This window comes from Camelina sativa, chromosome 17 (assembly GCF_030686135.1).
Source record: "Camelina sativa cultivar CO46 ecotype springtype chromosome 17, ASM3068613v1".
NCBI classification, from domain to species: domain Eukaryota; kingdom Viridiplantae; phylum Streptophyta; class Magnoliopsida; order Brassicales; family Brassicaceae; genus Camelina; species Camelina sativa.
The window spans coordinates 36,333,005-36,598,107 of NC_141896.1; the positions used below are offsets into that span (position 1 = coordinate 36,333,005).

General features: G+C 36.5%; 30 protein-coding genes, 4 long non-coding RNA genes, 2 other non-coding genes and 9 pseudogenes across 59 annotated transcripts; 26 read left to right on the forward strand and 19 right to left on the reverse strand.

Annotated features, from left to right (window-relative positions):
* Positions 1 to 276: 276 nt before the first annotated feature.
* On the forward strand, positions 277 to 10,801 carry LOC104758398 (phosphatidylinositol 4-kinase alpha 1-like). Its single transcript, XM_087497367.1, has 26 exons — positions 277 to 1,134; positions 1,250 to 1,585; positions 1,762 to 1,923; positions 2,025 to 2,192; positions 2,335 to 2,493; positions 2,585 to 2,712; positions 2,954 to 3,263; positions 3,398 to 3,566; positions 3,718 to 3,935; positions 4,089 to 4,247; positions 4,348 to 4,530; positions 5,001 to 5,438; positions 5,562 to 5,924; positions 6,197 to 6,411; positions 6,633 to 6,813; positions 6,896 to 7,032; positions 7,127 to 7,280; positions 7,619 to 7,885; positions 8,419 to 8,496; positions 8,601 to 8,645; positions 8,969 to 9,141; positions 9,231 to 9,426; positions 9,643 to 9,783; positions 9,852 to 10,060; positions 10,145 to 10,306; positions 10,392 to 10,801. Exons 1-26 carry the CDS (start codon positions 406 to 408, stop codon positions 10,648 to 10,650), a joined length of 5,739 nt encoding a protein of 1,912 aa, XP_087353493.1. The 5' UTR covers positions 277 to 405; the 3' UTR covers positions 10,651 to 10,801.
* On the reverse strand, positions 10,781 to 12,214 carry LOC104759938 (putative FBD-associated F-box protein At1g50980 pseudogene; annotated as a pseudogene).
* Positions 12,215 to 13,488: 1,274 nt separating this feature from the next.
* LOC104759939 (putative FBD-associated F-box protein At1g50980 pseudogene) lies at positions 13,489 to 14,745 on the reverse strand (annotated as a pseudogene).
* Positions 14,746 to 17,078: 2,333 nt separating this feature from the next.
* On the forward strand, positions 17,079 to 17,891 carry LOC104758399 (putative histone H2A.1). The gene is made up of 2 exons (XM_010481259.3): positions 17,079 to 17,383; positions 17,473 to 17,891. Exons 1-2 carry the CDS (start codon positions 17,195 to 17,197, stop codon positions 17,683 to 17,685), a joined length of 402 nt encoding a protein of 133 aa, XP_010479561.1. The 5' UTR covers positions 17,079 to 17,194; the 3' UTR covers positions 17,686 to 17,891.
* Positions 17,892 to 18,046: 155 nt separating this feature from the next.
* On the forward strand, positions 18,047 to 19,952 carry LOC104758400 (transcription factor bHLH115). Its single transcript, XM_010481260.3, has 5 exons — positions 18,047 to 18,415; positions 18,947 to 19,009; positions 19,087 to 19,167; positions 19,250 to 19,412; positions 19,496 to 19,952. Exons 1-5 carry the CDS (start codon positions 18,303 to 18,305, stop codon positions 19,757 to 19,759), a joined length of 684 nt encoding a protein of 227 aa, XP_010479562.1. The 5' UTR covers positions 18,047 to 18,302; the 3' UTR covers positions 19,760 to 19,952.
* Positions 19,953 to 20,056: 104 nt separating this feature from the next.
* Positions 20,057 to 21,351, reverse strand: LOC104758401 (uncharacterized). Its single transcript, XM_087496119.1, has one exon. The coding sequence runs from the start codon at positions 21,107 to 21,109 to the stop codon at positions 20,252 to 20,254; it is 858 nt and encodes a 285-aa protein (XP_087352245.1). The 5' UTR covers positions 21,110 to 21,351; the 3' UTR covers positions 20,057 to 20,251.
* A 10,919-nt stretch (positions 21,352 to 32,270) lies between these two features.
* LOC104758402 (uncharacterized) lies at positions 32,271 to 33,475 on the forward strand. The gene is made up of 3 exons (XM_010481262.3): positions 32,271 to 32,483; positions 32,632 to 32,716; positions 32,842 to 33,475. The coding sequence occupies exons 1-3, from the start codon at positions 32,472 to 32,474 to the stop codon at positions 33,249 to 33,251; spliced, it is 507 nt and encodes a 168-aa protein (XP_010479564.2). The 5' UTR covers positions 32,271 to 32,471; the 3' UTR covers positions 33,252 to 33,475.
* A 16,211-nt stretch (positions 33,476 to 49,686) lies between these two features.
* LOC147924791 (small nucleolar RNA R71) lies at positions 49,687 to 49,793 on the forward strand. Its single transcript, XR_015587948.1, has one exon. It is a non-coding gene; the product is annotated as a small nucleolar RNA R71 (small nucleolar RNA).
* Positions 49,794 to 54,427: 4,634 nt separating this feature from the next.
* On the forward strand, positions 54,428 to 55,176 carry LOC104758403 (defensin-like protein 183). Its single transcript, XM_010481263.2, has 2 exons — positions 54,428 to 54,517; positions 54,735 to 55,176. The coding sequence occupies exons 1-2, from the start codon at positions 54,457 to 54,459 to the stop codon at positions 55,064 to 55,066; spliced, it is 393 nt and encodes a 130-aa protein (XP_010479565.1). The 5' UTR covers positions 54,428 to 54,456; the 3' UTR covers positions 55,067 to 55,176.
* Positions 55,177 to 65,597: 10,421 nt separating this feature from the next.
* On the forward strand, positions 65,598 to 66,333 carry LOC104758405 (defensin-like protein 183). The gene is made up of 2 exons (XM_010481264.3): positions 65,598 to 65,689; positions 65,900 to 66,333. Exons 1-2 carry the CDS (start codon positions 65,629 to 65,631, stop codon positions 66,229 to 66,231), a joined length of 393 nt encoding a protein of 130 aa, XP_010479566.1. The 5' UTR covers positions 65,598 to 65,628; the 3' UTR covers positions 66,232 to 66,333.
* Positions 66,334 to 67,078: 745 nt separating this feature from the next.
* On the forward strand, positions 67,079 to 67,784 carry LOC104758406 (protein CHLORORESPIRATORY REDUCTION 41, chloroplastic). The gene has a single exon (XM_010481265.3). The coding sequence runs from the start codon at positions 67,079 to 67,081 to the stop codon at positions 67,712 to 67,714; it is 636 nt and encodes a 211-aa protein (XP_010479567.1). The 3' UTR covers positions 67,715 to 67,784.
* A 161-nt stretch (positions 67,785 to 67,945) lies between these two features.
* Positions 67,946 to 70,337, forward strand: LOC104758407 (putative plastid-lipid-associated protein 12, chloroplastic). 4 transcript variants are annotated; one of them, XM_010481268.2, is made up of 11 exons: positions 67,946 to 68,329; positions 68,421 to 68,474; positions 68,598 to 68,672; positions 68,748 to 68,870; positions 68,946 to 69,137; positions 69,223 to 69,306; positions 69,395 to 69,487; positions 69,581 to 69,634; positions 69,704 to 69,783; positions 69,867 to 69,977; positions 70,078 to 70,337. In XM_010481268.2, the coding sequence occupies exons 1-11, from the start codon at positions 68,030 to 68,032 to the stop codon at positions 70,148 to 70,150; spliced, it is 1,239 nt and encodes a 412-aa protein (XP_010479570.1). In that variant the 5' UTR covers positions 67,946 to 68,029; the 3' UTR covers positions 70,151 to 70,337. The 4 variants fall into 4 exon arrangements, 2 of the variants coding, with proteins under 2 accessions (XP_010479570.1, XP_010479571.1); XM_010481269.2 differs by having other exon boundaries at positions 67,948 to 68,329; positions 69,870 to 69,977; XR_015587241.1 differs by having other exon boundaries at positions 67,989 to 68,329; positions 69,218 to 69,306.
* A 453-nt stretch (positions 70,338 to 70,790) lies between these two features.
* LOC104758408 (AP2/ERF and B3 domain-containing transcription factor At1g51120-like) lies at positions 70,791 to 71,903 on the forward strand. Of its 5 annotated transcripts, none has more exons than XM_087497310.1 (2): positions 70,791 to 71,813; positions 71,865 to 71,903. In XM_087497310.1, exons 1-2 carry the CDS (start codon positions 70,803 to 70,805, stop codon positions 71,901 to 71,903), a joined length of 1,050 nt encoding a protein of 349 aa, XP_087353436.1. In that variant the 5' UTR covers positions 70,791 to 70,802. The 5 variants fall into 5 exon arrangements, with proteins under 5 accessions (XP_087353436.1, XP_087353435.1, XP_087353433.1 ...); XM_087497309.1 differs by having other exon boundaries at positions 70,791 to 71,790; positions 71,833 to 71,903; XM_087497307.1 differs by having other exon boundaries at positions 70,791 to 71,292; positions 71,323 to 71,903.
* Positions 71,904 to 72,000: 97 nt separating this feature from the next.
* LOC104758409 (non-structural maintenance of chromosomes element 4 homolog A-like) lies at positions 72,001 to 74,527 on the reverse strand. Its single transcript, XM_010481271.2, has 7 exons — positions 74,082 to 74,527; positions 73,887 to 73,967; positions 73,526 to 73,778; positions 73,333 to 73,423; positions 72,790 to 73,006; positions 72,611 to 72,702; positions 72,001 to 72,512 (listed from the first exon to the last, which is right to left on the reverse strand). The coding sequence occupies exons 1-7, from the start codon at positions 74,317 to 74,319 to the stop codon at positions 72,270 to 72,272; spliced, it is 1,215 nt and encodes a 404-aa protein (XP_010479573.1). The 5' UTR covers positions 74,320 to 74,527; the 3' UTR covers positions 72,001 to 72,269.
* A 3,628-nt stretch (positions 74,528 to 78,155) lies between these two features.
* Positions 78,156 to 80,705, reverse strand: LOC104758410 (transcription factor bHLH122). The gene is made up of 6 exons (XM_010481272.2): positions 79,768 to 80,705; positions 79,228 to 79,523; positions 78,963 to 79,118; positions 78,793 to 78,858; positions 78,636 to 78,704; positions 78,156 to 78,555 (listed from the first exon to the last, which is right to left on the reverse strand). Exons 1-6 carry the CDS (start codon positions 80,264 to 80,266, stop codon positions 78,511 to 78,513), a joined length of 1,131 nt encoding a protein of 376 aa, XP_010479574.1. The 5' UTR covers positions 80,267 to 80,705; the 3' UTR covers positions 78,156 to 78,510.
* Positions 80,706 to 84,373: 3,668 nt separating this feature from the next.
* On the forward strand, positions 84,374 to 86,539 carry LOC104758411 (uncharacterized). Its single transcript, XM_010481273.3, has 4 exons — positions 84,374 to 84,947; positions 85,128 to 85,242; positions 86,046 to 86,164; positions 86,261 to 86,539. Exons 1-4 carry the CDS (start codon positions 84,724 to 84,726, stop codon positions 86,310 to 86,312), a joined length of 510 nt encoding a protein of 169 aa, XP_010479575.1. The 5' UTR covers positions 84,374 to 84,723; the 3' UTR covers positions 86,313 to 86,539.
* A 3,524-nt stretch (positions 86,540 to 90,063) lies between these two features.
* Positions 90,064 to 91,696, reverse strand: LOC104758412 (serine/threonine-protein kinase UCN). The gene has a single exon (XM_019239154.2). It carries the CDS (start codon positions 91,433 to 91,435, stop codon positions 90,233 to 90,235), a length of 1,203 nt encoding a protein of 400 aa, XP_019094699.1. The 5' UTR covers positions 91,436 to 91,696; the 3' UTR covers positions 90,064 to 90,232.
* An 11,413-nt stretch (positions 91,697 to 103,109) lies between these two features.
* On the forward strand, positions 103,110 to 106,985 carry LOC104758413 (AP2-like ethylene-responsive transcription factor PLT2). 2 transcript variants are annotated; one of them, XM_010481277.3, is made up of 9 exons: positions 103,595 to 103,729; positions 103,879 to 104,074; positions 104,326 to 104,773; positions 104,872 to 104,954; positions 105,089 to 105,097; positions 105,219 to 105,307; positions 105,441 to 105,514; positions 105,613 to 105,740; positions 105,927 to 106,815. In XM_010481277.3, the coding sequence occupies exons 2-9, from the start codon at positions 103,936 to 103,938 to the stop codon at positions 106,670 to 106,672; spliced, it is 1,716 nt and encodes a 571-aa protein (XP_010479579.2). In that variant the 5' UTR covers positions 103,595 to 103,729; positions 103,879 to 103,935; the 3' UTR covers positions 106,673 to 106,815. The 2 variants fall into 2 exon arrangements, with proteins under 2 accessions (XP_087352246.1, XP_010479579.2); XM_087496120.1 differs by lacking the exon at positions 105,089 to 105,097 and having other exon boundaries at positions 103,110 to 103,729; positions 104,872 to 104,958; positions 105,927 to 106,985.
* Positions 106,986 to 109,280: 2,295 nt separating this feature from the next.
* On the forward strand, positions 109,281 to 111,448 carry LOC104758414 (zinc finger A20 and AN1 domain-containing stress-associated protein 2). 4 transcript variants are annotated; one of them, XM_010481278.2, is made up of 3 exons: positions 109,281 to 109,464; positions 109,625 to 109,657; positions 110,561 to 111,448. In XM_010481278.2, exon 3 carries the CDS (start codon positions 110,563 to 110,565, stop codon positions 111,082 to 111,084), a length of 522 nt encoding a protein of 173 aa, XP_010479580.1. In that variant the 5' UTR covers positions 109,281 to 109,464; positions 109,625 to 109,657; positions 110,561 to 110,562; the 3' UTR covers positions 111,085 to 111,448. The 4 variants fall into 4 exon arrangements, with proteins under 4 accessions (XP_010479580.1, XP_010479582.1, XP_087352247.1 ...); XM_010481280.2 differs by having other exon boundaries at positions 109,308 to 109,464; positions 110,556 to 111,448; XM_087496121.1 differs by having other exon boundaries at positions 109,323 to 109,464; positions 109,625 to 109,674; positions 110,556 to 111,448.
* Positions 111,449 to 111,968: 520 nt separating this feature from the next.
* LOC104758415 (UDP-glycosyltransferase 89A2 pseudogene) lies at positions 111,969 to 113,663 on the forward strand (annotated as a pseudogene). Its single transcript, XR_015585967.1, has one exon. The product of XR_015585967.1 is annotated as a UDP-glycosyltransferase 89A2 pseudogene (transcript).
* Positions 113,664 to 114,525: 862 nt separating this feature from the next.
* On the forward strand, positions 114,526 to 115,839 carry LOC147924792 (uncharacterized). Its single transcript, XR_015586157.1, has 2 exons — positions 114,526 to 114,739; positions 114,944 to 115,839. It is a non-coding gene; the product is annotated as an uncharacterized LOC147924792 (long non-coding RNA).
* Positions 115,840 to 115,892: 53 nt separating this feature from the next.
* On the forward strand, positions 115,893 to 117,421 carry LOC104758418 (UDP-glycosyltransferase 89A2 pseudogene; annotated as a pseudogene).
* A 2,556-nt stretch (positions 117,422 to 119,977) lies between these two features.
* Positions 119,978 to 121,369, reverse strand: LOC147924793 (glutathione S-transferase T3-like). 2 transcript variants are annotated; one of them, XM_087494049.1, is made up of 2 exons: positions 120,815 to 121,369; positions 119,978 to 120,742 (listed from the first exon to the last, which is right to left on the reverse strand). In XM_087494049.1, the coding sequence occupies exons 1-2, from the start codon at positions 120,978 to 120,980 to the stop codon at positions 120,132 to 120,134; spliced, it is 777 nt and encodes a 258-aa protein (XP_087350175.1). In that variant the 5' UTR covers positions 120,981 to 121,369; the 3' UTR covers positions 119,978 to 120,131. The 2 variants fall into 2 exon arrangements, with proteins under 2 accessions (XP_087350175.1, XP_087350174.1); XM_087494048.1 differs by having other exon boundaries at positions 120,047 to 121,257.
* A 1,036-nt stretch (positions 121,370 to 122,405) lies between these two features.
* On the reverse strand, positions 122,406 to 124,820 carry LOC104759940 (zinc finger protein WIP5). Its single transcript, XM_010482803.3, has 2 exons — positions 124,051 to 124,820; positions 122,406 to 123,020 (listed from the first exon to the last, which is right to left on the reverse strand). Exons 1-2 carry the CDS (start codon positions 124,627 to 124,629, stop codon positions 122,562 to 122,564), a joined length of 1,038 nt encoding a protein of 345 aa, XP_010481105.1. The 5' UTR covers positions 124,630 to 124,820; the 3' UTR covers positions 122,406 to 122,561.
* A 3,183-nt stretch (positions 124,821 to 128,003) lies between these two features.
* LOC104758419 (uncharacterized) lies at positions 128,004 to 130,603 on the reverse strand. The gene is given in 5 exon segments (XM_019239030.2): positions 128,004 to 128,486; positions 128,723 to 128,953; positions 129,034 to 129,321; positions 129,430 to 129,559; positions 129,957 to 130,603. Coding segments are annotated over 5 exon segments (1,779 nt in total).
* Positions 130,604 to 132,687: 2,084 nt separating this feature from the next.
* LOC104758420 (uncharacterized) lies at positions 132,688 to 136,588 on the reverse strand. The gene is made up of 7 exons (XM_087496953.1): positions 136,453 to 136,588; positions 134,450 to 136,327; positions 134,169 to 134,367; positions 133,844 to 133,931; positions 133,572 to 133,679; positions 133,106 to 133,490; positions 132,688 to 133,031 (listed from the first exon to the last, which is right to left on the reverse strand). Exons 1-7 carry the CDS (start codon positions 136,586 to 136,588, stop codon positions 132,688 to 132,690), a joined length of 3,138 nt encoding a protein of 1,045 aa, XP_087353079.1.
* Positions 136,589 to 138,238: 1,650 nt separating this feature from the next.
* LOC147924794 (F-box protein At5g10340-like) lies at positions 138,239 to 139,347 on the reverse strand (annotated as a pseudogene).
* A 3,506-nt stretch (positions 139,348 to 142,853) lies between these two features.
* LOC104759942 (S-protein homolog 25 pseudogene) lies at positions 142,854 to 143,274 on the reverse strand (annotated as a pseudogene).
* A 1,615-nt stretch (positions 143,275 to 144,889) lies between these two features.
* On the forward strand, positions 144,890 to 147,776 carry LOC109127991 (uncharacterized). 2 transcript variants are annotated; one of them, XM_087497247.1, is made up of 6 exons: positions 144,890 to 145,552; positions 146,091 to 146,223; positions 146,336 to 146,623; positions 146,703 to 146,930; positions 147,018 to 147,402; positions 147,538 to 147,776. In XM_087497247.1, exons 1-4 carry the CDS (start codon positions 145,014 to 145,016, stop codon positions 146,907 to 146,909), a joined length of 1,167 nt encoding a protein of 388 aa, XP_087353373.1. In that variant the 5' UTR covers positions 144,890 to 145,013; the 3' UTR covers positions 146,910 to 146,930; positions 147,018 to 147,402; positions 147,538 to 147,776. The 2 variants fall into 2 exon arrangements, with proteins under 2 accessions (XP_087353373.1, XP_087353374.1); XM_087497248.1 differs by having other exon boundaries at positions 147,551 to 147,776.
* A 1,035-nt stretch (positions 147,777 to 148,811) lies between these two features.
* LOC104758422 (1-acyl-sn-glycerol-3-phosphate acyltransferase 3) lies at positions 148,812 to 151,509 on the reverse strand. 4 transcript variants are annotated; one of them, XM_087496124.1, is made up of 12 exons: positions 151,372 to 151,509; positions 150,987 to 151,155; positions 150,710 to 150,832; positions 150,593 to 150,632; positions 150,440 to 150,513; positions 150,294 to 150,353; positions 150,126 to 150,203; positions 149,878 to 150,036; positions 149,662 to 149,787; positions 149,461 to 149,553; positions 149,295 to 149,381; positions 148,812 to 149,209 (listed from the first exon to the last, which is right to left on the reverse strand). In XM_087496124.1, the coding sequence occupies exons 2-12, from the start codon at positions 151,065 to 151,067 to the stop codon at positions 149,000 to 149,002; spliced, it is 1,131 nt and encodes a 376-aa protein (XP_087352250.1). In that variant the 5' UTR covers positions 151,068 to 151,155; positions 151,372 to 151,509; the 3' UTR covers positions 148,812 to 148,999. The 4 variants fall into 4 exon arrangements, 3 of the variants coding, with proteins under 3 accessions (XP_087352250.1, XP_087352251.1, XP_010479592.1); XM_087496125.1 differs by having other exon boundaries at positions 150,294 to 150,346; positions 150,987 to 151,215; positions 151,372 to 151,494; XR_015587243.1 differs by lacking the exon at positions 151,372 to 151,509 and having other exon boundaries at positions 149,642 to 149,787; positions 150,987 to 151,215.
* On the reverse strand, positions 151,298 to 155,349 carry LOC104758421 (uncharacterized). Of its 2 annotated transcripts, none has more exons than XM_087496122.1 (10): positions 153,777 to 155,349; positions 153,545 to 153,615; positions 153,402 to 153,455; positions 153,238 to 153,316; positions 153,001 to 153,128; positions 152,723 to 152,806; positions 152,498 to 152,581; positions 152,261 to 152,412; positions 151,924 to 152,071; positions 151,298 to 151,848 (listed from the first exon to the last, which is right to left on the reverse strand). In XM_087496122.1, the coding sequence occupies exons 5-10, from the start codon at positions 153,118 to 153,120 to the stop codon at positions 151,516 to 151,518; spliced, it is 921 nt and encodes a 306-aa protein (XP_087352248.1). In that variant the 5' UTR covers positions 153,121 to 153,128; positions 153,238 to 153,316; positions 153,402 to 153,455; positions 153,545 to 153,615; positions 153,777 to 155,349; the 3' UTR covers positions 151,298 to 151,515. The 2 variants fall into 2 exon arrangements, with proteins under 2 accessions (XP_087352248.1, XP_010479591.1); XM_010481289.3 differs by having other exon boundaries at positions 153,545 to 153,619; positions 153,777 to 155,297.
* Positions 155,350 to 158,145: 2,796 nt separating this feature from the next.
* On the forward strand, positions 158,146 to 158,790 carry LOC147924795 (uncharacterized protein At4g02000-like). Its single transcript, XM_087496955.1, has one exon. It carries the CDS (start codon positions 158,146 to 158,148, stop codon positions 158,788 to 158,790), a length of 645 nt encoding a protein of 214 aa, XP_087353081.1.
* A 1,984-nt stretch (positions 158,791 to 160,774) lies between these two features.
* On the forward strand, positions 160,775 to 163,445 carry LOC104759943 (uncharacterized). Its single transcript, XM_087496956.1, has 5 exons — positions 160,775 to 161,453; positions 161,686 to 162,063; positions 162,262 to 162,369; positions 162,535 to 162,656; positions 162,993 to 163,445. The coding sequence occupies exons 1-5, from the start codon at positions 160,775 to 160,777 to the stop codon at positions 163,443 to 163,445; spliced, it is 1,740 nt and encodes a 579-aa protein (XP_087353082.1).
* A 781-nt stretch (positions 163,446 to 164,226) lies between these two features.
* Positions 164,227 to 164,882, forward strand: LOC104758423 (calvin cycle protein CP12-3, chloroplastic-like; annotated as a pseudogene).
* A 1,181-nt stretch (positions 164,883 to 166,063) lies between these two features.
* LOC147924796 (uncharacterized) lies at positions 166,064 to 166,578 on the forward strand. The gene is made up of 2 exons (XR_015587387.1): positions 166,064 to 166,197; positions 166,271 to 166,578. It is a non-coding gene; the product is annotated as an uncharacterized LOC147924796 (long non-coding RNA).
* Positions 166,579 to 167,055: 477 nt separating this feature from the next.
* Positions 167,056 to 168,177, forward strand: LOC109130018 (uncharacterized). The gene is made up of 6 exons (XR_002036180.2): positions 167,056 to 167,145; positions 167,273 to 167,338; positions 167,412 to 167,491; positions 167,581 to 167,609; positions 167,845 to 167,948; positions 168,067 to 168,177. It is a non-coding gene; the product is annotated as an uncharacterized LOC109130018 (long non-coding RNA).
* A 96-nt stretch (positions 168,178 to 168,273) lies between these two features.
* Positions 168,274 to 172,731, forward strand: LOC109130017 (uncharacterized). The gene is made up of 16 exons (XM_087496324.1): positions 168,274 to 168,414; positions 168,547 to 168,584; positions 168,691 to 168,787; positions 168,939 to 169,007; positions 169,089 to 169,153; positions 169,340 to 169,430; positions 169,526 to 169,720; positions 169,921 to 169,982; positions 170,061 to 170,152; positions 170,288 to 170,336; positions 170,554 to 170,630; positions 170,718 to 170,790; positions 170,899 to 171,093; positions 171,176 to 171,263; positions 171,374 to 171,401; positions 172,654 to 172,731. Exons 9-13 carry the CDS (start codon positions 170,089 to 170,091, stop codon positions 170,930 to 170,932), a joined length of 297 nt encoding a protein of 98 aa, XP_087352450.1. The 5' UTR covers positions 168,274 to 168,414; positions 168,547 to 168,584; positions 168,691 to 168,787; positions 168,939 to 169,007; positions 169,089 to 169,153; positions 169,340 to 169,430; positions 169,526 to 169,720; positions 169,921 to 169,982; positions 170,061 to 170,088; the 3' UTR covers positions 170,933 to 171,093; positions 171,176 to 171,263; positions 171,374 to 171,401; positions 172,654 to 172,731.
* Positions 172,732 to 198,842: 26,111 nt separating this feature from the next.
* Positions 198,843 to 198,948, reverse strand: LOC147924797 (small nucleolar RNA R71). The gene has a single exon (XR_015587956.1). It is a non-coding gene; the product is annotated as a small nucleolar RNA R71 (small nucleolar RNA).
* Positions 198,949 to 199,291: 343 nt separating this feature from the next.
* Positions 199,292 to 201,310, reverse strand: LOC104758429 (uncharacterized). 5 transcript variants are annotated; one of them, XR_015586244.1, is made up of 4 exons: positions 201,251 to 201,310; positions 199,931 to 199,974; positions 199,622 to 199,840; positions 199,292 to 199,533 (listed from the first exon to the last, which is right to left on the reverse strand). It is a non-coding gene; the product is annotated as an uncharacterized LOC104758429 (long non-coding RNA). The 5 variants fall into 5 exon arrangements; XR_015586241.1 differs by having other exon boundaries at positions 199,622 to 199,974; XR_015586242.1 differs by lacking the exon at positions 201,251 to 201,310 and having other exon boundaries at positions 199,931 to 200,481.
* Positions 201,311 to 209,912: 8,602 nt separating this feature from the next.
* On the reverse strand, positions 209,913 to 210,365 carry LOC104759944 (uncharacterized). Its single transcript, XM_010482806.2, has one exon. The coding sequence runs from the start codon at positions 210,363 to 210,365 to the stop codon at positions 209,913 to 209,915; it is 453 nt and encodes a 150-aa protein (XP_010481108.1).
* A 16,435-nt stretch (positions 210,366 to 226,800) lies between these two features.
* On the forward strand, positions 226,801 to 228,539 carry LOC104759945 (F-box protein At1g80960-like). The gene is given in 7 exon segments (XM_087496957.1): positions 226,801 to 226,825; positions 226,924 to 227,000; positions 227,003 to 227,167; positions 227,259 to 227,885; positions 227,979 to 228,027; positions 228,082 to 228,170; positions 228,243 to 228,539. Coding segments are annotated over 7 exon segments (1,329 nt in total).
* Positions 228,540 to 236,499: 7,960 nt separating this feature from the next.
* On the reverse strand, positions 236,500 to 238,950 carry LOC104759946 (uncharacterized; annotated as a pseudogene).
* Positions 238,951 to 242,181: 3,231 nt separating this feature from the next.
* LOC147924798 (uncharacterized) lies at positions 242,182 to 243,913 on the forward strand. The gene is made up of 4 exons (XM_087496958.1): positions 242,182 to 242,799; positions 243,141 to 243,218; positions 243,312 to 243,738; positions 243,828 to 243,913. Exons 1-4 carry the CDS (start codon positions 242,182 to 242,184, stop codon positions 243,911 to 243,913), a joined length of 1,209 nt encoding a protein of 402 aa, XP_087353084.1.
* Positions 243,914 to 254,519: 10,606 nt separating this feature from the next.
* LOC104758431 (thionin) lies at positions 254,520 to 255,339 on the forward strand. The gene is made up of 3 exons (XM_010481295.3): positions 254,520 to 254,761; positions 254,863 to 254,940; positions 255,044 to 255,339. Exons 1-3 carry the CDS (start codon positions 254,548 to 254,550, stop codon positions 255,139 to 255,141), a joined length of 390 nt encoding a protein of 129 aa, XP_010479597.3. The 5' UTR covers positions 254,520 to 254,547; the 3' UTR covers positions 255,142 to 255,339.
* A 1,202-nt stretch (positions 255,340 to 256,541) lies between these two features.
* On the reverse strand, positions 256,542 to 257,856 carry LOC109130013 (putative F-box only protein 11; annotated as a pseudogene). The gene has a single exon (XR_015585636.1). The product of XR_015585636.1 is annotated as a putative F-box only protein 11 (transcript).
* Positions 257,857 to 265,103: the final 7,247 nt, after the last annotated feature.

The following is a 265,103-nucleotide window of genomic DNA, read 5'->3' on the forward strand; positions in this document are numbered from 1 at the left end:
TATGAATTTTCTTACCTTCTTATATGTAGATTTATTTTGGGTATAGTTTTAGAAGTCTATTAAATATTTAAATATTAGTCAAATAGTACTATTTAATTTGATTTTTGAGAAATTGTAAGAAACCAGTAATATCAATAAGATAAAATTTGATTCATAATATAATAATAATGACCATCATCCAACAATAGCATACAATTTTTTAAAAATAAATAAAAAAATTTATAACAAAAGGAAAAAAAATAATAATAAATACATTTACTTACACTTGTTGTCTATGAGCACAAAAACCTCTCTGCCTTCAAAAACCTCATTCATACTCATACACACAGACAGAGGAAACAGAACCAAAGAAAAAAAAAAAAACTCAAAATCTCTGATTCATGAATCATCGAAGATTCTGATTCTATGGAGGCATTGAACGAGCTTTGCGACATCATAGAGCAGAATCCGAAGCAATTTTTGGATAAGCTTCCTTGGATATGCCAACAATGTCCACAACCCAAGCAGCTTCGTGCCGAATCGCCCAGGGTTTCTCAGAGTCATCTCAACGCGGTCTTATCCGTCACTCGAATCCTCTCCAGGAACCTCGACACATCCCAAAACGACGCCAAATTCGTCGTTTTAGATTTCCTCCAAGTTCTGCGTTCGTCGTTTCGCCGTTCGTTCTGGCCGTATTCGTACACGTTAGAGTCGATTTCGGCGTTCTATTTCAGTTTCTTAGGTTACGTTTCGTGTCTTTCACCTGAATTTGGTACTATCGTTGTGGAGCTTGTCATGATGAGTTGCTGTGGTGAGACTGAGAGTGACGACAGAGATCAATCGATCTCTATGGCTTTCTTGGTTGCTGTGTCTCAGCATTTTCCCACTATTCAGCAGTCTGATGGAGATAAATTGGTTACATTGCTGCTCCATCAGTTTGCTGCTGATGAGCTGAGTATCGGATACAGTAAAGATGTGTTTTTACATAAAGTGGCTTCTTTTGAGGATGAATCCATTGAGTGTTTGGAGAAGCAAGAGATTGCTTTCAAATTGGTAACCAATGTTTTGTGTCAAGTGAAACTTGATTCTAGACTATACCTTCAGGTTAGAGCCATTGCTAATAGGCAACTCCAATCAATGTCTGCGTTTCTCAAGGTAATGCTTTTAGATCAGCCCGTTAGGGTCACCATTGAGTGGTGGATAATCTGTTTTTGGTCGAAACATTTTGGCATGTTCTCATGAAGGTTGTTCTCATGTTTTTGTTTAACAGTCAAGAAGGCAGGACTGGAACACACAAGACCCACTTCTGAAAACTAGTGTCAATGCCAAACTGTTTGTGTATCAGGCCGCAGCTCAAATGGAAATCGGTAGCCTTATGTCCCTTGAAACAGATGGAAAGAAAAGATTGATCATGGAATCTCTTACATTGCTAATAGATACTGCAGAGGCCTGCTTCACATCCCTGTGGCGGAATATGAAAGCCTGCAAAGATTTGTTCATCTCTATGCTTTCTGGGACTGCAAAAATTGCAGCGGCAGAGGCAGGACAGCCACTTCGTCTTTTCCTTACCCGACTTAAACCACTGATACTAGCTGTCTGCGCTCAGGTAATTTTTTTTTTCCATAAATTATATGAGAACACAAGTTTACTCTGCGTTGGGGTATTTTCATGTGTCTGTAGGGTCCCTAAAAGTATAGTCACACACATAAAAGTATAGTCATTTTGTACATTTTCAGTTACTGAATGAGGTTTCGTTTTATTTCTTGCCTTTTGTTGGAACAGCCTGATACTAGGGTGAGCAGTCAGGGGAATATGTTTGAGAGCGTATTTAGAATAAGTTGTGAGATAATTGAATCTGGTTGGGCTAAGGATCAAGCTTCAGTGAACGCCTTCATCGTGGGGTTAGCTTCCAGTATTCGTGAAAGATATGATTATGAAGAGAAGGTTGGTTACTCTAAACCTTTCCTTTAGTTGGCTTATTCTCATCTCTCTTGTGTTGCATTTTAGTTCTAAATTTTTAATAAGCCTAATCACTTGGCCTTCAGGATGATAGAGAGAAGCAAGTTCCTGATGTCCTGGTGAATGTAATACAGCTGCTTGCTGATATCAGCGTTGCTGTTCAAAATCCTGAAGTAGCAGACATAATTTTCCAATTTTTTATTGAAAGCCTAGAAGAGTGTGATGTTTCAACTCCTCGCTCTTTGCGACTCCAAGTATGGCTCTATTTTCCAAATGATATTGCTGGCTATCTACTTTCTCAAACTTTGGCAATTGAAAAAATTTCTACCATATGTACATACCTTTTTCGCTAGGTTTTGCATATTTACTTATGCATATTTTGCAACCTGTATGTAGCTTCTCGAAGCTGTATCTCGGATAGCATCATTAGGATTTGATAAGTCCTACCGTCAGACTGTAGTTCTGATGAGTAGAAGTTACTTGAGCCAAATATCGAGGCTTGAATCCGTGGAAAGCAACACATCAGCCCCAAAATCCAGATCTGAACATATTGAGGTTTAATGTAATCTGATATATCAACCATTTTCTCTGTTTCTTTTGTATCTATCCTATTACACTAGTGCTCACATATACAATTGCATTACAGACTCTTCCTGCAGGTTTTCTCACAATTGCTTGTGGTCTTATGAAGACAAAACTGCGTGCAGACTATCGCCATCGGCTGCTTTCCTTATGTTCAGATGTAGGCCTTGCTTCTGAGTCCAAAAGTGGAGGGTAATTAACTATTTTCTATGGTTAAACAGAGAAACATAGAAAAAAAAATAGACATCTATTGCTTCAACAATAAGAGACATAGATTTTAGAGATTGATTGAGAGTACCAGTGGTGTGGTCATGGTATCAACCTTGAAATTTTATCGAAACGTTGTCCGTATAGCTTAGTACAATAAGTTATCCACAATATGTTTTTCCATGTTAAATGATTGGACTGTTAATAATGTGCTTCATTTTATTAGGAGCGGTGCAGAATTTTTAGGTCCCCTTCTTCCTGCTGTTGCAGAAATATGTTCGGATTTCGATCCCACCTCAAATGTGGAACCATCACTTATAAAATTGTTTCGCAATTTATGGTTCTATATAGCTCTTTTTGGCTTAGCACCTCCTATTCTGGACACTCCCCTTCCGGAAGTAAAAACAACCTCCAATTCAGTGAATAGTGCAGGACGAATTAGCACATTCTCTCTACGAGCTGTACTAGGGCCTTACATGTGGAATACTCAGTGGGCTCTTGCTGTTAAGAGGATTTCTCTGGGCACTCCTCCCCTTGTAAGTAATTCTAGCGACAGTGTCGTTTTATTGGCTTTACATCAGCCTTCTATATTCTGATTACTGAGTTTACATCTTCCAGAAGATTCTTTGTTTTTGTTTTAATTTTTTTACTGATGACTGTTCTTTTGTAGGTCGTCAGTTCTGCAAAATGGCTCGAAGACGAATTAGAGCTCAATTTGCTTCATAATTCTGATAGCTTGCGAGGAACTGGGAATAAGAAAGTAGCTTCAACTCAGAGAACTGCTCTTTCAATTGCCGTGGGTGGTCGAATTGACGTGTCAACAATTCTCACCATCTCAGGTTAAACAGATGTGATGTGTCTGACTTTGATATCTGAAAGTTTCCTTCTATCAATCTGAGGAATGTTGTTAGCAATGTTATATATACCAATGTTGCTGATATCCTACGTTTTACTATGGTGACTGAAATGGTTCTCTCTCTCTTTTTCCAGGTGTGAAGGCCACCTATCTTCTTGCAGTAGCTCTCTTGGAGGTCATACGTTTTATTAGCAACGGGGGTATCCTTAATGGTGGCTCAAGTGTGTCTGCTTCTCGGAGTGCCTTCAGTTGCGTCTTTGAATACCTTAAATCTCGGAACCTCAATTCTGCTGTTTCCGAGTGTTTGACAGCAATTGTGCATAGAGCCTTTGAAGTAGCAGTGTCATGGCTGGTAAGTAATTAGCTATTTAATTATATGTATTCTAGCCTCAATCTTGGTCGTTGGGTCGACTGTCACCAGTTACATGTATATTTTTCTTTTTCCCTGATTTTGTAAGTATTCTAGCAGTAAGTGAATGTTATGGGCAATTTCATCTGGTTTCAGGAAGATCATAAATCTCGCACTGGGTATGATGCTAGTATAATAGAATCCACGGCAGAAGCTCATGCATGTTTCCTCATAAAGAGCATGTCACAGAGAGATGAACACATACGAGATATCTCAGTGAACCTGTTGAGTCAGATCAGGGAAAAGTTTCCCCAGGTAGGAATTACACATGCTGGATTTTGCCTTCATCAACTGTCCTTTTCGCAATTATGCATTAATTTCTGCAACATGAACCAGCTAACAATGAGAAATGCAGGTCCTCTGGAGTTCTTCTTGTCTTGATAGTTTGCTATTCTCTGTTCATGACAAAACACCTTCAACGGTCGTCAATGATCCTGCTTGGACTGCTGCCGTTCGATCATTATACCAGAAAGTTGTTCGAGAATGGATCATAATATCACTTTCATATGCTCCATGCACTAGTCAGGGTTTACTTCAGGTTTCGTTCTTTACGCCAATTCTTATTTTCTTCCTTATGCACATCCAAATATCATTATTTATGACAGTTATTTTCCTCCAGTTCAATCGGAGGAATTTATAATTTCATTATTTTAATACGAGAAACCTATTACAATGAAATATTTTCTTGTTCTGTCTCTAAATCTCTTTTGAAACTTTAGGCGCTCTGTTTTCGTGAAATGTTTAAAGATGTGAGGTCTCTTGTTCCTGTTTCTTTCGCTCTCTACCACTGTTATTGTTAAATGTTTCTTAATTGATTAAATGGTGACTTTCAAATGATTTTTCGTTCGTAACAAAGCCCTTTTATTGTGATTACACATTGTACTTAGAGTTATTGCTTTTAGTGTTTGATAATACTTTGAGAGTGAACTTCGACTCTTTTAATTGTTTAATTCTGGAATTACCGGAGTGTTTGTTGCATGCGTGTAATTTTTTGATTTTGCATCTCAGGATAAGCTGTGCAAGGCAAACACATTGCCGCTAACGCAAACTACAACTAATGTGATTTCTCTTCTAGCTGAGATAAAGATTGGAACTGGGAAAAATGAAATTTGGTCTGGGATAAGAACAGCAAATATTCCAGCTGTGATGGCTGCAGCAGCTGCAGCGTCAGGGGCAAATTTAAAAACTTCTGGCGCCTTCAACCTTGAGGTACTCAGTACTAGCGTAGTTAGTGCAACAGTAAAGTGCAACCATACCGGACAAATCGCTGGCATGCTAAGGTTGGAAAACAGTGTTGGTGGATTTTCAATCAATGAAATGTTGATTTCCAATTCTGTGCGTCTCCTTCAACAATTTGTTAGTACTGCTGAGAAAGGAGGAGAGGTCGACAAGTCACAATTTCGAGAAACTTGTTCTCAAGCTACTGCACTACTTCTGTTAAATCTGGTAAGAATTTCTAACCAAATTTTGGGTGATCCGCTTTTCTTCCGTAGGTAGAAGGGACAGAACGAACCATATCTTCCAGCCAATTAGTATCTTATTACATTTTTTATTCTACTAATGTTGCAGCAAGCTGATGAGCCAAAAACAACCATCAAAGGCTTCTCTCAATTACTGCGTCTCCTTTGTTGGTGTCCAGCTTATATGTTAACTCCAGATGCTATGGAAACTGGAGTATTCATATGGACCTGGTTGGTTTCCGCTGCTCCACAACTAGGATCGCTTGTCCTTGCCGAGCTTGTTGATGCATGGATATGGACAATTGATTCAAAACGAGGACTCTTTGCATCTGATGTGCGTTATTATGGTCCAGCTGCAAAATTAAGGCCCCAACTTTGCCCTGGAGAACCAGAAAATCCACCTGAAAGTGATTCTGTTGATCAAATACTCGCTCACAGATTATGGCTTGGATTTTTGATAGATCGTTTTGAGGTTAGGCTTTATACTATTTACAATAATGCATAGTAAGTTCATGAAGGTGGTGTAGCGTATTTCTACTTTGTTATAAGTTAGACGATCCAAAGTGTTACGAGTAGCTTGGGATCTTAGTTGAATCGGTATTACTGTTTAAACATCTTAGGTGAAAATTTCAGTCCAAAAGCAGTTTTACTTTCACTTCCTGAATCTGACTACTGACGATTAAGGAAGCATCAATGCTAAAATTGATGATGGGTGATTTTTCTTACTCTGTCATGTTTCTTTAGGTTGTTCGACATAGTAATGGAGAGCAACTCTTGCTACTTGGTCGGTTGTTACAACGGAGTACGAATCTTGACTGGTGTTTTACCCGCCACCCGGCAGCAGCTGGTACCTTTTTTTCCTTGATGCTCCTTGGACTGAGGTTCTCCTCATGCCAAAGACAAGGAAATATGCAGAAAATTCGACATGAACTCCAGCTATCGGAAGATCGAATTTACAGGTGACTTTTTGTTATACCCTTGTAAAATCTGATCGAATCTCAACACGTTGGAACTGTTGATACTGGTGTTTACTATGATAGTAGATTTATCTGAGCATTATGCTACTCTTTTTAAAAATTTATAAAGATTAGACATCCAACCTGGCGTATTCCAGATATTTTAAAATACTTAACTACGATGCATGAGTTTAACGAATATTTTTCTTTTCCACTTATGCCAGGACTTCTTTAGGCTGGTTTGCTCGTCTGCCAGAGTGGTATGATGTAAACATTGCAAATTTTTGTGAGAGCGAGGCTCTTTCGGTTTCACGTTTTCTTCATTTTTTGCAAAACAAACAATCAGATTCCACTGAATCTGGTTCCAAAGCAATAGCTCGTGGCAATGGGAACTTAATTGATGTGGTATGATAACTAACATTTCTTGTAGTATGTGATACTTCATTTCACTGCAAACTACGATTTTTATTTGGATACATGTTAACAGATCGATCATTATCATCCTGTCTGGGGTGAAATGGACAACTCTGCAGTGGGAAAGGAAAAGAGGAAACAACTGCTTCTGATTCTTTGCCAGCATGAATCTGATAGGCTTGACGTTTGGGCACAACCAATTAGTCCAAAGTAACATATCCTCTTTATGGTGTTCCACTTCTCATTAGGTTTTCTTGGACCTATACTGTTGATTTCATTTCTCCAAATTACAACTTATGTACAGGGACAGTCCATTTTCACGGCTGAAAATTAGCTCTGAGAAATGGACGGAATATGCTAAAACTGCTTTTTCAGTGGATCCCCGGATTGCTATATCATTAGCCTCAAGATTTCCGGCAAATATTGCTTTGAAATCTCAAGTCATTCAGCTAGTTCAGGTACGGATTTACAGAGGTCACTGTATCAAGGACTTGAAGGTTTTGTATATATTTTGTTTTGTGGTTAGAGATAACTGTAGTCTATACTGAAAGTATGTTATTAAGTAAAGAGGAGGGTGTTTACCACAAAACCAATGAGACATACTGGCAGCCAAATAATAAATATCTTTCAATGCCACTTTTATTTGACATTTTGACTAATTTACCGAAGTTACTAATATTAGTTGAGGACAGGGTCGTACATTCTTCATATCTCTGGGTGTGAAAGATTATAAACTACTACTATATGACTGTTTGTATTGTTAGATTAAATTTCTCACTGCTACTACTTTATGTAGGCTCATTTAGTAGATCTTCGTACAATTCCTGAGGCGTTGCCATATTTTGTCACTCCTAAAACTGCTGAAGAGAACCCAGTCCTGTTGCACCAGCTGCCACACTGGGCTGCTTGTTCAATTACACAGGTGCTTGAGTTCCTCACTCCTGCTTATAAGGGACATCCACGTGTCATGGCGTATGTCCTGAGAGTTTTAGAGTTCTACCCCCCTGAGAGAGTCACTTTCTTCATGCCACAACTAGTGCAGTCTCTGCGCTATGATGAAGAGGTAAGACATACATTGAAATTCTATAACTTGCCCCCCATATGGCCATATCCTCACTTTATCTGTTAAGCAGTTTGAAGACCAAAATGCTGCTACTATATACTTCACCCCGTTTTCCTTAGATTTATCATATACATATCTTAGTACTTGAAATTGTTACTCTTTACGTGCGATTTACCTTGGTATCTCTGATTTTATTAGTGTCGAAAATGATAATATTTCTTATTTTCAAGTTCGGTGACAAGAATTTGTAGTTACTGTGGTCTTATGTAACATGATTTTTCTTTCCCGTATTTTACATATCTGTGTTGCATTTATCTGCCACACATGTTTCAGAAGAACATGCCTAGTCTTCATCTTGTTAGGCTCTCAGTTGTATGTTTTTCTGGTCACAACTTTGTTTTCAAAAGTTTTGAGAATTTGCATATATCCAGGGGCTTGATGCTGTGTGATGTGTTACTTGACTAGTTCTTTACTTTTACTCGTTTTAAGAGTTTCAAAAGGTTGGCTCATAGTTTGGACGTTTTTACTAACAGAGACTGGTTGAAGGGTATCTTCTTAGAGCTGCCCAAAAAAGTGACATATTTGCTCATATCCTCATTTGGCATTTACAGGTGAGTTTTCGTGGTGTTTGTAAAGATATCAATTTTCTTGGAAGCAAAAGACAGACCTTTAAAATTCCTAAACTCCGAGTTTTTTTTTTATATAATAATGCCAGAGTGAGTCTGTTCAGGAAATAGTGAAGGATGGTGCTTTCGATAAGGTTTGTATCATTACTGCCAACTTTAATATGGAGTCTATGCAAATGATAGATTTGGCTTCAAGATGTTTAGCAACATGCATCATATCCGAAGATATTTGAAAATTTGTTTCATGATAGATTTGGCTTCATGGTCTATAATTCTGTTTCTGGATGGGCTTGTTATTTGAAAAATCATTTGGAGATAGCAGTGATAAGATTGACTCATAAAACATGAAAAAACCAGTAGTATGCTCATCTATAGACAATGTCAGAAAATGTATTGTACAACTTTGTATTTGGCTGTAACACTTTGTGTTCATGGGGTGGTCTCTATTATATTTTAGAATGCATCATTCCAAGCAATCTTGTCTGAGGTACGACAGCATATAGTGGATGGTTTCACTCCCAAGGCCTTGGACTTGTTCAGAAGAGAGTTTGACTTCTTTGAAAAGGTCACATCTATTTCTGGGGCATTGTTTCCTCTTCCAAAGGAAAAACGAAGAGCTGGAATCAGGAGGTAGCATTCTAATATATGATTTTCTAGCCAGAGATTGTGGTACAGACGTGTCCACATGCATGATAATCTTATAATGTTTTCTGTGGTAGGGAATTGAGAAAAATCAAAATGCAGGGAGAAGAGCTTTATTTGCCAACTGCTCCTAACAAACTCGTCAGGGGTATTCAGGTAGACAGTGGAATACCCCTACAATCAGCTGCTAAAGTCCCTATCATGATAACCTTCAACGTTGTTGATCGTGATGGTGACCATAATGATGTGAAACCACAAGCTTGTATTTTCAAGGTAAGCCTTGGGCAAATATTTCATATATTATTAGCTGACATAATTAAGATCTGTTATTCTATGAGGTTCTTTTCGTATTAAAAGCCAATACATGAAAAATCAATGTGTCTGTCTTGCTTTTGCTAGTGAAATTTAATTGAACCAGTAGCCAAGGGTGTGCATATGCTGCAAACAGTTGACGTTTACTGTACTCTGATTCTCTTTTGTATTCATTAGGTTGGAGATGATTGTCGTCAAGATGTTCTTGCCCTTCAAGTGATATCTCTTCTTAGAGACATATTTCAAGCTGCTGGTCTTAATCTTTATCTTTTTCCATATGGAGTACTCCCTACTGGTGCAGAGAGGGGTATAATTGAGGTAAAACTCAATCTAAATTGTTTAATCTTAAACCATTTTCATATCTATATTCTTTCCTTTTATTACAGGTTGTGCCTAATACACGAAGCAGAAGTCAAATGGGTGAAACAACGGACGGGGGTTTGTATGAGGTTTTTCAACAAAACTATGGACCTGTTGGATCGACCACCTTTGAAACAGCACGAGAGAACTTCCTCATAAGCAGTGCCGGTTATGCTGTGGCTAGTCTTTTACTCCAGCCCAAAGATAGACACAACGGAAATCTTCTTTTTGACGAGTATGCTTTCCTATTTTTCACTTTCGAATAGAAAAATCAAAAGCTTTCTATGGACACAACTATATATGTATTATACTATTGCAGCGTGGGAAAACTTGTCCACATCGACTTTGGTTTTATTTTGGAAACTTCACCTGGTGGAAACATGCGGTTCGAGAGTGCTCATTTTAAATTGAGCCACGAAATGACTCAGTTGCTAGATCCCTCAGGTGTAATGAAAAGCAAAACATGGCACCAGTTTGTGAGGTAATTTACAAAAAAAAATTCTCCCGTTTCTACTTATAAACATTTTGGTTCTAGAAGATAATTTTGTTTATTTCTGCATATAAAGCTTGTGCGTCAAGGGATACTTAGCTGCTCGGCGGCACATGGACGGAATCATCAGCACGGTGCAAATGATGCTACACAGTGGATTGCCTTGCTTTAGCATAGGAGACCCGATTGGTAATCTTAGGAAAAGATTTCACCCAGAAATGAGCGAACGTGAAGCTGCACAGTTCATGATTCATGTATGCTCCGATGCATATAACAAGTGGAGTACTGCTGGATACGACTTGATTCAGTATTTGCAACAAGGAGTCGAGAAGTAAACGAATTTTTTTGTTACAGTAAACCAAAGTAGACTCAAAAGGAGAAGGTCTTTATTTTAATTCAATGAAGGATGCATATTCTCTTCTTTGTAAATAGCTACAACCTACAAAGTTGTCAATAACCCAAAGGTCCCAAACGGTTTTAAGCAAACACAAGCTGGCATGTCTTTGATCCTCTGGCCACACATTCTAACTCCTTCAAAATCCCATGTTTCTCTGCAGCATCTGAGTAGAATGTAACTTCCTTTAAGCAACTCGCGTTTTCTAGGATGTACTTTGCAACTTCTCTTTCTTGCTCTGTGCCGTTGTATTGCCTCCACTCGAAGATCTCAAGATGTGATGACAAACATTCGGGCACATAATCTGGTTGTTTCCATGGATCCCTCACCTCCTTGTACTGGATACAGTGTTTTCGGTACTACAGAACAAAGAAAAAATACATTGTGTTTGTGTAAAACAATACATAAAGGCAAAAACGAATTCTAATGAGGAACCACATACCAATTTGAGCTTGAGAACTTGAAGTTTCAGAGCATCCTCGAGTAGACAGGTAAGTAAGTTCCACCACTCCGCAGAACATGAACATAGCTCTAGATGGTCAAGAAATGCGAAAGAAGTTCCAGTAGGAAGATATGGAGCCTGCAATTAAAGCAAAACATTAGAGAGTAATAATTCCAATTAATAGAAAAAGTTCAGATCCTTGACAAACAACCAAAAGAGTTTTTACCTGTGAAGCGACAGAGCATAGAGAAAGATATTGTGCTGAGGCAAGTGATCCTAGAAACTTGTCAGGGTTGTCACAAACAACGTTGACACTCGCCTTGACCAGCTCAGGCATGTTTTGAAACTGTAAATAGTTGCTGAAGCTGTCTCTAATGCTAAAGTACCTCAAAGAAGGCCCATTTATCACAAATCCATGAACACCTTTAGGTCTAGATTTACCAGACGTATTATCGATAGATAAAATCCTCAGCGTAGGAACATCGATCGTAAATATCATAACATTGGTAAGGGAGCTTCGTTTCACAACCAAATCTTCAAGAATTGGGCATATGCTTAGAAGTCTTTTCACAGATTCGTCCCCTGAGAACGTGACCGATAAAAGGTGGAGACGTTTGAGGCAAGGCATATGAACATCAGGTGGAACATCCACCAAACTTAGTTTCTCAAGTATAACAGTTTCAAGTTGTGAAAAGTTGTAAAAGCTTTTGGGCAACTCAAAGGAACTACAAATCATCTCAATTCTCAGCTCTCTCAAAGAACGAACAACTGCCATGTTAACCAAAGCTTTGATGTCTCTATTACCACAATTTGGCTTCATCTTAAGATGCAGGGTTTCTACGCTTGATCTTCTGTTTATAAATTGTGCAAACTTCCAGTACCTTCTACCTATGGATTCACCATCATACCTAAATGTCTTCGAAGAGATCACATCCTTCCAAAGAGATCGCCACCGTTTTGACAAGACGCTCGTGGCTATGACATCTTTACTAGGAAGCGAAGACAGTATCTTCAACAACAAATCATCTGGAAACTCACCGATTGTCCAAATCTCATTCTCCATGCTTTTTGTTTTGTTTTCTGTTATGGTTAATCTTTGTTTTATATAAAAAGAATTGTATATACTTATAAAGAAAATAAATGAGACGGTAATTGCTATTAACCAGTATAATTGTGTGAAATTGACAAGGGGACGGTTAAATCTTACACTTATCTAATAATACTGTACTATAATTTAAATAAATATTTAATTTGATTATATTCTTATCAATTTATCATATTCCACTAGAAAATCTTTGAAATTTCTATTTTGAATCTAAGTTAATAGAAGATATTAAAAGTAAATTATACAAAGACAATCTGTGGGTTATTTTATGATTTTATATATTTAAAATTAAGATTTCTGAAAAAAGCAGAGCATTCATTTTTCTTCTTTATTTAATTTTATTATTCTTGCAAAAATAAGTAACTATATTTTCTTATTGCTTTTCTTATATATCAAAATAGATTAACTGTATTATTATTATTTTTTCGCTAAATGACTTAAGGATCACAATCTTCAACAACAATTCATCTGGAAGCTCACTGATTGTCCAAATTATCTCATTCTCCATGCTTTTTGTTTTCTGTTATGGTAAATCTTCGTTTCATAGAAAGAGATTAAATTATGATTGACAAAAAAAAAAGAATAAATTATGATTAAAAGGGTTGACTATCTTTAAAATATAATATTTAGTTTGATTATGTTCCTTATCATATGCCATTAGAAAAGTCTTAGAAATTCTTTTTTTCTATCTAAGTTTATTAATAAAAGGAAATCAAAGTTGGTTTTATAAAACATGGTTTATACTATCTTTTATTGTTTCTTCTATAAATAGTGTCAAAAAGGTGACAATGAATATTGTGACCTATGATTTTGTGGCCAACCAACTTTAAGTGTTTCTTCTATATTATATTATCATGTATGGTCTTTGATTTACAATAAATGTACAGTATATATATTCATTGGAAGCAGAGATAATACATGAACGAGTTGCGTAGTACGTCCCTGTTCAGAATATAAGCATATGTAACTTTACAAGTTACGTAGCACTAGCTAGCAGTCTAGCACATTTGAAATATAAAAAGTATCTCTACTCTCATTATAAATATTTTTATTCTTCCGATCAGAATTGACATAAGTTAGATAAAACAATTGAATTCAATTACAATCCAAGCGTAGACAGTAAATTAAAATATGAACACAAGATAGAGAGTTTTGACCCCGAAAAAAAAAAAGATTGTCTAGAGAAATATATAACTAAGTTGAAAGATATGAAGTTGTAATAACCTAAGCGTTTACTCAAACACAAGCTGGCATGTCTTTGAACCTCTGGCTACACATTCTAACTCCTTCAACCCATGTTTCTTTGCAAATTCTGAGTAAAATGTCGCCTTCTTTAAACAACTTGCGTTCGCTAGGATGTATATTGCAGCTTCTCTCTCTTGCTTTGTGCCGTTGTATTGCCTCCAGTCAAAGATCTCAAGGTGTGATGATAAACATTCAGGAACAGAATCTGGTAGGTTCCACGAATCCATCGTGTCGTCATTGTACTGAACACAATGTTTCTGATACAATTTGAGGTTGAGAACTCGAAGTCTCGGAGAATCACTGAGTATACGGATAAGTAGATTCCACCACTCTCCAGAGCATGTACAAAGCTCTAGATGGGCAAGAAACAAGAAAGAAGTAGCAGTAGGGAGATATGGAGTATGCGAAGTCACACAACACAAAGAAAGATACTGTGTTGAGGTAAGAGATCTGAGAAACTTGTCAGGTTGGTCACAAATAACGTTGACCCTCGCTTTCACCAGCTTGGGCATATTTTCAAACCGTAAATAGTTGCTGGCACTGTCCTTAATCCTAAAGGACTTCAAAGAAGGAGTATTTATCACGAACCCATGAACATTGGTAAGGTGAGATTTTACAGACGAACTATCTATAGATAAACTCCTCAGCGTAGGCACATTGATGGTAAATATCATCACACTAGTATAGGAGCTTCGTCTCACTACCAAATCTTCAAGGTTTGGGCATATGCTTAGAAGTGCTTTGACAGATTGGTCACTTGAGAAGTTAACCGATAAAAGGTGGAGACGTTTGAGGCAGGTCAAACGAACATTAAGTGGAACATCCACGAGACCTAGTTTCTCTAGTATAAGGGTTTCAAGTTTTGAAGATACATATAAGCTTTTAGGCAACTCGAAGGTATTGTAAACCATCTCGATTCTCAGCTCTCTCAAAGAGCGCTTAACTGCGATGTCAATTACAGCCTTGACGTCTGGTTTCAGGTAATTTCGGTTAAGCCTGAGGTGCAGGCTCTCTATACTTGATCTTGTGTGCAGAAAAATCGTAAACCCGAGAATAGCTCCAATGAAGGTTTCAGCATCATACCTCCATGACTTCGTCTCCTTCCATAGAGATCCCCACCGTTTTGATAAGACACCTGTGGCTATGGCATGTTTACTAGGAAGCAAAGACAATATCTTCAACAGCAATTCATCTGGAAGCTCACTGATTGTATTTGTATCCCTCCTACGAATCTTATTCTGCATGCTTTGACAGTGACTTTTGTTGCCAATTTCCATCGGTGAAAATTTGACTAAACATTGTTATTTATACTAAAAAATTTAGATCAATCCCATTAAGAATATGTATTTGCTGCCAATTAATTTTTTTAGTTTGTTTTGGATTCTCGATGTGAATCCCATTGAGAATATGTTTTTCTCAATCGTCTTTTAACATTATCTTATATAATATGAAAACAAATTTCAAACTTTTCTTTATGTTGCAAATATTTGGCATTCTCTTTTTTTTTTAATAACAAATGTCATCCGTTATTTCCATTTTGTTTATTTTAGTTTTTATTTTAAAATATGTAAATTTTAATTCTAAATAATCATATTTTTCTCAATACTTTTTCTCAAAAAATATCATACTATTTATAATAAAATTTCAGATTCTATATGACTTACTATCACATAATTGATACATCTACTTCACAAGTTATTTCTTACATTTTATTTAATCTGTCTTTCATCATTTAAAGTGAAAAAACTTAGTATATTTTATAATAATAGTTTATCATAATGAAAACCATATTTTGGATGAGAAATAAAATCGTTTAAATACATGATTATGATTCTTATTATGATTTTATGTCTTTTTTATAAACATAAAAATTGGAATAAGAGAAAAATTAGTATTTTTAAATGATAATTAGGGGTGTCAAAATGGGTTAACCAACTTGCATTGCTCAAATTAAACCCAAGAGCTACTCTCTCAAATTAAGAGATCACTGTAATACTTAGGGGTCGAATTCCACAAGGACTCAAGACTACACAATAATTATAGAGTTTTATAATTATGCTAAACAAATAGATTTAAATAAAGAAAAGCAATGCAAAATATTAAATAAAAACTGTTGTAAATTCAATGGATCAAAAAGCTAGGCCTAGGGAATTTCTCAGGAAATTATGAAATATTAAATCAATCAATTAATTAGGATTCAAGCAATTAAGAATATATCTAGAACTCTAAACACTTTTGTAAATTAAATCAGTTCTCACTGCAAATAATATCTAAATTTAAAACAAGAAAATCCAAATCTCTTTGCAAAATTCTAGGTAATAAATCAGCTTTAAAAACAAGTTTAGATTGTTCACAAAATTATTAAATCAAATCTCTTTGCAAAAAATAATTTTGCTCATCAAAAGGTTTTATCAGGAAAACAATTATATTCTCATATCAATTTATTTTCCTAGGATATTAATTCTAGATGGCCAATCAAGGATTAATATGAAGAACAACCTAAGATGAAGATCTAGATAGATAAAGAATCCTAAATAAACGGATCTAATAATTCATAAAATCCCTGTGAAAAACCCTAAACCTAACAAGCAAACTACTCAGACATAATCATTGAAGAACAAAACATCTTTCTGAATAATAAGCAATTGAGATTATAAAGAGTAAGAAGGAGTTTAGAAATTCTTCTCTACAAAGCAGATCTCTCTCCAATAGCTCTTAAAAATCTCTCAGGGTTGCAGGAAAAAATAAAACTTGATAGAATAAAACTTAAGGGTTTGCAAAAACCTAAAAACTATATATATATATGTCCTAAAACACGTCAGGGACTTATGTTGCAATTTTGGAAGACTTTGAGGCAGAATTGTAAAACTTCCAATTTTGTGATTCTTCATCGGCTGAAGAGAGTGTCGATCGATGCTCCCAATCTTGGTGTCGATCGATGCTCTTGTGTTGATCCGAGATTTATGCTCCAAAACGATCCAAATTGCTCCATTTTGCTCCTTTCATGCTAAAAACCTGTAAAGACTCAAAAACAATTTAGAAACAAATGAAAAGACACTAAAAGACTCTTTATATCATGGTTAAAAACCACAAAAACCATAATATATCAACTCCCTAGACTTAGCCTTTGCTTGCCCTCAATCAAAATATAAGCTTAGACATGTGATAGAGCTTTGAAAATAGGGAACTCACTCAACTGCATGATGATTCTTATTTACACTCTTCATTTACCTGACTCAAGAACTCATAAAACAAAACAGTAATTGAATGTTTTTTTTTGGTAAAGATGTTAAGAGAATATAAATCTATTTTGTAAGAGACAGTTTGTTGAGCATGTTAATTAGATTAAAATTAAAAACAAAAATAAGAGACAGTAAAGCTATTTTTGTAAAAACGAAAGGTTTGTTTGTCCATTGGGCTTTTCGGCTCAGAAATAAAACTCTGGGTAACTTCGGTAATTCACACTTACGCAGATCATGTACCTCGAATTTTCCACCGTTGATTACGATAAAAATCTAACGGTGAGTAATAGCGATCCGCGTACATTTTTCTGATTGGTTAAGACGAATCTAAAAACAGTATATAAACTCCGGTGAAGAGTCTCCTAAAACCAACAACGCAATTCAACTCGTACAACTTTTTTTCCCTCTTCATCTTTTGTTTTTTTGTTAGTATAACTCGAATACAATAGCAATGGCGGGTCGTGGTAAAACCCTCGGATCTGGATCTGTGAAGAAGGCGACGACAAGAAGCAGCAAAGCCGGTCTTCAATTCCCTGTTGGTCGTATCGCTCGTTTCTTGAAGAAAGGCAAATACGCCGAACGTGTTGGTGCCGGTGCTCCCGTCTACTTAGCCGCCGTCCTCGAATACCTCGCCGCCGAGGTAATGTATCATCTCTATATATAGCCTTGCCTAAAATTTCCTGATTTTGTCTTCTGTAAACCCTAATTTTGATTTTATTGTGAAATTAGGTATTGGAATTGGCTGGGAACGCAGCGAGAGATAACAAGAAGACTAGGATTGTGCCAAGGCATATTCAATTGGCGGTGAGGAACGATGAGGAATTGAGCAAGTTGCTCGGAGATGTGACGATTGCTAATGGAGGTGTGATGCCCAACATTCACAATCTTCTTCTTCCCAAGAAGACTGGTGCTTCCTCCAAGCCTTCTGCTGAAGACGACTAAAAATCAATCAACCCAGATCTGGCTCTCTCTGTTCTTAAATTTTTAGTTTTTGTTTGGGGTTTTTTTTTATTACGTAATTTTAGATTAGAGATCTATGGTGAAGAAATCTATCTTTTGTGTCTTTTTTTTTTTTTATCAATTTGAATGTTCATATATGCTTTCAAGTTCTTTCTTATGGAATAAAAAAAAAAAAAAAATCAAATTTCTTTTAGAGTTTCGAGTAAGAAGTTTGTAAATTTTAATCTTTTTAAAAAATTTTGATTGGTTGACATAAAAAGAGAGGATTGTTGAGTTTTAAAAAATTGTTAGTGAGTGACATCACGAGAGGTGTATAATTGAGCAACTATGACAATATTATAGTAAAAGAGATCTGAAGGATTGATAATGATTGGTGGACCAATGGTGTACGACTTCCATGAAAATGAGAGAGAGAGAGATGAAACAAAATTATATAATAGAAACCGATTGAAGGGAGAGTATCCCATCCCTACCAGCACCACCACCATATCTCTTTCTTTCTTTCTTTCGTTTTTCCACACATTGTCTCCTTCTTTACCTTTATCAGATTTGACCATCAGAATCATATAGCAGCCAGCCGCCAGGGATATTTAGGAGAAATGGTGTCTCCGGAGAACATGAACTGGCTTAGTGATTACCCTTTGATTGATAGTGCTTTCTCTGATCAGAATCCTACTTTCCCTTGGCAGATCGATGGTTCTTCTAGTGTCAGGTATCTTGTTTTGGTTCAAGGGTTTTGTGTTTCTTTCAACCATCTATTGGTTTTTTTTTTTTTTCAGAGCTTTGGACTTTTTTTTTGGTGGTTTTAGGGGTTGGTAGTAGTGTCTGGAGAAGTTGTTGCTATATGGATGTGTGATCCTGTTTTATTCCACTCAGATTGTGTTTTTAATGGTCTTGTTGTGGTAGATTTTGGACCTCCTTCATTAATTTAAGCTTTTTGTCTCTGGTTTGCTTCCATTCCTCTGTTTCCTAAAAGAAGTAGACGAATCTAGATCTCTGCTTCTACTCTAGATTTTGTACAACTTGTGATAGGAAGGTTCTGTTAGTTGTATGTAAAGAAGTTCTTTAAGGGAGTTTGATCTTGTTGCTCACTTGGACAGTATTTTTAATGGTCTCGTTGTGTTGTGAAATGTGATAGATATTGGAGTATGTATCTGTTTTGATCTCTCTGCTTCTACTCTAGATTTTTAAATTGGCTGTAATTGACCCTTCTTCGTCTTATGTTGATGTCATCTGATTACAGTGTTGAAGTTGATGGCTTCCTTTGTGATTCAGATGTGGATAAAGAACCTGGCTCAAGGAAGAGGTATCAAGTTGCTATTGGTCAAACCTGCTTTAACGCGCTATTAGTTTTTGTTAAATTTGTTATTCTAATTGCTTCAGGATCAAAACTGAATCTTGCACTGCTGGTTCTAGCTCGAAAGCTTGTAGGGAGAAACAAAGACGTGATAGGCTAAATGACAAGTATTTTCTTGTTGTCTCTTCCTTCCCTTCTATCTTTTATCTTTTGAGTTCTTAATCTTTTGGTATGGTGTTTTATCATTAGATTTACGGAATTGAGTTCCATATTGGAACCTGGGAGAACTCCAAAGACAGACAAGGTTGCTATTATCAATGATGCGATTCGTATGGTGAATCACGCAAGAGACGAAGCACAGAAACTGAAGGACTTGAATTCAAGCCTCCAGGACAAAATCAAGGAGTTGAAGGTAAAAGAAACTAAAAACTCAACACTGTAGCCTTTGCAAGATCCTTAGACTGTCCATTGAACCTATTATGTGCCAATATGTAGAATGAGAAAAGCGAGCTGCGTGATGAGAAACATAAGCTGAAGATCGAGAAGGAGAGAATCGAGCAGCAACTGAAAGAGATTAAGACACAGCATCAGCCTCAATCTTGTTTCTTACCAAATCCGCCAACACTCTCTCAAGCTCAAGCTCCTGGAAGCAAGCTTGTCCCTTTCACAACTTACCCCGGTTTTGCAATGTGGCAATTTATGCCTCCTGCTGCTGTTGATACTTCACAGGACCATGTTCTTCGTCCTCCGGTTGCTTAAAAGCTTCCTCTCTCTATTATTGACTGTTCAGGTTTCTTCTTACGCGCTTTTTATTGATGTACTGATGATTCTCACATTCTGTGATTGGAGACTTATAATTCTATGCAACTCAAAACTGTGATTATCATGTAAAATGGAAAATAAGCATGCACTAAAAGTCTTTGGTTTTTGAATAAATTCTCATTGTACAAAAGGTTGAAAATCATGGTTTTCAAGATTGTGGATTCTGATTTTGGATGCTGAGGAATAAGTAGGAAGAATCTGGGAATTGATTGGTTGATCTTGAGTGTATATAGCTGATCTGAAACTTGAGATGAATTTGTATAGTCTCCACTCTCTTACAAGATTTAAGTTGAGCATATAAAGCAAAGTTTGTAACTTTTCAATCTCATAAACTCAGAAAGGATTTGCCTTTTTGCTTCTTTTGTGAAAATGTAAACTCACAATCCCACAAAAGAAACACAACAAGAGAAAGATCAAAAGTTTCAATATTCATTGAGACCTTCTCTTGTTCATCACTTTCTTCAGGAGACTCTCACGACCAGGAAAAGGACTTTGAATCTTTGGCTCAAGTTTCTTCTCTACATCTCCTAGTCTCCCCAAAATACCCTTCTTGTCACTCCTATCCACAGTTTTGCCATCATCTCTTCCAAGACTCTGTCTCATCCTCTCTCTCCTCTGTCTTCTCCTCCATCCATTCTCATCTTCCTCTTCTTCCTTCTTCTCAACCTCTCTTCTTCTTACCATCTCTCTTCTCTCTTCTTCCTCTTCGTTCATGTTCCTTAGCCTAGGAATCCGACCACCTTTGCTTGTCCCCAAAAGCTCGAAATTGATCTTGCTCCAACCAATCTTATCTTCATTATCCCAACCAAATTTCTCACTAATCTCCAACAACATCGAAACAGAGTTTGCTTCTTCTCTGTTCTTCTTTACAGAAGTTAAAGCCCTCATGCTCTCATCACTTCCATGGAGGATTTTCTCGGCAAATTCCCACTCTGCTCTATCTTTGTAAACATCGTCTTCGAGGACTTCGTCTGCGAGCTTTGCCCAATACTCAGTATCTCCTGCACGAAGATTCTTTGAGACCCATTTGAGATAAGTAGAAGGCAAAGTACCAAGCATTTTGCCTTTGTGTTTGCCGAAGTCTATGATTGTGTCTCTGGCGGCTAGGGTTTCGATGATTTGAAGTTTTTTGGTTAAGGGTTTAGGTTGATTGGTGGTAAAGATACGATTAGGTGAAGAAAGATTTCTTCTTGGTCTGAAAGATGATGATGATGATGAGACTGTGAAGATGGTTGTTGTTGTTGTTGCACAGTGAGGATTGTGGAACAAGACCACCGAGAAACTCATTTGTTCTGTCCCCAAATAAATTATGCTATTGTTTTCGTGAATCTTATACACACACACTTAAGTTATATATTAGTCTATTATTTTGGTACCCAAAAAAAAAAAAGAATTTTGTTGTTGTTGGCAACTCGAAGTTAATTTAACAAAAAATAAGAACATGGACCGATATAAAGATGAGAGTTCAAGAAAATTTTCTCTAGCTAGAACATGTGTTTGCTTACCTTTGGACATACGTAAAAAGAAGAAGTTACATATAGGAGAAAGTACATAAACTAGGAATATCATCAACCTTAAGGATTATGGTCTATGATGGTTTTAAAAAAGAAAAAATTAAGCCAACATCGTTTGTAAATTTCTTCCTTATCTTTTGATCATGATTTAGGGTGTATATGAAATTTTTCAAACAATCACTACACCATCTCAAAGACAGTTTGTAAGAAAATCAAAAATAATATATCATCTAAATTCAGGTTCAAGAAGACAAGATGTAATAACTGTATGCAAGTTTACTAGTGAAATAGTTATTTTTAAATTCAGGTTCAAGAAGACAAGAATTCTAATTAAATTCTGTATAGAATATCCTTCTACAAATTTCTTATTTTCCACATCCCACAACAAAGTCTATGCAAGTTTATTAGTGTTAGTTTTTGTTGACAGAGTAGTAAGTACTAGAATTGTATCTAGCGGTAACGTTCCAAATCCTAATAACCTTTTATTATGAAAATAAATGTATAATTAATTAATTAGCGACTAAAGAAATTAGTTACGTAATTTTTACACCAAAAAAAAACAAGAAATAGTTGGTGACAGAACAACAAAAAATAACAAAATATTAGAATAACTTGAAATTTTATATAGATTCAAATCAATTTAAATATCAAATATATAAATCTATCATCAAATTATGTATTTATTGTCTATTAACTAATCCTATTAGAGCATCCTTGACACAAGTTCAATGCAATACCAAAAAGCTTTGAAAAATGTTATTGAAAAAAACCCATGTTTTGAGATGTTTTGATACTAAAGACGCACATGGTCACAATCAAAGATATTAAGATACATTCAACAATTTTAAATTATTTAAATAAATAAATAACTACACTTATTGGAAAATATCTATCCTCTGACAAAATATTGCAAGTATTGTTGAAGTATGCTATCAAAGATTGTGACATCCAAATAACCAGCTCTTCAACTACTGAAATGAAGTATATGAGGCGTGCCAGCTTGGAAAGTGTTCAAGGCCTCTTTTATTGAAACAACCCTTCCCTTTTTTTTTTTTTTTTTTTTTTTTACATATAATTCGCTAGTGATTCCATACCCACTAACATTCTAACAACAATCAACAACCGCGGATAACCAAAGAAAACATTCCATTAATCCAATAAAATTCCAACATAAATAAACCAGTAACCAATAATGAATAGCAGAGTTCCAACATCCTACAATGCTCTATCAACCTAATTCTAGCAACCTAACAATAGCTAGACCACAGTCAATCAAGCCTCTAGAACATCCTCCTCCTCATCGCCTTTGATTCCACGATCACACTTTTCCTTTACCTGTACACCACAAACAACAATTGAGATGCGTAAGTATTATCATAAATACTTAGTGAGGCCGTCCTCCCATCTACTAGGTTATACACACAAGCATATGAGACCCTCAAGTTAAGCAAGCAAACAAAACACAAGCAATACATCAAACCAGGAAAACAAGTCTCGGTTGAGACTGGTGTCGACCGACGCTTAAACCGGTGTCGATCGATGCTGTGAGCCATGGTGTCGACCGATGCTCTAATGGTGTCGATCGATGCTGACACAAACGGTGTCGACCGATGCTCTAATGGTGTCGATCGATGCCATACCTGCAGACGCGAACTGCACGAACACGAACGATGAACTGTCCTTCCAAATCATCTCGAATCCATCCCAAACTCACCCAATTACCTCGGAAATCACTGGGAATCACAAAAGCAACGAACCCAAGCAACAAAACAACACAAACAACAAAGAAAACACCCAAACAAGAGAGATCTCATGCTTAGATCAACCATGGTCAAGCACTCACCTCAAGAACAGGAAGATTGGATTGAGAAACGTTGGAATCAACACCTCCAGGAGCTTCCCCTTCGTTTCCAGCAACAGCTAAAACTTCTACAGCCTCAGATCTCTCCCAAATCACCCAGAACAAGCCCAGAAAAATCCCAGAACGTTTTCTCTCCTTTCTCTCTTTTTCTCACTTAACGGCGACCAAAAAGAAACTTCCCAAAACCCTTAATTCGTCCTAGACACTTATATCACGATTTAGGGATTTTCCTTGAACCAAACCGAACCAAACAGCAATTAAAACAAACCGGACCAAACCAGAAAACATGGTGTCGATCGATACACTAAGGGTGTCGATCGACACCCACACCAAAACCTTAAAAAAATTGGTTCGCGGATGTTACAATTCTCCCCCACCAACAAGGATTCGTCCTCGAATCCCGCCACACCGTCCATCTGTCAAGGATCTCCGTGCCACCGTCAACACGGCCCGCACGTCCCCGACCGGACTAAATACCGTCAGCCAAGGTTTCTCGTGCACTGTCGCAACAGCCCGCACACCTTCGACTGAACCATGAGGTCTCCCTCTAGCCAATATACCCGCATCAAAAACACTATTTGCTCACAACTCAGTGCTTCCCCCGTCCGTGGTCACAACCAACGAATCATGCCGGCTCGCTATCAGGCCATCCGCCTTAAGCTACGACATCTAGGAAGTCACTCACACACACTCCCCCCGCTCTTGGGTCGCAACCGTCGAGACATACCGGCTCACTGCCAAGCCGCGGCCCACAGCTACGGTATCCAGGGAGTCTCAAATATCCCGCTCTTGGGTCGTCACCCTCGAGCGCGCTCTCATCCGAAGCCTCATACCACTCCCACTCTCTGGCCACAAAGTCCATCGAGCTATCGGTATCACATGAGTTGGGCCCACACGGCCTTGAGCAAAACAAATCTGATGCCATCGAGTATCTCCCGGCTAGATCTACCTCAACACTTCCCACAAAAATTCCCTTTTTAGAAACTTTCTAATTCTGGAAACCTTCCTTTTGTGGAAACTTTCTATTTATGGAAACTTCCAAAATAGAAACCCGAGCTATTTCTCTTCTTCCCATGACAAACACAGTCAACATAAAGAAAAATACTCATCCTATTAATCTCAAAATGTCATAATCGTTACAACCTCAACGAAAATACAATAGAAAAATTAGATACAACAATCCAATTCATCAATCCGCATCCCGAGCACCACCTCATCTTGGTACTTAGTCGCACAACCAACCACCCCTAAGCGACCAAGTATCAAGAGAGATGGGCTGGAATACTCCGTACCCGCTCCAGCCATGGACTACAACTCGGACCCGGCTAGACAAGCTCAAGTCGCGGCCTGCTTCTCAAACCACTTCTTAAACCTTGCCTTCATCCTCGCCTCGGGCTCCCAAGTCTGCTCCTCTACTCCATCACAGTCCCACGGGACTCTCATCAAAGGAATCTTCTTCTTCCGAAGTTCCTTGACTCTCCTCCCGAGTACCCTCAACGACCTCGCCTCCAACGTCATGTTGGGCTGAAGATCCTCAGGAATCTTAGGCAACAACCGGTCACCCTCGTGAAGACACTTCCTCAGCATCGACACATGAAATACCTTGTGGAACGCACGCATAACCTCAGGCAACTCCAGCCGGTATGCCACTGGTCCCACCCGCTCAACCACTCTGAACGGCCCCATGTACCTCGGACTCAACTTAGTCTCTGTCAATGACATGTTCGGACCCCGCAACATGGCCATCTTGAGATACACTCTATCACCAACCTGAAACTCAAGATCCTTTCTCCTCTTATCAGCATAGCTCTTCTGCCGATCCTGAGCCTCCCTCATGTTCAGCCTCAGAACCCGAATCTTCTCCGAGGTCTCATGAACAAAATCCGCACCATATATGCTCCTCTCCCCACCTGAGTCCAACATAACGGTGTACGACACGGTCTCCCATACAAAGCCTCATAAGGAGCCATCCCAATACTAGCCTGGTAGCTGTTGTTGTAAGCAAACTCCACCAAGCTCAAATGATCTGCCCAATGACCACCCCAGTCTAACACGCACATCCTCAGCAAATCCTCCAAAATATGGATCGTCCTCTCTGACTGACCGTCCGTCTGAGGATGATAGGCTGTACTCATATGCACCTTCGTGCCCATCTCTGCCTGAAACGCCCTCCAGAACACCAAAGTGAACTTGGAATCTCTATCAGACACAATACTAGCAGGCACCCCATGCAATCTGACTATCTCCCTCACATACTTCCTGGCCAAAACCGCTGCTCCATCAGTTTTTTTGATGGCCAGAAAATGCGCAGACTTAGTCAAACGGTCCACAATGACCCATATCGCATCAAACGTCCTCGACACAGGCAAACCCACCACGAAGTCCATCGTGATCAAATCCCACTTCCACTCTGGAATGGGCAAACTCTGTAATAAACCACCAGGAACCTGATGCTCCGCCTTCACCAGCTGGCAAGTATCACACTTCGCCACCCAGTCAGCTACGTCCTTCTTCATCCCGACCCAGTGATAATACCGCTTGAGGTCACGGTACATCTTGGTCGCCCCTGGATGAATAGAGAACTTGCTCGAATGAGCCTCTCTTAGTATCTCCTGCCTCAACTCGTCACCTTTGGGCACACAAACCCGACCATGCACAAGGATAGTACCATTAGCAGAAACCTGATACTCTGAACCCGAAGCCTTAGAGGCATTCACCAGCCCCTCATCGCTCTCCTGAGCTAACCGCACTCTACTCAACAAATCCGCCCGATCAGCTAAGGCTCCTGTGAGATAGCACACAAACTCAATGCACTAATCTCACCTACCAACGCCTCCATATCCTGCTCCTGAGCCGAAGCCGCCCGCTTCCGACTCAAGGCATCTGCAACTAGGTTAGCTTTACCAGGATGGTAAGCTATGTCCAGATCATAATCCGCTACTAGCTCCATCCAATGCCTCTGCCTCAAATTCAGCTCAGGCTGAGTAAAAATGTACTTCAGACTCTTGTGATCTGTAAATACCTGTACCTTCCCACCATACAGATAAGATCTCCAAATCTTCAGAGCAAAAATCTCTGCTGCCATCTCCAAATCATGAGTATAATTAGCTTCGTGCTTCCGCAACTGCCGCGAAGCATAGGCTATAACCTTCCCCTGCTGCATAAGCACATAACCCAACCCCATTCCAGAAGCATCTGTATACACAACATAAGGCTCGTCCTGCTCAGGCAGTGCTAACACCGGCGTGGTAGTCAACATTTGCTTGAGGCTTGCAAAACTCGCCTCACACTCCGGTGACCATACAAATGGAACATCCTTCCATGTAAGCTTAGTCATCGGCTGTGCCATACTCGCAAAACCCTGAACAAACCTCCTGTAGTAACCTGCTAACCCCAGGAAACTCCGAATCTCAGTGGCACTCTGCGGCCTCGGCCACTCCTTGATGGACTGAATCTTCTCTAGATCCACTGAAACTCCCTCAGCTGAAACAATATGACCCAAGAACCCCATCTCACGCTGCCAGAAACTGCACTTACTCAGCTTAGCAAACAACTTCTGCTCCCGCAGCTTCTCCAGAACTGCTCTCAGATGTACTGCATGCTCCTCAGAACTCTTAGAAAATACCAGAATGTCGTCGATGAAAATGATGACTGACTCGTCCAGAAACTCCTGAAACACGCTGTTCATCAATCTCATAAACGCAGCTGGTGCGTTAGTCAACCCGAAAGGCATCACTACAAACTCATAATGCCCATATCTCGTCCTGAAAGCCGTCTTCCTCACATCTGCCTCATGTATCGGAATTTGATGATAACCTATTGCTAAGTCGATCTTGGAGAACCAAGTAGCACCCCTCAACTGATCCAACAACTCATCAATCCTCGGGAGAGGGTACTTGTTCTTCACAGTAACTCGGTTCAAACCCCGATAGTCAATACACAACCGAAAACTCCCATCCTTCTTCTTAACAAACAGCACCAGAGCTCCCCACGGTGAACAACTAGGACGGATAAAACCCTTACTCAACAAATCCTCCAGCTGCTTCTTCAGCTCTGCCATCTCTGCTGGAGCCATCCTGTAAGGAGCCTTGGATAACGGCATCGTCCCCGGTTCCAGCTTAATAGTAAAAGGATCCGACCGAGATGGTGGTAATCCCTGCAACGACTGGAACACATCCTCAAAGTCCTCCACAACCGGAATACCGCTAACCGTAGACTTCCCACTGACTCTGGCATAGATATAGTAACCAGATAAGCCTCACGGCCCTTCTCGATCATCTTCCCATCCTGAATGGCTGAGATCACGAGACTTCCCAAAGTCGGTCTAATACCCTGAAAAACCAACTTCCCTCCTGGACGCTCAAACTCCACTCTACCCCGATAGCAATCCAAATGCACCCTATGCCGATGCAACCAATCCATCCCGAGAATAATCATACAACTCCACTGGACTGATAAGCAAATCCGCTGGCCACAACTCCCCTGCGATCTGGATATCAATCCCTCCAGCTCGACCAATGACTCTAAGGAACTTGCCTCCCGCAACTATGACAACTCCTGTACGCTCTCAAGGATCCCCTCTGATCCCCGCACTCTCGGCACACTCCGGAGTAATGAAGCTATGAGAAACTCCAGAATCAAACATGACATGGGACTTAAACCCGCCCACCAACAAGGTCCCTATACAAACCTCATGTGTTGAGAACCTAACACTTGACCACAAGCAAACACAAATATAATCTGAACTATTGAATTGACCAAGTTCGAATCTCAGAAGTTATACCTGTGATCGCTCCTGCACTAGTGCCACCGGGCTCCCTAGTCGAGTACACCTGTGACATCGGCTCGATCCAACCCACCGGCTGCACACCGTGCTGCACACCATGCTGCACTCCTGGCTGACCACCAGCCTGCACCGCTGCTACTGCCATCTGCTGCAACTTGGGACAACGAGGCTTGATATGCCCCGTCTCTCTACAGTAGTAACACACCCGAGTATCTGTCCGCGGCTCCATCACCGCCCGCTGCTCAGTCACTGCCCGCTGCTCACCTCTCTAAGGACAGTTGGTCACCTTGTGGTCTCTGCTACCACACCCAAAGCATCTCGCACCCCCGTGCCTTGATCTCTGCATAGCATCAAACTTCCGCTTCTGCCCATGCGCAGGCTTGCCGCCCTTGCTAGGAACAGAATGCGGCTGAGACCGCTGTGGCTGCATCGAAGAACTGACCACAACCACCTGTGACCTCAAGTCATTCTCTATCCCAGCTGCAACCTGAACCAGCTCCGCTTTCGTAGCATAGCTCCTCACTCTGCACCGAGTCCTCAGATCATCCCGTAGAGCCAACAAGAACCTCCGCACCTGAGCCGACTCTGGCTCCCATGCCCGGCCTGCATACCCCACAAGCCGACTGAACTCTGCATCCAGCTCCCGCACTGTACAGTCCCCCTGAGTCAACCCCAAGAACCCTGTCTCCTTACGATCAAGAGCCTCCTGAGGAAAATACTTGGAGTTAAACTCCCTCACAAAATCTCCCCAAGACATACCCCGCTGCACCCTCCGTGCTGTCACCGACCTCCACCACACACGGGCATCTCCTGACAAGTAATATACTACCAGATCCACCCTGAACTGGTCGGGACACCTAAGCGAAAGGAAAAGATCCTCCATCCGCTCTCTCCACTCATCCGCTACACTCGGATCGGTACATCCTGAGAAATACCCCGCTCCCACTCGCTGCAGCTGCACCATCATCTGTACATACTGAGCATCCACTACCTCGGCCCCCGGCTGCACACCTGCCTGCAAACCCGCCATAGGCTGCACCGCTGGAACCTGCCCACCACCCACCGGCGGCACTACTGGATCCTGCCCACCAACCACTGGCGGCACTACTGGATCCTGCCCACCAACCACTGGCGGCACTACTGCTGGAAGTCGCTGCAAAACCTGAGCTAGCAAGTACATCAAGACATCCTCCCTGCCCGGAGCACCCTCAGCTGCAACCCCCACACCCGGGGCAACACTGTGACCAACACCGGGCCCATCCGCCCTGCCGTCACCCAAACCAGCCTGGTCTCCAGACACACTAGGATGAACCTGTGACTCCGCCACCTCCTCACTGGCCATGCTCTGGGTCACACTCACACTGGCCTCAGGAACCTGGCCTCGTCCCCAACCACGACCACGACCACGCCCACGACCACGACCACGACCGCGACCAACAGCATCCTCACCTCTAACGATCTGTATCAACAAGAACAGAATGCTAAGCAACAAATAGTTCTAATAACACAAGAACACAACTTACCATGGAATCACAAAACAGGCTCGAAGAGGATGTTCTAGGACTTCATGCCACACACAATTGACCAACTCACACAATCAACCATAGCATGGAATCCTAAACATTAACAGCGAAAGCACAATGAACCCTAGACCTAGAACCGTAAGGGCTCTGATACCAAAATGAAACAACCCTTCCCTTTTTTTTTGTTTACATATAATTCGCTAGTGGTCCCATACCCACTAACATTCTAGCAACAATCAACAACCGCGGATAACCAAAGAAAACATTCCATTAATCCAATAAAATTCCAACATAAATAAACCAGTAACCAATAATGAATAGCAGAGTTCCAACATCCTACAATGCTCTATCAACCTAATTCTAGCAACCTAACAATAGCTAGACCACAGTCAATCAAGCCTCTAGAACATCCTCCTCCTCATCGCCTTTGATTCCACGATCACACTTTTCCTTTACCTGCACACCACAAACAACAATTGAGATGCGTAAGTATTATCATAAGGCCGTCCTCCCATCTACTAGGTTATACACACAAGCATATGATACCCTCAAGTTAAGCAAGCAAACAAAACACAAGCAATACATCAAACCAGGAAAACAAGTCTCGGTTGAGACTGGTGTCGACCGACGCTTAAACCGGTGTCGATCGATGCTGTGAGCCATGGTGTCGACCGATGCTCTAATGGTGTCGATCGATGCTGACACAAACGGTGTCGACCGATGCTCTAATGGTGTCGATCGATGCTGACACAAACGGTGTCGACCGATGCTCTAATGGTGTCGATCGATGCCATACCTGCAGACGCGAACTGCACGAACACGAACGACGAACTGTCCTTCCAAATCATCTCGAATCCGTCCCAAACTCACCCAATTACCTCGGAAATCACTGGGAATCACAAAAGCAACGAACCCAAGCAACAAAACAACACAAACAACAAAGAAAACACCCAAACAAGAGAGATCTCATGCTTAGATCAACCATGGTCAAGCACTCACCTCAAGAACAGGAAGATTGGATTGAGAAACGTTGGAATCAACACCTCCAGGAGCTTCCCCTTCGTTTCCAGCAACAGCTAACACTTCTACAGCCTCAGATCTCTCCCAAATCACCCAGAACAAGCCCAGAAAAATCCCAGAACGTTTTCTCTCCTTTCTCTCTTTTTCTCACTTAACGGCGACCAAAAAGAAACTTCCCAAAACCCTTAATTCGCCCTAGACACTTATATCACGATTTAGGGATTTTCCTTGAACCAAACCGAACCAAACAGCAATTAAAATAAACCGGACCAAACCAGAAAACATGGTGTCGATCGATACACCAAGAGTGTCGATCGATACACCAAGAGTGTCGATCGACACCCACACCAAAACCTTAAAAAAATTGGTTCGCGGATGTTACATTTATTGTCTTCTAATTTTGTAGTGTTTTATTGTGTGGTCTTTATTGATAATTATTCATGGTTGAGTTGGTTTTACCCTTTTAAACATTTTTTTTTTTCTCAATCTTCGAATCGTTACAACAACTTGCAGAATTTTGTTAAAATAAAGAATTAGAACATTTGAGTGTGATGGAGGTGGTGAGTTCACTAACAATGTTTTTCTAAACCATCATGAAACATGTTGATCTCTTGTCCACACACTTCTAATCAAAATAAAATTGCAAACGAGGAAATCATTCATCATCTTACTTAACTAAGCTTATCTATATATAATTGATGACAAAAAAAAAAGCTTATCCATAATGTTTGTACTATTTCTGGTTGTAATTTCCTCAATAATATGTTGTCCACTACAACAACTTCAGCATCATCTATCAATCGATTCAATCCTTATGAGAACTTATTTGGGAAACCTTAAAGACGTTTGGTTGTTGTACGTGTACGTGTTAGTCTCTTATCAGGCCCTATATAGAGAATAATTTTAATATAAGATCACTAAAATATATTTTCTTAGATTTGTTGGCAATATTGTATTGGACGTGCGTCGACATACTGATACAGTGATACTCTAACAAAATATCAAAAAGTCCACGTGGTTAGAATTTTCTTGCAACTAAATTAGTATGCATAGTGTATATATGTATGTTTGTCATCACTAAATTATCACATTTTAAAAATGTAACTTAGAGTATTGCCACATAAAGCAAGTCTCATATTTCTTTTTTTATGATATTAATCCTGAAAGCAATTAATGTTTGCTTGGTGTTCTTTAGTTATGTTTTTCCCTCCACTTGCTTTGGATCGGATTTACTTACTTTTCGAGTACTAATTATTGCTTCCCCAGTGAAATATAAGGTTAAGACAATATAAGTCGAGTATAAAAATCAAGGATTAGGGCTTTAAAATATCTGAGGACGAATCTCACACTGAATTATAAGATTCGCTTTAATTTTGTCATTCATTTTTGTCAGATCAGAAAATTGGACTATTATCAACTTGTCGTTCTTCTTCTTTTTCTTTGTTTGATACACGACTCCCTGCAGATTTTTTTAAAGTTGATTGGTATAGTGAGTCTTAAATGGAATTGGAAACATCAAATTCAGAAGGTCCTTTTACAACCATTTCATCCATGTCGGCTCACTATTTCGCACCACAGAAGAATAATCAATCAAATTATTAGAGAAATTTGGACCACTTCAAGCACTTGAACTCTGGTCGTGTACGTGCACTGAATAATGTGAGCCCATTTTGGTAATTCTCAGTCGTGTACGTACGCGATGTCGGTGTCACTTTTAGAAACTTCGAAATTATGTTGATAAACCGTGTATCATACACGTCACCTTTAGATACAAAATCAGATAATTTTGATATAACTTTATTTATTTATTTATTTTTTTTTTTTTGAGTCTCTCTTTATATCACTTTCTATATATAGTGAATCATGCAACAAAATACACATTAAAAAAAAAAAAACTTGTGTTCTTGTACTTGTAAGGTTAGGTGACTCAAGACTCCCCAAAGCTATGGCGGACAAGGTACTTTTCTGGATCTGAATATTCGAATTACTTCTTATAATCAGATCTTATTCTCTTTAGTAACTGTTAATTACCCTATAATACTTTTTATAGCTGATACGGTTACTAATTAAAGTAATAATGATCAAATTATATGATTTACGAACAGATGGTGGTGATGATGAAGTTAAAAGTGGATCTAAACTGTCCCAAATGCTACAAAAAGGCTAAGAAAGCTATCCGCAAATTCCCTCGTGAGTTTCTTCTCTCATTGATTTTATTTTCTGCTCAATTTAAATCACTGAGGGTTGACAAAAGTCTTGAATCTTGATAAATGGATACGGTTTTTGTGGTATGTGTTGTTTTGCCATAAATATAGAAATAACAGACGAAATGTTTGATGAGAAGTCGAACACGATCCTCATCAAAGTGGTTTGTTACGATCCTGAGAGGCTAATGAACAAACTCTGCTCCAAAGGAGACGGTTCTATCAAGTCCATCGTGATCCTTGAGCCACCCAAACCGCCTCAACCCCAGCCTAAGCCCCCTCAGAAGCCCAAAGAGGCTCCAGCACCAGCTCCTGTTCAGGCTCCGGCTCCTGCTCCTGTTCAGGCTCTGGCACCGACTCCAGCACCTCAGCCGATGCCACCGTGGCAGCCGTATCATTGTGGGCCGTATTACGAGGCCCAACAGTACCAATGTTACGGAAGGCCCGTTTACGAGAACTGGGGAGGTGGACGACAATGTTGCCACGAATACACGAACGCTCAAGGATGCTCCATCATGTGAAACACCTGAACCAACGCAATCTTCTACTCATATTTAGTATTATTATATACCAGCAAATAAATTAATACAAGAAGTTATTTTAGTTGTCTTCGTCTTACCAGTAATTATATTTTGAGGCATCGTCCTTTTTACGTATGTATTTATATATATATAGGCTATAGGGTTTTGTTACATGTGTATATCTCGTTTTTGGTTATAGTATGATACAACTTCTATTTGCTCAATTCTTTTCTTGCTAGCTAGGAATACAAATAGTATAAATTTTTGCATTAAGATATAGTTTTGGTTACAGAGAAATAGCATTGTAATTAGCACAAAAGATGGAAACCTAGCTAGTCCATGTGTTTGTCACTATGTTGCCTAATAATTGTCGATTTTTTCTCTATCTATAACATGAACGTAAGCGTTCGTTGTAATTCCGAAGCAATTGTATAGTCGTAACTTGTTTACCAATTAAGAAACTTGATCTACTCAAGAGAGGGGCAACCGGAATCATGATGCATCTTTGGGAATGCTAAATTGTAAAGTCGATGTGGCCGAGAACATCGAGGCAATGTGTAAGGAAAAGCTCCCTCCATGCGTCGTAGTTATGATCATCAAGGTCTAGGATGAGCGGAATATGAGATTTGATGTTTGTGACACCAAATGCGCGCTCATAGGTTCCTTGAGGAGCAGCCATAACCGAATGAAAACAGAAGGAATAGAGAGAAGCAAGAAGGAGAAATAGAGAAGAAGAAAAAGAGAGAGACGGAAGCTTAAGGTTATCAAGAGCGAACAGGCTCTGATACCATGAAAATTATGAAATCCCCTTGAGGAGGATGATTGTATTCACATACGATATATAGTCATAGAGGTTACATAATGTCCTATATACTCGGGATACATGAAACAATATTAACAGGATAATAGCTAAGTAGATTAACAGAATATCCCTATATTCTATCAGATGCCTCATTGGAAACATAAACTCTAAAAACCTTAAAAACTTAAATACTTAATAACAATAATAATAATAATACAAAAAGTGGATTTATTTGTTTTTGTTATTAACGTTTTTAATTAATTGGGCATAATTTTAACCATATAAATTATAATAGATAAAAATTGTATTGTAAATATGATAATTCCATATATATGAAGAACTATATATTCTTTAAAAGATTACATCGATCTAGGCCATAACAACAAGTGTCGAGCCATTACGGATTGTAACGACAAATATTGAGCCAATAAGGGCCGTAACAACAAATATCGAGCCAATATTGTTCGTAACGGGGACTTTGGGACCGATTCTGATTTGTTACGACATTATCAAGAAGATATTTAACTCAATCTCGTGAAAAAAATATTCAGAACGTCTTTATCTCACAAAGAGGTGGTTATTAGGGTCTAAATCCCATGAAGATTAGGGTTTAAGAGATTTCTCTATAAAAAGAGAGCCACTTCTACACAATACAGCCGAAATCGAGAGCAAAGCAAGAGACCTAAAGCACAAGACACACAATTCAATTCCAGAACACGGCTAGGATTCATTGATTCGTTGTGTGTTGAATTTTTGTATTTGAGCTCGATACCTTGATCAATAAAAACGACTATTCAACATCTATTTTTTGTTTTTTTAGTCTCTAAACGAATCAATTACTTTTCCCCAAACACTAATGTTTCATCATTTTAATATGATAGTCGCTGCTAACCAATTGAGGAAGCAAGCGCTAAAAAATTTATGTGACAAATCACGGAAATATCGAGCCAGATAGAGTCCGTTCTTTACCCCCGGTCTATATGTCCCCGAAAAAAAGTTCAATACCAGTTTCCCCCCGAATTAAAAGTTCAAAAGCTATATCTCCCCGATTCTGGATTATAGTGGTATAATGTCTAAACCCGAGACCAAACCATATATGTCCCAAAAATAAACCAATTGTTGAACCAAATTCCTACACCAACCCGACCCGTTTATCATAAAACCTAGAATCTCCAAATAAAACCTAAAATCAATTTTTACTTCTTGCATAATCGATTCTTCTTCTTGAATTTGCTTCTTCTTTCATGAGCTCGAGTATCACAATGAGTAATGTATCAACAAATTCCACCGAATCAAGTTTCCGTGCAAGAGGAAGGGTTATCGGTTATCCGTGCAAGAGGAAGGGTTATCCGTGCAAGAGGAAGGGTTCGTCGACGAACTCGTTGACCAACTGGTTGATGTGAAATTCATCTCTGTCATTGCCCTTCTTCATCGAAATCTCCTCCCAACTCTGCATCTGGAACGACAATCGCCATTAACGCTGTCTACCCTAAAGAATCTAAGCTTCGACTTTGGGTTTTCAATCTCTAGGGTTAGCAAATTTGGGGGTTTTTTCTTTTAGGGGTTTGGGTGATAATGGATAATAAAATCGAGGAATATCGGGTCAAAATTGGGTTTGTTTTGGTATAATCAAGGTTTAGTTTTTTCTTTTTCGGTTAGGTAAATAGTAAACCAATCCCAAACCACGATTATGGGTTAATTGATGTAGAAGAATAAACTCGGGGAAATATAGCTTTTGAACTTTTAATTCGGGGGGAAATTGGCATTGAACTTTTTTTTTTGGGACATATAGACCGGGGATAAAGAATAGGCTCTATTTGGCTCGATACGATAGTTCTGGTGGGGAAATTGGCAGTCTTCCCGACAAATCACTAGATGAAAAAACTTGATAACATAAACACTCGTTAACAAGAATCTTATGGTGAGACACTTGGTGCAAAAATCTTCAAGATTTTCTCTACTAAAACTAAGAACGCATGTCATGAACATGGGCTGTAAATTATATTGCAAGATAATAAAATCATGTCACTCGATGTGAATCTTGTCACGATACAAGATAAACATGTCTTACAACGCATGAAATGGTCCTGAAGTTGGTTATTGTATACAGTAGTGAGGCCATTGATACACGAATACATGAACGATAGGCTCGCTACAAAAATTGGATAATACCTAAAGGCGAAGATATATTGGTGTTGTTATTGGTTATACAACACAAGAAAGATGATCAATAAGCAATGAGTAAACCTAATACAACCAAGAGTACATACATAGATTCAGTGAACGTTGCAGTGAACAAGTCTGATACAAACTCATGTTCAGACACAGAAGCATTGAACAAGCTGGAGCATGTGTAACCAGCTACAGACACAGGCGCAATGATTCCTCAGATAGAGTATCAGAGAATCTACCACAACCAAGACAACTCAATGTTAAGACACATGAAATGAAGTGACATGCTGAACCTTGGAGTCTTAGTGTGAAGATCCAAGAAGTGAGAACTCAGCCAAGATATCCATAATCAGCTGAGGAACCTGAAAGCGCATCAGAGCAGAAAGAAATGAGCAACTATAACAGAGCAAAGTTATATAGCAGTTGAGTGAACCTGAAGTACAATAGAGCTGGAAACAGAGCAGACAATGTTTAGAGGTTGTGTAGCACAACAGAGAAGAAAACAAAGCAGACAATGTGTAGTGGCTGTGTATTGCAACAGAGCGGAAAAGCTTCAAGTTGCAGCAACTAGTGGAGCGGCTGTGTCAGAGGAAAGGCATGCGTGTGTTAGGTGCAACAGTACAAAGACATGGGTCAAGTTGACAAAAAGAGAACAAGCTTTTACCCAGAAGACAAGAGGAAGAAGCTTGTGGAACCTAGGGTTTGTAGAAATCTCTAAGAGGTATAAAAGGAAGAGGTGGTGATAAGAAGAAGGACATGCACCTTAGACCTAAATTGAGAGAAGAACACATGTTGTGTGTGGTGTTGTCCCACCAACAAGATAGAGAATCTGTTGGTGGTTTTTGTAGAGGTTCATACTCGTCGGAAAAGACAAAGAGTGGTGGTTCCTTTAGTTCATGTAGATAAGAGTGGTAGGCACAAGTGTGTGCTAGATACCGTTGGCAAATGTGACTTTTGCGTTCTTATTCTAGTGAATGATTCTGGATTTGGTCCCGGGGATGTCGGTTATCCGAACCCTGTTAAGAAATCTCTTGTGTCATCTCTTCACTATCCTCTTATCTCTCTGTAAAGCATCACAAATACATATATGTCATACAAGTCTGTAGATCTAGCACGCATCTCATTATTTTAATTGGTATCAGAGCAGGAAACCGACTTGAGATTACACTGTCTCTAACAGGTTAGATCCTGAGATGTGTCTAGATGAGGAAGAAGAGCTATGAACTTATTTGGAGAAAATCAAGTGATGAGTTCTTTCCAGGTTGGTGAAAATGAAGAACAAAGAGAATGAGAGAAAGATGACAATGGTGGATCTGTTTTAAACTCACCGGAATATGTTTGTATAGTTCATCGGGATTTTCAGTGTCGTCTTCAAGATGTCTTGGTTCTGATGTCGTGAGAAATTGAAGTCGAAGAAAGGAGAAAGGTCTTCTCATATGGGCATTTTGTGTTATTGGTCGGCCTTCATCTAAATTTGTAAATCAGGCTAATAAAAGCCCACAAGGAGTTGTTTTAAGGTGTTGAGCATTTGAAGGTTTTTACCACGTGTGGATTTGGTTTTGCCATGAAATTAATAAAGGATCTATTGATGCTCAAAGATTCTCCGTGGTCTCTGCATTGACACAAGAAGCTGAATCTACAGAGAGTTGGAGGCTAAGAAGATGTAACCGGATGCTCATAGTTGATAACCCAGATCTGGAGTGAGTCCTTGTTCTGTGTCTCTAACAGTTAAAAGAGAGACAAAGTGGTGTGGTTTACATCTGATTTTGAGTATGAGAAGAAGATATTCATCTCTCCACCGCTGAGGATTCATTGGTTGTTTGATTGGTTCTTTGCAATCACAAGTGCTACTTGTGTTGGGACTTTAGAGAAAGAGTGAAGAAGAGCTTGTGTGAGGAATGGAGTTTGATCCTCACTAATACTGAAGGTTGTCGCTGATGCCTCTTGAGAAAGATGAAGAATTGATTTTGTGTGGTCTTGTGTTATGTTGGGTTCCTGGTAACTGTGCATAGGCCTAGTGTGCTATTATATCTAAGCCCATTACAGAAAATGGTGAAGATAGGTCAAAGCAGTGGAGTTCGACGTCAACCACTTGTTTGGGTTCAGTTTGAGCCTTTATGTATTCTTGAAGAAGCACGTGGAGTGTTGCGATCTGATGGAGATAGAAACAATATGGTGAACAAGTGATCAGAGTGGGGCTGAAGTGCATGAGTTGCGTTGTAGAGGTTTGTCTCAGCCTATCAAAGATGCTCCTAGCTAAAGAAGAAGACTTGAGGTCATATTGATTGGTTGAGATCACAAGAAAGGGAAGTATCATCAAAAGATAATCATTTGGATTATGGGTCTTATGAAAGTTGCTGGCTTTTGAGAAGAGATCAAATGAATGATTTTTCAGATACTGAAATTTGCAGTCGTGTTATAATTTCATACATCAAGGAAATTGTTGTGTCTCTGGTATGTGTTCTTCTTCTACATTTTCCTTTGACTCCAGATCTTGGTTTCTAGTGCTGGCAGATGTTTTGAAAAATTGGAAATGAGATCTTCTCAAGGACATAAAGATCTCTTTCTGGTTCTCTATGATATTATTGGAATCTGCTTTTGAAGTTGGTTGTTTGCAGAGTTATCTTCTAGATATGTTTTGGGGATTTGGTCATAACTTTCAAACAGTAACCCCAAACCATGATCTGCTTTCACATGTGGCTTTGTATCTCTGATGTTGATCTTGCCACCAAGTTGCAAAAGTTTCTGGGTTGAGTTGCTGCTTCGTTTGTGTCGTGGATCAAGAAATTGTGATTGTGTGTTTGAAGTCTTTGATAGATATATCAAGGTCTTTGAAGTCTGCAAACAGATGAGTCTATGTTGATTGTGTGTTTCCTATGGAACAGTTCTTGGTTGAAACACATAATCAACATGGGGGAGAAAAACAAACTCATAATGTTAAAAGAAGAAGATATAAAGAAGATATGAAGAAGTTATGAGTTTGATGGAGTTACAGGCTCATGAAGCTGGGTTCTTGTCTGACTTTACCTCTGTGTTTGACTTCACTGTATACCTCAGATTTGTGCATTGAAAGATGTTTTGGAATCTTGAAAGCAAGATCTTCCCAATGATTTAAAAGTTCCTTTGTAAACCCAAATTATGATCCGCTCTCTCTTGTGGCTTCATATTGCTATGCTTGATCATCCCACAACATTTTGGAATTTTTTGGGCTGTTTTATTATTTCGTTTATGCTCTGCATCAAGGCAGGAGAAGAAGCTCAATTCAAGACCTCATGTTTGGAAAAAGAGACAGAAGTTCTTAATGTTCCTAGGTCAGGAAATCACAATCAACTAGGTATCAAGACTCAATTGTGAGTAAAAGAAAGTTGATTGTGTAGAAGTGTGGAATGAAGACTTATCTGAAGTTGTGGTGATGAAAGTGAAATTTTCTTTGTGATGAAAAATGATTGTAAAGAAATTAATCTCTGCTGGGAGTTAGTGTCGCGAAAGAAGTGTCTTTTGTGGAGATGTGAACCCGAAAAATATTTTGCTTGTCGAAAATATTGGTGGTTCTTGGAGGTTTTAGTGAGGAAATGTCCTTGAAGCTCCTAACAGCTGTTAATGGTTTTGCTCTCAGTTATGCCCTGTATTGGTTCACACTGTTAAGTTGGTTATTGTAGAATATTCAAGAAGACCTCTGGGTGTTGGAAGAGAAGAATAAGTGCGCCGGATTATTAAATTTCAAGAGAAGGATTCACTTTCACTAGTAGTATAAGATGGTCAGGATCAATCTGAGGTAGAATACTCAGAGTTGTGTAACTCCGGTTCAGTTCTGCAAGGTTAGCTTAAGTGACATCTGCAAGGAGATGTTGGTCGGGATCAATTTGAGGTAGAATACTCAGCTTTGAGTAATACCGGTTAAGTTGTAACCCAGGAAGCTGAAGTGTCTTGTCAGTAAAAGTTGGGACATCGCTTTTGAAATTCAAGAAGTTGTTGCTGCTCCAGGTTTTAAAAATCTAAGTATTTTATTTGAGGTCCTTCTTATGTGTGTTTGAAGAAAGACGTTCCAAATACTGAAACAACAACTCCTACAGAAGCTGCAATCATCTGTCTTATTCACTGATTCACAGTTGGGCTCAAAAGATGTTGTTCAAAGGTTACCTCAAAGTATGTTCATCTGGATTTATCTCAACGTTGCTCTTAAGCTGAAGTATAGTTTTCTGGTTAAAGTCGGTGTGCACACCTGGTTGATATTATGGTCATGATGTCTTGTTCGGTGTTGGAAGCAACTGTTGTGTGCGTGTGGTTTTGTACCCAGTCTCTGGTTTTGTATATTGCTTGAGGTTCAGGAGGAGCTTCAAGAAAAGCATGGGTGGGATATGTATTGCAACTGGTTGATATGGAAGCTCAACTTCATGATGTACAATATATGGATCTCTGATCTGACTTAGTAAAGAAGAGCGTCTTGAAGCCTATATTTGCAAGGATGAAAAACAGTATTCGATTAAGACTACTTGAACAAGCTAGTCTGCAGAAGCAAAGACGGAAGTTGAGGCTATTCAGTCAGTGCTACATTTCACAAGATCATCATGGTTCGAGAGAATTGTCTATGTTTCCGCTGCGACTACAAAGATATTATTTTGATGATCATGTTATTGCTTTTGATCAGTTCTGGTTTCCATTGTTCAAGGCTGCACTTTTGAAATGAAGCACAATGCTTGCTAGTGCTACTGAGGCTCTGATCAAGTTAAGATTCATGAGGTTCAAAGAGAAGTTTAAGATGTTCGAAAATTGTGTTCTCAAGGAAGTGTTCTTGGCTCAGTACTGGTTTGTGTTTTTGTCTTCAGAAATTAGCTGTCCTGTGCGTACGGCAGGCTTTGATCCTGTTCCTATTGGCGACAGCAGTACATTTTTGAAGATGGGTTAACTAGTTCTGAGCTACTCTTATTTGTGTCATTGTAACTAAGTAATCATTGTCAATGGTTTGATGGCTGATGTCGTGTTATGGTTTTATGATTTTGGTGTGTGAAGTTTCTGCAGTGTTCAGGCAAGTCTGAGCAGACTCTTAACATCAAAGCAAGAGGAGGATCAATATTTGCTTAATGAGTTCCTTATTGGACTATGCTCTTGATATGTTACTTTACCTTAGTTATGCACTCAAGCAGCGGGAGCTTTTATGGTTGCCTTGCAGGATGAGTTAGTGCCATTGATTGCTTGAGTATCAAACTGCGCTAAAAAGGGAGAGTTCTTGTACTGACTCCCATTTGCTAGTTGTTGGGGCTGCTATGCTTGTGTCATTGCTGCTGTCACAACTTGAAGGTGTTTGATAAATGCAGAAGATGGCGTTACATTCAAAATCCAAGGTTTGATGATGATGAGTTGGTTTCATTGTATGAAGTGGAATATCAAACTGAGCTTTAAAGGGAGACTCTTTGATTTACTCCCATATGCTAGTTGTTGTTGTTGCTATGCTATGTCGTGGTTGCTGGCAACACTTGGAGGCGTTTGATATTCAATTGAAGATGTGATCAGGTCAAAATCAGGAACTTGATGGGTTATGATTAAGGGAGAGCTAGAGTGCTTCAACTCAGTCAACAAGGGAGAGATTGATTGGTGTGTTGACCAAAATTGAAGTTGTTGGAAACAGATGTGCCATTAGAAACAAGAACATGATATGTAGAGGTTCCAGATCATCAACGTTTGTCAGTCCTACAACTCAGTCAACAAGGGAGAGATTGAAGATACATTGTGTTGACATAATTGTAAGACTGACAACAAGGCGTAAAGGAGCAACCTTTGAAACAGAAGAGAGAAGATCAAAATGACAGAATCCTCTCAAGGTAATGAAGATGCCAAAGTCTCATTTACAACATGAAAGCTTGAAGATCATCAAGTGCAAGAATGGAGAAAGCTTGAGTTCTATAACTCAGTAACAAAGGGAGAGATTAAAGATATATTGGTGTTGTTACTGGTTATACAACACAAGAAAGATGATCAAGAAGCAATGAGTAAACCACTCATAGGTGGGCCAGTGGTAGGATGGATTTCGGGTTGAGGGTGAGATTACCAATACTCCCGGGTTCGAATCCCCACGGCTGCAAACACCTTAAGTGGCCACCGCAGAAAAATTTAACATTGGGCTCTGCGGCCTCCAGGAACCACTCTTGCCGCCTTCGGGACGCACGCCAAGCCTTCGGGCTAGTGGGCTAGTCAGGGTCCCACTGGGCTTTGGATACCTGGATTATCAAAAAAAAAAAAAAAAAAAAAGAAGCAATGAGTAAACCTGATACAACCAAGAGTACATACATAGATTCAGTGAACGTTGCAGTGAACAAGTCTTATACAAACTCATGTTCAGACACAGAAGCACTAAACAAGCTGGAGCATGTGTGACTAGCTACACACATAGGCGCAATGATTCCTCAGATAGAGTATCAGAGAATCTACCACAGCCAAGACAACTCAATGTGAAGACACATGGAATGAAGTGACATGCTAAACCTTGGAGTCTTAGTGTGAAGATCGAATAAGTGAGAACTCAGCCAAGATATCCATAATCAGCTGAGGAACCTGAAATCGCATCAGAGCAGAAATAAATGAGCAACTATAATAGAGAAAAGTTATCTAGCAGTTGAGTGAACCTGAAGTACAACAGAGCTGGAAATAGAGCAGACAATGTTTAGAGGTTGTGTAGCAAAACAGAGAAGAAAACAGAGCAGACAATATGTAGTGTCTGTGTAGTGCAACAGAGCAGAAAAGCTTCAAGTTGCAGCAACTATTGGAGCGGCTGTGTTAGAGGAAAGGCATGTGTGTGTTAGGTGCAACAGTACAAAGACATGGGTCAAGTTGACAAAAAGAGAACAAGCTTTTACCCAGAAGACAAGAGGAAGAAGCTTGTGGAACCTAGGGTTTGTAGAAATCTCTAAAAGGTATAAAAGGAAGAGGTGGTGATAAGAAGAAGGACACACACTTTAGACCTAAATTGAGAGAAGCACACATGTTGTGTGTGGTGTTGTCCCACCAACAAGATAGAGAATCTGTTGGTGGTTTTTGTAGAGGTTCACACTCGTCGGAAAAGACAAAGAGTGGTGGTTCATTTAGTTCATGTAGATAAGAGTGGTAGGCAAAAGTGTGTGCTAGATACCATTGGCAAATGTGACTTTTGCGTTCTTATTCTAGTGAATGATTCTGGACTTGGTCCCGGGGATTTAGGTTATCCGAACCCCGTTAACAAATCTCTTGTGTCATCTCTTCACTATCCTTTTATCTCTCTGTAAAGCATCGCACATACATATATGTCATACAAGTCTGTAGATCTAGCACGCATCTCATTATTTCACAAAACACTCGCTGCACTGCCTACTAGCGAGACGTCGCCATGAAAATTTAACGGATTTGGTATCCACCAGGTGGTTGGATAAAAAAATATATGAACTTGACAGCAAAACACTTGCTAACAATAAATTCACTGTGAAACGCTTGAAAGTTGAACTCGTTAGAATGACACGATAAATTGGTCACGATCCTAAATCATGTAACGAGCATGGCATCAATAATTTGGCTGTGACAAATTTGTCAATGTACAACCAATTTGAAACCCATCCCCTCAATTGGTTATGGCTGCATTGTCGTTTTACAGCAAATGCAGAGTCAGTTTGTAGCCAATTTAAGAAAGTGGTTAGGGCCACTTTGTCGTTTTAGAGCCAATGCAGAGTTAATGTGTAGCCAATTCAAGAAATTGTTTAGAGCCACATTGTCGTTTTAGAGCCAATGCATAGTCAATGTGTAGCCAAATCAAGAAATTGGTTAGGGCCACATTGTCGTTTTAGAGCCAATGCAGGGTCAATGTATGGCCAATTCAATAAACTGGATATGGCCAAATATCGATTTAGACTAACACGGAGTCAAACGTGTATCCATTTCAAAGAAATTGGAGCCAATATGAAGTCAATTTGTAGCCAATTCTATAATTTGGTTGCGACATCTTTATTGTTTTAGAGCCGATGTAAAGTCAATTTACCAAATTGTCTAAGGCTAAACCATCAATGAATAACCAATGTAGAACCAATGTGTATCCCATTCAGTGAATTGGTTATGGCTACATTTTCATGGCAAAGCCAATAAGGAGCCTTTTTATAGCCGTCTCAAAGAATTGGCTTCAAGAAAAATGTTATTTCAAGTCATTACTGTGTCATTGCAAGACATTACAAATCTCGACACGCCCCTATGGCAAATTGAAGTCTATTTAACATGTTGACAGATACTGCAGTTGTAGGAATTGAGTGTTCATGTACTACAAATCACCGCAAAAAGAAATGTACAACAATGTTCTATTGTCACTAAAAGCAAAAAGCAAAATCACATCATGTGAAGGAATCAACATAGATTGAAAGTAATAGGGCCAAATAATCAAGTGCGAAAGAACGTTTAAGTCTAAAGGTATGTCGTGACTTATACCAATATTTATCTTTTATATTTATGGTTTATTAAAATGATATTATTAAAATGATATCATTAGTCTATACTACTCTCTAATTTTTTTTTTTTTGACAACTACTCTCTAAATTCTTTCTAAGTGTGACAACCCGTCCTGCGGACCCCACTAACCCCCCGCTAGATGCCCCAACGGACCGTCCGTGGACCCTGCTAGCCCCCAGCTAGCCGTCCCAACGGACCCCAAGCTGGCCCTGCAGGGCATCGATCCTAACCCATCACTCTGGATATCCGAATCCACCAGTAGGTTATTGGTGCGCCAGGCGTTCCTCAAACCCTGGTCCTCACCCTTTAACAACCTTCCCACAGGACAAGTTGCCACTAATTGATCTGTGGGGTGCTCAAATTTAACCCTGAGCTACTCTCTCAAATTAAGAGAATAATTGTAGTACTTTGGGATCGAATCCACAAGAACTCTAGATTCACACAATAGACTTAATAATCCTTTAATTATGCTAAACAGAAATATTGTAATTAAATTGCAAGAATAAACAGAAAATAAAAGAGATGTAAATTCAGATGGAATAAACGCTAGGCCTAGGGAAATTCTCAGGAAATCATGGAAAATCAGATCAATTAATTAAGTAAGCAGGATTCAACAATTAAGCACCGTTCTTGAACTCTAAACACAATTATAAAATAAATCAGTTCTCACTGCAAATATTATCTAAGTTTTAAAACCAGAAAATCCAAATCTCTTTGCAAAATTCAAGTTAAAAACCAGCAATAAAATCAGGTTTAGGTAAGTTCACAAAATTACTAAATCAAATCTCTTTGCAAGAAATAATTTTGCTCACCAAAGGTTTTATGAGGAAAATCAATTATATTCTCATATCAATCAATAATCCTAAGATCTAAATCCAGATGACTAATCAAAGATCTAGCATTAAGAACAACCTATGGTGAAGAACAAGAAAGATAATGAATCCTAAGTAATAACAGATCTAATAATCCATGAAATCCCTAATGAGAAACCCTAAACCTAACAAGCAGATCTACTCAGACATAATCAATGAAACACAAAACATCTTCTGAATAAATTGCATTAAGAGATTAAAGGAAGAAATAAAAGAGTTCTAAATCTTCTCTGAACGAGTCTTAATTCTTCTCTCCAAAAGCTCTCTAAAAATCTCTCAGGGTTTTGCTCTCAAAAGTTGCAGGGAAAAATAAAGCTTAGGTCTAAATAATGACCACAAAAATCCTATTTATATTCCTAAACACGGCCAGGGACCAATGATGCAAATATGGAAGACTTTGGGGCAACTTTGTAAATCTTCAAAACTTGTGGGAAAACTTCCAATTTTGACTTTGGCCTAGCATCGATCGATGCATATCAGTGTGTCGATCGATGCACTCTCTAAATTTCGTCTCCCAACTTCGTAGCTCAGCTTCAATGCTTGATTAAGCTCCAAATCCTCCAATTTAGCTCCATTATGCTCCCATCCATGATAATTCCTATAAAGACTCAAAAAGACTCTAAAAACACCAAAAGACTCTATAGATAAGACTTATATCATGGCTAAAAACACCTAAAAACCATGATATATCAACTCCCCCAGACTTAGCCTTTGCTTGCCCTCAAGCAAAACATAAACTTCATCTGTGAAAGAGGTTTGAAAACGCAGGAACTCATTTTCTTTATAAAGCAATACCATAATCATCCAAACCTTAATCCACATGCTTAGCAGATAAATCCAAATCGAACCACCATGTACTTCTCCATTGACTTTCATAGCATCACAAATTCAAACCAAATTTCACTACTTCCTCCATTAAGCTTTCATTGGTGGGTCTCATCAATTTGATCAATATCAAGAACCTTCTAGACTCATTCCCGTACAATACCATAACAAGCAAGACATATCTTTTACCACATTTGGTACTCTATCTCTCCCCCAGACTTATTCTTTTTATTTTTCCTTAGAGCTTTGCTTTGTTTTCTTTTTTTTTCTCAAAGTTGTAGGCGAATAATGGGGTCATCGGTAATTTATCTACCCCTCGCTTCCAAGCTTTGTATGATCATTTGATTTAAGAGTAGAATAATGAGGTCACAGGTAATTTACCTACCTCTCTAAATTGATCAAAATCATCTCATCTTTTATTCTCTTTTTTTTTTCTAAACAAAGCTCTCAGGATTTTTTTAACTTAAATAAGGGAGAGGAGTACCATTTTCTTTCTGAAGTCTTACTTGTCAGGTATGAACAAGGAGTCAAGCTCTATGAACATCAATCTCCTTGATGAGGTAAAAAGAAAAGTACAGAAATTACCTCAAGCTTTTATGGATTCTGTTGGAAATTCGGATGTCTCTGGTTCACTGGTCAGCCATTGGATTTTTCATTAGTCGGATTTGTGGATTCAATCTGCAGCATTAATCAACCAAGGCAATACACTAAAAAGAAAAATCATAGTTCCCAACAAAATTTTGACTTAATAAAACAAAATTTTTTTTTTTTTTCAAAAACAAAAACGTAGTTAGTAACTGCCTCCCCCAGACTTAAACAACACTGTCCCCAGTGTTATCAAGTAAGAGATTGGCGAATAAAAATAAAAATAAAAATAATTCAAAAGAACAAGGAAAAAGAAAAACTTACCAGTGGGTTGTCTCCCACTAAGCGCTTGTTTTCAGTCATTAGCTTGACTGTGTCGGATCTCAGGCATCCGGTGGATCGGAACATGGCAGTGAATGCTTCCGAGAGTATGTCCTCTTCATCCAAGGTGGTGTGTAGGCAGTATATGCATGAGATCTGCCAAGGATGTGAGGAACAGGGCAAGGGCGGGACTGAGGTATGGGTGGCTTTCTTTTAAGTCCTGCAAAATCATCAACAGAAGAAACAAGCGCTCTACGATAATCTCGTGGCTTGGTTAACTGCACAACAGTTTTTGTACCTTTGAAATTCTTATTGATGATAGGAGAAGGTTTGGGAGAAGGAGATGCATACCTTGGCCTTACCTGTGGTTTCTGGACTGTGGAATGGTGAGATTTCACCTTTACAACTGGTTGCAGCTGAGGAACCAACTCGAGAATCATCGGTTTTGGACAAGTCCAAACTGTCTCTGGAAGGAGTGTCGATCGATGCAACAGCTGCATCGATCGATGCAGTGCCTGCAACTCGTGTTTCTTCAACGATTCTGCAACTTTCCTCAGCAATCCGTGTTTCCATTACAAAAACGTCATCTTCCAGAGACTTGTCATGCATTGAAACCTCATCATGGTCTCTAGTACTGATTAGATGATCTCCACTCCAATCTTCAAGCTTAGCAGCTTGCTTGCTCACTTTCTCAATAGTCTCCAACTCCTTTACATACCCAGCAGTAATGTCTTCATGAAGCTCTATGATCAGATCATCATCAGAAGCAATCTCCACAGAAAACATCTGACCATCAATAGTGGGAACCCTTCTCAGCTTGTCCATCTCAAAGTTCATGACCAAATCTTCTACATTCAAGGCTATATGTCCCTTCTTCACATCTATGATAGCACTAGCTGTAGCCAAGAATGAGCGTCCTAAGATGAGAGGATCACTAGGCTCTTTGTCATATTCCAGCACCACAAAGTCAGTGGGAATCATGCATTCTCCAATATTAATCGGAATATCTTCCAAGACACCTTCAGGAATCCTCCTAGATCGATCAGCCAAGATAAGAGAGATCTTAGTTGGCTTGAAATCCGTCATCCCAAGTCTCACAACAACAGAATGTGGCATCAAATTTATACTAGAGCCAAGATCACATAGAGAGTGAGAAAACCTTCCTGTGAAGATAGAGCAATCTAACACAAAACTTCCAGGATCTGGTAACTTCTCTGCAATCCTACTCTGAATCACTGCACTTACTTCCTTAGAGACAACCACCTCCTGCTTCTTATCCTTCTTCCTCTGTGGAGGCTGCTTCAACAGAATTGAGCTGACATCCTTTGTAAGCAGCGCTCCTTCCTCAGGACTCAAACCATTGGTGACCATTCTCTTCACATATCTCTTAATACCAGGAGAAAACTTGACAGCATCAATCAGAGGCATCTCAATCATTACCTTGTCCATCATAGCTTTGCATCTAGCTTCTTCAATCTCCTGTTTAGACCTCCTAGGCTTAGGGAAAGGAACCTTAGGCTTGTAGGCTTGTTGTGAATCCGATGGTTGAACTGGAACATAAACCGTAGCTGTTTGCAGGGGGTGTCGATCGATGCTGACATTGCGTCGATCGACGCTTGGTGATGATTGCATCGATCGATGCTCCTGTGTAGTGTCGATCGATGCAGGACCAACTGACGTATCTTCATCTTCTTCCTTCACCAAAATCGCATTACAAGCATGGTGGGGGTTCTCAGTTCTTCTAGAAAGAAGTTCCTCTTGTCTTTTAACAGACCCAGCAGTCTGAATCACTTGATTCTCCAGCTTCTTGACATGAGTATTTAATGCATCAAACTTCCCAGTCAGCTCAGTGTATACAGAATCAATCTTTCCATTGAAGTCTACTGTTAACTTCTGTTGACCTTCCAAAATCTGTCCAATCATTGATTCCATCTTGCTCTCTGAACAGTGTGGAGGGAGGGGTTGGTAAGATGAAGAACCATAGTTCCTTGTGAAGTTGCTGTTTGGATTTCCTGTGAAGGAATTCTTCTGACCAAATCTCTGATTTTGATAGCCAGCTCGATACACATAGTTGACATCTTCTTCTCTAGTCTCTGGCTTTGGCTCAAAAATCTCAACATCTTCAGCAAAATGGACAGACTTCTTTCCCACAAGAAGATTATGCACTGTATCCAACTTAGCATTCACTGCAGCAAACTGATTTGAACCATGGCCTTCATGTGCTCTTTTCCGCTCTAAGTCTGCATTCTTGGTACTGTTGCTTGATGCTAGTCTTTCAATCAACATTTCAGCGTCATCTGGGTACCTTGTCTTGAAGTTCCCATCACTAGCAGCATCCAAAGCCATCTGATACCTCCAATCAATACCACTAAAGAAAATACTGATCAACTGCACTTCTGAGAACCCATGATGCGGACAATCTCTCTGGTATGCCTTGAACCTCACCCAAGCAGCCTTGTAAGATTCAGTAGGTCCTTGTCTAAAGGTGGAGAGCTTAATCCTCAGCTCATCAGACATCGCATCATCGTAGAAGTAGTTCAAGAATGCCACCTTGATGTCATGCCAGGTTGTCAGAGATCCTGGTTGGAGCTGCTTTAACCAATGAGAAGCTTCCCCAGCAAGAGAGTAGGGGAAAAGCTTGCAGTAGAGATAGTCCTCAGTGACTCCATTAGCCTTGATGCTTGTGACTATGTCCTCAAAGTGCTCTATATGATTTAGAGGCTTCTCATTTGGCAAGTTCTGGAATGGCCTTTGTCCAACAAGAGCAAAGTAGGCAGGCTTCAGCTCAAAGTCATTCCTTGGGAATGGAGGAGGGACAATTGCGGAACGGTTCTCATAGAATAAGTCTGGCCTGTTGAAGTCCGCAAGAGTCTTGACAAGCTCTCCATTGTCATCCCGTTGCCTCTGAAAATTCTCCGCATCAGCTCTGGCATTGCATCGATCGATGCCAGCATTGCGTCGATCGATGCCGTCCTGGTTGCGTTGATCGATGCCATCGTTGCGTCGCTCGACGCCATGTGCATTCCCATCGGCCACAACGAGTTCTTCTTGAATAACGTGGCCTTCAGCATCAAGTTTTTGGCCACGTTCGTTGCGCACATTACCCTCTTGATCCTTCAAAACCCCAGCCTCATCAGGTCTCAATATGATTATGTTGGCCATCTTCGCTGATTTGGCTGCTTTTGTGTTATCATGCTCTAGTTGTCCTAACTCTTGGTTTGTAAGCTTAACAACCGGACCAGTAGGATTTTTCCTGATGCTAGGCTTAGGCATGTACCTGAAACACACAAGAGAAAAGAAACAAAAGCATGTGAGTAAAACAGAAAAAGAAAAATTTAGACAAAATCAAAGATTTTAATCTAATGGTGAATCAAAAGAGTCCCCGGCAACGGCGCCAAAATTTGATATGCTCAAATTTAACCCTGAGCTACTCTCTCAAATTAAGAGATCAATTGTAGTACTTAGGGATCGAATCCACAAGAACTCTAGATTCACACAATAGACTTAATAATCCTTTAATTATGCTAAACAGAAATATTGTAATTAAATTGCAAGAATAAACAGAAAATAAAAGAGATGTAAATTCAGATGAAATAAACGCTAGGCCTAGGGAAATTCTCAGGAAATCATGGAAAATCAGATCAATTAATTAAGTAAGCAGGATTCAATAATTAAGCACCGTTCTTGAACTCTAAACACAATTATAAACTAAATCAGTTCTCATTGCAAATATTATCTAAGTTTTAAAACCAGAAAATCCAAATCTCTTTGCAAAATTCAAGTTAAAAACCACCAATAAAATCAGGTTTAGATAAGTTCACAAAATTACTAAATCAAATCTCTTTGCAAGAAATAATTTTGCTCACCAAAAGTTTTATCAGGAAAATCAATTATATTCTCATATCAATCAATAATCCTAAGATCTAAATCCAGATGACTAATCAAAGATCTAGCATTAAGAACAACCTATGGTGAAGAACAAGAAAGATAATGAATCCTAAGTAATAACAGATCTAATAATCCATGAAATCCCTAATGAGAAACCCTAAACCTAACAAGCAGATCTACTCAGACATAATCAATGAAACACAAAACATCTTCTGAATAAATTGCATTAAGAGATTAAAGGAAGAAATAAAGGAGTTCTGAATCTTCTCTGAAGGAGTCTTGATTCTTCTCTCCAAAAGCTCTCTAAAAATCTCTCAGGGTTTTGCTCTCAAAAGTTGCAGGGAAAAATAAAGCTTAGGTCTAAACAATGACCACAAAAATCCTATTTATATTCTTAAACACGGTCAGGGACCAATGATGCAAATATGGAAGACTTTGGGGCAACTTTGTAAATCTTCAAAACTTGTGGGAAAACTTCCAATTTTGACTTTGGCCTAGCATCGATCGATGCATATCAATGTGTCGATCGATGCATTCTCTAAATTTCGTCTCCCAACTTCGTAGCTCAGCTTCAATGCTTGATTAAGCTCCAAATCCTCCAATTTAGCTCTATTATGCTCCCATCCATGATAATTCCTATAAAGACTCAAAAAGACTCTAAAGACACCAAAAGACTCTATATATAAGACTTATATCACGGCTAAAAACACCTAAAAACCATGATATATCAGGTCCGCGGGACGGGTTGTCACACTAAGAAAATAGAGAGTAGAGAGAAACTGTTGGACATAATTTTAACCATAACGACATGAACCAATACGGGCCATAACGACAATTGTCGAGCCAATACGGGCCGTAACAACAAGTGTCGAACCAATACGGACTGTAACGACAAATATTGAACCAATAAGAGCTGTAACGAAAAATATCAAGCCAATATGGGCCGTAATGAGACCGACTGTGATTTGTTACGACATTATCAAGAAAATATTTGACTTAATCTCGTGAAGAGAATATTCAGACCGACCCTATCTCATGAAGAGGCGGTTATTCGGGTCTAAATCCCATGAGGATTAGGGTTTAAGAGATTTAGCTATAAAAAAAGATCCACCTCTACACAATAATGATAAAGTTGAGAGCAAAGCAAGAGACTTAAAGCACAAGACATACGACTCAATTCCAGAACACGGCTAGTGTTCATTGATTCATTGTGCTTTGAATTCTTGTATTTGATCTCGATATCTTGATTAATAAAAACAACTATTCAACATCTATTTCTTGTTTCTGTAGTCTCTAAATGAATCGATTACTTTTGTCCAAACACTACTGTTTCATCATTTTTGAGAGAAAGTATCGAGTCTCCAATTTTTTACATACGGACCTAAAATGGATGTGTTGGTGTGCGTCCATGAAAAAAACTAGGCCTGGGCATTCGGTTAACCATTCGGTTTCGGTTCGGTTGTATTCGGTTTCGGTTATTTTGGATATAGTAATATAGTAACCATTTGGATATTTATGAAATTTCGGTTTAGTTCGGTTCGGTTTCTTTCGGTTCGGTTTCGGTTTGGTTATTTAAATAAATAACCATAACTAACATAAATTATATTAACATTAACCAAATAAACCAAATATAACCAAAACTAACCGAATATAACCAAAATTAACCAAATATACAATAACAAAAATACAAAAAAGGGAAAAATATTGATTCAATTTTACAAAATAGTATTTAACTTTGTAAATTCAAAATAATAACATTTACATATATTGATTATTTAAAATATTTAATTGTTTTGAATCTAGAAATAATTTATATTTTAAGTTTATTTTATAGTTTTGCATAATATTAAGTATATAATATTTGATATCTTCTAGGTTTTCGGATATTTCGGTTAACCATTTAATTGTCGGTTCGGTTCGGTTCGGTTTCGGTTAGTTTGGATATAGATTTTTACTAACCATTCGGGTATTTGAAGAATTTCGGTTCGGTTCGGTTTAGTTTTTTTCGGTTCGGTTTCGGTCGGTTATTTGGTTATCGGTTATTTTGCCCAGCCCTAAAAAAAACAATGGTATTGCTTTCGCCATCTCAAATCTCTTGTAAGTAAATTAAAAGAGGGGTTTTGACCAAAATAAAATACAGTAAAACCTCTATAAATTAATAATGTTGGGGCCAAGATATTTTATTAATTTATAGTGATATTAATTTATCTATAAATTAATAATTATTATTTTATAGTGTAAATTAATAATTATGAATTTATAGATATATTTTTAATTGTTTATGAATTGAGACAATTTTAGCAAAATAAGATTAGATTTTCGGATGTTGTAAGTTTTATGGTTTAGGAATTGAACTTGTAATATTTAGAAAACATTATTGACAATTAATTACAAATACTATAGACAAATTGACTTATACACATGACATACACAAACTCAAATTTATGAATAATAATATCAATTGTCCTATCTTAATAGTCTGTCAAATTATCAAATTGTAAATGATGCATATCTAAAAATTGAAAACTTTAAAAATTTAACTATTTTTATGACATGTTATAGAATATTTTAGAGATATAGTTATAGTTTAAAAATACAACATTAGAATTGTTCTACAGAAATGAGCTTTAAAAGAAACATACATTAGTATATCAGTATATATATATATATATATATATATATATATGAATTTACATAATTATTAATTTATGATACTATTGGGACCATATTTTACATGGGGATTTTAAAAAAATTATTATCTTATTATCTTATCGAATTTTGTTAATTTTTACACTGGCCCGACTTAGGACCAGCACAATTTATTTATTGTGTTTATTAATTTATAGAGTATTAATTTATAGAGGTTTTACTGTATCATGATGATATAAGATGTCCGAAATTTTTAATGATATACTCCATAGAATGTAATTATTTTTTTTTTTTGGCAACATATCTTTGAATATATGTTTTTGGCAACATATCTTTGAATAAATTATTTTTTTTGGCAAAATATCTTTGGATATATGAACAATTTTATTGAGGCATTAATATATAGAATAACTAACAATAGCTAGAAAAAAATAAAAGAAAATATAGAAGTTTGATTTCAAATGTTTTAAAGCATAATAAGTAACATATATTGCATGGAAATTCAATTCAAATTTTTTCAAACCTTCTATCTATATATTTTAAAATCAGCATTATAACATTATATATAGACCAACTAAATGCTCAATTGTTATACTAATAATTCTCTCAGTCAATTGTCAAAGAATAAATAAATATGGAGAAGACATTTTCAGTACTATTGGTTTTCATCATTTTCTTCATAATTTTTGCTTCCGGTATTATTTTCTATATTTTTTTTAATTAGTTAGGATGTGAATACATTTACAGATTTACTTTCAACGCATTTACTAGAAACTAACTAATATTTTAACTACATGATGCACCTAAATGGATGCATAAATGTTTTGATCACTTAAACAAAAACCTGATTTAATTTTAGTTTAGTTATTTTATCACTTTAATACACTATGATTTTGACAACTACTTTTACAGTTGAAAATAAAATGCAAGCAAATGCATGCATGGAAGGTCTCGGTAATTGCCAGCAATGTGATGCAAGATGCAAGGCCAAGTACGGACCAGAAGGCAAAGGCAGTTGTGATGTCAGGAATCAATTGTGCACGTGTTACTACCCATGCGGAAAAGGTCCTTCGTCACTCGGCCCACTCCAGTCCAATACATGCAACGCTGTACTTCCCGTGTGCGACGATAAATGTGATAGTGAGTGTTGCAACCAAATATGTGCGCAAAATTATTTACTAGGAAGTGGACTTTGTGACAGCAATGGCGGTATTTATATGTGCAAATGCCAATATAGTTGCTAAAATTATTTCAATTCTTTTAAAATAGGCAAAACCGATTAATTGTCTTTTTCTGTTTCAACTTGGATGTGACAAAATTATTATTATTATTATTATTATTATTATTATTATTATTATTATTATTATTATTATTATTATTATTATTATTATTATTATTATTATTATTATTATTATTATTATTATTATTATTATTATTATTATTATTATTATTGAAAAGCTGCACTTATGGTTATGGATGTTCAATTTTTATATATTGATTTTTAAAAATTAAGAAAATATATATATCATTTGCTAGGTCCGATGAGAGTGAATGAATTTTTGAAAAACCTCAAAAATAACCTACAACTTTTTTTGGCAGTGTAGGTGAACATGTCAATATAATCGTTTATAATATTACTTATATTAAATTTACCAATAAAATATTTTTGATTGAAAGGAAAAATAGTAATTTTGTGACTTTAAACAGTAATATTCAATTTAGTTTTGAACACCAAAACTGATATAATATCGTGAAAAATAAGTTTATGAAATATGGTGGGTATTAAAAGATGACAAATGTGTGTAAATTGGTTCACAAAGTTAAAACATCTTCCGACTTTCAATATGCGTTGGAAATTGCGGTGAGTTTTACTTGGGTTATAACATGTTTGGGCAAAGTTAAGAATTGATGAAAAGGTCATAATATATGATATTTTGATGAATAAAATAAAAGAAAATTTTATAATTACTTTTTTTTACTGGGTAAACTTTCATTAGGATAGTAAATTAGGTGTTACAAATAGGAATCTGACTTAGCAAAAGTCATCACCTGTACAAAAGCGAAAAGACTAAAAACACTATTCTAGTCTTTGGAGATGCATGTTATATAACCATGATCTTTACAAAAAGAACAAAATCATTTCCTGACTAGAGAGAGAGCAAAAGACTCATAGGACTAAACTCACTCATTAAAGAAAAGGTGTGCTAACCAAGAAGAGTAACCAGCCGCTACATAGGAATGCAGTCGATTGTCCTCATTTACACTTCTAGCAATGATAAAGCTCATCTATTTGCTGCCCCTGATTCACCAACTAAACGCCATTCTCCTAGCAAGTTTAAAACCAATAGAACTTGGGACGAATGGAACCTAAAGAACGGCCACGCCTTTGTTCTATTGACTGCACCTACCAAAACAGAATCCTCCAACGCAAAACAAAATTTACCAAATTTGTGGCTTAGCATGCTTTCCACTGCCCCCACCACACTGATCATAAGTTACCTCATGTTTTGATTTCATCTTAGAAAAAGGTCTCTTGATGTGGAGAACAACCACTCCTAACACGTTATTCAAAATCCAGGAAGCACCTGCAATTTCATTCCTCTTTGACCAAGAGACTCCGGTATTATACTTTATCCAATCAGGCTTCGGAGGATCCCAGATATTAGAGTCCCTCAAAGGAGGATTTGTAATACCATTCACCGGTTGATCCGAAGAGTCACTTTCAGGGTCTTCCACCTGTTGTGCATCGAACCAAACCTCGACATCCTCTTTGATCTTCATTGTCGTCTCTAAAGGAGAAAAGCTTTTACCTTGGAAAACAAGGAGTTACAGTTCTTCCAGATTCTCCATAGTATCCAAGGAAAGCTTCTCCTAATCTCTTCATGCCACAAAATGTTATCCATGTTAATTAGCAGATGATGAATATGAGGGAAGACTGACTCACCACCATACATGAAATTTGGAGAAGGATAGTTAGAGAGAGCCCAAATATGACGAGCCAGAGAGCAAGAGAAAAACACATGACAAATTGATTAACCAATCAATCCACAAATCGCACAAACTCCATCAACTCGTAAACCCCTACGAATTAGAAGGTCACCTACTGGGAGAGCTCCACTCAGCATTTTCCAGAGGAATACTTTAATTTTTGGTTCAGTCTGCAGTTTCCAAACCTGTTCTTTTAGGCCATTGATGGAAGGAAAAGCGGAGGCTTCCCTGATGAGAGGATCTTTAGAAATCTGATTAGCCAGCCAATAACCTAATTTGACCGTGAAGTCACCACTTCTAATGTGTTTCCAAGCCTATAAATCATCCATAGAAACCGATGGTTTTTTTTCCTTTATCCTCAGCACATCATTAGGAAAGAACAACTCTTCAAACTTGTCATTATTCCAATCTCTTCTGTCAAAGTCGATCAAGTCGCTGACCTTGAGATTGATATCAATGAGATAATTTTTAATCCAAGGTGCTATCATACCTCAATCATCCAACCAAAAATCACACCAAACTCTTAAGCTAGTGCCATTTCCTACTCTGTCGATTAGACCCTTATTAAGCAACTCTCTTTCATGGAAAATTTTTCTCCAACCAAAGGATGGCCTAGTGCCCAAAGGATCATTCTGAAATGTCCCTCCAGGAAAGTATCGGCTTTCATAAACCAAAGAGAACAAACTATCTGGCTCTTCAATGATTCACCAGGCCTGCTTCGCCAAAAGTGCTTGGTTAAAAAGAGTGATATCTCTAAACCCATACCACCTTGGTGTTTGGGGAGGCACAACCTATCACAGCGTTTCCAGTGAATCGTTCTGACATGTTCACTTGAGCTTCATCAGAAATCTGCCAAGGCGCTTGACAGGTTTGCACACAATTTTTTGGGAAGCTTAAAGCAATACATGGCATAAACGTGCATTGCTATTGCCACTGTCTTAAGCATAATCTTTTTTCCTCCTTGAGATAAGGTTCTTGCATACCATCCAGAAAGATTTTTCTTGACTCAGTCCTTTAGGTAATGTAATATGGCTATCTTTGATCCACTAAAACATTCTGGGAGACCTAGATAGGATCCTTCTCCAACTTGATTCATGATTCCAAGTCTATTTTGAATATCAGCTTTGATCACTTCTGGAACCTTTTTACCAAAGGTTATTGAGGATTTGTTGACATTAATAACCTGACCAGTGACATCCCATTAGCCTTCAAGAGTATATACTCTTAAGCGTCTCTACTTCCTCTAAGTTTGCTTTATACAAGAAAAGACTGTCATCCGCGAACAGCAAGTGATGTATGGTAGGTCCATTTTCCGAGAAATGAACACCTGAGATTTTCTTTTGGAGCTGAGCCTTGTTGAGCAGGTGAGTAAGACCTTCTGTGCACAGAGCAAAAAAATAAGGGAGAGAGAGAATCCCCTTGTCTGAGACCTCTCTATGGAATGATCATTATCCAGGAAATCCAAACCTGGTGAAATCCCAATGCGATTAGCAGAGCTCTTAGATAACACCACTCGACTCTATCAAATATCTTGGACATATCCGACTTGACAGCCATATAACCAGAAGAAAAAGCATTTTAGTATTCAGAGAGTGCACTAATTCATGTCTAATCAGAATATTGTCAGTAATGAGCCTGTCATAGACAAAAGCTGATCGAGTGTCAGATACAATACTAGGAAGCCACAGCTGAATTCTTCCAACTATGACCTTGGAGATCACCTTGTATAAGACTAAACAAGGGCATATAGGACTCAAATCAGGCATGGTTTTAGGATGGGGGATCTTAGGGATAAGAAAAAGATGGGTATAATTCCATTCTTGAGGCATGTAACCATTTTGGAAGAAGTTTTGTACCTCAACTATCACTTGAGCCCCCACTATACTCCAATATTGCTGAAAGAAGAGAGCTGACATGCCATCTGCACATGGAGCACTGGTGGGATCCATGGAAAGTACTGCTTCTTTGATTTCTCCTGGAGAGATCACCTTAGTTATACTCGTGTTCATCTGATTGGAAACTCTAGGCTGAAGGTCTCCAAACCAGTTAACAAAGCTAGAAAGATTTGAAGACTTGAATATCTCTTGGAAATAGGCTGAGGCTACGTCCCCTTTCGCTCCTTCTAAGAACTGACTAATTCCATTCACATCCTCCAGCTTCTCGATCATGTTTCAAGCTCTTGATTCCTTGACATAAGCTTGGAAAAACTTAGTGTTTCTATCCTCACACCTTATCCATTGTTTCCGACTTTTTCTGGCTCCAAAAGATCTCTTCTTCTTTATAAGTGTGGGCCAGTTCTTTCTTGAGAGTTACAATCTGGTAGAAACTTGGATTAGGGCGAGATTGTTGATCCTCCAAAGCTACCTCGATCTTTCTTATATTATCTTTGGAGTTTATATTATTCACTCTCTTCCAAGCGCTTAGAGCACTACGACAAAGCCGAAGTCTGTTAGCCAAGAGCCTCAAGTCAATATCTCAAGATCCCCAAGCATGGGAAATAATCTCTTCGACTCTAGGTTTATTGAGAAATATTTTGTTATATCTGAAAAGCCCTTTGTATGAATCTTGAGAAGTTAGAAGATGAATAAGAACAGGCCTATGATATGATCCTCTCATTTCCAAAAACCACTGGTTTGACGCCGGGAAAAAAAAAGAAGCCAGTCTTTGTTTTCAAAAGCTCTATCCAACCGGTTTTGGATCCAAAGGTCATATCTTCTTCTTGCCCAAGTTAAATTGTTTCCATTGCTTGAGAGTTCCTCCATTTCACAAGCTGACAACATCTCATTGAAAGGTTTGAAAAGAGAGTTTCTAGGTCCCCCTATCTTCTCTCCATTATGGCAGATATCAGTAAAGTGCCCTACCATATCCTAGCTTTATTTTCTCAAACTTCCAATCCTTGAGATTCTTTCCCACACCACTTTCCTTTTCTTGAAATCCGGATCTTCATATATACAAGAGAACAAAAAAGAAACCGCTCCAAACTGAACTTCCATGTCTATCAGATTATTGTCTGCATACTTAAACTCGATTTGGACACTGTTCTTCCAAAAAAAAGCTAGACCTCCACACCTCCCAACAAGTTGGATAGTATAAGCACGGTCATAACCTAGAATACTTTACAAATCTACTAATATATTCCTATTGTGCATCGTCTCTATTATGAACAACATCTCAGGGAAGTGGTTTTTACGCAGCTCCTTGAGACGAGGAAGAGCCAAGTCTTCAGACCGTCCCAAACCTTTGCAATTCCAACTCGGAATTCTCATTGAGACCACCTCTAAGGAAGTAAGCTTTGGATGTTTTACAGTGCTTGTATCCTCCTCATCTGCTTTCCTCTAATCTTTCCTGAGTGTTACGAAATATAGATCATATATAGCTTTGAGACCCTCCATCAATGCTAGGCAGTTTGTTTTTTGGTTTCCTTGTATTCTTTTGAGGTCTACGTCTTGCTTTAGGTTTTTTTGGATAGTGCCGGAAGGACAAGCTCCAAAAGAACCAGTCCTAAAAACCGTTGCACTATCCTGAAAAGGTTGGGATAAAGCAAGAAAGAGACCTGGAATTTTTGGTGATTTTTGACAAATGATTGAAGAACTCGGCTTCCCCAAAACAATTCATCTCTAAATTCAAAGGGGAATCTTGATCTTTAGAAGATGGCAACTTGGAAGAACAGCACACTCCCGATAAGGAAAGAGCCGCATTGTCATAGCCGTAAACAAGACCTTTGTTCTTGTTGATGTCATGATGAATAACAAGTAGAAGTTCCAGACGGAGAACGGATTTCTGAGCTATGGGATCTTTTTCAACCTCACCGATCATCTTTTGGATCCTGTCGACTTTAATTTGAAAGTCGTCCATTGTATTTGCCTTCAAGTATTGCCTCATACCTTCTAAAACTTCTTTTGCGATTCTATGTTTGCATGTACTAGGACCAATCCCTACCTGGTCTTCCCGCAAGATGCCAAAGAGGGGATCAGATTCTTTGAGGAACAACTTCTTAACCAGACTAGGAACCTGGATCCCCGCTTTTCTCGCTTCAGCTTCATCTTTTTTCTTGTTAGACAATATTGGACAAGAATCCACATCATGCTTCAGACGCTGACAGAGAAAGCAACGCTTTTGGATTCTTTCGTATTGGAATTTTACGATAGTCAAACCTCCATTAGGTTGAGCAATGACTTTGGAATTACGAAGAGGCCTTGAGATATCAAACTGAATTTTAACTCAAAAAAAAACCATGAATTTGGGGTTTGTCTGGATCAAAAGCTACCTCCTTGACCTCACCCAGTATTTAACCTAAAGTCGTAGTGGTTTTTGCCGTGTAATAGTTAACAAGAAGATTCTAAATCTGGACCCAAATTGGAATTGTTTAAAATTAATTGCAGGAGGAATGTAATCTAGAAGGTAATCTAGAAGGTCTGCCATCACGAAAGGAGCGTCTTCTTCTTCATCTTTAAGAGACATGGCCAAAAGAGCCTTATCAATCGCCAAAGACATTATTGAACTTCTAATTTTGGATCTCAGAATCGCCGAAAGAACACATATATGGCAAAGTGAACGAAGAAAAAAACTAAGAATATCTTGTAGAACTCTTATGGAATGAAAATAACCAAAGGGAATGAGACAGACGAATCAGAAAAAAAAAAAGAAAAAAAAAAAAAAACAGACGATGATTTTCCTTCACAAACACTTTTGATGGAAAATATTTGAGGAGAAAATGATGAAACATAGTGGAAAACAGTAAGACTCGACAAATGAAATGAAACGACCCGACCCGTTTTTTTAAATAATAAATATATAATATAATAAGTAACTACAACTAGTGGTCTCATACCCACTAGCCACCTAACAACAAACACAACCAACAGCGGAATAACAATACCAATATCCAATAAATATAAATAACCAATAATCAAATATAATCATAATCCAATAACCAATCATCAGGAACATGATCTCAGCAACCTAGCAATGTTTCTAATGACCCAACTCTAGCAACCTAGCAATGCCAGACAACATCCAATCGAGCCCCTAGAACATCCTCCTCTTCATTGCCTGGATTCCACGATCACACTTTGCCTTTACCTGTACCACAAACACATATTGCAATGCATGATTATTTAATAAACACTCAGTAAAGCAATCCTTCCATCTACTGGGCTATACACACAAGCAATAGAGTCATCTCTAACCATTAAACAACAATCAACAATCAACAAATAACAAACCAGGACTCTACATCGACCGACACCAACATGCATCGACCGACACCGAATGGGTATGCATCGACCGACACAGGGTTGCATCGACCGATGCTCGATGCACTTGCATCGACCGACACTCGCACTGCATCGACCGACGCATGCTCGACATAACACGAAAACCCTAGGGTTTTACGCGCTGTCCTCGCACTTGCATCGACCGACGCAAGATATGCATCGACCGATGCAATGCCAAGCATCGTGTTTTCCCCGAAGCTTCTCGCCGGATCTTCGTTCCTACAACCACAAAACTTGATCCCAAGCCACAAGAAAGCTTCCAAACGTCCAAAACAACGATCTAACAAGTCTAACAACACACAACAAGCACATTAGAGAGTTCTCTAGCTTAGATAAGCCATGGTCCTGCACTTACCTTTGTCAAGACGAAACTGAACCTCAAACAAGCAAAAACACACTGCCAGGAAGCTCCTACAACGATCCCAGCTACAGATCTCTACAGGAACTGCCTCAAATCAACCAAAATCTCCAAGAACTCTCAAGAACTTTTTCTCTCTTCTGTTTTCTCTAAAAACGGCCAGTCTCGACTAATGAGACAAAAGAAACGATTAAGGGTTTTTCCTTCTCCCATTGCCCAAAACGCAGCATTTGACTTAAGTCAAAACGCACAAAACTGAACCTGCATTGACCGATGCAATCCCCAAACCAGGATTTCGGTTCACAGATGTTACAAGAAAAGTGTTTTTCCAACCTACAAGTTTTCCTCTTGACTTAAACAAAGACATTAAGTAAAATCTTGAACCAAAACGAGTCTGTTTAAAATGGACACAAAATATATTTTTGATTTAATTACTTAGACCATCTCCACTAGAGCAACTCATATAAGTTGCTCGTAATTAAACTAATCATATGATTAATATTAAACTAATCAAGGCAATCCATTAACAACTTTAAACAAAATCACTCTTCCCCTAGAGAACTCCTATCAAAATAATTAATCATTAAGATAATAATTTTTAAAAGAATTGTTTATTATTTATCAAATTTTAATAAATTATTTAATAATCCAAAATGACAAAACAATTCATTCAATTACTTATATTACATTAAAAAGAAAACAAAAATATTTTACATAATTGGGAAATATTAAACATATTTTACAAAAGACGAACATAAAAAAAAATTACATCGAAAACAAACATATTACACTATATTTAGTTGTTAAAACTTTTAGAGAAAATTATTAATTTGTATAGTAAATTTATTTATTTAAAAAACGTTTAAAAAAAAAAAAAAAATCACACTGAATTGTTTTTAAGTAATAGGAACAATTCACATAAAACAAATGTCAAGGCAAGTATAGAGCTGGGTAATGTCATCCAACTGCCTTCACCACATGAGACTTCCCACACACAGACACATGTCGATTGTGAAGTAACCTTCGTTGTAGAATGGTATAACCATAGCCATTAGTAGGGGGATAAATCGAGCCTACTTTAGTTCTACAACATCCTTACACCGTTCACAATCACTGCTGCTGCGAAGAATATGTAGCAGAGCATGAGGCAGTGTTTGGGCAAAGCAGAGCTTCAACTCCAAGTATAGGCATGTCTATGTAGACTAGGGCATAAAAAGTGGGATAGGCGGTCCCGCCAAAGTCTGGGAAGGCCTTGTAGAATAGCCAGAAGACGCAAGGAGATATCACACAGCCCATTGTGGTTCCAATAGCTTGGCTCAAGAACATTGATCTTGGTGAGGCTAATGTCATGTAACCGGTTTTGAAATCTTGCATAAGATCCGAAACTGTTGATCCAAAATATCATAAATCCCACAAATCCTCCTAAATTCTACTTTCAGTACACCCCCCCCCCCCTTTTGTTCACTTAAGATACAAACTGTATATCGATCTAAGAAACAACCACTTTAAACAAACTGTATCTTATATATAAGGAGTAGTGGATCTCATGTTTTTCCCATATCAAGTGCGAGAAGCGAGATTGACTTAAACCTTGCACATTTACCTTTATGGCAGAAAAAGCTTGGCTTCATCCGCCTGTGTCCATCTAAATGAGTTTTAGAACTCTTCTAGTTATGAAGAACTGATGGATTGAGATTGTCCATCAACCAAACAAAGATACTGAATTGACTTGCAGTTCAAAAGTTGTAGAACAATTCAATTTCAATATATTAAGGTGAACTGCGAACTAATAACATTGGCAGTAGCAAGAATATGAACGAAACATATGACACAAAGAATGATAGATACAAGGATCTATAGAATTAGAGCTCACCTTGGCTATTGTATTTCTCATACAGATGTGATAGCTCTGAGTAATTTGATGATGTGAGACCACCGGTTTGTTCATGGAAACACAATCTTTAACATCGGAAACCTCTACATGAACAATGAACAAAAGAAATCGCAATCAAGATAATGAAGAAAGAAAAAAAGTTATCATCTTGAAGCGACATTGACGATCAACATAACATCCCCTTGAATTTGTTCAAAGCAACATCATTCCCATCAATGTCCTGCCTCCAAAATACATCTCAGTTTTTTCAGATTTAGTAGAATCAATCATAATAACCTAAAATGCACCTGGACTATTTACAAAACAGTAATGCAAGAGCTAGACGTGATGCAACATTGTTGTGGAAGTTGCATACTAAGAATTTTGCATCATGGTTAAAGGAACAGGCAAGTGTCTTTTATTAGTGAAACTTATATACAAGTTGCATACCAAAAATTTAAGCTGACTTCTGTCAACTGTAGGTGCATATTGATTCAGAAACACATGGAGAAACTCTTAAATGGTTGGCGTATGGTCCGCGTAGGTTGTGACAACCCGTCCCGCGGACCCCACTAGCCCCCCGCTAGCTGCCCCAACGGACCGTCCGTGGACCCTGCTAGCCCTCCGCTAGCTGGCCTAACAGACCCCAAGCTGGCCCTGCAGGGCATCGATCCTAACCCATCACTGTGGATATCCCAATCCACCAGTAGGTTATTGGTGCACCAGGTGTTCCTCGAACCCTGGTCTTTACCCTTTAACAACCTTCCCACAGGACAAGCTGTCACCAATTGATCTGCAGATCCAGTGCAAGAGACACTGCAAGAGACACTGCAACCTTTTAAGCTGACTTCTGTCAAGCTGTCACCAATTTATATACAAGTTGCATACCAAAAATTTAAGCTGACTTCTGTCAAGATGTCCCAAATTTTTAGTGATATACTCCATAGATTTTGTAATTATTATGTTTTTTGGCAACATATCTTTGAATATATCTTTTTGGCAACATATCTTTGAATAAATTATTATTTTTGGCAAAATGTCTTTGAATATATGAACATTTTTATTGAGGCATTAATATATAGAATAACTAACAATAGCTAGAAAAATATAAAAGAAAATATGGAAGTTTGATTTCAAATGTTTTAAAGCATAATAAGTAACATATATAGCATGGAAATACAACTCAATTTTTTTTCAAACCTTCTATCTATAGATGATAAAATCAGCATTATAACATTATATATAGACCAACTAAATGCTCAATTGTTATACTAATAATTCTCTCAGTCAATTGTCAAAGAATAAATAAATATGGAGAAGGCATTTTCAGTACTATTGGTTTTCATCATTTTCTTCATCATGTTTGCTTCCGGTATTATTTTCTATATTTTTTTAAGTTAGTTAGGATGTGAATACGTTTACTTTCAACGCATTTAGTAGAAACTAACTAATATTTTAACTACTTGATGCACCTAAATGGATGCATAAATGTTTTGATCACCTTAAACGAAAACCTGATTTAATTTTAGTTTAGTTATTTTATCACTTTAATACACTATGATTTTGACAACTATTTTTACAGTTGAAAATAAAGTGCAAGCAAATACATGCATGGAAGGTCTCGGTAATTGCCAGCAATGTGATGCAAGATGCAAGGCTAAGCACGGACCAGAAGGCAAAGGCAGTTGTGATGTCAAGAATCAATTGTGCATGTGTTACTACCCATGCGGAAAAAGTCCTTCGCCACTCGGCCCACTCGAGTCCAATATATGCTACATTGGAGCTGGCGTATGCAACGATAAATCTGGTCCCTCGTGTTGCGACCAAAAATGTGCGCAAAAATATTTACTAGGAAGTGGATTTTGTGACAGCATTGGCCATATTTATTTGTGCAAATGCCAATATAGTTGCTAACTGTTTCAATTCTTTTAAAATAGGCAAAACCGATTAATTGTCGTTTTCCTGTTTCAACTTGGATGTGATAAAATTAGTAATGAATTATTATTATTATTATTATTATTATTATTGAAAAGTTGCACTTATGGTTATGGATGTTCAATTTTTATATATTGATGTTTAAAAATTAAGAAAATATAAATATCATTTGCTAGGTCCGGTGGTTAACGAGAGTGAATAATTTTTTGAAAAATCTCAAAAAATAACCTACAATTTTTTTTGGCAGTGTAGGTGAACAGGTCAATGTAACCGTTTATAATATTATTTATATTGAATTTAGTAATAAAATATTTTTGATTGAAAGGAAAAAAACTGTTATTTTGTGACTTTAAACAGTAATATTCAATTTAGTTTTGAACGCCAAAACTGATATAATATCGTAAGTTTATGAAATATGATGGGTATTAAGAGATGACAAATGTGTGTAAATTGGTTCAGAGTTAAAACATCTTCCGAACTGCAAATGAAAATTGTGGTGAATTTTACTTGGATTATAACATGTTTGGACAAAGTTAAGAATTGATGAAAAGGTTATAATATATGAGAAATTTTCATATTTAATAAGTTATACACTACTAAATAAAATAATAATTTGATTTCTTAATGAAATCTTACTTATATTTTTTTAACTAAAATACTTGTGGAAAATGACATCAGAAAACGTAACACGAAGAATTACGAAACAAAAAAACAACGCGACGTGCGTTTTTGAAACATTCAAACGACGTGATGGTAAACTACAGAGAAGGCCTTATCCTTCCTCCAAGCCTCTATACACTATTCGTCTAAGCTTTAACTAAAATCAATGGCTTCCACTTCCACACTTCTTCTTCAATCTCTCTCTTCTACTAATCTTCACATCACAGTCCCAACAAGAACCTACAGCGTCGTTCGTAGAACATTCAAATTTACAACGAAATGTTCATCAAAACCAGAGCCAAAAGATCAGTTCCTCGATCTCACGCCCGCACCTGAATCAATCAACACAACAAGCGCAGAGAAGTTCCCAATAGAGAAACGAAGAAGATCAGAGATCGTACGAGACAGAACACAAAGAGGAATCGAGAAACCAGAGCCACCAAACTTCGAGATTGGTTGGAAAAGAACAAAAGAGATCAACTTGGAGAAACCTAAAGGTTATGTAATAATGGATTTTTTAGAGAAGTTCGAAGCTTTAATGGCGAGAGATTTCGGTTCGAAGGAGCTTTTAGCTATAGCTGGTGAGATAGTCGCAGAGAGAGCTAGAGAAGAAGCTGAGGTTTTGAGAGATGATGGTAAAGTTGAAGAGAGAATGGTCACTGAGCTCTTTAGGGTTTTGAAGTTGATGGAGATGGATTTAGCTATGGTTAAAGCTTCTGTTAAAGAAGAAACTTTGAATGAGAGGATTGAACAAGCTAGAGCTAGGTGTAGACAAGCTATTCTTGTTGCTAATTCTTTCTAATTCCTTCTTCTTTTTATATTATTATTACACAAAACAGAGCTCCATCATCTATAAAAGATCTTTTTTTTTTTTGGTTCTGGATTATACATTGGATTGAAGATGATAGAAATCAAAACAAAGATTCATGCTTTTGGTTATTTTTTGAGTAAAGTTTTTAATTAATTGAGAAAATTTGACTTCCACTAATTCCAATTTTTTAAGATATATTATCACCAAGTCTCATGCTTTATTGTAAACCACACAATCATAAAAATGCAAACTTTATAGTTTAAACCATTCAACGAAAGCTTCACAAGACAGCACAAGACAGAAACAATGGTGGCACTCAGATTCTACACTGTAGTAGAGATGTCGCTACCATGTTTATGTCCATGCCCATCATCATCGCCGATTTCACTTTCGTCGTCTTCTCCGAGATACCATCTCCGTAACACAGCAAAAAGGAGATTAGATTCATCCAGAAACTGTAGAACTCTGCGCATAAGTTGTTCATCTTCCTCCACTGTCACTGACCAAACAGAACAATCTTCTTTCAACGATGCTGAGATGAAACTCATTGACGCTTTGATCGGAATTCAAGGCCGTGGCAAATCCGCTTCTCCTAGACAGCTCAATGTATGATAAAAACTTTTTACTTTCTTTGATTTTCCCTGCATGTTTTCTTGATTAAATGTCTGATTTTGAGAAACATTTATGTTGTTGTTAGGATGTGGAATCTGCTGTGAAAGTTCTTGAAGGTTTAGAGGGTATTCAGAATCCTGTATGATTGTTTTCTTGTGAAACCCTTTTCATCATCTTCAAATTATCAAAAACTCTGTTATGTTTTGTTCTTTGACTGACTCATTTGGTTGTGTCTTTTGGGAAATGTTTTTGAAATGTTTAGACAGATTCTGACTTAATCGAAGGCCGTTGGCGATTGATGTTCACCACAAGACCTGGAACTGCATCTCCAATCCAAGTCAGTTCTTCATCATCATATTCCCACTTTTTACATGATTTTGATTTGTATGTAAGAAGGAATTTGTCTCTGCAGAGAACATTTACAGGAGTAGATGTGTTCACTGTGTTTCAAGATGTATACTTGAAGACAACAAACGATCCTCGTGTTTCAAACATTGTTAGATTCTCTGACATCATTGGAGAGCTAAAAGTTGAGGTGAGCTTCTTCATTCAACTCTTTTGCATCTAAAGACTGAGAAATCAATGCGTGTTTAATTTGTTTCATCAACAGGCAGCTGCATCGATCAAAGATGGGAAACGGGTTTTGTTCCGTTTCGATAAAGCCGCTTTCTCTTTGAAGTTTCTTCCTTTCAAAGTTCCATATCCAGTTCCTTTTAGACTTCTTGGTGATGAGGCTAAAGGTTGGTTAGATACTACTTATTTGTCGCCTTCAGGAAACCTTAGGATTTCAAGGGGAAACAAGGTAGATGAGTTTCTTGATTCTGAAATATTAAAACTGAGAGCTTTATAGTGTTTTTGATCCATAAGGAGATATATCTGTAGCGCAGGGAACAACGTTTGTTCTTCAGAAAGAAACTGTACCTAGGCAGAAGCTGTTAGCCACCATATCTAAAGACAAAGGAGTAGCAGAGGTAATGTGTAATGCCTTTGAGAAACCTGAAAACACAATTGATATTTTGGCTTTGAATGGAATTAATGGATCTGTTAGTATAAGTGCAGGCTATAGATGAGTTTCTTGCTTCTAATTCTAATCCGGTGGAAGATGATTACGAGCTTTTAGAAGGAAGCTGGCAAATGATTTGGAGTTCACAGGTCACTTCTCTGATAACTTCAGCTTTTTTTTCTGTCTTGAACAAGCAACTTATTCGTTTTGATAAGTGTTTTGTCGGTTTTTTGTGTTTGTAGATGTTTACAGATAGTTGGATTGAAAATGCAGCAAATGGTCTTATGGGAAGACAGGTAAACATTTTTGTTAGAATGTCTTTAAGTAGTATTCAGTTGCTTCAGCTTGTTGAGGATTTGATTCAGATCATCGACAAGGATGGGAGGATAAAGTTTGAAGTTAATATCATTCCAGCATTTAGATTCTCCATGAAAGGCAAATTCATGTAAGTCTCTCTTTGTCTTTTAGAGTGTCATTTTAATTGCTATAATGTAATCTTGTTTCTTGTTTGGTTTCATGAACTATCAGCAGAAAATCAGAAAGCAGTACATATGACTTGAAGATGGACGATGCAGCAATTATAGGCGGTGCATTTGGATATCCAGTCGATATAACAAACAAGATCGAGCTTAAAATTCTGTAAGATCTCTCTACAACTTATGATGATGCATTAACTCATTAAGCAAAAATGTTGGTTCTTGCTAATACAAAGATGCTTGCTTACTTTGATGTTTTGTAGGTACGCAGATGAGAAAATGAGAATAAGTCGAGGATTTGATAACATTATCTTCGTTCACATCCGAGAAATTTAGCTGCGTTGTTGTTGTTCTATGCTCTTTATTTGAAAATGTGAAAAAATTTAGCATGTAAAAAACTGTCAAATGTTTTAACAACAATGGATTTAAGGTGATTGTTGGTTTTTTTTTTTTGGATGTATAACAAGAACCAGAAAAAACAAGAAAACTACATGAGAATGATGATGATATATGTGTTTCGCTACTAATGTCTAAATTAAAACAAAATTAAGTAATTAACCTTAAACAAAAAAAAATGGAAGTTTTTACTTTTTGCTCCAACTTGCCTTGATCATAAAACAAAATGTTCAGTAAATATTTTATTTCTACCGAGAAAATACGAAAATCTCATTAAAAAAGGAAACTTACCACTAACAGCTTCTGGTGACATTTAATTAGTCTGTAAATTCCCATTTTCACATCACATAGAAAACTAGAAATAACAACAAGAAATGGAAACTGTAACATTCTAAAGATTCATTGTTAACAAAAACAACAGAGAAACATAATACTGATTTTTCCAGGATTTGCTCCCTCAAATCTCTCCCTTCAAATACTCTTCCTTATTTTCTTCTATTTCTATTTTGCTTTTTCTTCTTGCGAAGATCTCTCTCTATTTCTCTGTTTCGTGTTTTTTCTTTTTTTTTTTGGGGTCTTTCTTGTTTTGTTAATGGATATGGATGAGATGAGCAATGAAGACAAGACAACGACAGAGACTTCGGGCTCAAGTGATTCAGTCTTGCCGCTCATGAAACGCATGAAACCTACTGTTGTTGTTGAAACGCCTCCTGCCTTGTCTAACACGGTGACAACAACGAAATACAAAGGAGTGGTTCAGCAGCAGAACGGTAATTGGGGTGCTCAGATTTACGCGGACCATCGGAGGATTTGGCTTGGAACTTTCAAATCCGCTGCTGAAGCCGCCGCTTCTTACGACAGCGCATCCATTAAGCTTCGAAGCTTTGATGCTAACTCGCACCGGAACTTCCCTTGGTCTGATTTCACGGTCCATGAACCGGATTTTCAAAAGCCCTTCACGACAGAAGCTGTGTTGAACATGATCAAAGAAGGTTCTTATCAGCACAAGTTCAGAGACTTTCTCAAACTCCGATCTCAGATGGTGGCGTGTATCAACATCGGTGGATCAAAACAAGTTCAAGGTGGAGGAGGACGAGGAGAAGCAGCTCAAGAATCGGGAAACTGTTTTTCTTGGACGACGGAGCTTTTTCATAAGGAGTTGACACCGAGCGATGTAGGGAAACTGAATAGGCTTGTGATACCTAAGAAGCACGCAGTGAAGCATCTGCCTTACATAAGCGATGATCACAACGAGAAAGAAGAGGGCGAGACAGGAGGAGCTGTGGATGATTTGGAAGACATAGAGTTTTACGACAGAGAAATGAGACAATGGAAGTTTAGGTATTGTTACTGGAAAAGTAGCCAGAGCTTTGTCTTCACCAGAGGATGGAATGCATTCGTCAAGGCGAAGAATCTCAAGGAGAAGGATATTATCGTCTTTTACGATTGCAATGTCCCGAGCGATGCCAAGACATTAGAAGGCCAAAGCAAGAACTTCAAGATGATCGATGTTCATTACTTTTCAGGCAACGGTTTCATGGTTCCTGAGGAAGTCAATAAGACGGCTCAGGAGAGTTCTGGTGAAGAAATGAAGACAGGAAACGTCTTTAGCTCAAAGTTAGAAGATGAAGAACCCAAATCTGAGGAGAAAAAGGGAGGAGGGTTTATGCTGTTTGGTGTTAGGATCCAATAGCAACTTTTGTTTCTTAGGGATTTTAGCACTATGACTTAATTAGAGTTTGGTTTTTGCTTTGTATTTTACATAGTCTATTTATTTACAGACTTGGTGCTTTTGATTTTAATATATAACATTAATTAGATTAAACGTCTCTCTTGAGTAGATAACACAAGAAAGAAAGCCAAAAGAGGCTTCATGGCTTCTTTTAAGAGTTTAGACAAAGCCACTGGCACTGCTAAAAGCCTAAAACCTACCATGAACAAAACAATGCCAACGAAGACATTGACTTAATGTCACAAAATGAAGCAGAAATAAGAGTTACAACTCTCTCTCTCTCTTTCTCTCTATCTCTCTCTCTCTCTCTCTACTCTATATACTCCTTTAAGATTGGGTGAGTCTCCGCTTACATCTCCTTCGAGTTCCATCACCCTTGATGTCAGGAGTATCTTCTACAACAGTTTCTTCTTGTACAACCAAACCTCGGTTTCTCGATAGTTTTCTTATTGGTGTTGTCTGAGAATCTTGTGTGAAATCTGCTGGAGCAGAGGGACAAGATGATGAAGCGACTGCAATTTCCCTGTGTGGCATTAGCTCCTCACCCAGTGGAACCACTTCAGACATCAACTGTTCGACATATATCATCACCAAAAAGAAAAAAAATCAGACACTTTCAGGACATAATTTAGCAATCGAGAGCATGAAATGAGATTCTATTTTATTACCTTCCAATCTTTGAAATCTAATCTGAACACAAAATGGTTATAAGTGACTTCACCCGACATCACCAGGTCTGCAGCAGGTCCGTTTCTTGGTACTGTTGAAAAATTAGAATGATCACATATTAAGTGAAACAAATCAAATATCAAAACCAGACAGAAAGAGAATGGACTAGTGATCTTACAGGCGAAATGTGAACCATTTTTATCGACAATAATCTCAACTCGTCCATCTTTAGCCAAGAAAGATAGAGCGAACAAATTCTCTACAGTCTGTGCAAATGACCGCCTGTTGAGCACCAAATTCTCAAGTCGCACGCGCTTCTTTCGCCCCAAGATGGTAAACATTATTGCCATATTCTTGTCTGTATCAGTCTTCTCTTCTGATTGTGTATCATCTACCTGGTAATTGCAATAAGTACTATAAATCAGCTTATTTATTTGTTATCCAAATCCTAACTACATAACACAGTCAACATGTTCCAGAAAAACCATCGCATCATATTTCACAGCAGAAACATTGCAACATAGCTTCATACTCGTAAACGCACTAATCAGGCTGAGATAAAAAAAAGCGCTCAAAGAATCAAGGTAAGGAGATGTGAAAGTTAAAGATGTGCAGTCACGACTCACAAAGGAATATAGGACTAGAGATACTACATAAGTGGAATCAGTTCAATATTGCTCATAAACTCAAACAAAATGAAGTCTGCAAAATATATTATTACCTCATCTGGACGAACGCCTTCACCAAGCTTTGTACGTTTTCTGTTGGCAGCCCTCTTCTTTTGCTTCAGTTCAGTGTCCATAGGTCCCAACCTGGTCGCAAAACAGATTCAAAAAAAAAAAAACCTTTGTTTAGTCAAACTATCCTCAGCTGTGGCAAAGCCTATGCAATAATATAAAGTTATGAGAACTCACATTGTTGAACAACCACATGAAACTAAAACAGTAGAACAGACAGCAACCCCAAGATCCTTCCACTTCATAGACACTTGAGCAGTCTCATCAGCATCAATTTCCAAAGAACCCTGACCAAACCCACTGATCAAAGCATTAACAAACTCAGCAGGTGAAACCCCATGAGTAGACTGAGACTTCACAGATGTCATTAAAGTGTTTGCTATATCAAGAAGTGCCTCTGCATCAGCAATTTGCTCCCTTGGCTTCCGAACTGCAAGTTGTAACCAAAACCCAAAAAAGGAAGTCTTTTTTAGCAAAGACAAAATTGGAACTTTTCACATACTAATACTAATCAAGTTGAAATGAGACTAAAGCTTACCGTGCTGGTGCAAGTTCTCAACTTCATTAATAATTCTAGTGAATTTGTCTGAATCAATCCTCATCAAATCATCTTTAGAATCTGCAAACAAAAACAAAGAAACATCAGAGAAATCACCCAATTAAAAAAAAACCCTAAATTGAAAACGAAATTGGGGGAAACGAATCAATGGACATAAGAGTTGAAAATGTTTACCGCTGATTTTGGTCTGTAGAGCGAGATACTGAGATCTGAGAATTCTCCGATCAGAAATCCCTTGTTCTTCTTCTTCCTGAGTCGGAGGAGGTTCGTCGATACGTACGGAGCCATCTCCGGTTTTTCTCTGTTTCTCCTTCTTCACAGACCTCAATCGCTCGGGCTCTTCGTCGTCGGCTTCTCTTCCGCCACCGCTGTTTCCGGTGGGTTCTCTTTCTCGCTTCACCGTCCTCTTCATGGTGATTTCAGAATTATCGAACAAGGAGAAGCGAAATGAAGAAGAAGAAGTGGAAAAAAGAGAAATTGAAAACCCTAACGGCAGATTGAATTTGGGGATTTTTGTTTTTTTTTGATATTTTTGAGGGAAAAAAAGGAAGAAAGAGAAAATTTCGATGATTTTTTTCCCGCCGAGTCCATGAGGTAATATAAAACAATTTAACAAAAGCTTTTCCAATTCCAATGAAGTCACTCGTGTTCACGAAGCTTTGGGTAGGGCCGAAGCAATTACGGTAGTTTATTTATTTTTATTTTGGTTCATAAGATGTAAAACTTTTTTTTATTACTAGTATTGTTTAAAACTTGGGCAATTATCATAAATATCACTAAAATAGGTTTTTATTCCAAAAATACCACAATTTAGTTTTTTTTCCAAAACTACTACTAAAATGTATTTTTTTCAAAAATACCACATAATTGAACTAAATTTCTAATACTAAAAACTAATTCCTAAATTATAAATACTAAACCCTACCCCTAAAACCTAAACCCTAAAACTAAATTTGTCAACCCAAATATTAAAAAAAAAAAAATCTACATGCTTAAAATTCAATTTTTTGTGTTAGTGGTAATTTTGGAAAAAAAAACTAAAATGTGGTATTTTTGGAAAAAAAACTTTTTTAGTGGTATTTAAAAGAATTTCTCTTAAAACTTTACAAAATAATTTTGGGCAAATGAAAAAAAAATTGAAAAATGTATATCTAAGAAAAAACAATTATAAGTTTACAACTAAGATTTTATTATTTTATAATTTACCTAGGAAAAAACGCATTTATTTTTGTTTTTTTTTGTTAAATTGGTTAAACATAATTTTAAGGATTTTTAAAGAATGAAAATGTAAAATAATTTTGTTTTATAATTTTACTAATAAAATTTCGTATCCACGAACTAAAAAATAAAAATAAAATAAGATGACAGATACAGTATTTTTTAGATAATTTTAGAGTTACAGATTTAATTGTTACAAAAAGGAACAAAAAGAAATCAGTTGAAAATAAAATAAAAAAGAGAACAAGAAGTCAAGAACCATACCAAACGAATACACTTGTAACAAGAACTAAAAGAATAATACTCTCTCTGCTTAATGGTTAGTTTGACGTTTTAGGAAAAAAAAATTTGTTCCTAAAAGATTAGTTTTCTCATATTTTTAATATATATATATATATATATATATATTTAATTTTTTACTTGAGTGGAAAATAGAAAAGTGGGAAAGAGGAAAGACGTTAAAAGCATCATTAGTGGGGTTAATCAGGAAGAGAATTGATTTAAAAATAATATATAATAATAAGAGGAAAGAAAAAATAAAAGAATCGGTACTTCAATTACTTGCTGAAGAATCGGTACTCTTAACAAATAGTCACTAATAAAAATATAAAAATATATATATGATTAAAATAATATTTTAAAAAAAAAGTAACGACATCATTGTTACTGCAGTAATGATGGTTTAAGCGGCAATGAATCAGGAGCGGATACGTGGAAGCGGAACCGTTTAGAAGTGTAGAATCAAATTTTAAAAAAAAATTAGGAACTGGGTACGTTTCAAAAACACATTTACAAATATACATATATATATATATATATGTATTTATTATATTCTTTTATGTCTTAATATGTATAAAAAGTACTAACCATCAAATTATGAGATACAGAGGGAATAACGCAAAAGTAAAGAAGAAGAAGCGAATAGATTTAATCAATTAAAAAAATCATATTTTTTTATGTTTTAATATGTGTGAAAAGTACTAAATATCAAATTATGAGGGACGAAAAAGTATCTAACTGTACATGTTGATGTCTCTATCTTCCAATAACTGTAATCTTATATGATGTCATATAGTCATATCTAACGGTGGAGAGATTCAAACATCAACTCAAACCGGCTACTATTGTTGTTGTTGTTCCCTTGTATAATTGTTGTTAGTTTGTTACTGCTTGAGATGTTACGTTAGTCTTCACTGTTTCCTTTATTTCTAATCAAATGCATCTATGTCTCATGAGTATGAGCTTGAAGCTGAGGGGTCATGATGAATGCTTTAATTTCTAACACTGATCAATAAGCTTTAAGGTGATGGGTCATATATAGACATGAGCTTAATGATCATGTTATGCTCCTCTTCATAAAAATTTAAATCCGGATAGACCAATTTGGTTGTTGGCTTTATATAACTTCATTAACATGTAATTTGGATGATGCTCCATATGCAAAAATATTGTATCCCTTGTACTTGTGTCTTCTTGTAACACACATAGTAAAATCACAAAATTTCGTAGAGTATCTCAGAAAACTAAATCTCTGGAGCAAGAATCGAACCTAAAGAGTAAACAGGAACTACCGAAGGAACATCGTTTAAAGTAGTTAAGAGGAATGTTTCCTTCATAGAAAGAGCATCAGCATAAAATAGCATATTCGTATCATTTCAGATTTGTTCTCTATAAGCATTTATTGGGCCTTCTGTTTTATGTAGTTGTTGGGCTATCATTTGAACCTGAGCTTGATCAATGATCGTTACTTTTTTGTAGTCGTCAAACCTGAGCTTGAATGCTTGATCATTATGGAAATGCATAAATGTAGCCGAGGGGAACTGGGAAAGGCTGCTCCGTATGGTTCTTGTATCTTTAAACATCTCGTAATTAATCACAACCACTAAATTATTTACAAATTGTTTCGATAATTTTTTTTTTTTTTGGTCGCCTACAAGTGTCAGCTTATGTAAATATTTTTCGTAAAATATTTTTTTTTCCTGCCAAGAATAGAAATATTCATTTCACAATGAAAATGTAGGTTACACAATTATTAAAAGTAACCAAATCATGGTCTCATGCAAAAAAAAAAAAAAAAAAAAAGATAAAAAACATGGAAACATACAATATTCTTGAACCGAATCATCAATTCTCGCTAAAGAAGACGATTTGGGACAATATAAGAGGAGTCCCTAAAGTGATCTTTATTGTTTTTTTGTAAAAATCTATTTACAATTTTGTATTTAGACCTATAATCTGCATAATAAATAAATTTTATAAATAAACCAAAAGAAAAAAACTGTAAACCTACAAACAATATACGTTCTGTCTCAAAATAGCATTGAAACGCAACGTATGAAATATGCGGATTTAAATAAAATAAAAAAGAATCGTAAATGGTTACGTGTTTATGTGATGATGTGAAAAAGAGAAAATTAGATAATGAACATGTCCGAGCATATTAGAAGGAGACATTAATAATATGCGCATTATCGTAATAGGAATCATATCGTAATAACTTTTGACCTAACGAACCTTATTGATATATTTAGCTGATGATTAACACTTGTAACCTTAAGAAGGAATTATTTACAAAATCTTGTCACGTGTCACCCACACAATTAGTGCACCTTCACATGACTGCCTAAAAAGAGCAAAGAAAAATAACAACAAAGACATGGTCCCCAACCACAACACTACTAATTAGTGTTGGGCAAGATTTTGCCCATCTTTTTTGTTTGTTTTTGTTTCGGACAAGACTTATGGAGTGTGTGCTTCGTAGGGTCGGTTCAAAACAAACATTAAAAGAAAATATTATAGATTTTGCTCATAATTATCAATGTAACTGTTTTTTTTTCTTTCTTTCTGGCATCATTTTATAAAATATGATATGTTACCAACCCTATATAACTGTATTTATATGTAACTATATTATATATAATAAAACTAGTTTCAACTATATATATATTTTTTGTTAAAAGGCTTAATATATAACTGAAATTGTCTATAATTTTTGGGAAGTAAAAAGATATGGATCATGGTAGTTGATGATGATCCTAACAAAAGAAAATAACTAATTACCCTGAATTATTCATGAGTTACAACAATAAAAGAAGCTTCTCATTGTACATCACTTCTCTTCTGCTTTTCTTTTTTTTTGGGGGTTGTAAGAACAACATAGAATAGCTTTGGAGTTCGGACCATTACACAAACTTACTTTCTTCCCTACCAAAAAAAAGGGTTCCAACTTTACAAAACCCTTTTCACCATCATCCACCAAATTTAGCTCTGTTCATGATCTCTTCTCTACTTTGCTATATTCGACTTTTCTCCAAAGGCCGAACCGATACTTCTATGCACATATCCCTCCCTGGCTAGCACTCGCGCACACTGAGAAATTCTAGTTTCATGCACTAGAGCATGTACATCTTGCCCGATTGTCTTCAAGCGCCTGACCAAAAAGTTTAAATTTTCGGTTTCTTACAGAGTGAACAAAAGGATTCAAGAAATATTAGTGTGCGAGAATGTTACCTTCACTTGATCTTGCAGGTCCTTGATGTACTGAACCGCAAGATCCAGCATGTCTGCTGTGTTGGTTTGCTGCATATCAATTGAAGATGATAAATACATTTGAGCAAAAAAAAACGTCAGCACACGAATATGAGAGAGGAAGATCGAGTAATCTAACCGTGTCCATGTTGGGAACAAGGTCTTGCAGCTTCCTCATTCTTTCACTGATCTTGGTTCTTCTCACCTATTCCACAACATTTTGTAAACACATATAATCTTTGGAGAAAGAACTAAATATATAATCATGGAATCAATGTCATCGACAGAAATAACAGGGGAAGAATTTACCCTCTCAGCAATGCTCCGAGGATGAGTGGCGCAACCACGCTTGGCTCTGATCTTACACGGGATAGAATCTGAGAGTAACTGTTCAATATCTGATAAAGACTTGGGCAAACTCATGTGATGCGCCAAAGGAGGACGTCTACTAGCTGAATCTTCATCCTGTTAAATTAAATTCCATCGGTACAACTCAATCAAACAAGAACAGAAACAGATCGAATTCACAGCAAATCAAAGAATATCTCTCACTGTGAGTTCATTCATATCATACCTTGATTTTGTATTGATCTAGACCTCCAGATTGGGTCCTCGCAATAGCCGAAAGCTTAGAGGAAGCAGACCCTTCATTCCCAAAGGAACGATTAAACCCACCGGAAAGTGTCCGAGGCGGCAATCTAGACGAAAAAGCAGGCTTAACATCAACCTCAGAGATGGGACTCATCGCTCTAGAAACCGGAGGAAGCAGCTTGCTTCTAGGAGTAAGAGACGAAGCTTCAGTAGTATTGCTTGTGTTCATCACATTACCCCCACCAAAACCTCCCATACTCTTCATTACAGCCGCATACGCTACAAATACGCAACAAAACAGAACAAAACAGATTCACAAATTTTAGTGTTTAAACTACAACTAGTTGCTAATTATAGTATCCAATCTACAGTGACTTATTGAAATCCCAAAAAATACAAAGCAAGTTGCTTAATACAGTCCTATCAAATCGTAAGCATATTCTCAAAAAAAAAGTTTAAAAAGTTTCCAGATAAGGAAATAATTTCCCCTTTTAAAATTAGAAAGAAAAAAAAAGATTCAAACCTGTTTCAACATCAATGGATGAAAACAATCCGGCCGGCGAACTATTATGACGAGCTAGATTATTCACCGGAGGGGGAGTCCGATCATCTCTAGGTCTCTTCTTATTCTGACTTAAATTCCTCGAATCAGAAGTCACCGGAATCTCAACATCTCCGACCTCCATCGCCGGAATCTCAGTGTCTTCCCCCTCCTCTGTTTTAACCTCAGGAGGAGGAGGTTTCTTCTCAGTTCCGTCGCTGTTGAAAGCATGGTGAAGGAAGCTATCGACGTTGTTGCTAGTGTCGGTGGTTTGTAAAAAGCCAGATAAGATTCGCTCAGTCTCGGGACTCGTGGGTCGATCTAAGAACTCTTCGATCGATTCTCCGAAGTTAGAGAAATAAGAACTCGGTGCTGATTGGTAACGAATCAATCCTGAGTTTCTTGGTCTTTGGTGTTGGTGTTGATGATCGTGTTGCTGGTGGTGGATTAGGAAGTGGTGTTGCTGGAATTCTGATTCCATCTTAGTAGCTTTTGAGTTTCTCTCTTCTTGACGAGTTATTTTTTTATTAAAAGACTTCGCCGGGGGAAGTATCGCTCGCCGGGGGTGATGAGATTTTTTTACCCGGCGGATTAAATTGATTAAAATTAAAAAGAGAGAACGTGAGAGAGAGGAGGAGAAGAAGAAACAACAACAGAGGGCAGGTAGAGATTGGGATTTATTTATGAGTTGACAAAAGTACCCTTTGTGGTTTCGTTTTATTACGAGTGGAAACCTTGATGCTGACACGTGTGGCCCACGTGGGGACCACGTTTTAATTTATTTATTATTATAACGTTATGTGAAAAAAAAAATCTTTTTTTTCTTGGAAATGAAAAAAAAAAAAAAAAAAGAATTTGGGATGTAAAAATAAATTTTTTTTTGGGTTTGATGTTATGAATTTTTGTAAAAGTTATGGTATAGGCTTCCAAGTAGTGTAAGATTTTATAATAATGGCTATTAAATCGTTTTTTTCTCGTTTCGCGAAAAAACAAATTCAGCAGCTTTTTTAATGTGTTTTTTTTTTTTTGGACTTTATCTTCTTCTTTTTTTAATTTGATTTTTAAAATCCGCAATTATTGACATGATACAGAAATTTCTTAAAAAACAAAGAAGAGAACAGTGATATTTTAATAAAACGAAGACTATAGAGAGTATTGTGGGATTTAAAGCTGTTGACTTATAAAGCTATAAAAATGGCTGAGAAAAAGGACATTTGTCGATATGACGCTTATTGAAATGACGGAAAACTTTAAAAAAGGAAAACAAACTAAAATATATGTTTTGTAATAAACTGGAAAATATAAATAAAATAAACATACTATAAAAAGATAGATTAAATGGAAAATAGTTGGAGAATCAGACAGGTGTTGTTGATATACCAATCTCGGGCTCCAAAATTTAGGGAACCTTTCAAGCGACTGAATCCAACTATTCACGCTTCAACACGTATGTACCCATCGTTTAAAATATAGACACGTAATGTACTTACATTTTTTTGTACTATAATATACTAAGTCTATGATAAGTTACTAATTAAGAACACAAGTAATTATTAAATCGATAAATTCAAGATAATAATGCATACAAGTATACAACTAGTAATACATATCCGAACCATATTTCAATAACTACGTTATATTGCTTGTTTTGGAAAACAACTTAAAAGGTCCAATAGGCCTGAACTTTTTATACTATCTCAAGAAATAATTAATGTTATAAAGTGGAATAGATATGTTCTATCTATTCAAAGAAGTGCCAACGATAGTGGTTTTCAAACCGGTTTGATTGGTTAATCAGACTGGTTGAATGTGATCTAGTAAATTAATAGTTTAACCGTGATTCGAAGAAAATTTATGTATTAAAATTTTAAAAATCCCCTTTTTGATTTGTTTTTGTAACATGTACACTCCATTATTGAATTATCAAATATGTTCATCACTGAGAATGCTTACACTGTTTTTGGAACATTGAACTGAGACACGAAATCACAATTAAGTGGAATTTGAGTCTTTGTCTAACAGTATGCTTCTTTGTGATATTTAAAAATACATTTTTATTACCTAAAGCAAATATATACTATGATTACAACACTTTTTGTTCAAAAATATGTTTTTAGAAACATTTTTTATTCAATATTTATATTCATATTCAAACAAGTTTAGTTAATTTTCTCTACTATCCTTATAACCAAACACAATTAAAATATTTCAAATAATCATATATATGATATTTTTATAATTAATATAAATATTTAGAAAATTTATTCCAGATTACAAAATTTAATTCTTCTATCATCTCTTTTTGATTTTAAATTTTAAATGTAGTGAATCATCATATAATACATAAAACTAATAAAAATAAAATTTTCTGTATATATTGTAATTTGAATTTTTTTAAACAAACATATGTTACTCAATTAATATAAAAAGTGTGTGTTTAACATATATATATATACTAAATTTACCGTATATAGTAAATTTTAAAATTTTAAGAATTTTATAATTTATAACTAATGTATCTTAACTTAATAAAAAAGTTTAAAATTATGAATATTAAAAATATTAAATATTTAAAATAACACAAACGAGTTATATTACATGATGGATTATATGACGTGAAAAAAATGAACTAATAATACTAAAAATAAAAATATCATTAATATGATATTTCAATATGGATTAAATCCTCATTTTACTATTTTAACAACACCAATATAAAATATACTGAATCAAATTGATTTAATTAAGATTGTTTAAACAAAAATTATTATGCAATATACCGCAAATTATATACTAAATCATTCAAATTAACAAAATAATACAATAGCAAAATTAGTATTAAAATAGTATATTAACATAAAAATAAAAAAACTTATCCCGCGGTATACCGCAGGTTATGAACAAATTTTTCTCTAACTTAAATGTAATTAAGGAGTTCAGTTTAACCACTAAAAAAATATTATTAACTAGATTATGACCTGCGGACATTAATTTTTTTTTACTAGATGATTCATGGTTCAAAATATTTAAATCCATAAACCTATAGGACTGGTTAGTATGCCCTTTTAAATGCTGTAAAAATTAACACTTCTCATAGTTTTTATTTCAATCAAATTTTTGGCTTTCAATCAGTTCTCATAATTAATTTTAAAATATTCACAATCTTATTGTACGTCTCTTGCAACCCTGATTTTTAAATAAGGAAAATAGTTCCCATAAAATAATTGATCAATTCATTAGATACAAATTTCAGTTAATTAAAAATTGATTTTTTCTGCTATTCTTTTTATGAGTTATTTCTCCACGTAAAAGATAAAAAGCAAAGTTTGACTTTGATAAAAAAATGAACAAATCTGATAAACATGCAATTCGACCCATTACAATATTACATTTTATGTTAGTTTTTTTGTTTCTCTATTGGTATTTCCATAGAATTTTTTGTTTTTTAGATGATTCTTTTAGAGGATAGATCGGACAAAATACTTCACACAAAAGTTCATTGAAGATTAATAAACTAGTCTTTAGATTTTTTTATAACTATCTAACTATTTCCCTTTGGTTTTTGTAATCTTACCATGGTCCCTTGTTGCTCTTTTCTGTATAATTTTAGCTATCGACTATAGTAGTTCCACTTTATCTCATGATCAATGATTTTTTTAAAAAATAAACTAAATATGAAATGTTAAGTTTAGGTGTTCTATATAAAAAAATAAGTAATTCGTTAGTGATTATTATCTCTTTAAATCGTATTCTCCTTCCATATTTTTGTTTGTAAGAAAGTCATTTATCATCGATTAGCATATAAGTAATTCTAAATTAATTAGAACAAAATAATTAACATATGTCTCTTATATGATAATTAATGTGGATTTTCTGGTCTTATCATGATATTTCTTTAGTCGTGGTTTACTTATATCATAAATACGATAAGCGTTATCGTTAGATGCGTCTCAGTTTGAGTGGAACATCTCTTTGTCCATAATAACATTTAAAGACGAACAAAATTTTAATATTTTTGAATGTTATGGATAATTTAATTTTTATTTTTTACTGAGTAAATTAAATTTATTTCTTTTATATATATTAATTAATATAAGCTTTTCATACTTAACTTAATGTCAAACTTTGAAAATGCTTGAATTTTTTGAATGGCCATCACAAACTAATTCACTTGTTATATATTTACACAAAATCAGACTTCTCTGTTATATACGACGGGGTTCCTTAATATATAAATCACTTAGTGTCAGCTAAAAATTGTTTTCTAACGTTTTTTTCGTAAAAGATATTGTGGTGTCAAGAAAGTAGTCGTTACTTTGGAACAAAGAAAATAACTATATCCATAAATATAAGATAAGGTTTATGAGAATGTGAAAATCGAGGTGGAATACAACAGAAGAAGCACAATCTCACGTGGAGCTTAGGCGTGAAGATCCTCTTCCTACTTCCTCGAATTAGTAAGCCACCTATTTAGATTCTTTCCCACTTTCTTAGTTTTATCTTCTAAAAATGCATTCGGAAGTCCTTTTGGTTGTTTGCACTTTTTATTAGTCCCTTTTCTTAAATACTATCTAGATTAATGGTTCATGAGTGATTATGTGGCTTCAGAAAAGCAAAAAAATGTCAATTAATTAACAAGAGTTTATAAACAGGTAATGAAAGATTGAGAGCATTTAACATGTCTACCATGTGTGAGAATCCGAGACCACCGGTTTACAAAAACATTGTTGTTGTTTATATGGCTTTGGCCCACTAAGAGCTATTCGTTTAGGGTTTATTGTACGGCCCGTTAGAAGCCCAAAAATTAAAAAAAAAAAGCTGTTTCGTTCCACATCGACTGAGAAGAACCGAATTCGAAGTTCTCACGTTGCTCTGATCTCTTAGCTTGATCTTTTGATTTGATTCTCTCTCTCGTCTATCGCCGGAGAAGACGGAAGAATGCAGTTCTTCGGTGGATCCGAGATAAGTCCGTCGCCGCCGGTTCCGACGGCGAGTGGAAACAACGCGCACATGATGTACGTTTTCAACCGTAACGGTGTGTGTCTTCTCTACAAAGAATGGAATCGGCCTCTTCATACGCTTAATCCTCAGCAAGATCACAAGCTCATGTTTGGTCTTCTCTTCTCTCTCAAATCCCTCACCGCAAAGATGGATCCAGTCAAGTTAGATTTTCTCACTTTTCATTTAGCTAGATTTGACCATTTCGATTTGATCGGATTTGAATAGCTGTGATTTGTTGTGTATTGCCGCTGATTAGTTTGATTCCAAGTAATTTATGTTTGTTTTGTGAGATTTGAGGATTCCATTGATTTGGTAGATCTTATGATTTTGTGATTTTGCAGTGCGGATAAGGGGAATCTAGGGGTTCCACAATTGCCAGGACAAGGTTGCTCTTTCCACAGTTTCCGTACCAACACTTACAAGCTAAGCTTCATGGAGACTCCCTCTGGTATTAAGGTTAGCTTCTTTGCTCTTAGATGTCCCATCATTTAGTTTCAATATGATAAGTATAAGATTATTTGGAACCTGGCTTATTGTTTAGGGATTCTGAATGAATGAAAAGAACTGTATCTTTGAAAATTCAACCTCAAAGTCAGTATCTTAGTATATATGTAAGGGACTTTGAGAGTTTTAGGCGAGTCTATATAGAAGAGTGTGGGAACTAGAGAGAGTATGTAACGACAAATTTACTAGTGTATTCAGAGATTTTGTCGTGTAGGAGAAATAGGAATAGTAAGTTGTTTTCTCAGAGTAAAAACAATCTGATATAAGTTATGTCTCAACAGATATTAGATATGTTTGAACAAAACTTGAGGAGATGGTTCATGGATGGTCATTGACTTTCATTTTAGATTGTGAATCATGTGAAAATTAAGGTCAGCTGTAAATACAATAACTTTAGGAGTCGAGTCACAAAATTTTAGCAATAGGATATAACACTATTGTTGCAGTGTGTGGTTAGTTCTTCCCCTGTGGGCATGATAATTGTTGACATAGAACTTAGATGGTTCTTACAGGGTTGGTCTGGATTTGTGGGCTAAACATTCTAATAGTTTAAACTTTAAACCAAGGGAGTAACTGAGATTGGCTGTCTTGATTCATTTATATGGGTATACATACATACATGGAGTCTTCAAGAAAAGATATTAGCAAGAAGCAAGCTTTACTTGCAGACATGAGTAGATTTCAGAGTTGTTTGACCACAATACTAAGCAGACATCTAGATGCTTAAACCACAGCATGTTTCTATTCTTTTGCAGATCATCTTAGTAACTCATCCAAAGACGGGAGATTTACGCGAATCCCTAAAGTACATCTACAGTTTATATGTTGAGTATGTCGTAAAAAATCCTATATACAGCCCAGGATCTCCAATCAAGTAAGCTTCAAACACTGTTGCATCTTGATCATAGATCCCATCATAATATCTTATTGCATTGATGAAACCACGACTATGTTTCATTGGTCTTTTAAGGTCGGAGTTGTTCAACACTGCACTTGACCAGTACGTAAGGAGCATCTCATAGTGTGTGTGCATTACAGGTTTGGCCATTGGAACCTCTTTGCTTCACAGAACTTTCCTCTGAACAAATCGAGAAAATTGCTGTGGAGAGATCAGTCTCGAGTTCGACTGTTTTCTCTGCAAATGTATTTTTTTTTGTATTTACCCTTTTTAAATCACTGTATTGGCTTTTGTTATCAACGATGATGTTTATGGTTAATCAAATCTTGAAATGGGACATGAAGCACCAAATCGGAATTATGATGCATGTAAGGTACAGCAAAAGAAGAAGAAAAAGAAGCATGTGGTGTGTTCGTTGTGTAATCGTTATCAAAGTTTGATATCAAAACTTACAATTTTTTAACTAATGAAATAAAATTATTTAAGTAAACAGAAGAATAGTATATAAATATTTAATTAGACAAAAACAATGGTCACAACAATACTTAATAATTTTCAATTCCTTAATATTATCTGCATTTGGGGGTTGAGCTGCTGATGGGTTTGGCAGGATACACAACACGTGAGGTGGTTTCCTAAACATTAAATCCTTTTGTCTTTTCTTTTGCTTCCTATATAGTTTTGTTATTTCTTCTGTTTTTTGTTTTCTTCTTTTCAAAATCAAATGTCATAGTCTTTGTCCCCTACTCTCTCCTTCCTTTTTGTCTTCGCACAAGTAAAAAGTATCATCAAGTCAATGGTGGTGGATGTGTCTCTAAAATCTAAATAATCAAGTGAGCCCCTAAAAAAAAAGGGTTGAATTAATCTAATCAATTCTTGTTGAGTGTCGACCAACTAATCCTCTGATGAAAACAACATACTTTCCTGACTAACCTCTAAATTAATAGTCATCGTAATTTTTTTTTCTTTTATAATCTTCATATGATATACATATGTTTATAAAATTCGTCTTTATGTTTCACATTAAGAGAATCTAACTCTAGCTCGTACATGTGTGTCTGGTTGTGGGAGTGTGTATCTCACTTGTGAATTCATATTTGGCCGAACAACTTATAAAAGGACAACCTTATTTGAAACAAAACCTTATAGAGGTTTTTAGCTTGTAGGTGTGTTCTTAATATTGCCAAGAATTCATCTTTTACCCGTGACTTGCTCATATGCACCCAAACTTTTTCGCCCATATTTCAACATACTATACCAACCTATAATTCTCTGTAATATAGTAGGGGGAATATTGATTGGTCCATTGTAGCCACACATGGACGTATCAATTTTTCCTCCGATGATAGTATCATTTTAGCATCTTAGACGATTTGATATGATTGGACAATGATTTAATGGGGGAAACCGATGACATTTACGATTAACAAATCGGGATTTACTATAATTACACCAATTATCTATATAACATCTCCAAAATATCGTTTGTATCATTTTTCATAGACGAGTATAACAAATCAACATATACAAAAAGCCGTCCAAATCAAAAATCATATGGAGTCACGGGAAACAACCATGTGAATCTCCAAACTATTGTCTTATTGCTAATCTACATAAACTTCAGCTCGTGAACAACTTTTACTCTCCTCATTCTCTCATTTCTAAACTCTCTATCTTCTCTTCATCAAAAAGAAAAGAAAAAAACAAATACATTTCTTAGATATTGATCACTAATTCACTAATATATGGATATATATGCAAGTCAGTAACTTTAAATATCATCGGAAATATATTTCCCATCAATGTTGTTGATGCCTTAGAAACCAATTGCTTAATTTTGTGGCCTTTATTATAAACTTCTTTCATATCTGCTATTATTTGTCTATCATTAGTACCACCTACAACTACAAGGAGTACGTATTCTCACCAATGTCCTCTTGAAACAACATAAACATTCGTTGTGGATCGTTTGAACAGTGTAGTAATTATCAACTACCATGCTTTACGAAACAATTCGACCGTGTGGTTATGAATCTTATGATTCCACAGTCCTTTTCTATTTTGTTAGACCATCATTAGTGGAGTAACCCACCAAAGTTACTCTCACATTTATTTATTATATAAATAATCATAAATTAAGTTAAGTAACTCTAAGAGAACCTAAGCAAAATCACTCTATTACTAGAGAACCCCAAAGAGGTTACTCAAACATTTAAATATTATGTTTTGGCTTAATTTGAAATGGGTTTGAATATTTGAGAATATGAAATGATAATAAGAAGATTTGATGATAAGAAGAATAGAAAGATAAGAGAATACAAATGAGAAGAACATATAGCAAATGAGGTTGAACAAAACATTGTCATATATAGGACTTCCGAAAGACACAACCAAACTTAAACCCATTCACGGGTTACAAAAGACAACAAGTCACAACTCGTGATGATGGGTTACAAAGGACAACAAGTCACAACGAGTTACAAGAACAACAAGTCGCAAAACCTGAAACAAAAGAAGAAAAAGTTAAACAAGTGTTAAACAAAGAACAGAACACAAGACGTGGTTAACCTACACTTACTAAAACAGAACAAGAACACAACCAACTCATTTACTACACTTACTTTATGTTTGCGGTTGGTTGTGTTCTTCGCCATTGATGTTAAACAGAACAAGAGCACAACCAAGCCGTGATGTTAAACAGAACAAGAACACAACCAAACAGAACAAGAACACAACCAAGAACAAAACAGAACAAGAACACAACCGCAAACAAAACAATATCTATCAAAATAGAACAAGAACAACAAAACCAACTCATTCATCCCAATCAAAACAGAACAAATTCTAACAATACCTAACAACAACATTTGCAATCTAGAGTAACATACCTTTTCAAGTGAGAAAACACAACCGTTGTGTCCACTTCATGTTTCCCTTCACGTCACCATTGAACCGCTACATCCAGTTGATGAAAACCTCGCACAAAACAATAACATATGCTATTAAGAACAAAACTTATAACCAAACCCTAGACTCGCACAAAACAACTCGATTACTAAGAACAAAACATTTAAGCAATCCAACAAACTAATCTCATATGCTACACCTACCAATACAAATCGACACAAACATTTAACCACACTAATCTCATAATCTACACCTATAAAGTCAAATCGACACAAACATCAAACAAACCCTAAAATTCTACACCTAATAAGTCAAATCGACACAAATATTTAACCAATCTACCAATTATCAACCACCCGAGCCTAATTACAACCACATGCAATCAATCGCATCTAACGATTTCGCCAAATTACAAACACATGAGAAACGAACCTTCTCCCTTCGATTAGTTGTGATTTGGACCTTGCCGTTAGCTTCAGGGCACCACCAGAAACAGCCGCCGTCATTGTCCCACCATATAGCAACCTCCACCATCGTTTGTCGTGACAAACGAACCGTCGCATCTAACAATTTCGCCGATCTAGATGCCATCGCCTCCGGGTAAACAACCAACCATAAGATCTAAGTGAGAAAAATCATAGGATTCGACGAGAATCCGATTTCTCCGATTTCATCAACAATCGCCGTTTTTGTCTCCTTCAGAAACGAGAGAGAAGGGAGAGAGAGAGTCGGGAGGAAAGAGAAAAAAAAATGAGAAGAAAAAAAAATCGATTTTATATTTACCTACCAGCCAATCATGTAACGCCACGCCTCGTTCTTAAGGCGTTTCTGGAAATCCTTCCGACGGTAACGATACTCTTAAAATGGACCCATTTATGGAGTTTTTAATATTTTTTGGGGGCCCAAATATATAAGAAACCTACCGAGTCACGCCCAGTAATCATGCTCTTACCCCTGAAGTTAAGTTATTTGGATTATTGATTTCTTTATTACGGATAATTTTTTTTATATATCATCACTTTTTATTTTTTCTTGATTCTAGTTCTAACAAATTATTATTTTATACACATCAAAATCAGAAAACTGCTACTATTAAAAAAAAGTATTAAACGTGTGTTAGATTCTCGCACGCGTGGATCAGAAATCAACAAAGGGATTGTTTTCAGAGCACTCGTGCGTTAACGGTAACGGCGGCGGCGTTCTCAGTTTCTCGAAATACTCCTTTACACCAAACCCACTTTCCGCCGTTACTTTCCCCGTTAATTCTCCGTCATCTCTCAACGGAATAAACGGAGGTCTCAACACCTCCGTTAACAAATCCCACCTCACTCCTTTAAAAAAAGCATGCTCCTTTATCTCCGCCGCACCTCGCCGGAAGCCTAACCGTTTCACCGGATCTTTAACCAACAACCGACGTATCAGATCGGTTAAATCCGACGGTTTTCCGGCGAGTTCGGGTTCCTTCATCAGCACGTTACGAAAAGTTTCCTTTTTGCACCTTCCTTTGAACGGTGTCTCACCGTACATCATCTCGTACGTTAAAACTCCGAGCGCCCACCAGTCGACGGCGAAGTCGTGTCCGTCGCCGCGGATTACCTCCGGGGAGATATACTCATCTGTTCCGACGAACGAATTCGATCTTTCACCGCCGGAAAAACTCAGTCTCCGGCGTGTTATCGGGTTAACCCTAGCTGATTTCGTCTTCTTCTTCTTCTTCTGCCGGAACAAACTCAGACTTCTCTTATGAATCGGATCCGGTTCCGGGTCGGATAGATAGAATTCGGGTCGGGTGGGTTTAGCGAGACTACAAGAGAGATCAAAGTCGGTTAACGTGACGTGACCTGATTCTTGAAGGAGTATGTTCTCAGGTTTCAAGTCTCTGTAAGCGATGCCCATGGTATGAAGGTGGTCAAGCGCACATACGATCTCAGTTAAGTAGAATTTAATGACGGATGAGCTGAAAACGCCGTCGTTTTGACGTTGACGGAGGACGTTTAAATCGCCGCCGGAGCAGTAAGGCAAAGCCCATGCGATGAAGTCAGGGGATTCTGAGGAGCCTAAGAGTTTTGGGAGAAATGGGTTTGTGTTTGTGTCATCGGAGAGACGTCGGAGGATCTGGATTTCCCAACGTGCACGGCGGAGAGAAGAGGAGGAGGAGGATTTGTCGACGAGTTTAAGTGCAAATGGTGAAGAAACAGAGGAGTCGGAAACAGAGTCGTGGACGAGGAAGACTGTTCCGGTTGCGCCTTTTCCGAGGAGTTTAAGAGCTTTGAGTCTGTCGAGATCAAGATTCGTCGCCGGTGAAAGAGACGACGATGAAGAAGATGGTCGTGTCTCCATTGCAAGATGAGATAGAGAGAGATAATTAAAGGAAGGAGACGAGTGGGTCTGAAACGTTACGTTTATGTCTCCGTGTGTCCCATTTATATATATAGAGAGGGTATACGATTGTTTTGCTTTTTTAAATACCTTTTCTTTATCACTATGCAAATAATGAGATTGATGTTCGTCAGTTCGTGCAATATTTTTAGAATGTGGTAAATCAAATAGAGATATATTTCAAATATTTATGTTTTGTATATTTGTTGTTTCAAATATTCTTTTTAATATTGTTTTTATGCATAGTGTTTAATTACTGTATATATATACGTTTAACGTTTTCAAAACGTTTCCATTTCCTAATTTTTATAAAAAATCGTTTCGTTTCCGAAACTTTTTGCTTCTGCGTATCCTTTCCATGCAAACTGAGATATAATAAAGATTATTCAGTTTTTTTTTAATGGCCATAAATGATAATATGATAAAATTAGCATATATTATCCCAAGAAAATGTGTATTAGCACCTACATATTATACAAGTTAACAATTTAATTGAGTTATAGTTTGTGAACTGCAAAATGTTCCTATAGTGATATTATCATTTCTATTATTGAATAGTTGTTTTTCTCCATATATGTTATAATAATTTAATTAATTTTCATTTTATGTATTTCGTTTATCATCATATAACACTATACAAATTCAAATGAATGTGACTTATGGAACACGTGCGGTATCGTAATGATTAATGGCAATAGAGGGCAATGTGTCGACAAGCCAAACTGGACAGTCGCAAGTCGCAACCACCCTCATTTATATATGTAAAGCTGTATCGTTTCTCTGTAAATCTACAAAAGTGTGTTAATCTCTTGTAGCAATTATTAACCTACTGTCATTAATTTATGTGAATTATTTCAGTTGTTATTCTTTACTATAAACGTTGTATTATTGAATGATTTCTAACTTGCTTTAATATAGAGTGAGTTGTTTATTGGTAATTTAATTGCTATATATATGTTGATGGATGTAACTTTTTCTTACATGTGATTTCCTATCTCTGATATCTACTAGAAAATTAATTACTAGTTAGATATAGTATAGACCTAACCTAACTAATCTAACCAATACTTGTATATGATATTATATTTAGTAAAGCTTTTGCGATCGTTGATAGTGTAGGTAGATCCGGTACTTAATATTAACATGATAGCATTTAACTATAATTTCAAGTTTATAAGTGAAAAGTTAAGGCTTTTATTGTTGAAGGATTTTTCGCCATTAAGTTTTATATCAGAAGAAGAACAAAGTTCGATCTGACCAAAAGAAGAAAGAAGAACAAAGATAGTTTACTACCCAACCATAGACACAAAGATCTGAACAAAGATTAAATTAGTTAGCCGGAAGGTGATACGAAGTTAAGAACCAACCAATAATTGGCCAACAAGTTTTTAAATGCGTGTGTGTGTATATATATCAGTTTAACACTTAAATTTATTGAAATAATAAATTGAGAAGTCAGTGTTTGTTACATGACGAAATATACGGGGCCCAAATATTTAATGATAATATTCTTGTCATCTAAAAAAACAAAGTACTGTATTTGAAAACAATTAATTAGATTATATTTGGTTTTTAGTTTCTCAAATTTGGAAAAACCATTTAAAAACTAGTTTTCCTAATTTTTAGGAAATCCAATTTTTAAAAATCTTAAACGGTAAAAAAATAGATTTTCAAAAAATCAAAAACCAAAATCCACTTAAAAACTAGTAACATTCAAGACCTTAGTTTTTACACTTAATTTTGATGACAAATAAAATAGATATGGTCAAATATTTTTATGACTAGCTACTTCAAGTCCATCAGTTTTTTTAATCTTTACAGCATATGAGCCTTGTTATATTATACTCTTTCAGATTTATACTAAGTGTTTCTATAACTTAAATTTTGTTTTTATAATATGTATTGTATATTTTTCTTTTTAAGGCTATAATATGTATCATCTACAATGCAGATTTATAATTTTTTCAACTTTATTTCTATTATATTATGGATCAATGAAAACAATTTAAGAGTATATTGATGAGGAGTAATATAATAATTCTAATTGATTTTTTAATAAGTGTGAAAACAAAATATATTTATCATATTTTTTTGGTCGGAACTATATTTATCATATAATAAAATGGAGAAAATTATATTTGTAAACTCAAATTTAAATTACAAGAGCGAAAGATATATCTATTATACGTAGAGCCTCTAGAGTTCAGTTATGTATCTTGGATCCATCCATATCTAACTAAAGATCTTAAAATCTAGAACAAGAAAAGGGTTAAGACTTAAGATCCAAAGAGATCTAAAGAAAACAAAATAAATTAGAAGATGGAAACTTCCTATAGGACCCAAGATTGCCACCTTCCGTACATAAGATTAATCGACCAATTAAGTCCACGAGACACGCAAGATTCTCTTGTTCTTGTTCTTATGATCTTATCCTAATTAACATTCCTATTTAATTATTATTTTCTTTCTAAATTTATTTTCTCAAGTTGTTCTTGTTTAGTAATCGCTTTCGTTTGATTATATATGTAATGGAGTATGTTAGAGAAAGGGAGCGTCGGGGCACGTGGGATGTCACCGTACGTACCATACAAATACTAATGATATGCTTTTGAAATAATTGAGAGAGGTTAATATAAATTGTAAAAAGAGTTATAACTTTAGGGCACATTCTTCTGCCTTTGCCACTACTGTTCTCTCTTATGATGAAGCATTATTATCCCCACAAACCAAAGTATTTTTTCTTTCTTTCTTTTAGATTAGATGTGTGTTAAAAATATATATTGATTTACGGGTCAGTGATTGTCATTATGTGATTTTCAAAGTGTGATAAGATATGTGAACTGTAGAAATTGATTTTCTAGCAGTCTCCATCCAAGTCTTCTAGTATGTATAGTATTTTTCCTCATATGCATTTATATGCGTTGGACTTTGATTTCTAGATAACGATATCATTGCAAAAACATACTCCCTCCGTTTCATAATATAGGATGTTTAGAGAATAAATTTTGTTTCATAATATAGGATGTTTCCAACTTTCTATGCAACTTTTAGATTAAATTTAAATCTTATATTATGCAGACTTGTTTATGATTGGTTAAACATTTTAAAAGTAACTATTTCTTAATATGCGTGTTTCCACTAAAACATCCTATATTTTGAAACGGAGGGAGTATAAAACAAGCTATTACTCTTCACCACGATAAAGTGTTATTGAGTTGTAACTTTCATTCAAGAAAGATTGTTCTCAAAATTTCAGTAGTGAATTTTCCAAATTCCAAAAAGGCATTTCAAAAAAGTTCCATCTAAGCTACCAAAAGTAATAAAAAGAAAAGTTGTATGACAAGACAAGCTTTTTGGTCACGGAATGAAAGTTAAAATCATAAAATTAAAGAAATATAAAAGAGACAATGGCATTATATGAATCACATTCCTCGTCTGATTCCACCCACATTATCAAAGTAAGAAAAGAATATACTTTATAAAATTTATTGGCAAGAGATAAAAAAAAAAGAAGGAGAATTCGATACCATGATGGCGCTTGTCTGCCATGATTTCTTCAACAGCCATTTAGCAAAAAAGTATGAGAAAAAAAATGAAAGATAGCCTAAACTTTATTGTTAAGATGAAATATCTATATGTTAATGGCACAATTTAAGGGAGACAGAAAAGTGAGAAACACTAAGGTTGTAATGGGAACGTATGCATAATCAACCCCACATAGTGTGTGTGGAACAGTAATATGTTTTAGTGTGTCTGATTAGTCACTAGTAAGTAGTAACCAAACAAACAAAACTATAGTGGAGGATACTTGTTTTTTTTTCCTCCAAAGTAAAATATATTGATTTAGCAAATGTCATTACATAGAAGGAATTTTGTTTTAGAAGAAATCTTTGTTCACACTAAATTTTGTTCTTTTTTTTTGTTTTAAATAATATATATATATATATATGTTCGAAAGTGTACCTATTAGTTAAAATTAAAAAAAAATAAAATAATAACATGTGTTTATCAAATTACATTTGTTTTTGAAAGATCTATATAGCTAATTTGTTTAAGTATCAGAATTTTTTAAAAGATATATATCATCAAAAAATAAAAAAGTAATATATATAGATACAAATTAAAATCAAGTGACTGTGCCCAAAATATAAAAAATTAAAATTTAAAAATAAATTTAATCGAAAGAAAATGAATAAATAATTACATAAGTTTTATCAATCTAAGTTCAATTAATATATTAATTTAACATATAATTTTATCTATGATCTAAAATTTATATAATTTTTGATGTTAATATAAATTAATAAATACATCAGTTATTAAGTGAATTAAACTTATATATTTATATCAATATTTTGAAAGTGATGCAAATGATTTAGATTTGCATCAGTTATAAAGAAATGATATCACCACGAGACAGTCTTAGTTTACAAATATAGTTATGTTATATTTTTTACGGCTTTTCTAGTTTAATATTAAAGTTATGTTAATTTATTTTTTTTAGATTTAACCCAAGTAATTTCATATTGCACATTTAGAGTCGGAGATATCACATAAGATTAATTCTATCATCTAACTCATCTTACATCAAACTTTTGTTAATTCTAACATATTCCACTATATCATCTGTGAAGCTTAAAATTTGTTTATAAAGATCTAGATAATTTTTTTCACATTTAAATATTTATTTGTATAAAATATTTATTGTCACATAAGATCACACCAGGGATCGAGTCTCGTTCCCTACGAATGTAGAGATTTGACTAATGTGACGGCCTGTTGTGGCCCAATAGTTGATAAAAATATATATATATATATTGTTTAATATTATAATTTTAATTAAGGTAAATTATAATTTACAACTAATTTTTTTTATTAAAATATATAGTTTGTCTTTTTTAATGATATTTTTTCTGTTTTTAGATAACTAAAAAGTCTAAAATATTGTAAAATATAATACTATGTCTATTATTCTAATATTGGTGATGTTGACAAAATTATAATTTGAGAATTTAAACCCGTGTTGTAGCACCATTATGTTTTAAACTTTTTATGTTAATGTTAATCCAAACTTGTTCTGGCATATAATCATTTTATTGATATTTTAAATATTTTATAAAGTTTAAATATATTGATAATAATATTGTAAACTACAGTTATAAATTTATTATGCCCCATATAATTAAATGAACCTAATACAAAATTTTAAATTTTGATGCTTGTTAAATTAAAGTTTCTACTAATTTGAAATTGGATTCATTTTGGTTTTATACATAATATGACAATAAATAATTATCTAAATATTTTAGTCCATATAGAAAGTTTTAACACGCCTTTTAATTACTTTAATAGTTTGTACATTGAATGACATATGCTACATGAAATGATATGCAAATAGACGGAAAGGAAATTACAATTTTTTTTCTATGAAATGTTTGGAATCAGCTACGTTTTGGATGCACCCATAATATTATGATTAATATTTCAGTATCTAAATTAAATGGAAAAATGTCATATTTCGCCATGAAAACTATTATATCATATCAGATAGCGCCAGAACTTTGACAACGTCTTATATATCTCCGAAAAAACATTTCTCAATCTAGGTCTCCATAAATCAAAAGTTCTATTCCTAAATCTCTCTGATTCCATACTTCTTATCTATTACCTCATATATCTGGGTTTAATTGGTTTATGATTGGTTTGTTATTACTTTGGATTCCCGTGAACAAAAATTAGAAAACTTATAACTTAAGTGAGATTATTTTAAAAATATATATTATAAGGTGTTCAATAAACGATATATACTAATATGTAAAATTGGTGATTAAAACAAATTCTCAAATTAAACAAATTGGGCTAAAACAAATTATGTAAAATAATCTCAAATTATGAACCTTATGTGAGCCCATTAGACGGCGTAACTCTAGTGTGTGGACAGTTTGGGCCATTGATTTATTCGAAAAAAGCAGGCAAACGATCCAATAAAATTATAATCTAAACACAAAACGTAGTGTGATAGTGTCATTGGATTTTGGAAACAAAACTAAAAGTGGTGGGACACCGAACCCCAATATGTAACCAATAACAAATTTTTTCTTCTAACAGTCGAATGCAAAACATTGTTTTCTAACACATGTTTCTACCACAAGTTCGCGCATTTCGTAAACATTCCAGTAAAGTTTTATACAGTCTAACATCATCATAATTGCCATTTCTATTTTAAAGTGAAAGCCATCTAAAAATTTACACAATCCCACACCTACATTCCAATAAGACCTTAAAAACAAACATAAACGCCAAATTAGCAACATAGATCAATTTTTTGTTTTTGTTTTGGGATCATTCAAATAGAGTAGAAGCAAATTAGTTATTTTAGAGTCTATATGGCAACTATGATGCGACATCATGTTTGTTTCCAAAGACAAACCCTATAAACTCTAGTATTAATTGTTCTCAAGACCGCAAGAACAAAAACAAAAACAAAAATACTAAAGCTGATACAATTTGATTAATTGTAAAGAAATGAAAAAGAGGGCCATCTCGAGGCGACACGAGCACTTTTCCGGCTATTCCTCCCACCACACACTACACACCATTGAAACTCTCCAAAGCTTTTCTTTGGATTCCCGTGAACCTCTCTCTCTCTCTCTCTCTTTTGCCTCCCAAGAAATTTCCACCGGTTTTCGTGTTATTCACTTACATTCATATAAAAAAATCGTACGTATACTAATTTAAAGAAATGTTGGAGTCGTAAAAAATAATACTACGTACGTGATAAATTGTGAACGTATAATACTTTTATCACGGCCTCCCACTTTTATACCATCGGATTAGTTACTTATTTCAAATTAAATCCTGATATATCTGAAATAGATTTGAACTTAACAATCGGTGGACTTTCTTTGCTTATGCTGATAGTCCTTCTTTAAGTATTGCAAAACATATTTATTTGCATTGCATGCGACCGAATCCAAAAAAAATTCCGATTAATTGGTTGGATATATTTTCAAAATTATGTTTTCATAGAGGACACATTGTTTAGAGAGTTTAACTTATGAGACTAAACTAACCAATTGAAGGAAACACTTTTACGTGACAAGAAGTAAACCGGATGAATAGCTCGTACATTAATTTGTATGTTTATAACAAAGTTGATCTCATTTCGAATTTGTGTGATATTTAGTGTATTCTAGTTTATTTCAACTGTGTCGTTCTTTATGTATATATAGACATCACATGCTGAAATTGATTCATTAATTTGTTTACCGGCTACGTACCGCATAGAGAGAATGATATGATGTAGATAGTATGGTACTGGTGTAAATGTAATGTTAAAGGGTGAATTAAATGTACATCATTAAATTAAACGATTTGTTCGAGTAAAGTCGACGATTTCAATAAGTGGCATTCTAATACCTAAACCTACTAAAACTGCATAACAACAATATGTGCGTTTAGGATTTCGTTTCGATCAACTTTGTTTCTTTGCACAAGATTTGAAGCATGGAATTCATCAAGGACACAATCTTATACTAGTATGATATGGACTCGCTAAATAAGAGAAACACGAAACATAAATAATGGTTCTATTGTGTTTTATTGTTATTCAGTCACCCAAGTTGATTAGTTACCTCTTTATTCTAAACATGCTAGCTTCCCAAGATTTGTTTTGTAACTTATTGACTAACTTCTAATTATCTTTTCCAGTACTTTAAAACAGTAACTTTAAGAGTATATTGTATTACGAATTTTTTTAAAATTTTTTGTCTTATATATATGTTCTATGCATTTTTAAAAGTAATATTAATTTTTAAGACCATATTTAATATACAAATAAAATGTCATAAAAGACATATACATCTATATACTATATGGATATAATATATATATATATATATATATATATATTTACAGATAAAATAAAGGAGTATATATTGCTTTAAAATGTATAATTTTGATTTTAACTAATGTATAAACTAATGACGGATTTACAGATATGTACACATCAATGGTGGCACGTTGTATATTTTCATTTTACTTGAGAAATTAAAAAGGATGAAAACAAGAATATAATGGTGTACACTCCACAATCGTATTTACGTAGCTTTGACACTGAAAATCCATACTAATATACACTAATTTATAAGGTTTTGCACATCGTTTAATTCATGTATTTAAGATGCATGCATGCGTCCAATATAGCGTATTTATGTAAAATTACTACGTGTAGAATTGGTTCAAAGTATCTACCCGCAGGTGTAAGGTTTGAAATCTATATTTTTAAAGAAAATTGATCTTAAATCAACCATATTGTGATGTGTTGGTGGCTTCCGTTTAAAGTGTGAATTCCTTTTGTGAGTTTAAGATAAGGATCGATATTTTTCCAAATTTCATAAGAATATATTGTACCTTGTAACCTTGGAGCTTGGCTATCCATAAACACTTCTAACTGTAAGTAAATTCGATTTGGGGATTAGTTTAGGTTTCAGACTTTGGATTCCACTGATTTTTTTATTTTTTTAAAAACTTATTTATATCCACTACAGGGGCGGTCGGATCTATCTTCGTTACCAACTTCAATTTCTCTATGCATTTCTTTTGTCAATTTTGTAGAACGCATGCAAAGCCACTAATTGGGAACAGAATATATTTGATCGAATAAATCGACACGTGAGGGTGGACGATATTACAAGAATACAAGAATAAGGCAGCAAAATCTGAAATGTGGCGGAAAAAAAAAACTTAAATGACCGGTGTTAGCCGGTGGCAAAAGTCAGCAAATTGCACCCTCTCTTCACTCTTATTGACACACATTTCAATTCCTTTAGATTCTTCCCAATTTCTGTGTAAGCTTTTTTTCTTTCTTCTCTAATTTATTCAGACACGACCAGAAGACTTCGGTTTTTCATATATATTGACCTCGCTTTGATCTTTTGTAATCACTCCATTTCTTTATTTCTGTCATAAAACCTTTTTCCACATTTATTTTATACTTTCTTCTTCTTTTGTCTGATTCCTACTATCGCCTTACCTTTGTTCTTTTTTGGATAAAATGTTGTTTTTTGCTTTAAAGATCCCCGAACTTGTTTTGATGAGTACTTTACAGATAATGACATCTATTATCTACAAAAGAACTTCCTAGAAAGCGTCAATGTTCTTGGACAATTTACAATTTTATCATCTGCATGATTAAGAATTTTTTTTTGGATATTCTAGTAGATAATTTTAGTTGTTACTTGTCAAGGACAATTACTAATGTTGAATTTAAAATTTTAGTTAGATCTTTGAAATGCTAAACATGCATTTTGGCTTGTTACCTTCCTTCAGTCAAACTCATCTTTTTAATATCTTTAATATAGGAAAAAGTCATTAATTTGGCGGGAAAGTGTCGTAAAATGACAACAGCCAATTTAAACAGGTGCATGATTCCTTTTCTTGTCTGTTGTTTTACTTAAAAAAAGTTATAAAACTTCTAAAATATTGTGAATCATATGATCACTGTTTCCTTACATATACAATCATATGATCAGTTGATCACTGTTACACTATTTTGCTATTTGATTATTATTCTTTAGATTCTAGGAGCATTAATTATTTCAGAGGCAGCAGTCTGATCTCTGCATAAGTTCAGTTTGGAAGAAAGCGAAAAAAGGAAACTTATTTTTTATTTACAGAAATTTTATAATATAGACATTTTTACCTTCTTAAGCATCTTTCAAAGTAGATGTTTAAGATAAACTATAGAATCAGAACTTTCTTTGAAGTAGACCTATATACTTAACCGGCTACGGTTAACCCTCTTTTGTTTTTCTGGCAGTGGAAAAATATTAAATGTTACATTGTTTGGAAAATATATTGGTTTGTACGTTCGTTCTTTATTAGTTTTACTGTTGATATTATCATTTGCTCAAAACAAAGAAGTGTTGATTTGATCAAAACACATAAAAATATAGACACTAGCTAGATATCATTTTTCTCAAACATTGTTCTTTTCTCACTTATTTTCTTTTGTTAAATATATCACCAATGTCCCATGGTTCATTTAACCATAGTCAAAATCCTTTTTTATATAATGTGATTGTTTCAAACGTTGGTTTGTGCGTTTGCATTTATAGAATTAAAACATTGTAATTATATATGATCTGTGTGTCTAAAAAGCAAGAAGATATATGTTATCTTCCTGTGCCAAATCAAACAGTTTTTTTTCTTGATAAAAATTAAAACTTCCTCCTAATATTGAGATCACTATGATATTATAGTATACGTACATGATTATATAGTTAGGCATCGATCTAAGAAAGTTTATTTTTTGTTCAGTTAAAAATGTGGATTATTCGATACCTATGTAATATTTTGGAATATATAAAGTGATAATTGATCTAATGAAGTAGAGTATGGAGAAGAAAACTTTAAAATTATTTTGTACCAAGGAATTAATACTATATTATCTTCACATGGGAACTCGTTTTCTTTTCTTGTTCAAGTGTTTAGTGTTAAATATTGACTGATTCTATCTTACGGTGTTTAATGTTAGATATATATTTATTATGTCCACACATACAATAATAGGAACGGTGTTATGGATGACACAAAGGCATGCGACTAAACAAAGAGCTGGCTCCTAGCACAATACATGCTTCTAGTGTGCATAGGACATAAGTAATTATAGCTTTAACACTTAAATATTAGGCCATCTTTATTAGTAGAATTGTTTAATTTTAAATCACTAAACAATATCTCTCTTTGACGGGTGCGAAATCCAATTAATCGGTCAACAGATTTTAACTCGGGAAAGCCAAAACAAAATTCCGCCTTTTTTTTTTAGTTTATAATTTCCATTTTACAGGAGGAAAATTAAGTAAGTATATTCTTACTAAAAAATTACGATTAAGGTATTCGAAAACATTTTTTATATTAATCTCTTAGTACTCGATCATATTCAAATTATTTTGAACGAAGAGTGGCTTTTACTCTTTCCAAATGTGCTTTGTTAATATTTAACTAATTAACTCAGTCTCATTTAATATTGCATGTCCGTACACACATGCAGAAGAGATGAGTGAACTCGGGGATCTACAAATATACTACTAGTATAGTTTAAGAAGATCGATCCAATTCTTGTTTTATGTATATTATCTTTGACTCATTTTCAATGAGATTGCATGTATGTGTACACGTAGACTGATACGAATACGTAGCCTTGCGCGTACACATGTATATGGATATGTAAGAATATGGATATGCAGATTCGTGATGCCATCCTGGCAAAACAGAGCAGACGACAATTCAAAAATCTTCTCCTCGTTTGGTTGAAATATGGCTAGGCTCACCTACTCATATCTATGACACTGTTCACTCCTTCTTTGTTTTTATTTTTTTGAGCAAAGGATGAGGACTGTATAAAGCTTTTGTAACTTCAGCAAACTTTCGGTTTAATGAAATTCATATATTTTCAAAAAAAAAAAAAATGTACTTATGTAAAGATGTAAGAGAGAGAATGAATGGTCAATGGTGAGAGAGTAAGAGATGATTTGCGGAGTGTGGGAATGCTGGGCTTTGGGGAGTCATTAATCGCATTAAACGAGGGACGTGAGTTCCAATAATCCAAGTGGGGTGATTTTAGAGAGAGAGAGACAGAGAGGGTGATTTTAATTTTGTATGGTTCTTAGAGAGAGAGTGAGAGACTTAGGGTTTGGACTTTTTCAGTTGGAAGCGTAGATTTGTCTTATTTACGACACTCGTGTCCCTATTTATTGCAATATCATATTCAGATCTGCCAAACAGATATTACTATTTGGTTTAAAAATGAAGCGTAACATTTGTATTTTGTATAAGTCCCTTCAATGTATCATTTTATGTATAATATGTGGTTGTTCATGATACTTAATAAAATTCTACTTGCCTGCATCTTTTTTTTATTGTTCTTTTAAAAAAAATCTTTTTTTCTGGTTGATAATAAAATTACATCAATCCCTCCTTAATGAGATTATACAAAGAAAGCCATTTAAAGCGAGCCATGTAATAGGTTTAACTTTAAAACCTGTTTAGCTTCCTAAAAAAATATCTTGAAAGACTTTAACACAAATGATCTTCGTCTCCTTTCTTTAAAACCCTCAAGTTACCGAAGAGAGAGAGAGATAGAGTTTTTAGAGAGAGAGTCAGAGAGAGAAAGAGAGTAAGGCAAGGATTCTATTTGCAGCCATACTTGGAGAAAGTAAAATTAGATCTCTTCTTCTCCTCAACCCTTGACAAGTAATCTCTCTTCATCATCATATCATTTCTCTTCATTGAACTTGCGATTCTTTGAATTCTCTTGCCTTTAATTAATTAATATCTTATGAGTTGTGAACTTGTGATACGTCTCTAATCAATTTCTGTTTCTTCTCACCCTATCATTGCAGATCAGATATTATATCTCTCTGTGATTTAAAGATTTGATTCCAAGAAGAAAACAGAAAATGAATTCTAACAACTGGCTTGGTTTTCCTCTATCACCGACTCACTCTTCTTTGCCCCCTCACATCCACTCATCACAAAACTCTCATTTCAATCTTGGGTTGGTCAACGACAATATGGACAATCCTTTTCAAAACCAAGGTATATATATGCACACACATTTATGTATATGTATGTTCATATTCAAAGCCTTAATGCATTTCTTTTATTAAACATTTGTTATGTTTAAAAGTTTTTAAAAAACCAAGGGTCCAAATTTTTAGACATATGTAAAATCGAAGGCATCATTGCACATGTTTAAAGATGGTTATGTTTATATTTTGTCTTGGACTTTTTTCAGATTTTTGTTTGAGTTCACGAAAATAATTAATTATAATTGTATGCTTTCTTAGAATGGAATATGATCAATCCACACAGTGGAGGCGGCCAAGGTGGAGAGATTCCAAAAGTGGCTGATTTCTTAGGAGTGAACAAATCGGATAATCATCAACCCGACCACAACCTCGTACCTTACAACGACATTCATCAAACCAACGACTCTGATTACTACTTCCAAACCAATAGCTTGTTACCTACAGTTGTCACATGTGCTTCTAACACTCCTAATAATTATGAGCTTCAAGAGAGTGCACACAATTTGCAATCTCTCACTCTTTCCATGGGAAGTACCGGAGCTGATGTTGCAGCAGCCGCCACCGTGAAAGCTTCGCCAGGTGAGACCAGCGCCGATAATAGTAGCAGCACTACTAATACAAATGGAGGAGCCATTGTCGAGGCTACACCGAGACGAACTTTGGAAACTTTTGGACAACGAACTTCTATCTATCGTGGCGTTACAAGGTCTTAATGAGTTCCACTTTTAATTTATTCTCATTTTTTAGTACAATATATAACTAAATTAGTATATAAATATGCTATGTGTTTTTTGGATGTTATAGACACAGATGGACCGGTAGATATGAAGCTCATCTTTGGGACAATAGCTGTAGAAGAGAAGGACAATCAAGGAAAGGAAGACAAGGTAAGTGAATTATATGATTATTTGATTATTTTGTTTTTTTCTCATATCAAAAATTTGATTTTGGACTAATTATGTTTCTCTCTATTCTTCTCTTCTTGATGCTTGAATCTTGAACATCTTCGAAATCTCTTCAGTCTACTTAGGTAAATGATTCTTGTGTTCTTTAATACTTATCACTAAACTACAACCACATATTGTTAATTCTTGTTTCCTCTCGTTATGGTGCCATTGTATTATACTTATATAATCGGATGATAAACTCAGGTGGGTATGACAAAGAAGAGAAAGCAGCACGATCATATGATCTAGCTGCACTTAAGTATTGGGGTCCCTCTACTACTACCAACTTTCCGGTAAGTGAAATCTTTCAAATTTTCAGGAATATAAATAGGTGTTTGTAATTGTAAATTGTAATAGACGATAATATCATTATTTCCTTCTCTCTCTATTTTTTTTATTATTTTTTATTATTTTGTTGTTGTTTAGATAACTAGCTATGAGAAGGAAGTAGAGGAGATGAAACACATGACGAGACAAGAGTTTGTGGCCTCTATAAGAAGGTGGTTTCCTCTTTTTTATTCAGAACTTGAATGTATTATGTCAAATAGAAATGACAGCATTCTAATATAACCAAAGAACCTCGCGTAATCAATTGCAGGAAAAGTAGTGGATTCTCACGTGGTGCATCCATGTATCGAGGAGTAACAAGACATCATCAACATGGAAGATGGCAAGCAAGGATCGGACGAGTTGCCGGAAACAAAGATCTCTACTTGGGAACGTTCAGTAAGTATAATTACGAATACGTCTTATATAAACCGTGGATATATAATTCTCAAATCACATCTTAATATATTTGGAGACGTCTAATGTAAGTTTATAAAAGGATTTAAATTTATATACAGATATAAGTTTTGTATAAACGTCTATATAGATGGTCATGGCTTATATTAGTTCGTATGTTTTGCTTAGGCACGGAGGAAGAAGCAGCAGAAGCATACGACATAGCTGCAATAAAATTCCGAGGTCTAAACGCGGTTACAAACTTTGAGATAAACCGTTACGATGTGAAAGCCATCCTAGAGAGCAACACACTTCCTATAGGAGGTGGTGCGGCTAAACGTCTCAAAGAAGCTCAAGCTCTAGAATCATCAAGAAAACGAGAGGAAATGATAGCTATCGGTTCAAATTTCCATCAGTATGGTGCAGGGAGCGGCTCGACCTCTGTTGCTTCCAGCTCCTGGCTTCAACTTCAACCTTACCCACTAAGCATTCAACAACCTTTTGAGCATCTTCATCATCAGCCTTTACTTACTCTACAGAACAACAACGATATGTCTCAGTATAATACTAGCGCTCATGATTCCTATAGTTACATTCAGACACAGCTTCATCTTCACCAACAACAAACCAATAATTACATGCAGTCTTCTGGTCACAACTCGCAGCTCTACAATGCTTATCTTCAGAGTAACCCTGGCTTGCTTCATGGCTTTATCTCTGATAATAATAACACTTTAGGGTTTCTTGGAAACAATGGGATTGGTATTGGGTCAAGCTCAACCGTTGGATCATCGGCTGAGGAAGAGTTTCCTGACGTGAAAGTCGATTACGATATGCCTCCTTCTGGTGGAGCCACAGGGTACGGAGGATGGAGTACTGGAGAGTCTGTTCAGGGATCGAATCCCGGAGGTGTTTTCACGATGTGGAACGAATAAAAATATGACAGCTCTGTGGTTCTTGCGAGGCAAGGTAGGGTATGGAATAATTAGCTACTTTACTTTTCTTAAGATCGGCTGGTGTCTTCTTGATTAGTAGAGGATTTAGGGTTTCATTTTTTTTTTTTTTTTTACTTTTGACGGCGAAGATGATAAACTTCTAGACGGCGGTTAACAGAGTCCTCGAGGGTTAGTGTTTTTATGGGTATTATAGTAAGCGTAGAAGTACCCAAATTTTGTTTAAAAGCTAACCCTTCTGACTAATTTCTCAAACTTGTATTCGTTTATAATGAAAGATATTTATTGTTCCTTTATTTTTATTTGATTAGACCAGCTTATTTCTCAGTGTAAGTACTGTCAAGTGTAAATGGCGTTTTGTTTACACTTTGTCTCAACTTCAAGATCAACTTTTAATAAAACCAGAGAAAGGTGAAGAACCTTTGGATAATCAAGAAAATGAATGTCTGGCTGCAGTGGTGTTAACAGAAATAATTTTGATAACACCATCTTCCTTAGAAAAGATACCACTGTCTCAGTTTCAGCATGCATCAGATTTTGATATATATATATAGTCCAACCATAAAGCAAGGAAACATATAACGTCTTTGCTACATGTATTCAGAGTTTGATTAAAGATTTATGGTCAAAAGGTCAGTAACAAACTAAAAGCCCTTGAGATCGTTGTCAAAATCAAATTGGAAAAAGATAAAGACGAAGAGTAAAATTTTTAAAATATAATTATTTTGTAAGTAGAGGGTCATTTTGAAATATAATTTTTAAAATATAAAATTGATCTTGAACCAAACTTACACAATGACCGTTTTGTTTCTTTTCTTTCATAGGGGTCGACGATATCCTTTTGTTAATACTTATTTTTGCTTCTAAATATGTAATATTTTATTGATAAAACTAATAATACAGAATTACATAATTATTCAGTTCATCATCTTATCTATTCTGTCTTTCAAATCTTTTTACTTCATCCTCTAAATTTTTACAAGTTTTCTCCACTGCTTTAAGCACCAAACCTTGGATCATTCTTATAGAATTTAACCAAATTCTTTATTTAGAAGGACTGTTTCTCTATGATAAATGATCTTATACACTTCAAGGTATGACTCGTTTGCATGCTTTTTTTTATCAAACAATTGGTTTTTTATCCTATTTTTTTTATCCATTATTGGCCTTGTCCATAGTTGTACTAACAATCAAGGTTTTAACTTAATCAAGAAGAAGTTTGATAGAACTGATATTAATTATGAATAGCTGTTTATATTTTATATTCTTTTGCCCTTTTTGACCATTCAAAATATTCTGCTTCGTCTTGTTTCAACCATCAAATACTTTGAATTTATTTGGGAAAATCAAGTCTAATCAACGTGTATTTGTCCGCAGACTCTTTTTAATCTCTAAGCTTTAAGCAACATAATCTTTATAATGTTATAGGTTATGAACTTATGATGGTGGAGATTTAAACCACAAGTAACTAATTTGCTTTTAACATATTTTAAAAAAATAATATTATGATTTTTGAATACAAATATGCTAATTAAATTGCATGAAAATAAGATACAAGAATGTCCTAAACCCAAAAAGCTATTTTATACCTCAATATTGCATACATGTCTCTTTAATTTGAAGTATAAAATAACACTATTTCCCCCTAAACCCCAATTTTTGTTTTCGAAGCCCAACAGAATTTAAGTCCCATTTTGATCCAACCCATTACAAACCCAATAAAACATAGAAGTAATATCTAGTCAAGAGAGAGGGAAGACAACAACCATACCAACCAATCATGTTGTCATCATTTCTATGAAATCATCCTCCCGATTATAATAACAGAAAATTGAAACAGCCACTGACATGAAGTTTAATGTGGTTCTGAGGCAAACTATAGCTGAAGCATCGAGGAGACAAGTTTGGAATTTCAGATTTGATTTGCCTGAATAGTTAGTTAATTTTTTTTTTATTTGAAAGCATTGTGGTGAATGCGATTTTATAACAGTATTAATCAAACATGTTCTGTCTTCCCTTTCAACAAATGGTCCAAACCAAGGAGGGATACTACAATAGCTAATCTGCTCCCATTTTTTTGTCTTCAAACTTCTGGAATTTTTGTAAATTGAGTTAACATAATTTTGGCAAATAATATCACAAATCTCAGTCCATCAATTTTAAAGATTCTAAAGATATGAGAAAGTAAAAAAGAAAAAGAAATTTGATCATAAATTTGGTATCTGCATTACATTACTTTGTTCCATTTGAGATATTAACTTTCGAAATATAAAGAATATTTTTAAAAATAAAAAATCACAAAAATTAATAATACAATAGCCATGAAAAACTTTTAAAAAATCTAGGTATATATTATATATTCTAGATATTAACCAAAAAGCTTATGTCATTTTCAAATTATTGGTTATGTTCTTGAAAAATGTAATCTCTAGTTTCCGTTTCAAAAAAAGTGAGTTAACATTTGGAAGCAATAAATAACTTTTCTTCATATTAAAAAGTAAAATTAATTGAAAATTTGAAATGAGTAAACAAAAAAGAAAAATATCAAAAGAAAGAGCCAATTAGATGCGTACACGTCATAGCCGACTATAACACAAACGGTGTGAAATGAAAATTTATAAACGTCGCTACAAAAAAAAAATCGACGAGAGATACCCAAAAAAAAAAAAAGAAGCCTAAAAAATCGATCTTTATTTCTTTCTTTCTCTCCTCTACCTCTCAGCTTCTGCTGGATCTCTCCAGCAGAGAAGATCTTGTTCTGAGAGATTCGTAGGGTAAGGGGCTTTCTCTTCTGCTTCTCTGTTTTCGCTCTTTTGCCTTTATTATCTGCTTTTGGTTATTTTTTTTCATTTTCGATTTCGATGTCTCCTCTGTGTTGGAGGGTTTTGTTCTGTCGACTCATGTGGTGGGTTTTGTTTCCTTTTTATTGATTAGGGACCGATCGATCAAGGCTACAAGGGCAAACAGGTGAGATTAGCTTTTTGGTAATTTGATTTCTTAGCTTCATTTTAGGGTTCAATTGTAAGCTCTTGATGTGGATTCTTTTTTAAACATGGTTCTCGACTGTTTCATGATTTGAGATTGTTGGGTAATATTTGCATGTGTGTTTTTGTCTGTTTTGGAAATTTGAAATGAATTGCTATGGAAAAGTTGTAATTTTTGAAGATTTCATTTGGGTAAAGAGAGGTAGTATTGGTTTGAAACTGAGATTAGCTATGTGGGTATTGTATGCTTTTGAGTTTTGTTATGAATTTCACTGAAAGTTGTAACTGTTTTGCTGAAATGAGAAAAAAAGGGGATTTTTAACATTTCATTTCTAAGAAGAAAGGTAGTGTTTGATGGAAATTAGATTTAATTCTGTGGGGTTTTGCATGTTTTGGAAGTTTGAAATGAATTGCTTTGAAAGTTTTTAGCTTTATGAGGATATAAGAAGCTCATTTTCTCAGTAGTGTTGAAAATAGACATAAGATTAGCTGCTCTGCTATTTACAAAATGATTCATTTACGCTTCTGTTTTCAACTAGCTGCAAGGTAATCTAGATACTTATGTTATCTTGGGTAGCTTATGTCAGATTTTAGTAGGATTTGTTTGCGTTTTCAGGTTCTAGTGTTAGTAGAAAAATTGTTCTAGGCTTGCTTCTGTTCTCTTCCTTGTACGTATTTGAAATCTTCATTTATAGGAAGGGGCTCATAGCTAGTGTGGTTATAGATGTATAGTGATATGATGATTCATGAAAAGAATATGGTCATCTGCTTATCTTTTGTCACCAAGGCGGCTAAGGGGTTTATGTGTACTTATAGTGAATCTGTTGAGAATTGTTTTGTTTCTTATGTGTTACTGTAACTGAGGATGACTGTTATTTAAGTGCAGAAATGGATCACGACAAGACAGGATGCCAAAGCCCACCTGAAGGTCCTAAGTTATGCGTCAACAACTGCGGTTTCTTTGGAAGCGCTGCCACAATGAACATGTGTTCAAAGTGTCACAAGGATATGTTGTTTCAACAGGAACAAGGGGCTAAGTTTGCTTCTGCAGTGTCTGGAACATCATCATCCAGCAACATCATAAAGGAAACCATTACCGCTGCGTTGGTTGATGTTGAAACCAAATCCGTTGAGCCGATGGCTGTCTCTGTACAGCCATCCTCTGTGCAAGTCGTTGCAGAGGTAGTAGCACCTGAAGAAGCTGCAAAACCAAAGGGACCAAGCCGATGTACTACTTGCAATAAGCGGGTTGGCCTGACTGGATTCAAATGTCGCTGTGGTAACCTCTTCTGCGGTACACACCGTTATGCAGACATACATGACTGCTCCTTCAATTACCATGCTGCTGCGCAAGAAGCTATAGCTAAAGCGAACCCAGTTGTGAAAGCAGAGAAGCTTGACAAAATATGAAATTCTAAGTAAACTTCTCTGATTCCTCAGGTCCACCGGTGATGTCTCCTTCCTCCTGTCAGTGTCTGGTTTCAAGTATCTCTCTCATGTTAAAAAGGTTTTATATAAATGGTCGAATGAAAAGCGTGCTTGATCTCTAGCTTCTTCCATCTCTCTGCAATATTTATGGTGTGAAACTTTCTATTATCTGTTGTTTGCAAGCAGAGATATGTGCTCTTAAAAAAAAAAAGAATGCTTTGATGTGTTTCTCTTTCTTCTTATTTATGAGCACTGTGTGTTTCCCCGTCTGGTCTTGTATCATATTGAGATTTGTATCTGTAGCTACAAGAAAGCTTATTTAAAAGACCTTATGGTTGTCCTTCAATGGGAGCTTTAAGTCTCAGGCTAAGTCCTTCAATGGGAATTTCCTTTAATTTCCTATTATTTCATCAACGATACCATTTTTATTAACTATTTCTCAAAGTTAACTTAGTTTTATCTTCTTAAGCTCAAATCTGAATTTTGAAGAAAAAGACATTGTAGTAAACCTCATTACTGAGTTATCACTGATGACTGATTTGTCGTTGCTTCACTGGTTTGTTTGGCCGTTTCAGTGAGTTCACCAAGGCCACATGTCATTTGTCTCAACCGCGAGATTGTGCAAACAAGCGTACGCTAGTTTTACTTCAGCACCGCATATTCTATGATTGATTCATATGACACCAATTTTTTTGGTTTCTACTACATCTACTACATATAAAAACTACAAAAGAAAACATATATCATATAAAATTATTTATCCTTAAAAGTATAATTTGAGTTTCCATTTCTAAAATATCCTATATCATATAAAATTATTTATCCTTAAAAGTATAATTTGAGTTTCCATTTCTAAAATATCACAAAAATTTAAACTCTATATAAAATTTAAAACAAAGAAGATAATAACATGTTTACTAAGTTACTCATTTTCTTAACATTTTTTAATTCAAACGTAATCTTTACAGTTTAGAATGATGATTTAAATTTTTGTATACCACCCCATGACACTAGATCCGCCCACATTATTGTATATATTTGTATACCACCACCATCGTAACACAACAACCTCGAGATGAACGGAGCAATGCCGCAGCCGCTACCGGAAACTAAACGCTGCGGTTTGAAACCGCACATCACGGTGTTTCCCTATCCAGCACAAGGCCACTTCCTTCCTCTTCTCGACTTAACCCATCAACTCTGTCTTCGTGCCCTCACAGTCTCCGTCATCGTCACTCCTAAAAACCTTCCTTACCTCTCTTCTCTTCTCTCCGCTCACCCATCCTCCGTTTCCGCCGTAACTTTACCTTTCCCTCACCATCCTTTGATCCCTTCCGGAGTTGAAAACGTTAAAGACCTCGGTTGTTCTGGAAACCCTCTGATTATGGCTTCTCTTTGTCAGCTTCGAGAGCCTATCCTCAACTGGTTAAGTTCTCATCCTAATCCTCCCGTCGCTCTCATCTCTGATTTCTTCCTTGCATGGACTAAAGACCTCGGTGTTCCTCGCTTTGCCTTCTTCAGCTCTGGAGCATTCTTAGCTTCGATTCTCCATTTTGTCTCTGACAATCTTCATGTCTTTGAATCAACTGAGCCTGTCTGTTTGTCGGATCTTCCTGGTTCCCCTGTTTTCAGAACAGAACATCTCCCTGCGTTGTTCCCTCAGTTTCCATCATCGCAAGATGAAAGTGACTGCGCCATCAATTTTTCAAGCTATGGTTGTATATTCAATTCTTGTGAGTGTCTTGAAGAGGAGTACATGGAGTTTGTGAAGCAGAACGTGAGTCAGAACCGTGTTTTCGGTGTTGGTCCGCTTTCTTCAACTGGGTTACGTAAGGGAGATTCTGATTCCGATGTAGACGCAAAGGCGTTGTTGAGTTGGCTCGATGGATGTCCAGACGGATCTGTGCTCTACATCTGCTTCGGAAGTCAAAAAGCTTTGAGTAAAGATCAGTGTGATGCTCTGGCTCTTGGTCTTGAAAAGAGTATGACCCGGTTCGTTTGGGTGGTTAAGAAAGATCCTATACCCGATGGGTTCGAGGATCGGGTCGCAGGTCGAGGGAAGATTGTTAGAGGATGGGCTCCTCAAGTGGTTATGTTGAGTCACGTAGCGGTTGGTGGGTTCTTAAGCCATTGTGGATGGAACTCGGTGTTGGAAGCAATGGCTAGCGGAACAATGGTCTTGGCTTGGCCAATGGAAGCTGACCAGTTTGTAGATGCGAGGTTGCTTGTGGATCATATGGGTGTGGCGGTTAGTGTATGTGAAGGGGGTAAGACTGTGCCTGAACCGCATGAGTTGAGTCGGGTCATAGGTGAAACAATGGGTGAGGGCGGACGCGAGATGCGTGCTCGGGCTAAGGATATGGGACAGAAGGCACAAGCTGCAACTGCAGCAGGAGGAAGCTCTACTGAAGATTTAGAAAGGCTTGTCAAAGAATTGAGTTCTCTTTGAAGACATGATTCTCAAATCTCAATGATTACAGCCTTTTAAAAATGTGGTTCATTGTTGTTAAAACATTACCTGAATATTAAAGAAATTTGAACCTACAAAAACAAAGACAAAAGTAATTTGAACCTACAAAAATATAATAAAATAGATTGAAGATGGATTGTCAAATTTAAAAACCCTCTCATGTTATTGAAAGAAGACAAAGCAAAAAATTGGGTTTAACCGTTTTAGATACCAAATCTTAAATATCATAAAACTAGCAATGTACAGACGTAAATTCATAAATAATTTTTAACATTTTACCAAAAAAAAAAACATAAAAACAGGATAACATAAATAGTATTGCAAATTTTTATAAATTTGGGATTTCGATTCAATAATTACTCACCAGTCAACACAAAAAGAACAATCTCATCAATGAGATGAGAAAAGTCACACATGACACATGCCATCATTAGTCATTTTACTTGATAGGATCAAATAACATTGGTTTACAAACGCTCAAGTGTATTGTATAATAGGTTTTGAAAATGCACACATACATGTTTACAACAACAAAAAGAATGGATTGAAATTGGTAAAAACACCTATGTGTACATTTTTGTTTTGATCCTATGTGTACATTTTCGAAACCTAAGTATCCACAATTCATACATTTAATTTTATTAATTAGGCTTTCCTTGTCTTGTTGATTAAGTTTGCACCACAAGTCTTTAATTTGCTATATTAATTAATAAATAAGTATCTTAAGCTAACGGAGAAAACTAGTTAGTTAATTTCTTTAGTAATAAAAAAGTCAAAAAAAAAAAAACCAGCACAAAAAACAAACTAAGATCCGAAGAACAAAACTAAAGAACACATGCATACAAATCAACTGATGCATGAAAGAACAAAGAAACAAAAACCCCTAATTAATACTCATTGTTGTTACTATCATTTTGTTGCTCTATATCAGAAGCAGCCTCATAGTAGTCCTCAAGATCTCCTCCAAAGCTATCTATCCCAATAGAAACATGACCATTTCCAAAGGCCTTCACATGGTCCTTAAGCGACCTCTTGTGCTTAAAATCCGAGCCACAGGAGCAATACCAAAGCTTTCCACAGTTCTTCTCATGCGTTCTCCAATCTCCTTTCACTGCAATATTTATGGGAGCTTTAAGTCTCAGGCTAAGTCCTTTCTCATTTCGTTGGGTAAGACTTTTAAATTTTCTTTATTTTCCTATTATTTCATCAACTATACCATTTTTATTGAAAATTTCTCAAAGTTTACCTAGTTTTATCTTCATAAGCTCAAATCTGAATTTTGAAGAAAAAGACATTGTTGTAAACCTCATTACTGAGTTATCACTGATGACTGATTTGTTGTTGCTTCACTGGTTTGTTTGGCCGTTACAGTGAGTTCACCAATGGCCACATGTCATTTTTCTCAAACGCGAGATTCACAAGCGCAGGCCCGGTCCGTTCATAAGGCAGCTAAAGCATGTGCTTTAGGCCACCGATTATAAATCAGTTTTGAAGGCCACACATGTGAGACCAATATAGTCTAGTGGTTCCCCTTTCATGTTATATCATACAGTTTTACGGTTCGACACCCCTAACCTCCTTCCCAGCTTTTCATTTTTACAGTTATTTATATGCAATATTAACTGAAAACAAATTACCCTAAATAGCAATTAGGCAACTAAATTTTTTAAGCTTTAGGCCACATCAGAGTACGGGCTAGCCCTGCACAAGCGTACGTTAGTTTTACTTCAGCACCGCATCTTCTATGATTGATTCAGCTTTTAAAAGTCTGTCTCCACTCACACTAACTACACTCTTACACGGGCCAGCCTTAAAATATCATAATTGTACGTTTTCTTAATACGAAATCTAGGTGTGGAAGTATTTTACAAAAACTGTAGCAATAAAAATATATTTTACAGATATAAATAGAATGAAATTTTCAGCATTTTCAATTTTTTTCTTTTAATTTTACGTCTTTCAGATTAATAAAAAATATAGAAAAAATTTTGATTAAACTTTTACAATATGCTATTTACTTCTAAAATTCCGTAGTCAAAACTGTCAAATATAGACAAAATGGAATGTGATGATTTTAAATTTACTTTTTATTTCCAATTTGACTTAGATTTCTTCCTATTTAGACTTTTAGAGGATAAAAAAATACAAATATTTTACTAACTTTATTCTTTATTTTTTTTACCTTTTTGGTTTCAATTGAAACTTAGATATATGCAATATTAATCTCATTTAAGTAAAGACATTTTCTTGTTTTGGTCAACAAAAAATCTAGACACAATAATTATAATGTAGACATATAAAATGCCAATGCATATGTCAACGTACGTTACCACACATTATTGTATATTTGCATACCACCACCATCGTAACACAACAACCTCGGGATGAACGAAGAATGCCGCAGCCGCTACAGGAAACTAAACGCTGCGGTTTAAAACCGCACATCATGGTGTTTCCCTATCCAGCACAAGGCCACTTTCTTCCTCTTCTCGACTTAACCCATCAACTCTGTCTTCGTGCCCTCACAGTCTCCGTCATCGTCACTCCTAAAAACCTTCCTTACCTCTCTTCTCTTCTCTCCGCTCACCCATCCTCCGTTTCCGCCGTAACTTTACCTTTCCCTCACCATCCTTTGATCCCTTCCGGAGTTGAAAACGTTAAAGACCTCGGTTGTTCTGGAAACCCTCTGATTATGGCTTCTCTTTGTCAGCTTCGAGAGCCTATCCTCAACTGGTTAAGTTCTCATCCTAATCCTCCCGTCGCTCTCATCTCTGATTTCTTCCTTGCATGGACTAAAGACCTCGGTGTTCCTCGCTTTGCCTTCTTCAGCTCTGGAGCATTCTTAGCTTCGATTCTCCATTTTGTCTCTGACAATCTTCATGTCTTTGAATCAACTGAGCCTGTCTGTTTGTCGGATCTTCCTGGTTCCCCTGTTTTCAGAACAGAACATCTCCCTGCGTTGTTCCCTCAGTTTCCATCATCGCAAGATGAAAGTGACTGCGCCATCAATTTTTCAAGCTATGGTTGTATATTCAATTCTTGTGAGTGTCTTGAAGAGGAGTACATGGAGTTTGTGAAGCAGAACGTGAGTCAGAACCGTGTTTTCGGTGTTGGTCCGCTTTCTTCAACTGGGTTACGTAAGGGAGATTCTGATTCCGATGTAGACGCAAAGGCGTTGTTGAGTTGGCTCGATGGATGTCCAGACGGATCTGTGCTCTACATCTGCTTCGGAAGTCAAAAAGCTTTGAGTAAAGATCAGTGTGATGCTCTGGCTCTTGGTCTTGAAAAGAGTATGACCCGGTTCGTTTGGGTGGTTAAGAAAGATCCTATACCCGATGGGTTCGAGGATCGGGTCGCAGGTCGAGGGAAGATTGTTAGAGGATGGGCTCCTCAAGTGGTTATGTTGAGTCACGTAGCGGTTGGTGGGTTCTTAAGCCATTGTGGATGGAACTCGGTGTTGGAAGCAATGGCTAGCGGAACAATGGTCTTGGCTTGGCCAATGGAAGCTGACCAGTTTGTAGATGCGAGGTTGCTAGTGGAGCATATGGGTGTGGCGGTTAGTGTATGTGAAGGGGGTAAGACTGTGCCTAACCCGCATGAGTTGAGTCGGGTCATAGGTGAAACAATGGGTGAGGGCGGACACGAGCTGCGTGCTCGGGCTAAGGAGATGGGACAGAAGGCACAAGCTGCAACTGCAGCAGGAGGAAGCTCTTCAAGATTTAGAAAGGCTTGTCAAAGAATTGAGTTCTCTTTGAAGATATGATTCTCAATGACTTAGACCACCTCCAACTGTAGAAATGGTGAAGGTTTTTTTTTTTTTTTTTGTCAAAATGGTGACGGTTTCTAATATTTATATATATATATATATATATATATATATATATATTTAATTATATAACAATAATTTAATTTTTATTAAGGTTAAATCACTAAGGTCATTTTTACTGAGGGGTACTAATTCAAAGGGTTCTTTAAAAATATATATATAATAATGAAAAAAAAAGAAACAAGGGAGAGAAACAGTACTGAAGTTACCAAGGGAAGCAACGTTACTCTTCTCAAATAAACATGTGTCAGCTTTTAAATGGCTATTATTAATAAAAGGTAATAAATATATATAAATAATTAAAATAATATTTTTTCTTTTTATTAAAGAAACGTGACAACGTTGTTCCAGTAATGATGCTCTAATAAAAGCATCATTAGTGGTGGTTGCTATGTGTTTGCTTTACCAAAATTTTAATGCATAAAAAATATAAAATATTAAAAAGATAAGAGAGAGAAGAGAAATCCTTTCAGATTGCTGTGGGAAACAATGATTCTTATATTGTTTATACATCTGTCCACTTATTATTGGTTTACACTTATTTCAATTAAAATACTTTTTTTTTTAGCAACGCTCATGAGTTCCACCCTTAAGACTATCTACAATGGTTACTCATTTACAACACCCACTTTTTTCCTTTTAACACTCCACATCATCTTCTCTCTCTTCCACATCATTATTCAACACATACATAACTTTTACTCTCTACAATGGTTTTGTTTAATAAAATTACAACACCTTACCCCACCATTTTTATTTCATATTTTTTATTTTATTAATGTTAATGTTTTTTGTGATTACATATTATTAATCACCATTAATATCAAACTTAAAAACGAGAAAATATAAATAATCACTCATAATTTAATAAAAACGAGAAATAGAAATAATCACTCATAAAATTTTACAAATAATAAAAACGAGAAATAGAAATAATCATTAATAAAACACATACAGTGAACATAAATTTAAAATACAATACAATAAGCACACAACATGTAAAGGAAACACTCATAACTTAATTAATACAATAAACTCAACTCACAAACTTGAAAATCTTATTCACCACGGAACATTCCAAATTGTGCCCAGATGTGTTTGACTAGATCTGCTTGCAATTCGTGATGTACATTTGAATCACGCAACTCGGATCTAGCACACACATGATTTGCAAATACAGGTAGCACTTCGGTCGAGAATGGTTGTTGTGTACTCGACCCACTTGCCTCAGATTGATCATAATCAGTCCAATGTTGAGCATATGTATCTCGTTCATCCTCAACAATCATATTATGCAATATGATACACGACCTCATGATGATAGCCAAATCATTTATGTTCCACAGGCGAGCTGGTTCGCGAATGATTTTGAATCGAGCCTGCAACACTCCAAATGCACGTTCGATGTCCTTCCGACACGCCTCCTGACGTTGTGCAAATAACTTGTCTGGTTCACTTTGAGGTAGCCTAATCGATTTGACGAAAGTAGGATACGAAGGATATATACCATCAGCCAGATAATAAGCCATATTATATGGATGTTGGTTCACGAAGAAATTCACTCTTGGAGTATTTCCTTGTTCAACATCATCAAACACCGGTGAACGGTCTAGAACGTTAATATCGTTCAATGTGCCCGGACATCCAAAAAAAGCATGCCAGATCCATAGATCATGAGACGCAACTGCTTCAAGAATAACAGTGGTGGTTCCCTTATCTCCTCGAGTAAATTGACCTTCCCACGCTGTAGGACAATTTTTCCATTCCCAGTGCATGCAATCAATACTCCCAATTATCCCTGGAAACCCTCGCATCTCACTAACATGTAAAATTCTCTGGAGGTCATCTTGAGTTGGGGCTCTGAGATACTCTTGCTTATACAGCCGTATGATTCCTTTACAGAATCTTCGCAAGCACTCTAAAGCAGTAGTTCCTCCAATTTTGATGTATTCATCCACCGCATCAGCTGCTACACCATATGCTAACATTCGCATGGCCGTAGTACATTTTGCTAATGGAGATATACCTTCTTTCTTGGCTGCGTCAGATCGTTGGGTGAAGTAGTTGTCGCTGCTTGATAGGTCTCCAACGATCCGAAGGAAAATATGTTTTCGCATCCGGAATCGCCGACGAAACATTGCATCGTCATATGTAGGTTCATTGGCAAAATAGTCGTCGATTAGTCTTTGATTTGCTGCTGCATGATCTCTTTTGACGTATTTTCTCTTGTTATGAGGTGGATAGTCTTCTTCTATTTTGTTTCGACGCTCCCTAAACCGGTTGATGATATACCTCTCTTCAATTTCGGACTGCCTCTTGTAAGCTTCGATATCAAAAGGATATTCTGATGGATCCATTATGATTTTTTTTGTAAGGTGAGATTTATGGTATTGGTAAATTAATGAAAGAATGAGATCCAATTTATAGAAAAATGGAACCAACATATTGAATGATTGGAGCCTTGGATTCGAATTGAGTGGTTCAAATACAAAAGTTATAGATAAGATAATATTCTCTTTTTTAAAGCCGAAAATCATGGATAACATTATTAAAGCATAACATGACAATACAAATTATTAAAGGAGAAAGTGACAAACATACATTATTAAAGCATAATATGACAATACAAATTATTAAAGGAGAAAGTGACAAACACAAATTATTAAAGGAGAAAGTGACAAACACAAATTATTAAAGCATGAAGTGACAAAATACAGATAACACTTACGATAATTAATTTCCAAATAGATCGTGGCTTAATTTCTGCAACAGCTCTTTGCTCTTGTCATCGAGACTCTCCTTTTCAGTTAGCTTGATAAACATCTTCATCTTTTTAGCCTCAGTCTTCATCTTTTTAGCCTCAGTCTTTTCTTTAATCAATTGGTTTGCCTCATTTTGCATCATAGCTATTTTGTCCAACCGATCCAACTCTTGTGCCTTGAATTGTTTAAATTCATTCCACTCTTCGTTGACCACTTCCAAGGCTGCGCCTTTACCTTTCTTTTTAGCCTTTTTCTTAGCAGCATCTCTTCCCATTGGACGAGCACTAGATCCTACAGAGTTTGAGTCACTAGCATCACTCTCATGGGCTCTTTTAGATCCACTGCTTCCAGAACCAGTATTTCCTCCTACCTGACTACCATAACGTGGTTGATCACGTATAGCAAGCCATTCTTTTATATATTTGAAACTTCCTTTACCAGCACTTGAATATAATTCATGCGCTTTCGCCAATACATCATCCTCCGACCACCCGCTTTGTTGCATACGTTTAGCGTTATCATAAGCGCCAACCCATTTGTTCACGCTTTTGTTCACGTAGTTATAGTGATTTCTGCATGCTTCTGCATCACGCGGAGGATCAAATGAGCAATGTTCATTACAATATTCAGCAATTTTACCCCAGTATGACTCACCTTTTTGGTTTTTGCCAATAATGCTGTCTGTTCCAAATTTAATCCACCCACTCAGTAGAACCAAATTTTGCTCAGTGGTCCATTTGGGACTTCTCCGACGAGCAGGAGTTGAATCCTCTGCATCTGGAATGGCTTCATGAATACCGCTAATACCACCAAGAGCCATTTGTGTAGAAAACTCGGGAAAATCAGTTGCTCCAACATTCGAATCAGTTTCATTACCGTTGGAGTAGAAGAATAAGGGGGTGCTTGAGATGGATAAGACATCATCGATCCATGATATGGACGATAGTTTGGAACAGCTGAGGGCATGAAAAAATTTGGTGGATAACCATAATTTGGTATATGTTGGGGTTGGTTGGGGGATTGATTTTGAAAATGATAGTTGTTGGGATTTGGGTAGTTGAAAGGGTAATTAGAAGAATTTTAGGTGTTGAAAGGGTTATTGTTTGGATCCATTTAGAAAAAAAAGAGATATTTAAAGCTAAAACAAAAGATTATTAGAGACTAAACTTTTTTTTTATCTAAAGAAGGGTTTTTTTTTTCTGTGTCCAAATCAAAAACATAAAAATCTAAACAACCAATCAAAATCTAAACAACCAATCAAAATACAACATCTCTCACCTTTATCTTCTTCCTTCCACTTTCACGGGTGTTGATATTTATCAACACAAAATTTGCCACATCACTTACTTTTCATTTACCACAAACCATTGTAGTGGGATTTTTTTTTCAACTGTTGTAATATTGTTTACAACGAACCATTGTAAGTGGTCTAAGTGGTCTAATAATGGTCTAAAAGGCCACTAATAATATTTAATTTTTAATTAATATATTTCTTTTTTTTTATTTATCAGAAACTTTGTTCAGCTTTGGACTTGCCCTAAAGCCTTTAAAAAATGTGGTCTCATTGTTGTTAGCACATAACCTGAAAATTGAAGAAATATCATGCGTCTACTTAGCTAGAAACTCACAAAGACAAAAGTAATTTGAAGCTACAAAAATTGAAGATGAATTGTCAAATTTTGAAACCCTCATGTTATTGAAAGAAGCAGAGACAAAGCAAAAAATTGGGTTTCAGATACCATATCTTAAATATCATAAAACTAGCTAGCAATGTACAGACGCAAATTCATAAATCATTTTTTGACATTTTACCAGAAAAAAACAAATTCACCCGAACATAAAAACAGGATGACATAAAGAGTATTGCAAATTTTTTTAAAAATTGGGATTTCGATTCACTCACCTGTCAACACAAAAAGAACAATCACATCAATAAGATGAGAAAATTCACGCATGACACATGTACTTAAGAGGATCAAATAACATTGGTTTACAAACGCTCAAGTATATTGACATATTGTATAATAGGTATTGAACTTTTGAAAATGCACACATGTTTACAAGAATGGATCGAAATAGGTAAAAACACCTATGTGAACCAAAGTATCAACAGTTCATGTCAAAATGCATTGAATGTGTTGAACATGACATTTAAATTCAATAATTAGGCTTTCTTTGTCTTTTTGATTAAGTTTGCACCCCCAAATTCTTTAATTTTTCTCTATTAATTAAAAGTTTCTCAAGCTAACGGAGAAAACTCGTTAGTTAACTTCTTAGTAATAAAGAAAAAGTAACAAAAAAAACAGCACAAAAAAAAAACTAAGATCCGAAGAACAAAACTAAAGAACACATGCATACAAATCAACTGATGCATCAGAGAACAAAGAAACAAAACCCCTAATCAACACTCATTGTTGTTACTATCATCTTGTTGCTCGATATCAGAAGCAGCCTCATAGTAGTCCTCAAGATCTCCTCCAAAACTATCAATCCCAATAGGAACATGACCATTTCCAAAGGCCTTGACATGGTCCTTAAGCGACCTCTTGTGCTTAAAATCCGAGCCACAAGAGCAATACCAAAGCTTTCCACAGTTCTTCTCATGCGTTCTCCAATCTCCTTTCACTGCGAAGGCCTTGCCACACCTACGACAAGCAAATGGTCTAGACCCATGTTTGCGTTTGTAATGTGTTTGGAGGGTTCGAAAGTCCTTGAGAGGCTTGGCCCGTGGGTGGTCAATGTTGTTCTTGCAGCCTGGTGCACAGCAGAAACATGGTAGTCTTAGCATTCCAGTTGGCTGGGTTCCTCTTAAGGATTCTGGTCCCTTTCTGTACTGTGAGCCGTGTCCCCACATGTGCATCTATGATAAAACGTTTTTCATACAACAAATAAGTTAGATAAACTATAAGTAAGATTGATTAAGTCTTATATATATGTTTACGATTTATATCAAAAAACAATGTTTATGAATATTAGTCAAAATCATTTTTCATCAACATTTGAAATTCGTTAATGCAAACGTAAAGCCAAACTTATTTTCTTTTGGTTTGAGTTTGTATTTGCATCTACAATTTTCCAAAAAAAATATTTCATTAACTAATAACATTAAATGCTATGTTATTATTGTAAAATGAACACGAAATTTACATATGAATATACACGTTACGAAAATAATCCAACCTTATATAAGATATAAATGTGCTTTAACGAAAAATGGTTTAAGATATAAATATGAAATATTAAACACTAGTGAAGTTAGACATGTAGACCTTAGCTTCTTTATTCATGTCAAAGTTTGCTTTTGGCATGGATTTTTTTTTTTAGCTATATATAATCTTTGGACTTATATATATAATCAAAACCACGTCTCTATTTACGAAATAATCTGCTAGACATTTACCTTCTGCCTTGGCTCTTTAAGAAATTTTTTTTGGGGTTTTATGAGTTCACAAAAATCAAGAGAGACAATAAAGATGGAGGTGGACTGAGCATATATCAGGGTTATAAAGAAGTCAGTCTGACAAAAAGACTGTTGGTTAAAGAAAATCTTCCGACTTAAACCCCTTTGATAGGTCGATCTTACATAGCCATCATCATTGAACACCCTGAAACTGATTTGACGTATACCATCAAATTTTTAAAAGTTAATTATTCTCGAGTTACTAACCATCAAGGCAAATAGTAATTACCAAAAGTACTAGTACTTGTTAATTAACATTACTAATGATACCCCTAAAGATCCATGAATCATTAATGAGTTTGTACTTAGAAGTTAGAACCACACAAAAATACAGAAAATACCCATCAAACAATAGGCTCAAATAACAATAAATCAAATCTTGAAATGAGTTTAGTCTTTAGAGTTGATTCTTGAATCAATGGTGTCATACCTGCATGTTGTTGTATCTGTTGAAAGTCTTGAAGCAAAGAGGACAAGAGAACTGTGTAGGACCAATCAAAATCTGAGAAGGAGTAGGGATCCAATAATGATGACCTCTGTGTAGATCTCCATGATCATCATCATCATGAAGGTGGGACTCAACTGTGACCTCTACTCCTTGGTCATGATCTTGTTCTTGCTCCTCGGTAGTTGCATCAGAAGCAATATAGCTCCCAATGCTCTCACCAACACCGTAGTTTGGTAAACCTAGATGAAGATCCACAGTTACATGAGGATCATCAAGAAAGATTGAAGAGCTGATCTGATCGGTATCCATGAAATAGGCTCGATCTTGTTGTTCTTGGTGCCTTATGGGGCTTAAGCTAAGAAGAGGAAGAGCTTCTCTTAGGGGAGGTGAGCTGGGGAAAGTGGAAGTGGTAGGAGTAGGATTAGTGTAACTAGGGTTTATGGTATTTGGGTAATAGAAGCTTCCTTGAGAGTTGTAAATGTAAGAGAGAGAAGTGGAATAGTTGATGTTATTATGGTCACATCCATTGTCAAGGAGATTTGAACAAGCTGGATTAGACATGACTTTGAGGAGATCACAAAGAAGAAGAAGAAAAAGAAGGAGAAAACCAACCGTATCTATATCGATATAGATATCTTTGATGGGTTTATGCTAGAGAGAGAGAGAGATGAGATAGGGATGTGAGTGTGGTGTAGATATATATGGGTGTGTGAGTGTATATATAGATGAATGTATGCAACGTTTAAGATGTGACGAAGCGGTGGAAAATATTCATGATGATAAAAAAGGGTACGGAGAAGGGAGAGGGAGAAAAGACCTAAGAAGAAAGTTGAAGAAGCAATAAAGAAACCATCTTTGGGAATTGGGACTCGCGCAATGGTTGATATGTATCATGTACGTTGATGCCTTATAAAGTCAAATACTCCGTATAAGATACTTCAAACTTGTCCTCGCTCTGAGTTTTTTTTTTTCTTTTTAAACTTTATTAAACTAAAAATTTATTTGTGTAGGAGAATTGGAGGTGATTTAGTGATCAGAAAGTTTATTTTGTGCAGGATATTTTCACAGAATTGAAGACATCAAAGTGTTTTTTTTTGTATTTATTGTACATTGAGTTTTCTATGGATCATATATAAGCAATATCTATCAACGGACCAATATCACTAGCGACCGTTTCATTGGTGTCTAGAGTGAAGTGCTTTATGTTACAATTATTTAAGGAATGATTTTTTTCGTTTGATTTACAAAATAAATAAGCATCTTTTAATTTGGTAATTTTTCTGATAAAAGTAAAAATATATTTATTTTAATTATTTAATTTGTTTATCAATTCCTTCGTACAATTAACAATCATAAAAGTCTATATGCACGTTTACGAATCAACATGCGTTTTCTCTAAATCCCATCTAAAGCATGGATATATAGTAATAATTTCTAAAATTAATTTAGTACGTGAAGCTAGGTAGCTATTAGTCACCCAATAAATCAGATATATAAAGGCTTGTTCTTTACCTCAAACATAGAACACCGATAGTTATGTGTGAGTATATATATATCTATTTATATATGGAGAGAGGTTGATATATTATTAGGTGTTGTGGGGATACTATATCGATGGCTTTGGGAAAGGAGATAGTTGTGATCTAAGACAGCACTTGCTTTGGTGGTCTCGTCTCCATGTCGGCTCCGCTTCAGAAACATGTTACTCGGGAATGATAATTCCATTTTCTTATTCATCTACACGTAAATGTGTATTTCACTTCTTAACATTGATACCAAAAAAACAAAACAAAAAAAAATGTATCTCACTGTTTTATATTATAATGATTTGAATATTTGTTTGTCCTCGCTAAATTTCATTGACGTCCCGATCCATGCATACGCTTTCTAACACAAAATTGCCTATATACAGTAATAAATAATATTATACTGATATGATGTAACATTTTTTTGTATGTTTCATGTTATATATATGATGTAACATTTTTTTGTATGTTGTTTCATATTATATATATGATGTAACAGTGATACTACTTTTCAAGCTATTTGCTTGTTGTGTAAATTGTAATATCAAATATGTGAAGATGGGTCAAAGATCGTGGGTTTGAAGGAAAACATATGTTGGTCGCAATGTGTGTGAACTCGAAGATCTTAGGATATAAGTCCAAATTGTATTGACTTATAGATTACTTTGATACTATTAACTATCAGAGAATATTAAAACATGAGATGTTCCCGAGATAGCACGAGTGTGAATGTTTTGTGGTTGCACTTTGCAATTGCATCAGTACGTTCTTTCAAACCGTCTCTTGTCTTCTGTTTCTTCGCTGTTCTCTCTTCTCCAAACATTTTTATCTATCTATGCACCACACATATATTATTACAACTTTAATTTTGATATTCTGTTGACCCTTGTTTTTTGTTTAATTTTTCTTTCACTAATGTTTAAAAACATATAACAAACACAATATGTATATGTATCTATATATAAGTACACATGTGTATATGTGACTTATATGCATATGCGTGCATGAGCATAACATTTACAAGTATTGTTGTTGTTGTGCCATATTGGGCCGTGTATAACACTAGGTTTGTATTATGGGCTTTAGTCTCTTATGTGTCTATGACGTTGTTGTAAAACCTTAAATGGTTGCTGTAAAACCTTAAAGCTAGGTGTATATGTTGCATGAATGAATAAGACAACATAGTTTTATATCTAATTCTACATGGTATCAGAGCCAGAGATCTAAAATCGATAGTTTCGATTTTTGTATTCTTTTGTTAAGAGTTATACTTTGTTTCGACGATGACCGAAGCAGATAACAAAGCCTTAGGGAAGAAGGTGCAACAGACGGTGGCGGTGTTACCGTACGTGTTATCCAGCTCCTACAACCCAGGGACGTCGATTTTGTCTGTCACTTTGAATGGACTCAATTATAATGAGTGGTCTTGGTACGATTGTGCAGCCACCAGTTGGTGATCCTGATTATGAGAACTGGTAAACAGTTAACCCGATGATTGTGGGCTGGAGTCGTTCGTCAATTGAGTCGAAGGTAAAGTCAACTGTAACCTTTGTCTCTAAGGCACATCTGTTGTGGGAAGACTTGAAACAGCGTTTCTTGGTGGGAACACTACACGAAAACACGGCGTTTGGGAATATTGGAATCGTCTCAAATCAGTCGCTAAGTCGGTATGTGCAACTATTGAAGGACTGTTATATTTGGTCGCAAATATTTGGTCGCAAATTATTTTGGCCGCAAACCAGTCTCTTATTTGCGACGCATTGGAGACAAGGATTATGGTCGTTAATTAGCGACTACGGACAGACCGAAACGTACCGTCGTAATGAACGACTCTATAGTGACTCACTGGCGCAATCGTAATTGGCGGCTACGGACAGACCGGAATATACCGTCGTAATTAACGACAGTATAGTGACTCGCTTTGGCAGTCGTAATAGACGACTTCTTTCAGACGACATGGTAGTCACAAATTAGCTACGTTTGGAAGACTGACTTAATACCACAGTAAACTTTAAAAATCTGAATTTTGGTCCTAAAGTAGTCGCTGTTTAGTCACAAGGTAGTCGCAAAGGAGTCAGAATTGTTTGTGACGGACTGAAGACTAAGTTTTTTTAGTCCCAAAATCGTGACATATACACAACGAATTTGGTACTTTGTTTGTGTTTATTTAAATTATAAATGGTCGCAAATCAGTGAAAATATACCTAGTAATTTGGGACAGTATACAATAAATTTTGAAAAAAAAAACCTGAATTTAAATTAAAATCCTGATTTGAATGATCTTAACAAAAAACATACAAATCATTCAACGATCATATACAGAAAATAGTTTTAGGCTGAGGATCTAGAAACACTACTACATAATCCAAAAAATAGTTATAGAGGCTTAAGAGAGATAGAATTAGTTTGTTAAGCATGAGAGGATGATACTGACAAAGGTGAAGTGGTTGGTGCAGTCGCAGGTGAAGTAGATGGTGAACTAGCTCCTGAAGTGGTTGTTGCAGGTTGGTTGACATTGGTCGCAGTGGCTGGAGTGATGTTGGTTGCTGGTGCTGCTGTGGTTAATGGCGCATTGGCTGGTGGTTGAGTAGACAAGAATTCTGCAACCCCCAGATCACTAGTCTTCAAGTAGGATACGAGCATCTCCAAGGTTGCAATGCGGTTTTGAGCGTCATGTTGCTCCTCATCACGTCTAGCATCTTCTCTGGCACGTCGAGCATTTTCTTCATCTTGATCAGCGAGCTTACGACGAGCAACCTGGAGTTGTTCTTGAATCTCTAACAGCGAATCTGGACTAGAGCTTGGATAAGTAGCCTTTCTTTTCCCTTTGGTGATTATCTTTGAGAGACTTCCAAGTCCAAAGGGGGTTCCCTTGGCATTCGTTACAGTACACTAAGACAAAAGAAGAGATGATCATTCACAAAACAAACATAACAAACAGAAATATCACACAAACCCAGATAGAAATATCACACAAACCCAGATAATCAACATCGAGTATTCTCAAGCATCAATCAAAAGTATATCAATATCAAGGATTCTTAAGCACCAATCAAAATCAGATACTTAGCTTAGCAAAATAAGACAATTATCATAGGCACAACAAAGACAATTGTACTGGAAATTACCTTTAAGAAAATGTCATCTTTTTCTTGAATGGGGAGGAGGGTTGCATGAGGAGAATCTGGCGAGGAGTGGTCTGTAACATCAGACTCCATTTGAGACATTACCTCCTCTATGTTCTTCTCACATGTCTCCACAACTTGTTTGGCCTTCTGATCAACAAAACTTCCATCTGCCTTTGTATGTGTTGCGACAAACACCTCTCCAAGCGAGACAGGACGTCCCAACTTTTCTTCCTACAATGGATAGAAAGAATGTTAATTGTGGATACTGAAATATTTAAATGAAATAATTAGAGTTAGTTTCGAGCATTTACCAACTCTTATTGAATTCGCAAGTAAGATTTCTGGCCGGATAGATGTTTGTGGATTCCAAGACCGTCACGATCAGAATTACGGGCTTGGGATGCATTAGAGCTCTTCTCCTTAGCTTCAGGTGTGTCCCAATGCTCCCACATTTGTTTCCAAAGTGTAGGATTGATCCAAATCGGTGGCTCATCATACGTCTTTGCTTGACTTACAATTCCTTTCATTCTGTTTTTCGCTATCTTCACAAATCCTTCTCTCACAAGCTCAGTAATCGCAACATCCCAATTGTATTTCCTCTACACAGTACAACAATGTAAAGTAAGTGTCAAGTAAGTAAACAAAAGACAAACTCATTAACTTAGTTTAGTAAAAAAAGAAACTGTGTCTAAAAAGAAACTCATTACCGCAAAGGATCTAAAATATCTCTCCCGTATGTGTAATGGCGTAACCTTCCAGCTGAAGTATGGACCATCGAACTTTCTCCTTAAAATCCCAGAAATAACACGAGATAGCTTTCCTTTGTCTCGTCCAAACCTGTTACATAAATATGAGAGTGTTAAGTTATAAAATATAAGCCATCAAACATAAGCGAATGGATCACAACACAATAATCTAATGGAAATTGAACTAAACTTCACAACACAACACAACAAACTTTGAAAACAATTTAGAAACTTTGAAAACAACTAAGAAAACGAACCAAACTTTGAAAACAATAAGAAACTGAACCAAACAATAATCTACTTATTTTATCTAAACGATAACACAACACACAAAGCGTTATTCAAATGGGAGCAATGCGATAATCAAATTATAAAATAAAAGAAAAAAATATTTTACCAAATGATAAAATGATAATCAAATGATAAATATTTTACTTATTTATCAAAATAATAATCAAATGATAAAATAAAAGAAAAAAATATTTTACCATATGCTTTGAGTGTCGGGGATGGGATGCGGACTCAATATCGGGAGATGGTGTCGACCAGGAAGTGCAAGCAACTCATCCAGTTGCTGTTGGAAGTCTTGATTCTGAGCCGGTGGTGGATGCTCTTGACCGTCCTGATTCGGAGGCGGCGGCAGTTGGAATCCTTGATTCGGAGGAGCCGGCGGTTGATACACCGGATTCTGAGGATTCGGCGGCAGAAACCCCAGATCCTGAAGCGGCGGTGGATAAGCTGGATGGTGAAGCGGTGGTTGATATCCACCGTTGTGAAGCGGCTGGTTGTATCCCGGATTCTGAGGAGCCACATGTTGATACACCGGAACATGAGCATGCGGTGGTGGTGGCTCCTGCATCTGGGAGTGGAGCTGTTGTTGAAAGCCTGGTTGTTGTGGCTGAGGAGAAGCTTCTCGAGGATACTGGGGAAATGATGCTTGCGTATACCGAGATGGAAGCGACGGTTGAGATTGTTGGGAGTGTGAAGAATTTTCGTTGTGAGAGGAAGGGTTAGAGGAGTGAGACGACGAAGCGACATCTCTACTTCGTCGCGCAACGCCGCCAGATCCACGACCACCACCGCCAGATCTACGACCACCACCGCCAGATCCACGACCACCACCGCCGGATTTCATCGGAACAGAAGTCGGAGAAGAAGTCGGAGAAGAAGTCGGAATTTTAGTAGGTTAGAAAACGAAAAGACAGAGAGAAAAGAAAAAAGAGGGTTTCGGGAAATTATGAGGGTTTCATTATTTACTAAGAGTGTTACTAAGAGTGTTCAATTTGATGGGGGGAATAATTAAACTGGGGGGAATAATTACGGCTAATAATTTTCACTAAAATTTGGGGAAATTTTAATCCGTAAGAAAGTAGTGGTACTTTAAGACTACTTTGTGACTGTCGTAAACATTAAACAAAAACTATACTTAGTGGCAGAACAGTCGCAAATTATAAACCCAGTCACCTACACGTCTCAATTTGTGACATGCACAATCTAAATAGTGACAAAACAGTCGCAAAATATAAGTTCAGTCACAATATAGTCTCAATTTGTGACGTCTTTGTGACAATAAAATATTAGTATAATTTTGTGTTAAGATTTTATAACCAAAAACATATTAGACATGACCCTTTGATCATGTATACTCTCATTTAAGAGTTTAGTTTTGATAAAATATCAAACATAATAATTTTTATATGTTTTTGTAAATATATACAACCTTCACTACTCTAACTTAATTAAACACATGTAACCCTAATACATGTGTTGGAGGATATAAACATAATTGTCTAATTTGGTGTTTTATTTATGTGATTATAGAAATTTAGTAAATATTAGATGTCACATATAAGTAGAAATGTATAAGTTGACATTTTTTGTACTCAAATTTGTAAAATTCTAAAATTAATGTAAGATACTCGCTAAACCGTTGTACTTTAAGACTCTATTGCGACTGACAGAAACATATGCACAATCACTTTAGTGACAAAACAGTCGCAAAATATAAGTTCAGTCACAATATAGTCTCAATTTGTGACGTCTTTGTGACAATAAAAGTGTTAAGATTTTATAACCAAAAACATATTAGACATGACCCTTTGATCATGTATACTCTCATTTAAGAGTTTAGTTTTGATAAAATATCAAACATAATAATTTTTATATGTTTTTGTAAATATATACAACCTTCACTACTCTAACTTAATTAAACACATGTAACCCTAATACATGTGTTGGAGGATATAAACATAATTGTCTAATTTGGTGTTTTATTTATGTGATTATAGAAATTTAGTAAATATTAGATGTCACATATAAGTAGAAATGTATAAGTTGACATTTTTTGTACTCAAATTTGTAAAATTCTAAAATTAATGTAAGATACTCGCTAAACCGTTGTACTTTAAGACTCTATTGCGACTGACAGAAACAGATGCACAATCACTTTAGTGACAAAACAGTCGCAAAATATAAGTTCAGTCACAATATAGTCTCAATTTGTGACGTCTTTGTGACAATAAAATATTAGTATAATTTTGTGTTAAGATTTTATAACCAAAAACATATTAGACATGACCCTTTGATCATGTATACTCTCATTTAAGAGTTTAGTTTTGATAAAATATCAAACATAATAATTTTTATATGTTTTTGTAAATATATACAACCTTCACTACTCTAACTTAATTAAACACATGTAACCCTAATACATGTGTTGGAGGATATAAACATAATTGTCTAATTTGGTGTTTTATTTATGTGATTATAGAAATTTAGTAAATATTAGATGTCACATATAAGTAGAAATGTATAAGTTGACATTTTTTGTACTCAAATTTGTAAAATTCTAAAATTAATGTAAGATACTCGCTAAACCGTTGTACTTTAAGACTCTATTGCGACTGACAGAAACAGATGCACAATCACTTTAGTGACAAAACAGTCGCAAAATATAAGTTCAGTCACAATATAGTCTCAATTTGTGACGTCTTTGTGACAATAAAATATTAGTATAATTTTGTGTTAAGATTTTTTAACCAAAAAAAAATTAGACAAAACATAACAGTCGCACTATAGTCTCAATTTGTGACGTTTTCTGACTATAAAATATTGATAAAATTAGAGAGAAAACATCATCGAAATTTTAATAAAATTATAATAACACTAGTGTTTGCGATTTCGATAAAATTACAAATACACAAATAATAAACATGAAAATTATTCATATTCCTCATTTTCATCTTCTTGATCTTCATCCTCATCTGAAGACGAAGACGACGACGAGTAGTTGCCACGAAATTCGTCTTCTTGTTCAGCATCGTTGATCTCAAAATCAAGTTCTTCATTAGGATGATTACCATCTACGAAACTGTCAACTATGATCTCCTCTATTGAATCTGTCATTCCATCATCAACTGTTTGCTGCAATATAACAACCTCCTTTTGTTTTAAGTTCCCTTGTACAGCATGCCTTGGATTAACTTTCAGAACGTTGAGCCAAAGTTTTCGAGGTCGTTTAGTGTGAGGATATGAAAGATAACAAACTTGATCAGCTTGAGAACCTACACATAAAAAATGGTTCTCCAATTAGATGTATATATATATCTATAAATATATATTTAAAATAGTACATTACCTAATATAAACGGTTCATAATGTCGGTATCTCCTTGATGACAACACGTCAACAATGCCTCCATCGCGTATTCGAGTGCCTTTGTCAATTGTAGAGTCATACCATTCACAATAGAAAAGTGTGACCCGTAAATTCAAAAATCCTGGATAGGTAAGCTCTATGATATTTTCAATGGTCCCGTAAAAATCGTCCTCGTCAGATGAATCGGAATAAGTTTGTCCTCGGACACATACCCCATAATTCATTGTTTTTCTAGTGAGACCGTGAGCTTTTGTGTGAAACAGATAACCTCTTGTAAAATATATAGGCCAAGACTTAACTTTATTTTCAGGACCGTCCACGATTTCATTGACCCATGGAGGAAAACTTTCAAAACCACCATGCACCTGTGCCAAATATATATACAAAATTTTAGATCACAATATTTATCATGTTGATATAATTAATTGGTGGATAGTAAAACATACATATTGCTTAATCCATTCATGGAAATCTTCTTCTCTTTTCGACGTAACATCTTCATCAGATAGTTCTGGATATTCATATCGAATTTGCACCTCCAACAATCTGTATTTTATCAACAAAAAGTAAATATTTTAAAGTTTACCTAAGAACATATGGTTATAAATATACTTGGTAAATCAAAAATACCTCTCATGTTGCTGGAAATAATCACAATTGCGCAGAACATATGCGTGTGCACATTTATAATCTTTTTCAGTTAACCAAAATTCACTACTTTTCCGCCTGGACGACCAACTTGAGTGAATATATCTGGTACTGGTATAGGATATACAGGTACTTCACCTTCTTCATGCTGAATTAACCTGTTAAAGTTTATTTTGTAAAACTTTTTCACAATTTTAGAAGTTGATAGAAAAATTCAATAATCATATTTGAAGTTTTACCTTCTTCTCCTTGCTGTAGAAATGTGTGAAGCGAAATAGTGTTCTGAGAAATAAGATATCTCATCATTCAAGTAGGATTGAACTATTGAGCCAGCTGGATATCTTTTGTTCTTCGCTTTCCCTTTTAAACATTTAAAAAACCTTTCGAAAGGATACATCCACCTATATTGCACAGGACCACCAAGTTGTGCTTCATAAGGTAGGTGAATAGGGAGGTGCTCCATTACATCAAAGAATGAAGGAGGGAAGATTTTCTCCAAATTACACAAGATCATGACAATATTATCCTTTAGAATTTCGAGGCGGGATTGCTCCAATGTTCTACTACATAGGTCGCGGAAAAATGCTCCAATCCCTACAAAGTTATAACATGTTATGTTGTTACATATAAATATAATATCAACAACTAAACCAAATTAAATGTTTAATTTATATACCTGAAATCGCCAGGTGGACATTACGCGGTAAAAGCTCTGCAAATATGAACGGAAGCAATCGTTCCATAAACACATGGCAGTCATGACTCTTCATTCCCGAAAACTTTCCATTTTTCATGTCAGCACAACTAGCTAAATCTGCGACATATCCGTCTGGGAATCTAACATCTTCTTTTACCCATTTTAATAAAGCCTCTTTCGCTTTGGTTTTCAATCTCCAAATAGGGAATGGGGCTCTCCCTTGAGCATCTAGATGTAAATCTTGCCGGGAACAAAATCTTGCAATATCCAATCTTGACTGCACGTTGTCTTTCGATCTATCTTTTACATTCATAGTGGTGTACATCAAGTTATCAAAGACATTTTTCTCGACGTGCATCAAATCCAGGTTGTGCCTTAAATTCATATCGACCCAGTACGGTAACTGCCATAATATGCTTTCTTTATGCCAATTATGCCATCTTCTGTAGCCTTTAACTTTCTTTTCGTGACCATTCCCACCGCAAATAGATGTTTTAGGTGCTTTGGCTTTCCTTATACGCTCATAGATAGCTTGAATACTCAGAGATGCTGGTGGCTCGTCATTCAATGAATCTTTTCCCTTCAGAAAGTCCTTTTTATTCTTCCGCATCGGATGACTTGTAGGAAGAAATCTCCTATGACAGTCAAACCAACATGTTTTCCTCCCACCTGGTAATTGAAAAGCACCAGTGTCATCCATACAAATTGGACATGCTAATCTTCCATGTGTCGTCCTTCCCGACAACATACTGTACGCTGGAAAATCGCTTATTGTCCACATAAGAACAACTTTCATGTTGAAATTTTGATTTAGTGAGATATCATAAGCCTCAACCCCATTATACCATAACTCCTTTAACTCATCGATTAATGGTTGGAGGAAAACATCAAGGCTGGCTCGTGGGTGGTTTGGTCCGGAGTTCAGAATCGTAAGAAATAAATACTCGCTGTTCATGCACATATCCGGAGGTAGGTTGTATGGAGTTAAGATCACAGGCCACAAAGAATGATTTTTGGAGACCCCAAATGGATTTAAACCATCTGTACATAACCCAAGGTAAACGTTTCGTGGCTCTTGCGCAAATGTGAGATGTAAATGTTGGAAATTCTTCCATTCAGGCGCATCAGATGGATGACACATTACTCCATCTTCTGAATCATGCTCAGCATGCCATCTCATTGATGATGCGGTCTTCTCTGATTGGTACATCCTCTTCAATCTATCTGCAATAGGTAGATACCACATACGACTGAAGGGTATTCTAGTTCTACCCCCACTACTTTTGTACCTTGGCTTCCCACAGAACTTGCAATGCTCCAAATTCCCATCTTCTTTCCAAAATATCATACAATTCTCTATACATACATCAATTGTATGGTAAGGCAATCCTATCTTTCGAACTAAAGTCTCTGTCTCGTAGTATGAACCAGTAGCTTGATTACCCTCTGGTAAAACCTCCGTAAACAATTCAGCCCAATCGTCCATGCATGCCTCAGACAAATTATTATCAACCTTGATGTTCATGAACCTAGACGCCAATGATAGTTGCGAATGACCTTCATGACATCCATCATAAAGTGGAGTATTTGCAGCATCTAACATGTCGTAGAACCGTTTCGCCTCTTCAGTGGGTTCTTCATGGATATGATCATATCCATGATCATATCCACTTTCATACTCATGATACTCATTAAAAGGCGTGGTACCATGAAATGCATCATTCACCATCTCAGCATATACATTTCCCTCAAATCCTATTGGCTGACTACCAGGTTGACTACCATGCTGACTACTAGTACTAGTATAATTTGTATTAGGATAATGACTACTAGTTCCTACCCCTAGCACGTCATAATCTTCACCATGTTCAGACCATACATAATAATTTGGCATAAATTCTTTACTATGCAAATGATTAGATATTGTCGTACCATGCAAAATAACATCGTTCTGACATTTACGCAAGGACAGTAAAACCTACCTCCACTGTTTTGTGCCATAGGCTGGCTGTTTGCGAAATTCATGAACTGCTCAACTCCCGCCAAAAATTCTTTAGAGATATTATTTGTTCTTCCATCGATCCGATTATACATCCACTCTCGAGATGAATTCCACATAGCTTTTTTTTTTCTTTTCTTCTAAAAAAACAAATCTTCTTTCTCTCTTTTTTTTTTCTTCTCTTCTAAAAAAAAAAAAAAAAATCTTTTTTTCACTACTTTTTTTTTATTCCGTCTCTCTACTTAGAAATGAATGAGAGTGATATGAATGGAATAGTGAGAGTGATGCGTTATATATAGTATAAATTTTGCGACTACTTTGCGACTCCAGTAAAAACAGTCGCAAATAAGGACTCCTTTGTCACTAAAAACTACATAATTGAGACAGATTAAAGCTCGAAACAGCTCAATACAAACGCAAACTGAAACATTTATCACCTTTTTTGCCGACATCAATAAGTGACTGCTTTGCGACTCTTTTGCAACAACGAACGGATGTGTCGCAAATAACGACGCATTTGTCACTGTTTTACCACGTAATAGAGACTCAAAAAAGGGTCACAAAAGTTCAGTACAAACCCACACTACCATATTTACCACGTTTTTTACCGACATAGTCACCGACTGATTTGTGACAATAAAATTAAAAGCAAAACAAAAGTGGCAAATACGTCGTGATTTGAAGACAGCTTTGCGACTAACTTTACTGACTTAATCTTCAGTTTATAGTTTGTCATAAATTGCGATTATTTTGCGACGCTCTATTTTTTCTCGATAAAATGTCCCAAAGTAGTCGCATAATAGCAACGAGTTAGCGACTACAATTAGTCGTCGTAAATTTGCGACTGTTTTACGTCCATTGTATTCGTCATCGTTAGTCCGTGGCAAAAGTGTCACAAAGTAGTCACAAAAGTTTGCGACTATAAATTCAGTCACAAAAAGTAGTCCCAAACGCCGTGTTTTCGTGTAGTGGAAACGAAGTTCATGTTCATCAGCTTAAGGTTCAACAGTTGAACACTAGGTGGGGTACGTGCCCCATACACCTTTATAAAAGTTGTTTAAGTGATGGGCTAATAGTATTAGTTTCTTAGCACATTTGATAAAAGTGCCCCACATTACTTGGAATGTCAAGGGTTTGAACCCCTAAACGGGCACTTTTTCTCAAATTTTTATATTTGTGTCTGTTAACAATATTGCTGGAAAAAAAAATTTAGATAAATATAATTTTTATGCCCCATATTATTTTTCTTTCTTAATCCGCCAGTTCAACTTGCTTCGTGTCAACAAGATGGGCATAGTGTTTTGGATTATTACAGAAACTTGTGTACCGTGTGGGATGAGCTACGTAATTATTGTGCGCTTCCGGTTTGTTCTTGTGGAAGATCATGTTCATGTGGTGTGACAGACAAGTATGCTAAAGAGATAGAGAAGGAGAAGCTTCATTAATTCTTGTTAGGTCTTGATGATGCGAGGTTTGGTGGGCTTTATACGAATTTGGTTGGCACGAAACCTTTAGTGTGAACCAAACCGTTAGTGTGACGAGTTCACCTTCATACGCATTTTCCAGGCTTCAAAACAACAAAAACCATTATCACGAAACCACAACCGAAGTGAACCAAAGATCATGTATATGTAGTTCCTTAAAAAAAAAAAAGCTAGCAAACTGAAAAAATGCCATCAACAGACCCGTGAAAGTTACTCGATAATAACGTGCAATGTGAGAAACAAAAAAAAAAAACCAAAAAAAAAGAAAAACGGTAAAAGAGAGTTTTATGGAAGAGTGATTAAGCTTTCCGAAAAAGACATGGCACCTCCCAAATAACGAGGGTTGAAAATCTCACCATACGAATTTGAACGATAATTGTATATCACAAGCTTCCCATCGTTGTCGCTTTCATCATAAAGCAATAACCGGTTGTTGAAAAGGGATGTGACGGGTGGTACTGGAAAATTATACTCCTCTTCAATACATGAGAGAGTTGCACGGTGATTTATGGAGAAAGTTTTGTGCCATGTCATATTGTCTTGATTTAACGACCATATAGTTTGTGTGTCTCCCTTATCCTCCGATAAGCATAGGCGGTCATTCAAGGTGCACATCGAGATCCGTGGATGAGGTGCATGGGCAACCGGTATGTTGGCCATTACCGTAAAAGTTTCAGTGTGAAGATCGAAAGCTAGGACTTGTGTTTCTGTGACTGCATCAATAAACCAATGGAGGGATCCATGTGCGTGAGCCGGGACTTTATGACGTAGCATTGGATGAGGAGAAGAAACAATCACATCATACCTCCAAGTGTTGTTGGTGTCGAAATAGAAAATCTCGCACGTATTAGTTTGGCCGTCGTATAGGTCTACGCAGTGAGAGTTATATAACCAAACCAACTTGTATATTCCCGTGATATTGTCTTTACCGAATCCTGGATAACCCACTAAAAACTGGTTCTTTGTATCACGAAAAAATGCTTGACATCTCGCCTCGGGAAGTCTACAGTACCATCTAGTTGTGGGATTGACCACATACATAAAGGTTTCTGAATATATGCAAGTCTGTCAGACCGTCGCAACTCCGTGTATTTCTTAACATGTATGATCTAGTCGTTGTATCGACAGGGTATTGAGTATGGGTCTCAAACGAAACTGACGCTGCTCCCACACTCAATGTCCTAAGAGAAGCTAATTTTGTGCCTTTTTCAAGCCTAGGATGGCATACCAAGCCGGGATTTGATTTCCATTCTCCATAGTTTGGAAACTGCTTTGAATCTGAATAGTGATTTCACCGGAATTTTCTCGAGTGTCTCTCCCACCACATCTTGGGGTAATACTACAAAGCTCGGGTTACTGATAATGTCATCCACGTCTCTCTTTCATTTAGGCATCGTCGTTCAAGCAAAAACAAGCGTTTTGGTATGTAGGTTTTGAGTTTCTTCTTATGATCAGACTAAGGTTTTTTAACGTCCGGAGTAACGTACGTTTATATAGACAATAGAAATATTATAAATCTTAATCCAAATCCTACTTAGAGTCGAATCTTAACTGTGTTCTATGATATTGATAGGTACGAGTTTAATTAATTTCCTAAAGTATATATATACATTGTGCTTTTTTCCTTTTTTTTTCCAACGTGATACATGCATGTTTTTTTTTTCCTTTTGTCAGTGTGATACAATATTGTTTCTATCCCATTTAAATATGGAATCTTAACAACTGAACAATTGCCGGAATAACTTTTGTTGCAATGTTAATAATTAATAAAAGGAATACCTTTCTTGCAATGTTTAATAAAAAGGTTTATTTGGATAGTCAACAACAAACAGAATACGCTCAACGACATATACATATATATATATATATATATATTTTATATAATATGAGAAGGTTTTTCTCAATTTTTGCTAAGAATATGACACTTGGCCTGTTATTTATCTGACACATGTACATTTTTGTTGTTTGGACCTAATTAACTAAATTTATTTGTACTTTGGACCTAACTTACTAAAAGCCCATAAACCAAAAAAAAAAAAAAAAAAACTCTTAACATTTCCTTCTTCTCTTCTTCAATTAGGCTCCTTCCGATCTAAATCCACCATTTATCAGTTTGTGGTTTCATCCTATGAACAATCTGATTATAGTTTATTTTGAAATTATAAAAATATTTCAGTCTTATATATGATTCAAACGCAAGAACAGATTCTAAATTATACATAAAATTTATTTATGGGTTTCAAAAATCATGTTGTTAAGATTGTCATGTCTTTTTATATCATAGTATGATATGAGTTACATTTTTCTATACTAATTAATTCGACTTCTATAGTTTTGAGTAGTATATGCTAATTGTATATTGGTATCATATATTTTTTGGAATCTTAGTATCAAATAGCTTTAGAATTAACCATCTTAAAAATAAAAGAGCAAAAAAATTCTCATAACATTACTTTCACATATAATAGTTTACTTCCTAAGAAACTTTATTATTATGACATTTGATATTATAATATATATTATGCGGTTTGTCTTCTAAGTAGCTACGAAAAAATAAATATAAATAGCTTTAGAATTAACCATCTTAAAAACAAAAGAGCAAAAAAATTCTCATAACAGTACTTTCACATATAATAGTTTACTTCCTAAAAAACTTTATTATTATGACATTTGATATTATAATATATATTATGCGGTTTGTCTTCTAAGTAGCTACGAAAAAATAAATATTTGTTTTACTCAATTGCATTTATGATAACGCTAAATAGATAGATCTAAAATTCATTTCGGCGATGGAACAAAACTATTGCATTTTTATACTCAACCAAAACTTAGAGTAATTTTTATAGTTTTATTTACTTGGAATCACATTTATGATAACGCTAAATAGATAGATCTAAAAATTCATTTCGGCGATGGAACAAAACTATTGCATTTTTATACTCAACCAAAACTTAGAGTAATTTTTATAGCTTTATTTACTTGGAATCATTTTCATTATTAAAATTTCGTAAAAACTATATTAATTTGTATAAGAATGAATAAAGAATAAATTATATTGAGGGATGTGATTGCATTTTTAACCTCACCAAAAAATAGCTGGTAAAATGTATTTATTAAGTTCATTGATGTTTACCTAAATATAAATACATTTAGGTAAACATCAATGAAATTAATAAACATGAATACAATCTTATACAAATATTTTTATATTTTTAGGTAAACATCAATGAACTTAATAAACTGAAATATTTTTATAATTTCAAAATAAACTATAATCAGATTGTTTATAGGATGAAATCACAAACTGATAAATGGTGGATTTAGATCGGAAGGAGCCTAATTGAAGAAGAGAAGAAGGAAATGTTAAGAGTTTTTTTTTTGTTTTTGGTTTATGGGCTTTTAGTGAGTTAGGTCCAAAGTACAAATAAATTTAGTTAATTAGGTCCAAACAACAAAAATGTACATGTGTCAGATAAATAACAGACCAAGTGTCATATTCTTAGCAAAAGTTAGAGAAAAATCTTCTCATATTATATAAGATATACTCATAATAATCTTATTTTTATTATTTGTTATGCTCAAAATCACACATAGTGATCATTTCTGTATCTTACATGCCCAAAATCACACACACAAGAAATCATAATTATTACAGAACCCTAATTTCTAACCACCTCCACCACAACCGCCACCACCTCCACCACAACCGCCACCGCCACCGCCGCAACCCCCTCCACCTGCGAAGGGACCACGACCATTTCCTCCGCCGCAACAACACCCTTTGGTCTTACTTTTTCCCGAAGACGACATGACAACAAGACCTCCATCTTTTGTTCCCGCCGTTTCACCTTTCTTTACATCATCTCCCCGAGGAGATGACGTCGGCTCCTCCTCCTTGCGGCACATGTAATAGCATAAGAGAAGACCCATCGCGATGGCCTAGTATGTATATATAGTTAAAACAATCCTGACATCATCTTGTTGCTCATCGTTGTTCATCATTTCACGCTCACGCTTTTCTACTTTACCAGCGTTTTCATACTTAATCCCCATACACCGTATACAATCACTCTTCCATAAAACAGACACCTTTCTAACACCCTCAAAAGCACCATCATCCCAAGCGGACTGGCAAGCCGTACTGTATTATAGCTTACAGTTGTGCATTACGGTATAAGCTATATGGTTTGTATATATGGCGCCTATATAGCGTATATACGGTAAATTTCGCATATACACCAATATATTGGTCCAGTTCTTTTCCTAAACGCTGCGGCAGCGGCAGCAACGGAGTTAAACGACGTGTAACGAAGAGTAGAAATAAATTAAACAAAACCGGAGCTTTATAAAATAACGGAAAGCAGAAGATGAAACGCGACGACATCATATGAGTCGCTGAAATTCACAGCGACACTTCAGTCATCATCTCCGTTTCTTTTCTGCGACAATTTTTCTTTTACTACTGTGCTTTCCTCTCTCTCCCGTAGCGTTTGGTAAAGGAACAGGATATGTTTTTATACATTATATACTGTAGATATGTTTTTACAAAATAAATCTCTACATAATTTTTGTTGGCACACTTACGAGATGGAGAAGATATCTTACTGTTTGCAGTTTAAAGTTTTATATTGTAAAAACAAAGATTTTTTAGTTCAATAAATTTTTGCATTCATTCGAAGAAATAAACATGATATTAAAATTTCTTGTCTTATTTTTTAAATGTTGATGCAAAATACATATACATCAAATAAACTCATATTTTATAACCAATTTCATTCTACGACCAATTAGATCGATAACTGATTAAACTTTTATGGCATAGTATATATGACGCCGCCATACAGATAATCATTTTATATAAACATTCGTTAATTATAGGAAAATAAAATCAAAGAACATTACTGGATTTTCCAGTTAAGAACATGTCCTGGCAGGCTGTGATATTTTCTTGTAAACCAAATCCCATCCTTTCTGGCAATCCACGACCGTAGTTGACCACATCTAGCAGAATAGCCTTGACGATACACTTCAATGTCATACCAATATTTTGGTCTAGTCCCATGACTTAGCATACAATACCATTTTTCACCATGAGGTACCTGATTGTTATCCTCGAATTCAATGATTTAAAAAGGATCCTTGTACTTAAGAGTGTGAAATCTTGTAGGTGGGTGCACGATGCTGTCTTTTCGGCATGCAATGTTGAGAACAATACCAGGAGCGAGTTCGTTATGTATTACTACATGGTTCTTTTTGCAAGCTTCATTTACCCCAAAATACATAGTAGTAATTAACAAAAAAAATAAAAGATGATCCATTTTCTGGATCTGTGATAATTTTTGTAGTTAAAAAGTCATAAATATGTAGTATTTATAATTTTTTTTAATGTGAAAACTTGTTTCTTATTTAGTAAATAATCTTCTTTTGATATTCGCTAAATTTAAAACAAACATAAACCAGAAAAATCTCTGTTTGGATAGAGTATAATTGGTATTTAGGATCAGACTAAATGAGTAAATTTTACTAATTATAGATGACTAAGAATACTGAGCCAAAAAGTCACTACAAGAAAACAGTCGATTAGCGACTACAAGTAGCGACTACAAATGTAGTCGCCAAAAATAACGACCAGATAGTGACTACTTTGCAACTATGTTGTGACTACAGTAATTTAGTCGCCAAACAGTCACTACTTTACCGACCACATTAGATAGTCGTAATATAGTCGTCAATTTAGCAACTATTCTACGACTCATTCGGCGAGTCGTTAAATAGTCACCCCGTAGTCGCCAAATAGTCATAAAAGACAGTTAAAAAACGTGTTTTTTCTGTGGGGGCCAACTGATATTGAGTAGTCGCCTATTAGTGGCATAGGTGTAGTCTTTAAAAACAAATTGCATCCATTTGTCATCTCATTCCAACACAATTGTCTTTCCTTCCCCAAAAAAAAAATGTAGATCAAAAAAAAAAATTTGACTTTATAAAAACTTTTATTTTCTCCAAAAAAAAAATATATATAGTTCTTAAAAAAAACACAATATATATATATATATATATAATATATATATAATGGCAGGAAATTTTTCATTAGAATTCGAATTAGTGGGGTTGGACCAATTCTCGTTTGGAAGTAGCCAAAATACAGTTCAGAATAATGGCGGTAAGTTTTTCTGTCCATGTAGTGTTTGCAGGAACAATAGATGTCTCTCGGGTAAAAGAGTTATGATGCATCCGTTCGATGCATTTAAACGATCGTTAAGTAGCTGTCATACGAAAGAACATGTCGGCAATATAGAAGGGAAAGTAGAAGAAGAAAACAAACATATGTTTTAAGAAGCCTATCATTTTCTTACTTTTATTCACAAACAATATTTGCATAGGATTTGGACTTATGAATATGCTCTATTTAAAGCATCTATATAGGTTATATATAGAATCTTTTCCTTATTTATTTTTTTGTTTCAATATTCATTAAGGATTAATAAGTACTAAAATAATTTATGTGAAGATTTATTATTATAATTAAGATAGAAATTATAATAATAAAATTAATTTATTGTTTTTAAAAAAATTATAATTACAAATTCTTTTAATTATTATTATAATTAAGATAGAAATTATATATAGAATAATATATTATAAACTCTAATCTTAAACTTATAAATTAATTCTTAATCTTAGAAATTATTGAATTTAGAAATTATTGAACTTAGAAATTATTGAATTTAGTTATTTCTTAATTTTAAACTTATAAATTAATTCTTAATCTTATTAATTATAAATTATAATTCTTTTTGTTTAAGATCATTGCATTAATTTAGGCCCAAATCTAGGTTAATTACCCAATTTAGGCCCAAATCCATTAACATTCTCTTAAACAAAAAACCCTAATCTTCTTCTTATCTCTTCTCATTCGAGACAAACCCTAAAGCCGCAATCGACACTCTCTCTTCTCAATCTCTCTTCTCAATCGTCTTTCTCTTCTCAATCTCTCTTCTCAATCGACACTCTCTCTTCTCAATCTCTCTTCTCAGTCTCTCGTCTCAATCATCACACGATGCCTGCTCGAGGAAGAAAGAGAAAACTTGATCGTAATCTTTCTCAGATTCCCAGAGGGTCAAGACTACGACATACTAATCTACCCAGTCAGTACGACTTCACGCCGGCAGTCCAAGCTCCTCGTACGCAGCAGACACCTGAAGAAGTCCCCATTTTGCCACGACATTCAACGGAATCCCAGATCCGGGACTATCCTCCGCCTCAACAACTATTTCAGGGCTCCGTTACTCGCCAACCTCCACCTCAAGTACGCCGGTCTCCTTCAGTAGAAGTTAACTACAATCCAGCGACTCATGCAACTCTTCAAGATGACTCTCCGCCTTCTCCAGCTCAACGTTCTCAGGCTCGTAGTCATCAGACTCGTAGTCATCCATCGAATCCATCGCCCCAAGGCAACAACTTCGAAGAAGAAACTTCTACGGTGTTGCCGGAGCTCCAGGAGGACGTGGTTCGGGCTCTAAATGCCATGCTTGTGGTGCCAGGTTGGGATAAGTTCACCACGGTCCTCTCTCCCACACCCTTACCGAACACCCAATGGTATGATTTTTCTCTCTTGTCATGTATTTGTAATGGTGTTTTGTGAATGTTAGAAGAGAAATCTATAGGTCAATGTTTATTTCGTTTGGTTTATTGTGTCTTTAGGATAGTGATTATGATTGTGTCTTTAGGATTGTGTCTTTAGATTCATGTTTATTTCGTTTATTATGATTTCGTTTGGTTTATTGTGTCTTTAGGATTGTGTCTTTAGATTCATGTTTATTTCGTTTGGTTTATGTTTATTTCGTTTGGTTTATTGTGTCTTTAGGATTGTGATTATGATAACGAGAGTAAGTTTATTATGATTTCGTTTGGTTTATTGTGTCTTTAGGATTGTGTCTTTAGATTCATGTTTGTGTATTCATTGCTTGTGTATTATGATATATTGCTTGTGTATTGAGATTCATGTTTATGTTTACTGATTGAAGTATAGATTGTGTTCATGCATCAAACCGTAGAAACTTTTTTGTGAATGTGCGTATGCGTATTGTTTCTTTTGACTCATTAACTGATGCCTCTTGTATTGTTTCTTTTGGAGGTTTACTCGTGACAAAGGGTCAAAACTTGTTCGGAAGATTACTAAAATTCTTCTAAACAAATTCGAAGGTCCCTTCTACAGCTGGACATGTGTGCCGCGGGACAAACAAGAGAGATACTTCATTGAGTTCGCGGTAAGGATTTATGTCACATAGCTTTACATGTCTTCTTTTCACTCACAATAAGCCTTATGTCACATAACTTTACATGTCTTCTTTTCACTAACAATAGCTCATTTTTTTCTAGAAAACCCAGACCTGGGATCCTTTGATAACCGGAACTGTTCAAGCTTATTTTGAGAAAATCTGTCAAAAGCGGATCAAAGACATGGTTAGCAATGTGAGGACTAGTCGAGTTCAACCAAACTGGATTGGAGACACTCTCTGGAGCACGATGGAGGATTACTGGGACACTGAAGAAGCACAACAAAAGAGTAAAACCTACTCTGATGCCCGTATGTCTGACCGTAACGGCCTAGGTCCTCATGTCCACCTCTCAGGGCCAAAGTCTTATCGACAGCTTCAAGAAGAAATGGTTAAGTAGCTGTTATTTTGCCACTTTCAATTCTTACTTAACTGTTATTTTTTTTAGTTAATCTCTTATAACATTGCAGGTTGAGGAATTGGGAAGAGAAGTCCGACTTGGTGAGGTTTTCATCAAGGCACATACAAAGCCTGATGGTACATATGTTGATCGGAAGGCAGAAAAGATTGCAGGGACATATGAGAAGACTGTTCAAGAGAGGTTGTCTCAGCTCGAGGCAGAGTCTTTTGCTGTGTCAGATGGAGAATCACGGCCACGAGACCTCACAACAGAATAATATACAGAAATTTTCCTGGAGGTAACTTTTTTAAAAAACCAATACACATTTATAGTCTTGAAGTTTAATTTGTCATCCTCTAACCTCCACTTTTCTCTTATTTTCAAGTCCACTAAGAAGGATTCAAGAGGAACACCTTATGGAGTTGGAAGCCTCAAGGACTGCCTTGTCAATGGAACGCATAAGCAAGCATGTGGCTCATCTACCTTTGTGGCTCTCGAAGAACAGTTGAAGAAAGCTCAACGCATGATAGAAGAACAGGCTGCTCAACTGGAGCGGCTTGCTGCGCATGATGAAGAACAGGCTGCTCAACTGCAGCAGCGTGATGCAGAACTTGCTGCGCAATCCAAAGTTATTGCTGCCCAGAACGGCAAGATTGACCAATTCTCCATCGTGGAAGATTTTCTGAGGGAATGTGATCCGCGGTTTCAGAAGTTTGTTGCAAGCCATTCAGCTAAAGAGACAACTCCAACTCCATCAACATCTGCTTAAGGTACTCTTCACTTCTAGCTCATCTTATACAATCATCTGGACTAAGTTGTTATAGGTTTCAAATGGGATCATTTCTTTTTCTTTGTACCTTCATTTTTTCAACTTGACAGAACCTTAAGGTATTGAGTTATAACAGGGATCAATTCCAGATTTGAGAAGGATACAAGCAGACGAAGCCTAACTTGGGAAACGATTGGAAGAAGCCTTTCTTGTTGTTTTCTTGATCAATGTTTTTTCTTTTTGTTATCTTTTGAACTTGGGGTTGTAATGAATATGATGTTTCTTTCTTTTTGTTATCTTTTGAACTTGGGTTGTAATGAATATGATGATACTTAAGATGTGTTTTGTTTATGTAATATTAATTGTAGTTATTTTTATAATTGTTCAAGTATAAGAATTAGATGTAAATCCAATTAAAGAGAATTTGTAAAACAAAATTCAAATAGAAAATTTAAGATAAATCAAAATAAATATTTATATATAATATTATTTAGACACATAATCGTAAATTAGTCGTAAAGTAGTCACTACATTTAGTGACTAATTGACGACTACATTTACGACTATACAAATAGTCTTAATGTAGTCGTAAACTAGTCACTAACTTAGTGACTACATTACGACTAATTTACGACTCATTTACGACTACAAAAAATTGTCGTAATGTAGTCGCCATTTGGCGACTAAAATTACGACTATAAATTTTAGCGACTCTCGGTTAGCGACTACTGGTTTTAGTCGCTGTTTAGTCATAACACACCTTTTAGCGACTAAATAATGACTAATAGTGTAGTCGCTATTGGCTTGTTTTCTTGTAGTGAGTAAAGATTTAACAAAATCTATAAAAAGTATTATTTTTTAAGATATTCAAAACAATTGGATTACTCTGCAGTAAATTATCAATTGAAAGTAAAATAGAGAACATATTTAATTTTACACTCAACCAAAAAATAAAGTGCAAATATTTTGAAATATACCTTAATTTATAGTAAAATAATAGACAAATAAATTTGTATATCCTCATAACTCAATTTTTTGTCTTTGTACACTTAAGCCATGTTCGTTTGGTCATTTGGAATCTCCATCCAAATGATTCATCTGAATAATGTATCTAATGTCAAATGACACAACGAACAAGACCAAAAAATAGATTATCTGGATGATGCATTTGAATAAAAATGTTTGTGTTTGGTTTAGTTTCATTTTCATCTAGATAACTTTGAATTTTTTTTACTAAAGTACGCATATTTTAATATGTATATTTTTAAAAATCATTTTAACCATATTAATTTCAGTTGTTGATCTAAAATATATTTACAACTAAATAATGTATAAATTATTATTTTTGATACTTAATTGTTAAATTCACAAAGTCAAATTCGATAGTTATTTTTTAAATAAAAAAAAACATTTGGAAACATAAAATATATACATAAATTTCACAATGAAATTTTGGTTGTTGAGTAGACAAGACTTGGTGATTAAACTAGATTAACAGTTTAGTTGTTTACACCAAACAAAAGCAATTATGTTTTAATGGTTGAGTGAAGCTAAGGAACAATGGAAAGTGACTTAAACAGAGGTTTTTATTGTCCTAGCTAGGCAGTAATAAGTTGTTCTTGTAGAGGTCTCTTTGCAGGAGTTGAACGTTGTGACTCAGACGACTGAATTAGTACTTGCATTGTTATAGTTGCAATCACCAAGAAGAACACAAGCAAAAAAATGATCTTCCACGAAGCCACCACGGAGAGCCATTGGAATAGCTTAAAACCACCGTATATAAGGAGACATAACCAAATGATGACCACCTGTTTCCAACAACATTACTAGGTGTTATAAGAGAATCAATTTGTAATCGCATTTTGCGGTAATCTGATGTACGATGTTTCTTACGATCAATGGTTTGATTGGCCGGTTGATTTGGTGAACGTCCAAGTCGCTGAACACATCTTTTGTGAAGTATTTCTCAAGTTGAGCATCCTGATTAGTAATGTATGCACTAAGTAAGTAATGTAGCGACATGAATTTTAGCGTAAATAGGAAATTTTTTTGTTGGTACCTTGGTGATAAATAGATCTTGGCACCACTGTGCAATGCCATCATCGGTTTCTGGCAAATCGCTCATTTTGTGACGTCTCATCTGCAAATTTACCTTCAAGAAAGAAGAAACAAAGAGTTTATGATATAGTGAGCATTGGATTCTTTGTGGAAAAAAAAAAAACACACACACACACACACACATATTTGAATCTTTTGTAACCTCAGATGATTGTCCACTAAACATCCTAAGCAGAGTTGGTGTAGGCTGAATGTTCTGAACGGTTACGGTACAATCATAAATTGCAGGAACAAATGACCGTATGTGAGACACCGCCGAAACAAATCCCTGATTTTGCATATATATGTGAATCCAAGTGAAGTAACGCTCACAATAACCAGAAAAAAAAAAAAAAAAGCAAGTTGTTGGTGAACTCACCTTTGTACGAGGAATCAAGACATTCCGAGGAGACGGTATGCTTCGGATAGAAGCGTACTCTTGAGCAGCTTCAAGCTTCTCCTGAGTGAAACGAGTTCCTTCAACGAAAAGAGCCAACCAGAATGTCATAGGAAAGTCCTCAAGTCGTTTAAAACCTGCCTGCAAGAAGTAAAAACCAAAAGGATGTTTCAAGCATACCAAACAGAATACAAATTTAAGCTCAAGAAAAAAACGCTCATAATTATAACCTTGAGGTTATTCTCATCCTTAGCCCAACTTCTTTCCAAGAAAATGTAATCCGAAAACCACATCGACCAACCTATGATCTGTGAAAGACTTGTAGTAATTCAGTAAAAAATATAGACAATAAACTAAAAACGAGAAAACACAACAAAAGATCGGAAAAAAAAACTGACTGGAAGATACTTGGCTTCTTTCTTCATGATGGCTAAAGAGCTTCCAAGACAACCTGCACGCTGTTATATGATTAATAGTAATCAATCAGAGACATTGATTTCTTCAAATTACAAACAAATCATGTTTCAGAGAGAGATAGAAACACCTGAGCCATGACCCATCCAATAAGCCAATCAATGTCACTTCGATGATTGCTTAAGACAAGTGCATGTTCTTTCCCTGAAAGTTAATACCAAGAACAATAAGTATTCAAGAATACTTAACACTTAGCTTTCATAGGCTCTTAAATTATCTTTACCAATTAGCTCTAGAGTTTCTGCATCGGCGTATAAATTGATCTGCAGCAAACAACAACACATATCAGGATATGATAATTCTATGTAGACCACAACAAGATTTCATGAAAATCACTAACCTTTATACAAGCCCACCAATCAAACAACCATATGAGCTGCAACCAAAGCAATTCCGCAACAGTTTTGTTGATTCTTCTATACAAACTTCTTGAGAACGGACGAACAGTGATGAAGAACACAAGCTGGAAACAGGGGAAAAAGGTTTCTAAAACCTTTAGTTGACACAAATTTCAATTCCACAACAGAATATTAAAGAACAGAAAATGTTTCTGCTCTGTCTCTTCCATTGGTGTATCAGAGCAAAAATCACGTTTTCGATAAACAAAAATGGATGACCTGAATGATGTTGACAATGAGCCCAGAGATCAAGAAGAGGACACCAACAGGGATAAAGACAAGAGCCACAGGGATCGTCATCTCCGAGAGAGATAGAAGGAACAACAACACAAAGCAACAGAAGAATATCGAAAAAAATGTTGGGGAAGACACGAACGGAGCTTTTCCCCTGTCTCGATGCAAGAGCGTTTTTCAAGCTCTATTTTAAGCCAATCAAGCTTTTCTCTCTCTATCTTACAATATTTTAGTTGTCAAGCACATGGAAACACGTGCGCATGTAAAGCTCATATAGAATAAAATCCAATTAAAAATGATAAAAACAAATTTATGTAATTAACTCATATCTGATCACCGGGAGGTCAAATTATTTTCAACAGTACTATACCTTATGTATAATACAACATTCCCACCAAATCCTGAAGCTCGTAGTGGTATGTCTTATGTTGTTATCACCTATCAAGCTAAAGCTTCAGATCTACAGAGTTTGTGGGTGAAACCGAGCACTGCACCATTCCTTGCATTGCATCTCTCATGCATTAACCAGCTTTTCTTCTGCACTGGCTTCTCCTGAATCAGCCTCAACAGATGATGTAAGTGGCATCGTCATGATTTTGACGGGTTTCCCGAGTTTGGTTTTATCTTCCATCGCTGCGAGTTGAAGGGCTTTAGCACAGACCGGGAAACATTGATCGTCCCAAGACTCCAATATTACACCTGAACCAATGCAAGTGGTTCCCTCGTAAAACGCTGCAAACTGTCCAGCAGCTAGACCTTGATCGTCTTCGTCTAGGTGTACAACTGCAACATCTCCCTTTGCTTCCATTCCAAAACTGCAGCTATAGAAGCCAGGCCCATGTCGAACCTAGAAAAGCCGCTCTCCACTTATCAGTGCCAAGTAAACGATCATGTAGAGAGAGTAATTGATCATATTATTTACCTTGCAACGGAGCTCGCTAACATTGGAAGGTTTCCCACTAAGCCATCTTAAGGAGCCAACACGGAAAATCCGCCTTCTCTTATCGATTGAGTAGTAATTTCTGGAGACAAACACCACATTGTTCTTTGTGTCCTTTTCAACAACATACCTGCACATGCATTAAGAATTATCACAGCCTTAAAGATCTAAAAGAATTTACACTCATCATGTAATGAGACAGGTTGTTTCCTCCACACTATCGAAGCTTTCATATTCAGAACCTGAAGCTGCTATTAATGATCTATGAACCACTGGCAGGTAACACAAACGGTTTTCATACATCAGTTAAGAAACATACCAAGGCCCACCAGGTAAACGCAAACCTTGGCGTTGTCCGATCGTGTAAAACCAAAATCCCCGATGGTTACCAAGAAAATCTCCAGTTTCCGCTTCCAATATAACTCCTTCCATCTCTCCTATGTGTCTACCGACAAAGTCACTGAACTTTATCTATTACATAAAACCATGTTCGCATGTTTCAGACTTACACTAGGCAAAACTGCCATTAACCAGAAGAAAACACTAAAAAGTATACCTTCCCAAGGAAACATATCCCTTGTGAATCCTTCCTATCTTTATTTGGCAAATCGAATTGCGTGGCTAGTTTGCGAACTTCATCCTGTACATCAGAAAACAAAGGCAAGTACGTATGACAATCACCTCCAAGAAATCAAAATGTATTCATTTTTCTCCACATCTTGAAATGGAGTATAGTTATGCGACCAAAATCTCTCCCAAAAGATAGAACTTCCTCGAGTACCTTCTTTAGACAACCAAGTGGGAAAAGCAGTCGCTTAAGCTGGGGTTGAGAGAGATGTGAGAGGAAGTAGGTCTGATCCTTCACCTGAAAAATAAAAAAAAAATGCAGACTTTAAATGGTAGAGAGGACTAAAAACCAAATTAATATACCTAAGAAGCATTAGTAGCCTACAACAGTAGATACAATACAAACATCGAACCCAACAAGTGATGCTCACTCTAATATAGTAAAGACATGCTGATAAAATACCAAAAACAGTGTTTTATCGGAGTAAGTACCATGTCTTGTGATAGTTCCAAAACAGATGATGAATCATTTTGGTCAGCAGGGGGATGAACCACTTTAGCATAGTGACCTGAAGCTACGTAGTCATACTTCATATCCCTAATTGCATCCATGAATGCGCCTGAAAATATAAGGTCAATCTATAACTGATTACAGAAAAATAGCATATACACTGAAAGCAGAAGTCTTTCTTCATGGGCGATTATAATCCATTTAGCACAAGAGCTTACCAAACTTGATTCTAGTATTACACAAAACATCTGGATTAGGTGTACGTCCACAACGATACTCCTCAATAATGTAGGAAACCTGATTTTAATGTTGGAAAATTCAATCAAAAAAACCCAGAATTATAATTAGCATTCAAGAAAGAAGCAACGAAAGAACAACTTACAACTCTTTCCCAATATTCATCTGTTAAATGCACAACCTCCAAAGGAACATTAACCTGTGAAATGGTACCACCACTAGAAGCAGTAAACATCTCAAATGTTGATTTAAGGGATCTTTTTTAAACGATTAAATCAAGAACATTACCTGCTCACAAACATGCTTTGCATACTTCAAATCATCTTCCCAGGGGCACTGATTCCAGAAATTCTCAAAGCCTTCCTACACAACATTGAAACATCACAATAATATTCTAGAGAAGTCCAGACAAAATCATCAATTTCAAAATCTATAAAACCTCAATCAAGATTAAATTGTAATTATGATATATGTCTATGGTTTCTCCAATAAGCAATTGCGAAGAAGAGAAGAAGCACACCTGAAACCAGATTTTGAGATAGAAAGCGGTACAGGAGTGACCAGCGGCGTGGAGGAGACGGAGAGCGACACTGCTATCGACGCCGCCACTGAGGAGTACGGCGACACGAAGGGGCTTCTCAGACATGGAACATGAGAGGTGTTGGTCAACGATAAACGCATGGCGACTACAGTTGCGGCGGCCCGAGGATAAGAGAGGCGTGATTGGATTAGAAGATCGAGGAGACGGCAAGAGAGAGGAAGAGGAGGAGGAGAAGAATGAGGGGATAACGCGGAAGGAAATTGAGAAAGAAGAAAGAGGAAGGCGAAAGAGCGGTGGTGAAGGAGAGAGGAAGGGTTTGGCGACGGCGGAGAACATCGAAACTCGCCGGCGGAGGATATCTCCGAGTGAGCAAAGAGGGTTTATCTTATCTCCTTTTCTTATTTTTTTTTTTTTTTGTCACTAGAGTGTCTTTATTGATTAAGCCTAAAACAGGCCAATATTACAGCCAAAAAACCAAAGTACAGAACAACCCAACAATTAAAAGAAAAGCTCACAAACCCAATAAGGAAACCCTTAACCAAAGAAAACTGAAGAGCTCGGTGGAAACTTGCCGCACGACTCCATCGACACCTGTGCAACTTGTTATCGCCGTCATGTCTACGCCGGACGAATCATTCGCCGGAAAAAGAGAGAATGGTATGATAAAAATGAAGAACTTAATGATTCTCAAAAACAGAACCTGAATCTCCTCTGATTCCTACTGAGGATACAATTCAGTTCTGCTTTGCTTGAGTCTTCTCCAAATACCATAAGATCAGATTTTTTATGAATAACAGATCTTGATGCACTTATTGAACTTCCAAGCCTTTTGTGATCTTGAGATTTCTTCCGACTAGAAGTTGAAGTCGAAACTCGATACCCTCCAGCAAAGCATACCCATAGATACGTTCTTACTTTAAAATCGAGCATCTTAGAATTCATTGCCATAAGAAATTTACCTTAACCGGAATAAACCGGATCCAAAAGCTAGATGAATCACCGAGAAATCATGATGGTGAAATCTAGACAAAATCCAGTCTTAGCGTTGCTAAGGAGGCCAACTCAAACCGGGATCAAGCCGGACATGACATCGTCGAAGGGACCAACACACGCCGGAAGCAAAGCCGTACAAGTTTCTTTCTCTGAAAAATTTGAGAGAGAGAAGAGAGAGAAACTCACATGCCGGAGCAAAAAAACCATCCAAACTGGCTGAGATTGCTGAGGAAGCCAACGAAACCAGTGAAAATCCATCCAAGCACCGCTACAGTAGCCAGAGAATGATGGATAGAAGCCGGAATTTAACCGGACAAACAAAGCCGGCCGATCTCGCTATGAAAGCCAAAATCGCCAGAGTCAAAAGCCAGCCAAGGGTGCTAAGAAGCCACCGATGCCGGAGTCAGGAGCCGGCCGATGTAACTATGAAAGTTAATCACCGCCGGAAGAGATCTGTCGAAAAGCTTTCCCTCTCTGAAGGATCTAGAGAGAGAAGAGAGAGAAAGCTTGTATTTTATCTCCTTTTCTTATTTATATTTGTGTTTTGTGAAAAAAAAGCAAAAAAAAAAAAAAAAACAATTACTTAAAATAATAGGATCTTTAATCTATTTAATTTTATATATAGTATTAGTAACGGTAAATAAAATTTTAATTCGCTAAGAGTGTTTACTATGTTTAAAAAGAAAGTATATAGACAAACAATTAATGATTTTAATTTGTTTTAACATTGTGTTATTAAATTTTATTTATATTTATAATCATGATTATTTAAAAAAAAAAATAGTGTTGTTCAGTTAGAATTTCGAATACTTCATTTATCTAGTGTTATTCAAAACTATATAAACTTTGTATATTGAGTCATCCATAATGAAGTTCAATTAGGATTTCAAATACTTCATAATTTATTTGGTGTTATATTCGAAACTATATAACTTTTTTAAAAAAGTCATGTATATTGAGTCTTTTTTTTCTTTTTTTAAAAAGAGAATTCTAAGAACTGATGATTCTAAAGGTGGCAGTTAATTTCGACAGTCCACGGATAAAGGTCGATGAGTTAGTCAACCTTAGACATTTCTGGTTTGAAATGTGAGATGCGCTATACGACTTTGTTGATTTGTGATGGCTTGTGGTTTTGTACTAGCTGGCAGTTTAAAGGGGGCGTGGAACCCCGGTTGAGACAAGACAAACTAGATGGTACGGATCCAAACATTATTATCCAACCCGATATGAGATAGATTATGATAACAAGATGTTAACAATGGTATTTTCATTAGTTTTTCAACAGAGAGACGAACGACTTTTTGCCATCTACCGTTTAAGTACGATGGCGACAATGTTCTGGCCCTTGCAGTTTTTTTAGGAATGATCGGTTTTCATTGTTAAAATTATGCAATAAGACATCAACGATAAATATTTCGTTGACAAAAGAACAATATTTATAATAGGGAGGTAGGATCAGAAGAGGATGTGGTGTGAATAATACCTAATTTCCTAAATTTTTGTTTTATTAATTGGTTCTTCCTGACCTAACTTACTTCCTCGACAACAATGCTGCTAATAGGCTCGTCATTTGTTGTTATGATGAAGCTTGGCAGGCTTATATCTACATCATAAGAAAAATCAAAATAGATCATTTTAAGGTGATCAAACTAAGAGGAGACGAGGACGACATATGTTCAAAATAAATAAATAAATCAAAATAGATCATTCTACTCGTACGTCCTTGTCTCCGTACTTATGTCATACAGGGCAACGATAATTAACAGTTTAAGTTTATTACATTTTGGCTTTTTGTTTGGTTATATATAGAACAAACTAACTACATGGACTTGATATTTCTTTAACAAATATTTTTTTCTTTCCAATACAAGATTTTGCTCATCTATGGTCAGATTTTTTCTTGTGTAACATGTCGAATTTTTTTAATTGTATACACAATCTATTAGATTTTTCTGAACTACTAAGGTACGACTATCATACATTGTTTTATTGACTGTTAGACATTGTTTTAGATATTAAGAGCAGATATATTACACGGTTTTTATCTATTCGACCGTTTTTACGGAATTCTGTTTCGATGTTTGAGATTTTGAGAAGTTTAATAAATGAGTTTATTCAAAGATATCTAACCATGGATATTGATGTTAGGCTGTTAAATTTGAATTCATCTTAATTGTTGTTCTTAAAGCATAATCTCTGGATATCACATGAACTTCTTTTTTTGGGGCAAATTCAGTTGTTGTTGGCTCAAGACACTTTGATTAATTTACTTCCATTCCATGGTTTGTCAATCTTCTTTTTCTATTTTCTTCTCCTCTATATATGGTTTTACGCCTTACACGAGCGATGACCGTATTGAATGCTAGTGCTTTTGCGGGTGGCTCTTTGTAAATAGATAGTTGAAATAAAAAAGTGTCTTCACTCTTGAGGCTTGAGGGAGATGAATGTCATCTAACACGTTGAAAATTGAGATTCTGAAACAGTGTAGTTTCCAGCGATAGATGTGCGTGAGTTAAACTTATACAAACAAAATAAAAACTAATAATTTTCAAACAAAGAGTGGTATAACACTAAAAAATTATCAAATTTAAGATTAGTTTGTAATATAGATGACTAAAGTATACATTACACATGTAAATCAGTAAATGAGCACTTTCCAAATAATTATAGTTTGTATTTTTGATACAAATCTATACTAAATAAAAGTAGGAGCTATAAGTTTTTTAAAGTGTCCACATAGGATTTTAAACAACTAATCAGGATTAGATATGTTATTATTTAATATTTTTTTTTTTAAATCAATAGTTTTCTATTTTAAACATCCAATAGGGATTAGACATCTCACTAATTAACATTTTATTAAAATATGATAGTTTATATCGTTAAGATTATTTAGGAAAATAAAAAATTTAAATCTAAGGAAAAAAAAAACTTTGTACAACGTCCCACATCGGCTAAAAAAATTTAGACAATAGTTCCAAATCATTATAAATAAAACTAATGCTTCCAACTATGAATGAGCAGGAAGTTTTATTTATCAGATATCCAAATTTTAAAATTTTATTCAGTTTAATCCGTTTTTTTGAGCAAATTAAAACTTTTAAAAAGTTTTAATATATTATAATATTTAAAATTTTTAAAAGTTTAAAATATTATCCACCGACTCAACACCGACCTTCCACCGACTGACTTTTCCGGTGGTTTTCTTCCGTTTTCGTGCGGATACAATCTCCGGTAGTATTGCCGGTCCCTTTTTCTTTTATTCTCTGTGACTGAAAAAGTTTTCAAGATGTCTAAAGACTTATGGGAAGCTTTACAAAACCTCAATCTGGGCTTAGAAAGATCTCCTATGAGGATGTCTCGTGAAGCTTTAAAGGATCGCGAAGATGCAAATAAACTCAGTTTAGTGGTGAAGTGTTTAAATCCCCAGCATCAGAAACCAATAGGAATGAAAGGTGCTCTTCCTAAGGCTTGGAATCTGCAAGGTAAGGTCACGAGCAGAATCAACGATGATGACACAGTCCAATTTTTCTTCAAGGCAGAGCATCACTTAATGACAGTTCTTGAAAATGGGCCTTGGCACTATAATTTATGGATGGTAGCAATTGACCGTTGGACACGACGTCTACTTCCCACTTTTTTAACTGAGATTTCATTTTGGGTAAGAATCCTCAATATTCCTGAAGAGTTTAGATCTGACGCTGTTGTTCATGAAGTGGGAGGAGTTCTTGGGCATATAGATGAAGTTCGATTCCAGGAAGCTACTGAAGAGACAAACGGGGAGGTTTTAGCTCGTGTTACAATGAATATAAACGACCGACTCATCTGTGTCAGGTATATTGAATTTGATCCTTCCAAGCCACCGGTTATGATCAGATTTGTTTTTCCGAAGCTCCGCAAGTTCTGTTTTCGTTGTGGTTCTCTACGACATGACCAATCAAGTTGTGATTATGCAATCCAAATTCCACAAATTGATGATGAGGCAATTCGAAAGCTTTAGAGCCGTTTCACGGAGAAGCTCAAGGAGGAGATGACAATATGAGTGAAAATATAGAATCATCCACACCTATCATTGAATTTCAAAAGGATACGTTTCCAGCTAGGCCGAGGGAGGAAGATGACATGTCTATCACTCCAGAATACATCCCTCTTACAATCAGAGAATATGGTGCCACATCTAAATTTCCTACAGGAGAGATAGTCAAATCTGTTGTTATTGGTCCTAATGATGAAACATCTGCAACTCTTATTAAAGAAGCTTCATTAATCACTCAACCGGTTCCTCCTGCAGACAATCATCAAACATTACAGACACAAATCATAAGGGATATCACAAATCATACCAATCAAGTTGTTACTAAAGATGATGTTGACCCTGCTTTGACCACGGACAGAGGTCAAAAAAGAAAAGTTCAAGACATGTTAATGGAGGATCAAGCCTCAACTTCTAAGCCTAGAACTAAAGGTGCTTTTCAGGGGAGGGTGGATACCCCGAAACCACCCCAGCTAGAATGAAGATAATGCACTGGAATTGTCAGGGGCTTAAGAGGAACCCTCTGACAATTCCATACCTGAAGGATATCAGGAAGTCTACTAAACCTGATATCTTGTTCCTCGTAGAAACAAAAAATGGTTTCCAATATGTAAATAACTTAGGTAGGGAACTGGCTTATCCAAATAGTTTTATTCTTCCTTCAGAAGGTAGTAGTGGAGGCATGGCGATTTTTTGGAATGATGCGGTGAAGGTAGATTTTGTTGATACTCCTTCGTTGAACTATACTGATCTGTATATTTCAGAGCCGGGATCACCAACTTTTTTGATTACTTATGTATATGGTGATCCAGATTACAAGCATCATAACAGAATGTGGGATACAATGACTTTTTGGGCTGAAGCAGGTTTGTACAGGGGAAAACCTAGATTAGTATTAGGAGATTTCAATGACATACTTAGTAATGAGGAAAAGTTTGGAGGACCGCAAAAATCAGAAAACTCTTTCAAGTTTTTCAGGAAAATGCTTAACACATCTGGATTGCATGACTTAAAGGTCATGGGAGGAAAGTTTACTTGGACTGGCCAGAGATATTCTTACTCGATAATGTCAAGAATTGACAGAGCTGTGGCATCTGCAGATTGGCAAGACATGTTCCCCAAGGCCTATGTCCAACTTTTAGATTGGATTGGTTCTGATCACAGACCAATCTTAATATACACAGGTGAGAAAAGGAGAACCGGTTGTCCCTTATTCAGGTATGACAACAGATGGCGTTTTAACAAGGAGATTAAGGAAGAACTTGCTAGGACCTGGAATTCTGAATGTCACCACTTATCACCTAAAAGTTTCTATGAAGCTCTCAAGAAATGCAGATCATGTCTTTCAAAGTGGAAAACGCAGAATCCTATTAACTCAGCAAGGCGAATCCAAGAACTGAAAGCTCAGATTCATCAAGCGTATAACACCTCTCCTGTTAATTTAAATCATATCAAAGTATTGAAAACAGAACTAACCAATGTTTATAGGATGGAAGAGGAATACTGGAAGACAAAAAGCCGAATCCAATGGCTCCAAGCAGGAGACCGTAACACAAGATTTTTCCATGCAAAAACTAAACAAAGGAGAAGCTATAACAGAATTAGTGCAATCACTGATACACATGGCAAAGTCTGGTCTGATGAGAAAGGTATCAGTCGAGTAATTATTGACTATTTTCATAATCTTTACCGTACGGATGAAAATCAGGAATACATTGATGATGTTGTGCAATATATTAAACCTCGAGTGTCAGAGGAGATGAATAAAGAGCTTACTGAGCCAATCACAGAAGAAGAGTTGTATCGAGCTGTCCGCTCTATGTCAAGGGAAAAAGCTCCAGGACCGGATGGTTTCAACCCAGGCTTCTATCATGGCCATTGGTCCACTATTCACACAGGTGTGTACAAATTTGCCAAGCTATTGTTTGAAGAAGGTGAGTTAGATCCAAGAATGAATAATACACACATCTGTTTGATACCAAAGGTGAGTCAGCCTAGTGAAGTAAGAGATTACAGACCAATAAGCCTAGCTAATGTAGCATATAAAATTATATCAAAAGCTTTAGCAGAGAGACTCAAACCATGGTTAAATGATATCATTTCTACAAACCAATCAGCTTTTATTCCTGGGAGAATGATCACAGATAACATTTTAATAGCGCATGAGCTTATTCATTCTCTCCATACAAAAAAGCTAGTCAAACCCTTTATAGCTACAAAGCTAGATATTAGTAAAGCTTTTGATAAGGTAGAATGGTCTTTTATTGAAGCAGTTATGAGGAGAATGGGTTTCTCTGATCTCTGGTGCAAATGGATAATGAAATGCATTACAACTGTTTCATATTCAGTGTTCATCAATGGACAGCCTGTTGGACAAATCAAGCCTCAGCGTGTTATAAGACAAGGTGACCCTATATCACCTTGTGTATATCTATTATGTACTGAAGCTTTATCTGCCCTAATCCAACATAACATCAAAGAGAAAAAGCTTGATGGATTTAAGGCCAGCAGAAATGGTCCCCCAATTTCTCATTTGCTTTTTGCAGATGATTCACTAATGTTCTGCAGAGCCTCAGTCGATGAGTGTACAACTATCCTAAACATCCTGCAACATTATGAGAAAGCCTCGGGTCAGAGTGTAAATTTTCAAAAATCGGCCATCACGTTTGGTAAAGGTATTCCTCCTGAAACACGAAGAGAGATATGTAGCATTTTAAAAATACACAAAAACCGAAGGTTTTGGTCGTTATCTGGGCTTACCTGAGTTTATTGGTAGGAACAAAGCAAATGCTTTTTCATATCTAGCTCAAAGAGTTGATCAAAAGATGGGTAGTTGGTATACTAAGCTTCTGTCTCCTGCAGGCAAAGAAGTTCTCCTGAAATCAGTAATTACAGCAATTCCAACATACAGCATGTCCTGCTTCCTTTTGCCTCAAAGAATAATCACTCAGATCACAAAAGCCATGTGTCATTTTTGGTGGTCCAACACTAAGGATAAACACAAAGTTCCCTGGATAGCATGGAATAAGATCACTAATTCTAAGGAAATAGGTGGTTTAGCAATTAGAGATCTCAAAGATTTCAATTTAGCTCTGCTCGCAAAACAAAGTTGGCGGATCCTCCATCAACCAACATCTCTATTAGCAAGAGTTCTAAAAGCCAAATATTATTCGAAGCAGAGTCTTCTTACCTCCACTTGCAAATCGAATTCCAGCTATGCTTGGAAAAGTATATCCCAAGGTACTCATCTACTATCTCAGGGTATTAAATATATAGTGGGTACTGGTAATCAAATTAATGTTTGGCATGATAAGTGGCTCCCTCTTAATCCACCACGTCCAGCGAGAGGGCATGGCGCCACTCTTCATCCTACTTTAAAAGTTAGTGATCTGATATCTCAAGGTAGATGGAATGAAAATATGCTTCATAGCTACATTCACCATGAGGACATTCCACACATTAGGAGGATAAGACCGTCTATTACAGGAGCAGATGATGAAATTGCTTGGATTCATACGAAGAGTGGACTCTACTCAGTTAAATCGGGGTATCACCTTCAGAGAAAGTTGTCCACTGAAAGCTCCTCGGATACAAGTAGTTCGTTTAATATCTCAAGTTGCACAACATTTAAAAAGCTTTGGGCATATAATATGCCTCAAAAACTAAAGCATTTATGGTGGAGATGCCTTCATAATGCACTACCTGTGGCGAATAATTTAAAGAAGAAAAAAATGTTGACTGATGATACATGTCAAAGATGTGGAGAAGCACCAGAAGATCTTAATCATCTTCTTTTCCATTGCAGGATCAGCAAAGAGATTTGGAGTCTTAGTGCAAATAATCACCATCCAGGTTCTTTCTTCTCTTCCAATTCTCTTACTCAAAATGTAGATATGATGCTGAATTTGAGTAAAAACCAAAGAAAGGATGTAAGTTTATTCCCTTTCATTGGTTGGCGCATTTGGAAAATGAGGAATGATTTGATATTCAATAATAAGAAGTGGTCCATTCCTGACACTATCAACAAAGCTATCATTGATTCGCAGCAATGGAAGGAAAGCTTGGAAGCCGCTCATGATGATGTGCAGACAAAGCAAACTCAAGAGCAAAAGCAGTCTCAGTCTCTGTCAACGCCAACCTCCACACAATCAATTATTAGTGAGGCCAAGGACTACTGCTGTTTTGTTGATGGTTCATGGAGATCACCAAATGACTGTGCAGGAATTGCTTGGGTTTTATATCACAAGAATGCACAAATTTTATTACAAGGCAAGGCGTCCATCCCTCCTATGAACACGCCTTTAGAAGTAGAAGCTGAAGCTTTAAAGCTAGCAGTTCATCATCTTAGCAGGTTGGGTTATAACAACGTTATGTTTTGTGGAGATGCACAAATCCTATATAAAAATGTAGCTCACATTCCCCAGTGCAAGCACAAGCAGTTAAACCGAGATCAATTTCTCATTACAACCCAGTTGAGGGATATTGAGAACATGGTTTCTTCATATGAAACTATCACTTTTGTTAAAATACCACGTTCTGTAAATTATGTAGCTGATAGTCTAGCTAAAGATGCTAGGATAAGTAAGTCAGACTTTGTAATATCATGGAATACTGTAACTTGATCTTTGTGAAATGAGAAGCTCTGTTTGCCGACAAAAAAAAAAGAAAAAGTTTAAAATATTATAAATATTGGAACTAATAAAGGCAAACATACAAGGAAACGAACGACTCCTCTCGTTCCCTCTTCCCCAAGTATTGCCTGGAAAAAAAAAACTACCCATTGAAATAAATCTATCTTTTGTACCAATGTTTATATTTTAGTAATTTATGCACATGGTTTCTATTAAAAAGAAAGTTGATGTATTTTATATATTTTTTTGATTTGGGCTTTTAAGGTTTTATATTTACATGGCCCACAATTTTTTTAATTCTTATTAAGACATCTAGTAACTGAATTTCATCATTATGTCATGATCGATGATGTTTTGGTACTCAAATTATATGTAACAAGTAACAACACTAACATGGCAAAAAAAAGAAACGGTAAACAGAAGCTTATCATTATTGGTATGCTCATATAAGCTTAGTTTGATAATGACACGACCTCAAGAAACGTAAGCTTATTTTAACAAAAAAAAGACAAACGTAAGCTTATGATATACAATGGGAGTATATACATAAAACATAAAATCATATGATATAACAACGGCACCGCTCAAGTTGGTGAACACCTAAAAGAACAAAAGTCAAAAGGAGTAGGTAAAAGGGGTCAAATGTTTGATGAGTGTCGCTTGGATAAAAAGAGAAATTCACGAAATGACGTGGCAAATAGAACAATATTGATTGGATGGGTCTATTGTAATTTCATAATCCATAGTCAACATGCCCAAATAAATACAATAATTGGAGTTATGAGAAAGAAGACGAGAAACAAAATCAAAATTCACAGAGATGATGATGATGTCGGCGGCGGCGAGCCACGTAAGAGTGCTGCTTCCGTTACACCAGCAGGGACGGTCTATCTCAACCGGATCGGGGATTATTCGACTGATCCAAACGGAACCGAGGCGATTCAAGCTGACGATGGCAACGACTGCGACTGCGAAGTACAAGGGGACGAAGATGAGAGAAGAGAAGCTATCGGAGATGATAGAGGAGAAAGTGAAGGAAGCAACGGAGGTTTGTGACGCGGGGACGAGAGATCAGAGGAGTGTAGAGTCGCGTGGGACGAAGTTGAAGAGGTGAGTCAAGCCAGATCAGATCTAAGGATTAAACTGAAGCTACTCAACCAGGATCCTCTCGAGAGTTTCTACCAAGATAATCCTGAGACCGACGAGTGTCGAGTCTACGAAGATTAATAGATATAAGTTTACTTTGTAAAATTTGTTTCCATTAAGAAATAAGAAAACTGTTCATCGATTCAATCATAGTAATGGTAATATAGTAGATTTAATATTATTATCTTTAATCTTGAGTGTATGAATAAGGGTATATATATACAGTGCCGTGCCAAGGTTAATAGAGACCTAAGGCAAATAATAAAAATGTAGTTTCTCACATTCCAACTTTGAGAGAAATTTTATCTTATTTTAGTATAAAAAAGGAAATATTGTTCATTTTCAAAATAAATAGCAAAATTTAGTAGCTAATGCAAAGGAAAAATAAACAAAATTTCCATAAATGTAAATGATATGAGTCTTGTTTCCAAAATAAGTCCTATAATATTACATAAAAATGCATGTTCAGCCTAGTTTAGGAAAAAATTAGCCTATTATTTATGTAAATTTTGGGTGGCCTAAGGCAAATGCCTTTTTTTATATACCTAAAGCACGGCTCTATATATATATATATATATCGATGCAGGGTTTAGAAAATATAGTTTCAAGATGATCCGATTTAATTTGGGTTCGTTGATTTTTTTAGCTAACATATAATTTGTTTCTGGTTTAGTTTGACCAATTGAAAGGAAGAAAAGAAAACAAAGGAAAGAATCGAGTATAGCCGTTAGCAAAAACAAAAAAAAATAAATTGGAAAAGGAAAATAGAAGAAAAAAGGGAAATATTACAACAACACATTGAAGTGGAGCCTATTTGAAAAAATAATAATAAGCATATATATATATAAAAAAAAAAAATTGGAGAGATTAAGAAAAAAAAATAGCTAAACCGACAATGTAGTTTTCTAATAACCTCATCGATAAAAGAAGGCTCTCTCACTTTTTTCTCACATCATCACATAGTTTTCCTTATTTTTATTTTTCTTCATAAAGTTCCTCTCTTTCTCTACAACGGTCACTCCGACTCCGAGCGTACGGTGATGGTCGGTCACGTTCTACCTCTAAACTCGTCTCTGTTTCTTTTTCTTTCTAATCGATCATTGGATTTTCACCCAATCGAGCGTATAGCTTGTAATTGTCTCTTCGATCGAGCGTTACGGTGGTGGTGCTGATTCTAAAACTCTGTTTTTTCCTCAACCGCGATCATTAGATTTCAATCGCTTGTTTCTTTTCTAGGGTTTGGTTTTTAATATTGCGCATCGGTTGTTTTGCGCATCAGTTGTCGTTATGTCAGGTTTTGGATGATGCGTGATTGAAGGGAAACGCTTCTTCTCCGTTCTTAACGACGTCTTAGGGGTTTTGTTCTTCTTCTTTCTAAAACTCAAGTCGCTATTTTTTTTTTTTTTTTTGTTCTGAACCGATCGATCATTGGATTTTCTAGGGTTTGGTTTCTAAATTGCATAGGTTGCTTTACATATATGTTCATGCTATTTACATGTTGATGTTGTTATGTTGTTTCAGGTTTTGGATGATGAGAGTGAATGAGTGATCATGGCGTTGATGGACACGCTTCTTCTCTGTGCTACTTCTTCAAAGGGTTTCTTCTTCCTCTTCACACACGTCTTTAATTTACTTCTTCTTTTTGTTCATGTTCCTTACGGTTTTTGCAGGTGTTTTGGAAGCCAGTTATGATATGATCATGGCGTTTTCGTTTTTTTTTTTGTTTTGTTGGTCTAGATTTGTGGAGGATTTGATATCGGTGATGGCTTTGACTGATCGTTGTCACTCTAATTCATGATATTCTTCTAGAGTTTGTTAATTTTCTAAATTGAATCGTTCAATGCTCTTTTAATTAACTCTTCTTGTTGTCTCTGTTAATATTTTAGATTGTGGAGGAAGGAGGATGATTTGATATCGGTTGCTTTGCGCATCGGTTGTCGTTATTTCAGGTTTTGGATGATGCGTGATTGAAGGGAAACGCTTCTTCTCCGTGCTAACGACGTCTTCAGGGGGTTTTGTTCTTCTTCTTCTTCTTCTAAAACTCAGTCTCTGTTTATTTTGTTTTGAACCGATCGAACATTGGATTTTCTAGGGTTTGGTTTCTAAATTGCATAGGTTTGCTTTATATATGTTCATGCTATTTACATGTTGTTATGTTGTTCCAAGTTTTGGATGATGAGAGTGATGGCTTTGATGGACACGCTTCGTCTCTGTGCTACTTCTTCAAAGGGTTTAGTTCTTCCTCTTCACACACGTCTTTTACTTCTTCTTTTTGTTCATGTTCCTTACGTTTTTTGCAGGTATTTTGGAAGCCAGTTATGATATGACCATGACTTTCTCGCAGGTTCATTGATCTAAATCCATCTCTATTTGATTCTGTATTGTCTCTTTGGTTCGGTTGTCCTTTTTCTAATTACATGTTATTAACTTTTCGTTTTTTGTTTTGTTGGTTTAGGTTTGTGGAGGCTTTGATCGGTGATGGCTTTGACTGATCCTTGTCACTCTAATTCATGATATTCTTCCAGGGTTTGCTCTTCTTAACTCGGTTGGTGATGGTTTTGATGGATCGTTTTTGCTTTCTCTGCGCTACATCTTCAAGTAGTCTTTTTCATCTTTTTATTATCTTCTTTGTTACAACCATAACTACACCTTTGTTCTGTTTTATGTCTCAGTTTATCTTGAACTTGAAGGATGCCTTTGATCTGTCGTCGTCGTCGGATCCTGTTACCTCTTTGACGGTCTCCTTTTTCCCTTTTTGTTTGATTTTAGAGTTTTTTTTTTTAGATCAGCTAATGTCTCTCTTTGATGCAGATCACGAGGAACCATGATTCCTAACCCGAGAACCAACATTCAGATAAGAGATCGATGATCCACAGATTCTTTCCTACACGGTTTAATTGTTCTTAAACTTTGTCCTTTTTAACTATTTTTTGGTATTCAATATGTGTTTTTAACGAGAATGTATTTCTCTTTGATGCAGATCGTGAAGGCACTGGGAGGACTGATATGGTAAATTTAAGCCTCTTTAAGGTTTCTTCTGTGCTACATCTTTTAATTACCATCCGTCTTCTTTACAACCACAAGCTAACTCCACCACTGTTCACTTATGTCTCAGTTTGTCTTGAAGGAGGATGCCTTTGATCTGTCGTTGCTCCCTGTTGCCTCTTTGACAGTCTCCTCTTTCCCTTTGTTATATTCTTTCTGTTCACGCAGCTCAGCTAATGTTTTTCTTTGCTTGTGTTAGATCGCGGAAGTTAAGGACCATTTTGGAGGGAAGGATGGTTTGAGAGTATATAACTTCGAGTTTCTGGTTACTTCACATCTATACTAATGGCTATCGTTGGCGAGGTATATATGTTTATCTATACTATTGTTTTTCTAGGGTTTGGTTTTTTAAACATTGCCATCGGTTGCTTGCGTTATATATGTTCATGTGACTTTCATTGTCGATGTGTACTTATTTCAGGTTTTGGATTTAGGAGGATGCTTTTATGGGATCATCAGTGATTGGCTTTGATGGAAACGCTTCTTCTCCGTGACGTCTTCAGCGGTTTTGTTCTCTTACTAAAAAGTCTTAACACTGTTTAAGAATTTTGGGAATTGGGCTCTGAGGTGTTAATTGGCCCACCATAATTCTTTATTTCTTCTTTTAGGGTCCATTAGTTGATGAGACGTTGTCGTTTTGCAGCATCGTCTCCTTCCATTTCCTAGTCTGTAAACAAAACGGAACGGAGGACTCAGGAGTGACGACTGAGGAGTGAGGAGTGAGGAGTGAGGAGTGAGGACTGATCTGAGCTTTCGGTATTGATAAGAGGTACCTCTCCTTTGGTACTTCTTCGCTTTAATTATAGTTTTGGTTCTGTGAAACAGGTGGGCGTTGATTAATTTATTTGACTCTCTCTCTCTCTCTCTCTCTCTCTCTCTCTCTCTCTCGTTGATGATTCAGAAATCAGAACACAATCGTCGCCAACGTGCTTGCTTAAGGTAACAACATAAACTGGTTCTACTGATTTCATCGATGAGTTTTTCTTTTCTATTTTATTTTTGGGTTACAGTTACAATTTAAAGGGTTAATTATTTTGTGAATCAGGTCAAGGAGATCATCACTGAAGGAGGTAGAGAGAGCATGTACAACTAATTCCATACATGACACCATTCTATGAGCCAACGTCCAAGAACACCTCCAGGTTTTGTTTCATATTATCCTTCACTTATGTATGATTTTGTGTTATTTTATGTTCCTTGTGTTGCTTTGAAATTTGTTAATGATCAGTGTTTCTCTTCTTATTAAATTTTGAAAACATTTTGCTTAATTAACTGGGAGTTTTACTGTTGCAGGGACCTGAGATGAAGTGGAATTGATAATGATGCTGGTTGTTCCTGTTCTCGTAGTGTCACCACATTCTTGTAGGTATCTTTTACTATGTGAATTCATTATCTTCATACAGTTGGTACCTATATGTGTGTGTTTTGATTGCATATCCACAGGCTGACATCATTGTTCGTGGTTCTGCTGGTTTGCCTTGAAGGTCTTAGACCAAGTCTTCCCAAAGGTACACTCTCTTCTTATTGACATTAGTGTAGTCATTCCATCACTGATCGATTGGTGATGGTTCCTCATGATCTTTTTTGTCTTTTCTTGGCTACATCTTCAGTTAGTATTATTCTTCCTCTTAACCGATTTTTGTTTTGTTCTTTCTATATAAGTGAAAAACAGCTCTCTCTCTCTTTGTTTGCAGATCATGAGGAACCAGGATTACTGTGTGGGAGGTTCGAAGAGAAAGAAAAATCATTGTGGGAGTGCGTTTGATTTCTGAGTTTAACTTTCAGGTTACCTCACATCTATGCACCTTTTGGCTAATAGCATATCAGTTGTTTTATTTAATATTGGCTAGTGTTGGTCCTTTGTTTCTTGTGTTTCCCAGATGATGTTCTTGCTGTGTACACACATTCAGATGAGAGATCGATGATCCACAGATTCTTTCCTACACGTTTTTGTTCTTAGACTTTGTCTTTTGTAACTGGTTTTTGTATTCAATGTCTTTTTAACGAAAACATCTCTTCTCTGTTGCAGATCATGGAGGCACCAGGGGGGACTGATATGACAAATCTTTCTTCTGGTCTGTTATATTTTTATGTTTCTTGGTGCTACATCTTTTTATAACCATTGTCGTCATTACAGCCACAAGTTGACCGTTGTTCTGTTATGTCTCACTTTATCTGTCGTTGCTCCATGTTACCTCTTTCACGGTCTCTTCTTTCCCTTTCGTTATATTATACTGTTCACATACAAGCTAATGTTTTTCTTTGCTTGCGTTAGATCGTGGAGGTTCAAGGCCTTCTTGGTGGGAAGGATGGTTGGCTCATAACTTCGAGTTTCTGGTTACTTCACATATATCTTGCTTGTTTTTTTAATTAACTAATGGCTATTGTTTCTTGACCTTTGTGTTTGTTTTTCAGAAATCACTTCACTTTGCAGATGTAAGATATGTCTTGCAAACGAGTTTGTTCTTCTATCTTATCCTCCCATGCAAAAGGCTCGACAAATTCAGGTATTCATTCCGTTTTCCCTCCCAAATCTGTTGCAATCAATTTGTTTTAATACTACTTATTTCGGGTTCCTGAGATTTGGACTGTGCCATTGGGGAGTCTTCAACATTATTTTGCTATGTAATTGAAAATTTCAGTTAACAGTAATGTCGCTGATCTTCCCTATCTTCCTAGTGAAGTTGGCATGTATGTTTTACTTTTAAGCCCAAGACCCTTTATTTTTGTGGAGGAGGATGCTTTGATCGGCTGGTGATGCTTTTGATGGATCGTTTTTGTCTTCTCTGCGCTACATCTTCAGGTAGTCTTCTTCCTCTTAACTGATTTTTTCTAGGGTTTGGTTTCTAAATTGCATAGGTAGCTTTATATTTGTCCATGTTATTTACTTGTTGTTATGTTGTTTCAGGTTTTGGATGATGCTTCTATCGATGAGAGTGATGGCTTTGATGGACACGCTTCTTCTCTGTGCTACTTCTTCAAAGGGTTTTGTTCTTCCTCTTAACACGTCTTTTACTTCTTCTTTTTTTTTTTTTTTTGTTTGTTCCTTACGTTTCTTTCTTCGGTTTGCAGGTCTTTTGGAAGCAAACCGTGATCCAATCATCACGTTTCTAATCCATGTTATTGTCTTCAACCGCTCTCATGGGTTCCTTGCTCTAAACTTATCTCTATTTGCTTCTTTATTGTCACTTTGGTTCGGTGGATTTGTCTTATCTTCTAGTTACATAATGTCGTTTTTGTTTTGCTGGTTTAGATTTGTGGAGGATGATCCTGCGATTGATCAGTGATGGCTTTGTCTGATCGTTGTCACTCTCTTACTGATGTTGCTCTTCTAGAGTTTGGTTTCTAAATTGATCATTCAAGGCTTTTTTATTGTGGAGGAGGATGCTTTGAACGGTTGGCGACAGTTTTGATGGCTTGTATTTGTCCACTCTCGCTACATCTTCAGGTAGTCTTCTTCCACTTAACCGATTCTTTCTGTTTCTTTCTATATAAAGTGAAAAAAACATCTCTGTCTCTCTTTGATGCAGATCATGAGGATTTGGATTACTGTGTGGGAGGTTCAAAGTGAAAAAACAAACATTGTGGGAGCGTTTGATTTCTGAGTTTAACTTTCAGGTTGCCTCGCATCTATACACCTTTTTGCCTCTCAGTTGTTTTATTCAATATTGGCTATATTTTTACTGTTCACAGTGTGATAAGCTAATGTTTTTCTTTGCTTGTGTTAGGTCGTGGAATGTCGAGAATGTGAAGGAGGTACGTAGTTCCATTTTGTTAACTTTCCATCTACAGTATTCTCTGTTACCTCGTTGGTGGTTTTTCTCTGCAGGTATGGTCATTTTTTCTTCCCCTTTTCTCTTTTTCTCTTTCTGATTTCATGATTTGCATTTTTCTACCTTTTAAATGCTAATCACTTCTGTTTGGGATGGTGCTTCTCTTTCTATGTGAATTTGAATGATGCAAGTAGATGTTCTGTTTAGACTTGTTTGCCTAGTTTCCTTTCAAGTCTACAAGTTGTCTCAACAGGGCTGACTGAACTTGGGGATTCCATCTTTTTCGGTTTATTTGTCTTGACGCCTTTGTCTGTCTGTCATTTCTTCTGATTGTTATATGATTACTGTGTATTTTTAAGCTTTAATTTCCTCATTAGTTGCTGATTTCAATTGGTATGTTTCATTTTTTTTGGTTATTAATTGTCTTGTGTGTGTCTTCCAGCTTGATTTCTTTCATCCATCACTTGAATCTAATCTTTTGCAGTCTACTAGCAGTCAGATGAAAGATGACCATACGTTCTTTTGTTATATGGGTTTGTACTTGTTTTTTTTACCTTTATAAGATAAATGTCTACTAACGTAGTTTTTTTGTATTGAATATCTTGGAGTCTTTTACGACTTTTCTAGTCTGAGCTCATCTAGTGCAGACAGCTAGACATGTTGATTCATGAGTCATGACTCATGACCGTTGTTAACAACCGGTGAGGTGGCTTTTATGTTGTGGTGTGTGTAGATTACTTGTTGCGCCTTGCAGTCATAAAACGGCCAGTCTGCCACAATGAACTTTCACTTTTCTAAATTGCTTGGGTGGTCTTTTCTTATTTACTTGTCTGTTTTCTTGTTGATTAAGATTGTGGAAGATGCTATAAATATTGATCGGTGATAGCTTTGATTGATTGAGATTGTGTCACACGTTTTCTCCTTTGCCGGTGTCCTTTCTCCCAAATTCAGTTCCTAAGTAGATTGTTTTTTTCTGTACGTTGATACAGATCGTGGACGCAATGGGATTTCTATGTTGAGTATCTTGAGTTGAATGTATCTTCTCGCCTATTATCTTTTGGTTTCTTCTGATTTCTCTGTGCTGCATCTTTTTTTTGGTTATTCCCCCAAATAGCACAACTGCCTGTTATATCAACACTTACCTCTGTTATATTCCGTCTCAGTTGATCTTTGATCTCTCGGCATTTCATGTTACCTCTTTGCCGGTTTCTTATTTCTCTCTGTTTCCTTATCAGGTTTTGGATGATGCGTGATTGAAGGGAAACGCTTCTTCTCCGTGCTAACGACGTCTTCAGGGGTTTTGTTCTTCTTCTTCTAAAACTCAGTCTCTGTTTGTTTTTTATGAACAGATCATTGGATTTTCTAGGTTTGGTTTCTAAATTAATATTGCATGCTATTTACATGTTGATGTTGTTATGTTGTTTCAGGTTTTGGATGATGAGAGTGATCATGGTTTTGATGGACACGCTTCTTCTCTGTGCTACTTCTTCAAAGGGTTTTCTTCTTCCTCTTCACAAACGTCTTTAATTTACTTCTTCTTTAATTTTGTTCATGTTCCGTACCTTTTTTTTCTTCGTTTTTTGCAGGTGTTTTGGAAGCCAGTTATGATATGATCATGGCGTTCTCGCAGGTTTCTTGATCTAAACCCATCTCTATTTGATTCTGTAGTGTCTCTTTGGTTCGGTGGTTTTTTTCTAATTACATGTCATTAACTTTTCGTTTTTTTGTTTTGTTGGTTTAGATTTGTGGAGGCTTTGATCGGTGATAGCTTTGTTCGTTGTCACTCTAATTCATGTTATTCTTCTAGGGTTTTGTTTGTGAATTGAATCGTTCAATGTTTTATTTATTATGTTCATGCACTCTTCTTGGCTCTGTTAATTTCAGATAGATTGTGGAGGAAGGAAGTTACTTTGATCGGTTGGTGATGGTTTTGATGGATCGTTTTTGTCTTCTCTGCGATGTCTTTAGGTAGTCTTCTTCCTCTTAACCGATTTTTTTTAATAACTTTTCTATACAAACTATAAAGTGAAAAAAACATCTCTTTTCTCTTTGTTGCGGATCATGAGGCACCAGGTGGGAGGTTCGAAGAGAAAAAAAAAACATTATGGGGAGTGCGTATGATTTTAACTTTCAGGTTACCTCACATCTATAACACGTTTTTGCCTATCAGTTGTTTTTATTTAATATTTACTCTTGTTTGGTCCTCTGTTTCTTGTGTTCCCCAGATGATGTTATTGCTGTGTACACACATTTAGATGAGAGATGGATTCACAAATTCTTTCATACATGTGTTTGTTCCTCCTAAACTTTGTCCCTTTTTTTAATTATTGTTTAATGTCTTTTTAATGAACATATCTCTCTCTTTGATGCAGATCATGGAGGCACAGCGGGACTAATATGATAAACTTCGTACCTTTATGTGTGTGTTTTGATTTCATATCCACAGGCTGACATCAGTGCTCGTGGTTATGGTGGTTGGAACTTTACGTTTGCCTTGAAGGTCTTCCCAAAGGTACACTCTGATTTGATAAATCTTCACTATAACAACCATAACTTAATCTTTGTTTTGTTATGTCTCAGTTTATTTTGAACATGAATGATGCCTTTGTCTGCCGTCGTCGTCGTCGGTTCCTGTTGCCTCTTTGACGGCACCCTCTTTCCCTTTTATCTTATTTTAGTGTTGTTTTTAGATCAGCTAATGTCTCTCTTTGATGCAGATAACGAGGATCCAGGATTCCTAAATAGAGAACCAGCATTCAGATGAGAGATCGATGATCCACAGATTCTTTTAATTATTCTTAAACTTTGTCCTTTTTAACTATTTTTTGGTATTCAATATGTGTTTTTAACGAGAATGTATTTCTCTTTGATGCAGATCGTGAAGGCACTGGGAGGCCTGATATGGTAAATCTAAGCCTCTGGTCTGTCATCTCTTTAAGGTTTCTTCTGTGCTACATCTTTTAATTATCATCCATCTTCTTTACAACCACAAGCTAACCTTTGTTCTGTTATGTCTCAGTTTATGTTGAAGGAGGATGCCTTTGATCTATCGTTGCTCCCCCCTGTTGGCTCTTTGACAGTCTCCTCTTTCCCTTTGTTATATACTTACTGTTCACAAAGCTCAGCTAATGTTTTTCTTTGCTTGTGTTAGATCGTGGTTTGAGAGTATATAACTTCGAGTTTTCTGGTTACTTCACATTTATACTAATGGGTAATGGATATTGTTGGTGAGGTATATATGTTCATCTTTACTAATGTTTTTCTAGGGGTTTGGTTTTTTTAAATATTGCATAGGTTGCTTGCTTTATAAATATGTTCATGTGATTTTTCATTGTTGTTTTGTACTTATTTCAGGTTTTGGATTTAGGAGGATGCTATTATGGGATCATCAGTGATTGACTTTGATGGAAACGCTTCTTCTCCGTGATGTCTTCAGCGGTTTTGTTCTTTACTCATAAGTGTTTACACAGGGCTCTGTTTAAAAATTCTGGGAATTGGGCTCTGGGGTTAATTTGGCCCACCATAATTCTTTATTTCTTCTTTTAGGGTCCATTAGTTGATGAGACGTTGTCGTTTTGGAGTATCGTCTCATTCCATTCCATCCCCTTGTCTGAAAACAAAACGGAGCGGAGGACTTGAGGAGTGAAGACTGATCTGAGCTTTCGATATTGATAAGAGGTTTGTTCTCAGACCTCTATTTTATGGCCAAAATCTTATTCTCATCCCATTGACTATCATCTGATGATTTTGTCCTTTCTCTCTCTCTTTCAGGTTCCGAGCCCAACACTGTAGTCAAGTAATGTCCAAGGAGATGGTCCTTGTTAGCCTTCTTCAATCGGGCTCTTACTTAAGCTCCTCTCTAAACCAGAGGTTTGCTTTTTTATTCATCTTCGCATATAATTTGGTCTCTTTCCTCTCTTCACCATCGTTGTTGTTGCTTGTTGGTTTGGTCTAACTTCCTTTTTTATCTGGTGTTTCAGGATATCCTGTTCTTGGTGTGGGGTTTTACGGCATCTTTGGCCAGAGCGTCGGGATCACAGGTTATGCTTTTTAATGGTTGTTACTTTGACGTTTGTTTGAGCTTAATCCAGGTTATGCAACTGAATTCTATATTCTTTCTTCTTGATGAATTCAGATATGGTGCAAGTAAGGATGGGAGGACCTTGTTGTTTCCATGGCGTATTTCTCTTTAACTACTCTCATCTTATTACTTATTTGACTGATTCTAGATGGTTTTTTTCTAAAAAAATTCATGTGTTGATTGATGATTGTCTCACTAATTGTAGGGAAAGGAGTGTCACAAACATGGCTGCTAGCTAGCTCTACCAAGACCATGAGCAACGTCCAAGAAGAACCACTCCAGGTTTTGTTTCAATCATGGTTAAGTTCAACTGCTTTTTTTTAGCCATTCTTATATGTTATTTCAGGATAAAAGATCCGTGTTAGAACCAAGTAGCTACAACAAACAAAGCAAGCTCAGGAAATAACAATTTACTCCTACCTACCAAAGCACAGAGGTCAACAACAAGGCCATGTTCTCTATCTTTCTTTGTGAGAGTGTTAAGTGAGATCATGAGAGGCTATTCTAATTCTTTTTTATCTTCTTCTTGTTCATTCAACAATAATCTTCGGGATGCGGACGTCTGAGCAGATTAGCTAGTATGCTGACTTATCTCCGGGATGCGGACGTCTGAGCAGATTAAAACTGATTCTATTGGATTGATGGTGTTTGACCAAGTACAGGTTTACAGACTGTGGCGAGTTTTGTCAAGAACCACCCGTGGCCTAACGTTGATGCTTTTAGCGAAGTGCTGCGAAACTATTATCGTCTAACCGAAAGAAAGGTACAAAACTGTATCGTTATCACTTAAGCATGACTAACCACATGCCTTGTTTTGCTGAATCTTGGTTATAATTAATAGAGTGACCTTTTCTTTCAGATTTAGATACTACTACACTGTGCTTTTTGGCTGTCTCAAGGAATCTCGTCATCTGCTCACAGGTACATCTACACAGACATACTTTCGCGCTATTGACAATTCTCTTTGAATAAACCCACACTCATCTTTGTGATGCTGTTTTCTCTTTCTCTTTTCAGCTGATATGGGACCGGGCTCTTGGACTGCCACTAGAGCGGCCAAAGAGTGTAAACATGCCCTCCCAAAGGTGAATCTTTGCAACTTCGTGGGGCTCTTAAAGCTCCTCTACATCTCTCCGAGTGAGTTGTTTCAGCTCTTGAAAATAATTGTCCTTGGTTCCAGCCCAACAAATTTGAGAGATAAGAGACGGAGAGAGATCGTTCTAATGGCAACAAGAGAGCAACATGATGATGGTTCGAATCTACTACTCAACAGAATCCATGATTTTTGAGTCGAATTTTCTTTTTAAATTTGTTCTAGTTTCTTTATTTTTGATCGAGACTGAAATTTTGGGTTTAATATGTTTCTCGTATGGGTTTCTGGAGCTTCGAACCTCCAATCCATGGGTTCCTTATCCCAGATAGAGTATCTATCTATGGTCCAATATTACTCGGCCAGGGTTTGTTCTCATACCTTTATTTTATGGCCAGATCCTCTTCTCTTCTCCATTGGCTATCACCTGATGATTTGTTTGCTATTCTCTCTCATAGGTTCCGAGCCAACACTGCAGTCAAGCAATGGCCAAGGAGATGGCCTTGTTAGCCTTTTTCAATCGGGCTCTACTTAAGCTCCTCTCTAAACCAGAGGTTTGTTTTTTTAGACATCTTCGCATATAATTTGGTCTCTTTCCTCCTCACTTCACCACCATCGATTGGTCTAACTTCCTTTTTTATTTGGTGTTTCAGGATATACATGCTCTTTGGCAACTTCTCGTCCAAAGCGTGGGAATCACAGTTTATGCAACTTTTGCTTTTTAATGGTTTTTATTTTAATTGTTAAGTTGTCTCTTCCTACTTTGACGTTTGATTGAGCTTAATTCAGGTTATGCAACTTAATATCATATTTTTTTCTTCTTGATTGATTCATGTATGGTGCAAGTGAGGATGGGAGGACCTTGTTGTTTCCATGGCGTATTTCTCTTTAACTACTCTCATCTTTTTACTTATTTGACTGATTCTATATGGTTTTTTTTTTTTTAATTTCACGTGTTGATTAATTGTCTCACTAATTGCAGGGAAACGAGTGTCACAAACATAGCTGTTAGCTCTACTGATCAATGAATGAGACCATGAGTAACGTCCAAGAAGAAGAAGAAGAAGAAGAACCCCTGAGGGTTTTGTTTCAAATCATCCATCACTAGTGTTTAAGTTCAACTACTTCTTTTAACCATTCTTGTTATTGCAGGATAAAGTGCCGTGTTGGAACCAGTAGCTAAAACGCAAAGCAAGCCTCAGGAAATAACAAGTTACTCCTACTGAAGCAAGCACAGAGGTAAACAAACTTCTGCTTTTCTTAGCCTTAGGGTTGATGATGACCCAAACAATAACGACATCAATAGTATAATCATCCTCACTCATCTTCACCATCATGCAAGTACAGTTTCCTGTTAGACAATTTGATAAACGAATGATCACCTTCTCTTCTTTTTTCTTGTCTTGTCTTCTAACTCTTGAGTATCGTTGATGAATTAGCTGGATACTGTGCCAAGTGAGTATCGGAGGAGGACAGACGTTATTTGTTTCTATGACGTTTCTTCATCTTCTTCAACTCTTATCTGATTTGATCGAGCAAGTAAAGGTATAACAATTCTATTAGAATTTTAAATTAGCATCTGATGGTTCTTCTTCTTGTTCTCTTTTTGCAGATCGTGGAGAAACTGATTAAAACTGATTCTATTGGAGTGATGGTGTTAGACCAAGTACAGGTGTACAGACCATGGCGAGTTTCGTCAAGAATTTGTTCTAGTTTTTTTTTATTTTTTATCGAGACTGAGAGTTTGGTTTTAATGTGTTTCTGTAGGTATTGAGAATTTAGGGTTCTTGGAGCTTCGAACCTCCAAGCCATGGGTTCTTTATCCCAGATAGAGAAGCTATCTATGGTCCAATATTACTCGGTCAGAGTTTGTTCTCAGACTTCTATTTTATGGCCAGATCCTCTTCTCTTCTCCATTGGCTATCACCTAATGATTTTGTTTGCTCTCTCTCTCTCATAGGTTCCGATCCAACACTGCAGTCAAGCAATGGCCAAGGAGATGGCCTTGTTAGCCTTCAATCGGGCTCTTAACCAGAGGTTTGCTTTTTACATCTTCGCAAATAATTTGGTCTCATTCCTCACTTCACCACCATTGCTGTTGTTTCTTGTTCGATTGGTCTGACATATTTTTTCATCGATTGGTTCTACTGATTTTACTGATGAATTTGCTTCTTTTTTTTCCTTAAGTTGTTGTTGTTGTTGGTTTTATTTTGTTTTATTTTTGGTTACAATTACAATTTAAAGGTTTAATTATTTTGTGAATCAGGTCAAGGAGATCACTGAAGGAGGTAGAGAGCATGAACAACTAATTCCATAAATGATACCATTCTATGAGCCAACGTCCAAGAAGCAGGAGAAGAACACCTCCAGGTTTTGTTTCATATCATCCTTCACTTATGTATGATTTTGTGTTATTATTTGTTCCTTGTGTTGCTTTGAAATTTGTTAATGATCAGTGTTTCTCTTCATATTAAATTTTGAAAACAATTTGCTTAACTGGGAATTTTATTGTTGTAGGGACCTGAGACGAAGTGAAATTGATGATGATGTTCTTATTCTCGTAGTGTCACCACATTGCTATAGGTATGTCTAATTTAGCCTTATTTTATGATGTCAAACTATTTTTCTATGTGAATTCATTATCTTCACAAAGTTCGTACCTTTGTGTGTGTGTTTTGATTGCATATCCACAGGCTGACATCCTTGTTCGTGGTTATGTTGGTTTGCCTTGAAGGTCTTAGACCATCCCAAAGGTACACTCTCTTCTTATTGACATTGTTGTAGTCATTCCATCACTGATCGATTGGTGATGGTTTTAGTTGATGGATCTTTTTTTGTCTTTTCTTGGCTACATCTTCAGGTAGTATTATTCTTCCTCTAAACCGATTTTTGTTTTGTTCATTCTATATAAGTGAAAAAACAGCTCTCTCTCTTTGTTGCAGATCATGAGGAACCAAGATTACTGTGTGGGAGGTTCAAAGAGAAAGAAAAATCATTGTGGGAGTGCGTTTGATTTCTGAGTTTAACTTTCAGGTTACCTCACATCTATGCACCTTTTGTTTTATAGCATATCAGTTGTTTTATTTAATATTGGCTAGTGTTGGTCCTTTTTTTCTTGTGTTTCCCAGATGATGTTCTTGCTGTGTACACACATTCAGATGAGAGATCGATGATCCACAGATTCTTTCCTACACGTTTTTGTTCTTAGACTTTGTCCTTTGTAACTGGTTTTTGTTCAATGTCTTTTTAACGAGAACATCTCTTCTCTGTTGCAGATCATATGGAGGCGCCAGGGGGGACTGATATGACAAATCTTTCTTCTGGTCTGTTATATTTTTATGTTTCTTGGTGCTACATCTTTTTATAACCATTGTCGTCATTACAACCACAAGTTGACCGTTGCTCTGTTATGTCTCACTTTATCTGTAGTTGCTCCATGTTACCTCTTTCACGGTCTCTTCTTTCCCTTTGTTATACTTTACTGTTCACATATATAAGGTAATGTTTTTCTTTGCTTGTGTTAGATCGTGGAGGTTCAAGGCCTTATTGGAGGGAAGGATGGTTTGCGTATAACTTCGAGTTTTTGGTTACTTCACATATATCTTGCTTGTTTTTTAATTAACTAATGGCTATTGTTTCTTGACCTTTGTGTTTGTTTTTCAGATATCACTTCACTTCGCAGATGTAAGATTTGTCTTGCAAACGAGTTTGTTCTTCAGGTATTCATTCCGTTTTCCCTCCCAAATCTGTTGCAATCAGTTTGTTTTAATATTACTCCATGATTTATTCCTGGTTCCTGAGATTTGGACTGTGCCATTGGGGAGTCTTCAACATTACTTTGCTATGTTATTGAAAATTTTCAGTTAACAGTTATGTCGCTGATCTTCCTAGAGTTGCATGTATGTTTTACTTTTAAGCCCTAGACCCTACATTTTAGTGGAGGAGGATGCTTTGATCAGCTGGTGATGGTTTTGATGGATAGTTTTTGTCTTTAGTGCGCTACATCTTCAGGTAGTCTTCTTCCTCTTAACTGATTTTTTCTAGGGTTTGGTTTCTAAATTGCATAGGTAGCTTTATATTTGTCCATGTTATTTACTTGTTGTTATGTTGTTTCAGGTTTTGGATGATGCTTTTATCGATGAGAGTGATGGCTTTGATGGACACGCTTCTTCTCTGTGCTACTTCTTCACAGGGTTTTGTTCTTCCTCTTAACACGTCTTTTACTTCTTTTTTTGTTTTGTTTGTTCCTTACGTTTCTTTCTTCATTTTGCAGGTCTTTTGGAAGCATACCATGATCCAATCATCACGTCTTTAATCCATGATATTGTCTTCAAGCGTTCTCATGGGTTCCTTGCTCTAAACTCATCTCTATTTGCTTCTTTATTGTCACTTTGGTTCGGTGGTTTTGTCTTATCTTCTAGTTACATAATGTTGTTTTTGTTTTGCTGGTTTAGATTTGTGGAGGATGATCCTGCGATTGATCGGTGATGGCTTTGTCTGATCGTTGTCACTCTCTTACTCATGTTGCTCATCTAGAGTTTGGTTTCTAAATTGATCATTCAAGGCTTTTTTATTGTGGAGGAGGATGCTTTGACCGGTTGGCGACAGTTTTGATGGCTTGTATTTGTCCACTCTCGCTACATCTTCAGGTAGTCTTCTTCCACTTAACCGATTGTTTCTGTTTCTTTCTATATAAAGTGAAAAAAACATCTCTGTCTCTCTTTGATGCAGATCATGAGGATTTGGATTACTGTGTGGGAGGTTCAAAGTGAAAAAACAAACATTGTGGGAGCGTCTGATTTCTGAGTTTAACTTTCAGGTTGCCTCGCATCTTTACACCTTTTTGCCTATCAGTTGTTTTATTCAATATTGGCTATATTTTTACTGTTCACAGTGTGATAAGCTAATGTTTTTCTTTGCTTGTGTTAGGTCGTGGAATGTCGAGAATGTGAAGGAGGTACGTAGTTCCATTTTGTTAACTTTCCATCTACAGTATTCTCTGTTACCTCGTTGGTGGTTTTTCTCTGGAGGTATGGTCATTTTTTCTTCCCCTTTTCTCTTTTTCTCTTTCTGATTTCATGATTTGCATTTTTCTACCGTTTAAATGCTAATCACTTCTGTTTGGGATGGTGCTTCTCTTTCTATGTGAATTTGAATGATGCAAGTAGATGTTCTGTTTAGATTTGTTTGCCTAGTTTCCTTTCAAGTCTACAAGTTGTCTCAACAGGGCTGACTGAACTTGGGGATTCCATCTTTTTCGGTTTATTTGTCTTGACGCCTTTGTGTGTCTGTCATTTCTTCTGATTGTTATATGATTACTGTGTATTTTTAAGCTTTAATTTCCTCATTAGTTGCTGATTTCAATTGGTATGTTTCATTTTTTTTGGTTATTAATTGTCTTGTGTGTGTCTTCCAGCTTGATTTCTTTGATCCATCACTTGACTCTAATCTTTTGCAGTCTACTGGCAGTCAGATGAAAGATGACCATAAGTTCTTTTGTTATATGGGTTTGTACTTGTTTTTTTTACCTTTATAAGATAAATGTCTACTAACGTAGTTTTTGGTATATCTTGGAGTCTTTTACGACTTTTCTAGTCTGAGCTCATCTAGTGCAGAAAGCTAGACATGTTGATTCATGAGTCATGACTCATGACAGTTATTAACAACCAGTTAGGTGGCTTTTATGTTGTGGTGTGTGTAGATTACTTGTTGCACCTTGTAGTCATAAAACGGCAAGTCTGCCACAATGAACTTTCACTTTTCTAAATTGCTTGGGTGGTCTTTTCTTATTTACTCGTCTGTTTTCGTGTTGATTAAGATTGTGGAGGATGCTCTAAATATTGATCGGTGATGGCTTTGATTGATTGAGATTGTTACACACGTTTCTCTTTTGCCGGTGTCCTATCTCCAAAATTCAGTTCCTGAGTATATTGTTTTTTTCTGTATGTTGATACATATCGTGGAGGCAATGGGATTTCTATGTTGAGTTGAATGTATCTTCTCGCCTATCATCTTTTGGTTTTTTCTGATTTCTCTGTGCTGCATCTTTTTTTGTTTTTTTCCCCGAATAACACAACTGCCTGTTATATCAACAATTACCTCTGTTTTATTCGGTCTCAGTGATCTTTGATCTCTCGGCATTCCATGTTACCTCTTTGCCAGTGTCTTATTTCTCTCTGTTTCCTTATTAGGGTCTATCTGTAATTTTCTTCTGATTGTTATATGTTTATAGGGTATTTTTAAGCTTTGATTTCCTCATTGGTTTCAGCAAGGAATGATCTCAATTGGTATGTTTCATTTTTGTTATTATTTCTCTTCTGTGTGTCTTCCAGCTGGATTTTTGTATGTCTACTAACGTGGTTTTTGTATTAAATATATTGGAGTCTTTTAGGATTGTTCTAGTATGAGCTCATCTTATGCAAAAAGCTAGACATATTCTTGTTACACAGGTTAACAGTAAGATTTGGACAGTGCCATTGGGAAGTCTTCAACATTATTTTGTCATGTTATATGCTTATGATTGTGTTTATTTTTTTTTTAATGTGAAGTGTTTAATCCTACTCTCATATGCTTTTGATGGTGGTTTAGATGCTAATCACTTCTGTTTGGGATGGTGTTTTCTCTTTCTTTGTGAATTCATTATCTTCGTACATGAATTTATATTATGCAAGTAGAACTTCTATTTGGACTTGTTTGCCTAGATTCCTTTCAAGTCTACAAGTTGTCTCAACAGGGATGAACTTGGGGTTCCATCTTTGGTTGTTCAGGTGTAATGAGCGTCTTTTTCCTGGGTTAGATTCTTGGTATTTAAGAGAAGTAAGCTGTGAGTTCCTCACTGGTTGCCTCTAGGATTGATCTCAACTGGTATGTTTCATTTTTGTTAATTGTTTTCTCCTTTGTATGTCTAATTGTATTTTCCCATGATTTCTTCATCAATCAGTTTACTATGATTAATTTGCAGTCTACTCGCAATGAGATGAAAGATGATCATTACATCCTTTTAAAATGGGTTTGTACTTATTTTATGTCTTTTTCATGATGGATGTGTTTACTTAAGTAGAGTTTTTGCATTGAACATCTTCAAGTTTTTCAGGTTTTCATTCCTTCTTAGATCTTCTGCTATCTGTTGATTTATATATATTGCCTGCATTTTGAAGTGTAATGTTCCTCATCTACCTCGTTCAATTCGCATTTCTGCTTATGCCTGATTCTTTTGTTAAGTCTTTTTCATAGATATTTCAGGTTACTACTTGGTTTCTTCCTTGTTTAACCTTTTGGTGAGCTACATCTATTCCTAGTTTTTTTTTTTAATCTCAATTTTACATGCTTGTGTTGGTAGCTAATCTATTTATGAATTGCTTCCCATCATAATAGGTATGTTGAGTATGTGAAGGAGCCAGACTCCCTTTTTGATTTTTTGGCATCGAAGATTGAATTAGTATTTATAGATGTGGTTTTTTTTCTTCACTTCTTCTGTTTTGGTCACCACTATATTTGAGGGATATGTGATCAGCTTTCCTTCCTTGTAGTCGCTGTTTTGGATTCCTGCGTGTAGATCGTTGGGTAACAATAGTCCTGCCTTTCAGAAGTCTAGTAAACTTGTATGTTGAGATATAGACGATACTCGTTTCATATCCCTTGCCTTGTACTTGATATTAAGAGAAGAGAAAGTGTCTTCTGTAGTAGCTGCCCCTATCCGTTTGTGTCTTTCTACAGCTTATGTGTGAGATCCTTGTTTAAAAACAAACAGAGGAGGCAGACAGACTATGAAGAATTTACAAAGAGGTTCCAGAACTTCAATAGGAGGGCTTGCGAGTGGCAATCTGTTGTTATTCTTTGCCTCAGAGTTCATCATTGTAGCATTGTTGATTTTTAATCTCTTCTTAACTGGTAGCAATCAAATGCAGCAGACAATATAACAACCCCAAACTGAACATAATACTCTATTTTTTACAGTTCAAAGGCAGTGTCAAAATTACAAATCATTGATTGACTAAAAATTAACTCCATAATCACTTAGTTTCCTAAAAAATTCAACAAATATTTATAGACTAGATAACAACCTGCACATAGTGCGGTATAAAATAATTATTTAATGTTTTTACTGTAATTTTTATTTACAAAAATCTATTTTATTCTTGGGTAATTGAAATATTTAAAATTCGATTGTGTAGTATATATCTATAAAAAAAATTGGTATAATAATTAAAATTTAACTGGTGAGAGTTATTATAATATCAATTTTATATTATTATATCATATGAACAAAGAGTTCTTAAAATTCATTTTAAAGATTTTATGAAAAAATAATTAAAGTATATAATTAAGTTAGAAAAATAATATAAAAATTTAATTTTGGGTGTTAATTGTATTTTTGGAAAAACACAATGGTAAAAAAAGGTAAATATTTTTAAAAGCTGATGACAAATAAAGGAAAGAGTGTCCTGAACTCTGTAATGCTAACACCTCGGCTTTTTTGCCAAAATGTTCTTCTAGGGAATTTTATGACGAGAGAGAAACTCGTTTGAATAGATTTCCGGTTTAGCTTAACCTTTGGTATATACTATTTGGTTGTTTTGATTAGTAAATTCTCAATTAATCTTCCTTCCATTGAAACTTTTGTTCATGGATCTATCGACTTGGCCTGTTATTTAATTGAAATACTTGGGCCTATATATGGATTCGACCAAGACCGGGTTTGTAAAAGAACTGGCTAATATCAAGACACGTGGACTAACCGTGGAAATTGTGAGACCGCTTATCACTAGTGTTGGTTGGTTCGTTTGGTTGATTCAAGAACCCATGGCTCTGTTTCAAGAAAAGCTGTCACTATCCTCAAGTTATTCGTCGTTTCATTCTCTTCCAAAAATACTCGTTCCCAAGCATCTTAGTAGCAGAGTCACCGTGACAAGGTCCCGTTCGATTTGCAGAGCTTCGTGGCAAGAGGTTTTGTGGTTCAATTTTATCTTCTCACTTGTTATCATCATCCTCAGTTTTTGATTCGAACTCGAGAAAATGAAGAAATGCACAGAGCAGATCCGAGCAGCCAGTAAGGCCAAAGACGACAGGATCAAGGAGCTTGAAGCTATCATCATCGAGAAGGATGGAATCACAGCTCAATCCGAAGTGAAAATTAGCGAACTGAATTCCCAAGTGCTTACTCTCGAAGGAGAGAAATCCGACTACTCCAAGAACGTGATGGGCTGAAAGCTAAACTTGATTCTGAAGTCAGCAGACTTCGCCGGGATTGTCAGGAAAATGTAGAGTGAACGGCGAAAAAGGCACAGATTCGACTAGATAAAGTCAAAGCTTATCTAGTCGAATAGGATACGGTAGTTCGCCTAATGGAGGACATGTTGAACCAAGCTGTTGGAGTTCTAAGACGGTGCAGTACCTGATCGGGAAAGGGGCCGTTATCCCCGACGAGCGAATCGCGGAGATCAACGAGAGAAAGACCAAGACTAAAGAAGCCGTCAATGCAATGGATATCCTCGAACTGGGAGAGAACGACCTCGTCATGTCCCCAGATCAGCTCGGCTTCGAACTTCTCCATCCTGGGACCGCGGCTCCAAACTCCGTGAGGCACCAACATGGATCTAATGCTGCCATTTTACAGGCCGACTTATCCGATGCTTTGGATGTTTAACTTGTTTATTTTATTTTAGTGGTGAACTCATTTGAGTATGGGTTTTGAAAACCCTTGTATAAACATTGCCGACTTGTTCGGCTCATTTTTTCTTTTGGTTTAATCGGTTTAGGGACTTGCCTTTTTACTTATCGGAATTCTTCCTTTTCATGAGAAAGGGAAGTTTACAATTTCAAGGAGGCTGAGCTTTTCCAATTTCATGAAAATGGAAAAGCTACCCCCCCCCCCGCCATATCCATATAAATCGACCAACATTATCTCTGAATTACCCAAATCGAGAAAAACTTTACATCGAAACAATGCCTAGCTCTATTAGCAGCGTAGAGTCCCCGCTAGCTGGGAACGATATCCCGACATTCTCGAATGTTGAAGCTATCGAAAGAGGAATGGCTTACTATCCGAACATCAGGGTTCCTTGGATGTTAATGTTCCGTGTCAAGCCAGAGGAAAGGCGTGATCTTGAAGAATTTTTCCACTCTGTAGAGGATAGCCACACAAAGTATCGCGATCAGCTTGCTGCTTCGGAACAAGGGCAGCGTGAGTTGTTGCTTAAACTTGAACTGCTTGAATCCCATCCAAAGGACTGGATCGAGAATGGATTTGATAAGATAGAAGCTTTGCCACTGTGTCTGATTGCGTACTGCAATGAGTGCAGTAAAGAGGCGGGTCAGAGGTAAACTCAAACGGATCCCGCCCTGATTGGAGACTTCGTTCCAACGGATGTTAGGCCGTTCTACATTAACAGGCGTGCTAATGAAACTGATATTGCTGAGGCCCATACCTTCTTTCGCCAGGTAACCATCCCTCTTTACCAATGAATAATCAATCTGTTTCCGCTCCGAATTAACTCATTATTGATTGCGTTTGTGCAGATTAAAGCCATGCATCAAGAGCTAAGTCAAAATCTTCAGTATTTTCATATGAAGAGAGGTAGGATTGATCGCCAGCTAAGGAATTTGGAGTCTGAGATTGCTATACTCAAGGCGAGGAGGAAAAGAACTACTAACCTGCTCGACGAATCCGAACAGAAGGCCAGAGCACTGGAGACTCGTCCCGAAGACTGGGAAAAGACTGGGCTACAACTATTGTGGCCAATTCCAAAGCGACTCAAGACGAGTGTTCGTGAGATTGCCGCCAGTAGTACACTAGTTTAGAATTAGCATATTTTACTAATTTGATCCTTTAATTTAAAAGCAGAAATAAGACTTCGCCGCATTGTAGCAGGCAATTTGATCCAAATTGATCGTTGTTTTATTATTTTATATTAAAAATATACCAGAAGCGAGACGTCTCCCGGCTTACATCAGGCAATTTTTGCTAAATGTTTGTAGAAAACAACGATCTGGGCCTCGAAAGTGGGCTATTTACCCCTAACGGGATGTGTTTGTTCGGAGGGCGAGATGCTGGGCTCGGCTTATCTTCTTTGCTTTAGTTCGGATGTCGGACTGCGAAATTATTCTCTGGGTTCGGCTAACCATTCCGTCCGAACTAAAGGTTGGGTGCAAAATAATTACTCTGGGTTCGGCTTATCCCACAAATGAAAGATCGGGTGCGAAAAAAATACTCTGGGTTTGGCTTATCCCTACATATGCAGGTCAGGTGCGTAATAAATACTCTGGGTTCGGCTTATCCTCACGTATAAAAATAATGCGTTGTTACGCGAGTTGATCACCTGGCCAGGGTGTCAACGAGAATGAGTTCGGTACGAACTGATGAATACTCAACCCATATCGGATTGGGAACTGATATATATGTATATATATATTCTTCTTTTTTTTTTTTTTTTTTTTTTTTATAGAAAAACGCGTGTTTAGAGCATTTAATCCATGATCGAGGAGGATCATGTGAGTGCGACCAAGAGGGTGCAAGAAGATAATCCATGATCAAGGAGGATCATGTGAGTGCGACTAAGAGGGTGCAAGAAGATAATTTATGATCGAGGAAGATCATGTGAGTGCGACCAAGAGGGTGCAAGAAAATAATCCATGATCGAGGAGGATCATGTGAGTGTGAAGAAGAGGGTGCAAGAAAATAATGCATGCCGAGGAGAAAGCAAAGTTATGCTTACAATGAAACGGCAAGTTGTATCGAACCAAGCGTGGTGAAGAAATATATAAGGCGTTAGAGACGAGCGAGAGTTTGTATACGAGTACAAATGACGAAGACGGTTATGCAATGGTCCTACCAGAGACCATTTGACTAAGTTAAGCGATGAAGTCAACCAGAGACGTGGAGGTTTTGATTGAGGAGATAGATTCCAAGAAGATTGGAGAAAAAGGCAATGAAGAAAGGCGAAGCCGGAAGAACCGGAAAAAGCTGAAGACTAAAAGTCAGGAAAAAGCTGAAGAAAGAGAAGCATGGAGTCAGGGAGTTAAGTGATTAGATAAATCACGATACACCGATGAGGTAATCTTAGTACCTGGAAGAGATCGTATATGGAGACCAGGTGTAGAACTGGTAGTATGATGAAGACATAGATGACAAGACGTATCATTACCGCGATAAGGGGAGAAGAAGACCTTAGAATTTGAGGATGAATTCTTATAAGGGGGAGAGAATGTAATGACCCTCACCAAAGCTAGAAATCCTGAAATAAAAAAGTTCGAGGAAATGACCCTGAAAAGGCTCAGGAAGAAGCAGAAGAGAAATGAGGAAGAAGACCCGGAGGATGTCCGAGGAAAAATCATCGAGTTGGGAGATAGCCGACCCAGGGCGAACTGGTGGAGAGTGCCAAGACGTACTGGAGAGGGTACCGAGGCGTACCAAGGCGTATCAAGGCATATCGAGGATTGCCAAGGATTATCGAGACGTATCGAGGCATATCGAGGATTGCCGAGGATAGTCGAGGATTGTCGATAGAGGATGAAAACTGCCGAGAAAGACCGAGGGTGCCGAGAAGCGCCAGAGCGGTTGCGGTCGAGGACCGAGTCTGCCAGACGGGCCGACGAACGCCAGCGAAGCCGACAAAATTCTAGATTTTGCAGAGGTTATTGGCGGCGCAAATGTGCATCGAATTTTTGCATTTGGCCAATGAGAATTCATGCAAACATGAATCTCAATCATTGTGTCTTTGATAACACAAGAATAGAACATAATCATTATGTTTCTATGTGTTGGACCAATGGAAGGAAGCAAGGTGGGGAGACAAAGAAGATATTCCTTTGTGTCTACCAAATCCTGGGAGATAGGAGAGGAATCTAGAGAAACTTGGAGGCTAAGTGTTCGCCGAAGAAGAGAGAAGAGGAGAATCGAGCATTTGCACGCTGATGTGTCTGCATTTTATAGGGTTTTAACCATAGTTTTTAGGATTGTTTTGAGTCTTTTCCTAGGTCCAAGTGTGCTTTTAGAGTCCTTTTAGTCTTTTGTGAGTCTTTACAGGTCCTAGGTGACTTTGGAAGGAATCTGAGCGTTTTGGGGATGAAAACATGCATCTGGAGCCAATTGGTTGAAGACTGATCGAGCTAGAAGGCAGATGGAATGAGAGCAGAAATACGTTCCGGATCGACTGATCCTTTCGAGATCGACCAATCCAGTCCCCGACGCAAGTTTTCCTTTTTTGTTTTAAACCGACTTTTAGGGTTTTATTTTGATATTTAAGTTAGAGGCACGGCCTCCAGAGACAGAAGCTTTATTTTCTGAGACTATTTTGTATTGAGAGCAAAGGGAGAAGATCTCTAATCCTTCTTGACACTTTGGAGAAGATTTCTAAACCCTATTTTCTATCCTTTTGCAATTCAATTATGTTTTCTTCATTATTGATTTGCTGTTTCTGCTTCTCCATGTCTGAGTAGTTTCACTATTGGGTTTAGGGTTTCAGAAGGGTTTCTATGATTAATTGATGCTAGATTTGTTAGATTAGGGATTAATCTTATTGTTCTTCATCTATAGTTGTTTTTAATGCTTAAGCTAGATTGATCACCTAGATTAAGATCTTAGGTTTAATTCATCGGGGCACCAAAAGTGTTGTTGAGTTGCTTGAAAAGAACATAGGTGAGCAAGGTGATCCTTAGCCAACGACAGTTGAAGTTGAGGCACCTTGTGAACATAATCAAACTTGAACTTATTGCTTGCTAGGATTGTTTAGATTCAAACGATGGTTTAGAGTTTTATCGATTCCTTGCATAGATAGCTAATGCTACGACAGTAGGTTAGTTTTACATTCGAGATTTGAGTTCAAGAATGGTGTTTAATGCTATCCCAATTTATCATCTAATGTCGTGGTCATGTCCCCTAACTGATTCCCTGCGCCCAATATTTCCTTTTTGATTTAGAAACAACTTATTTACTTTCCATTTTTGATTAGTTAATTTATTCACAAAACTTCCTCTTTTGTCTTAGCTATATTTAATCTACATAATTTCATAGTGTAATTGTTTGGTCCCTGTGGATTCGATCCTGAAGTGTTACAACGATACCACTAGATCGTGGTGGAGTACACATTAGGTTTTAATTGACCTGTTGATCAATTTGGCGCAGTTGCCGGGGACCAAAACGATTGCCTTTGAGATTTTAGAATTGAGTATAGTCTAAGATTTCTTTTTGTTTTTACTAATTATTATTATTCTCTCTTTTTTGTAGATAATTAAAAAAAAATGAAAAATATTTTTGGGGCCATGGATTACGATGATTGGCCACAGGAAGAGGAGATCACATTTGATGAAGACATTCTAGATGAGCCTTATGTGGAGCCACCGTTCGATGAGAGTGTTCTTACACCGGATCAAAAAGTTAAGTTGGATGAGCTTTACATGGAGCATCCAACAACGACAAGGAGGAACTTAGCAACAATGATCCAGTTGAATCTCATTTCACATCGAGCAGTACTTGAAGAGAGGGAGCCCACTTTCACAGAGATTAGGGAAGCCCATGCTTGCGAAAAGGTAATATATTGGGTTCCACCAAGCCAAATAGAAGGTACATGCATTTCCACCTTTGAAATTCATGATTTTGAGGATATTCACATGCCATGCATTGAAGATGTGACTTCTAGTTTGGATACTCCATTGCTCATTGATGAATGCTATGATTTGATATGTGAGTCTCAACGTCTAGACATCTTAAGAGCAGAAAAACTTGCTAGGGATTATCATGAAATATGTTTTGATATTGAATATCATTGTGCTTTGAATGTTCATGATCTCGAGTTTGAGTTTTCAATGCCTGATGTATCTAGCTCTCTTCTTGAAGAATCTTACCTAGGGTGTGTTCTTGATATTGATACAATTTTGCATGAAACAAAGGACCCTGAGGTGGATTATATGAATGAGGATATTGTGTTCTATGAAATTAATGGGGATGAAGTTAATTATTTTGTGAAAACCTCGTTTGAACCTGAAATTGACTTTATTTTTCCATTAAATGCATTTAACCCTCATGAGCATCCAACCATCAAGGAATATTTCAAAGTATATGCTACATTTGTAGTAAACTTCTTAGATGTGAATTTTATTGTTTTGCCATGGATAATTGTGTGTTACTTGACACATATTGTTTATTGCATTAACAAGAGAAGGACTAAAGGTCCATTGGCTCAGCCTTTTGATACACATGATTAACATTTTGTGTTGAGTGGTCAAGCTATAGACCTTAAATAAGCGCTTATGGGAGGCAACCCATGGGGTTTGTGCTGGCTTACCCTTTTATTTTTATTTATCTTAGGATTTTGGTTTTGTTTTTAGGATTTATTACGGTGAAATCACGTCTGCTGTTAAGTGTTTTCAGGAACAGGTTCCAAACGCAGAAGATGCGAATATTTTTGTTCCAGGTGCTTCGGATCGATCGATCTTCCTTAAAGATCGACCGATCCCGGTGGTTTTCTGCGGGTGTCTCTAAGTTCAATAATGTTGCAGATCGGTCGATCCCACCCTGAGACCGGTCAGTCCCCACCCTTGCCAACACCACTCCACCACCAGATGCGAGATCACCGGTTTTTGTTTCTTTTCCTTTCTTTTTCTTTTTCATTTTTCTTATTTTCTTTGTCGGATTCATTCTTTTCTTGGCTTTGCTTTCACACCGGGACGGTGTGAAGTAAGTCCGGGGGAGGGCTGTCTCCAAGTTACTAATGTCGTTTTCTGTGGTTGTTTCCTTTGATTTTTCTTTTATTTGAGTCAGTTTGTCGAGTCTAAAAAAACAAAAAAAAACAAAATGGGAAACTATGATCATTTCCAAGAATCTTTTGCTTTGAACTAACACTCTTATGATTGCTTTTGTACCTCTGATTTGGAATGAAGCTTGGAATGAACATGAGCAGTCTCAACACGCCCCAAAAGACACTCGCCAAGGAGAACACTAAGTTGAACCAGAAGTTGTCTCTAGCTTTAACAGGACTTAACCGGATTTAATTTCTTACCTTGGGGCTTGGTATACATCGGACAAGACTCCTCCCTTCAAGCCTTACAAGACGTGCATCTCCTCACAAAGTATGCTTCCCCTCTCTCTTCCCTTCAGTACTCAGTAAAAAAAAAGAGAAAAGAAAAATATAAGAAGAAGAGGATATAGGTAATAAAAGAAGTGAACCGAGGGTTGTGCGTAAACCCGTGCATCTTTCGGAACTCATGGAAACCTGTCCACAAGAAAAGAGCAAAGGATTGATAAAAAAAAATAAAATGATACCCTAGAAAATTAGGGAGAAATCAATCCTTTGGAAGTGAGAAAAGAGAGAGGAAAGGGAGCATAAGAGGAGGTCTTGGGTGATAAGAGGTTGAAGGAGTCAACAGTTCAATGATCGATACTCCCATGGTAAGACCGCACCTTTTTACTAATCTGATGTAGAGAGACAACGATGGGGAGACTGAATGTTCTCTAAGGCTGTGGAGTTCAGAGTAGGGAGTGTTGATCCTAATCATGGGCAGAGTACAAAAAGTAGTTCTCAGTTTGATGTGATGAAGAGTGCAAAGAAGAAGTTCCCAAGAATATGTGAGTTTCCACTTTCAAACCTTTTCTTTGTTCTTGAGTTTTTGTCTGTTCTTGCTTGAGGACAAGCAAAGATTCAAGTCCGGGGGAATTGATGTGTCTGCATTTTATAGGGTTTTAACCATAGTTTTTAGGATTGTTTTGAGTCTTTTCCTAGGTCCAAGTGTGCTTTTAGAGTCCTTTTAGTCTTTTGTGAGTCTTTACAGGTCCTAGGTGACTTTGGAAGGAATCTGAGCGTTTTGGGGATGAAAACATGCATCTGGAGCCAATTGGTTGAAGACTGATCGAGCTAGAAGGCAGATGGAATGAGAGCAGAAATACGTTCCGGATCGACTGATCCTTTCGAGATCGACCAATCCAGTCCCCGACGCAAGTTTTCCTTTTTTGTTTTAAACCGACTTTTAGGGTTTTATTTTGATATTTAAGTTAGAGGCACGGCCTCCAGAGACAGAAGCTTTATTTTCTGAGACTATTTTGTATTGAGAGCAAAGGGAGAAGATCTCTAATCCTTCTTGACACTTTGGAGAAGATTTCTAAACCCTATTTTCTATCCTTTTGCAATTCAATTATGTTTTCTTCATTATTGATTTACTATTTCTGCTTCTCCATGTCTGAGTAGTTTCACTATTGGGTTTATGGTTTCAGAAGGGTTTCTATGATTAATTGATGCTAGATTTGTTAGATTAGGGATTGATCTTATTGTTCTTCATCTATAGTTGTTCTTAATGCTTAAGCTAGATTGATCACCTAGATTAAGATCTTAGGTTTAATTCATCGGGGCACCAAAAGTGTTGTTGAGTTGCTTGAAAAGAACATAGGTGAGCAAGGTGATCCTTAGCCAACGACAGTTGAAGTTGAGGCACCTTGTGAACATAATCAAACTTGAACTTATTGCTTGCTAGGATTGTTTAGATTCAAACGATGGTTTAGAGTTTTATCGATTCCTTGCATAGATAGCTAATGCTACGACAGTAGGTTAGTTTTACATTCGAGATTTGAGTTCAAGAATGGTGTTTAATGCTATCCCAATTTATCATCTAATTTCGTGGTCATGTCCCCTAACTGATTCCTTGCGCCCAATATTTCCTTTTTGATTTAGAAACAACTTATTTACTTTCCGTTTTTGATTAGTTAATTTATTCACAAAACTTCCTCTTTTGTCTTAGCTATATTTAATCTACATAATTTCATAGTGTAATTGTTTGGTTCCTGTGGATTCGATCCTGAAGTGTTACAACGATACCACTAGATCGTGGTGGAGTACACATTAGGTTTTAATTGACCTGTTGATCACACGCCATGCATTGGCGAGGTGCACCGCCCAACTCCTCTATATAAGGGAGGACACCCTTCACATTTCCATCACTTAGCTCAAAAGAAGAAGAAAAACAAAAGCTCTCAAGTTCTGGTCTCTCTCAAGAGGAGAGAAACAATCACGAAGCCGAGGAGGTGCTGTCGAGTTGAGAAGCGGTCAAGTTGAAGGAGTCGTTGTTGGTGCGAAGGAAGAGGCTGTCTGATCCGCGGTGCTGTGAAGTCCGGAGAATCAATCTGCCAATCACTGTGAGCTCTGCGGTCTTTGTGTGTTAGAATCTTTGGTAGGTTGTGTGGGGTGCAGCACGGGTCCTTCGGGCCATGTACGTACCTATTGATTGTTGTATCTAGTCTAGGTTCATGGTAGAACTAGATAGATAGATGTTGCATGCGTAAATGGTAGGATTCGCTAGAATTCATGTTTAAAATGAACATAGAATTGCGTTAGGAATCACCTTGCATGATGAGAAGTGATAGAATTGAGAAGCATAATTCGTGAGGAATTGATGCATGTTTAGCAATGTGAGTTTGCTTAAAATTTGAACCAAGGATTTGCATGATGAGCATAACTAATAGATTTTTGTAGCAATTGTGACTTGCTTAAAAATCGGATAGATTAGTTGCATGCATGTAGAAAAATCTAGGCTGCTTGAATTGTAGTTCTCGCTGCTTGTAGATTTTTGTGGATATTTCGCTTGAATTGCTTGCTAGTAGGCTCGAATTCTTGCTTGGTTTAGTTATCACCGCTTTGGAAGGATCCCAATGACCTCCATCTAGTAGACGGTTTGATTGGTGTTGTGGATGTGGTTTAACTTGAAATAACTTTGTGGATGTGCATGTGTTGTGGTAGTGCTAAACTTTTAGTGTTTGCTAACCTATGAGTTGTAGTGTGATCTTAGCTAGTCTCTTGAATTGTGGAGAGTTCTTGAATCGTAGCTAGGATAGAGTGGTCGATTTTCTGTTCCATGTGAATGTTGATTGTCTCACGGGAAGTTCCCGGGGAAGTTCCCGGTGCACACTTACGTGAGACAATGTCATGTCTATTTGGTCACTAGAATGACCGCTACTTGACGTCGTAGCTTGTTGGGCTCACGCTAGTTACCTGGGTGGTTTCAGCGTGGGAAATTCCCCTTTGCTGGTTACCTGTGTGGTTTCAGCATTGGGTGTGTCGTGGAATGGAATAGAAATCGACAGGGCCCTTAGGTGAAAGAGTCTAGAGTGTACGAGTAACCCTTGTAGGACTCTAGCACGTCTTTGTTGTGGTTGTTAGGTGAAAGAGTCTAGAGTGTACGAGTAACCCTTGTAGGACTCTAGGACGTTTTTGTTGTGGTTGTTAGGTGAAAGAGTCTAGAGTGTACGAGTAACCCTTGTAGGACTCTAGGACATCTTTAGTGATGAGAGAGGAGTTTAGGTTGATCGAGTCGAGTGAGGTCTGATCTAACCTTTGTTGATTGTTGTTGATGCTTCCGCTAATGCTCTCGTTGCGTAGCTTTGATTAAGTGAGTAGCATGTGAGAGTGCGCAGCTCAGTTGAGTGCGTAGCTTGTTGTTGTTGTTGTGATTAATTGTTGTTTGTTTGTATGATTGCTTGCTTGTTTCCTTGCTTGTTGGGGTAGATGGGGCGGGAAAAAGTAGAATGCATGTTTAGGATGGGGTACCCAGGCTCACTGAGTAATCTTAGATTACTCATGATAATATTTGTGTGTGCAGGGAGCTTAGTTGAGAGTAGAGCTAGAGCAAACATAGGGTACCAGATAGGGTTCTTTGTTGTGTGTTGTTTGTAAAACCCTATATATTTTCGTAAATGTATTCTATAAGTTTTTCCGACTCTATATGTATATTGCTTGATCACTTATTTTCAATGTAATAAATTATTAAGTAATATAAATTCGGTTTTTGGGGGAAACATGGCAAGTTGTATCCGATACATTGGCTGCAGGCGGAATCGCGTCCAGGCGGAATCGCGTCCAGGAGGACTGGTCGGGAAGCTGCAGCTTCCGTCCCTCGGGCGGACCACCAGGATGCGATCTCCCGACACTGTGGCGACCCGGGGCGTTCCATGTCCTTGTCCGGGGCATAGGACAGTCCAGGGGCGTTACAATGCTCCCTTTCTTCGTCTGAGTCGTTTCTTCAGTCCATCGACGATGGACTTATTCGTAGCCTCAGCTTGGCCATTCCCCTGAGGGTATCGAGGAGTCGAAGTGCTGAGACGGATTTGCCACTTGCTCAGAAAACGCCTGGTGATGAGCGAAGTGAATTGCGTGCCGTTATCGGTGACAATCTCATACGGGAGTTGATATATCATGGTTTTTGTGGTTTTTAACCATGATATAAGGAGTCTTTTATAGTCTTTTGATGTGTTTTCTAGGATGTTTTTGAGTCTTTACAGGTTTTCTAGGATTTTGGCATGAAAGGAGCCAAATGGAGTAATTTGGATCATTTTGGAGCATCAATTCAGAAGAAACGAACTTGGAGTCAGAACAGAGAGGGAGTGTCGATCGACACTGCCTTAGCGTCGATCGACACCATGTTCAGCCGATGAAGAATCACAAATTTGGAAGTTTTACAAATTTGCCCGAAGTTTTCCATATTTGTAACACAAGTCCCTGACGTGTTTTAGGACATAGAAATAATATTTTTAGGTTTTCCAAACCATAAGTTGTATCCTATCAAGTTTTATTTTTCCTGCAACCCTGAGAGATTTTTGAGAGCTATTGGAGAGAGATCTGAACTCTTTGAGAGAAGAATTCCTAAACTCCTTCTTACTCTTTTAATATCTATTGCTTGTTATTCAGAATTATGTTTTGTTCTTCATTGAATATGTCTGAGTAGTTTGCTTGTTAGGTTTAGGGATTTTATGAATTATTAGATCCATTTATTTAGGATTCATTATCTTTCTAGATCTTCATCATAGGTTGTTCTTCACAATAATTCTTGATTGATTACCTAGAATTGTTATCTTAGGGAAATAAATTGATATGAGAATGTAATTGTTTTCCTGATTAAACTATTGATGAGCAAAATTATTTTTTGCAAAGAGATTTGATTTAATAATTTTGTGAACAATCTAAACCTGATTTTATTGCTGTTTTTTAACCTAAAATATTACAAAGTGATTTAGATTTTCTGGTTTTAAATCTAGATATTATTTGTAGTGAGAACTGATTTAATTTACAAAAGTGTTTAGAGTTCTAGATCTGTTCTTAATTGTTTGAATCCTAAATTATTGATTGATTTAATATTTCATAATTTCCTGAGAAATTCCCTAGACCTAGCTTTTTGATCTTCTGAATTTGCAACAGTTTTATTTAATATTTTGCATTATTTTATTTTAATTCAAATTAATTTGTTTAGCTTAATTATAAAACTCTATAATTTATTGTGTAGTCTTGAGTCCTTATGGAATTCGACCCCTAAGTACTGCAGTGATCTCTTAATTTGAGAGAGTAGCTCTAGGGTAAATTTGAGCATATCAAATTTTGGCGCCGTTGCCGGGGACTCTTTGATCTACCATTAGATTAGAGTTTTTGATTTTGTCTAAATTTTTATTTTTATTTGAAACTTACACGCTTTTGTTTTCTTTTCTCTTGTGTGTTTCAGTTGTATGCCTAATAAGCCTAACACAAGGAGCAACAAGACTAGTCCAACTCTGAAGCTTTCAAACCAAGAGTTAGGAAAACTTGAGCGTGAGAACAGAAAAGCAGCCAAATCCTTGAAGATGGTTAACACAATCATTCTGATGCGTGATAAGGATGGTGCTTTGAGGGATCAAGAGGGCCACTTCCGCAATGAGCCTGGCCAAAAGCTTGATGCAGAAGGCAATGTGATTGTCGAACCTGTTGTCAACGAGCAGGCTGTCATGAACCAGCAAGCTGGTGTCGTTGATGATCCGAATCTTGGTGTCGATCGACACCAACAAGAGGGTGTCGATCGACACCCACCTGCAGCAGACGTACGTGGAGCTGCCAACCACGTCCAGAATCCGGTTCGAAGACAGGAGAACAACCGAGACTTGATCAGGACCATTGCTGACTACAACCAGGCTGATCTTGTGTATGAGAACCGGTCTGCAATTGTTCCTCCTCCATTCCAGAGGAATGATTTTGAGTTGAAACCTGCCTACTTTCAACTAGTTGGGCAGAGACCTTTCTCTGCCCTGCCCAATGAGAAGCCTTTGGACCACATTGAGCATTTTGAGGATCTAGTGACTAGTATCAAGGCTAATGGGGTGACTGAGGACTACATATTCTGCAAACTCTTCCCTTACTCACTTGCAGGAGAGGCATCTCATTGGTTGAAACAATTGCCAACTGGATCATTGACAAACTGGCGTGATGTCAAGGTGGCCTTCCTCAACTACTTCTATGATGATGCAATGTCAGATGAGATGAGAATCAAGCTGTCCTCTTTCAAGCAAAGACCAGATGAAGCTTTCAAAACAGCTTGGGTGAGATTCAAGGCTTACCAAAGGGACTGTCCACACCATGATTTCTCAAGGGGTCAATTGCTAACACTACAAGAAAAATCAACATTCATAGCACACGATAAATGCTATCATATGTGTTTAATAGCGTTTTCATAAACGCTATGTTCTCCGCAGCTATCTTAGGTGTCACCTCTATTATAGCGTTTTTGACATATTATTATATGTCGTTCTTTCATAACATTAACCAAATGCTATAATATTGTTTTCTGTAACACATATTTTGTGCTATTTTATATTATGCCATAGCATTTTTTGTTTGCTATATGGAATTCTTTAATTTTTAATTTGATTTTTTATAATTTATATATTTGACCATAGTTTTGCAGACTTTATTTAACTGGATTGATATTAAAAAAAATTATTTCATAAATCATCAACATACATAACATAGCGTTAATATAAGCAAGTCTTACATATCATACCAAGTCTTATAATATGCTGCCCTGTTTTATCCAAAAAGCTAACATTATAGCTTATAAGGATAAAGACAAACTTCAATCTCTTAAGTCTCTTCTCCTCTATCGCCTTCCCAACAAATGCAGTACACACGTCTGAAGAACTGTTCCTGTTAGCATTTCCGTCCAGATTCCCTGGAATCATGTGTATATACATCAACTTAAAGCTTATGTTTTCGATTAGTTTTTTCATTACAGTTCAAGAGTATACATAGTTACATACCTCTACTCCAAGTTCCCTCTTGTAGATGAGCAATAAAACAAATAGGTATTACCACATATATAGAAACACCCAATGTTCAACTATGCCTTGCCATCCAGCACCAACAGCTACAGCTTTTGTACCAATATCAAAATGGTTGTTCCTTCTTCTCTTTGTATACACCTCCAACATCGCTAATAGTTGTTTTTTCTCTTAAAAACAGATAAACTCACATTGCAACTGAAAATTTTAATACCACAACAAATCTTTGGCCTAGATAAACAACTCACAGTTTACGTCACAAATTATTAATGGAGAAGAGAGTTTTACCTCTTTGTATGTTGTTATCTTCTTGGATTCCAACTTTTGACAAACTGAGAAAATCCAGATGAATGTGGGGGAAAAAAGCTTAAAAATACCTCATTTATTTTTTATTTGGACGTTTAATACCTCGTCTTTTTTGGTTGGAAGAAAAATACATCATTTAATTAAAAGATGCGATTTAATACCTAAACTAATAAATTTTGTTAGTTTCATACCTACGCTTTTTTGACAAAAATATAATTCCGTTTTTACCCTTACTATATCAAATAATAATTAATTTTAAATAATATGACATTAATTTATAAGTGTATTTGAATTATTATTTATTTTAATTATAATTTTGTTTTACAAAAAAATACAATCATCTTCATCAAACTCTAATTCATGTTTATTCTCCTCTCTCGCTTTCACAGACTTGGTCATATCATTTAACATAAAATAAAATTAATTTTAATTCAAATACACTTATAAATTAATTAAAATAAAATTAATTTTAATTCAAATAAACTTATAAATTAATGTCATATCATTTAAAATTAATTATTAATTGATATAGTAAGGGTAAAAATGGAAGTTTATTTAAATATTTAAAATAAAATTTTTAAAATAAAATTAATTCTAATTCAAATAAACTTATAAATTAATGTCATATCATTTAAAATTAATTGTTAATTGATATAGTAAGGGTAAAAACAGAATTTTATTTAAATATTTAAAACAAAATTGTAATTAAAATAAATAATTTTAATTCAAATAAACTTATAAAGTAATGTCATATCATTTAAAATTAATTATTAATTGATATAGTAAGGGTAAAAACGGAATTTTATTTTTGTCGACAAATCGTAGGTATGAAACTAACAAAATTTATTAGTTTTGGTATTAAATCGCACGTTTTAATTAAATGATGTATTTTTCTTCCAACCAAAAAAGACGAGGTATTTAACGTCCAAATAAAAAATGTGCAACTGATCAAAATTAATAGAATACTTTCAACTCGTTAATACAATACTAAGGTGCTTTTGTGGTAAAGAAAAGGAAGATATTCACTAACCCAAAACGTTGACAGATCAAATAAAGAAATTTTAGCTCAAACTCAAAAATCAGAGACTTATGGGTGAGTAGAATCAACACTAAAGTTATCTATAAAACACGTAGAGAATCGGATAAACAAAACATTCACCTTATATCAGCCATAAGTTCGACATTATAATCACCAATGTGTAGTTCATAGAATAAAAGCTTTTAAGCGGAAGATGGCTTGCTCATTATCCGCCCTAGCAAAGTTAAAAAACGTAAGTAGCACGAGATAGGTAAGTGACTTACATGGTCTCCTTGAACTCAACTGTCACCACAATCAGATTTCTCGCAGTCCTCACCACTAATTCACAATGCAAAATGACACACAATCAGCTTCTCTGATTTGCAGATCCAAATCACAAGAATGTCTGGTAGCTTACAATAGGAGCATATGAGAGATAAGACATACTCAATTTGAAAATTGAAAGTAGAAACATTCACCGGTGAAGAACTGTGTGAACTTAACAAGCAAAATCACAGCTTCCTTCAAAGCTTGTTTAGCACCTTCAAGCCCAGCAACATCTGTCCACGCTTAACATTAGGCTTTTCCCTAACAATATCAGAGTTTAACACAGCTCAAAGCTTTGGTTGCTCTGGGTCCTCTCCATCTCCTTTGGGCTTCGTGGCTACAGCTGTAGCATCACCACCGTTTGATTCTAGGCACGACCCACCTTCGTCCAAAGAAGAAGTTAAACTCATGAAGCCTCTAAATAAGAAGTTAACCAAAGCACAACTAGAAATTCTGATTCCAAACCCAGATTCAAAGGGGGAAAGAGAGGCAGAACCAACAAACCTTCTCCGACGGTAACCAGTTTCTCTTCTCGATCTGGAGATGATATTCAGATCCGAAACCGAATTGGTTTCTCGTATGTTGGGATAGAGGGTTCGTTATTGTGACTGCTTCTATGCTGCTTCTCAGTGATGCTGAAACTGTGGGAAGAGACGGAGATCGATTTCAGATATTGGGAAACGGTCGTCGAGAAAACAAACATCAATTTCGAGAGAGATTGATTGAGTGATGAAGTGTTGCTGAATTCTCACTCACATCAAGCAGCGCCGGTGAGAAAGACAAAACCGGAGGCAACTATTGTTTATGAAAGGAAGAGCTAAAAGAGAAGAATTTGGGTTGTAAGAAACGGATCTGAGATGCACATAGGAAGATATCGATTTTGGGTTTGAAGGTGGAGAGACACAGACTCAGATCTTACTTTTGTTATAAAAGAATATAATAAACATTTTATATCTTTTACATTGGACACTTAGGCGCAAAACCAAAAAAATTAGCTACTTGTTACCGCTTTATCAAAAATTTAGGTTTACAGAGCCAATTTTAGTTTTCCGCTTACTTATTTGAGGTATAGCGTTTTTAAAATGCTATTATATAGTACCATTTCCAAAATTTTATTTATTATAGCATTTGCGAAAAACGTGTTATGCTTTTATGCTATCAATGCCAATATTTCTTGTAGTGTAAATATCTTCTTTAGAGGGTGTGACTGAGAGTATCATTTGGCTTTAGATGCTGCAAGTCATGGGAATTTCAAGACAAGATTTCCAGAAGATGCTGAATGTTTGATTGAGAACTTAGCTGCTAGCAATAGTACCAAGAGAGCTGATGTTGAGAGAAAGAGATTGCATGGAGGATATGATTCAAATCAGTTAGCTTCTGTTAATGCTAAGCTGGATTCAGTGCACAATCTTCTTGTAGGAAAGAAGTCAGTCCAATTTGCTGCTGAAGTTGAGACATTTGAGCCAGAGCCAGAGAATACAGAAGAGAATGTCAACTATGTGTATGGAGCTGGGTATCAGGGACAGAGATTCGGTAATCAGCAAGGCAACAGACCTTACAATGGTGACCAGAAGCAGCAACAGAACAATGGCTATACAAGAACTTATGGGAACTCATCTTATCAGTCTCTTCCTCCTAAGAATTCTTCAGAAAGTAGAATGGAAGCCATGCTTGAGCAGGTTTTGCAAGGACAGGAGCAATTGACAGTGACATTCGATGGAAAGATTGACAATGTCTACACTGAGCTGAATGGGAAGATAGATGCATTGAACATTCATGTCAAGAAGCTAGAGAATCAAGTTATTAAGACTGTTGGGTCTGTCAAAAGGCAAGAGGGATTCCTCCTTGGGAGAACTGAGTCAAATCCCAAACATTCTTGTAATGCCATATCAGTGAGAGGTGAAGATCAAGGTGAAATTACTTCTGCAGAACAAGGTGAGCAATCGACGGAGAATTCGACTTCAGACGATGGTGTCGATCGACACCACCTGGGTGTCGGTCGACACTCATCCCAGACAGAACCCGAAACTGCAAAATCTCAGGTTCCAGTAGCTGTTGAGAGGGTGTATAAGCCTAAAGTCCCTTTTCCTAAGCCAAGAAGGTCCAAGCAGGAGCTTGAGGAAGCTAGATGCAAGGCAATGATGGACAAGGTAATGATTGAGATGTCTTTGATTGATGCAGTAAAGCTTTCACCACCTCTTAAGCGGTATGTGAAGAGAATGGTATCAAATGGTTTGAGCCCTGAGGAAGGAGCATTGCTTACTAAGGATGTCAGTGCGATTCTGTTAAACCAGCCTCCACAAAGGAGGAAAGAGAGGAAGCAAGAAGTGGTAGTCTCTGAGAAAGTGAGTGCAGCAATTCAGTGTAGGACTGCTAAGAAGCTACCTGATCCTGGAAGTTTTGTGTTAGATTGCTCCATCTCCACATGAAGGTTTGCTCACTCTCTTTGTGATCTTGGCTCTAGCATCAACTTGATGCCACATTCTGTTGCTGTGAGACTTGGGATGACAGAATTCAAGCCAACTCAAATTTCTCTTATCCTGGCTGATCGCTCCCGAAGAATTCCTGAAGGTGTTTTAGAGGATATTCCAGTTATGGTTGGGAACTTCATGATTCCTACTGACTTTGTGGTGCTGAAGTATGATACAGAGCCTAAAGATCCTCTCATCTTGGGAAGATCTTTCTTGGCTACAGCTGGTTCAATCATAGATGTGCAGAAGGGGCACATAGCACTGAATGTGGATGGATTGAGTATGAATTTTGAGATGGATAAGCTGAGGAGGGCTCCTACTATTGATGGACAGACTTTTCTGTTGAGAAAGTTTCTGCAACACGAGCAACAGGCTCAGTGTCGATCGACACAGAGGAGGCATCGATCGACACAGAGGAGGCATAGATCGACACTCCTCCACATACGAGTTCAACCTTGTCCAACACCGATGCTGCAAGTCATAAACCTGTTCCCAAAAAGAAGACTTCCCCCTCCACACTTCAGAGTTCTCAGGTAAGGCCAAGGTATGTATCTTCTTCACCCAAACCTTCTCCTATCATCAATAACAATTTCAAAGGTACAAAGACTGTTTTACAGTTAACCAAGCCACGAGATTATCGTAGAGCGCTTGTTTCTTCTGTTGATGATTTTGCAGGGCTAAAAAGAAGCAAACCCATCCCTAAATCCCGCCCTGGTCCTGTTCCTCGCATACTTGGCAAGCCTCATGCACCTAAAGCTTATACACCACCTTAGATGAAGAGGTCATTCACTCAGAGGCATTCACTGCCACGTTCTGATCCACCGGATGCCTGAGCTCCAGCACAGTCAAGCTAATGACTGAAAACAAGCGCTTAGTGGGAGGTAACCCACTCATAGGTTTTTCTTTTCCTTTTGAGTCATTTTTGTTTTTGCATTGAGTCAGTTTGAATTAGTAATGAATTATGAACTTCTATCTATCATGTTGCGTTTAATATTGTGTTTGAGTGATTATTAGCAGTGCTAACGTCCAAGGATTGAGAGGGACACAAATTAACAGCAACTAACTATGGATTTCTGGGCAAAAACTCTGCAGACGCAGAAAGTGTCGATCCATGCCACTAGAGTGTCGATCGACACCACCATCACAGATGAGTTAATCCGATTTTGGTTCATACTTTCCCTACTCATTCATTTTTGCTTATTTTTCTTTTTGCTTTCTTCTTACTTGATAACACTGAGGACAGTGTTGTTTAAGTCTGGGGGAGGTTATCTACTAACTATGTTTTTGTTTTTGAGTTTCAGTTGTGTCAGTCAAAACCATAAAGTTTGAGTCAAATTTTTCAAAATTTTTCTTTTTTGTCTTTGGGAATTATGATCTTGACTAATGATTTCTCTTATTTGGCTAACACTCTAATGATTATTTTACTATTCTTGATCTCAGAACTGAAGCTTAGAAAGACTATGAGCCTTATCAACAATCCTGAAAACCCTTATTCAGTGGATATCTAATTGATCTAATTTTGTCTCAACTTTTATCAGGATTTTAACCGGACTTAATCTCTTACTTTGAGGTTGGAAATCAGTGGACTGGACTTCTTCTTCGGGCCATACAAGACAGTGCAATTTTTTAAAGTATGTCTCCCCTCTCTCTTCCCTTCAGTGCTTTAGAAAACAAAAAGAATAAAAGATGAGATGATTTTGATCAGTTTAGAGAGGTAGGTAAATTACCTGTGACCTCATTATTCTACTCTTGAGTCAAATGATAACACAAAGCTTGGAAGTGAGGGATAGGTAAATTACCGATGACCCTGGTATTCACTTACACCTTTGATTTAAAAAAAAAAAAAAAAATTTGGAAGTGAGAAAAGGGAGAGGAAAAGGAGATGTAAGAAGAATGTCTTGGCCTGAAGAGAGTCCATATGCCACTGATCAATACATCCAAGGTAAGAATTCACCTTATTTGTGCTTTAATATTAACTAATGAGATGACAATTGAGATTTCAGAGATTCTAAGGGATTGTGGGATTTGAGTAAGGAATGTTGATGCTTATCATGGTTAAGTATAAGAAGTAAGTTCTTGAGTCAGGTAAATGAAGAGTGCGAATAAGAATCATCAAGCAGTTGAGTGAGTTCCCTGTTTTCAAACCTCTTTCACAGGTCTAAGTTTATGTTTTGCTTGAGGGCAAGCAAAGGCTAAGTCTGGGGGAGTTGATATATCATGGTTTTTGTGGTTTTAACCATGATATAAGGAGTCTTTTAGAGTCTTTTGATGTGTTTTCTAGAATGTTTTTGAGTCTTTACATGTTTTCTAGGATTTTGGCATGAAAGAAGCAAAATGGAGCAATTTGGATCATTTTGGAGGATCAATTCAGAAGAAACGAACTTGGAGTCAGAACAGAGAGGGAGTGTCGATCGACACTGCCTTAGCATCGATCGACACCATGTTCAGCCGATGAAGAATCACAAATTTGGAAGTTTTACAAATTTGCCCGAAGTTTTCCATATTTGCAACACAAGTCCCTGACGTGTTTTAGGACATATAAATAATATTTTTAGGTTTTCCAAACCATAAGTTGTATTCTATCAAGTTTTATTTTTCCTGCAACCCTGAGAGATTTTTGACAGCTATTGGAGAGAGATCTGAACTCTTTGAGAGAAGAATTCCTAAACTCCTTCTTACTCTTTTAATATCTATTGCTTATTATTCAGAATTATGTTTTGTTCTTTATTGAATATGTCTGAGTAGTTTGCTTGTTAGGTTTAGGATTTTTCACAGGGATTTTATGAATTATTAGATCCGTTTATTTAGGATTCATTATCTTTCTAGATCTTCATCATATGTTGTTCTTCACAATAATTCTTGTTTGATCACCTAGAATTGTTATCTTAGGAAAATAAATTGATATGAGAATGTAATTGGTTTCCTGATTAAACCATTAATGAACAAAATTATTTCTTGCAAAGAAATTTGATTTAATAATTTTGTGAACAATCTAAACCTGATTTTATTACTGATTTTTAACCTAGAATTTTACAAAGAGATTTGGATTTTCTGGTTTTAAATCTAGATATTATTTGTAGTGAGAACTGATTTAATTTACAAGAGTGTTCAGAATTCTAAATCTGTTCTTAATTGTTTGAATCCTAATTTATTGATTGATTTAATATTTCATAATTTCCTGAGAAATTCCCTAGGCTTAGCTTTTTGATCTTCTGAATTTACAACAATTTTATTTAATATTTTGCATTTCTTTTATTTTAATTCAAATTATTTTGTTTAGCTTAATTATAAAACTCTATAATTTATTGTGTAGTCTTGAGTCCTTGTGGAATTCGACCCCTAAGTACTGCAGTGATCTCTTAATTTGAGAGAGTAGATCTAGGGTAAATTTGAGCATATCAGGAGTCCATGACGACATATGATGTTTTTCCATATGAAATTGGTCACGTCCAGGGACTGGATCCTTGTGAAAGACTCTGCTTCCACCCATTTGGTGAAGTAATCGGTTAGCACAAGGACGAACTTCTTGGATTTCGACGCCGAAAGAGGCCTATAGCGTCCATGGCCCAGCGCATGAAAGGATACGGAGCTGTAACGGTATTCAGCAGTTCAGGCGGGACATGTCGCATTGGTCCATGACACTGGCAAGCTTCGCACTTTGCCAAGAAGGCTTCACAGTCGGCAATCATAGTTGGCCAGTAATGTCCATCCTTCTTGATCTTTAAGGCGAGTGCACGTCCGCCAGAGTGGTTGCCACCTTCACCTTCATGCACTTCCATCATGATTCGTTCGGCCTCGTCGCGAGTAACGCAGGTAAGGAACACTCCGGATGAACTTCGGCGATACAAATCTCCATCCAATAAGATGTATTTGGCGCTTCGGGCTTTTAAACGCCGAGCTGCCCAGCGATCCGGCGGGACGACTCCATCGGAGATGTAAAGTTTAATCTCAATTTGTCAATCGTCAGGTGGCTTCGTGACATCTGTCAGGTCTTCTGTCGGTTCGTCGACTTCCATTGGGACTGAGTTGTCATTGATTACAGATATCAGGCTGACTAGAACGACGCTGGGAGCTTCGATGCATTCAACTGGGATGGTACGCCGCAAATCAGGGTCAGAGCAGTTCGCCAAGGCTGCGAGAGCGTCGGCTGACGCGTTTTCATTTCGCGGGACCTTCGTCAGAGAAAAATAGGTGAATTCCCCGGACAATGCTCAGACCAACTGACGATATGCCCCCATTCGCTTGTTCTTGGCATCAAATTCGCCGCTGAACTGGCTGACTACCAATTGGGAGTCGCAGAAGACTTGCAAGTGTGTTACCCCGAGTCCTAGTGCTAGTTGAAGTCTAGCAATAACAACCTCGTACTCCGTTTTGTTGTTTGATGCTTTGAAGTTGAGTTTTAATGCTTGCTCGAGTACTTCACCAGTGGGAGATCGGAGAATGAGTCCCATGCCGGTTCCTTGATTTGTCGACGAACCATCGACAAACATCGTCCAATGTTCCTCCTTAGGGGTAAGATGACCAAGTTAAGGAGACAGCTCGGTGATGAAGTCGGCTAGGACTTGAGACTTCAGGCTTGGACAAGAGCGGTATTCGATATTGTATTCGCTTAGTTCGACCGCCCACTTCCAACGACGGAATGCGACTGGAAGAAGGGTCTAAGTTTCCGTGCGGCGATGATCATAGCGAGGGCCAACTTTTCCAGCTTGGGATATCGTGATTCTACATCGTTAAATGCTTTGCTCGTGTAGAAGATAGGTTTTTGATCTCCGCAATCGTCTCGGACCAATACGCCGCTGACTGCCGAACTGGAGACTGAGACGTAAAGGTACAATGTTTCGCCATCTTCAGGTTTGACTAGCAGTGGATGGCAGGTCAGATACTCCTTCAACTGCCGAAAGGCGATCTCGCAGTCTTCGTCCCAATGAAAGTCCTTGTTTCCACGGAGGAGTTGGTAAAAAGGAAGGCATTTATCCGTTGACCGAGAAATGAAGCGATTTAGAACGGCGATTTGGCCGGTCAGTCGTTGCACCTCTCGTTTGTTGGTCGGCGATGGCAGTCCCAATATGGCTACGATCTGTTTAGGATTTTCCTCTATTTCTTGTTTGGTAACGATATATCCCAGGAATTCGCCCAAGGTGACCCCAAACGTGCATTTCGTTGGATTCAGCTTCATCTGGAACAAATCCAAGATATCGAAGCATTCAGCAAGATGCTGAATATGTTGCTTTGCGATCAGAGACTTGACCAGTATGTCGTTGATATAGACCTCCATAGTTTGTCCGAGCAGATCAGCAAACATCATGTTCACCAGTCGTTGGTAGGCTGCTCCGGCGTTCTTTTGTCCGAACGACATTACCTTATAACAGTAGGTCCCCCTATCTGTGATGAATGCTGTTTTCTCACGGTCGCTTAAACTCATGGCGATCTGGTTGTAACCCGAAAAGGCATCCATGAACGAGTGCAGTTGGTTTTCGGCCGTGGCTTCGACGAGACGGTTTATGTGTGGCAAGGGAAAGCTATTTTTAGGGCACGCCTTGTTGAGGTCGATGAAATCCACGTAGACTCTCCACTTGCCGTTCTTCTTTTTAACCACGACAGGATTAGCCAACCAATCTGGATATTGGACCTCAACTATTTGATCTGCTTTGTGTAGTCGTTCGACTTCGTCCTGTACCGCTTTTGCTCGATCTGGGCCCAACCGCCTGCGTTTTTGCCTGATTGGTTTGTACGTGGGGTCGACGTTGAGGCTGTGGCAGATGACTTCGGAGCTTATTCTGACCATGTCCTTTGTCGACCTAGCAAATGTGGAGGACCGAGATTGTAGAAAGGCGATCAACTTCGTCTTTATGTGATCCTCAAGTTCGGCCCCGATGCCAACAGTTCGTGAGGAGTCGGAGGGATCGATGTTTGCCTGGATGATCCGACATTCCGGAGATTTGAGACGATCACGCTCTGGCTTATGGGGACCAGTAAGATGGTCCCCGCTCTGTAATTGCTATGCGTCCTCCGTTTTCCTTTGCTTTTTTTCGATTATGGAGCAAGATCAAGCCATCCTTTGATCGCTGTAGAGGGTACAGATCCATGTGGTGGTCGGGAACTTAAGGCAAAGATGGTAGGTCGACGGTACGGCTTGCATTACGTATATTCATGGTGCCCCTAGAATAGCGTTGTAAATTGGGGGCGCATCGATGACCACGAACTTAGTCTTCCGGGTCACTCCGCCAGCTTGCACTTGTAGTTTCACATCGCCCATCGACATTTTAGTGATCCCATCATAGCCGGTTAATGTCCGAGTCTCGGGTTTCACCTGTTCTGGTGTGACCCCCATTTTTTCTAGCGTTTGCCAGAATAATACATTGACGGTGCTTCCAGTATCGACCAGGACTCTTTCGACGTCGAACTCGCCCATAGCTACTTTGATGACCAAGGGATCCGGATGAGGGTGTTGGATTCCTTTGGCGTCCTCTGGTGTGAATGATATGGGGTCTCTGCAGAGCGGAGGTTCGTTCGAAGCTGCCTGAAGACTGCATACTTGGCGCGCCCTTTTCTTTAATGCTCGAACGGAGTCAGCACAATCCTCTGGTGGGCCGAGTATCATAGTTATTCAACCTCGGAGAGGGGAGAGGGGAATTGGCGCACAATCCTCTGCCCTCTCTGTCGCTTTGGAGGACTAGGTAGTTCGTCCTCCTGGGGCATTTTTTCTTGACGATTTGCGAGTACTTGGTTGGCTAGCTGTTGAGTATCATTAGCCGGGTTGTTGTTCACGTAACCTCGTCCGCCGCCTCCTGCATCGCGGCCACCATTAGATCGACCACCTCGCCATCCTCTACGGCGACCTTTGCCGCCGCGGATGCTTTTGGGCTGAAAGACGGCTTCGACTTCACCAGAAAGGTACTTTCCATACAGGTAGTTCTTTAGATGGACGCACTCGTGCGTGGAGTGGTCGGCGATCATGTGGAAATCGCAGTATAACTCTTTTGGGTCGGATGGTTGCTTGTTTTGGCCATCCACTATGGAGACCGCGTGAACGACGCCCTTCTTCCAATCCTGAGGGTCGTGATGCTTTCAAGGCTCATGGTGCTTGTCACGAGTTTTAGCCTTCGGGAGATACGACGACTGTACGATCGTTTTTGTGGCTATTTCGGCATCCTCGTCTTCAACGAGTGCAAATCTGGAGGCTCGATGTAGCGCGTCATCGAGGTCCTTGGGTTCCCGGATGTTGAGGTCCTTCTGTAATGGTGATCCAGGAATCAGGCCCTTCCTGAAGGCAGCAATTGCGGCGTCTTCTAGGATAGAGACGTTTGCCAGCTTTTCTTTAAATCTGCCCAGGAAACTGCCGATGGGCTCGCCGGGTTCTTGGGTCATTTCCCAGGGATCTGAACTCGCCACACCACGCTCGATGAAGATTCGATAATGCTTGAGGAAAGCCGTTGACAATTGGGTGAAGTTGTTGATTGAGTTCGACCCGAGCCTTGTGAACCAAGTCAAGGCGGGTCCGGAGAGGCTATCGACGAACAGCTGGCAATACCCAATATCCCTTTGTTCGTCGGTAAATCGTGCATTTGCCACGGTTGCCATGAAAGATGTCATGAAAAGGACTGGATCCTTATCTCCAAGGTAGGTTGGGAGCTTCAGCTTGACGTTCGGTATGGCGGTTTGCAGAATTCGCTGAGTGAAGGGAGTTCGTCGGGTGACTTCGACAATCCTGTCGATCTCTGGAGCTGTGTTGATAGCTCGATGGAGAAGCCAGCTCATGCCGTGAATCTGCGATTGGATCTCTTCGATCTCGAGGCAAGGTCCCGTGCTTGTTGAGGGGGCGACCGTGGTAATCGGAGTCTCACGGTTCCGTGAGTTTGAGTTTGATGGTTGGATGCTCGATGTGGCCAAGGGGGGAAGAATCCTTCGCTCCGACTGGTTGACCGTTGGTATGTCCGAGAAGTCGAGACGACGAGTGAGATCGCCTGTCCCGAGTGAAGGTGAGTTCCCCGCAGAGGTTGGTGATGGGGTCGCCTGGGTTATGACGGTATTAACTCTGCGGTTGGTGTCAGAGATCATCTGATAGATCTCCTTTGTCATTGTACCGAACAAGATCTTGAAGTCTTCCATGGAGACGACCTACGGGTTTTGGGCCGCTGTCGTAGTGCGATCAGGGAGATTCTCGGTTTGGGCTCCAAGTTGTTGTTTCGTGGCACACATCGTTCCCTCGTTCGAGGGTTGTTCGTCTGAACGCTCCGCATCGAGGTTGACTGGTTGCTCACGAGTTCGCCTTGTCCCTTGGCTGGGCTCTCCTTCTGATCTGATCACCACTGGGAGTTCGGGGCAGTTATCGGTTGGGTTAACTGATGGGGTTAACTGATGGGGTGACGTTACGCCTTGTCCCTTGGCTGTCGTTTGCGTGGTTGGGACGTCACCTTGTGCTTTGGTGTTGTCTTGAGATGATGCGAGACCCGTGACGTCAGATGCACTTGAGGAAGTGCGGTTCGCGCCGGTGATGTCGTCGTTGGTAACTGGAGACATTGTCGGGTGTTTTGGAAAAACTTCTGGTCGAGTTACTTCGAGAGATTAGCTTGTAAAGGCGATTTTGCGTCCCCACAGACGGCGCCAATTGTAGAAACTAGGTTTTCACAATGAATTTGTTTAGTGAGGGAAACAAATTCAAGGAAGTAATCTCTCTAGAAACTTGATCTAAGCTTTTGAAATAAAAAAGGGTTTAAATCTCTTAGAAATCGAATTAGGGTTTTGCTAAGAACAATGAAAGAATCGATTATTGTATTAGATACTGGATGCATTACAATAGAGAAGTCTCCACTTATTTATACATTTCTCTAGATATATTGACTTTCCTTATAACTCGAACTAAGATAAGGAAAGTTGCTTCTTTCCTCGAGTCGGCCACCGCGCGAATTGGGAAGTCGGTTCTTCGTCTTAAAGGCTAGGTTTCCCTCTTCCGAACAGGCCTCAAATAATATCCAATTGGGTTCTTAACCAGATTCCTGGTTAAATAATCGAATTACCTTTCTGGTTTAGTTCGGTATGTTGGGGGTGCTAAATCCCGCACCAACAAGTATAATAGGATATTTTTATTCCCTCTTTTGTAAGTTGAAGTGCATCGTTATCACTTCTTACAACTATATACTGTAAACACGTGTTATATATGGGGAAAAGGGCCATTTCAGACCCGTACACACTCTGAAAGTGCGAATTGCTACCTGTACAAATAAGGAGTGCCAATTTATACATGTACCCTAAGACATTTCAAATTTCATACCTATACTCACAAAATTGAGCCAATTTCACAGTCCACGTTAACGGAATTAAGTCAACCGTTAGAGATACTGACTCAGAGTCCACGTAAAATGCAAAAACGACGTCGTTTTGTTTTCTTCGAAAAAAAATTGTGGAATAACTACACACTAGAGGTTCGAACCCACCACCTCTTCCGTATTTAGCATAGGGCTTAACCAGTTTATCCCACAACAATTCTTGAAAGAAACATACAAACTTATTAATATAAACCTAAGGTAGCAACCATCAAAATCGAAAAAAATTGTGGAAATCCCCACTGCGCGGGTTGAACCCAGGTACTCAGATACAGACAGCATAGCACTTAACCAACTGATCCCACAACAATCCTCGGTAATAACACACAACTTTATCTTTATAAACCTATAAGGTATCTAAGTCCCAATTAAATGAATTTGAATTGGGGAAAAAATAAAAATCCTAGGGTTCTTCTTCTTCTCTCAAATATAACTGATAAATTTATAAATTTATATTTAAATTATAAATTTATAATTTATAAATGAGAATTAAATATAAATTTATAAATTAAATATAACTGAGAATATATTTATAAATTCAGATATTTATCTGAGTACCTGGGTTCGACCCGTGGCAGTGAGGATTGTTGTGGGATAAACTGGTTAAGTCCTATGCTAAATACAGAAGAGGTCGTGGGTTCGAACCTCTAGTGTGTAGTTATTCCACAATTTTTTTTCGAAGAAAACAAAACAACGTTGTTTTTGCATTTTACGTAGACTCTGAGTCAGTATCTCTAACAGTTGACTTAATTCCGTTAACGTGGACTGTGAAATTGGCTCAATTTTGTGTGTATAGGTATGAAATTTGAAATGTCTTAGGGTACATGTATAAATTGACACTCCTTATTTGTACAGGTAGCAATTCGCACTTTCGAAATGTGTACGGGTATGAAATGGCCCTTTTCCCGTTATATATGGGTATAGTGTCTTATTAAATTGGGGAATTGGAGTCGAAAGAAAAGGAAGATGATGATGACTCACGAGTCATGATCATGACCAAGACATTCTATTAGTTTTTTTTTTATGCTCTTTGCAACTCACTCGATATCAAACCTATGTAGAATTTAACTAATGTTTTTCCTTTAAAAAGTTACAAGATTCTATTATTCTATAATTAATTTGTACATTACACACTTGACCAAAAAAAAAAATCTGTACATGATATTATTGGTTAATATAGTGGAAAACTGTTGTACCCTCGTAGTAATGCGTAATGACTGCGTGCAGTGAACCATTCTCTAAAAGTCTAATAAAGAATTCTCTTTTTTTTTTTTTTAATAAAAGGAAGTACACAACATTATTTTGGTAGACTTTATAATTTTAATAAATGGTTATAATTGGTTACAAATAGGTTATACATAGGTTATAGATTAATCCATATATTAATTGGTTACAAGTTGATAGTTCATATATTAACGGTAATAAATAAAACCTTAATTGTAACCGAAAATCTTAAACGGGATATTCCAAATTGATATTTCATGGATATTCCAAACTTTATTTTCGGAAGATCACGTTGTTTCTAAGGATCTACAATCACAATATTATCAATTTATTTTCCTGAGATTTTATTGATAGACCACAACGTTAACCAAATTATTAAAAGGAATAAAAATATACTATCAATCATAAAAAGAAAGTACCTAACTTTTTTTTTGTATAAAAAAAGAAGTACACAACTTTTTTTTATAAAATATATAATTTTTATAAGTTGATTACAAAATAGATAATATATTAAATATAGGTTGGTTAAAAAAAAGTTATAGATGAAATCAGTGGGCTATATGAAATTACGAATACAGTTAAGAATATTTCAAAGAATCCTCTTAAAGATAATATTCCAATGATTTATACAATTTCCAAAAAAAATCTTGATTATTCCATATATTGTTATACCATATATAGTGTTAGGCATAAAAATATATTATTAAGCATAAAAAGGAATAAAATTTTGGCAATTAGTCACACTTAATCGTGATTTCCGAGATTTTATTGTGGATTTCAAAATAAAATATGACCTAACACCCTTCCAAGCTTTTAATATAAATCAATGTCTTTAAAACCGGATCGGAAAGTGAACCGGAAGTCTTTCGGGTCACTGGGTCAACAAGTCGGACCGATTGAATTACGGGTCAATTAGTTTATTAGTTTGATTACATTTTATGAATATAACATCTACTTTTCTATAAATATATGAACAAAACATACATAGTTAAGTACTAAATAACTAAAATTAAACTTTTAAATAATTAGATAAAATAACTAACTGATTCTTTTATAAATAACAACATTTATTTTTAATTTTGTTTGAGTTTAAAGTGTGACCAAAATAAAATATTTTAATTTAAGACCGACAACCCGGTCCGATCCGCCGGTTCAACCACCGGTTCACAGGTTTTTAGTGGGTTTTTCTGGTTTTTTGGGGGTTTTATTTGTTAGGTTTTTAGAGGTTACCCGTACCGGAATACCTATCGGATTATGGTTGGATCGAACCGACCGGCCGGTCTGGTCCTGGTTAAAAAATATTGTTATAAATCATTCAGATCTCCATTCACCAAAATACATCTCTCATATTCATACAAAAATAATAACAATAATAAAAACAATCGTTTTTCAATTTACAATGCTAAACCGTCTTATAAATCATATTTTATTTTGAAATTATAATACAGAGAAAAGGAATTTCAATCTGTGCTCTAGCACGGATCCAAATCTAGTTATCAACTATGTGTACGATACTCAATTTTTTTTTGTCCGATAATATATATTTAATACTTTCTTCTTACATGTACTACTTTCTTATGTAAAAATACATTTAAATGAAGTAAATTCCTTTGACCAAAAAAAAAAAATGAAGTAAATTCCTATATTTTGTTTCTGTAATGAAGGTTTATAGATATTAAATTAGCGGACTAACTATTGCAGTCGTGTTATTTTGTTCGCTTTTATTCATCTTAACTTTTCGTTCGCGTCTTTTCAATATAACATTTTATATATGTCTTCTTGTCGTAATTCGTAAAATATTTTGTAATTTCTGAAAATGAATAAATGCAATCTACAGTCATGTCTTCTCTTCTTAACCTTACAGTCATATTTTTGTATATTTTATGAACCGTTATAACTTATTCTCTAGTTGTCAAATATGATATGTAAATAATTATATTTTTAATTTTTTTTAAAAGGTAAAATTATGAATACATTGTATAAGATACTATAAATTTCTTTAATAATCGTATAACAAATTACAAATATTAAAAATATTAATTGAGAACCATTCATAAATTGACATAATGATTTGTTTAAATTCATTTCTATTAATTATTTTAATCCTTTTTAGCTTAACTCAAACATAATTCTATTACTTCATAAAAATTGAATATAAATATTACTATTCAGTCAATCATTAAGAAAATCACCAATCCTCTCAAATTTGAATATAACTAAACAGAAAATTATCACATATTTTATTTATTTGAATCAAAACTCAGTTATATATTCATAAAAAAAAAATACATCTATATTCATAAAGGCAGTATTGTAAATGTATATGTAATACAAACAACTATCGTTTTATAGATGAAAAACAACCTATAGTCATTAAACATTTTGTCAATTATAATAGATTATATATATATGGTTAATCCAATACTGAATGCATTTATTACTAATTTTTCTCAGCGTAAGATGCTGGTTAATTATCCCGAGTCACACATAAATATATAATATAATAAATATGAGAGGGGAACAATAATAGTTAGAACTTATAACAATAATATTTAGGTGTATGATGTAGCATTATAATGTGCGCGTCTAAAGAAGATGGTCGGCCAAAGACGGCCGGGTTCATTGCTCTCAAATGCTCCTCTTTTTTTTGGCAGTCAGAATCCAAAACCTTTTCAAACTTTTATAATATTTCATATTCAATATCTTTTATTGTTAAGATTTCAATTTGAGTGTATAATGACTAGAACTAAATATACAAATTCCCTTAATCTATATGAAGTTGTAGATAAGTCTTTGTCGCCAAGATAGTTTATTGGACAATCATCTAAACCGTCAATCTTTCTGTTCATCACCAATTTTCCATCTCCCAATAAACTGAATATTCCCAACTGTGGAAAATATAATAGAACAAACTGTGATATTTTATTTTTAGTTTTACCTTAAAAAAAATAGAAATATAGAAATCCATATTGTTTTCTATAATACAATTAGTTTTCTAATCAAAAAGCATGGAGTAGACAAATATATATATATATATATATATATATATATACTTGTGACAAAAAAAAATAAACAAACATATACGAGCCAATATGCTCTCATTTTCTGAAAAAAACCAACTTGAACCATATTTTTTAACATCTAAAAACAAAAATTTCGGTTTGGATTTATACCAATAGAATGATAACCCTCGATGAATAGATGGTTGTATACCTAGAGACTGAATATAATTAAATATTACAACGATTAACAAAATATATCAAACTGCAATAAATTTCTCACAGTGATGAGACGTCATTTCTAACAAATTCTCTTTTAACTAATACAAATATAAAGAAAATTTAAATACAATAGTGAGAAGTTAATTATATATAGATTTCTAAAGATGTGAACATTTGAATAGACACAATTGTTTGTAAAAGACACAACTCTATATTCAACAGACAAAAATATTTAGAGAGACGCAACTGTGAAAAATTTCTGTCAAAAATTGAAAATAAAGAAAATTTGAATACAATAATGAGAAATCACTTATATATAAATTATAAAGATGTCAACATTTGAATAGACACAACTGTTTGTAGGAGACACAACTCTACCTTTAACAGATGCAATTTTTTAGAGAAATGCAACCGTTGAAATTTTCTGTAATATATATATATATATATATATATATATATATATATATATATATATTATGAAAAGGTACAACAAAAAATCACAACTGTAGTTAGCATTTTTTCATATTGTTACTATTATATTTGAATACAATGATGAGAAGTTATTATATATAGATTTTTAAAGATGCGAATATTTGAATAGACACAACTGTTTGTAAAAGACATAAATGTATATTCAACAGACGCAACTTTTTAGAGATACACAACTGTAAAAAAAATTCTGTCGAAACTATAAATTAAAGAAAATTTGAATACAAAGATGAGAAGTTACTTATATATAAATTAATAAAGATGCGAACATTTGAATAGACACAATTGTTTGTAAAAGACACAATTCTACATTTAACAGATGCAACTTTTTAGAGAGACGCAACCGTTGAAATTTTCTGTCAAAAATATTAAAAAAAGAATATTTGAATACAGTGATGAGAAGTCATTTATATATAAATTTCTATAGATGTGAACATTTGAATAGACACAACTGTTTGTAAGGGACACAACTCTACATTTAACAGATGCAAATTTTTATAAAGATGCAACTGTTGAACTGTTGAAATTTTCTATCAAAATAAAATAAAATATATATATAACGGAAAGGTACGACGAAAAGTCGCAACTCTATAAAAAGTATAAGTTTGATTTATTTTTAACCATAAAAAAGTTTAAAAATATGTGTATAGTACGTAAAACCATAGTGGATATGGGGACTTATGCCGTGTGGTTATGGCAAGTGTGGTGGAGGAGCTAAGATAGGCCAGATCTGGGAAGGGAAAGGGGAAGAAGAGAAAGAAAGTGAAAGGAAGATGAAGACAAAGGTTATGTGAAGGAGCCAACAAACCAAGAATCCATATAAACTAAGAAAGCTTCAATAAGAATTAAACTCAAAGATTTTTGTGTGTTACTCTCTGGCCAAGTAACTGATGGAAAGTGGTGCAATTTATGCTAAGAAACATGAACAGTTCTAAGATGGGTTATTGAGGGCATCTTTTAAAGGTCGTAAGGATGTCCGATCGAGCTGAAGCCTTTATGTGGCTGGACCGAGTGTGAGATTTGAAGTATTGTGCATAGAAAGAAGATTTAGAGGAATCTAGTTTCTTATAATTGTAATCTAAAACATCTAGCACCCAACAATAAATTTTGATCATCGTCAATACAGCAGCACCAACCCAAACCTGAGTTAGAGTTCGATACTCCAGAAGCCGTCTATTTACAACAGGGACGTTATAATAATTTTGCATATTTAATGTCAATGTATACCTATTTAAATAATTGATTAATCTCATTTTTTAAAACAAATTCATATAAGAATACCTGCGCATAGCGCGGGCTTATAATCTAGTTTTATTAAATAATTTTAGGGTACAATACTTTTATGACACTTAGTCTCTTCAAAAATATTAAGGTTATACTAGGGTTTCTAACTTCCTATACCCCCAAAATATAATTAGTCTCTTAAATGCAGTCGCTGGATATTTGCGGGCGGTGCAATAGCACATTGTCCAAAGGCCCAAACAAAATTCATTTTTAAGTTTTCTGTATGCCTAATATTTTTTTTTTTTCCTCTGTTTCTTTTTTGGGTGAATTAGGTGAATAACCAAAAAAAAAATATAACAAACAAAGAATATAGCCACTTACTTGAAAAAAATTAGAAAATTAGGATCAAGGGTATGGTAAATTACATCCAGCAATGGTCCAACGATTCTCCGGCGGTGGTCTGGCAGTTTTCCGGCGATAGACTGGCGGTTCACCAGCGATGGTTTGGAGGTTCTCCGACGGTGGTCCGGCAGAATCCAAGCGGTGGCCCAGCAGAACCTCGGCGGTGGTCTGGCGGAACCCGGCGGTGGTCCGGCGGCTGGAAGTGATGTGAGGTTCTCCGGCGGTGGTCTGGCGGAACCCCGGCGATGGTCCGGCAGAACCCCGGCGGTGTTCCGGCAGTGGGCTGGTGGTCCGGCGGCCGGGTGGTTGTCCGGCGGCCAGAAGTAATGTGATGATGATAGGAGGGGAGATAGTTTGTGGTTGTAGAGGTAGGGACAAATTGATATATATTGTATATTATACATAGAATATATTAAGGGGCTGTTATTGGAGAGATGATTTCTAAATCCATATGGAATTGTAAATTTTAGAAATCAAAACAGATGGATTTCGAAATAACATGTTTTATCCTTGGATTTCAATCATTCTATTTTACACTATCAAATCCATTCAAATCCATATAAAACATAATGTGGATTTTGAAATCCAAAAACAAATCATTAAATGAATAACAGAGGATTTTAAAAAGTATTTGTAAATCATGGAACCAATAACACATGATTTTGATAAGCTTTAACAACCTTCCCACATGATAAGCTGTCACCCTGGTCGCCACCCTTTAACAACCTTCCCACATGACAAGCTGTCACCTTCCCACATGGCCAGCTTGGAGTCCGTTTGGGCGGCTAGCAGTGAAGTTAGTGGGCTAGCAGTGAGGCTAGGAGGGTCCACGGGACGGGTTGTCACAACTATTAAAGTTACGAGGAGCTTATTAAGATAAGACTTTGTGTTGTAATCCTAAAAGAACTAGGATTTACCATGTGGTATACCACGGGACAATTTTTGAATTTTATTTTTGTATATAAATTTTATGATTTTGTATTATAAGTAGTATGTATTTTCTTTGAATTAATTTTAATATATATGTTACAGTATTATGTATGTATACACAAATATATATTTATATTTTTTAGTTAATTATAATATAAGTTAGTGAATGTCTAACATGATATTTGTTTCTTGAGTTTTTTATTTTAATTCCCCTTCAACATGATTTGATGGTCTCCCCTTGTAACGACATACATTTAGAGATTTATTTTTCATGATGAATTGTGAAAGCCACACAAAACAGTATTTGTGTAGGATTATGCTTTCGATTTCATAAAATTTATATGCTTATAATATGTATTTTTAAGGTCTAAAATTAGTTTGACTATTATATATGGTTAAAAGTCGTATTCACAAAATAACCATAATTATTTGAAGTCTGATTATTAAAAATTAGTAGTTGTGAAAGTAAAATAATATTATATATATATATATATGTATATTAGATTTCTTATTTACATTTGCATAACATAGAAATTTGAAATTATAAAAAGTAAAGATAATGATACTTTGTATGTTCCAAATAATTTATCTATAAAATGTGTTTTCAATATTACAAATACTATAACCCAGCAAACTTAAACCCCGTTAATATAATTTGAGTGCTTCAAATTAAAATATATATATATATATATAATTGATTAGTCATTATTTCGAAATGTTAGCCATTTTGTTAGTTTCTTCAGATTTTTACATATAGACATAAGTCATAGTCTTTGTGTAGTATATCTTTTCACAAATAAAAGGCTGTGTAGAAACATGCAATACAAATTTGTAAAAAAAAAATCTAAATGAAACATAATCATCCGAGGCTCACATAGCTAGATAAGTTTTTACACACAGAAGAAAAAATCAAAATATCAAAATTTTTTTTAAAAAAGACTATCTAGGAAGTAGCCATCGAAGTAGTAGTTGTGTCTTCGGTAAGAGCTTAGAAAGGTGTGATCGAGTTTGATGCATTTCGGTGATATGAAGAGTATATATAGTACTTTGAGTAAAATGGTAAGGATTCTCTTAGTTTTTTGTATAAATTCTTGATGATCAAGTTTAAAAGATATAGGAAAACATTCAAGGAGAAGATTTTGGAAATAGTAGATTAGGCATATACTTCTTATATACTAAATTACTAGATTTTAACCCGCGGTACACCGCATGCATATAATTTTTATTATAATTTATATTTTATGTTGTATCTATTTGTTAAATATTAGATGTTTTGTAAATAGAGGAATAACTAAATTTTCCGATTGTTGTGCGGTCATTGACCATTTGTTTGTTATATATAACTTGTTTTGTTTAATGTTTGAGATTCTATTTGGATTTTAAATTATTATAAAAAAAAAATAAGAGATTTAAATACATAATCAGTAATTTATATGTTGTGATTAAGTCACATTTTTCCTAATGATTTAACTGTTTTACACAATCTTAGTTAAATCAACTTGATTTTATGTCAAATATTCTAATATTAGTAGCGTTCATTAATAATTAAATGAGGATTTAACCCATGTTAACACATATTTAATAATATTTTATCAATTCCAACATGTTCTCTTTATAATTCATCTACTATATAACCACATTACATAGTATTTAAGACTTTTTAAATTTTACATATTCGTAATAATTAAAATTTTTAAATTTTATATATGTTACTTATGATATTTAAATAAATGTCAATCAAAGTTTTTTTTTACGTTAAAGAATCAAAGTTCACAGGTTTTGAAAAATTAAATGAGAATTAAAATATTGTTTTCTTTGTTTGCGAATGATTCAAATATAGAATATCTTCAAAGCACAACAGAATATGTCGTTAAATATATGATAGTATATATTTCTATATTGGTTGCTGTTCTTTTATTAGTTGGAATGAAATGTAAAATATTTAGGAAACAAAATCTGGAATAACGTTAGTTTTAGAAAAATTTTAGGAGTTAATGTTGTAAATAAATTTTTAAATAAACAAAACTAAAAGGGCATAACACAAAATGTACTTCAAAAATGTTAATATAGATATATATCTTTTGATTTTTAAATATCGGTTATAACCAGTTATAAGCCTATAAACCCCAAAAAAATATTTTATTTATATATAGAATTATGTTAAGATTTTACTTTTATATTATTATTTGAAGTACATGATTTAAACCTTTTATTTTATAGATTTAACCCGTAGTATATATGTAAGTAAGTATTGATATTACATATACATACAACATATAATTAAAAGGTACAATTTTAATTCAAATCTAGTTCACTAATGTTAATTAATTTCATATAAATTTAATTTATGAAATATTGCAACAAACATATATGAAAATTTTTTTTTGTCAAACATATGTGAAAACCTTATAGAAGCAACAATTACGCTCTTTTGTGTTTATGAGATTTTTCACAATATATATTGTTAATTTCAGTATATTACACGTTGCTCCCTTAATCTCTTATCCTTAAATATCATTCTTCCCTTCACTTGTCTTTTTTTTTGCACTGCCTTCCTTTCAGTGTACTCTTCCAGTTCATATGTCACGAATGAGTTATCGAATGACGGCTAAACTGAAGACAAAAATTAATTGTCAAAACAGTGTAGAATTCACGACATAGAGTGAAAATTAGACTTAAGGCAAGATGGTTACGGAAGAATCTCATCTTCAATAGTACCCCTTTTTCCATGACCACTCCCTCACTTTGTAGATCATTTATTAACATCTTCAAGTAACAAAAAAAAGAAATCATAAAAAAGTTAAACAACCCAACCAAAATAGTAAACAAAACAAAAAGAAAGCTTACACATAACATGTCCCAGCGCTGATAAGCAACAGCAGACCTATGTGTATCAAAGGCAGGTCAGCTGACCTCCCCAAATTTTAAAATTTTCCTTAAGATCATGAGTTTTGTGTATTTGTATCCAGCCAATTTTGTTTAGCAATATAATATTTTAGTAATTTGACCTCCCTTAATTTTATTGTGACATCAAAAGTCCATTAGTCTATAAGAAAAGAAGAAGATTTTATATTCCTTTTAAATTAGAAACAAAGTTGGCCTAATCTTTTAATCTTAGTATTAAATTATTAACAGCTGAACTGAATTAAGAAGAAGAGATCATCACTTATATGTGGCTTTTTAGTTTTTATTTTTATTTTCACGCAGAGTAAGTCCGTAACTGTGACTCTTCAAAGTCGAGAAAGTTTATATTTTGGTGAAAAACTATACTTGTTTTAAGAATTATATTAATTAGATTTTATTAAAGTTATGATAATACTTAGAATTGTATTACAGTTTATGATTTTTAAAAGATGAACAATTTGTAATTATAAATTTGAAATCATTTTCTTGCATAATCATGTGTAAAATTTTGGTTAAACACTTTTAGATGTTGTAGGATGTTTTATATTTTGTATTAAGAAAAATAAAATTTGTTTATGTTTTTTTGACCTGGGTAAAGAAAATTTTGGGGTCCGCCACTGCTGATAAGTCTTGTGGTCATTCAACTGATTCACCAATGACAAATCCACCACAGCGCCTCTTCCATGACCACCACCACCACGGTATCCACCAACATACCCACTACGCCTTGCATCATCTACAGTGTTCAAGAAAGCGCTAGGCGGTATCTAGGCGGTGATCCAGCGCCTAGCGCCTAGAACGCTTAGTCGGGGCCTAGACGGTTTTAGGCGGTTTAGGCGTTTACAACATAAAACATTAAATATATAAAATTATACAAAAATATATGTTATAAAAATAAAAAAAATATAAATTATAAATAAAAGTAAAAAAATACATTTATTTAAGTTATATTAACAACATATAAATGTTTATAATTATATATATATATATATATATATAAAACATAATAATTTAAATATATGTAATTTAAAAATCAAAAATCAAAAATAAATATTAAAATATAATTTATGTAATTTTAAGCGGTTTAGGTGGCCATCTAGGCGTCTGCTGAGCGCCTAGCGCCTAGACGGCGCCTAGGCGGCCGCCTAGACCGCTTTCTTGAACACTGATCATCTGCATATATATTTCCGGTTGAATGTTTGCAAACATCATATATATGGGAGATGGAATGAGTGTGGATCCTCCTAGATTTATGGCTAAATAATCTCTACAAAACTAATTACTTTACGTGGAAACATTAGGATATGGAATATTCTCATTATTATCTTGATTCGAGATCGCAAATCATGATTGATAAAAAGATTTTTGTAATCAATTAATATATTCTTTTATTAAAAAAATCTATAAAATACCTCTATATATGTGGTTTTTGATCGTCCTAAAAAATAATTAGTTACCATATTTATCATATTTTAATTCCTTCCCATTTTAATGTATTTTTGGTAATCAAAATCGGTAAATCAATTTTAATATTTTATATTAATTATAATGGCATTGTCTGTAAATATGTCTGAACTCCAAGCCTTCTTCTGAAAAATGCTGTGAAAATAATAATATAGATAAACGAAAAATATGTAAAAAAATAAATAAATCTTTACAATTAAGATTCGTATACATACATGGAAAGACGAAATTCACGTACTTAGTGATGGCAGTAAGTTTATATGTCCTTGTATACATATATTTCACATTTATTATCCGGAATCATTTAGCTGAACAATTGAAGCAAGATCCGATTTGTGCAATCGGTTTCTAACTTTGCAATTAAATGTTAAGAGATATTAGGAATTGTCTAATTCATATATGTATATATATATATAAAAAGATGTTTCATATAACTTGTTTAGTTTTGAGAAGTTTTTAAATCAATAAGAAACGTGTTCTTACTTTCAACCTTTTAAACTTCTCTATCAACTGCTCTTAAAAATAAAAAGTTGTCAGAAAAAATCTATATAACAATTTAAAAACCCTAATAATCCTCGTGCATCCTTTGTTCTTTCTTCTCTTCAGAAAATCTTATGTTTCACCTTTGAATCAGCTACGGAATCAGACGCTTCAAAACTCGGAGGGAATCTTCCGCGCTTCAGTATGTAACATCAGCGAACCGAAATCCCGGTTTAGGGATTGCATCGGTCGATGCAAGGTTGGTTTTTCTGCAGACGAGTTAAGTTAAACGCTGCGTTTTGGTTAGGGAAAACCCTTAACTCGTGTTTTGGTCTCATTAGGCGAGTTTAGCCGTTTTAAGAGAAAAGAAGAGAGGAAAAGAGTTCTTAAGCGTTTTGGAAGATTATTGGAGGTTTATGGCGTTTTCTGGTGAGATCTGAGGCTTAGAGCATTGTAGGAGCTTGCTATGAGTGTTTTCTTGCTTGTTTGAGGTTTAGAATCGTCTTGGCAAAGGTAAGTGCATGACCATGGCTTATATAAGCTGGAGATCTCTCTAATTTGCTTGATATGTGTTGTTAGGCTTGCTAGATGGTTATTTGGGACGTTAGGAAGCTTTCTTGTTGCTTCGAGGGAAAACAATGTTCGGCATTGCATCGGTCGATGCACATTGTGCGTCAGTCGATGCAAGTGCAAGAACGGCGCGTAAAAACTAGGGTTTTTGTGTTATGTCGAGCATGCGTTGGTCGATGCAATGGGAGCATCGGTCGATGCAAGTTAGCCTTGCATCGGTCGATGCATATCTTGCGTCCGTTGACGCAACCCCCAACTGGTGTTGGTCGATGCATGGTTGGTGTCGGTCGATGCATTGTCCTAGTTTGTTATTGATTGATTCTTGATTGATGGTTAGAGATATCTCTATTGCTTGTGTGTATAGCCCAGTAGATGGGAGGATTGCCTTACTGAGTGTTTATAAAATACTCATGCATTGCAATTTGTGTTTGTGGTGGAGGTAAAAGCAAAGTGTGATCGTGGAATTAAGGAAATGAAGAGGAGGATGTTCTAGGGACTCGATTGGTTATTGTCTGGTATTGGTAGGTTGCTAGAATTGGGTCATGAGAAACATTGCTAGGTTGCTGGTTCTATAATTCCTGTTATTTGGATATTGGTTATGTTTGAATATTGATTATTTATATTTATTGGATATTGGTATTTGTTATTTCCGTTGTTGGTTGTGATTGTGCTTAGGTGGCTAGTGGGTATGGGACCACTAGTTGTAGTTTATGTATTATTATTATTATTTATTATTTATTATTTTATTATTTAAAAAAAAAATGGGTCGGATTGTTTGATAGTATCTCACGACACTCGAGCTAATATGGAGAGATTATCATCCTCGTCATGTGATTAGGTAATATTGACTGGTGCAGATTATGAGGTACGAGCCAATCTTTTAACTCTTGTAATGTGGCGTAGGTTGACCTATTTGTTTGCTTAATAGTATCATCTGATCAGGTAAAAAATGTTGATTGGATCAGCAACCTCCCAGACGTTGTATTGCCCACAATATTATCTAGGATCAGCAACTTTCCACAGAATAAGCCATAAGGACGAGTGTTGTCTCTAAACGATGGGAACATGTGTGGAAGCAAATGTCTCATCTCGTCCTCGACATGCGGAAGAAGATTATCAATTCCAACAATACGCTCGATTGTTCGAATCGAGTTGCTACATTGATGACTAAGGTCTCTCCTTATTAATCCATTTCATTTCTCTTGTTAGGTTTTCTATCTGCTTATCCATATCTTAAATAAATCACTCTTTGGTTTCTCAAAGGTTATAAACAATTATCGTGGATATCTAGAGAGCTGCATAATCATCTATGTCTCATCCCAAGGTGGAAATGGAATGCTCAATACTTGGATTCGATCACTGACTTGCGTGAAACGCATTAAAGTTCTCACACTTAGATACCATTCTGGTTCTGGTACTTATGATCGAAAGTTCGAAACTTATAACTTTCCCCCGAACTCCTTCTCCCATCCGAGCCTTATGTCACTCTCGCTACATTCATACAGTCTCAAAAGCTCACATCTGTTGAGAAACTGCTCAAATCTCAGGGCCCTCAAACTTTTATCAATCATCGGTCCCGAGATTGGAGTCTTTAACAGGGTACTCGCATCTTTCCCTTGTCTTGAGGTGCGTGTACTACACATCACTTGCGTCAGCGAAAGTAGGGTTCCTTTGAAGATTGAGAACAACAAATTAAAGCTCTTGCAAGTGTCTTCTATGGAACTCATTGATGGCATTAATGTGTCAACAACTAGTCTAGATATTCTCACCATCATAGATATCTGCTGTGGGAGAGATGGCCTTTCCCTCCAGTCCCCCCAACTCCAGTTTAATAGAAACTTTTGGGTTGCAGGGGCTTACGTGCCTCACATCAGCTACAACATATCAGAGGTACATATACATAGTTACACGTGTTTCAGATAAATATATTTGAATACACAGGAAAAAGGAATTAAGGTATTTGATTGTTTTGATCTTGAGTAGGCAAAGAGCATTGGGAATGAAGAATTTGTGAACAACATATACATATATGGTGAGTTGTTGAGACCGATTGCAATTTTGTATGCAGCCTTGTCGGTGAGTGTAGATTTAATGAATCCGACCGAAGTTGAGAGGTTGCGACAAGTCTTAGGTTTATGGACTCATAAAATGCTGGAGCTTGAGATCATATTTAAGGTATGTACGTACATTCATGCTTCAAAATGGAAGACTCATGACCACCGTGTCTTAATGTGCTGGTATGTGCAGGATAACAATGGTCCTAGGGAAGAAAATGAGTCTTGGCAGAAAAAGTTGTGGGAGGAGAATAATAAAAAAGATCTGTTCCCCAATGCTAATTTCCACGTAGATACTATGTGGATGTATAACTTCAGCGGGTCAGAGGAAGAGTTTGCCTTGGTGTCGTGTTTCATAAGGCAAGGGACTGTGGTAAAAAAGATGATGATCAAGACGTCATCCTTTCCTGCAAGGAAGAAGTTAAAGATAAAAGCGGTAGTGGCCAAGCTACAGGCACTGCAAACGAAGCTTACCATCGAATGTTTCTAACCGAATTTAATTGGTTCAAAGGTTCAAAATCTTTTCAATATACGGTTTATAACACTTTTTGTACGAACCTCTCAAATTTTGTTTCTTCTGGATCAAAATAATTTGCTGGTTTTATTGGGCTTTAGTCTCAAAAGTGTAAAGCTTTAAGAACTGGAGTTGACCTGATCCGCACAAATACTCTTCAGAGCTGTTAGACCAAAAGCAAACAATGGCGCTACAATAAACTTGTACTCTAATAAACCGTACATACGTGACCATCTTTGTTGGTGCAGGAATTAGCACCAACAATAGACCGAACTTAAACCAAGGATAAACCAAACAATCTTAAACCGGGAGATTTCAGGTAAGGCTTGATAATGGGCTTGTGGGAGGCCAAACCAACGTCATCTTCGAGCCAACTCATCTTCAAGTCAAGATCGGACAAAAGAGGAAGATTTCCTTTTCTGGCCTAAGGAAGTTTTACTTGTTTAATGCTAGTTTCGAACTGAGAGCTTGGGATTAGATTTTAGGCATTTCCGTACCGAGATGTCACTACAAGAAAACATGCATTTTGAGACTACAATTTGTGACTACTTATTCAGTCACAAAATAGAGCGACGCTTTTAAGACTATTTTGCGACGACTTAACGACTACAATAAAATTGGAGAGAAAAACGTCGCTTATTAACGACGAAACATAAAGGTCACGAAATAGTCTTAAATTAGCGACTACATTAGGACTATTTTGCATCGAAAATAAATTCGTCTTAAAATGGTCACAATTTGCAACTACTCTGTGACCATTTATATAGTCGGTACAGCAAGTCACAAAAACGTCGCATATCGAGGATTTATTTGCGTCCACATTTTTTACCCTTATTTAGTAACAAAGACGTCACAATTTGCGACGATATTGTGACTGATATCTGAAGACTTTGCGACTAACACCTGATTTAGCTACTCTTTTAAGACTGTTTACCCACTCTCTATATTTTTATTTTGAAATTTCACATTTGAGATTCATTTACATGTTTAGGTTGATGTTTATGCTTTGTTTTGCTCACCTTATCAATAATAACTTTCTCAAAGTATTAAATTTCAATGGCTATAAACTAAACATCCAGAAAGTCAAAATTTATCTGAAGTGTTACATGTTCTTTTATGAGAATATGTTGCAATGAAGAAAAATTCAAAACTAAGTGATGTAAACATTGTTTTACTAAATCTTACTATTGCATGTACTTTATACTACTACTATGAGTTCTCCTTAGTGATTTATATAAACAGTTTTGTTCATAATGTGTAGAATTCAAGATTTTTATTTTGTGACATATATATGGTAGTCTTAAATTGGTCACACATTGCGACGGATTTGCCACTATATTACGACTATCTCAACTTATCACTATTTTGCTACCGATTAGAGACCTGTTTTGCCACGATATTGTGACTGATATCTGAAAACTTTGCGACTAACACCTGATTTAGCTACTCTTTTAAGACTGTTTACCCACTCTCTATATTTTTATTTTGAAATTTCACATTTGAGATTCATTTACATGTTTAGGTTGATGTTTATGCTTTGTTTTGCTCACCTTATCAATAATAACTTTCTCAAAGTATTAAATTTCAATGGCTATAAACTAAACATCCAGAAAGTCAAAATTTATCTGAAGTGTTACATGTTCTTTTATGAGAATGTGTTGCAATGAAGAAAAATTCAAAACTAACTGATGTAAACATTGTTTTACTAAATCTTACTATTACATGTACTTTATACTACTACTATGAGTTCTCTTTAGTGATTTATATAAACAGTTTTGTTCATAATGTGTAGAATTCAAATGTTTTATTTTGTGACGTATATATGGTAGTCTTAAAATGGTCACACATTGCGACTGATTTGGCACTATATTACGACTATCTCAATTTCTCACTCTTTTGCTACCAATTAGAGACCTATTTTGCGACGATATTGTGACTGATATCTGAAGACTTTGCGATTAATACCTGATTTAGCTACTCTTTTAAGACTGTTTACCCACTCTCTATATTTTCTATTTTGAAATTTTACATTTGAGATTCATTTACATGTTTAGGTTGATGTTTATGCTTTGTTTTGCTCACCTTATCAATAATAACTTTCTCAAAGTATTAAATTTCAATGACTATAAACTAAACATCCATAAGTTCAAAATTTATCTTAAGTTTTACATGTTCTTTTATGAGTAATACATACACAAAATCTCTATAAAACTCTTGTTTATCAGTGTTTTAAACAAAATATTTGTATTTTCTGTTTCATGTACAAGTGTTACATGTGGTTTCAGTTGAAACTTGTTAGTTATGTAGTATCTTATAAACTAACTTATCAAAACATTGTTTTATCTTTTTAAACTGAGATTTTTATCTTTTTAAACTGAGTATATCTAAAATTAAAATCCAACACTTAAATCTTCAAAAAAAAACATAATCATTGAAAGCCTAAATTATGAACAAAAAAAGACAGTTATATAAACAATTATGAATTTGTATTCAAAATTATATACACAACTAAAATAAATATGAAACTAAAATTATTTGGTTTGGGCGGACAAACCCAAAAATTCCAACCATCCCTCTATTTTATTTGGTTTTTCCGGTTAATGTGAAATTATTTGGAAAAGAGTAGTGGGTATAGGATGGACTTAGTAGAGTGAGTAAGCATTTCGTGCCTCATTAAGCTTGGTGGTTTCGCAGTCACTTGCTTGTCTCGGGCTACCATTGAACGGACTGCTTCCTTGCTACTCGATCAAACGCTTTGCATCTTTGTCATATTTTTCATTGTTGTTTTGATTTCTAGGCTCTCTTTAGGGATTCGTTTTTATCTTGCATCAAACTGTCTTCTACCATTATCATTATGCTAATGGTTTGAATTTGATGATTTGGTGCAAGAATGTGGTATGCTTCCATGTTTTTTATTCTTTTTTGGCATGGGACCATGTAATAAGTTATGCTTTATTGTGTAACTCAAACTTTCATTGTGAAATGAATTTTTACATTCTTATCAAAAAAAAAAAAAAAGAGTAGTGGGTTATTTGTCATATCTTAAACAATTGCATTCCGATTTTCATATTCTATAAACCAAATCTTCATTTGGACAGTATTATAATATTATGTAAATTGTGACCAGGTGAGGATACGACATATATTTGTATTATGTAGAGTATGTCATATCTTTATTTCATTCATTAAAAAAATAAGAAACCACGTTTAGTTAAAAACCTAAATGCTCTTCTTCTTCGTTGCTTTACCTTGCAGCGCTGCTGGTAAGAGAAGTTACAGTTTTTTCAGATTTAACCTCAAAACACATATATTTCCATTGATTATACACAAATCTAATCTTAGTTTCAAGTGATTCAACAATTTTTTTAACGATTCTAGTTCATCTGTTATTCGCTTCCTAACCCGAACCGTACGCTTTTCAGGCGCTGTAGAAACTCAGATCTCTTCCCCTTCGATTTAGCTCCGATCTCTTCCTCTTCAATGTAGTTCTGATCTCTTCCTCCTTGACTCGCCATGAGTCTCTTGACTTGCCATGAGTCTCTCCAGCCGACAGGCTGACCACTATCGCGCTAAACCCTCTGATTCTGATCTAACAGGTACTTGTTCCGTCTTTTCTCTTCTCTTTCTCGCGATTTGTCGAGTTCATATTAAGATTTAGACTATCAGATTCATTCTTCATTTCCACTGCTTCTCTCTTAGGTCATACAGATTGGAAGCATTAAACTCAAGCCACTCAACCGCTCTTCTTTCTCCGCCTATGTTTTCTCTCCGTCTCTCCGATTCACAAGTTTTTGACAGCGAAAGATTCTCACCGCCGTTTTTTTCGTCGTTGAAGAACATAAACAGATCCGACGCCACGAGACCACCGAGAAGCCTTGGAGGAAGAAGCATAGCAAGCAACGGGAATCGTCGGCAAACGGCATTTGGTTGCGGCGGCTGAGGGCTCACTAGGGTGATTAGGGTTTTTTTGGTTGATTTTAGCATCCGGTTTAACCGTGATTTAGTGGCCAGTTCAATTCTGTAACAATTATTCAATTCCCGGTTTGGGTGGTTTGTTAATATTAATATATATTTAATTTAAAGAAAAATTGTCACGAAATAATTTAAATCAATATATATATATATGAATTTTATTTTTTTATTTTTTTATTAATTTTTTGTAATATGTCGCAAAAATGTCCCAAATCTGTGATAGAATTATGGTCACAATTTAGTCTCTAATACACGACCATCTTATGCGGTCACAAAATGGTCGTAAATTTAAGACTATTTTGAGACTTACTCATTTTGCGACCGTTTTTTAGCGACCATCAATAATAGTCACTAAATAGTCGTAAAGTAGCTTTTTGCGACTGTTTTGTGACGTTTTTGGGAGTTGCAAATGGTGTGTTTTCTTGTAGTGTGTGTTCGATGAAATGTATGAGTCCAGTAATGTCATAGATTTATTCACTTTGCCTAAAAATTTATATGTGTAAGAAATTTATTGACAATAAGGAATTGGATTTTAATGCATTCATGGTCATATTTCTCCAACGAAAGTTGGGTAAGTGAGTGATTAGGGTTGATTGTTTCTACAATGTATTGTAGCAACTCTAATACCACTTGTAACGTCCTGACTGTCATCTCTTAGTGGGTCCCATGTCCAATCTCAGTCCACGGGCCTACCTTCTTTAAAGGGTCTCACATCCTCTCACTAAACCCTTGAGTCCATCTATATCCGACGCTCGGTTTGCTATGCATGTGAGCTTATAAAATAATGGGTTTAGGCATCAAAGTTTATCAACAATTTTTAGGCATCAGTTTCGTAAAGTTTTAATGGTCTAGTGGTAAAGTATGTCCATTATCTGCTCCATGTTGTTAATGGGTCAAAAATAAATTTTGGATTTACGCATATAAAACGTTTCGGCCAGCCCTTGCCATTGCTATTTCTACTCCAACTGCCATTATCATTGTCATTGTCTTGTCGTTACCATTGTCATTGTTATTGCTATTGCCATTACGTTGTTATGCTATTGTCATTTGCTAACAGTAACACCATTAACGTTGTTATTGCCACTATGACTCAGACCCTCATGATATCGGGGGGGAAATATTTTAGGAAAAAAAAAAATTTTTAATTTAAAATTATACATTATCAAATTATTTGAATGTAATAGAATAGTTTGAATACATAAACGTTAAACATAAACATAAACTTGCGATCTCGCGGAGGAAGTATTTCAAAACAAGTTAAATTAAATTTCAAATTTAGAATTATATATTATAAATATTTTTGAAAATATATGCTAAATAATAATAAAATTAAAATTATCTTCAAAAAAATAGGGCTAAAACCTCATAAATATTAAGCGTATATAACTGTGAGTTTAAAAAACACAACCATCAAAACAAAAACTTATAATAAAAAATAATATGGTAAAAAAACTCTACTTTAGGTAAAAATTATTAAATGAAAAGTCATAATGAATCGAAACAACTCTACTTATAATTTGTATGTATTTTTTTCTTTCTAAATTTGTATGTATTACAAGTATAAGATATTGTATGAAAAATTATTATAAAGAGTAACAAGCATCATAACAGTTATAGATATTTATATTACTCATAAACAAATATTATGACGAAGTGATCATAAGTGAGAATATCAAACGAACGATTATAATAAGTGACTGCAATTTTCTGATAAAATAATTTTAAAAATAAATTAAATTTCATGTTCAGTGAAAATTTATCAACCAATAATTAAAATAAAAAACACAACTTCTAAATATAAAATATGAAATAGTTAAATCTTAAAAACACATATTTTACGAAAAGTTATGATAAATAAACGTAACTGTAAGTTACATAATTAAAGTTGATTAAATCTCTATATTACTATAATTATTTCTAATATCTTTAGTTAGATTACAGAATAATGCTGGATATCAATCATTAAAATTCATCTTATTTAGATTCAGCATGAAACGAAAAATTTGTGTCAGTGAAAATGATTCATTGATTAGTTAGTTATCTAAATAAACATAAACATAACTATTGGAATGAAAAGTTGTAAATAAGATATGGTGAAAAGACATAACTCTACAATGAACAGAAGCATTGATATGATTTTCTTTTTTGGTAAAAGACACAACTCTACAATGAAAAGACACAACAATATGATTTTTTCAAAAAAGAAAAACTATTTAATGAAAAAGTACGACAAAAAATTGTTACTCTTACTGGCATTTATTCAGATTGTTATTATTATACACATTTTTATTGTAAAAAATACAACTCTGCAATAAACATGCGCAACTGTATGATTTTTTTCAAAATAAATATATTATATAGATATTTTATGGTAAAAGACATAACTCTTCAATGAACAGACGAAACTGTATGATTTTAAAAAAAAATATATATAAAAAGTTATTTAACGAAAATGTCCTTCTTTTATATTGAAGTGATGAAACAAATTATTTCTTTTCTTCTAAAAGTAAAAATTTAGATTCATCATTCCAAAAATCTTTACTTAAATCAAGAATTGGAGAAATTTTTTTACTTTTAAAAGAAGAAATGCTAGAGAATAATTTAGAAAGCTGTAAAAGCCGTTGATATTAAAATTTTATATTATTTTATGTCATGAATGAAAACAGTTTAAACAGAAAGATGGCCAGCTACACGAGTTATCGCGCAACACATGGCCACACATCCCAAGTTTGATAATGTACCCCTAGCTACATCAAGTATATGGTTGGCATGACCACATGCACCAAGTACATGACGTTATGTGTCTCATACCATGGACATAAAATGTCGATTAACCGGGTCATTTCTCCCGGCAACGACCGGCGTTGACTCGTCGGAACCGTAATCGGAGACAACTAGAACCTGACCCGAGCACCTGCAACCAAAATGATAAACCTGACCCGGACCGAATATTGTAATGGACCCATTTTTAATGGGCTTTATCTCTAAAATTTTAATTAGATAAAAAAAAATCCATCACATTTCCCATTTTTCCCCAAATCGACAAAGAATCGATTTTTAGGGTTCTTCATCGTGTGAGAAACTTCAATTCAGAGTGAAGATGGAATTAACATCGGAATCGTCTAGTAGCATGAGGAGCAGGTATGGAGTCGGGCAAGTTTGTGATTGTGGATTGCCGGCGAAGATGTTCATCTCGAAAACGACGAAAAATCCAAATCGAAGGTTCCTCGGGTGTGAGCTGTACAAGGTATGTATCGCTTGAATTTTGATATATGTTGAGGTGAGTAGCTTTGTTGATTAAGTAGTTGTTTGATGTTTGTGTAGGAAGGTGGTAATGGTCACTGTAAGTACTTTAGTTGGGTTGATGAAGAAGAAGTGAAAGGCTGGCCGAGAAGAGCATTGGTTGAAGCTCAAGCAGAAATTAATGAGAAGAATACGATAATCAGTCAACTATCAACGACAATCATGGAGCTTCGTGGTGATTTAGAGAGACATCAGTTGCAGAAGAAGAAGATTGATGATATGGAAGCAATTGTGTCTCGTCAACGCCTCGTTATCACGGGTTTGACAGGCTTACTTGTTTGTGCAATTGGAGTCATTGTACTTGGTTAAGTTAATTACTATGTATTTCATCCTACTTGGATTTGTCAAGTAGTTGTTCTTGATGTTGATTTGTAGGATTTGGTCCGTTTAAGGTATTGAACTTTTCGATCGGATGGTTTAAAAAACTTTTTGTTTGGATGGTACAAGGATGAAATACAACAACCAAAGTATGGTACAAGGATAAAACTAGTTTTCTTGTTTCAATATATAGAACAAAGTACCAAAACCAAAACCAAACTTCGCCGAATAAGGGTTTTAAACAAACACAGTAAAACCCAAATCAAAGTGTGTTAACATCCAAAAAGAACCCAAACACAACATCCAAAAAGAACTCGAGCACAACAACAACCAACATCATCTTTTATGGTGCTGTCGATGAAACATCTTGCACTTCAGCATCATCTTGATCTTGATGCTCCATGGCAACCAAAGCTCCTCCCATTTCCGGTTGAACTTCATGCTCCATTGCTGCCAATGCTGCTCCCATTTCCTCTTGATCTTGAGCTTCCAATTGAGGAGTCGCCATAAGCTTCCTTCTCTTTGCCCTGCTCTCCGGAGACTAAAACAGAAAAAAAATTAACCATATGTAAAGCAAGAAAAAGATATCAAATGTCGGATAACAATACCTCATGAGGACACTTTCTTGAATTATGTCCCTGTTCACCACATAGACCACAATGCACTATTCTTCCTTTTCGATCAACCTTCGTCTAAGACTTCTTTTTGCGTGGTGATTCATTAAGTCCCTTGATCCTGGCTTTTCCCTTAGGTCTCCCTGCAGGTCGTTTATAAGGAGGTGCAACAATTCTTGGTTTACCAGAATCTTCCTAGAACTTAACTCCATTAACAGGCCTCAAGCCTCTTCTATATATTCCCTTCCATTTCTCACTCAAGTAATAATCTGATATATAGTCTTCCACTTCCAGATTGAGTTCTCTGATTGCACACACAGCATGACGACAAGGTATACCCGTCAAATCCCATTTTCTGCATGCACATTCACGCTTGTTCAAGCTCACGCTGTATCCAATCCCGAATTCAACAATCTCATATTCTCCACCGGTGCTAGAAATCATTGCACAATATTGCGCTTCTTCACAAGATTTTTCCAGCTCTTTCCTTGCCTTTTTTGTGAATTTTGCAGCTTCTTTTTCAGCAATAATAGACCTATTGGCAACCCTTTGCATTGCATCCCTTCTTACAAGTTCTAACATTTGGACAAATGGCTTCCTCCTTGCAATCTTCAAGGTTCTATTGTATGATTCAGTGTGATTGTTGTGTGTATCAGCACAACAACAACCAACCCTGAAAAACGCCCTACACCATGAACTTGGATCCTTTCGTAGTAGAGTCTTACAAGCCTGGGGATCGAATTCCTTGAATATGCTCAAATTTTCTTTATAATCCGCCTTGTTGTAACTGCTTGCAATTCGCCAAAACAAAGGCTTCAACATGTCTGACTTGTGATCTCTCTTCAAGTTCCCATAGATGTGTCGTGCACAGGCACGATGCTCTGCCATTGGTAACTCTGTAGCAACACCGTGAATCAAACCTCTGTGCATGTCAGAAATTAAGGTGATGTTCTCACCTAACCCCAAGCTCAAATCTTCTTTTATTCCCAATTGGGATTGTTCTCACAATCAACTACAGCCCATGCTATTGGGAAAATCTGGTTATTAGGGTCCCTTCCTACAGCAGTAAGCAGCTGCCCTTGCATAGCATTCTTCAAGTGTGTACCATCCAGACCAATGATTGGTCTACAATTCTGTTTCCAAGCACTCCTCAACGCCTCAAAGCAAATGTATATTTGCGAGAATGCCTCACTACCATCATCCCTTGTTGTCGTATTAATCTCAACTGTAGTGTGCAGATTGCTGGTCCGTAGTTGCAGCTCGTAGTCTCTTAACCTTGAAAATTGCTCATCACACTCAGCTTGCAGCTTATCAAATATCTTCCTCCTTGCAACTTTCGCCTGGTTTGGTGAGATAATTATGTTGTACCTTCTTTTCATCTCATCTTTTATCTCTGGACCACTCATCTCAGGATCTCTTCTAATATCTTCTAAGAAGAGATCAGCGATTATAGGTGTCTTTATCGTTTCACACCTTCCGGTAGGATGACAAAGATGTTCACTATTATAACGCTTCACCATCCACTTCCCAATCGGATTCTCTATAGCACAATATATGCTCCAAGTACAACCTTTTGCTTTACAAACAGCTTCAAGCTTCTCCTTCTCCCATCTAGCATACACCACATTGCGTCTCGTCTTCAATATATATCGGATGATGTTCTTCTTAAACTCACTCCCATTATTGAAGACCTGCCTCAAACTAAACACACCATCAGGTAAGCCTTTCTTAACCAATCTCTCTGTTTGTTCTTCTTCATCGCCAGATTCATCATCCGTTGCAGGATATACTTCATCATCATCCAGAATTTGTTCTTCATAGTTTTCATTGTTGAAAACTTGAATGTCCTCCTCTGCAATACCAACATCATTGTCAACAATCTCATCTTCATTATCTGACTCTTCAGCTTCGGATAAACCTGCATCCGATTTCCCATCATCACTATCATCTCCACTCAAATTATCTGGAAGAACTATCTCATCATCTACTCTGCTTTTCTCAGCAACATCCTTTTCTTTTTCTCCAGCAGCTTCAAGCGGTTCTTCTTCTGCCTTTTCAAAGAAGATGTCCACCTCTCCCATCCAACGTCCTTTTGAAACCAGTTTATTCATATTGCTATCAACATTCTCCCACAGAGGCTGCCTATCTTCAAGTTCTTCGAATGGTAGCTTGTACCACATTCTCCCAAGATTGTTGACTCTTTTTCCAAGCATTTTTAGCAATATTTCTTGAAAAATTGTCACTGAATCAACCTCAAATACTTCAATAACTCCATCGACGTACATCAACACTCCATTCTTGGTCTTGAATTGGCCAGAATGATGGCAATTCACCTTCACTGTAATTTTTCCACTACAAAAAAAGATATATAAGACAAAGACAAGTTGTTAAAAACAACTAATGAACCCGACAATAACCTCGACAATAACCTATAAACAATATCTAAACAATGTATAAACAAAGTATAAACAAACTAAGACTACACAACAAGACTAGACAATAACCTTAGCCAAAACCCGACAGTAACATATAAAGAGAATCGAATCTTGCCGACAACAACCCCACTTTCCCACTTGTTCAAAACGACAAAATAAAAGTTAAAAATCAACAGCAAACTACCAAATTTACCTCATTGTCACAACAATCAACAGGCAATGTCTTCTTTATTTCGATTTCCAGCAAAGATTTCACTGCATTTTCTCTGGTAAAAACCCTAATTGAAAAGGGAATCTCTACAGTTCTTCGATAAATTCTTCGATAAAAGGATAAAACTTTTTCACAAAATTTTTCACTTTTCTTGTTTTGATCGATGAATAATTCTAACATGGGCTTTTGTTAATTAAAATTTTAAAGATAAAGCCCATTAAAAATGGGTCCATTACAATATTCGGTCCGGGTCGGGTTTACCATTTTGGTTGCAGGTGCTCGGGTCGGGTTCTAGTTGTCTCCGATTACGGTTCCGACGAGTCAACGCCGGTCGTTGCCGGGAGAAATGACCCGATTAATCGACATTTTATGTCCATGGTGTGAGACACATAACGTCATGTACTTGGTGCATGTGGCCATGCCAACCATATACTTGATGTAGCTAGGGGTACATTATCAAACTTGGGATGTGTGGCCATGTGTTGCGCGATACCTCGTGTAGCTGGCCATCTTTTTTCCATAAATATATATAGATTTCAAAAGATACGAATATTCGAATAAACACAACTCTACAATGAATAACTGCAACTTTACAAAAAAAGAAACCGTTACAATGAACAATCGTAAAATCTCATAAAACACACAATTAAAATTTTATGCAGATTTTTTTGGAAAATTATCCAAAAGGCACGATTAAAAAAACACAACTTTTGGTTGCATTTATTCAGATTGCTATTATATATAGATTAAGAAACTAAAAACTACACCAAAACCGATAACCATTTTAAATTTTACAAAGATTTGTGGTCTTAGTACGATGGCGACCCCATCGGCGAACTCCTGGTTCTCTAATGGTCGTGCTTCCGGCCTGAGCCCCTCGCATCCCACTGCTGGTGAGAGCAAATCCCCGCCACCTCCCCTTCCTCCTGACCCTCCTGACCCAACCTTGTCCCCTTCTCTTACCCACTTTCCCCCCCTATCCACTTCCTCGTCCCGCAAGCCAAAATTCGGACAACAAACTGCTCGCCCTATAGAGCCTGTTGTACGAAGTCCTAAACCTTCTACTCTTTCTACTACTGATATTGAGATGCTTCAGATTGAAAGCCCTATGGCTAATCCCTCAAATCTTGACATCCGGAATCCTAGATCTGGATGTACTGTTCCTAAAGATAGCACTGCTCCGGAGAAATTTATTGTGTTATCTCCTAAATCTACTTCTCCGCTCTTAACCAACCCTGCTTCCACCTCTCAAACTCAACCCAGCCCTATCCCCACCATGCCCTCTCCTTCAACCCTTTCACCAACTGCGAATCCTGAAACTGCTGGAACTTCTTCTTCTCCAGTTCCTCCTGTGCCTCAGCAACAAGCTCCACAAGCTCACTCTCAACCCTCTAGCGCCCAAAAAACTGCGGGCAAATCTCTAGTTGAAAAACTAAGAAGGACAGCGGATAAGTCTTTAAAGAGACTTGCCCTTGTGACTGTTACTGATTCTGGTCGTCCCCGTATACATATCCCTGACCAAGTGTTTCAACGTGGGGCTCAGCTCCACAAAGATTTCATCATCTATTTTTTCAAAGGTAGGCCACCTCTCTACCATCAAGTTCAGAGTGTCCTGAATCACATGTGGGGAAAGGACAACGGTTAGAAATTCACATGAACTACCAAAGTCGATCTATGCTTGTCAGGATCCCAAATGAGTTTATTCGTCAGAAAGTACTGGAGAAATGCATTTGGTATGTAGGGGATTCAATGTTCCACACTATACCTTGGTCATCGTCCTACTCTACTGAAGCTCCTGCAATGGACTCCATTCCTATATGGATCCATTTGTTTGACATTCCTCTAGATCTGCGAACAAATGAAGGAATGAGCCTAATATCTGGTCTAGTAGGTGAGCCCAAAGAAATAGATGACTTCACTCTTAACATTGTAAGTTTGAAGGAGTCTCATGCTAAAGTTGTAGCGGATCTTACCAAGCCCCTCCAGAGTGTGGTGGAATATACTAGAGATAATGGACAAGTGGTTGAAATTCCGGTTGAGTATCCTTGGCTTCCACCCACTTGTTCACACTGTAAAGAGCTTGGACATGTTGCAAGAAATTGTCTCCTCCTCCCTCCAGCTCAAGAACAGACTCCTAAAGTGGTTCAACCTCGCAAGAAAAACAACTCGGCATCAGTTAAGGCGGTTTATAAAGAGAAGACTAAGACTTCAGTTGATGTTTCACCCTCTGCTGCAGTTTCTACCCCTATTACAAAGGAAACTTGCACTGCTATCCCAGTTAAACCAAATCCCTGTCCTACAAAATCCGTTTCCTGCTCTAACCCTTTCGCAATCCTTACCTCAACACCTCCTAACCCTAACCCTACCTCAACACCTCCTAACACCTCCGAACAGTCTACCCCCTGTATTCCCGCCCTTCCTTCTCACCCTACCACTCCTCTCAAGACTCTTCCCCAAAAACCATCACCGCTTAACCCTCCTCCACTTCCATCTTCTACCGCAATCCCTTCCCAACCTATTGCCCCCACTGGGGCCTATATCCTCAGTCTCCCTGCAGCTATAACTCTCTCGGGTCTCCCGTATCCTTACCCCCATACCCCAGAAAAAGTTCTACCTCTTTCACTAAAACGTTCCCGATCTCACCCATCCCTTCATTCACCCCCTCTTCTTGTTAACACAAATCAGCCTTCACCTATCGCATCAAGTGTCACAAGTGGATCTGTTTGCTCTCCTTCTTTAGAGGGAGAACCCTTTTCTCATTAATAATGGATACAAGGCACTTTTTTTGGAATATCCGCGGTTTAAATAATCTGGATAAGCATCAGCCCGTTAGTAATTGGCTTAATAGCAACAAGCCGCTTTTTGGTGCACTTTTGGAAACACATGTCAAAGATCTTACTCTGAACCAGGTAATGGCTAAAGCATGCCCGGGTTGGAAGTTTACCTCTAATCATATGTCTGATGATGACGGAAGAATCATCGTAATCTGGAAGGATCCTGCTACTATCACAGTAATGCATCAGTCGAGGCAATCACTCACCTGTGAAGTAAACGTTGCAAACAAATTTCAGTTTGTTTTCACCTCAGTGTATGCTTCAAATATAAAAGAAGAGAGAACTGATCTATGGGTTGAGCTCCTGCAGATCCAGAGTTCTTTTGCCCTCCACACTTCTCCATGGCTCGTTGGGGGTGATTTCAATCAAATTATCCACTTCGAAGAACACTCCTCTCCAGGCATAAACTACTTAACGCCTCAAATGACAGAATTGAGTGACTATTTCTCTCAGTTGGAACTCTTTGATCTAAGGTTTCAAGGGTCTTTCTTTACCTGGACAAATAACCAGCCTGCATCTCCGGTAGCTAAAAAGCTAGACCAAGTATTGGTAAACGAACACTGGTTAACTCTTTTCCCCAATGGCACATCTACCTTCCTCCCCCCCCCTTGCCCTCTGACCACACTCCTAGCCTTGTTGACCTTGCGTATCAACACCCAAAATCTGGAACTCGTCCCTTTAAGTTCTTTAACTACCTAACAAAGCACCATAACTTTCACCATCTTGTTGAGGAAGCTTGGACTCAGGCCGGAAGCTTTGCTTCTAATTTATCCGACCTATGCTGGAAGCAAAAGACCATAAAGAGAGACTTGAAACAAATAAATAGAGAGAATTTTTCACAAATACAAGAGAGAGTGAGTGAAACTAACCGTTTGTTGATGGATGTACAGGTACAGGCATTGCAAAATCCTTCCCCATCTACTTTTCAGCAAGAGCGAGACCTGCATACAAAATTGAATTTTCTGAGAGTAATAGAAGAGAGCTACTTTAGGCAAAAATCTCGGGTGAACTGGCTAAGAGAAGGTGATTTGAATACCTCTTACTTTCATAAAATGTGTCAGGCACGAGCTCATTACAACACCATCAGATCCTTCTTGCTGGACTCAGGAGAGTTACTTCTTGACCCTGACGAAATGAGCAATCATGCAATTACTCATTTCAAGTCCATCCTTGGCCCAGATGACCTTCCACGCAGTTCTCTCCGGTCTTCCCTTGAATGGTTCCGAGCTTTAAATCCCTTTCGGACCACTACTCAACACTCACAACTTATGCTTGCGGTTCCATCCTCCTCTGACATCACTACTGTAATGCATAAGCTGAATGCTAATAAGGCGCCAGGACCGGATGGTTACACGTCAGGCTTTTACAAGGCGGCATGGAGCATACTAGGACCGGAAGTCATCACTTCGATCACACAGTTCTTCCACACTGCTTTCCTTCCTTCCTCCACTAATGCCACTATCTTGGCCTTGGTTCCAAAGAAATCAGGTGCATCATCAATCAAGGACTACCGGCCCATCTCCTGTCTGAATACTCTCTACAAAGTGGTCTCAAAGCTTCTTGTTGCAAATTTAAAGCCGATACTCCCCTCGCTAATCCTTCCAAATCAAACGGCTTTTGTCAAGGATCGCCTACTCCTGGAGAATACAGTCTTAGCTGCTGAAATAGTCAATGGTTACCATAAATCAGAAGGACCAAAAAGGATAGTTATTAAAGTAGATATTGCAAAAGCTTTTGACACACTATCCTGGGAATTTCTTTTTACCTGCTTGCAGGCTCTAGATATTCCGAACCAATACCTTCGATGGCTTCAGGCTTGTATCTGCACACCAAACTTCACGGTTGGCTACAATGGCACAGTTCAAGGTTATTTCAAAGGAAAGAGAGGATTGAGGCAGGGAGACCCTCTTTCTCCTTACCTTTTTGTCATAGCCATGAACAATCTCTCTCTATTGCTGAACAAGGCTGCAGAGGAGGGGAAGATTGGTTACCATCATCACTGTGACACAGCTAAACTCACCCACCTTTGTTTCGCAGATGACCTCCTCATCTTTGTTGATGGCTCACTAGGCTCGGTTCAAAATGTCTTGGAGGTTCTAAAAGAATTTGAAGAGAGATCAGGTCTTGCCATAAGCCTTCAAAAGTCCTCCTTCTACAGTGGTGGCCTAACGGAGGAAGAAGTTATCTCAATCACATCTGCAACGGGTCTCCCTCATGGCACTCTACCTGTTCGTTACCTTGGTGTTCCCCTCTGCACGAAAAAGCTCACTCTTCAGAACTGTGAACCTTTACTGCAACAAGTTAAGAGGAAAATTAACAATTGGTGTACAAAGTCCTTATCTTTGGCCGGTCGTCTAGTGCTTATAAACACGGTACTAGCAGGCATCTCTAACTTTTGGTGCTCAACCTTCATGCTCCCTAAAGCTTGCATCCGCAAGATAAACTCCATGTGCAGTGCCTTCCTGTGGAAAGGTCATCTAGAGGGTCATCATAGTGCAAGGGTTTCGTGGGAATCAGTAACTAAATCGAAGGAACATGGTGGCTTGGGAATAAGAGATTTGGCTACCTGGAATACGGCGTGTGTTCTGAAGCTCATCTGGCTTCTCTTCTTTTGTTCAGGATCGGTTTGGGTGGCCTGGTATAGACTTCATTTTTTGCGTGGGTCGTTGAGTAGCTTCTGGACAATGAAAAAGAGACCAAACTACTCATGGTTAGCAAACAAGCTTCTCAAAGTGAAAGATTTAGCCTACAACTGGATCAAGCTAAGAGTGGGAAATGGTACTACCTGTAGGTTTTGGACTGACAACTGGTCGCCTTTTGGAAACCTATCAAACTTCCTATCTCCTGCTAGACTAGGCATCCGTGCTCAAGCAACTCTGAATCAACTCTATCGCCATGGCAACTGGAGTCTTCCAAATCCCCGATCTGAAAGCCAGGTATCTTTACAAGCTCACTTAACTACTATATACTTGTCTGATGAAGAAGATCACTATGAGTGGGAAATGGGGGGCAAGGTGTATCAAAGGTACTCAACTCGCGGGGTTTACGACTGTATCTCCCACCAGCATGATTTGGTACCTTGGTGGCGAGCAGTCTGGAATAAAGGAGGGATCCCTAGACATAGCTTCTTAACTTGGTTGATAACCCTGAACCGCTGCCCAACTAGAGATCGGATCATTAGCTGGGGAATCCAAACATACCCTCGGTGCCTTCTCTGTAATTCCTGTTGTGAAAGTCGAGACCACTTGTTCTTCGTTTGTGACTACTCTTGGTCAGTCTGGAACCGCATCGCCACTAGATGTACACTTCAACCTTGCAGGAACTGGGCTACAACCATAGATCAAATGAGCAATCTGCGTGGTTCGAAGGAGACCAAACGTTTATGCTTGTTGGCGTGGCAGTGCTCTCTGTATACTCTCTGGGCTGAGAGAAACGCTCGACTTCATCGACAAAGCTCCCGATCGGTTGAATCTTTACTCAAACTCATCGACTCCACTGTCAGGAATCGGATCGACTCCTTCAGGGCAACAAATCCGACCGTCTCTTCTCTCATGCTTCAACTTTGGTTCTCTACACTGTGATTCTCAACTCTCGCCTCATTTAGGGTTGATCTCGTCTCTCTTCCTTCTACTACGGTGATTCTCAGAATCAGATCGATTACTATTCCATCGCCTATGCATGGTTTAACCTAGGCTTCCTAGGTTCACTCTAGAATCCTTTACAATGTGTTTCCTTTGTTGCTGGGCTTTGGCCCTTAAAAACAATCTAAAGCCGGGCTGGGCTTTTGTAATATTTTCTTTTTTATGCAATTAATAGAAAGCCCTTTTTCAAAAAAAAAAAAAAAATTTGTGGTCTTATTCAACCAAAGACGAGGTTTACAGTTTTGTTCTTCTGTTTAATTTTTCCAAAAAAATTAATGTGTTTTTTGTATCTTCTAGATATTATTTTTCATAACATGTTTTGTATTTCTTATGTCAACATCTGTGTTTTTAAAAAATCGATGATATATCATGGTTTTTGTGGTTTTTAACCATGATATAAGGAGTCTTTTAGTGTCTTTTCATTTGTTTCTAGATTGTTTTTGAGTCTTTACAGGTTTTTAGCATGAAAGGAGCAAAGTGGAGCAATCTGGATCAGTTTGGAGCAATAATCCGCAAGAAATCAACTTGGAATCAATCAGAGGAGATGGTGTCGATCGACACCTATATGGCATCGGTCGACACCCTTATTGCCAACGAGAAAAACCAAATTTGGAAGTTTTACAAATCTGCCCCAAAGTTTTCCATAATTGCAACACAAATCCCTGACGTGTTTTAGGACATATAAATAGTATTTTTAGGTTTTCCAAACCCTTAAGCTGTATTCTATCTAGTTTTATTTTTCCTACAACCCTGTGAGATTTTGAGAGCTTTTGGGAGAGAGAGATCTGCTTTGTAGAGAAGAATTCTTGAACTCTTTCTTACTCTTTTTAATTTCAATTGCTTATTATTCAGAATTATGTTTTGTTCTTCATTGAATATGTCTGAGTAGTTTGCTTGTTAGGTTCAGGGTTTTTCATAGGGTTTTTATGAATTATTAGATCTGTTTATTTAGGATTCATTATCTATCTAGATCTTCATCTTAGGTTGTTCTTCATATTAATCCTTGATTGGGCATCTAGAATTAATACTTTAGGAAAATAAATTGATATGAGAATATAATTGATTTTCCTGATAAAACCTTTTGATGAGCAAAATTATTTCTTGCAAAGAGATTTGATTTAATAATTTTGTGAACAATCTAAACCTGATTTTATTGCTGATTTTTAACCTAGAATTTTACAAAGAGATTTGGATTTTCTGGTTTTAAATTTAGATATTATTTGCAGTGAGAACTGATTTAATTTACAAAAGTGTTTAGAGTTCTAGATCTGTTCTTAATTGTTTGAACCTTAATTAATTTATTGATTGATTTATAATTCATAATTTCCTGAGAAATTCCCTAGGCCTAGCTTTTTGATCATCTGAACTTACACAGCTTTTATTTAATATTTTGCATTGCATTTATTTTAATTCAATTTAATTTGTTTAGCATAATTGGAAAACTCTATAATTTATTGTGTAGTCTTGAGTCCTTGTGGAATTCGACCCCTAAGTACTGCATTGACCTCTTAATTTGAGAGAGTAGCTCTAGGGTTTAATTTGAGCATATCAAATTTTGGCGCCGTTGCCGGGGACTCTTTGATCTACCATTAGATTTGAGTTTTAGATTTTGTCTAAATTTTTCTTTTTATTTGAAACTTACACGTTTTTGTTTTTCTTCTCTTTGGTGTTTCAGGTGTATGCCTAATAAGCCTAACACAAGGAGCAACAAGACTGGTCCAATTCTGAAGCTTTCAAACCAAGAGTTAGGAAAACTTGAGCGTGAGAACAAAAAAGCAGCCAAATCTCTGAAGATGGTTAATACGATCATTCTGATGCGTGATGAGGCTGGTGTTTTGAGGGATCAAGAGGGCCACTTGCGCAATGAGCAGGGCAAAAAGCTTGATGCAGAAGGAAATGTGATTCCTGAACCTGTTGTCAACGAACAGGCTGTCGTGAACCAGGAAGCTGGTGTTGTTGATGATCCAGATCTTGGTGTCGATCGACACCAACCAGGTGGCATCGATCGACACCCACCTGCAGACGTGCGTGGAGCTGCCAACCACGTACAGAACCCAGTTCGAAGATAGGACCAAAACCGGGATCTGATCAGGACCATTGCTGACTACAACCGGGCTAATCTGGTGTATGAGAACCGGTCTGCTATTGTTCCTCCTCCATTCCAGAGGAACTATTTTGAGTTGAAGCCTGCTTACTTCCAACTGGTTGGACAGAGACCTTTCTCTGCTTTGCCCAATGAGAAGCCTCTGGACCATATTGAGCATTTTGAGGATCTTGTGACCTGTATCAAGGCTAATGGAGTGACTGAGGACTTCATATTCTGCAAGCTCTTCCCATACTCACTTGCAGGAGAGGCATCTCAGTGGTTGAAGCAGTTGCCAGCTGGATCTTTGACATCTTGGCAACAAGTCAAAGTGGCTTTCCTCAACCATTTCTATGATGATGCAATGTCAGATGAGTTGAGAGTCAAGCTATCCACTTTCAAGCAAAGACCAGATGAAGCTTTCAAGGCAGCTTGGGTGAGATTCAAAGCTTATCAGAGGGATTGTCCACACCATCGTTTTTCAAGGGTACAATTGCTGAGTATCTTTTTCAGAGGGTGTGACTGGAAGTATCAGTTAGCTTTGGATGCTGCAAGTCATGGGAATTTCAAAACAAGATTTCCAGAAGATGCTGAAGTTTTGATTGAGAATTTGGCTTCTAGCAATAGCACTAAGGGAGCAGATGCTGAAAGGAAGAGAATTCATGGAGGATTTGATTCAAACCAGTTAGCTTTTGTTAATGCTAAGCTGGATTCAGTGCATAATCTCCTTATGGGTAAGAAATCTGTTCATTTTGCTGCTGAGGTTGAGACATATGAGCCAGAACCTTATCAAGGACACCAAGAAGAAGATGTGAACTATGTGTATGGGAATCAGGGATAGCGGTTTGGAAATCAGCAAGGCAACAGGCCTTACAATGGTGACCAAAAGCAGCAACAGAACAATGGATATACAAGAACCTATGGGAATTCATTTTATCAGTCTCCACCTCCTAAGACTTCTTCTGAGAGTAGAATGGAGGCCATGCTTGAGCAGCTTCTACAAGGACAGGAGCATTTGACAGTGACATTCAATGGAAAGATTGACAATGTCTACACTGAGCTGAATGGGAAGATAGAAGCATTGAACATTCATGTCAAGAAGTTGGAGAATCAGGTTATTCAGACTGCTGGATCTGTCAAACGACAAGAGGGTTTTCTTCCTGGAAGAACTGAGTCAAACCCTAAACATGCTTGCAATGCCATATCTATGAGGGATGAAGATACTGTTGAAATTGCTTCTGCCGAACTGGGTGAAAAATCGACAAAATTCTCGGTTTCAGATGATGGTGTCGATCGACACCACCTGGGTATCGATCGACACTCATCTCAGACGGAACCAAAAGCTGCGAAATCTCAGGTTCCAACAGTTGAAAGGGTCTACAAGCCTAAGGTTCCTTTTCCCAAGCCAAGAAAGTCTAAGCAAGAGATGGAGGAAGCTAGATGCAAAGCAATGATGGACAAGGTGATGATTGAGATGCCATTGATTGATGCAGTAAAGCTTTCACCACCACTTAAGCGCTATGTCAAGAAAATGGTATCCAATGGTTTGAGCCCTAAAGAAGGAGCACTGCTTACTAAGGATGTCCGTGCAATTCTGTTAAACCAACCTTCACAGAGGAAGAAAGAGAGGAAGCAGGAGGTGGTTGTCTCTAAGGAAGTGAGTGCAATCATTCAATGTAGGACTGCAGAGAAGTTACCAGATCCTGGAAGCTTTGTTCTTGATTGCTCAATCTCCGCAGGAAGGTTCTCAAACTCACTTTGTGACCTTGGTTCTAGCATCAACTTGATGCCACATTCTGTTGCTGTGAGACTTGGGATGACAGAATTCAAGCCAACTCAGATTTCTCTTATCTTGGCTGATCGCTCCCGAAGAACTCCTGAAGGTGTTTTAGAGGATATTCCAGTTAAGGTTGGCAACTTCATGATTCCCACTGACTTTGTGGTGCTGAAGTATGATCAAGAGCCTAAAGATCCTCTCATCTTAGGAAGATCTTTCTTGGCTACAGCTGGTGCCATCATAGATGTGCAGAAGGGACACATAACACTGAATGTGGATGGATTGAGCATGCATTTTGAGATGGATAAGCTGAGGAGGGCTCCTACTATTAATGGACAGACTTTTTCTGTTGAAAAAGTTTCTGCAACACGGGCATCAGGCTCAGTGTCGATCGACACCAACAAGGAGGCATCGATCGACACCCCTCCACGACCGCGACAAAGCTTGTCCAAAACTGATGCTCCAAGTCAGAAACCTGTTCCCAAACAGAAGAGTCATCAATCCACACTCCAGAGCCCTCAGGTAAGGCAAAGGTACACCTCTCCTTCTCCTAAACTTCTTCCTATCATCAATAAGAATTTCAAAGAGATAAAAACTGTTTTGCAGTTAACCAAGCCACGAGATTATCGTAGAGTGCTTGTTTCTTCTGTTGATGATTTTGCAGGACATAAGAGAGGCAAACCAATCTCTAAATCCCGCCCTGGTCCTGTTCCTAACATCCTTGGCAGACCTCATGCACCTAAAGCTTATACACCACCTTGGATGAAGAGGACTTCAATGCCATGTTCTGCTCCTCCGGATGCCTGAGCTCCAACACAGTCAAGCTAATGACTGAAAACAAGCGCTTAGTGGGAGGCAACCCACTAGTAGGTTTTTTTTTTCTTTTGATTTTGATTTTTGTTTATTTTATTTCTATTTTTTCTTTCCTCTTACTTGATAACACTGGGGACAGTGTTGTTTAAGTCTGGGGGAGGTTATCTACTAACTATGTTTTCTGTTTTTGAGTTTCAGTTGTGTCAGTCAAAACCATAAAGTTTGAGTCAAATTTTTCAAAATTTTTCTTTTTGTCTTTGGGAATTATGGTCTTGACTAATGATTTCTCTTATTTGGCTAACACTCTAATGATTACTTGTTTATGCTTGATCTCAGAACTGAAGCTTAGAAAGACTATGAGCCTTATCAACAATCCTGAAAGCCCTTATTCAATGGATATCTGATTGATCCAACGTTGTCTCAACTTTTATCAGGATTTTTACCGGACTTAATCTCTTACTTTGGGGTTGGAAATCAGTGGACTAGACTTCTTCTTCAGGCCATACAAGACAGTGCAATTTTTCAAAGTATGTCTTCCCTCTCTCTTCCCTTCAGTGCTTTTAAAAAAAAAAAAAAATTAGAAAAAAGAGAATAAAAGATGAGATGATTTTGATCAGTTTAGAGAGGTAGGTAAATTACCAGTGACCTCATTATTCTACTCTTGAGTCAAATGATCACACAAAGCTTGGAAGCGAGAGGTAGGTAAATTACTGATGACCCCGGTATTCGCTTACACCTTTGAAAAAAAAAAAAAAAGAATGGAAGTGAGAAAAGGGAGAGGAAAGGAGATGTAAGAAGAATGTCTTGGCCTGAAGAGAATCCACACCCAAGGTAAGAATTCACCTTATTTATGCTTTAATATTGACTAATGAGATGACAATGGAGATTTCAGAGATTCCAAGGGATTGTGGGATTTGAGTAAGGAATGTTGATGCTAATCATGGTTGAGTATAAGAAGTAAGTTCTTGAGTCAGGTAAATGAAGAGTGTGAATAAGAATAATCTGCAATTGAGTGAGTTCCCTGTTTTCAAACCTCTTTCACAGGTCTAAGTTTATGCTTTGCTTGAGGGCAAGCAAAGGCTAAGTCTGGGGGAGTTGATATATCATGGTTTTTGTGGTTTTTAACCATGATGTAAGGAGTCTTTTAGTGTCTTTTCATTTGTTTCTAGATTGTTTTTGAGTCTTTACAGGTTTTTAGCATGAAAGAAGCAAAGTGGAGCAATCTGGATCAGTTTGGAGCAATAATCCGCAAGAAATCAACTTGGAATCAATCAGAGGAGATGGTGTCGATCGACACCTATATGGCATCGGTCGACACCCTTATTGCCAACGAGAAAAACCAAATTTGGAAGTTTTACAAATCTACCCCAAAGTTTTCCATAATTGCAACACAAGTCCCTGACGTGTTTTAGGACATATAAATAGTATTTTTAGGTTTTCCAAACCCTTAAGTTGTATTCTATCAAGTTTTATTTTTCCTGCAACCTTGTGAGATTTTGAGAGCTTTTGGGAGAGAGAGATCTGCTTTGTAGAGAAGAATTCTTGAACTCTTTCTTACTCTTTTTAATTTCAATTGCTTATTATTCAGAATTATGTTTTGTTTTTCATTGAATATGTCTGAGTAGTTTGCTTGTTAGGTTCAGGGTTTTTCATAGGGTTTTTATGAATTATTAGATCTGTTTATTTAGGATTCATTATCTATCTAGATCTTCATCTTAGGTTGTTCTTCATATTAATCCTTGATTGACCATCTAGAATTAATACTTTAGGAAAATAAATTGATATGAGAATATAATTGATTTTCCTGATAAAAACTTTTGATGAGCAAAATTATTTCTTGCAAAGAGATTTGATTTAATAATTTTGTGAACAATCTAAACCTGATTTTATTGCTGATTTTTAACCTAGAATTTTACAAAGAGATTTGGATTTTCTGGTTTTAAATTTAGATATTATTTGCAGTGAGAACTGATTTAATTTACAAAAGTGTTTAGAGTTCTAGATCTGTTCTTAATTGTTTGAACCTTATTAATTTATTGATTGATTTATAATTCATAATTTCCTGAGAAATTCCCTAGGCCTAGCTTTTTGATCATCTGAACTTACACAGCTTTTATTTAATATTTTGCATTGCATTTATTTTAATTCAATTTAATCTGTTTAGCATAATTGGAAAACTCTATAATTTATTGTGTAGTCTTGAGTCCTTGTAGAATTCGACCCCTAAGTACTGCATTGATCTCTTAATTTGAGAGAGTAGCTCTAGGGTTTAATTTGAGCATATCAATCGACATTGCAAACTCTTTTTTCTGTCAATTTATTAGCTGTAAACCCAATCACTTAGCTTGCAAGCAAGTATGTAGGCTCAATAGAGCATGTGATAACGGCTTCAACGCAACACATTTAATTCTCACACCTACCACCAACAACAAAAAAGAGTTCACTATATGTTTTAAAATTTGTAAGAATTTCTCTGTTGGTAAAACATGTCCCTAATACATGAAAACAAATACACAAAATAATACCAAAAAGAAAACTAAAATTAATCATTACCAATTTACCACTAAATAATACCTCTTTTCACCAGTTCTAAATTTTCCAAGACCAAATTGTTGCAGCGGGATTTAAAAGTTCGTTTAAGATTTCACTATTCAGTGCTCGTTTTATCGGGTATATATGCATGTAAGACGATTTGTTTTTTCTTTCCATTTTTGTTCTTCTGTTTGATTAACCATTTATCGCGACAGAAAAGTTTACAACGTGTCTTTTTTTTTTTTTTTTTTGTCAAAACCCTTTGCTTCATTCAATCAAAATTTAAAGTCGTTACAAGTGCAGAGAATGAGCAAGAGCCAAAGTTTGAAACAAAACAAGAACAATACAAGAGGCATTCTCCAATGCCAAGAGATGAAAAGAAGAAAACATCAATTGTAGGATCCAAGAGAGCTATGAACCAAGAGCTTGGAAGTCTAATGGCACATGTGAGATCAAGGTACAATGACAGGCCATCCTCGAGAGCTTCAAAGGACAGTTGAGTGGTCACGGTCATCTGACTCTGTGACGTTGAAAAAGGAGTCAAAGCATCGATATCCACCAGGGTGATAACCCACAGTAATAGGTCAGCGAAGATTCCGGGAACTATGGTTATGTAGTCGGTTAAGGATTGCTTTGATTCCCAAAGCATAAGGGTTGGATCACTTCGGGAAAACGCAATAGATACTATTTGGTATGGGATCCTTATGAAGGGGGTTGCTAGGAGAAGATGCTTGGAATCATCAGGTGACTAGCTTAACTGGTATTCGTCATTGAACATAAAGCGTTCAAGATCAATAATACCGCTTTTGCTAGAGCATATCAAAGAACAGAGACCAAAGATCCGTATATCTTGATAACCAAACTTCAAAAACCTAAAGATAGCTAAAGCCAGATTTCAAGTAAGATATATGTCTAACCAAAGCAGCACTATTGTTACCTTACTCCAATGGAGTCTTCGACCATTGAGCAGAGGTACGCGGCACAGGGCTTGGCGATGGTTAGACATGGACGATGAAGAGGTGGACTTGGGCTTGCTAATTACACCAAGTTGAGAAGAATAAGTGGGCTTGGATCGTTTTTGCACTAATGGGCCTTTGTGTATCTTCTGTCAAATTATTTGTTATAACGTGTTTCATATTTCTTATGTCAAATCTGTGTTATTATAAAATCGACATTGCAAAGTCTTTTTCATAATTTCGGTCAATTTATTAGGTTTCAATTATCCAATCACATGCAAGCAAGTGTGTCGTGTAGGCTCAATAGAGCAAGTGATCAATGTATGAAATGATGTTTGTGGTAGTACGTACAATAAACAGTACTGTAGAACGACTAGTATATAAGCGAGTCTTGTTTCATCACCATTTCATCAATACAAGTTCATAGTTTTAAGTGTTTCACACATTTTGTGATCAAACAAGTAATTAATCAGTCAAAAGATTGAAGGCAAAAATATGATTTTAATTGTGCTCATAATGAGTCTTGTCATATCGCAGATTCAAGTCGAAGCAAAGAGTTGTTGCCCGAACGGGGAATCTAGAACCTGTTATAATTTATGCCGTGTTATTGGAAATTCTAAGCAACTTTGTGCACAACTCTGTTCGTGCAAAGATGTTGCGGGGACGACATGTCCTCCGGGTTATACAAATGACATTCTCCAAAACTCTGGTAATTTAGTTTATTTATCGTAATGTTTTATTAAATTATGTCTTTTACCAGTTGGATCAAGATTTTGACGCAAGTTGCATGAATTTTACTTCTGACTCAAGGTGATGATGTCAATAAATTCTGCAAATCGGGGTGTGCATCTTCTGTGTGTGGTACCTTAACTACTCTCCAAAACTCTGGTAAAGCATTACCTCATCATTATCGTTATTAATTATTACTATTATTAGATTGTTCAATCAAAGAAAAAAAATTATTAATTCTAATATTGTTTCGATAAAGTAGATGCAAGTGAAATTGTGAATGGAGCAGTTGAACAATGCACCAACGCATGTTCTACTTTATGCACCAAAGGCTCAGCAAAAGCAGTTAAAACTGCCTAGCTAACAAGCATATCCCCGATATATGTGTTGTTGTTTTCCCTGTTTTCAATAATTGTCTTGTATGTGATGAAATGCTAGATACTTGAGCTAGCTACTACTATCTCCAGGTTTTCTATGTCACGTAGAAGGTCACCAATCTCTAAATTGTTTACCCCTTCTATTTGCTATTATCTAAATAAAGAATAATAGTGTGTCCTACTTGCTTTAGCGTAACTTTCTTACAATCAGCTCATATTGTGACCAGAACAAATGCCTACGTAACAATATGGATATATGCTAAAGTACATGTACGTACATATATAAGTATATAACACTATAAAAATATCAACTTTAACATTTTGTAAGATAAATATGTGACTAATATACATGTTCTCATCTTAACATTAAATATGGATGAACCTATATATACATTACACACTCTCCAAATAGTTATAGTTTCTAAAAAAATACCTTGTATTATTATTCTTTATGATACACACATCTTATTAAATAATTTTGAGGATATAGAATGTTTTTATGATATTCTGCGCATAACTGGTTTAAATTAGTATTTTACTATATATTTGCGATTGTGGTTACGGAAGTCTTGCGAAAACGGGAGTTTGCGAAAGCATATGTGATAGTCTCATCCTCTTATGTTTGATGTTCTTCGAATTTTTTACGGGCAAGTGATGAAAAAAGTCTTTGCAATTTGGTATTTTAACTAAAGAAAACTTTAACTAAAGAAGCCTTAATTTATTCACATAAGAATCCAACAACAGAGAAAAAGACAATCGACTATGATAAATGACAAAACAACGACCAGCAATGGAATATTAGAAAGAACATATAAGACTATCCTCATTAGTGTGTTTCTTAGTTGTTTCTTAAGGCAATTTTTAATAATAAAAAGGAAAGAAGAAACTTTGTTAAGAGAAAAGGAAAATTTTGTTGATTATTGGTAGAACCAAGTTAAGGTGTTTCTTAGTAATAAATATAGTAAAATAATAATTAATAACTTAAAATATTCAAAATTATTTTATATATCATAGAAACATATTTTAATAATAAAAACATAAAATAACATACAACATTTAAAATTAAAACACAAAACATTAAAAAGTAAAAACATAACACACAACATGAAGAGAGAACACACGAAAATGAAAGAGAAATGCCAAAAAAAATTTACCCCATTAATCTCATTTCACCATTCATATCGCGCCACCTGTCCACTAAGAAACATTTCTTTTGGTCCTAAAATTAGAAACGTTTGTTTCAATTCTTAGCTTATGTTTCATTAATAATTAATATCTATACCGAAAAAATTTCCTAAAAAACATCTAAGGACTACCAATGAGGATAGTCTAAGAAACCTTTAAGTCATACTCTTGCATTATAATATTTTCTTAGATTTTAAAATAGGATTTAAAATATTAACTTAAGTCTTATTAATATTTATATAGCTGAACAATGGATCTTCATCTTGCTCTCCCTCTTAAAACAAAGGATTACATCTCAGTTTTCGTTCATTGGGAGATATATTTAATTAATTATCTTGAGGTTTTTGGTGATTAATACAAAAAGTCAAAACATAATGTAAACGTTAATTTTTGTTGTCCTCTTTGACCCATAAAGGCCGAACCAAACTGGGGATATAAGTATGGAGATAAGGACAAGTTTGACAAGGTAGAACTTCAAACTGATCTATTTTGAATTTTTTCAACATATTTCCTTTTATGATGTAGATATAAGCCTGCTTAGTTTCATCATAACAACAGATGACGAGCCTCTTAGCATCGCTGTTGTCTAGAAAGTAAGTTAGGTCAGGACGATTATACCAAAAAAACGAAAATTTAGGGAAGTTAGGTATTAACACTGTCATGAGTTTTATCCACACCACGGCCTCTTCTAATCCTACCTCCCTATTATTAATATTGTTCTTTGTCAACCAAATATTTATCTTTGATGTTTTATTGCATAACTTTAGCAATGAAAGACGATCTTTCCTAAAAACCGCAAGGGATAGAACATTGTCGTCATCGTACTTAAACGGTAGATGGCAAACAGTCGTTCGTCTCTCTGTTGAAAAACTGAAGCTTCTAATGAAAACACCATTGTTTACATCTACACCAGCCCAATACAAAGTTCCATTCAGAGATACGCTATTTGATTGGATAGCTGACCATGTACTATCAGACCCGAAATCTTTGACTTTCTTTGAATATAACCCAATCTCATAAATCCAAGATTTTATTGATGGATCAAATTCATAATTATAATCCAACATCTTGTATCGTTTCTTGTTATCATAACCTATGTCATATTGGGCAGTTGGATAACTATGTTGGGATCCGTACCGTTTAGTTTGTCTCAACATGGGTAACCAAATCAGGAGCCCTCTAAACTGGAACCTACAAAACAACAAGCCATCACAATGTACATAGTCGAACATCCATACTGGCATGTCACATTTCAAACCAGGAATGTCTAAGGTTAACTCATGGACCTCTATCCGTGGACCGTTGAAATCAACGGCTACCGAATAAATCTTAGAATCATCAGTCCGGAAGATGAATTGTGGTTGTGATCGAGCCAACTGATCGTTCACAAACTTCTTGTCGTCAAAAAGAGAATTCCATTGCTTACATACGGTTCTGAATCGAACAAGAGATTGAGGTGGAACCCTACATAGGATCTCTTCCACTAATTCCATGGAAGGTTCACCGACACCATTAATTACATTTAAGATGACAATAAGGATTACAAGGTCTTTAGGGTTTCACAAAATATTGTAAATTATATAACTGCTTAATGTACTATATATATATATATATAAGGTCTCTCGAAAAATAAAAATTGCTGAGGGTAAGATACAAGAATATAAGTAAAAATAAAAGATTCTTTTACTAAAATAATAAATCTATGAAGATATATTTAAAATGTATTAGATACCTCCAGACAAAATAAACTATAGATAAGCTATACTAATTTGTATTTGTTTCATCATATCAGAATGAATTTATGTTTTGATATGATTGATATTATACCAGTATTAAATAAGGTCACTTTTAAAAAATAAAAGAAAATCATAACTAACAAATAAAGTATTCAATCATGAAAGTTTAAAAGTTAATTCATTTAAAATTTTAAATCTTTTAGGTTCAAAAGTTATTAGTATTATTTTTAAGAATTCATGTGTGTGGATTCTAAAATTTGTGCTGTAACCTTGTATTTTATTTCTAATAATATAATCATCAAAATTCATTAGATTTCATTATAAATGACTCAATATACAAATTTATAAAAGAACTCTGTTTAAGCCAAAATGTTAGGGTGCGACATGTAAGTAAATAATAAAAGAACTCTGTTTTTCAAAAATCTGGTACGATATGTACCCTCCGGGATATACAAATGAAATTCTCGAAAATTATGGTAACTTAATTTCTTTTTAGTAGATCGCGTGGGCTAAGTTTTTCGGGATCTTGGAGACTGAGCGACACTAGGGTTTTGGGTGAACACGGGGCTGACGCTGACATGGTGGATATTGGTGGGCGAGGACAACCTCTGGGGGATCCTCTAGAGATGGAGGACATGTGGGTGTCAAAGGTGACTGGTAGTAATGCAGGAGGACGGTTGACGCCGGAGAAAGTGCTTATTAATGCGTTTGTCACGGAGAGGTTACATATGAACTTCCCGAATGGTGAAGATGGGGAGCCAGTTGTAACGATTGGAGCGGAGGTGTTGGAAGCGATTCATCGCCTCTGGAAACAGTGTATGTTGGTAAAGGTTTTGGGGCGTAATGTTTCACTTGCGATGTTGAATCGGAAACTTCGGGGGGCCATGTATGTGATGGATCTCCCACGACAGTTTTTCATGATCCGTTTTGAGTTAGAGGATAAGTAATTGGCAGCGTTAACAGGAGGTACATGGAAGACGTTTGGGAGCTACATGATGGTTAAGATTGGTCACCCTCCTTTGACCCGCTCCGGGATGACATCATCACGACTCCGGTGTGGGTAAGGTGGTCGAACATACCAATCAACTTTTACCATAAAGCTATTTTGATGGGGGTAGCTCGTGGATTGGGGAAACCGCTTCGGGTTGACCTGACAACGTTGCAGTTTGAAAGGGCTCGTTTTGCACAAATTTGTGTGGAGGTGGACTTGCAGAAACTACTCAAGGGGTACAATTATGATTAACGGGAGAGTTATTATGTATCATACGAGGGATTGTCTAATATTTGTTTGTGTTGTGGGATCTATGAGCACACCGTTAGTACTTGCCCTCGAAGGGTACCGGTTAAGGAGATGGTGGTAGCTCCACAAGCCATGGTAACAGTGCCGTAGAATGCACAGGAGGAGTCTAGTGGCCGTGACCAGACTGATGATGGGTTTACGATGGTTTGGGGGTCAAGAAGGAAGCAAGGGGCTCCGGCGGGTATGGTTTTTTCGGCTGGTGGTTCAAGAGGGGCTCACGGACGTAATCACTGCGATTTTATGGGAAGACAAGGAAAAGGGAATGTTGCCATTTCGAATAGATTTGGTAACTTTAATGGAGATACGATATCTAAAGAAGTAAGGGATGTTGCTATTTCTTCGGTGGCAAACAGGGAAAACAGATAAGTTCCCTCTAATGGAAGAGAAGAAAGGGGGATTAGTATAAGTAAGGAATGTATGCCTGATAACTTGGGGAAAGGGAAATGCCTCAAAGAGAAGCGTGTAGAAGGAAGTAAGCCCACACTAGTTAATGGGCCGCGTTTTAAAATTAAAAACGTGAACAGGCCCATGAAAGATCTGGTGTTTGGCCCAACGAATCAGGAGTTGGATTTGTCGGAGCAGGGAAAAGATTCAGGGTTGAGAAAGGGGTTGTTGGACGAGGAGGTGGTGTTTTGCTCATGATGGAGGGAACACTCCCAGTGATGTCGGTATTACATCCTCTGTCTGTAGTGGCGGTGATGTAGGTGGAGATATGATGGAGGGGCTTTTGAGGGAGAGGGATGTTGGTATGTAGAAAGCTCTGCCGATGGAGCAAGAAATAGCATAACAATCTACCCCGGTGGTTTTGCAAGTATCTTTTAATGATATGATGAAGTATGTATTATGGAACTGTTGGGGGCGAATAAACCCACATTTCGGATATTGGTCCGGTATCTTATGAAGAGATTTAAGACGGATATTTTGGCATTGTTCGAGACTCATGCTGGCGGAGAGACCGCAGGCCGTATATGTCAAGGTTTGGGATTTGATAATTCGTTTCGGATGGATGCAGTGGGCCAAAGTGGTGGCTTGTGGTTATTTTGGAGGTCGGGAGTGGGGACCATGAATATTACAGATTCATCTAAACAGTATATATATGCGACGGTGGACTGTGGTTTACAAGTTGTGAATTTAATTGTGGTATATGCTGCCCCGACTGTTAGTCGACGCAGCGGACCTCCTGGAATCGAGACCTGAGTACGCCTGCAACGCTGCATAGGTTGCAGAGGGTTTTGAAGCGGTGGAATCGTGATGTTTTTGGGGATATTCAACAAAAGAAGGATAGATTGTCGAATGACATCAAAATAATTCAGGATCGGCTAGAGTTATCTCAGACGGATGACTTACTCTACAAAGAGGATATCCTGATTAAGTAGTTGGGTATGGTGTTTGAGCAGGAGGAGGTATTATGGTATCAAAAGTCTAGAGAGAAATGGGTTACTCTGGAGAATAGGAATACCAAGTACTTTCACACATCGACTATTATCCGACGACGTTGAAATCAAACAGAGAGTTTAAAAAATGTAGTGGGGGTCTAGATTTTGGATAAACAGGAGCTGGAGAATATGGCTGTGGGATATTATAACAAATTGTACTCACTAGAGGATGTAGATCCAGTAGTGGCGACGCCTTTGGATGTTGGTTTCCCTTGGTTAACAGATGCAGCATATACACGGTTGGGTATGTCTTTCACGGGACATGAGGTGGAGAAGTCAGTGCGAAGTATGGGGAAACTGAAGGCTCCTGGCCCGGATAGATACCAACCAGTGTTCTATCAGCATTGTTGGGATGTCATTTGACCCTCGGTGGTGAATTTTTCTTTGGAGTTCTTTCGAACAGGGGATCTACCGTGTGGAACAAATGACGCTCTCTTAGTCCTTATTGCTAAAGTGGATAAACCCGAGCGGATTATGCAATTTCGACCAATTAGTTTATATAATGCTTTGTGTAAAACAATTACAAAAACTATGGTGATGAGGCTTAAGGAAGTGATGCCAAAGTTGGTTGGTCTTGCTCAGTCAAGCTTTATCCCGGGATGTTTGAGTACTGACAATATCCTAGTAGTCAAGGAGGCAGTCCATTCGATGCAACGCAAGAAAGGTACCAAGGGCTGGATGTTGTTGAAACTGGATCTTGAGAAAGCTTATGATCAGATTTGATGTGAATTTTTAGAAGATACACTCCATGCTGCACAATTGCCTACACAATAGATTAGATGGATAATGTTTTGTGTTACGGGTCCTTCAATGACATTACTATGGAATGGTGAGAAGATGGAACCTTTTAAACCGGCTCGAGGGTTGCGGCAAGGAGACCCTTTGTCTCTATATTTATTTGTGCTTTGCCTGGAACGCTTATGCCATTTGATCGGCATGTCGATAGCTTCTAAGAAGTGGAAACTGATTCATCTATCTCGGGACGATCTTATTCTGTTTGCTGAAGTGTCTGTATCTCAGATTCGAGTCATTCGGGAAGTCTTGGAGAAGTTTTGTAATGCATCAGGCCAAAAGGTTAGTTTGGAGAAATCTATTATTTTCTTCTCCGATAACATTCATCAGGATTTGGCAAGGCAGATTAGTGATGCGAGTGGGCTAGCTATTAAGGATTTGGGCAAGTATCTTGGGATGCCGGTCCTCCACAAGTGGATTAATAAGGAGACGTTCAGTGACGTTTTTGGAAGGATCTCCTCGCTTGTCAGGGTGGAAGGGGCGTTTTTGTGTTTTGCGGGTCGTATTACATTAACCAAAAGTGGTTCTATCATCAATTTTGGTTCACTCCATGACCATGATTTCTCTACCTGCGAGTACATTGGCCAAAATTGATCGGTTGTCGCGCTCTTTCATTTCGGGAGATACCATGGAAAAGAAGAAACAACACTTGCTTTCTTGGGAACGAGTTTGTCAACCAAAAAAGGGGGGGGGGGGTTGGGGATCTGAGAAGCTAAACATATGAATAAAGCTTTATTGGCTAAGGTGGGATGTAGGATTTTGCAGGATAAAACCAGCTTGTGGGGCAGAGTTTTGAGAAGTAAATACAAGGTGGGGACGGCTCATGATCATAATTGGCTGGTGGTGAACAGTACTTGGTCATCAAATTATATGAGTATTGCTTCTGGGTTGTGTGAGGTGGTGTTACCCGGCCTGAGTTTGGTGATTGGGGATGGAAGGGAGATTCATTTTTGGACAGATAAATGGTTATTGAACTCACCTTGAAGGGATTGGGTGTCTCTGGATTTACCGGTTGGGTATGAAGCAGTCAAGGTTCATGATGTGTGGAGGACTGGAACGGGCTAGAATATCGCATATATTGGACCGTTTTTACCGGAATCAGTTTGGCTAAGGTTTGGTGTGGTGGTTACTGACGAGATCACGGGGCTACATATAGAATCTCATGGGAAGAGAGTGTTGATGGGCGATTCACGGTCCAGTCGGCATACTCGCTGCTTACACGGGATACATCATCGGTACCTGAGATGGAGAAGTTTTTTTATCGGGTCTGGCGGGTGCGGGTTCCTGAGAGAATCTGTGTTTTCTTTTGGTTAATGGTGCATCAGGTGGTAATGAAAAAGGTAGAGCGTCTTCATCGACACTTGAGCGATACATGGCTATATATGGCTTGTAAAAGCGGTGAAGAAACAATTCTGCATATTTTGCGTGATTGTCAAGCTATGAGGGGACTTTGGAGGCGAATAGTTCCACCAGGTAAGATACATTCGTTTCTAACGTAGCCCTTGCTTTGATGGGTCTATGGTAACTTGGGGGATGTAGCGGTGACGAATGAGGGTCCTTGGTCAACATTGTTTGCTCTAAGTGTATGGTGGGGATGGAAATGGCGGTGTGGCAATATTTTTGATACAAGGGGACGATGTCAGGATTTTTGAAAGATCGTACGATGGAGGTCTCTTGCGTGGATGAACGTTTTGGAGGGAACGGGTGGCCCAGCAAGGGAGTCACGATTGATCAAATGGTTGGCTATGGGGGATGGTTGGATTAAGGTGAATGTAGATGGGGCTTCTCGTGGCAATCTAGGCTTGGCAACAGCGGGAGAAGGATTACGAGATAGTCATAGGCGATGGTGTGGGGGTTTTGTTTTGAATATCGGTGTTTGTTCGGCTCCATTGGCGAATGGAGCTTTGGGGCGTATATTATGGTCACTATCTAGCCTGGGAGAAGCGAGTGATGAGAGTGGAGTTGGAGGTAGAATCAGAAATTGTGGTGGGATTTCCCAAGTCAGGGATTAGCGATGCTCATCCGCTGTCTTCCCCAGTACATTTGTGCTATGGCTTCTTATTGCGGGATTGGATTGTTTGCGTTTCTCATGTGTATAGGGAGGCGAACCGTCTTGCATATGGGTTAGCTAACTATGCGTTTTCTTTACCGCTTGGTTTTCATTCGTTTGTATCGACTCCTGATTATGTCCGCTCTATTGTGTTAGAGGATGCAAATGGGATATCGACATTATGTTATGTTCTTTTGTAAACTTTTTGTTTTCTTAATAAATGATGGGGGAAGTTTTTGCCCCCTCACTTCACCCAAAAATATATATATATATATATATATATATATATATATATATATATATATATATATATATATATATATTTTTAGTAGTGTTTCATTAAGTTATGTCTTTTACAAGTTGCATATATTTTTACTTTTGATTCAAAGTGATGATGTAAGAAAATACTATTTAAGGAAAGGCGATCAGCAGAGCAGAGCAAAAGCGATAAAAAGAGTGTGATTAGGATTTTCGTATCTTTGTGAAGGGTCTAGCGGCTAGCCGCCTGCACACCATGTCGGTGGTCGCTGGAGACGGCCCCATGGCGGTGGGAAGTCCAGCTGAGGTGGGATCTGTACTTGTTCCATGGTGGTTGTTCCTAAGGAAGTATTGCAGGATTAAGTTCCTTTGTAAGGATTTCCTTGTGGGTCTTTTCCTTAATTCAGGTCCACATGTTGGAACATATCACGTCATAGTAAAATAAGATCTGGAACCTCGGTGATCGTTCTATTAAAATTGATGTTTTCAGTGGCAATGATAAAATGGTGAAATTTCGAATACGAGAGATGTGGAATATCTGTGATTTGCATGGGTTGTTTGGAGTAACAACGTGAAGTTGCAGGTGGTGTATAAAAAAGCCAAGTAATAACATGTCTTGTTCAGTTGCCTAATTTGGAGGAGGATTTTGTTTGTTCTTTTATATATGCCTCCAACTTTTTCACTAACAGAAAAGACTTATGGACTAATATTCAATCCCAACAAGATGCTTTGGCTTTACATGGCAAGCCATGGGTTTTATTTAGTGACTTTAATGAGATACTCGACCCGAATGAGTACTCTCGAGCTGCTATCTCCCCTCAGATAATGTCAGGTATGTGTGACTTCCAAAATATTGTGTGTTATTGCTCCCTAATGATTTGAGAACTCATGAACCGCTTTTTACTTGGTGTAAAAAACAAGAAGATGGTTTGATCTGCAAAAAACTGGACAAAACTCTTCACAACCCGGATTGGCTTCAGTCTTTGCTGCAGTCCTACTACGTCATGGAGGCTGGTAGTTGTTCAGATCGTCTATCTGGCGTTCTCTCTTTCATGACTGGTTTCTCTCGCCCGAGAGGTCATTTCAGGTTCACTAATGCTATAGCATCCAATCACTGAATTTAAGCAGTGTGTTGAAGATTACTGGCGTGACACTACCCCGTTGTTTCGGTCCACTTCTACTCTCTTT

Bases quoted from the DNA above. Each gene is read 5' to 3' on its own strand.
- LOC104758398 (XM_087497367.1), top strand. From the start codon at position 406: ATGGAGGCATTGAACGAGCTTTGCGACATCATAGAGCAGAATCCGAAG. The intron at 1,135-1,249 runs GTAATGCTTTTA...TTTGTTTAACAG, and splicing joins CAATGTCTGCGTTTCTCAAG to TCAAGAAGGCAGGACTGGAA. The intron at 5,439-5,561 runs GTAAGAATTTCT...CTAATGTTGCAG, and splicing joins CACTACTTCTGTTAAATCTG to CAAGCTGATGAGCCAAAAAC.
- LOC104758399 (XM_010481259.3), top strand. From the start codon at position 17,195: ATGGCGGGTCGTGGTAAAACCCTCGGATCTGGATCTGTGAAGAAGGCG. The intron at 17,384-17,472 runs GTAATGTATCAT...TTGTGAAATTAG, and splicing joins TCGAATACCTCGCCGCCGAG to GTATTGGAATTGGCTGGGAA.
- LOC104758400 (XM_010481260.3), top strand. From the start codon at position 18,303: ATGGTGTCTCCGGAGAACATGAACTGGCTTAGTGATTACCCTTTGATT. The intron at 19,010-19,086 runs GTATCAAGTTGC...TAATTGCTTCAG, and splicing joins GAACCTGGCTCAAGGAAGAG to GATCAAAACTGAATCTTGCA. The intron at 19,168-19,249 runs GTATTTTCTTGT...TTTTATCATTAG, and splicing joins CGTGATAGGCTAAATGACAA to ATTTACGGAATTGAGTTCCA.
- LOC104758401 (XM_087496119.1), bottom strand. From the start codon at position 21,109: ATGAGTTTCTCGGTGGTCTTGTTCCACAATCCTCACTGTGCAACAACA.
- LOC104758402 (XM_010481262.3), top strand. The intron at 32,717-32,841 runs GTGAGTTTCTTC...CCATAAATATAG, and splicing joins AGCTATCCGCAAATTCCCTC to AAATAACAGACGAAATGTTT.
- LOC104758403 (XM_010481263.2), top strand. From the start codon at position 54,457: ATGGAGAAGACATTTTCAGTACTATTGGTTTTCATCATTTTCTTCATA. The intron at 54,518-54,734 runs GTATTATTTTCT...CTACTTTTACAG, and splicing joins CTTCATAATTTTTGCTTCCG to TTGAAAATAAAATGCAAGCA.
- LOC104758405 (XM_010481264.3), top strand. From the start codon at position 65,629: ATGGAGAAGGCATTTTCAGTACTATTGGTTTTCATCATTTTCTTCATC. The intron at 65,690-65,899 runs GTATTATTTTCT...CTATTTTTACAG, and splicing joins CTTCATCATGTTTGCTTCCG to TTGAAAATAAAGTGCAAGCA.
- LOC104758406 (XM_010481265.3), top strand. From the start codon at position 67,079: ATGGCTTCCACTTCCACACTTCTTCTTCAATCTCTCTCTTCTACTAAT.
- LOC104758407 (XM_010481268.2), top strand. From the start codon at position 68,030: ATGGTGGCACTCAGATTCTACACTGTAGTAGAGATGTCGCTACCATGT. The intron at 68,475-68,597 runs GTATGATTGTTT...TGAAATGTTTAG, and splicing joins TAGAGGGTATTCAGAATCCT to ACAGATTCTGACTTAATCGA. The intron at 69,978-70,077 runs GTAAGATCTCTC...GATGTTTTGTAG, and splicing joins AAGATCGAGCTTAAAATTCT to GTACGCAGATGAGAAAATGA.
- LOC104758408 (XM_010481270.2), top strand. From the start codon at position 70,803: ATGGATATGGATGAGATGAGCAATGAAGACAAGACAACGACAGAGACT.
- LOC104758409 (XM_010481271.2), bottom strand. From the start codon at position 74,319: ATGAAGAGGACGGTGAAGCGAGAAAGAGAACCCACCGGAAACAGCGGT. The intron at 73,779-73,886 runs GTAAGCTTTAGT...TACAACTTGCAG, and splicing joins TGAGAACTTGCACCAGCACG to TTCGGAAGCCAAGGGAGCAA. The intron at 72,703-72,789 runs GTAAGATCACTA...ATTTTTCAACAG, and splicing joins AAATGGTTCACATTTCGCCT to TACCAAGAAACGGACCTGCT.
- LOC104758410 (XM_010481272.2), bottom strand. From the start codon at position 80,266: ATGGAATCAGAATTCCAGCAACACCACTTCCTAATCCACCACCAGCAA. The intron at 78,859-78,962 runs GTAAATTCTTCC...GTTGTGGAATAG, and splicing joins CTCGGAGCATTGCTGAGAGG to GTGAGAAGAACCAAGATCAG. The intron at 78,705-78,792 runs GTTAGATTACTC...ATTGATATGCAG, and splicing joins TTGTTCCCAACATGGACACG to CAAACCAACACAGCAGACAT.
- LOC104758411 (XM_010481273.3), top strand. From the start codon at position 84,724: ATGCAGTTCTTCGGTGGATCCGAGATAAGTCCGTCGCCGCCGGTTCCG. The intron at 84,948-85,127 runs GTTAGATTTTCT...GTGATTTTGCAG, and splicing joins GCAAAGATGGATCCAGTCAA to TGCGGATAAGGGGAATCTAG. The intron at 86,165-86,260 runs GTAAGCTTCAAA...TGGTCTTTTAAG, and splicing joins AGCCCAGGATCTCCAATCAA to GTCGGAGTTGTTCAACACTG.
- LOC104758412 (XM_019239154.2), bottom strand. From the start codon at position 91,435: ATGGAGACACGACCATCTTCTTCATCGTCGTCTCTTTCACCGGCGACG.
- LOC104758413 (XM_010481277.3), top strand. From the start codon at position 103,936: ATGAATTCTAACAACTGGCTTGGTTTTCCTCTATCACCGACTCACTCT. The intron at 104,075-104,325 runs GTATATATATGC...ATGCTTTCTTAG, and splicing joins CAATCCTTTTCAAAACCAAG to AATGGAATATGATCAATCCA. The intron at 104,774-104,871 runs GTCTTAATGAGT...TGGATGTTATAG, and splicing joins ATCTATCGTGGCGTTACAAG to ACACAGATGGACCGGTAGAT.
- LOC104758414 (XM_010481278.2), top strand. From the start codon at position 110,563: ATGGATCACGACAAGACAGGATGCCAAAGCCCACCTGAAGGTCCTAAG.
- LOC147924793 (XM_087494048.1), bottom strand. From the start codon at position 120,980: ATGGCTCTTGGTGGTATTAGCGGTATTCATGAAGCCATTCCAGATGCA.
- LOC104759940 (XM_010482803.3), bottom strand. From the start codon at position 124,629: ATGTCTAATCCAGCTTGTTCAAATCTCCTTGACAATGGATGTGACCAT. The intron at 123,021-124,050 runs GTATGACACCAT...GTTTTATCATAG, and splicing joins ACAGATACAACAACATGCAG to ATGCACATGTGGGGACACGG.
- LOC104758420 (XM_087496953.1), bottom strand. From the start codon at position 136,588: ATGTGGAATTCATCTCGAGAGTGGATGTATAATCGGATCGATGGAAGA. The intron at 134,368-134,449 runs GTATATAAATTA...ATAACTTTGTAG, and splicing joins TGTCCACCTGGCGATTTCAG to GGATTGGAGCATTTTTCCGC. The intron at 133,032-133,105 runs GTAATGTACTAT...TTTTATGTGTAG, and splicing joins TTATGAACCGTTTATATTAG to GTTCTCAAGCTGATCAAGTT.
- LOC109127991 (XM_087497247.1), top strand. From the start codon at position 145,014: ATGCCTGCTCGAGGAAGAAAGAGAAAACTTGATCGTAATCTTTCTCAG. The intron at 145,553-146,090 runs GTATGATTTTTC...TTTCTTTTGGAG, and splicing joins CCCTTACCGAACACCCAATG to GTTTACTCGTGACAAAGGGT. The intron at 146,224-146,335 runs GTAAGGATTTAT...ATTTTTTTCTAG, and splicing joins GATACTTCATTGAGTTCGCG to AAAACCCAGACCTGGGATCC.
- LOC104758422 (XM_087496124.1), bottom strand. From the start codon at position 151,067: ATGACGATCCCTGTGGCTCTTGTCTTTATCCCTGTTGGTGTCCTCTTC. The intron at 149,788-149,877 runs GTGAGTTCACCA...ATGCAAAATCAG, and splicing joins TCTTGATTCCTCGTACAAAG to GGATTTGTTTCGGCGGTGTC. The intron at 149,210-149,294 runs GTAAGAAACATC...TGTTGGAAACAG, and splicing joins GGCCAATCAAACCATTGATC to GTGGTCATCATTTGGTTATG.
- LOC104758421 (XM_010481289.3), bottom strand. From the start codon at position 154,133: ATGTTCTCCGCCGTCGCCAAACCCTTCCTCTCTCCTTCACCACCGCTC. The intron at 152,582-152,722 runs GTACTCGAGGAA...TCTGATGTACAG, and splicing joins CACTTGGTTGTCTAAAGAAG to GATGAAGTTCGCAAACTAGC. The intron at 152,072-152,260 runs GTATGTTTCTTA...ATGCATGTGCAG, and splicing joins CGTTTACCTGGTGGGCCTTG to GTATGTTGTTGAAAAGGACA.
- LOC147924795 (XM_087496955.1), top strand. From the start codon at position 158,146: ATGTCTCGTGAAGCTTTAAAGGATCGCGAAGATGCAAATAAACTCAGT.
- LOC104759943 (XM_087496956.1), top strand. From the start codon at position 160,775: ATGAATAATACACACATCTGTTTGATACCAAAGGTGAGTCAGCCTAGT. The intron at 162,064-162,261 runs GTACTCATCTAC...ATAGCTACATTC, and splicing joins TTGGAAAAGTATATCCCAAG to ACCATGAGGACATTCCACAC. The intron at 162,370-162,534 runs GGTATCACCTTC...TACCTGTGGCGA, and splicing joins ACTCTACTCAGTTAAATCGG to ATAATTTAAAGAAGAAAAAA.
- LOC109130017 (XM_087496324.1), top strand. From the start codon at position 170,089: ATGTCTTGCAAACGAGTTTGTTCTTCTATCTTATCCTCCCATGCAAAA. The intron at 170,153-170,287 runs GTATTCATTCCG...TGAAAATTTCAG, and splicing joins AAAAGGCTCGACAAATTCAG to TTAACAGTAATGTCGCTGAT. The intron at 170,337-170,553 runs GTATGTTTTACT...ATGTTGTTTCAG, and splicing joins CTTCCTAGTGAAGTTGGCAT to GTTTTGGATGATGCTTCTAT.
- LOC104759944 (XM_010482806.2), bottom strand. From the start codon at position 210,365: ATGATACTCGGCCCACCAGAGGATTGTGCTGACTCCGTTCGAGCATTA.
- LOC147924798 (XM_087496958.1), top strand. From the start codon at position 242,182: ATGGATACAAGGCACTTTTTTTGGAATATCCGCGGTTTAAATAATCTG. The intron at 243,219-243,311 runs GTAATAGAAGAG...AAAATGTGTCAG, and splicing joins CAAAATTGAATTTTCTGAGA to GCACGAGCTCATTACAACAC. The intron at 243,739-243,827 runs GTGCATCATCAA...GCAAATTTAAAG, and splicing joins CTTGGTTCCAAAGAAATCAG to CCGATACTCCCCTCGCTAAT.
- LOC104758431 (XM_010481295.3), top strand. From the start codon at position 254,548: ATGATTTTAATTGTGCTCATAATGAGTCTTGTCATATCGCAGATTCAA. The intron at 254,762-254,862 runs GTAATTTAGTTT...TTCTGACTCAAG, and splicing joins TGACATTCTCCAAAACTCTG to GTGATGATGTCAATAAATTC. The intron at 254,941-255,043 runs GTAAAGCATTAC...TCGATAAAGTAG, and splicing joins AACTACTCTCCAAAACTCTG to ATGCAAGTGAAATTGTGAAT.